The sequence below is a fragment of the Amblyomma americanum genome, chromosome 5 (genome assembly GCF_052857255.1).
Source record: "Amblyomma americanum isolate KBUSLIRL-KWMA chromosome 5, ASM5285725v1, whole genome shotgun sequence".
Lineage (NCBI taxonomy): Eukaryota > Metazoa > Arthropoda > Arachnida > Ixodida > Ixodidae > Amblyomma > Amblyomma americanum.
The window spans coordinates 117,052,071-117,340,428 of record NC_135501.1 but is presented as its reverse complement, the minus strand read 5'-3'; the positions used below and the strand labels follow the sequence as shown (position 1 = coordinate 117,340,428).

At 47.3% G+C, this 288,358-nt stretch overlaps 1 protein-coding gene and 2 long non-coding RNA genes across 3 annotated transcripts in view; all 3 read left to right on the top strand.

Moving 5' to 3' along the window:
* Window positions 1–131,682: 131,682 nt before the first annotated feature.
* Window positions 131,683–251,978, top strand: LOC144134953 (uncharacterized). The gene is made up of 19 exons (XM_077667740.1): window positions 131,683–131,708; window positions 136,244–136,264; window positions 142,859–142,974; window positions 145,576–145,650; window positions 148,548–148,574; window positions 150,800–150,928; window positions 156,262–156,334; window positions 158,821–158,850; window positions 173,437–173,539; window positions 179,698–179,863; window positions 189,221–189,278; window positions 191,491–191,732; window positions 212,329–212,554; window positions 217,294–217,447; window positions 218,768–218,889; window positions 227,262–227,391; window positions 229,144–229,314; window positions 241,541–241,654; window positions 251,729–251,978. Exons 3-19 carry the CDS (start codon window positions 142,887–142,889, stop codon window positions 251,867–251,869), a joined length of 2,049 nt encoding a protein of 682 aa, XP_077523866.1. The 5' UTR covers window positions 131,683–131,708; window positions 136,244–136,264; window positions 142,859–142,886; the 3' UTR covers window positions 251,870–251,978.
* Window positions 251,979–263,987: 12,009 nt separating this feature from the next.
* LOC144134952 (uncharacterized) lies at window positions 263,988–266,843 on the top strand. Its single transcript, XR_013315320.1, has 3 exons — window positions 263,988–264,131; window positions 264,232–264,333; window positions 266,787–266,843. It is a non-coding gene; the product is annotated as an uncharacterized LOC144134952 (long non-coding RNA).
* Window positions 266,844–276,159: 9,316 nt separating this feature from the next.
* LOC144134950 (uncharacterized) overlaps window positions 276,160–288,358 on the top strand; it is a 19,975-nt gene continuing 7,776 nt past the window's right edge. The window contains exons 1-2 of the long non-coding RNA XR_013315319.1: window positions 276,160–276,213; window positions 277,131–277,148. This is a non-coding gene — a long non-coding RNA (uncharacterized LOC144134950). The remainder of the gene's footprint in view (window positions 276,214–277,130; window positions 277,149–288,358) is intronic.

Genomic DNA, 288,358 nt, shown 5'->3' with positions numbered 1-288,358 from the left:
ATGCCTGAGGATGCGGAGCTCGTGTCATGGGGAAGAGTCGCATTTGCTGAAAATGATGTAACTGCAAGTGAGGCTTTGATAGGAAATGAGACGACCAGCAGGTTGAATACCACTGCTGCTGATGTTAGCAATAGAGCACTGAGCAGCTCTGCTGACCCTGGGCCAAGCAGCGTTTCCCCAGCCAGTGCCCGGCCCGCCATCACAGGTGCAGACAAGGCCAGAAAGAGACAATCGTCATCTGCAGTGCAGCAACTGCTACACTTTCATAGTGAAGAGTCAAAAAGATCTTTAAAGGCAGCCAAAAAAAATAGAAAACTGCAAAAGAAAGTAGTGGAGCTCTTGCAGGAGTCCAACAACATTCAGAACAAAATGGTTGACATGATGGGGGACTTCTTGGCTGAAAAAAAGAAATAAAAACAAATGTGCACATTATCATCATCTTGTGATGTTGTATCATGCTTGTTTTGTGCAACAGTGCACCACTGAGCGTACTGCACATTAATTTCATGCATAAAATCCAGTCTTCTATCGCAACACACAACACTGATAGCATATTTCAATTTGAAGCAGCAATGTGTTTTGCTAAGGCACCCCGAACTGCCACCCCTGGTGCATCACATCGGCTGCTGGTGCATACTGGCTGAGGGCGCCGCTGCTCTTCAGCCTGAGCTGCATCAAGCCAAGCCACATCACAGCGATCGGACATCTGCTCACATATATTGTGCAGTACGCAGGCAGTACGAATGGCAGTGGTCACGTTGTGTATGTCGCACTCTAGTCCCTTCAACAGCATGCGGAACCGGGCCTTCAATCTTCCGAACACATTTTCCACAACGCGCCTTGCAGATGAAAGGTGATAGTTAAATGACTGTGTCGGAGATCCTAGTGCACCCGGTTGCAAGTAAGGCTTCATCATGTGTGTCTGGAGAGGAAACGCTTGGTCGGCGAGCAGGACAGGCCCAACTGGCACGCCATCAAGAATTTTTACTTCTCTGCTGAACAGCTCGCTGCTCAACAGTTGCGGGAGCCTTGAGACTTGAAATACACCAGCGTCGTGATTCCTACCTGGCGCACCAGCATTGACGTACAGCAATCTGTACTTGTGATCGGCCACTGCCAAAAGAATGACACTATACCATCCTTTGTAGTTGAAGTAGTCGACTGCGTTTTTTTTAGGTGGGCACACCTCGATGTAACATCCATCTAGGGCGCCTACGCCTTGCGGAAATCCAGTCACTGCAGCAAACTGGCATATGTGCTCGGCCAACTCGTGAGCTCTCGGGAACATCACAAACTTCGGTTCCAATAGCAGCACAACAGCATGGCAGAATTCCCAGAAAATTTCGTTTACTGTGGACCTGCCCACACCGAAAGCGTTGCTGACGCTTCTGTCTTCGCCCGACGTGGCAAGACGGTAAAGGACGATTGCAACACGTTTGTGCAGCGGTACAGCCTTTCGCATGTTTGTGTCTTGTCTTCTCATGCTCCCGCATGCGGTCACAATGTACCTAAATGTACTGCGATTCACCCGGAAATGCGTCCTGAATTCGCTGTCTGGAAGGTGAGGCACCGTCGTCTCGTACCAAGAGTTCCCTCTCGGGTACGCCCACAACCTCCGCTCGCGTGGACATAATTGCACAATAGCAGCCTCGAGCTGGCGGCACCTCATCTCGGCACATCGTCGCTCCTCTTCCGTCCGCTCAATTTCGGCTAGGAGCGCTATAAGCTGAACACGCTGGCGCTGAAGGGCAGCCTGTTGCATCGTAAACATTAGCCAGAATTCATCTTCACGCTGTCGATTTTTGGAAGCCGGTTCGCTCGCAGCCATCGTAGGCGCTGCGATCCCGTTGCGTCTGGATAATAACGTCTGCTGCTCGAATCCTGTGGGCACAAGCAACGATGCACGCAAAAATGAACTCGTACAAACCACGCAGGTACTGCGAGGGTCGTGAGCGGAAACGCGGGAGAGCCGGCCGTAGTTGGCTACTATAATGTCTACAAAGCCGACTAGACCCAGTGTTAAAAGACTGCGCTTAGTAAACGGCGTCATTGATGTTCATGCGCACTGAAGTTACCTGCAGCTGCTACACACGCATAGTCAAGCAAATAAAAATGCCGCAAATTGCTATTAAGCAATTTTTCAGAAACAAATACTGCAAATGTTGTAATTTTAGTTATGTCGAAGTGGGAAACACGTGATCATGGTCAAGTCGTCGAGTGGTGGGACTAATTTCTGTATGGCAGGGGTGGTTTGACGGTTTTCTTTAACCGCGGTTAAGTCGTCTAACCGCAGTTAAGCGTAACCGCGGTTACAATGCCCGTGTGACAAGGGTATTATTCTCTTGCCGGAGGTTTGCACTGGAGAGGAGAGCACACATAGGAACTCCCATTACGAAGTTGGGTCTCACTTTGTCGGTTCCGCTCCTCCTCTCTTTCGGCGCGAGCCCCAGGGGTTTTGCATTGCATAAAGTTTGTGAATACCTCCACAATTATGTAACAGCTACCGGCAGATTCCATTACTAATTGTTTCCGAAATTTCCGCATTCAAAAGAGTGTTTGTGTATTTTGATACATATAAATATTTAATTTTCGGATATTCTGTCCCTATATTTTGTTTCTTTCTTTTACCCGAGGCACAATCATTAGCTTGACACCGGTTTACCCTATTCTATGGGGTCTCAACACAGAACCCTGGCCAATCCCTCGTTGTGGGTATGTGCCATGTGACCAAGGCAACAACAACAACAGCTTACACCGTAAATCTTTATCCGGTTCAAGCTTGCAGAAAATATCAGTGTCATGATGAGCCAACCAATAACTAACGGCGTCGAATTGTATTGATTCTTAGCCGGCTTGTCCAAGAACCGTTCTGACTGCATCTTCTTGGGCTTTATCTTTGGTGACAGTAGGTAAATGCATGCTGTGGCTTGTTGATGGAAGCTTCTTCTTAAATAAATAGGGCCTTAAAGTTAACTTTATAAACATATCAAAGTGAAGCACATTGCTTGAGTGATTTCACTAACGACACAATTGAATCATGCTAATAGAAGTTCTGTAGCATCGAAAACTATGGTTTATAAACTCATAATTGCGCACGTGATGAATCCTAACTTATAAAGAAATCAGATCTTTAACGGTAGGAAGGTGAGCATTCTCATTCAGCTCAGCTGGTGTGGAGATTTCAAAGTGTCGACTACTGCGAATCGAAATTCTTCAAACTGGTAAATCTGAGGCGAACAAAGACAATACATTAGGGCACCCAGCTACTGAGACGGAGTACCTGAGTTCGAACCCGACCGCGGTGGAGGCGTTTCAATGGAGGCGAAATGCAAAAAGGCGCCCGTGTGCTGTGCGATGTCAGTGCACGTTAAAGATCCCCAGGTGGTCGAAACTATTCCGGAGCCCTCCACTACACACGCGGAGGAGGTCGCGATAGCACTTGCCGCTGCAGAACCAGACTCCTGGATTATCATTGCCGACTCCCGGGAAGCCTGTCGAAATCTACATGGACGCATGTCTCAACGCGCCTCCAAAATACACTGTTAACAAAAAAACGCCCAAATGGGAGTAAATGGCTTGTCTTCCAGCGCACACCAACAGGAGGTTTTAGTTACTTGATATATATATATATATATATATATATATATATATATATATATATATATATATATATATATATATATATATATATATATATATATATAGACGCGTGCACTCGCGTGCCCCGACTCTTGGTCGGGGCACGCGAGTGCACGCGTCTTTAACTTTTGTGTGTAGGGCGATCCCGTCACCGTCTGCTCCTGCCCACCTTACACGCCGCCGCTCTGTTGCCTTGATGGGTAGCCATTATCCCCTCCCGCTCCGTGTTTTCTTTTTTTTGTTTCCCTCGTCCGGGGTCGGCTCCCCGCGACTTCGGGGTGGGCGGCGGGGGACAACACGTTTTTCTTTTTTATTTGTTCCCCCTTTTTTCCCTTTCTATCTGTATCTTTTCTAGTATTCTTTGCCTCCGTTTGTTTCTTTTGTTCATGTGTCGTACATGTGTGCCAGTGCCAACTCCTTAAGAAGAGGAAGAAGACCCCTGTAACCTCAGTCTTGAGAAAGGACAGGCTCTGTCCGAAACGTCAACTCAAAATAAATCTATGGCTAAATGAAGCGTTTTCAACTTTATATATATATATATATATGTATATATATATATATATATATATATATATATATATAGTATTTTATTTACTTCATTGCACAAGGGAGGTATTTAGGAGTACAAGGGAGCACATTTTTTACTACCTACAGAAATGGAGCCGAAAAATGGAGTCAGCTTTATTTATCCTCATTCAGGTTCATTCTTATAGCAGTGCAAGCGGCGGAAACGGACAGTAGCTGCGGGGGCAGCCGCAAATCGAACTTGTGAAACTGCGCTGCCCTAAGGTGACCCCGCGTCGCGCGTTCTTTTCACCGTCTGCAAGCCCAGCGGCGGCGTAGGCGGAGGTGGCAGGAGTCGTCTGCTTGTCGTCTGCTTTTCCTGTACGAGCTCGTTTGGTTGGCTATGTTCGTAGATAAAGGAATGTAACATCAGAATCAGTAGTTTAAACCTAAAAAGAGTCGCTGGGTAGTTTTCACTCTCTGCACCACGCTATATTTGAGTAAAAACCGGAGCAGAATAAGTTAAAAATGAAAACAGCGCGGAAGGTTGCTTGGTATGACTATGTTTGCTTTCATATTCACTTCTTTAGGGCTTGGCTTTTCAATATCACTGAGGAAAAATGTAGCTTCATCAGCACAATCAAGAGCTCAGCGTTGAAACTGTTCTATCACAGTTCCATGTTCATGCAACGCATTATAATCTGCTACAACACACCGCCAGAACCAGAACGATAAAACTTTTGAGAATTAGGACTAAGTGGAGGCTCTAACGGGATGACGACATTAAGAAGGTCAGGTATGGTTAGAGCACTGGAGGCTCCTCAAGAGGAGTTAATATGTAGCTAAATGTAGCGAAAAATACCGACAAGCATATTTTGTACCGCGGCAGGCGCCTCTGAGGGCGCAAAAGTGAGCGGAGATCCAGCGACGATGGTAACCAGGGGTCGTCACTCACCAACATTATCAGACGACTCACCAGAAGCAGACGAGATGCTAGGTGGCGGGGCGGATGGCGCAAAATGGTGTTTTTTACTCCATTTGAGACTTGGGGTGCATTGGGACTTTAAACCATTTAAAAATGAGAGTTATGCGGAGGAGAATCCTTCTTTAAATTCCAATATTTAGTGCCTGGAGTAAAATTGGTCATTTAGCACACTGTTACTCCATATTCATGGAGTAAATATTTCCGCATAAGGAGTATAAAGGGCGGCGCCAACTACTTAAACCGCTATTAGGGTGGATTCTTGTTTACACTGTAGATGCGAGTACCGGGATCGCCCGGACACACGTCTCGTCATCTGGACCCCAGTACATGCGAGATTAGAGGGCAACGAGGCTGCAGACGCCTCAGTCTGCGTGCTCAACCACTGGGCATCGCCTCGACGCTCGCCGCCTGAGGTACCAGAACCTAATCCGGCTATCACTTACAAAGAAATTATTCAGTTATATCAAACACAGCATAGCCGCTTTCATGCTCTCCTAGAAATTGTAAGGGGCGGGCCCTTAAGACCAGTCCCCACTCTCTGCTGTAAATAGCCTTCAATAAATGTTATCCACCACCACCTCCACTACGACGCCTCTTTCTTTTTTTCCTCTTTCACACCCTTCTTTATCCCTCCCTTACGGCCCGGTTCGGGTGTCCACCGAAATGTGAGACTGCGCCGTTTCCTTTCTTGAAATGAAAAAATTCAAATTTCCCAATGTTGTGATATCTTTTGACGACATGGCTGTCCCGAGGTTACATGTTCTGATAAAGGTCGCCAGTTTGTACCTCGGGAGTTTCTTCGCGTCTTAGTCGAGTGGGGAGCCAAGCTAGTGATGTCAAGCTCAGGTTACGCCGAAAGCAAAGGCGAGGTGGAGAGGGCAGTTCAGATAGCCAAGGCCCATGTAAATAAATCTGCCGACCCGGCAAAAGCATTGGTAGCTCATAGAAAAAAGCCATGGCTAGAAGGTCTCTCTCCTAATAGCTCCTGTGGGACGGAAGTGAGGTCCACGCTTCTTTTGCTCCAAAGACTCTAAGACCCCATTTTCACCACACTAAAACGCTTTGGCGGAAATACGAGAGGAGGAAGGAAAATCCGGCTCCAGAACACAAGCGGCGACACTGTACTGGGTAAAGTAAGGTGCTCCCAACAAGTCCAAAGGTTTGGATACATACAAATGAAGCCGTTGCCTGCGGCACAGCGCAAGGCCAGTCAGGCAAGCCACTCTCATACCTGCCTGAAACTTAGAGACGGTACGAAGTACGAGGCATTGCCTTCAGCCTGTGACAGCAAATTAACAGAGAAAACACGGGCTATGCGCACTGCCACAAATATACGCGCAAGTGAGTGGCCACACATTTCGTGAACATAATTTGACAACATAGGTGCCATTATGCTTATTGCGGAAGCTCAGAGGTAGCAGTATCGGCTGTCGCACGGGTCACGCGTCACAGTTTATTTAGAGCACAGAGCACTCTCACTCTGCAGGACGTACAGAGTGCCAGCTTCTGCCCACGTACGTGTTATCGGCTACGAGGAAAAGCAAAGAGCCATTGCACTCTTACAATAACCGCACTGCTCGACTGCACTAGGAAGGAATAGAGTAATGACGTGGGGAAGGGCGTATAGATATAAAAATGGAAGGTTTTCTGCAGTTGGCACTGATATTCACACTCGTTACCAGTTTTTTGTGCTTTATGGCTACAAATATTATTTATTCTAACGCTGCGTTTCGCATAAACCTTCGCAAAACTGGCGTATTGTCAGCAGGACTGCGTAGAGTTGATGTTGAAATGTTCAACTAGCTACCAATGAATGCATTACTCCATATTCGAGCCCACCTGCCACGCACGAGAAAAGAAGTGCAGCACGCGCTGCACGAGAACCAGACGAAAAGACGAAAAAGGTGTTTGATCGCGTCTAAAATTTATGTGCCATTGTGTGAGGTCAACAACAACAACAACAACAATTTGGTTTTGCTCTGCTGGGAACGATCGGCTAAGTTTCGGGTGGCTGGTTGTGGCCTTTTCACTCTGCGTCTATGCGCGGTAGGGCAGTAAGCCCGGGCTATGTCGACCCAGTCTCCCGGCCAGGGGAGCTTCCTCTGGTCGGCTTCTCTGTCCACTGATCTCCTGCCGTAGGAAGCTTTTTTGCGCAGTGGTGTCGGCAGTATTCCTGTCGCGCTGGTGGCTAAGGATGGTGGTGCAATCAAGATGAACAACCCTGGCGCAGTTCGGGCTGCTCTCCAGTCGGCGACTTCTCATTATGAGTCAATTTCAGAGGTACGCCAGTTTGGACGCGGCGGGATTCTGTGCAGATCGTCAGACCACGCCTGTGTAAGATATTTGCTAAACACCTCATCCTTTGCCTTCCATCGGATAAGTTCCTTCATCCCTTCACATCTGGCGTGCACGAAAGGTATTGTACGAGGCGTAGACTCTTCCGTGTCTCCGGCAGAGACTCTTGAGCTTCTGTCGGCAGCAGGTGTTGTTGCTGTGCACCGCTGTAGCCGGGATGTAAACAATTTGCGGATGCCCACTGAACCAGTGATTGCTACTTTTGCCGGCACTTCCTGCCCCTCTAAAATCAAGGCATGACCTCTAATTTTTCGGGTAGACCCGTTATCATCTTGGCCTCTGCAGTGTAACAACTGCTGGCGCTATGGACATACCACCGGCGGTTGCAAATCCAACTTGAGGTGATACCTCTTCATAGTGGTGCGCTAAATACCTTTTCTATATTTTTACTGAAAGTCTCAGGACAGGAGAAATTCCAAACGATTGGAAAACAGCAAAGGTGATACCCATTCACAAATCAGGAGACAAGCTTTGCGTGAACAATTACAGGCCAATTTCTTTGTTATGTACGTCCATAAGGTGTTAGAACATTTTATTTTCAAGCACATAAGTTCATTCCTAGAGGGAAGCGGTTTTTTTATTGAAAGCCAGCACGGGTTTCGGCAAGAATTGTCGACAGTGACGCAGCTCATTCATATCACAAATGAAATTATGATGTCACTAGACAATAATGGACAGGTAGATTTAATTTTCATTGACTTCGAAAAAGCGTTTGACCGGGTATCGCATGGCAATCTTTTGTTAAAAATAAGGTGGTGGTTAAATAATCGGCAAGTAGTACAATGGTTAGATTCCTACCTTACACAGCGGCATCAGTTTGTTCAGATATCTGAATCTCACTCCACAAAAGCGCCGGTACATTCAGGAGTTCCCCAGGGCTCAGTCCTTGGGCCGCTTCTCTTCCTTATTTATTTGAACGACCTGTCCTTCAACTCACACATACGCGGTCGGTTCTTAGCCGACGACTGTGTTATATACCATAGTATCACATCAGTCGAAGACCAGACACTCCTAGCCGAATACTTAACAGCAGTTTCCAGCTGGTGTTGTACTTGGCAAATGGGTATAAACAGTTCAAAATGCGGAAAAATGACAGTAACACGAAAGAAACAACCGCTCCAGTGCACATACAAAATCAATGGCCTTCCGATCAACTCAGTGACTCAGGTGAAATATCTTGGGGTAACCATGACATCCAACCTTAACTGGAGCGTACACATCCAGTCCATTGTCTCGGCAGCGTCCAAAAAACTTCGATTAATAAAGCACCGCCTAAAGCATTGCACGAGCAAAACTAAACTGACAGCATACACATCACTTCTGCGTCCAGTGCTCGAATACGCCGACCCTGTATGGGATCCGCACACTAAAACGGATATAAAAAATCTTGAAGGCGTCCAGAGGAAAGCACTCCGGTTTATTTACCACGCTTATGGTCGGCAGGTCTCGGTGTCTGATTTGCTCAACAGATCTGGGCTTCCCACTCTTGAATCCCGTCGCAAGCAGCACCGACTAAAAATGTTGTTCAATATCACACATAATAAAACAAAACTGAATTTTCAGAGTTACATGCAATACAACACAACACGCCCCACCCGTAACAAACACGAAAGGACTATCTTGATGCCTGATGCCGAACAAAAGCATATTCTTGTTCCTTCTTTCCACGCACCATTTCCGAATGGAACCGACTGCCAAGCGATATCACCAACCTGGTATCTTCAGAATCATTCTTGTCTGCTGTTTCGGCTCATGTATCGCAGTAGCGTGTCTAGAACACAGTGTATTTCGGTTTCCTTGTTTTTATTCTGTTCACTTAGTCTGTTTGACATCAGATGATTTGCCTGTACTTTTTTTTTGCTTCCCGTTGGTCTTATTGAATTTTGTCCTCGTACTGTAATCGCCCTTTTTCGCTGTTATTTTGTTGTTACCACTTTGTAATTTTTTTGCTTTGTGCCCTCCTGCCTTGACCGCCAAAGGGCAGTCGGCAGTATTTATGAAATAAATAAATAAATAAACGAGCACCTGCACTGAGAAGAATGAGAAGTGTTGCCTTTGCGGTGGTGCCCACTCTGAAAACTACTCAAATTGTCCCTCTCGAGCTCAGAAAATTCAAATTCTGGAGATAATTGACAGAAAACGCTGTTCGCGCCGTGACGCTATTTCAGAGGTCAAACAACGTGCCCACGGTTATGCCGGTGTGACCGCTCGGCAAGGTGTCATGTTAGACTCAACGCTGTCCCAGGCAGTTGCGGCTGCTGTGGAGGCTTCCATGTCTAAAATGGTAGAAAAGATTGTCGCAAGTGTGTCGGAGTGCCTTACAAACGTTCTAGCGACTCAGCTAACACATGCCGTACAGGCCGGTTTGGCACCTCTTTCGACAGCAATTGTCTCTCCTCTTATCCGGTCTACAATTCCAGTAGCATCACAGCCCCAGGAACAAACTTCTGCCCCTTCCGCTGTACCTACCTCGGCTACTTCGAGGGATGTTGGTATAATATATGATTCCGAGATGGTGGAGCCTGATGCGCGGCTTCTTAAGCGCAGCGGGTCCCCCATGTCTCATTCGTTGTCTTCTCTGGGCACCCAGCCCAAATCAAAGAAGCACAGCTTGGCACTAAACCCAAGGATACGATTTTGGAGCAGGCAGTTTCGGCTGCTAGGCTTTCGCAACCATAGCGTCGTTGCGAGTTCTGCAGTGGAACTGTCGCTCTATTTTTTCCGCTTCCACATATTTACACTGCATTTCTACCCAGCTTAATCCGGATGTCATAATTCTGCAAGAAACGTGGCTTTCAACCGACAAATATTTTCATATCAAAAATTACTGTTCATTTCGCCTAGACCGCCAGTCAAGAGGAGGGGGTTTACTAACTTTAGTCTCTTCAAAATTTTGCCACAGGGCTATGGTATCTTTTCAACAAATGTCTCCTGACTGTGAGATTTTGGCACTATACTTTGTACTACCTGGGTGCTCTCCATTTTCAATAGCAAATTGTTATTTCCCCAATGGAGTCCAGATTGTTAGACCTCTGGACTTGTTACTCGCTAACTGTAAAAACCCAGTTCTAGTGGCTGGGGACTTCAATTATCACCATGTGTCGTGGGGTTTTAGGACTAATAAATGCAGCAAGCGCCTTTGGGACTGGGTTTCTGTTCACAACCTGATGTGCTCAAATTTAGGATCGGCCACTTATCTTCGCTCACACACTCAATCTGTTTTAGATCTCACGTTCATTAGTCCTAGAATTGGCGTAACGAATTGGTCGACTGTTGATAGCGGCACCTCAAGTGACCATATACCTATTCATTTTGATAACATATGTCGTGTTACTCCGGCGTCTTCTCAGTTGCGGTCACATGTAAATTGACAGATTTCATACGGCGTTGCGCTCTGCCCTTGCTTCAGTGTCTAACATCGCCGAGGTCCACCAGTCAGCAAGCATATATCTGGTTATAGAGGAAAGCCGTAAAAAGTCGGATTTCCTGGTGAGGCCAACAAAAGGGAAATCTTCTAACTGGTAGAATGCGGACGGTACAAGAGATTACAGGCGGAGGAAGGCAGCATGAAAAAAGCTTCTTCATAACCAATGCCCGAATAACTGGAGTGATTATAAATTTATTTCAGCCACCTTTAAGCTCAGTGTTTCTCGCGCGAACGAAAAATATGACTCAGAACACTTCGATTATCTTTCAAAGGCGGGCAACCGACGTGCACTATTCGGTTTTCTATGGTATAGGAAACAGCTCATGTCTTCTCATAATTTTCAGTCATTAGTTATGTCACCTGAAGAAGCTATCCAGGCGGTTGAATTAATTGCCACAGGCCTGCAAAAGCGGTTCTCGTCTTTACTACCTTTTGCGCCCAATGTTGTTTGCACCAGTCGTACCAAATGATAATGCCTCACAAGTAAATCTTTCAGAGCTTTCACAAGTTGTCCAGAAATTGCCAGCTGCTGCTCCTGGTCCTGATGGTGTTACTACAAATATGCTCAAGATTCTCTTTGAAGAGTCTCCCAACTCCTTATTGCACCTCATAAACTACTCTCTCAAACACGCTTGGATGCCTTCCGAGTGGAAGCTGTCCAAGGTGATCCCTTTACTTAAAAATCAGGGTGGAGGCTATGAATTGGATAATATTAGGCCAATTTCTTTATCATCAAACGTGGTAAAGTTGATAGAAAGGGTGTTACTAATTCGGGTGTCAACCATTGTGAACCGGAAATCTATACTCAGCCCGTGCCAACGCGGCTTCCGGCCACGGTGTTCGATATGGAATGTGCATGCTGATCTTGAGAGCAGAATTCTCCTTGCTCGTCGTCAAGGTCTGGTCACGGCTTTGGTTACGTTATACGTCGCCAAAGCTTACGACAGTGTAGAACACTCCATCCTGATACATAGGCTACAGTCTCTTTCATTTCCAGATTATATAGTTGCATAGATATCTGCATTTCTTTATAACAGGGAATTTTTTAGCGTCCATAATGGTGCTCATTCAGAGAGGTACAGACAAACGCGAGGTGTACCGCAAGGAGCTGTTCTTTCTCCTGTGCTCTTTAATATTCTGTTGAGCTCAATTCCTCTCCACCGCCAGGTACGCACTTACGTCTATGTGGACGACATTGCGTTTTTTGCTGCTGCGCCCGATATCATCATCATCATCATAATCATCATCAGCCTTACTACACCCACTGCAGGGCAAATTCCTCTCACATGTCTCTCCAATTAACCCTATCCTTTGCCAGCTGCATCCACCATTTGCCTGCAAACTTCTTAATCTCATCCGCCCACGTAACCTTCTGCCGCCCCCTGCTCCGCTTACTTTCTTTTGGAATCCACTCCGTTACCCTTAAGGACCAGCGGTTATCTTGCCTTCGCATTACATGCCCTGCCCAAGCCCATTTCTTTCTCTTGATTTCTACTAGGATGTCATTAACCCGTGTTTGTTCCCTCACCCACTCTGCCCGCTTCCAATCTCTTAACGTTACACCTATCATTTTTCTTTCCATGGCTCGCTGCGTTGTCCTTAACTTAAGCTGAACTCTTTTCGTTAGCCTCCACGTTTCTGCCCCATAGGTGAGTACCGGTAAGATTATGCTGTTGTACACTTTTCTCTTGAGGGAAATTGGTAAACTGCCACTCATGATCTGCGAGAGTTTGCCGTATGCGCTCCACCCCATTCTTATCCTTCTAGTTATCTCCCTCTCATGATCCGGATCAGCTGTCACTACCTGCCCTAAGTAGATGTATTCCGTCACAATTTCTAGGCTCTCGCTGCCATTTGTGAACTGTTGTTCCCTTGCTAGGCTGTTGAACATTACCTTGGTTTTCTGCATGTTAATTTTTAGACCCATCGATCTGCTCTGCCTGTCTAACTCATTGATCATGATTTGCAGTTCACCTCTTGAGTGACTCAGCAAGGCAATGTCATCAGCAAATCGCAGATTATTAAGGTATTCTCCATTTATTCTTATTCCCAACTGTTCCCAATTCAGGCCTCGAAATACCTCCTGTAAACATGCGGTGAACAGCATTGGCGAGGTCGTGTCTCCTTGCCTGACGCCCTTCCTTATTGGAATTTTATTGCTGACTTTATGGAGGACTAAAGTAGCTGTGCAGTTGCTATATATATCTTCCAGTATTTTGACGTAAGGCTCTTCTACCCCCTGATTACACAATGCCTGTATGACTGCTGAGGTTTCCACTGACACCACAGCGATGGCGTAGAGGTAGAACATCCGCCTCGCGTGCAAGAGGACCGGGGTTCAAATCCTGGTGCCGCGCAATTCTCCACCGGGTTTAAAAAAAAACCCCGCGTGTCGATGGAATTGCATAACCAGGCCTGGAGTGCGGCCTGATCTCGGTGACCAAAACCGACAACGCACTCCCTCACCAGAGCAGGATTTGGCCACCCTGGTGTAGTACTTGGCCACAACCTTCATAGATCATGATCTATGATCAAACCAATTAACCCTCGGCCCTCAGTCCCCAGCGGCTGCAGAGAAACTGACCACGGCGGCGTCAGACCTGTGACGCAGCGGAGGGTGCTAAGATTCTCTGGCTCCGGACAGGCCGCCATTGGAATCTGAACCTGGCAACGTTTAACGCTAGAACTTTAGCTAGTGAGGCTAGCCTAGCAGTGCTGTTTGAGGAACTAGCGGGAATTAAATGGGATGTGATAGGACTTAGCGAAGTTAGGAGGACAGGTGAGGCGTATACAGTACTAAAGGACGGACACATACTGTGCTATAGACGAGAACTAGGTGTGGGATTCCTCATTAATAAGGATATAGCTGGCAACGTAGAGGAGTTGTACAGTATTAACGAGAGGGTAGCAGCTATAGTAATTAGGCTGAATAGGAGGTACAAGCTGAAAGTGGTGCAGGCCTACGCACCCACATCCAGCCATGATGACCAGACCGTTGAAAGTTTCTATGAGGACGCAGAATCGGCAATGAATAAAGTAAAATCGCAGTACACTGTACTGATGGGCGACTTCAATGCGAAGGTGGGCAAGAAGCAGGCTGCGACCACGCGGTAGGTGACTATGGGATAGGCTCTAGAAATAGCAGGAGAGAGTTATTAGTCGAATTCGCGAATAGAAATAATTTACGGATCATGAATACCTTCTTCCGCAAACGAGAAAACATGAAGTGGACCTGGAAGAGCCCCAATGGTGAGATTAAAAATGAAATCGACTTCATACTATGCGCTAAACCTGGCATCATTCAGGATTTGGCCGTCCTCGGAAAGGTGCGTTGTAGCGACCACAGAATGGTAAGGTCTAGAATTAGCTTAGACTTGAAGAGGGAACGGAAGAAGCTAGTGAAGAAGACCATTAACGAGTTAGCCGTAAGAGGGAAAGCACAGGAGTTAGGATAGCGCTGCAAAACAGATATTCGGCTTTAACTGAGGAAGATGATCTTGATGTTCATTCAATGCACGATAATCTGACATCAATAATTACGGAGTGCGCAGTAGAAGTAGGCGGTAGGACAGCTCGAAAGGATACCGGGAAGCTATCTCAGGTAACGAAAGATCTGATTAAGAAGCGCCAAAACATGAGGGCATCTAACCCTACCGATAGAATAGAACTAACGGAGCCATCAAAGTTAATAAATAAGCGCAAGGTAGCCTACATAAGGACGTTTAATATGGAGAGAATCAAGCATGCTATAAAGAATGGAGGTAGCGTAAAAACAGCGAAGAGGAAACTAGGCATAGGTAAAAACCAGATGTATGCATTAAGAGACAAGCAGGGCAATGTCATTAGCAATATGGATAAGATAGTTAACGTAGCCGAAGAGTTCTACACAGACCTGTACAGTAGCCAATGTAATCAGAGCGCTAATGAGAAAGACAGCAGTGCACAGCAATGCGTCATCCCGCCAGTAACGAAAGATGAAGTAAAGAAAGCCTTAGAAGCAATGAAAAGGGGAAAAACAGCTGGGGAGGATCAGGTAACAGCAGATCTGTTGAAGGATGGAGGGGACATCGTGCTAGAAAAACTAGCCACCCTGTATACGCAATGCCTTATGACCTCGACTGTACCAGAAGCTTGGAAGAATGCAAACATTATCTTAATTCATAAGAAGGGAGACGCCAAGGACTTGAAAAATTACAGGTCGATCAGCTTACTATCCGTTGGCTACAAAGTATTTACTAAGGTAATCGCTAATAGAGTCAGGGCAACGTTAGACTTTAATCAACCAAATGATCAGGCACGTTTTTGTAAAGGATATTCCACAATAGATCATATTCACACTATCAATCAGGTGATAGAGAAATGCGCAGAATATAACCAACCTCTGTATATAGCTTTCATTGATTACGAGAAAGCGCCCGATATACATTCCCTGTATGGTCTGTTGCAGTTATATCTGAATACACTTGTACACTGGTTGAGTGCAATACACCTGAAGTTAAATGTTGGAAAGTGCGCCAGCCCAGTTTTCCCTCTATACACTCCTGTATTGGTCTCTCTCACTTGCCAGTTAAAAATAATACAGCAGGTTCAATCCCTGAAATACCTGGGGGTCATTTATGACAACAAACTCACCTGGCGACCTCACATTGACCATTTCGCGGCGAAAGGGGCTCGTGCCGTGGGCATGTTACGGAGATTATTTAATCACCGGTACTGCATGCGCAGAGATGCTCTATTAATGATCTACACTGTGTATGTCAGGCCAATTTTATAATTTGGATCAGTGTTGTTTTCGGCTTGGCTACATATACTTCGTCCTCTCGTCCTTTTAGAGAGGGAACCACTTAGCATGTGCCTAGGCCTTCCAAAATCTGTGGCTCTCAATGTGCTGTACCTTGAAGCCCGCATTCCGCCTCTCTTATCACGACTTAAAATTTTAACCGTGCAAACTTACCTCAGGATCTATGATTCCCATTTCCACTGTTCCCAAAGCATTTTCTGTTATCAGCCGACCTCCTTTTTTGGTGTCCCCTGGTCTCGGTTCAATTCCCCTCAGGTAGTGTTTGTGCAAAGATTACTTCAGCCTTTAGATGTCAACATTTATGATATCCTTCCAGCACTTCGCAATGGGCCCGCTATCCACATTGTTTTCGACGACATATTCCCAAAAAATGCAAAACTTTTCGAACCGAGTATTCTAAACCGCCTTCTAGAAGATCATCTGAGGACCCTACCTACAGATATAGCAATAACCACTGACGCATCGCAATGCAATGAAAAAGCAGGTGTGGGAATATTTTGCTCGCATTTAGACTGGTACTTTTCACTGCGCCTTCCAGATTTCACCCCTATTTCTAAGCAGAGTTTCTAGCAGTTGTACTTGCTCTAGGGAAGCTAGAATTCTCTATTACTGCAGTTGCAGTAATTACTGATTATTTATCTTTGTGTTCGTCCCTCGCTGCACATGTTGACGGTCCCATTTTAACAACTTTCTTATCCCTACTCAAATCCGCATTTGAGCCTTGTTCATTTAGTATGGGTTCCCGGTCACAGCAGTGTGACAGTAAATGAGATTGCTGATAACCTCGTAAAGGCTTCCCTCAGCGGCCCCGTGTTGCCAATCGTCCCAGCTACAGCCTATTTTACAGCATCTAGATTTCGGCGACGTGCGTTTTTAAGCACGCAAGACACAACACTTTTAACATCGGCGGATTATGAGCACCTTAAATATTATTGGAACAGGAAAATTTGTTGCTCTCGGCAGCTTGAAGTATCACTGACGAGGCTGCGCTGCCGCATCCCACCTCTAAATTTCTATTTACACCAGTCGGGTTTGGCGCTCTCTTCCCTTTGTGCATTTTGCCGTGAGCTTGAATCTATAGAACATTTTTGGCTGCATTGTCGCCGACTCAACTCTCTGAGAAAAAGGTTGCTGGAGGAGCCCTTGCAGCATATTGGCCTTAGTTTGAGCAGCCTGCTCTTGCTATCATTTGGCGCCACCACATTTGGGTTCTGCCACAGATCTGCTTGTACCGCTGTTCTAAATTTCCCGATAGAATCTCACCGACTGCCTTGCTAAGTGTTCCAGACTTTTCTTTTCTATCAATTATTACATTTTGACTTAATCATTAATATTTAATGCCTCTCTTTATTATTATTCTTATAATTTTGAAATCAAAACTCTCATCCCTTTTCTGTTCATGAGGAAGAATTCACCGGTGTTGCGCTCCCACGTGCTTTTCCCTTTTATTAACTGCGTTCAGGTGAATAGCCACCTGATTCTTGGCCGATCCCCCAGTGTGGGTATGTGCCATCTCTTGATAGGCTAGCAACAACAACAACAAAATTTGGTGCTAAAATGCTGTCGTAATATCTTATGGAATTTTTTTTGTTCATGCCACTACACCTTGGTCAATCCCCCCGTGTGGGTATGTGCCACGTTTACTGAGGTAAAGAAGAAGATAGCGCCTAACCGGTGCCGCTTCGGAATTGGCAGCCCTGTAAAAAAGGCAGCGAAAATGACTCTACGGGAAGGCGGCCAAAAAATACCGGCGCGGCAAAGGCAGCCATAAAAGAGGTTTCTGGCAGTGAATATTCAACATCCACCGATTGCGAGAGCTAATTCTCCGGAGTTGAGGAGTCGCTGGCGACCTCTTCACGAAAGAGGTGTGTGTGAAGCGCTTCGCTTGACCTGCCCGTAGTTGATAACAGCCACGTTTATGATACTTCAGTGGCTGGCTCTCAATGATGCCCCAGTTTCAGTGTTCGTTTGAGCCCCGTACACCTCGTAGAGGATGTTCATGTAGCGTTACCAGCCTCGCTTAAATGCCATACTGGAGTCCTAATGGTAGGAAAGGTCGCCCAGTTCGGTGCGCGCCGGATGCCTAACACCGCTTCGGTGAAGAAGAACTGCGCATGGTTTGATATTGATGAGGAATTCCTATTACTCCCTAGATTCGTGACAAGTGTGTGCAGCAGGCGAAGTTCCATCATTGCGCCTTCTTGCAGCAGTCTGAGGAGACACAAGGGGAACGTGCCGGAGGGCCCTTCGATAGACACCAGCCAGATGGCGGTAGACCTGGCTCGCTGCCTGCTGCCGGGCACGCTGCCACAGGAGTACCTGGTCCTGCTCTAGCTGGTGAGCCACGTCCGCTTCCAGCTCGGTGTCTGGGCCCACCTGTTTCTCGCCACGGTGAGGACGTCGTCCGCGAACAGAATGTTTCTGGTTTATGGGGTTTTACGTCCCAAAGCGACTGAGGCTATGAGGGACGCCGTAGTGAAGGGCTCGGAAATTTCTACCACATGGGGTTCTTTAACGAGCACTGATATTGCATAGCACACGGGCCTCTAGAATTTCGTCTCCATTGAAATTTGATCGCCGTGGCCGGGATGGAACCCTCGTGTTTCGGGTCAGCAGCAGAGCGCCGTAATCATTGAGCCACCGCTGCGGCCCCGAACAGAAGGATATCTCATGTCGGTGGACGTCTTTCCTGTTTATGTGGTTATACGAGAACTCATCAACATAGCTCATGTGGAGAGCAGAGCAGACGGAGCGAATTTCATAATTACTTCAAATCATTCCGTCATCAAAGGAGAAAAATGTAGCATGCAAGAATTATGCTAAAACATGAAAAGCTCAATCTTCATCAATCTAATTACGTGCACTACAGCCCCGAAGCCCCTCTCACTGATCTCCAATTAAGCCGGTTCTCCGCTATCAGCGCCCAACCCACGCCAGCAAAGCTTCGGATCTCATCCGCCCAGTTGACTCATTGGCCGCCCTCTTACGGAGGGCGGACCTTATAGTCCCTTATATCCTGGAATTCAGGATATAAGTGACTAAATCATAATACCTGCCGTGTTATAATAAAACGAATGACTAGTACTCTTTATAGCTTTCGCTATGACCAATAACTATACAGGTCCACCGACAGTAGACTGAAGAATCTCCGACGACTTAATATCCTAATATGTTTTCATTGATGAAATTAACATTATAAGATGTTTTCATGTTTATAACGGTGCGCATCACAATTGAATGCATCAGCAGCATCAGGGCCGAAGGTTCACCGGTAGCTTAACTCATCTACGAAGGAAATCGTGCCGATGCGGCCGCGATTTCTACACTTGTTAGAATGTATCCAACTGGCAGAAAAATGCCGCAGGACTTCTCACGAAAAAGTAATGGGCTAGATTTGAGGGACCGCCATTGTGTAGTTGATGGCGTACTTTGGTGCCAATCGAAAGTCAGACCTCTCGAAACCTGTCGCTGATGAATGTCTTTAAGAGCATTAGCTCTTACTACTTACGTTTCCAAAGGATCGTCTGCCTGCAAAAGTCAAATTGGCCAAAGCAGTCACCGCGTTACCATACTGTATCTCATAGCAAAAGTGGACGTGTAGCACTCAACTGTTACTTATATTTTCTATCTGTTATATATGTGCCAGCATAGCGGCCATCGAAGTGAGACTCCCCGGGACCACCATATGCATAAAATTTAGGGACCGTCCGTTTTATGCAGAATGTTCAAAGTGGTGTCAAATGACTCGGCATGTTTCTGACAATAAAATTACTAGTGGAGGTGAAGCCAAAAAATATATGGGATCCACCACGGTGACCTTGCCGCCCCCTAAACCGTGCATTTCAGGACCTTCAGACGGCCATTACGGACGAACAGTTTGTCGCAGGAGTTTCCGGATGGTGTTAAACAATTCTTCGTACTGTGATGCGCGCGTTGAGAAAATATTTTAACTGATATAACAAGCAAATGTACCGGATATAGCGAAGGTGCCTGTAAACCGCAATAGCAGTGCAAAATCCATGAGGCAGACGGGATGTTTGGTTTTGGTCGTCTGCACGTTTGCTCAGCACACCGATGTAATCACTTGAAGTTACTTTAGCTAGCGCTCTAAAGTGGAGCATTGTTTTTTCTAGCTCTTTATTATACGGTAGCGAAGGATCCCCATGTCACCGCACCTACCGGCGGTGCCACACTTAGCCACCTGCAGAGGTGCTACGCGAGTTTACCACCTGCCACGGATGGTATGCGAAAAGGCCAGCTGGTACCTTGTATGGTTGACAAGTGTGAAAGTGGAGAGAGAAATCTGCCTCTCCTCTTCGGAGAAGACGGAGGGACAGGAACGTGGCTGCCACGTGAAGAATCCTGTCACGTGCCACGGTTACAGGTGGCAGAGTGGAGAGATAAGTTTCCCCTTCACTTATACTAGAGAAGACGGTGAGCCGCGCGGAATCCTGCAGGGGAGTGAGTGAGTGAAAAACTTTTATTGAACATTTGCGTAGTTCGGCGGCAGCAGGATCCGCGTCGTCTTCATATCAGGCGATCCCGGATCCCGTCTTCGCAAGGTCGGGTCCTCATTCCAGGGCTCCGCTGAGTCGCGCTGCCTCGTAATCGTGCTGCACCAGGGTCTTTGGACCGTGAGCTCGCTGCTGACGAGCCGGCTCTCCCATTGATCCGCACTTGTGTGTTTGTGTTGGTGGAAGTTTATGTTTCGCTCACACTCCCATGTGATGTGGTACAGCTTCGGTACCGCCCCGCACCACGGGCATGTGGCTCTGTATTGTGTCGGAAACATCTTGTTTAGTATGTGTAAATTTGGAAAAATACCCGTCTGCAGTCTGCGCCACCCGGTAGCCTCTTCCTTTGCTAGTGCCTTGTGTGGCGGAGGATATTTATACCTTAAGCCCCTGTATAGGGCCAGGTGCTCTGCATACTCCCCGTCGCAGGCTCGGGTGCAAAAGTCGTCTGGTAATCCCGCTCGGAAACTCATCGCTCGAGCATGGCCGTCTGCTCTTTCATTACCCTTACTACCTGCATGTCCAGGTATCCAAACCAGGCTGTGTATGTGTTTTGTGTCTGAGACACGCGCTTTTCTGAGTATGTTCATGGCTGCGGCACCTATCCTTCCCCTAGTGTAGTTCCTACATGCCTCTTTCGAGTCTGTAAGTATGTTTAGAGATTTGTTTCCCTGGGAGCCGCAAGCGACCGCTAGAGCTATGGCAACCTCCTCGGCTTCTGTTGCGTCCGCAGCCTCTGCCGCTGCACAGGTGATCAGTTCTCCCTGGTGGTCGACTACTACAGCCGCGGCCGTGCGCTTCCTATCCATCAGATACAGCGCCGCATCCGTGAAGACCGTGTTTTCCAGATTGGCTAAGCCTCGCTCGATATACTCGGCTCTTGCTTTCCGTCTTCCTTCGTGCAGGTTCGGATTCATGTTCCTGGGCAGGGGTGCGACCCGAATGGCTTTTCTAATTCCATCCGGGACGTCCCTGTACCTGTCAAGGCGCTCTTGTGTTTCCACCCCTATTCTTTTCAGCAGTGCCCGGCCTGTTGGCGTGCCTCGGAGTCTCGTATACTGTGCCCTGATTTGGGCCTCCCTCAGCTCTTGGAAGGTGTTACTAATCCCTAGCTGGAGTAGTTTCTCGTTCGGTGTTTCTAGGTAGATGCAGGGCGGTCTTATATGCCTTCCTTAATATTACATCTATCTGTTCCATGCAGGGGAAGAATCGAGACACTGGCTACCGTGGAAGGAGGCGGTTCTGACTCGGGCGGAGGATCGTGCTACCTTAGGGAGGCTGGCACACAGAATAAGATTCTTACGCTATCGAATTGTCACAGCTAATGCAAATTAGGCGGCCTCCAAGTTTTTACTCTTTAATATATTTTCGTAATCTATTTTATAGATGCGAATATTTTTTTATTCAAGCTCTACTTTTTCCTTCCGCCGATCAGGGCCGCCTAGTACTAAGTTTCCAGTATGAAACCTCCCACTATTCAACACACCACTGGGTTCGTTATAAAGTTCGGCTTTAGGACACCGGGTGCCAAGGGCAATGGGCTTTCGAAAATGGAGGCTCTAATTATATTGGACGCCCAACATTCTCCTCCGCAGTAAAATTAATCAAGAAGAAAATGCTGTTTTATTCGTTGATACCAATTTGTTGTGATTAGGTGTGCTCAATTTTTCTGGGCGCTGAAGTGTCCATCTTGCGGGGGAATGTTTTAAAGTTTCGGTATTTTCCTTTAAGTTTGCCGAACACTACTTTCCTTACATTCATTCTTTCATGAGCTTCTTTCTTCGACGTGCCACTTTGCAACACGAAAAAAATTTGTTTGCTTTACTGTGCGAGCAAACTAAAGGCGCGAATCACAGATTTCACCGATATTTTTCTCTCGATAGCCACTGTTCGTGACTTTGATGCTGCTCAGGGATAGCAACATGGGTCTGGAAAGCCCTACCTGTGCAACATCTGTCATCGTAGGGGAGCGGAACATCGCTTAACAGGGACACCAAGGGTATGGAGACTCCCAGTGATCTTTGAATGGGAAGTAGAGAACGATTAGCCCCGCACATATGGACGTAACGCATTTATTCTATCGTGTCATATCCTTAGGGCGGAGCTTAAGTACGATCTAACCGATCATTGACAGAAGCCTTCTTGACCTTAAACAGCGAACATAGGATGAAAACTGAAGTTAGAGTGCACCTAATTCGCCTTGGCCGAAACGCGCTAAATCGTGCGTCATTTTTAAGATCACCACGTATAAAAGAAAAGCTTCGTCTAGCAACATTTTGGCGGATTATCTCGGTGTATAACACGCGCAGTAGTAGAGTTGAAGCATTTTGTAAACACAAGATATATTTATTCTTGTCGGGAACAAAATTCCTTCCCGCTTAATCAGGGCTGGGTTCTCGCCTTCTTTAGCCCACCTGATGCAATTAAGCAGAAGAAAACAAAACGTCTGATTCTGTAATTACTGCATGACCCGAATGACTCACATGCTGTCTCGTATTATATGGGGGTTATATGAGGTTGGTTATACACTGCGAATTTCTCTATCCCCATATATGCAGGCTTACACAATAGCGTCCCTGGTTTATGTCTATGCTTAAGCCTTTTTACACTGTCGTGGCATTGATTATACTAGGACCGCCACACGAGGTGGTCGCGGTACTCACGGAGGATCCTTCCTTGCACCTTTTAGAAGTGAACACCGCATAACGAAGGGACATAGACAGGATACAAGCGCTGTCTTTCAACTATGTTTGTTCTTAAAATGACACACGCTTCCAGTAATATCTGCCCCAAGGCACAAAAAGCGTGTCACAGCCGCTTCACGCCGAACAAGTAAAGAGACTCAAGAAGCTCGGTACAGTAAGGAAAGTGAAACAAATTTTAACAGATCTCATTCTTTGTTAACAACACGGACGGTGTGCTGACATACTCATCACGCATTCTGGCTATCTAGGCCGTCTCGATGATCTCGCGGTCCAACTTTTCTCTGTGTTTACTCAGCACTCCGCATCGGGTAAATTCAGGCAGACCGGTCTTAGAGGGCAATGTCTGCAATATAATCAAAAATATCTTCCAGCTTGCGTAACGTTAGTTTTGTGTTTCGGCTATTTTTCATTAATGCATTTACCTTTTTTGAGCTACATATTCTATTACACTCGTAGTGGCACAGATATACCACGGTTTTCGCACATTCCACGGCGGAGATTCGGTGCTTTATTGTGCATTCCTGTCTTTATTGACGGGTCAATATTCACATCTTGGCAGACACTCTTCAGTTTGTCTAGGTCTGTAAGCACCACGTCCATGGTTGCTTTTCGACCTATCTTTCTTAGGCGATGTGAGACGTTATGCACATACGCTACTGCCACAACCGTTGTTCTTTACTTTTGCTTCACTTACAATATATTTTCCCTGCCTTTAGTCAGTTATTTGTACCTGGCTGTAAAAGAAAGGTGCGTTCACATCAGCTTCGCCAGTACAAAGGTGCAAATGGCGTTTAGGTATCTGGACGACAACCTTGCTATTTGCTGCGGCCAAAGTCCAAATTCACGAAGAGCGGTTGTGGAGGAGTGCTTCAGTAAGGCAGTGTGTTTCTGTTATTTTGGCATTAACTGTGCAAGAATTCTACTTACAATCCCTATTTACACAAACCGCAATCCCTGGGACCACAGTTCTTGTGCTTAACGAAGGGCTGCGCAACTTATGAACTTAAAAAAGAGCTACTAAAATAAACTAATGGGCACCTATGTAACTATTTTTGGCGGTTTCTTCCTGGTGAACAGCTCATTCTCGAAAAACAGCTGTCGGTGTCTTAATAGGAGAGGAATGGATGTTTAGAGCATTTGTTCCTCAAATCAAATGTAAAAAACAGTTAAAAACGCAAACGTTTATCAGCATACGCTCTTTGTCAGTCACGTTAGCATTGAAATACAGTCCCAACCTTTCCTTGACGGTGTTCTGTCCATCTCCGGGATACATATTCCAGGAACCATGGCACGCAAAGGAAAACATTGGAGACGACCACCAGGTGAAGAAACAAGTCTTGGATCCAAGGACGTCACGGCAGTAACCTGCGAAAAGAACGTATATGAACTAGTTAATAGCAGACTTCCGTAGACTTTAGTAACCACCTGGCGTGCTAAAATAATCAGGAGCCCTCAAAACGGAGCTTTTTGCGGCCAAGCAGTAGCGTTTTATACGATAGGTTTTTTGAAAATTATATTCTATCGTATTCACTTTCATAATCACTCTGCTTGTCTCTTCCCTTCCTGATCCTTCACCGTAGCGTGGAGTTGCAGGCGAGGGCCAAGTTTCCACTATATGTCCTCGCCACGTTTGCTGTCATTTAACTTTCTAGGAAGATTGCACCGATCCAATGAATCAGTATTTCAAAGAGAAGTTTCAATCATTTTCTTCCGTTCTTTTTGAATAAGCACGCGAACACTGGCAAGTTGTTCTGACACGAGCACATCCCGGTAATTCTAGGTATACTATGTACAAAAAGATTTTTACATATGCTATTTGTTTAGATTGAACTGGCATAAATAACTAATTCTTATATATGCAGAATACACTTTTAGTTCTTTTGCAACTAAACATTAACGCGCTGCCAGAAGGCAAGATGACTGGATTACAACATTAAAAAAGTGAATTCCGGATTTTTTATGCGTGGTAGAGTAATCTTCGTCCTAACATCTGCACTAGGAAACCCAAGCCTTCGTACCTAGTAAATATCTTCGTGACGGGGTAGCCATTAGCCCTTTTGACAGCATCAGCCTTTGATGTTCAGTTTGATGTTCCAGTGTCTAAGAAATCTGATAGGGCACGTCCATAATAAATTCCCAGTGAAAAATTCCGTCTTGTTTTCCCTCCCAATCGTCGACGACCCTTTCTTGTTTCACTAAGAAAAAACGGACAAGACGCTATATTCAAACGTAGTTTTCAAAGCTTCGTGTTCTTAATCCGGTTAACAGATCAGCGCATATTCGTCTTCCTCAATTCTGTGAACAATCCAAATAAAAGTTTAAAAGTCACGTTTTATCGTCCCGAACAATCTCCCGTATGATTAGATAAATAACATTCAAGCGCGTGAATTTAGGAATCCGTAAACTGGACTACTTTATTATATGGAGTGATTTACCTCTCAAGCTGAAAATAGGTTAATAAGTAATGTTTATTTCCAGCTAACTTGAACAAGACCATTTTCAACGATGAACACTGAGACTCCGGTCAAACAGAGACTTTGCCATTTCCTCGCTCACTGTCGTGACAAAAATGAGGGCTCGTCAGGGGTTCACAGCCTGTTATTTTGCTCGACCGACGACATTTTCTTCACAGAATGTAACGGAATTATCAATAAGCGGGGCGTCAAATATACTTGAAATACAAGCATAAACGGGAGGACGATTTCATTATGCGAGCGCCTTCCACTGAAAAAAAGATAGCGTTTCTTTATTAAACTGCTGTGTAATGAAAGAACGAGTTACAATAAAACCGTAGCGTGCATTCGCTTTTCTTAGAAAGGCGCACACTGAGCGCACGGAAGTGAATTGACCATGCACCGAGCTGCTCTTTATTTGGTTTTGTTTCACTAAGCATAGAATTTATAGGAGGTCTCGAGGAAAAGTTCCTCGCGGAAGCTTGACTGGCCTCAGAAGTACATCTAGGTGCCACGGCGGCAGGCACTCTCAATGAGAACCAAAAGCACGAGTCAAAGAATACAAAACCTGCTGTTGGCCTAAACGTAGACCTGCAAGCCGAAATGCAATGAAAGAAACATTATATTGCAGAAATGCTGGCATATTCTTTGGCGATGATAAAAAATACTGGCAATGATGAAACTCTATCTAACCGCGAAGAAAACATGAACTTTGAAAGGGCTCGGAAGAAAGCTAACGTGTCGTGTTGATTTCAGTCGCAGATGTAAGTTGCAGTGGGTGGAAAATCCTTCCAGCAGACAACTGCAAGGAAAACATTGATAATTGACATGTGAGTAGTTGTGAATAATTGATGCTCTTCAAAAATGTTGTACCGTTAGGGGTAATCAACTGACTTGTAGCTATATTCACTCCCGAACAACTCATGCCTCCATCATTTGGCACAACAAAGCAACCTTCAAAGCTTCGCTAAAACGCACGAATTGCAAATAAAATTGAACAAGATGCTTACCGACCAAGAGGGTCTTGTTAGGATCGCCAGGCCATTGTAGAATATAAGTCCACCCGAACAAGGGGTAGCGCGTCAATGCCACAGTCCTTGGCGAGTGCTGGAGCTTGGAGCGAAACCCTAAATCCGTTGCTTGTACCTATAAGCCCTGCACATGCTAGCTTGATCGGGGAAGTTGTTAACTACGCGAACAGCTCGAAGGTTACTGCTTGGAGGAAAAATTCGAGGGACATCATGGCTTCTAGGCTCAAGAAGCCAGCGTCGATCTTCAGTCCACTCAGCAGCCTAAGGATGACGACGCCAACTGCAAACGCAGTCGTGAGGAAGACAGCAAAAGAAGGCGGAACTCCTCGGTCGTTTGCAGTGTCCACCGAGAGGAACAGAAAGCCAGCCATTCCAAACATCAACACGACGAAAGTGAAGCTGTGCATTGCGAACGGTACGCTTAAAAAGATTTTCGCTATAGAGGCCGAGCGTCGTTGAGTGATCCATTCACGTTCTGCTAGCTTCGACCGCCGTGCGAACTGGATAATGGCATACTTTGGACCGCGGGAGGTTCGGCATTATATGATGACTCTGACTTTTGGCAAGCGGTTCCCGGTCTCTCGTGAGCGATTTTCACGATTGTACCATCTTCAGGCGGCTCATTATCGCTCTTCACAGATGCCGCTTCTTGAAAACTGCAAACCTCCTCATTGCCCTAAAACAATTTGCTCCTTTTCGTTCATTCCGGACTTCTGAGAAAGATGACTTCGGGACACGCGTTCAGCGACAGGCCACCCAAGAGGAGAAACGTTCCGCGGGTGCCGTACGTGGAGCGAAGCAGTTCCACCAGTGGCGGTTCTAGCAGCATGTTGAGTCCATAGAGGAAGTATAGTAGGCTGCTGGCTGTCGTGCGGTACCTTTGAAAGCGCTGCGACACAAGGACGTTGAAAGCGACGTATTGGTCTGACAGCGCCAACCCGAGGAGAAAATTGCAAATATTAATGAACAAAGGAAGAGAGACCAGCAAAAAATTTACAGGATACTTGTATGCAGGAAAGAATAACGAGGCCACTACAGGCCATGAGGAAGCACTACAATAGATCTGATTCTTAGCCGACGCAGGCCCTAAACCTTTACGGCCAAATGTTAGTGGTAGAGCGATGTTTAGCGCAGCTGCAGCGATAAGATTGCTATGCGGCCCGCACTAACAGAAAGGCCATTTTCAAGAGCCGCATTGTTTAGAACATGAGCGTGCCCTTATAATTTACAATACCACAGGCCAAAGTACTTCCCCTTGCCAGAATACCTGGCAGGTTTGAGGCGAGGTCAATAGTTATCAGTAAGACACTTGATTGTACTAATAAAAAATTATAAGTTCTCATTGACAGCCCGTCCGCTCTGAAAGCTATCGCGAACATTAATCATAGCACCATTATTGCACCAGAAAGAGCAGCAGCTATAAAAACTCTATGAATATAGCATCCACTTAACATAAGTAAAAAGCCATACATACTTGACAAATCAGCATTACATCATGAGGTGCACTTCATCCCCCTCTGACAAAACACTTATTAAAAAAAGTTAATGAAAGAATGCTTTACAAAACAGAGTATGGCAGCAGAAGAAAACTGACTTGCGTACTGAATTGTTGAGTAGAACACGACACAGCAGCGACTAAAAATTTATCGCCTAAAGTTTCTTTTTCCAGTAAAAAATTGAAAATTTGTGTTGAATCTTCGGCTACGAACGTATTAAATGGCGCAGGGAATAAGCTAGAGTCGGCTCACTGGTTCTTTAAGAGCTTTGAGCCGTGAAATATGTGGCAATTTTTTAAAAAAAAGTCCAAATTATCGAATGACACTTGTATCGGAAGAGCCATGAATTAATCCTATTCCGATAATGAAAGATGCTTTAGTCAGTGAACGTGCATTGGAAATATTTGGTCAAACGTGCAACATGGTATGCCATTTGCCTTTTGCCGTGCATTTCGGCTCAGAATCTCTCCGCTTTGTTTTACTACATCTGTTAAAAGAGCGCTGAGGAGAGCTCATTCCAATTTGCATTGAGAGTGAAAATCTTTCGTATGTCTCTTTTTCGGTATATTGATGTTTCACCGGCAGTAGAGGACGTAGTTCATTCCCGTGAAAATTACATTCAAATATTTTTCCGCCAGTTGGTTCAAACTCGTGACGCCTACACGCAAGAGGACTCCGTGATCGGCGATTAAAGTGAACGGCAGAGAAGGCTAGCCTCTGCGATCGGCGTCGTAATCACTTTTTGATTAGTTTTGTTTACTTCTCGAATCACCGGTGATTTCCACAGCGGGAATTTATTGTATTCAATTTTCTAGGTTATAAACGATTCGAATTCGGGGAAAACAGCGTCTGTCTCATTATAAAGCTCTCATCTGTAGATACAGGCCGACTGTGATCCATTTATTTTATTTCAAAATGCTGCAGAGCAGACATCTGTGTTCAGTGCTGGAGGGAGTTTAAAATAAGCTAACAAGAAAAAACAGCGCACAGAAAAAATCTATGTAGGTCGCAATTATTACGTCAAACGAACAACTGTGAGTCAAACAAACTCTCTTCGAGGGCATGAGCGAAACCAGTGCTTGTTGTTAGCTGGTGAGAGATCGTGGCTCTAACATTGTTACGAAGAATCAGACTACTCGTATCAGCGATTAATCTATTCTGCTCATCGTTAACAACATTTGAGTGGTATGTTCCGCTTGCAATTTGAAAAGCACTCCGATGGCAAACAATTTGCGTGCTCACTCATGAAAGCAATTTTCACTTTGTTCAAGTAGGCGTACGTTATGCTGCAAAATATATGCGGGCCGTAGAACCTTAAAAGATGAGACATGAATTGAGCTAGAGCTGCTTAAATGGAATACCGATGTGTTGTTACAAGCAAGTCGTTACCACTTCCTGTAGAGTAGCTTAGGCTGAAGCTTTAGCATCTTAAGCAGGGTCGCTCTGCTAAGTGAGAGGCAGCATCATCATCACCAACATCATCAGTCTGACTACGCCCACTGCAGAACCTCTCCCATGTCTCTCCAATTAACTCTGTCCTTTGCCAGCTGCGCCCACCCTGTGCCAGCAAACTTCTTAATCTCATCCGCCCACTTAAATTACTGCCACCCCTGCTACGCTTGCCTTCTCTTGGAATCCACTCCGTTACCCTTAAGGACCAGCGGTTATCTTGCCTTCGCATTACATGCCCTGCACAAGCCCATTTCTTTTTGATCTCCACTAGGATGTAATTAACCAGCGTTTGCTCCCTCACCAACTCTGCCCGCTTCCGGTCTTTTGCCGTTCGAAGATACATTGAGCAAACGCAGACAGGACGAACGAAGACAGAAAACAGACAAGGCGCTTAGTGAAACTGTAGTTTACTACACTAGCTTGCATTTTGTAGCAAGTAGCAGGAAAGAAATCAATCAAACAAAACATACGCATCACTTTGACGATAGATGTGTCGATATCAATTAACACAGTTAGTGCAATAAACTACAGTTGTGGGACCTGGTGCACACCGGCGCTGGGCTCAGTGTCCTGCGGCGCCGGTGTGCACCAAGTCCAGACGGCATCACCAGCCAAACGCTGCATTATCTGCCCCTGGAACCCAGGAAGGAGCTCCTAAACTTCATCAATCGAGTTTGGCAGACTGGCGATGTTCCTCCGTCATGGAAGGTGGCATATGTAGTTCCAGTACTGAAGCCTGGCAAAGACATGACGGACTTTGCCTGGTATCGCCCTTTGTCATTGACCTCCTGTGTAGCTAAGTTGATGTAGAAGCTGGTAAATGAACGCTTATCGTTGTGGCTTCAGGACAGCAGGGCACTTCCAACATGTATGACAGGACTCCGCCGAGGTCTTAGGGCCCAAGTTAGCGTCTTAGACTTGGTGAGTCACATTGAACACCAGAGAGCTTTCGGCCATTCCACCTTAGTCATTTTTCTTGACGTTGCGAAAGCTTACGACAACGTGCTTCAGAGCTCAATTTTAAACAGTTTGCAAGGCATGGGCATACAGGGCGACATGTTAAGACTCATTTAGAAGTTTATAAGTTGTCGCGTGGTGCGTGTACGGTTAGGGAGTACATTAAGCACCGAAAGGGTTCTATCATGAGGTGTGCCTCAAGGATGTGTTCTTTCCCACACACTCTTTAATGTCGTAATGGCTGGCCTTACCGATTCGTAGAAAACAAGTTTTAGGCAAGTGCGTATGTCAATATATGCTGACGACATCTACATTTGGCTTACTGGGTACCAACACAAGCGATTAGCCCTGATAGCTTGATAGGCTCTGCTTTCGGTACAAGCTTACTTTCAAGGTGTGGGATCGTCTCTATCAGTGGAACAATCTGGCTTTGTTTGTTTTCCAGGGGTAGGAAGACGTCAAGCGTGGTTGAAGATACACAATGGTCACTCTTATATCCGCCAATTCAATCACATGCGTTTCCTGGGCGTCAATATTGTCTCTCGTCTGCAGTGGCGAAAAGCTGTTGACGCGATTGTTTAATCTCTATATTAGTGTCTGAATGTGATCCGTAGAATTGCAAGTGAGCAATGTGGGAACCAGCCTTCTTCAATGGCCAAACTTCATTAAGCACTTGTGGTCAGTCGCATAATGCATCAATTACCTTTATTTTCCCCTTGGGCATCATAGCTTGAGCGTCTCGAAGTTGTCCACAGAAAGGGCCTAAGAAGAGGCATTTGAGTTCCTCAAGCGGCTGCGAACAAGGCAGTACTTCTGGAGCCTCTATCGAAACCTGTTTGCCTTGTCGCTTCTCGGAGATTACTAATGCATCTTTGCCGCCTAGGAGAGACGGTAGCTTGGCGATCCCTTCTCCAGAGGCTCTGCAAGAGATATGAGTCGAAGGCCTACTTGACACTTAATACTCTTAGCTCTTTAGACCTTAATGTCCGAAGGCAAAGGAAGCGGTCGAAATCCCCCGGTCTTTTCCGACCCTCGACTGTAAGGTCGCAATTCCCCACGTGAGCGCAAAGCGCTGCTCGCCTTTGGCAGCAATGCGTTCGCTCGTACTTGAACATATGGAAACAGCGTATGCCCGCCATCTTCAAATTTTCACAGATGGTTCTGTGGACAAGGTCAAACAAGCCAGCGCAGCGGCCTTTTACACTCCTTCTTTGGACTGTATGTGATATGTAAGCTTTACTGCTGTCGTATCCACCATAACGGCCAAAAGTTTTGCTATTGAGGCGGCTTTGCGGAAGTTAGTCTTGTCCGGCTCAACCTGTTGTCATCCTAACTGATTCAAAATCTGCCCTTGAGAGGTTAGAGCGCGGATCCTCTACTGATGCCTTGTCTATGAGCGCTCTGTGCTTGGTGCCGAATCTGCACAGCAGAGGCTTTACTCTATATGTACAACGGGTGCCCTCTCACAAAGGAGTCAGAAACAATTAGGTGGCAAGCAGTCTCCCCCACAAAGCTCTGTCAACGAATCCATTAAAAAAGCACCTCAAGATAGAAAAATCCTCTACAGAAAAACAGTGCTCGATCATTCATCAGATCATCGAGCTGCCGTTTCGAAATGCAACATCAGCTGTTGATTCTTCCACGCGTGCTAATGAGCATCATCGCAGTAGCGCGACTTGCGCAGCTGCTTAACTCACTGTCCGCCAGAGGCATATCTGCGCAGCCTCCTCAGCGCCGCCTGGGCGTCGTCACGCCTACCCTGCTCCATTAGACAGCGCGGAGACTCACCGGCGCGCACCAGCAGGACCGCCGTGAGGATGGACGGCACCGCGCAGCACAGGGCCAGCTGCGACCAGTCGATGAACTGGCCCAGAGCGTACGTGTACATTATGCCTGCCGCGATGCCCGTCTGGTTAGCGCCACACTGCGCCAAGGGTAAAGAGGTGAGCGCTTACGGCTTCATGCGCTAATAATGATAGACTCTGTCTTATCTCTGTTTAGGAGACACGTTTCTATAGAACAAGGACTCATAGCGGATGCTGTACAACAGTTGTGACAAAAAACTATCTCACAAAATGAAATAGCCAGTAAGCAGGCTAAAACCACTTCGGGCAGTGTATTTGTTCCCCATATCCTCCACACGCTGCGTATTGTTCCGCCTGTCTTTTTCTGGAACGATTTCTGGCTTCTTGCTTGAGCGGCCTCATAGCGAGGATTAGAGGGGGCTGGGGGTGCTGTTGGGACGCCAACATAGAATGGTTCGTAGAAGCTATCGCAGTATGTTATATTCGGTCCCAGAGATCTTCCTGTTCAATCGCAGCTACTCCTCCTCGCGCTATCACTCTCTCACGGTTTCATACGCCCTCCTCCTCCCGCTTCTAACTCAGTCTTACGTTTACAACGCCGTTGGCACCCGCCACTCCGACCACGAACGCGCCATTATCATCTGTACTCTAACATCTGTAGGCTTGAATTCCATCAGGGTTTGGTCAGTGACTCTTGCTCACATGGCTGATTATTTGCGACTTATCCACACTGCGGTCACACTATGGGTACCCACGTTTAACTGTTAATGCTTTTCACGAGAGATTTCATCACTTGTGTACTGCACCTATTAACCGCAATGCATGCAAAACACATTGAGATGGAGAGAGAGACGATCACCACAGCTCACCTGCTTGCCCCTGTCCTTGGCCATCGCGATTTCGCCGATGTATGCAGGAGCCGCCAGTGAAAAGACGCCTGTGCTGCAGCGTCCTAGTGCACCTCTTGCCGTGAGAAGGCACCAGGAATCGGCCGAGGCCCAGGAGATGGCTAGCCACGAAGCGAGCGAGCCCGCAGACCCCATAGCAAGCGTAAAACGGCGACCCAGTATGAACGCCACAAGGGAACTGCCGAGTGCCCCAATGAGAGCCCCGAATGGAAGCACGGAGTCGAACCTGCGGAAGCACCCCTTTGTTAGATTTCTCGGCGGAGTGTTTTGGGCATGACGTTTGGGGAAATAATGGCAGACGAACTCTGTTAGCCGGGGTGGATACCGGAACCACGCCGTGAGATCAATGAAGAATTCAACGGAGGAGTGGGAAAGGGGGAGGCTGTGGAGGGTGTGAGAGATTTTCTTCTTTTGCCGTTGTGTTCTTTAAAGTGTACGGACAGTGCACAACTGGTGGTTGTTACTACATTTCGCCTTCATTGAGGTGCGGCAGCCCCAGAGGCACCAAGTCCAGAGCAGCCTTTTTTAGTCCTACTGCAGTGACGCCTCCAGAAAAAAACGCAGCCTCTAAAACGTCCTATTCTCTTCCTGTTTGAGCCATAGTCCGCCGTGTTGGGCGTACATTTAAGTTGGAAAATAAGGTGCATATATGTTGTTCTCTCACCTAGGGCTATATGTCAGGTATCAGGGTAAACCCTAAAAACGTGCGGGCGCATTTTGTTGTTCCGTAAAATGGTGTTGCCCGTTCAAGCGGAGTCGCATGATTTTGAACATTGTAGAGTGCAGTTCAATGACGCTCTAATAAAAACGCTTTTTCACTTAATAGGAATAAAATTAGCACAGAATAATATCCACGTCGGAACCCTTAAAACCCTTAAAACAAAGTTACAGTGCGTCATTGCGATTCATGCGGGAGAGTATGCGTTAGCATTAGTGTTCCCGTTGTCGTCGGCGAGTAGAGTGATGCAGTTCGTCAGTAACCATGTGAAAGGCAGTGCACCCTCTCTACTGTACCAATCCAATACGGGATACACAGGCTCTCCTCGACTCTTATTGGCGACCGCTGCTACTATCTCGCCATTTGTCTCCTCCCACCGATTCGTGCCCTCTTTGCTTTCACTGTGCCCTCTCCCTCCCTCTACTTTGCCTCCTTCATGAGAGGCATTCCACTCAGCCAGCTTAGGGCACGTTTCGCGCTAATGTGGATTGTAATAGAAACTCTTATATAACTTACAACCACTGAGTAAAAACGTAGATTTAAAATAAATCTAGCTTTAATTTCCCGCTACTTGTAAAGAAAAATAGCCTCCTAATTTAGCATGCTGCGGATGTGCTTCCTCAATCTACAGACCTCAGCTGCCAACCAGCGGTTTTGTATGCATGAACGGTAATGTGATCGCAATAGGTGGATGCTGCCTGGTGTATTATTTTCTTAAACGTAGCTCAGAACTTCGGTATTGCCACTGAGTTACGAGTAAAGCGGATTACAATTTATTTAATTAAATGTTATCACTGAGAGTGTAAGCTTTCTTTCTCTTTTTTTTTGCTTCTGTGGTTCCAAGGTAGACAGGAAAGGTCGAGTCAGAAAGCTCTGCCTATTTATGGGACTGTTCACGGCGGCCGCAAAGATTAAATCTCTTAAAGAAAACCGGACGTCTTGAAGTTTCGTACCAAAAAACTGCCTGGCCACTGCCTCCTCCGTCGGAAGCGGTGCCTCTAGCTCGACCGAGGCTGTGACTAGCGGGCAGCGAGTAGCCGATGGCGACGCCCATGCTCAGCGATCCTGCCCACCCGGCTGCGATCGAGCTGAACAGCCTGCTTTTCTTCGCTACGTGAGAGCGCCGATCTGTGGACGGGATGTCGAAGTATCCAGCCGAAGGCGAAGCCGCGGACACTCTAGGTGAGGCCGGACTTGCGGGCGACGTGGGACGGCTTGTGCGGCGCCTGTCCGAGGGCGACTGGCCGGCGGAGTGCTTCGATGAGGGTGTCGCGATCTGAACCTTACGAAGAGAAGGCGACGCCATGGCTACCTATCTCACCTCTCTTCTTCTCTGTCTTCTTATTCGTCCTTCTCAGCTTTGTAACAGGAAATGGCACGTGAAATCGCATATGCTATCAAGAGAATAAGTGACACTGATAATTGGAATTACAACTTCATGAAAAATTTTAAATAAGGATCAGAAGGAAACATTTCTGCCCTTTATTGCAAGTGGAAATTCGGGATCAGAAAAATAACGCAGTTTGCTATTTATGGTGAAGAAAGAAGGGATAAGCAATGAATGGGTGGATGGAGAACCTCATTGTGCAGACAACTTTGGAACCCTCAATGGCTCAGGGCCACCAAACAGGCCTTTTACGCACATTTTTCCAGGCCACGTATGGCCATGGCAGTGGCACTCCGGTTCACGCAGCGATTGAAAAGGAGGGAGCGCTCAATGAACTTGACTGAACTGTTTTTAAAGTTTCTTCCAGAAGAAACACAGGGCACTGGACGAGCAAGCGGACGTATCAGTAGGAATACTTAGCTTGATTCCTTCAGGGCAACTCTAATATTGCCGCCTCATATTTTCTTATAAACGTATTGATCTGCATTGGAAATGACTTCAAATTAGTGAAGTCGGCACAATACAGCAGAAACAAAACCTCGCTTGGTTCGGCATATATATAACCGAAAGCTATGAGGAAGGTTTAAGTATTCACCTGTGTTTGCCTACATTTGGAGAGGGAACAGAAGAAACTAAGTGAAGAAGCGCATCAACGCGTGAGCTGCAAGATGGAAAGTAGAGAATTTCAGCACATCGCTGCAGACACTTCTGCTTTAACCGACCACTATGACCTTAAGGTTCATGCCATAAAGTATAATCTCACCACTATCATGACGGAGTGCACCCTAGAAGCAGGCAGTAGGATGGTTCGACAGGATACCGGCAAGCTCTTCCAGAATGCGAAACATCTGATTTAAAAACGCGGAAGCTTGAAATCCTCTAACCCCACATACAGAACACAACTGACTGCGCTTTCAAAGTTCCTCAATACAGCAAAGTAACCGACATTAAGAACTTTATTATGGAGAGAATCGAACATGCTCTATGGACTGGAGGTCGCTGACAGCGTTCGAGAGGAAACTAAGCTCAGGCAAAAATCATATATATGCGCTAAGATACAAGGAGGGTTATTTCCGTTGCAATAACTGCAACATAGTTCATGCAGCCCACGAGTTCGTTACAAATCTTTACAGTATCCAATGCAATCCTTGTTTTAATGAGAGTGGCAGTAGCGCACAACATTTCGGCATCCAGCCAGCAGCGAAAGAGGAAGTAAAGATAGCCTTAGGAGCCACCGAATGTGATAAATCAAATAATGCGGATCAGGTAATAGGAGATATGTGGAAGGTTGTGAAAGTATTGTGCTCGAAAAACTAGCTACCCTTAATACTCGATGTTTTATAACCTCGAGCATTCCTGATTATTGGAAGAACACTATCATCATCTTAATGCATAAGAAACGGGATGTCAAGGACTTGAAAATCACAGTCCGATCCGCTTACTGTTCAATAAAACTTGTTGCTGGGCTAGTTGGTGACACTTATTGTGGTAACACTCACTAGCCCAGCACTGTGCGTACTGTGGCACATTTTTGTTGCCTTCCTTCTGCAGTCGTCCTTCTTGCGCTACCTTTTTATCTGTTCGTTGCCCTCAACGAATTGACTAAACTAACCCCTAATAGAATCGGAACAACCTTGGAATTGAAGTTAACTAAATGAACAGGCTAGATTTCGTAAAGGCTACTCGACGATGGGCCATTTTCACACTATCAGTCAGGCGAGAGAAACATGCGCATTATATTGCCTGGAATCTTTGCAGTGTTTGTTGATTCTTCAAAGCTGCCGCCACGCCGCTTTATCGCTTTGTTTGGGATGCAAGACGCGAACAGATTTACCTCGATTGATTGCATCCACGGAGAGCTTATTCTACGTTGCTCCAGAATGTTCTAGTAACTTTGCACGCTTTATCTATAAAGTTCGCTATCAGCTTTAAATTGAGCACGGCCGACAGCGGCAGGCATTCTGTTCGACGACCGCCGAGCACGCTTGTTGCTGTGCCGCCGCAGAGTGATTCAGTCCATTGTGGGCGCAAGTCAGCTCAAATAAAGAGTTTTGTTTGACATCAGTCCTTTGTTGATTTCAGTCCTCTACGGACTGAAGACAACTTCGTGTCATGTAGTGGTTGTGCTGGGTGAAACGTGTCGCCGAAGCATTTCTCGGTAGCGGCATCGTTTTGAAGGCGGTTCGCGTCGTGATCGAGGTTTTCATTGTACGCAGCGTCGGCGTGTCGGCGGCGGCGTCTTCGTGCTGCATGAGAAGCTTTCGAATGTTCGTGGAGAGCGGACGTGCGTTCGATGGGCTCCGCCGACTTCGGCCGCTCGAGCACAAGTTGAATTCGACGGATCTTGAATTTTAGCTGAATCGACAGCACTCGACGCCTGGACACCACGGATACCGATTTTCCCAAGGTGAGCCCACGCTTTCCTCAATTTTTGCGATCTTGTGGTCTTCGACGAGCCACATGGTGAGCTAAGCCTAAGGCTAGACCTAGCGGCGAGACGCCAAAGGCGCCGGCTCCGCTTGAAGACTGTATCAGCCATGATGGAGACCGTAGATGGTGCGGACATAGATCCAGAAGAATTGAACGTGCCGGGACAATGGTACGTCAGTAAGAAGAGAGGTAAAGCGGCACCCCTGGTGAACAACGAGGGACGCCATGTGGAACGGCAGCTAGCCGCCGAGAAGCTCGCAGGGAGGAAGATGGCGGCACAGTCGGTTGAAAAGCAATTTGCCTGAATCCCGGACGGCGCCAATAAAATAGTCATGAGAGCGCATGGCGGTCTCGTACGTGTGATGAAATATGGAAGTGCGTACTTGGCTGACGCTATACTTCGGTCGGCTGGCGTCAGCACAGACGGGGCCGGACAGGATGTCATTTCGATGAATGTGAAGCAAAATTCTATTCTCGTCGCAACCGTAAGCGCGGAAAGGAAGAAAAAATACGCCGACTTGAAGCTCCTCGAGTTCGAAGGGGAAAAGATCGAAATGACTACGTACGTAGCTATGCCGCAGGACTGCGGGAAAGGCGTCGTGCACGAAGTCCCCTTGTCCTTCTCGGACGAAGCTATTTTGAAAATACTGTAAATCTACGGAAATCCTCCGGTTCTGGGAGTGCGAAGCTCGGAAGAGAAATGAGGACAGTTTTGATACTGTTCGAATACAAAGAGGTGCCGCGGTGGGTGAGACTCACGGCCGTGGCGCAACGCTGCGCACTCTACCGCAAAAAATACAAAGTTTTCAACGCCTGCGGCTGGCTCTGACACCGCGAAGACATCTTCCCGGACCCCGAGAATGGGAAATTCTGTGGATGTGGCATAGAATAACCGCCACAAGACCATTTTTGTGAGCCCAAGTGCCAACTGTGCGGGAAAGGACACCCGCTCGGTGACAGAAAATGTAGAGACCTCTACCGCGTTCCTTACGAGGTGAAGAAGAGACTATGGGAACGCAAGATTGCCATGCAAGAGCAGCAGGAAATTCAGGAGCAGCGAGCCGGAGCGACCGCCGAGGGGTATCCCCGGAGCCGTTCCAAGGTCAGGCGCGGAAACGAGGACTTTCGCGCCAGAAACGACTCCTTCGCGAGGCTGGAGGAGCCCACCGGAGGGCAGCAGCAGCGTGGCCGCTCGAGCTCCCGCACCAAGGGGCGCCCCGGACCACACCCAGGCGGAGATCGAGTACCAGGGACCCGGCGAACCCGTGGACTCACAAGCGGAATCCGAGCGGGGATCGAAAAAGTGTAAGCTTTGGCAGTGGCGTTACCCAGGCAAAAGATAAGAAAGACGAGGAGATCGATAAATTAAGGAAAGAGGTTAGGGAGCCTAAAGAGATAATTAATAAGCTCACTCAAGAGCTACGTACACCAAAAGTGCAGGCGCGTACGGGGGCGTATGGAAGACCTTGCTAACCAGCCCCGCCGTGGAAGACCAGCTCGTCCTGATCTCCACGGCCAGGCGGCTAGGGAAGCATACGGGTCCCGTGAAGAGGGAACCACTCCCATCGACGGCGTCTAAGCAGACGTCGAGCTCTAATCAATAAAGTTGTTTCTCTCTCTCTCCCCACAGTGCGCAACCAAACTTGGTATCGAAACCAACCCCCCCCCCCCCCCCCCGGCCCCTAGGGCTGCGACTCCCACGCAGCCTGCAGCACCGGAGGAGGAAAAGGTTATTGTAGAATTGGCTAGACCGCCCCCAATGAAACGCAAAGGAGAAGACGCTGATCCGTTGGTGGCACTAGAGAAAAGATAAGAAGCCAAAATCGAAGCTAAATTCGATTCTTTCATGGCCCAAATTATGGGCGCAATAAATCAGACTCAGAGCCAGATCCAAGCCCTTACGGGCGAAGTACAAAGACAAAGGGCAGAATTAGTTGCCATGGGATAATGGCAACAAAAAGCTGAGGAAAATATCAACCAGCTCCAAAATGGCCAGAGGCGCACCAAGTGAGTCTATAATCTGGCATTGGAACTGTCGCGGCTTCCAGCGCAAGCGGGCGTTAGTGCAACAATACTTGACGCTATTAGATGAGAAACCGTTAGCTATAGCCTTGCAGGAGACGGGCAAAGCAGCAAAACTATCGGGGTACCAAGCTTTTCCAAGTGACAGAGGTGAGAAATCTCGCGTCACATTGTTGATTAAGAGGAACATTGCGGCAATCGAGCACGAAATCAACTCGAAAGAAATTTAGGCAGTGCTATTAGGAATTCTTACGGGGCGAAAAGAGGAACCGAGCGTGTTCGTGTTAAATTTGTACAGTACCCCGAAGCAGAGATAGGAGATGTTCAGGGCCCTCTTTCGCAAAGCGATTAAGGCAGCCGGAACTAACCCGCTGCTAATAGTCGGTTACTTTAATGCAGCGCACCAAGAATGGGGTTACGCTAAACTAGACCCTAAAGGCAGGCAGCTATGGGAGGACGCGCACGAGCTGGGACTCACCCTACACACGGACCCTAGTAGTCCATCCAGGGTGGGTAACAGCGTCGGCACAGACACCTCTCCTGACCTCACCTTCTCCAAAAATGTGAGAGATCTGGACTGGCAAAATTCGGAACAAAATTTGGGCAGCGATCATTTCATTCTGGCCTCGATCCTTAACAAAGGGTTGAAGACGCGTCGTGCGCGTCAACCGAGGGTTACGGAATGGGAATTATTTAGGGAGAAGCGAGAGAAAGCTGTCACAGGGAGGATCACAAACGTAGAGAAATGGACGGAGGCCCTCAAGCGTCACGTTGGAGAGGCAACAAAGACGCTTGAAGTGGACGACGCCCCGGAGATAGTCGATAGCAGACTGCTTCACATGTGGGAGGCAAAACATGGTAGGGAGCGCAGACTGAAGAAGAAAAATGGAACCGAAATCTTAGACGGAGGATCGCTAGACCCAACAAAGAAATTGAAAATTATGCGATCAAATTATGCGAACAGAATTCGTGCAGCAGATGCGACGAGATAGAGGGGGGCATGAGCCTTTCCAAAACGTGTGGTCTGCTTAGACACCTATTAGACCCGACCAACTCGAAAACCCAATATGGAATTAGATTATCAAAATCTAGGCACGCGTTTGATGGTACAGATGCGGAATTTATGGACAAACTCATCAACATGTACATTGGCGATACCCATAGTACCCCCCTCCCAGCATACGACGGAACTCCCAACGAGGAGCTCGACGCACCCATCACGGAGGCGGAGGTCAGGGCTGAAATATTGGGACTAAAAACGAAATCGGCCCCAGGCCCAGACGGGATAACTAACAGAATTTTAAGAAACCTGGACGATGAATTTATCAGTGCTCTGACGCAGTATATGCAAGACATTTGGGCCAAAGGCCACCTGCCTACGCAGTTGAAGGCGCCAAACGTAATTCTTATCCCAAAGCCTGGCAAACCCCCTAAACTAGAAAATCTAAGACCAATTTCCCTAACCTCATGCATGGGGAACTTGTTGGAGCGCGTAGTCCAGACAAGACTGACGCGCTTTATGGAGCAAAACGGCCTGTGGCCGCACGAGATGGTCGGCTTCCGACCGGGCTTGTGCGCGCAGGACGTGATGCTCCGACTCTACATGACATAATCGACTCGCGTTCTAGAGACGCCAAAGTAATTCTCGGCTTGGACTTGACAAAGGCTTTTGACAATGTTACACACGAAGCGATCCTCCGCGGTCTCCAGGATATCGGAGTAGGCGCGCGAACATACGACTACATCAATGACTTTCTGTCAGACAGAACTGCCTTCGTGAGGTTCCAAGACATTGAGTCTCCCACACTGAACTTAGGGAGCAGGGGCACGCCGCAGGGCTCGGTTCTCTCCCTGTTCCTCTTCAACGTGGCGATGCGGAACCTCCCCGAAGCCCTGAGGAGCATAGAGGGGCTAAATTTCAGTATGTATGCGGATGACATCAACCTCTGGATTAACCAGGGGAGCGATGCGAGCACCAAGGAACGCCTGCAGGCGGCGGCGGACACTGTCGAGGACTCTGCTGCCAATAGGGGTCTCTCATGCTCTCCGCAAAAATCGGAATTACTCGTCTATAACCCAACATCGCTCCGATGCAAGCGCAGCTGGGAATTTAACAGTAAAGTAGAGGGTAAACCAGTTCCTGAGGTAGATAAAATCAGAATCTTAGGACTATTCATTCAGAAGAATGGCTATAATGATGGGGCAGTCAAAAAGCTAGAGGGATTTCCCACCCAAGCCCTTGGCATTTTTAGAAGGGTCGCGCTGAAAGGACGAGGTCTAAAGGAAAGAAGGTTGCTTAAACTAATCCAAGCATACGTAATAAGCCGCGTGAGCTATGCCACGCCTTACTTAGCATCAGGTCGGAGGAGAGGAGGAAATTAGACTCACTCATTCGGCGGTGCATAAAGAGGGCCCTGGGCTTACCAAATAGCACCCCAACAGAGAACCTCCTCTCTATGGGAGTGCACAATACCTTGGACGAAATAGCGGAGGCTGTCAGAATTTCGCAGCTCGAAAGATTAAGCCGAACGACCATGGGCAGAGCTATCCTCGAAATGGTCGGCCTGCAAGCAGATGGGGGACTACGAGGCAAATCGAGCATCCCGCAGGACTGCCGAGCAAATCTAATCATTTCGCCCTCCCTCGTAACATGCATCCCATATTCAACACGAAGAGGAGGGAGAAGAGAGCAGAAGCACTAATCAGACGCTTCGATTCGATGGACAGCAAGTCGGTTGCGTACGTGGACGCGGCAAGTGGAAAGTCGGGTGCGGCGGTCGCCTCGGTGGTCGACGGCCGAGGTGCCCTCGTATCGGCTACCACCATTAGAAGCCGAAACACGGAAACGGCGGAAGAAGTTGCGATAGCGCTCGCTTGCGTTGGAAAGGAAGCCAATTTCATAATCAGCGATAGCAAAACAGCCATCTGGAATTTTGGAAAGGGTAGGATCACGCCGGAAGCGGCGAGGATTCTGGACGGTAGACGCCTCAATAGAAAACTCAGTCTAATTTGGACCCCCGCACATGTCTCCGTTTTTGGCAACGAGGCGGCCCAAGAATTAGCCCGAGCTCTCTACTTCCGGGTGGCTGTGGAGCCGCCCGACTGCCGGAATATGAATGAGCGTCTACAAAATTACACGGAGATTGTTGAAAATTATAGGTTATGCAGGAGACTGGTGCCACCACCGGCCAAAAATCTAAACAATAGGGAAGCTGTCGCATGGCGGCCCCTTCAAGCTGGGAACTTCGTAAACCCGGTCTGGGCTTATCATATTCAGACTGGAGATAGAAAAAACGACAAGTACAAGCACTGTGGTGAGAGAGGGACCCTCGACCACATAATCTGGGAATGCGGTAGCTCCCCAAGGGCAAAAGCAAACATAAATTGTAGAGAAGCCAGGGAAGGCCGGCTGCGGAGCGAGGTCTCTGCTCAACAGCAACAAGCCATCCGCCTGGCGGCAGAAGCCGCGAAGAGTCAAGACCTCTTTGCCTGCTTGTGATCGCGGAGGTCCCCGCCCCTGTCCTCTAGGCCTGCGTGCCGGGGTCGGGGAGTAGGGGGCCTCCTTATCTGGTGGAATTTTAAAGTTGTTATCATCATCATCATTCATGCTGCATGGCCGTTGGAGGACCTTCTGTGTTTCGCTCGGGAGCAACCTCACCTCCAGAGGCTGTTGTCTTTAGTCTCCCTTACGGGGGCTGGGAGACCTTCCTCGTACCGCTGCTACGTAGCTGCGGCGTGGCGACGCAAAACACGAAGCTGACGGCGATTGTGAGCGCGAAAGGCGGTTCGGCAAGTATTCCTCTCGACGCAGGTACTCGTCGATTTCCTGCGGAAGCTGGCCGAAGCGTGGTCATGGGGCATTAAAGACAAATCCCTGAAGACCAATACGTCGGTACGGGCAGTGACGAAAAATATGGCCGGCCTCAACGCAATGGAAGCCTACCGGCCGGTTCTCAGAAGTCCTCCAGGAATCGCATATCATGGGGCTTGAGCGTCGCTCATAGGCTGGGCGGGCGGGGGTGGGGAGGCGGCGTTCGGGAACAAGTTGTTCATGCCAGAAAGGACGTATGGGTTGTCGTTGGTGCTGAGGAGTGCGTACTGCAGCGGCGTACGTCAAGGCCTGGTGTCCTGTGGCCGTCGAGGTGCGAAGTGCCTGTTGCATTTCTTCCCGTACCACATCCATGAGGGTCCTTGCTTGCGGCTATGGGGAGGATGACTGTAATCGGCGTAGATCCTCGCGAACGATTTCGCAGATGACTTCCCGCAAGTTGTCGCTGGTGGTGGTCGTCGTGTGTGGACAATGTTTGACCAACTTACGCCATTAACTTATGGACAGCACACAAAAAGTTTCGTTTTTTTGTTTTAGCACGCAATTTGTCCAGTCTCGCTTTCACAGGATTTCTTCTCCGGCTGTGCTGGTCTTTTATTCTTGCAATTTTGGTGCATGTTCCTGCGTCGTTGGTGCAGTGCCTGCCCTGCCAACTTGGCGCTTAGTTTGAAAAGTGTGCAGTTATCCAAAAAATAAAATAAGACTGTCTTTTCTTTATTTAGCTATTCGTGGTGCCTTACCTTGTTGGTCTTGGCTCGAGAACGCATTGAGCTGATGGTGGACGCCTAGAAACTTTAATTGTCTTGTTCTGTTATGACAGTGGCATGCTTAATCAGGCTCTGCAGCTTTTCTTAGTACCGCACCAAATAAATGCCACCAAGAAATTTTATATATCTAAGATATTTTAAGTCATGTTTTGTTTTCAGATTGTTAGCCATTTATTTCCCTGAACGCGTCTGGTAAACAAAGGGTCGAAAGTTGTCTGATATCTTTTCTCATTCCCGATGTTTCATGATTCGGAATAAAATTAAAAACTTTCCTTGTCAAGGGCTTTAGAGCAATACCGCACTTGTGGGTATTTGCCCCGTCGTTGTTTCTTTTATCGGGCCCCCGAAAAGCGAAAAGTGTGTTTAAGGCTGTTTATAATACGCTTGCATTATGTAGTGTATAGGCCACCGTGCGTTCATGCCGCCTACAAGACATAAGAAACGAGACGACTATTTACAATATATTCTTTAAAATTCGCACTTCTATGGCTCGGGCGACCAGCATTGATTGGAATTCCCCCGAAGCCCCCCCCCCCCCCCCACCTCCGGAAACTCCCACGCGCGTCGGCAGCCGGTGGAGCTGCCGAGTGGCTAGAGCTGGCGGGTGAGCGCCGACATTCCAAGGAAAGGGACCGCGCGAAAACGTAGAAAATCAAATTTTGTTTATGTATAACTGAGCTTTCACAAAAGACACTAAAAAAGTTCTGGATGGGTGATACTTGTGTTGCATCATCCTTTAACGTCCTACACGTACCGAAACATAATTAAGAGTCCCTTTGAAAGCCGCTTTAGTGGTTGATCTCTCCCGTCCGCGCTTTCTTTTGTGCCGATGGCGCATGACCTTATGGCATTGTTTACTAGGCTTTGTTTACTGTGTCTCGAGCAGTCATAATCACGCGTTGTTTCCCAGTTGTACGAGGTCACTGTTGTGCTTGCATGAACCTTATCTCGAATGTTCGATGCTGCCCTTGAACTGAGCACAGGCGAAAGCGGCGCTGATTTGAATATTTGACAATGGCCGAGTACGCCTCGCGTAATCGCCGGCGACGAGTTTTTGGATCCTTCTTGAGTGCTGGGTCACCATTACTGCTCCGCAGACACCTTACAAGCCGCACCGCCACCTCTTCGTTTTTTCCCCTGAGAGCCTTTCACCAGCGCACTGAGCCAGCCGCCGACTTCAATGGCTGCAACAGGTACAGGAACCACTCGCTGACCGCACCCGACTACTGATGTATGCTTCAACTTCAACGTCTGCGGCACCGTCATCGGTCATGTCTCACAAGCGCCGTGAGCCCCAACTTTCACGACATTCAGGACGAAAATTCTCAAGGACGGATTGAGCAGCATGGTTTTGTTGCCACTTTCCTCCACTTTTCAGTTTTTTTTTTCTGTTTCACGACATTATACTGAAACCACTGTTTCTCTTTTGGTGACGGTGATGGAAGTGAACGCTGTTGAACTTTAGTCCGGTCGGTCAGTCGCTGCCGCCCAGAGGAAACGTCTTGGCCTCCCGAATGACGCAAGCAGCCAGGCCACAGTGGTGTACTCAGCCACCAGTGATGACTCTTCGGCTGACGACGGCTTCATCAGAGTCCTAAGCAAGAAGGCCGAACGGACACTGCGCAAAGGAGGGGACTCGTCGTCGTCGAGTACATCCCTGACTACTACGGAGCGAGGATCACCAGCACATACTGTCCTATTTGGGCCAGATACTCCCACCGACAATCTAAATCACATCAATAGGCAAGCCACGTCTGCGTTCCTGGAGGCCCGTGTCCCGGGAGAAATTAAAGATGTGAGGGGTGAATCGTTCTAGGAATGTCGTCGCCATTGATGTCATGGACCGGAACGTGCTTAAAAGTTTGAGTAACATCAGAACGCTCGGCGGCATCAGCGTTCGTTCCCATGTCCTTCAAGGTAGTGGCACTACGGCAGGTGTCATTAACTACGTCGACGTAGTCATCTGCGACACTGATCTCACCATTTTGATTCAACCAGTTACCGACGGTGTAGCCATACTGCAAGCTCAGCGCCTTGGGAGGACAAAGTGCATCAAGTTGACCTTCCAAGGGGACTGCATTCCAACGTCCGTGAAGGTTGGGCACTTTCGGCATGCAGTTAGGCTTTTCGTCCTGAAGCCTCTCCAGTGCCGGAAATGCATGAAGATAGGACACGTGAGTAGTGTGTGCGATTTCCCCATTGTGTGCCAACGGTGTACTCTGCCACAGAGCGGCGATTCTTGCCGGTCAACAGTCCTTACGCATGCCAATTGCCGCGGCAGTCATGACGCTGCCTCAAAAGATTGTCCTCGCCTGTAAAGAGAAAGGGTGATACTCGAACAAATGATAAGAAACAATTCCACACACAGAGAAGCTTCCGCTAAGGTGAGAAGACGTCGTCGCCCTCGTCACACACCTTCTAAATGTGTAGCGAACATTGCAAAAGATCGTCCAAGAATTTCCGCAACTTGTCCTCCCCCTTCGCATACTACTTTAAGGATTGGGAGCAATATGACTGGCGAGGCACAGGCAGTTGTCGCAGACGGGCCTTGGCCATCTCTTCCTGAGCTACACACACCCGCAGTGACCAAGAATGTACTGCGTACTCAGAATCCCGAGCCCATTGCTAATCAAGCACAAGTCACAACTCCGGTCCAAGATCGGGACCACCAAGTGACTTGGCCATCGCTCCCGAAGCACCCAGCACCCACCCCAGCACCGCGCAACCAGTGTGTTGAGCTTAGTGCTGGTCGGGTAGTAGCTCAGAAACTGTTCCAGCTCGCAGACGAGCAAGTGATCGCAATGCCAAAGCCAATCGTGAATGCGACGCGTGCGCTACTTTTCAGCATGCACATACCAGCTGCACGGAATGCACTGCAGATGCTGGATTTGTTGAATCGAGTGCTTGCAGCTGTCTAATAGCTGGAACAATGCATCCTCTAGCCTCATCCTTCCGAGAGGAAGTCCGATGCTTATGTTGTCATAAACATCATCAGCCTCGATGGCAAGCAGCCTTTCTTGACACTGAAACGTCTGCGCTGCCTTGTGATGGAGGGCCTTCGATCTGTTCCACTCAGTTCGCAGCATTCGGCAGACCTCAAGATGTGCGGGCTACAGCTGCCGCGGCCTGTGACTTACAGTGCTTATGTCATTGCCTGTCGTGTTTACTACGGACTGCATTTTTCTACTTCTTATTTTTTACGCCCCTTCATCCCTCTCCCCCAGTGTAGGGTAGCCAACAGGAAAATTTTACTGGTTAACCTCTCTGCCTTCCCCCTACCACATCGCTCTCTCTCTTCCTCCCCTCTGCATTGCTCTGGGAAACTGCGACATTTGTTTTGTACATTGAACCTATTTGGCAGGGCCGCTTGTGAAAACCACAACCCTGGTTACCAATCTGGGATACAAATAATAGGGAGGTTTTGAGAAGTTTAGAACCTCCGACCGTGACGAAGAAGGTGCCCAATGTGTGAACCCTGATGTGAAAGAAGACGAGAGAGATGCCTTCTTGATGCGAGGCGTAAAAAGCAGCTTTTCAGAGGCCTCGTACGAAACCCACAAAAACTTAATTCACAAGGGTAGAAACTTGGGCGAGTCGGTAACGGTGATCCATGGAAAGTGTCCCGTTTTGCGCTACTCTCACTTTCCACAAAAACTGTTGCCGTATGAGCCACGGAGTTGACCTCCCAGAGGGAACCCTACATGCCAAAGGTCGACAAACCGGTAGCTGCACTTTCTTCTGAGCGACGCTGATTCCTTCTCAAAGATTAATGCAAATATTTGAGAGTCATACATGAGATTGCCTGAGAGACTCTTCGCCGATTTATACTTTCAACCCCTGACGTCAGATATCTGGTATCTCGTTACTTACGACGTTGTAGACTTCGCGACGAGGTTCGATAAAGATCCGAGCAGGATGAGGCTATACTAATCGCGTTAAAGTCTTCCAGACATGTCCTGTACGCTGATAAGTACTGCTTCGCCTGTCAGAATCTTACGTTTCTCGTCTACGTCTTCAGCAAGCACGGCGTACACCCCAACCCACGGAAAACAACTTTTGCCCAGTTGCAGCAGCCTGACGACAAGAAGGGCGCCCGCAAATTTCTTGGAGTCTGCGCATTGCAGACAGTTTATGCCTTTTCACTTAACGTTGAAATCCAAACCGAAATAAAAGAGACAGACGCCCTGCCGAAATGGCCTGGACGAGTGTTTCGGCACCTCAACCTGAAGCTCCCGCGGAACCTCCACATTTCGAGCACGAGGAGCTCTTTCAGCTTGTCAACCGGCGCGGTAGAGCCGGCTCCAACACGGCGGCTGCCACATCGGCGGCGTCCCAAGCCAAGCAGCAAGCCCTCACGCACGGGCCTGCCTCATCGCGTACAAAACAAGCCCAGACTCGTCAGTGGAAACCCCGCCCAATGCCACAGATGCACCCTGAAGACTACGTGGTCATAATCAAGCCCAGGGTCACCGCCGACCTACGGAATACGTTCCGACGTGGTGAGTTGGGCAAAGCCCTGAACTCGCACCTCGGTATTTCTACTGCCGAGCACGTTCTAAATATCGTCCCCGCCTGGGAGCAGAATCTGCTCGTCGTGGGCGCACGGAATCCACACCTTGCCGATCGCCTGCTCGGCGAATTCAAGTTGTCGACAACCAAAGGCACCCTGCCTGTACACGGGCATTTCAAAACAAACCGGGGACGTGTGCCGCGGCGTCATCGGAGGCATCGCCGACGAAGAAACCAGCGCAACGCTCACCGCCCAAATTGCCTGGCGAGGCGGCCAGATTGCCAACATTCGCCGCCTCGGAAAATCATCCATCGCAGTGATCACCTTCGTTGGAAAGGTGGTCCCGCGGTACGTCCACTACAACGGGGAACTCACCCCCGTCCGAGAATACAAGCGCACTGTGCCGGCTTGTGTGAAGTGCGGTACAGTGGGACACCGCGCGGACATTTGCCCCACGCCTAACTCGCCCAAGTGCGGCCTTTGCGGCCAAACTGTGACTGTGACGCAGGACGGCCGTGCGCCACACGAGTGCAACCCGTCCTGTGCAATCTGTGGACTAGCCCACCCCACGGGCTCGAAAGATTGTAAGGCAAAATTCCGCAGACTTCATCTTGCCGGAGCCAAGCCCTCCCAACATGGGGTAACCGAGAAGCCAGCGCCTGGAAACAGGCAAGGTGCTCCCGTCGACGAAGCCAATGGCGGCGCGGTACACGGCAATCACGCCACCGGCTCGCGCGAGGGAGACATCAACGCGGCCTCCTCCTTTCCCGGAGTGAAGTCAACGGGAGAGAAGAAGCGAAAGAAGAAAATGAAGAAGAATAAGCAGGCGCCACCACCGCCCCCTAGCGGATACGACGCCAAGCACTTCCCCGCCCTCAAACCAGGTAGCGCTGCCGGAGCCCGCGCCCCGGCGCAGCAGCAACACACTCAGGTGAGCGGCTGGGCAGAGGTCGCCTCCTCCCCTCCCTCCTCCTCAACCTCTTCCCCCTCCTCGGCTTACGGCATTGATGTCGAAAGCCGCAGACAAAATGAGCAGCTAAGAGCACAGATCGGGCACTTGCTCACCAAAATTCAAAATTTAGAAGAAAAGCTGGCTGCTGCGACGGGTATCCCGAGTTCCGACGCCATGGAGAGTGAGCCCGAACTGCCGCCCGCGTTCGAGTCGGCAATGGCCGCAATGGAGGCGCGTCTCACCTCCCATTTCCAGAAAATGCTAGAAACAGCGATGAGCTGCATGGAGACCAAATGCTCGGCATCGGTCCCTGCAGCTATCAGCCGGTGCATGAAATCCAACACCACCCGAACGAGCCGGCGGTTCGAGGGGATCCGAGCCTTCAACAGGCACAAGAAAATTATCGGCACTTCCAGAGACGCGGATTCGGTGAACTCCAACCCCGCACCCCAACCCGGTGCTGGCTCTGGGTCGGAGTCCCATCAGCCCCCATCTGACACCTCCATTGCTAATGATGGCAGGACGACCTAACAAGCGTTCCCCTCCTCCGAAAACACACAAATTGGTAACCGTAACGCAATGGAATTGTAGAGGCTTCAAGGCCCGGCAGAAACGCGCGAACCTGCGTCTCTACCTAGAAACTTTCGAGGCTTTGCCCGCCGTGGTCGCCCTCCAGGAGCCAGGAACGGCGGCCAAGTTGACTAATTACGCGACGTTCCAGCGAGACCCCTCGTCGTGTCTCCTCGTACACAAGTCGTACACCGCCTCCGAAATTGACCTCGATCTCAATATACCGTACTCATACGCCATGGTAAGGATCCTTCCCCTTCGACGGTCGGATCCTCCCTTACACATATTTAATGTTTACTGCTCCCCGAAACTGAAGCGAGTGACCTTCGCGGGCCTCTTTAGCCGTGCACTTAAAGAGGCGAGTCGTGATCCCCTGCTGATTGTGGGCGACTTCATCGCCCCTAGCCAGCTATGGGGCTATCGTAAGGAGGAATTGCGCGGACGCATGCTGGCGGAGTTGGCGTCCACACTGGGGCTCACCCTCCACACTGACCCGGCATTTCCTACGCGCGCAGGCAACTCGGTGACCCGACACACATGCCCGGACCTCACCTTCACTCGCAACATAAGACACGCTGACTGGATCAACACTGAGGAAACCCTCGGCAGCGACCACTGCATCCTCAACACCACTGTTTATACACGCCCCCTCAAGCGCCCCACCACACCAGCACACATCCCAAATTGGACCACCTTTCGCCAAAATTTCCCATCCGACGCCAACACGAACATCACAAAGCAAGGCTACACGAATTGGTCAGTCATATCGCACCTTGCATATCGCTCAGTTAGTCATATCGCACCTTCGCTCCCACGAGAAGCAGATACAGCTCACAGAGGCAGTTACGGACGTTGACAACCACCTCCTCCACCTCTGGCAAGCGCGCCGCGGCCTTACGCGCCGCTGGAAGCGCCAGAAACACAACAAGAAGCTCAAAGAGCGCATTGCGGGCCTCACCCGGCAGGCAGCAGAGTACGCGGCCCAACTCGCTGACTCCAACTGGGTGGAACGCTGCAACACGGCGGCTAGGCAAATGTCGAGCCGCAACACATGGCGGCTCTTCCGAGCCCTCATCAACCCAACGCAGACCCGCACAGAAACGCACAAGCAACTACACTAAGCCATGCACTCATTCCAAGGAAATACAACGCAGTTGGCACAGGCACTCCGGGATCGCTACCTGTGCACAACTCAGGACGGCCGCACATCGGCCTTTTCCTACGCAGGCAGGGAAAACTCGGAGTTGGACAAGCCTTTCCAGCTTCACGATCTGCGGGCCAGTCTGGCCATAATGAAGAGGGGCACCGCACCGGGCCGGGACAAGGTTACCGTCAAACGTTTGGCGAACCTTCCTGATTCAGCGTACCAGTGCCATCTAGAATACATCAATGCGATCTGGACGGGGGAAACCCCCTCCCCATTGACTGGAAGACGGCCCTTGTCACCTTCATCCTGAAGGCCGGGAAACCAATCGACACGGACAACCTTCGCCCCATCTCTCTCACCTCGTGTGTGGGCAAATTGATGGAGACGATGGTACGGGATCGGCTGTCCGAATACCTCGAACAACACAACACCTTCGCGGACACCATGTTTGGATTTCGCCCACAGAGATCCGCACAGGATGTCCTGCTCCAACTCGACCGCGAAATCTTGAACCCCATCACATACCCCCAAAACGACAAAATTGTCCTCGCGCTCGACTTGAAAGGAGCGTTCGACAATGTAACTCACGAGGTCATACTCACACACTTGAGTCAAACTCACTGCGGCATCAATACCTTCAATTACGTGAAGCACTTTCTCACGGACAGACTATCAGATCAAAATACAGGACCAAGAGCATGGACCTTTCCTGCTCGGCACGAGGGGGACTCCACAAGGCGCGGTGCTGTCCCCTCTGCTATTCAACATAGCCATGATGCGCCTACCTGCCCTGCTGGGTGCCGTCTAAGGGGTCCAGCACGCGCTGTACGCCGACGACATCACCCTCTGGGCTACGCAAGGATGCCTAGGGGACATGGAGACCAGCCTGCAAACGGCCGCCAGCATAGTGGACCGCTATGTCCGGGACTGTGGTCTGCAATGCTCCCCGCAGAAATCGGAATTCGTGCATCTGCGCCCCTCGCGCACATGCTCGACACAAATCAGTCTCTCCCTGCAAAGCGGCCCCATTAACGAATACAAGGACATCACAGTCCTCGGACTCTTCATACACAAACAGCGACGTTGCGACACAACACTCGCCAAGCTCCGGCAGGTGGGGGACCAGGTGGGCCGCATGGTCCGCCGGGTTTCCAACAAGCGCGGTGGGTTACGATGCAAAGACGCCTTACGGCTGGCGAACGCATTCGTGACCAGTCGAATCTTGTATTCGACTCCCTACCTTTACCTGCGGAAACAGGAAGAGGATGCCCTCGAGGTCATCCTCCGCAAAATCATGAAACGCGCGCTGGACCTCCCGGTCTCTACCTCTACCAGCCACCTCATGGGACTGGGGATGGTGAACACTTTCAGGGAGCTTCGGGAGGCCCAGCTCACCAACCAATACACTCGTCTCACAAAGACAGGGTCGGGTCGCCGCCTTCTAGCCCGACTTCACATCCAGCACACCCAATTCACAGAGGAGAGATGCCGCCTTCCCGTACACTGGAGACGCGCCCTCCACGTGCGGCCTCTCCCCACCAACATGTCCAAGGAGGACCATAATGGCAGGCGCCAGGCGCGGGCGGAAGCCTTGGACCGCCATTTTGGGAATAAACCAGGAGTCTTCTACGTGGACGCCTCCAGCCCGGACCCCAAGGGATGGTACACGGCCGCGGTCGTCCACGAGGGCAAACCAGTAGACGCCCTTACTTTCAAGGCCCAGTCAGCAATTCACGCAGAAGAGGTCGCCATCGCCCGGGCAGCCTCCGACTCCTCCTCCAAATACATAATCACCGACTCGCGAGGGGCTTGTCGAAACGTCGAGCAAGGGTGGGCTACTCCCCTGGCTTATCGCATCTATCAAAATTGTAGCCGAGACTCCGATCCTGCGCACCGATCTATTATTTGGGCTCCAGGTCACCAAGGCCTCCACGGAAACGAAGCAGCCGACGCCGCCGCCCGCGCGCTCTCCGGGCGTTTCCCTCGGGACCCGACGATGACCAGGACTCCGATTTCAATCCGGTTTACACTTTTAAGGAAATATGCGATTACTACAAATCCACCCACCAAACTCTTCCCACTCCTTGCAAAGGGCTGGGGAAGGCCAACGAGCGGGTACTCCTGCACCTGCTCACTAACACGATGCTGTGCCCGGCAACTCTAAAGCATTTCAATCCTCAATTCGACGGGCGGTGCTCACACTGTGGGGAGGTGTCGGACACCTACCTCATGGTGTGGGCCTGCCAGCAGAACCTATCCCTACCCCCTATCCCAAACCCCAACCGAGAGGACTGGGAGGCGACCCTGTCCGGCTGCTGCACCCTCCAGGCCCAAAGGGCCTTAACACAGCGTGCCCGGGCTGCGGCAACCGCCAATGGGGTGCCTGACTAGGCATCCCCACCTAGTGGTTGTAAGGGCGTGACCCTTCAGGTCACGGACCCCAACACCTCTCTCTATAATTAATAAATGTTTTTACCACCACCACCACCCACTGCCCTCATGTTCAGCGTCCTTTATAGTCCCCTGCGGTAATTTGAAATTTTGGCTATAAGGCGAAAATTTCAAATTCCCACAGGGGACTATAAAGGACGCTGAACCTGAACACAGTGCTTCGCTTGAGGCACTTCGCTTTTTAATAGCGTGTCTGCCTCTATTATTTCGGTTTCGAGTTCGACGTTAAGTGAAAAGGCATAAACAAACTTTCTGCAATACGCGCACACTTATAGTCCTCTGCGGTAATTTGAAATTTGGCTATTAGGCGATCCGCCGCGGCGGCTCAGAGGTTAGAGCTCTCGGCTACTCATCCAGAGATCCCGGGTTCGAACTCGAACGCGGCTGCTGCGTTTTTATGGAGGCAAAACGCTAAGGCGCCCGTGTGCTGTGCGATTTCAGTGCACGGTAAATATCCTTAGGTGGTCGAAATTATTCCGGAGCCCTTCATTACGACACCTCTTTCTTCCTTTCTTCTTTCAATCCCTCCTTTATCTCTTCCCTTACGGCGCGGTTCAGGTGTCCAACGACATATGAGACAGATATTGCGCCATTTTTTCTAAAAACCAATTATCATTATTAATATAATTATTATTAGGCGAAGGCCGAGATTTACTGTGATGCAAGGTGGGCTTGAGCGCCGTCCTTGTGCAGAAGAACGGTGGGCTAGGGACAAGCAATTTCGTATGCATGCTCTCCGCTCTCAAATAACGAGGCGAACTATTCGATGACCGAAGAAAGCTTAGCCATCTTATGGACAACTTCGATATTGCGCCCGCAAAGATTGGGCGACCTTTGATGGTTCGCTGTGAACACCACACTCTGTGCTGGCTGGCGAATCGGAGAAGACCTCCGGGCGTCTCGTTCGATGGCGACTTCAGCCCTAATTGTTACATACCGTTGTGTGTAATTCTGGAAAAAGCACTTTGATGAAGGGTGCTTGAAACATGCACTCGACGACGAGCTACCGAGAAACTGCCATGATTAAGCCTTCCTGGATATTTTAAGCGCCAGAGCTTTAGATCAGAGCAGCGCACGCAACATAATGTAAATCCCGATTACGCGAAGAGTAAGATCACCTCAGAGTAGGGATTGTTGAAGTGCATAATATAGTCTTTATTTCTTGAGACCGATGTCCTCCTGAACTTCGGTTTTGCACGCCCCAAGACCCGAACTCTGATTGTTGCGCCGAAAAACCTTCGAGAAAAATCTGGCGGGTCCTTATGGCAAGCGGAGAGCTGGACACAGGTTTAACACGCACGCTCCACCGAGTTCAAGAGATTCATTATTGGCCGTGGTTTTCTCTCGATGTCGCACTTGTCATGATTGTCATCAGTACTACTGACGAATGGTGCAACCGACCAGGCAATGTGGACTTTTAAACACCATAAAACCACCGACAAAGTCCTGCAACCAGATTGTAATGGATCTGCTCGGCCTTTCCCAGCGGTAACATGGGTCAACGAGTGAATAATCGAGTGCGTCCGAGTAGTTGATCTGGCATGCCGAAGCTGACGCCGTGCCGATTAGCACTGCATCGTAAGTCATAAACTGCTTCGACGAGCAAACACTTTCACGTAAAGTCGCCTTGAATTCTCCCATCGCAGGGAGGGGAACAGTATTGACTACCGCGCTTACCCAAGCCATTCTGAACTCCAGCCACACAAGCCACCGACGTAAGGCTGCTACAACCCGTATAGAAATGGCCTTACGGAACGCCTTAGCAAGGCCACTGCAGACAGCGAAAGACTTAAGACGTCATTGTGTCCTGATTGGTGGTCGCATTCAATACCGCGGCTCTGGAACAAACACAGCTGACACGCTCAAGCTTGTGTACGAAACAGATGTCTCTACCACGGTAAACGCACCTACGCCCGACGATAGAATCAGCGACGACGGGAAAGTGAAAACCGCCCAAATGACCACTCATGGCTATGGAGGAATTTCGAACAATGGACCTATCAGAAAAACGGTGCGCCAATATTTCGAAGCATGAAAGAACTACTTGGCTTCATTTATGAGCTTGTTTTCTACGTTGCGATGACCCACACTCGATGTCATGCGAGCCTTGATGTTATTGCATCTAAATCGCTAAAAATCATACCACTTGTGCTAAGGATGCTCTTCTTTTGGCCGATTATTTTACACTTTTAGTTTTGTTTTAATCATGGGGAATTGGTTGGGATATTGCTTCAAACAATACCTTCCAGTTTAACAGGAATGTGTTGTCGCAATGCTTCTTTTAATATCTGCTCTTAAGTTTGGATCTTTATTGCCGACGGTGCATACGCTTAATACTTTGTTTCCGAGCCAAACGTGTACCATAGCGCATTCGAGCAGTAAGAATCATATGGTTATGTTTCCACGTTATTAAGCCGCAAGCATTCCGTGGGTCATTACGCGAAAATCAGTGTGCGCGTGTGTGTGTGTTTTGATGGTACTTCTAAAAGATGGCATCCACATGCAACCCCGCAGGTGGTGGTTAATTTACGGTTTGGACGCGAGAGTTAGCTCTGGAATTGCAGCCTGGATCGCCTAAATTCCACTAATGGCAGCAGCTGCTATCGCAGGGCCGTGACGCAACGCTCAACCACTGCACCACTGCGCCAGGAGCGGTATGGCGACTACCGGGGATCTATGAATCCTAAGTAGAGAAAAGCCATTGCTTCATATATGCGCATTAACTTATCAGACATCGCGTCATACCTTTAAGGCGGACAGCTGGTCGCTGCAGGGCGCCGACTGCGTTCACAAAGTGAGAGGCGGGCTTGCGCCCCTTCCCACACGTATGCAGTCTGAAGTTCGAAAGCACGAACTGCTCTGCGAGTTGGTTTTGCTTGACGGACTTGAAACAGTTGAAAGGCACATGGCCTAAGAAGAAGACAGAAGGAAGAGTAGAAACGGACACAAGACTGCGCAGAACTGAAAACTGGCATTTATTAGGTGCGCTGCGCATATTAATACACGTAAGACAATTAAAACAAACGAATTAAAAACACCGCAACCAGCACACTAATGCACCAAGAACCCTGCAAGACGACAGCGGATAAGTCACACAGTTCAGGAAAAGGAACACTTTCCAAAATAATGATATCGACGAAGCTGTTACACAGCTATCACCCGGTTTCTTGATCTCTGTGGCCTCAAAAACTTCTCGAGACCTGATATATGTTTCTTGCAACAAAATTCAAACATGCAAAAGCTGTCAACATTGGTGAAGAATTCGAGTGGCAGACATTTCGTACATTCATAAATGTCACATATTTTGAGAAATGTTTAGCAAAACATTGCGAGTGAACGTTGCTTTTTTTTTGCTCTGGAGAACCTGAAGAAAAGATTCACAGCGAAAAACAAAATTATGTTCAAGCATTTTGACAGCACTCGCACAAGCGTAAGCCAGATTTGTACAAAAACATATGCAAAGATTACTTGTAACGATGAGAACAGTCTAAGCAATTCTTTTTATACACTTAGAACCACGAGCAGAGAAAGTGGCTGTAATAGAGGTCCAAAGTGAAGAATAAGTTTGACGAGAACACAGGATATTGAGATCTTCATCAAGTTTTGCGTAAATGTATGTTTGGTGTAACATAGGTGTTGGTAGATGAGCTTCAAAAGCTTTAAGGGAGCAGTAAACAGATCATTAAACTGTAGAGTATAATTTCACACTCGAATCACTCGAAAATCACATTCGAATCGATATTCGTAAAATCTCTGTGTGAATTAGTAACGTTTTGCTACATGGTAAGCAGCTTAGTTGCCACTTAAAGCTTGAGTTGACTGCTTATAACAAGCTAAATTAAAGCCAAACGGCGCAAATGACCGGCAGTTAATAAATCCCAAATAAGACGAGCAACTTCCAGCAAGTATACATGAATTAATGGCCCCTTTAACGTGTGTCCTTTCAAAAGGCTAGCAATTTTCCACAAAAGTTACTTCAATATTCACAGTAAAGCTCAGCTTTCTCGAGGAAATTTTTGAAAATTGGAAAATTGTAACATATTGCTATGGAAATATTGAATGTAATGGCTTGGTTTGGTTTATTCGTGTTTAACGTCGCGACGCGTCTCAGACTATGAGGGACGCCGTAATGGAGGGCTCACGAAATTTGGACCACCAGGGGTTCTTTACCGTGCGCTGATATCGGACATGCCCCGGGCTTCTAGAAATTTCCATTCTGCTGATATGTAGAAAATTCATTCTTTTAGTGTGTTTCCCGCGAGAGCATCGGAGAGTTAGAACTGCCATATAAAACGAATGGGGAACGTTTTATACGATAGCAAAAAACGTGAATAGAGAAATACAAAACTGGCATCGGGTGAGCTGCAGATATATTGATTGTTATATTGAAATCTGACCTTATAAAAAATATTCCGTTCAAAAGCGGTGTCTCGCACAAAAATGTTTTTGTCCAGAATTACTGCGTATGAGGCGATTGATGCGGGCCAAGTGTCAAAAAAGCGTTATCTTATACCGGTCTCTTCAAGCACTTATCTCCAAATTAACGTTTCTAGTCCGTATCTTGGAGTGACTAACGAGTAGAGCCTACAAATCAAGAAAAAAATGAATTTGTGCATCATGGTTGTACAAGCACTAGAAAAGGTATATGCAACATCAACACGAGTGCCCACGTTGCACAGTACACCACTAAATAGCGAGCCAAAGACCGGCACTTGAATTTTGGGGAAAGTGAGGATTTTGTGCAGAATCTGCATCTGTAATTTTGAGGGCAGTTTTTTCTCTGGTTGTGTTCGGAGCTAAAGATGAGTACAAACGCATCTGATGACGGCAAGAGATTTAAGCTATTTCTATAAGCGATTTTGGATAGGATTGCCTAATGATTACCTTCGCATCACCGAACGGAATATGTGCACATATTTTTAGCAGGCAGTGCGTAATTGTTGACAGTAATGAAATGTTCAGATTTATTTCGTTTCACGCAAAGGTCCTTATTTATAATGTATCAACGGTACGGCATTTCGACATTGGGTTTCGCCTCCTAGGTTGTGCGAGAAACTTGAATGGAATATTTTCTCTCAATTTTTTCGCGAAGGGCACCCTAAATAGATACAACGTCAAGAAAGGTGGTAATTTGATTAATTGTCAATAATTCGGCGTAAATCCGTAAATAATGCACAGTACCATAACTTCCTGTGTCGCCTCTTGACTCGTCTAAAAGCTTGCAAGAGGAGTTTGGACATCAGAAAAATATATGAGCAAAGCGGGCTAAAACTACTGCACACAATAAGGCAATTTGGTGAATTATCTGCCTGCTGTGGTTGTTACTGAAAGGCCGAGAACAAATTAATATTTACAACAAGATGTGGTCTGATGTATTTCGCATTCAAATACACCATGCTCTTCTGATACGCGAGGGAACATTTTAGTCGTTTAACCACAAAATTTACTGCAATGCATTGGTCAAATATGTACATCAACTATTTAGAAAGTTTATAAAAAGCCGCAAGTGAGAACCCATTGAAATCGTCAAAGCGACAGAACACAACAATTGGCGCAAGGCTGAATATGCCAACAAGCAGGAGTGCCACTCCTTTTTCAAGTCAGTTCTATGACCCAATTTCATGAGATGAACAACATTAAAAAATGAGGCTTTGTTGATACAAAAGAGACTTGCAGGGCCGGTCATTCATTTGAGAGTTCCATCAGCTCCGCAGCCAGATCCTAAATAAATACTATGAAGGAGTTCATCGGCATATTGCAAAGCACTGAGATGTAGTGCATGAGAATCAAAATTAATTGGTACTGTAAGGCCCGCAGAAAGATATCAAAAGAGTGACATTTAGTCTATATAATTCACAAAGGTAGGCTCAGCAGTTTCTAGAACGTCACAGAGGCGGCAGTTCTTTGAGGCCAGAAGTATGTTATTTTGTAAAGCCATTACTTCGCACCCAATATCTGAAAACGTACGTTTTGGAACAAAGTGGGTACTTGGTGAAACTGGAATTTCTGAAACCTGTGCAAGCGTATCATAACCCAATAATCTTTAGTGCATTGAGGCATAAATTGTGAATGGAAAAAGATTGAAATGAGATATTTATACAAATGTTTTTGCGACATTGATTAAAGAAAGCTTGTTGAAAATCGGGCCCAAGAAAACTTACTGCAAAATACAGCTATGCATTGGCCCCACTAAGAAGGACTTGTCACGAAAGCTAGAGGACGCACTGAGTGTGGACAAATCATTGAAATATATTTCGGCAAGAACGCATTAAGTACAGTGTTGAAAGAGTCTAGGAAAAACCACATAGATGCAAGCAATGTGCCGCACGTAAACATGGAATGGATCATTGCCACCAGCACTCACAGATCGGAAAAGAAAATCATGTTTTACAGGCTCAAAAAAAGAACTCTACAAAAAAGTCGCAACTTCTCGGTGAAAAATGTGAATATGGAGCCTATAGCGTAGAGAACAATCGACAAAAAATAAAATGTTTATTCTGAGAAACATGTTCAGGTGGCAGCTTTGCGAAGATATTGGCAGATAATATAAGGCAGAAATTCGAGCATAGCGCTGTGCAGTAGATATGCGACCTTCCAACCGTTGTTACAGCACTAGCACGGGTTGACGGGACGTGAAGGTACCTGGGATGCATACACTTTCCTGCATACTGCCAACTTACCACCTGAAGCTACTCAGTCGATGGGGCAATTTCAGCCAAGGTAGGCTTTCTGCACCAAAAAGCGGTGAACGATCTGCAGAGGCCAGTGCATTGCGTTCAAAATACACGACACGGACACTAAAATTGACGGTACTCTGCAGAAGGCTCATACATAGGGCCCTAAACTAAGTGGAAACAAAAGTAGCCATAACAGATGCCATTGTTTTAACTGAAAGATGGACATGTTAACTAAGAATCAAGCGAGGCAGAGCGGTTACTGCAGAAGTTATAGGAGGATATTGTGAGCAACACAATCACCTTTTCAAGGTCAATTTCAAGCATTCTGATTTGTTCCCAAGAGTAACTGCAGTAACTGCAAGCCATTTCGGGCTACTATGCAGGTCAATCTGGACTGAAGCTGCCCCCAAGGCTTATGTCTGAAGATTTTCACTCGTAGTGAACATTGCAAACAGTGAGTATTAGGTTTATAGTCGGCGTGATAGAAATTTTCGCGGCAGCCACTGCATTATGCAATGATGGGGTCTTATCGGGCACTGGTAGGCATATTCATTACAGTGTGTGGCTCAGGTTTAGTAACTGCTAAGGGGGAACAGCAATTATAATTCAATCGGTACATAAACACCGCGAAACCACGAGTACTGCCGTTCAAATCCTTCAATTTCGGAGCCATCCACGGCGTTGTAAGCTCTCCGAGTCAATTTCTGTCATGCTGCTGTATGACAAGCCTCCTCAAGAGAAAATTCATTCTCATCCGCTTTTAAGCATAGGCGGGACGGTCGAATGATGCCTAGTGCATTACACCACCTGCCATGTATTTTTTTACTATTTACGTTGTTTACGAGTGCTTTTCGACGTGCATATATGCGCTTGCGAAGGAAATAAAGTAAAAATTAATTGGCGGGATTCACAGTTAACAAACAGAAGAGTATACACCCGTCGCAAAGGAATCAATGAAACAGGTCTATAAACAAAAATGCAAGTTTGTTTCGTGGGCGCAAACAAGCAGCACAACTATGAGTAATGAGAGCAACGAGGAGATAGGAATGCGCCATGTAATTCACAAGATGGTTAGAAAGCTAGCGCGAAGAAATTTCTAGTGGCTGTGCCATGCGTGCCACGGCTTGAATCCGAGCGGTATGCTCTAGGAGACTGGCATGTATTAAAATACTTCAAATTGTTAAAATATTGCGTCAACTCCGCCAATCACCTTGACACAGTACCTAAAGCTAGTTTGGGCAGTTCTTATCTTACTCAGATTGTTAACTGTTTTGCTATCCTGAGCTGCATTGATCTTTTTTGCTTCTCGCTAGTTCATTGTCAGTTCTCACCAAGTTTTTGCAAGCTGCGGCACCGCTTTGTTTATTCCTGATATCAAGAACCTTGCTTCGATCCCTGAATTGCGCAAACTTGTTTTTGGCTGATCGTGCATTTTCTTGTTTCTTTTTTGTTCTGCATTCTAAGGCAAATTGCGTGCACGTTGGATGCAGGCAATTTGAAAAGCAAAGGTGTTATTTTTAATACAACTTTTTCCCGTAATGTTTCGAAACTGAGTCCATGAAAAAAATTCATTTAACATTGAAATCATTTGAGCAGCGCCCCTTCGAAATAGTCTGCCTTGCAGTCTATACACAGCTTCCAACGCTTCTTGAGGTCTTAGAAACAGTTGGAAAATGCTTCTCTTGGCAGGGCTGTCAGATCCTTTGCCGTGGCGTCCTGGACGGCCTCGCGCTCCCCGTCCAGCGACCTTTTAGGGCTCTCTTCACATTAGGAAACAGAACAAAATCGCATAAAGAGAGGTCAGGCGAGTTTGGCGGATGCGAAAGTACAATACTGCTGTGCTTAGCGAAAAATACTGCCATGGTGAAAGCAGCGTGCGGCCTTGCGTTAACGTGGAGAAGGCTCCATTGTCCAGATGCCCATAAGTGAGGGTGACGGCGTCGCAGTGCGTCATGCATGTGTTGGAGCGCGCGGATATAAAACTCCTGAGTCATCTTCAGGCCTTGCGGGATGAACTCGTGATGTATGACACCTCTGGCATCGAAGAAACTATTAGCTTCGTCGTTGTTTTGCTCTTCTGTCGCCGCTGTTCTCTCGGTACCGGAGAGCTTGTGGACCGCCGTTCGGCGCTCTGCCTCTTTGCTTGAGGATCGTATTGAAAACAGCATGTTTCCTCTTCAGAATTTATGCTGGCGACAAATGCAGCACCCTTCTTGGCCTCGGAGAGCAAATCAGCGCTCACTGATGCCCGCGCGTCCTTCTGGTCCTGTGTGAGGAAGTGTGACACAGGTCTGGTATTCATCTTTCGTTTCCCTAAGTTCTCGCGCAAAATTTGGTGGCATGCTGTCTTACTAATGTCGAGCGCACCTGATAGCATGCGGACTGCAATTGTGTGGTCCAGTTATAAGATTTCTTTGGTCTGAGCCTCAATGTTTCCATTCCGCGAGATTGAAGGGTGCGCCTGCTTTGTGTCGTCTTCCACCGACGTTCTCCACAAAACGAAGCTCTTGTGCCACTCGAAAGCTCGCGCCCGCGATAATGTCTCGTTGCCATAAGCATCAGGAAGGAGCTGATATGTCTGTGTGGCTGTCTTGCCAAGCTTCCGAGAGAATTTTATATTTACACGCTATTCGAGGTGGACGGCCATCTCTCCACATTCACTCACTGTAGAATGTGCAGACGACTATTGACAAAGTGTTTTTTACATGTAGTGCCTTTTAATGGTTGGCACAGCAATTAACATAAATAGCTCAGGTTAGCCCGAAAAGATGGCCTTACACATACGCACCAACATTTTGTTTTGGGGAGTCATTTCTTGAGAAGATAAAAAATGGAGACTTGAAACTTTGCGGCCAAAGTTTGTATTATTGTGCCATGATTTGAAGTTTCTGATTATTTAATTCTACGCTACAGGTTTTACAATTCGTTGCAGAACTACTTGCTGTTAATCTAGTTGGTTCATCATAACGTTGAATGGCACAAGAATACATATATTTTCTTGATAGCTTGTCCTGGCTATGATAGCGCACTGATGGTGATAATGTGCTGGCGTATAAAGATGGTGTTTTCTGCAATAAACTCAGTTGGTAGTAGGCACTCTTTTTGTCTCTGTGTCTTGTTGCATTCGTTCGCTTGCGCCATTCAGCTGTACAATTCGTGAGCGCAATTGTGTGCAGAAATGTAGCAGAAAAGCAGCAAAGCTTCGAGATTCACTTGAAAATGCACGGGGCGTATTTCAAACCTAAATATAAAGAAATAGGGAAGCTACTAGCCTTTCCTGGGAACATTAACCTTGAGAGCTACGCTTAAAGACATGGTTATCGCTGGTGTCCGAAAATGAATGCGCATCGCAGGGAAACCATTTCGAGAGATCATCATCATAATCATCGTCATCATCGTTAGCCTGCCTACACACACTGCAGGGCGAAGTCCTCTCCAATGTCTCTTTAATTAACCTATCAAAATTTTGATGTGGGCTTGTCTGCAGCTATCTTGAGTAAGGGTATTGTAGTGCAAAAAAACCGGGAAAGCAGGAGAATACACAAACAACAGGAATGGCGCTGGTCCTTTACAAGCTGCGTCAACAAGTACCTCAATTACGAGTATAAATATAGAGAAAGACATGAAAGCTGCAAAATAAAACAAAAAGTTCTGATTTTCGGAGAACTGCCCAGGATTTTCGTTGTCATTCCAAGAGCTCGGTTTTAGAAAAGGACAAATGTCATCCTAAATGTCTGGTGTAACTAAGGAAGCCTCAAATATTTTACGTAGGAAGTCACTGTAAGGCCTTGCGAAAGGGTAGCTCTTGCGTACTGGTGTCACCGGCATGATTATCTTTATTCGTTCCTTAGATTCCAACAGTCCAGGTGCGACAGAGGTGACGAAACAGTTAGGGAGCCGGTTTATCAAACAGCTCCGTCCTTTCCTCTGTGCGCACTGCAAGCATTTGCTAGCACTCGTTGCGGCGAGAGATGCTTCCTTGCGTCGTTTCAGGAACTGTCTCCAGAATTTTGAATACAGTGGCGTTGTGGAGACTTTGCTAACCAAATCATAGTGCATGGCGGATCCATGACCAACGCATGAAGACATGTGTCCGTGGTGGAGATCATCTTCCAATTTCAGCAAGCGTGTCAATGCTGTTCGGAGGCGAGAGCAAACTAAGCCTTGACGTCAGCTCACTTCGAAAGTAGTTTGAGAGTGGAAGCATGCCTAGAATCCAGCAACAATAAACGATTGTGCGGCTCGGACTGCAGCGTTTGATGACAGCAAGTGGATACGACGTCGAGTAAAATATCGCCACAAAAAACATTAAGTACTCGAGGAAGGATCTGAGATTCGCGGATCCATGTTGTTGGAGATCAGCGCGAGTAACCGCGAAAAGACAGGCTCCAAGGCTGGCGGCTGTTAGTGAAAATCCCACCACACTATTAATTAAAATGCTGAACATCGATACGAAGTGAGGGATCTCGTGTACTGCGTAGAGAGTTTCGTAAGTGTAGGTCAACGCCGGAGGAACGGATGTGTACGAAATGCTGTATTCCGTGGCCACGCACAACTCCATTACGACATCAATTCTTCCTCCAAATATGTCTTCATATAAGTGGGATAAAATGTTGTAGGTTCGCGATACGATTAGGGTGATAAGTGCACGTTTAATCACGTCCACTTCACTTCCAGAACAAGGACTTGGATTCGATCCGAACTTTTTGCCGTAGCAGGCTATTCGCATAAAGTGACCCTTTAATGACGGCTTGCTTGCTCTCTGTGAGTTAATGGGCCCAGTAATCAGTAGATGCTCATAAAAGTCAATTGCTGTAGCTGTCCTTTCTGTCAAATTTACCGTTTCCTTTCCGTTTCCAGCTAAACATGCATGCTTTTGTGAAGCACGAATTGAGATTTTTCCCCGGGGCAACGGTAAGGGGCCTTTTATTCTTCTGGCTTTTTTTGAGCTGCGGGTCAAAAATCTCCACTCAGCGAGATAAAGGACGCGTGGATCTTTTAAAGTAGCCTGAAGGGAAGGGAAAGCGTGTCGGCTAATTTTTGACATAGAAATTTTCGTCTTGATGCTGCAGTATGTGTTCCTTGCGATCATGCGCTGGAACCCCTGGTTTGGCAGTGTCTACCGACTAGATGGACATCCGATCCGCGGCACCCAGTTATTGATGTAGAGATCCCAACTCCCTTCGCATGTCACCACGGCCACGTGCTCGTGTCTTTCCATATATGTACAGAGCGAATTGCGCATAATTTAGCTGTTAGTGTTGGGCATGAAAATTAGCTGTGTAGTGAAAAACGTGAACATCAATATTGCCATTCCAGCCATTGTAAATGCCGAATAAGCCAGGTAAAATCTTGTCTTGCCGTTAACGCTGCCCTGTGGAAAAATAATTTAGAAATGTCACGTGAAAATCATAAACTGAAGGGGAGTTTGGAGAAGATGAATGTGCTTACCTTGTCAGTTTCAGTAATGAAGCGGATGTATCGTTTTCTTTTCTTGCAAGAAAATTGAGGCCAATAGTCCCAGTAAAATTCCAAGGCTGATATCAGCTTTTAAAGCAGAATGCTCCTCACCAGGTTTACCATTGTTCTAGGTTCTACTTAGCGAGTGGAACACATTCGCAATTTCATGGTTTAGGTAAAGGGTTCAGGAAGTTCAGGTCTTCAGTTTGTTTCAGCAATAAAATTACCATTATAGACCGAGATGAACTCGATGAATCCTTCTACCTTCGGTCGGTACTGATGTCTGCTCCACAGCTATGATTCGAGTACAACACATTGGCACAGCACCAGATATGCGGGGGTTCTGCTGAAGAGGCATAAGGAAGGCATATTTTGAAGCTGCGAACAAGCGGCGTCTCTTCAATCAATATAGAATCCATGCTAGCTCTCACATATATTTTCTAAGTTGAAAATTAGGCGCGACGAGCCTTGTCTCTATTGAAATGACTTTTACACATGCCTCATTCGAATCGACCTACTTTGGTGGCTGAATCAATTATGCCTAGTTCATGTGGTCGGGACAGCCAAACACTTTGGGTGCTAAGCAGATAGAGTGGCGACGGGAAATACCCATGTCGATGTTTCCATGAGAACGACTGAGAACATTTTGTGCAAGGTACCGACATGTTTCCAAGATTTTTTTCAGCTCACCTCACGAAGCGGAATCAGCCACAAGACTTGACAATTCGCATGGTGAAGCCTTGCTGATTCATACCCAGCAATTCAGGGCAAACGTTTTTTTCAACGGGAGAAAGGAAATGAACGTAATTTTTCGATGTATTGGAAGACTTCATTACAACAATAATATATCCGCACGTCTCCCCTCGGAAGGCGTGAATTTAGTTTTTGCTATAAATTTTTTTTTCTGTAGTTAAAAGCATTGCCCACTGGTGTTCTATGACAGTCTTAAGTACTGGGTAGAAGCGATGAAAAATTCTAGAAGTTTTCTGTGCATCACAATAAGAGACCCCTACCTTCTATTCTTCCATGGCAGTATCTTACAATATATAAATATTGAACATTTTTGTCCAAGGTTGTTTGACATGGGCTTACTTAACAAATTCAGACTTAGGCCGCGTATGTTTTTTAATGCTATCTATAATATTGTTGCGTTGTGTTGGGTTTAATGGCACATAAGCAGCTAAGGCTTTCATGCGCCAAGCTCAAGGGAAAGGAAAATTGTTTTCTGTAGATGGGAGGAAACACGGCAGTGTAGAGGAGTTAAAAAGTTAATTCGTTCTAGCAGTAATAAGAGACGAAAGAAATCTTATAAATGGCGTATAATAAAAGCTGTAAAGAAGGCCACGTAACCTCAGCCGCCATCCTTGGCTGGGCAAGGATCCTGAGGCTCCGAACCATTCAAATAAATACCTCAAGGCCGCCGCGGTGGCTGAGTGGTTATGGCGCTCGGCTGCTGGCCCGAAAGACGCGGGTTCAATCCCGGCCGCGGCGGTCGAATTTCGATGGAGGAGAAATTCTAGAGGCCTGTGTGCTGTGCGATATCAGTGCACGTTACAGAACCCCAGGTGGTCGAAATTTCCGGAGCCCTTCACTACGGCGTCTCCCATAGCCTGAGTCGCTTTGGGACGTAAAACCCCATAAACCATAAATAAATACCTCAGCCTTCTTGTCAGGAAAGAGAAAGTGGCAAAGTGTATCATAAAGGAAAGCAAAGCGTGGATCAAAATTTACAGTTTCTCAAGAACTGCTTCTTTTAAAAAGCTATATCACAAGACTTGCTAACAATGGCATTTTCACCTAACAGCAGTATTGGTTGTAACAGAATGTATTCATTATTAAACTTTGTAAAGTGCTTCTTTCTTAGTTTTCCTAGTTCTGCACGAGAAAATAAAATACGCTTTATATTCAGTGCGTCTCCACATCTTTCAAAAAGATGATTGTCTCGTTTCGTTAGTATGAAATTGTGTGCAATGTGTGTATGTCCATTGCGGAGACGACATAAAATCACTTCAATAAATCGTTCTTGGTGCCTACAGGTCTTCCAATCACCCAGGACGGGATTTACAAAGTGCAGCTGATTGTTAACCTCGTTATCCCGTGAAGCGTGCCATTTTTCTCTCAGTTTATTTTGGACTAACTTGATGCAGGCTAAATGATTTACGTTTACTGGTTTTAGTTTAGCATTTCGGGGAAGTGCGGCGCTTGCATCAGCGCTCCCGTTCTCGCTGATGCCCACGTAACTAGGAACCCATGGCAGAACTTTATTTTATGTACTTGTGCATCAGCTCGTATTACATTGTGTCATGTTTTCTATTAAGGGTTCGACTGCATTTCATTCGTTCATTGCTGCAATTGCACTGAGAAGGCCAGTGTAGATAACAGTGTTGTCTATGTTTTTCTTCATTATTTGTTCTACAGCTACAGCAATGGCCTAACATTCTGCTGTAAAAATTGAAGCGCACTGAAGTAGCCTGACTACTTTCTCCCATTTTCCTTGTACTAACGCGCTCCCCACATAGAGTGCTGTTTTAGAACCGTCTGTATAGAAATCGATGTAATTCTTGTATTTTTCACTTACTCCATGAAATTCATGCTGTTTATATTCTTGTGGCGTATGCCGTTCATGAAAATGTGTCAGCGCGAAATCGCATATAGCAGGAAATATGTTAAGGTGGCAACTGATCGGGTCTCCGGGCAACAACGGGAAGTCCATCTAGTATGTTTATTTCTTAACGTTTTTCTTCGAAGCCGAGGAGTAGTGGTTTTGCAGCAGAGGCTTATTGGTGACGAGTGTTCTGGATGGGCGTTTGGTTATTATAGGGCAACAGAAATATTTTGGTAGCGACCTTATTTTCACAACGTATGCACAGGTAAGCATTGTTCTCCTGTCGGTGAGAGTCGGTTCATTTGCTTCGACGTGAAGACTATTTACGGGTGTGTTCTGTAAGCAAGAGTTGAAAGGAGCAAAGCGAGGTTTTGTACTGGATCCAGCCTTTTAAGGTATGATGGCCTCGCAGACCCGTGCACTATGCTTCCATAGTATAAGGAAGAGCGTATTAGCGATAGATGTGCGATAGGCACATCCTATCCGACCTTCAGAGCTTACGTGACAGTACTTTCAGTATATTCAGGGATTGGGTTGCTTTCTTTTTAGGGTGGTTATGTGCGGCAGGAACGCGAGCTTATTGTCAAAAGTTAGGCCTAAAATTTGTGTTCTTTTTTACAGGATGTACGTGGTCATTAAACTGGAGGGTGGGATCAATCTGCAGTCCTCTCTGCAGCGAGAAAAGAACCGCAACAGTTTGTTGTGGAGGAAACCTAAATTCATTTATGTCTGCCCTAAGTGCTAATTTGTTTATATTGAGTTGTATTTGTCTATCACAAGTTCGCAAGCTAGATGATGTGCATGCAATTTGAAGCTCATGGACGTAGACCGAGTACATAATGGACTGCGGAATTATACTGACTAAAGAATTCATTTCAACTTTGAACAATGTAGTACTTAAACTGCATCCCTGAGGAACACCATTTTCCAAGTAAAATTATTCATGAGGGTAGAACCATGACAAACTTGGACAAAAAGTCGCTCAAATATTTCAGCATCCTCCCGCGGATGCCATTCTCTGCCAGGTCACGAAGAATCCCAAACCTCCTGGTTGTGTCATATGCCTTCTTCATATTGAAGACTGTGGGGTAGTGCTGTCTGTGTATGAAGGCGTCTCGGACTGTGCTTTCCAGGCGGATTAAACGGTCAACTTGGGAACATGTCTTTCTAAAACTACTTTGGTGGACATAAAGAAGCTCACGGGATTGTAGAATAAACATTAACCTAATATTTATAACACTTTCAAAGGATTTAGTAAGACAAATTGTAAGGATTATAGGCATGTAATTACTAGGTGAGGTTGGTGACTTTCCTGGTTTTAGAAATGGGACAATAATTGCTTTTTTCCAAGCCGCTGGTATTTTTCATAGTGCTTATATTTTGTTAAAAAATTTCAACCGAACTTCTACAGAGTGTTCAGATAGATGGGACACCATTTCATTATGAATTTCATCGGGGCCGGGTGCAGTTTGTTCATAGACAGTACGATGGATTTCTTGAAGTGTAATCAAATGATTGATAGGCTCATTTGTGCTGCCTGCCGTAGGGAGCCTTTGTTTTTCGGCTGTGTTTTTGTATTATAAGAATGACTGTCTATAGTGTCAGCAACGCGAAACTGTAAAAAAATTTTGACCCAAAATGTCTGCTCGTTCTTCAGTATTTGTCCTTATACCAGGGTCGGTCAGCAGAGGAAGGGTAAATGGGGAGTATCTGCAATTTATTTTTCTTACCTGCTGCCACATTTTTTTGATGTCACTGTGTTGTTTATAAAAGACACATAATTTTGTCAAGGCATTTTTTGTTAAGACATAATTCAATTTTGTCAAGACATTTTTTGTCAAGACATAAGCCAATTTTATCAAGGCATAATTTCGTCAAGACAGTGAGATGTGCCCATCGATACTCGGTGCCGGAAACTCCAGTGGTACCAGCAGAGAGGCGGACGGCTGGGGCTCCTTTCTTGACGTGCGCGCGAAGGGGAGCGACGGCTGAGGCGAGGCGAACGGTTCTCCTGCGGAGGGCGCCCGACTGCGGAGACAGATGCTTTGAGCTCATCGATGCGGGCCTCAAGGCGCGAAATCGCTGGGTCTGCTGGCAACAAGACAGCAGGGATGGACGGGGAACCTACCCCTTGAACCTTAACGACCAGCTTCGCCAGGCGGTCGAGGGTGATGTAGCCGGCCGAAGCGAGGACAATGTGAAAGAGTTCTCGAAGCAACGCGGAGTGGTCACTCACCCCGCGAAGCTGCCGCATCTGGCGCTGCATTTTGGAGGGGCGCCGGTTGTCAAGGTCGTCCTGGGTATGGAGCTATTGAAGGCGGACAGGGTGTGAGTATTTTAGCGTACAGCGTACGAGCACTGCTCTTCCTACATAAATAAAAAAGTAGGACAAATATGCCCATACTGAAACACGCCGCTGCTCTGTTTTCTCCTAGTGTAGCATAGAGTATCGCTTGTTTTTTTTTGAGCTAGCGGAACACATAAATGAATGTCGGAACTGATTCATGTTCCTCAGCTTGCCACAGTTTTGCCAGTTTCCTCTCTCTTAAGTTGTATTTGCCCTGTCGTCCTGTTTGGTATGTGTCTGTATATTAGTGTTTTCATATCTGCTTCCCATCTGCTATGGGCTTGTACACAAGGTTGCAGTGTCCATAAACAAGTTATTAAAATGTGTTCTCGGGTACTGCTCAAATGAGCCTTCTCAGCGTGTCGTTCATGGCACCTTATAGGCGCTCTGATATCAAGCTACCGCCGACCTTCTTGAGGAAAGTGGGAAGAACCGTTAGACAACAAGCTTCCCTATGCGGGCATACCTGAGGGTAAAGCGGGCCACACGGCGCACGAAGTGCTCCTCTGCAGCAGGCAAGAAATCGCTTGTGCTAAGCTTTTGGTACAGTTCTGTTATCGCTTTTTTATTGAACTTTTCCTACAGCCACATGAAATCTTCCAAAATACTTCTATCGCAAAATGCGTATAAATCGGCAGCACAACTTTGCTTCTTTCTATAGGCTCGTACTTGGTTGGTGGGCAAAAAATCACAGCAAAATGGAAACTTACCCTCGAGATTGGTGACTTTTACTATTTCTATTGCTTTCAGCGTGTATGCATGCGTATTAAATCTGCGTATTCATTTTGTAGGATTTCGCTTGCATAATAGTTCTTTTCGGCTTCTCCGAACTTAGACTCTTCTCTTTAATCAAGCTGAGCGGCGTAATATTAGTCTGCTTTCAAAGGCATTTATTTTTTTCTGTGTTACGACATCCAGTGTGCTTGTGCCATCAAGGATAACACTCATTGTCGAGAAAACCTTTTGCTGTCCATTAACCCGCAGACTTTATTTACTCGAATAGAAGAAAGAGTGGAAATAAAACCGGCAACCATGTGATGCATGCAATGACGTGGTAAAGGAATTCCTGAAGCTCTGGGGCCTGATCTTCAAGTTGCTTGTTTGCTGACAAACTGAGTAGAATTAAATTAAAATGAAATTTTTAGCGCCTGTTTCTCCTAGAGATTCACTTTCTTGTATGATCCCCAGTACTGGCGATGTGTAGCTGCCACCAGAACACTAGAATCGGTATGCTTATAAGAGTGAGCGAGCCGGTTAACAACAAAAAGTACTGCATAGGGGCCGGTTGATTAGGCCCCAAAGCTTTTTGTTTCTAACCCAAAAATAACATTTGCAGCTGTGCACAGCAAGGAAGGAGAGGTTGCGACGCATTCATCCCCAGGATTCTGGCCCATGCACCTTGAAAAACCGGTTGTGCCTTCTCGCGACAGCCGGCGGCGCGATGGCACGTAACTCAATGGCGACGGAAAATAAAAATTAATACCTAGTCGCGCATAATAGTTAGAGATTAGCTCTCTCGCGTATATGTTCAATGCTTCTTAAAGTTTCTTTTAATTGAGTTTCATCAATGTAGCTTACATATTGCGCTTACCATGCGCAATGAGCTACGATAGCATGGAGCCTATGGCGAGGTCCCGAAATATACCCCACTTGACTTCACTTGATCGCTCCCCAAAGCCCTAATTTAAAATACATCGACAAGCTCTCGGAGCTTAAGGTAGCGTAATTTCCTACATTTAAAGAAATAAAAAGTATTATACATTTAAGTGGAGCAAAGGATTTCCTGCGCTGTTTTTCTATTGATTACGAATCCCCCTCACCAGCAAGAAACGCGTGGCTCCCTCTCTCGGTGTGTTGGCAAGGCGCACGCCCGTACTACAGTGTCCCTGCTACAGTGTCCCTGCTATAGTGTCCATGCTACAGTGTCCCTGCTAGAGTGTCCCTGTTTTGGTAGGTTCCTCTGGGAGGTTGAGCCATGCCGTACGAATGCGTACTTTTATCAAAAGTTCTCCCATCGGAGTGAGGCTACGACCATGAGCTGCTACATAAAGTCCTACAAGAAAGTGCGTGCCTACTATCAGGTATATATAGGAAATTATAAGGAGACTTTTGCTTGACAGGTACATTTATTTAAGCGCATACAGTTACCCCACGACACGGGCATAGGTGATAGTGGAATTGCGTGCGCATTAACATTGCAAAGCAATGAAGCTTCCAGGTACTTTCGTTCAAACAGTGAAATACGTAATTCCCAGACGCTCATACATAGAGCTAACTCACCGATACTTGTATATGGTTCTTGCACTGTGCACTGAAAATTTTAAAATCCTGTATTAATAACTACATTTTAATACTCCAGTTATTAGGCTCAATAGCAGACAGCTCTTCGAAAGTTTTGTCGATGTGGTGAAAGTGCAGCACGGACGCGTTTAAGTGACTGAGTGCTGCACTATAAGAGGCAGCAAACCTGATGCTGCGTTATATGGCAGTAGGTGATTTGTCCAATGTAAAAATGAGTGTGTGGTAGTTCACAACATTTTTTTCTAGGTTGGTACAGTGACTCTCATGATTCGATCGTTCGCCGTCGATATGGGCTTTACCATTGCTGTAATCCATGCTAGTTTCGGCAATTATGTCAACGGTGTACGTAAACTATGAACCGCTAACGAAGACTTCACAGAATGGCATGCTGGGAACTATTCAGAAGAATGGGCCATCAGTACGGCAAGCTAGTAACTACGCCGTTACACAGAGCAGCAATCAAGAATCAATCCCCCGTTAAACATTATGATTTAAATTTGCTGAGAAATGAACAGAAGTTATTGTCCGATAACACGACGTTTCAAAGCTTAGTGGTTATCTCCAGCGCGGCGGCTGGGCGCTCCATCCAGCCCGCGTTTGCAATCTGCCGCTCGCACGAGCGATTAGCGACAGGACGCTACGTGCGCGTGGCCCTGAATATGCAGTGAATTTACCGTGTTGCGAATATGTGCAACAGTACTTATAAGCACTGTCGTAAGAGTGGCGCGAACATATTAGTTGTTTTTTTTTCATATGGCGTGCGAACCAACCCCCGTTTTTGATTTTTTTTCTCACTCTTCTATGTACTTCTCGCTAACCTCTCTATTTGCCTTTATTTCCACCGGTTGCAGTTCAAGTGCTTGAGAGATTAGATAGCAGTCGCCGGGCCAGCAACATTTTTAGTTTCCTTTTTGTATTTTCGTCAGTTGTTGCCTCTGAAGCGAATAATAAACTACTACTTCTTCAAGGTGTGGATCCGGGGAGTTGCAGGGGCGTTATAAGCACACAAACCGCGAGAGTAAGAAGAGGGAGCCGTTTCCAGGGAACGATTAACACTATCCGGTGACTTTTAAATGTGCCATAACTTGTTTCCACGGCCTACGACACCAAGCACTCGAAGAAAGGTATATATTGCATCATGACCACGCCTTAGGCATTATCTATAGGATGACTATCTTTGAAGGGGCAGAGGAGGCGTCCGATAATGGTGAATGGTGGCCGGCTTGTGTGCAGTTTGAATCCCTTCCTTTCAGAGAATACTGGCCAAGGTTTCGCTGACACCTTCTACGTACGAGCTGCATACGCGATTTTGCCACCGGCGTATCCTTAGCATATAAACATATACAGTTGTTTTCGTTGCATCCTTCTCGGTTTTGGATGATACATCGAGTGAAGAATCTTGGGTATCCATTTCTTAGAAATGTTTTCTTTTGCTGATGATGAGTTTTAATAGTGCAATGGCAACCTCGCACCAAGCGCAATGGGATGAAGTGTTTTCTTCAACACAAGGTTAGGTGAAAGAACATTTTCCGAGCGCTTCAGCTCAAAGAAACCAAGCGCCAAGCTTCGAGAGAACTTGTGCCCATTGGAAACCAGTGGGTAAACGGCGGCACTGGGGAACGAATCACACACCGTCCTCCAGCCGCATGCTTAAAGCGATATGCAATTGCTGTTATCGCCTGTTTTTAAAATAATTGAGCAATAATTGGGAGTCGTCTTAAACAAAACTTCCTTCAATTTCCTTCTACCATTCGGGCAAAATTTTTGGCAGTTTTCTTCCCACAAAGGCTAAGAGAACAGGAAGCACGGCTCGCAGCATCAAACGGTGAAGAAGTGGGAGAGGCGCTATCTCGAACGGTCAAGGATGTGAGCAGGTGCTTAGGTAGGGCGAAATTCTTTTACAAGAGGTACACGGGCACCCGGTTGCAGATGGTAAGGGGGAGGAAGAAAACGACAATGGGGAGGGGTCTCCTGCTGTGCCTTTGCCTGCCTTTCTTTTTTCGTCCTTTTATTTTTCCTCGAATTGTGCAGCGCAGTCCGTGGTTGCTTATTGAATGCGCTGTGTTTCTGCCCCCTACAGTGTGAAGCATGACGTAGTCGGCGTCTCTGTGAAAACGGCCCGCAACGGTCATGGATGCACTTTTGTCTCCAGGCTGTCATAAAAAAAACACAACCGCTAATGTGCCAGTCCTGGCAAAGGATCTCTCCAGACGCTGGCAAAAATCTGCCAGAAAGGACATCAGAGTTTTGCTGAAGATCAGTTACATTCTTTAATGCCTTCCACCAGCATTGTTAAAAGCACAGCGCATGGCACAGGTAAAGATTGGCACAAAAACAAATGTCGGATGATTAGCGTGGCTTCGCCAAATGCAATTAGGAGTGCACTTCGGTTTTCAGTGCTGTTTCGGTGTTCGGTTCCGTTGCGCATGGATGCAGTTGATGAAGACGATGATATCCAAAACACAGCGCAAGAGACTGGTATTTTAGGACGCAGAATTTTCGGCTGCGGCGATGTTGCAGTTGTATAATGCAGTAACCAGCAAAACTGACGTGTTCTCGCCGCCCCGGGTTCGAAACTCACTCGCGGCCGTAAAACATTTCCGATTATTTTATTGCAGGTCAAGTAAATTTCAGACATACAAACAGACCACTTCGAAATCCAAAATTGAAACCTCGGTGCCACAATAAAAATGCGACACCGTTAGCCCGCTGTTGTTCTACTAGCGCGTGGAGGCAGCGGTTGGTATCAATGCGGCCGCTCGGTGGAACCGCATCATCGAGTGGCCGTGGTTCTCATCTGCTCACTGAAAAAGACGGCACGCTGAAAGGCTTTTCCTTAGAGCCTTTACTTCGTTCCTTAACATGCAACGTGAGTGCACTGTGTTGTTATGTCCTGTGTACAGTACAAAACAAAGCCGACCATTGTGAATGGGCGATACCCTTCTGCGCGCCAGGTAATTGGTGACAGCTTCAAAGAGCACGTGTTTTCGCTTTGTGTGGCAAGAAATGAGTTTAATGGAGCAAACTGTCCATTTCACCAGAGTTCACTTGGCGACGAAAGGGGTCGAGCACGGTGCATCGAGTCTCCAACGCCACTATATCAAAGACAAAAAAACACCGCAAAGGAGAACACAAAAATCAGGAGACTCGGTTAAAAGAACTAAACATTTTGACAGATCTGCCTGTCTGGTTGGGTTTCAAGACTTATAATAAACTGCACATCTCAGTCTTATCTGCACAACGAGCACAGAACTTGACATAAAAAAAGAACAACGCACGATATTCAAAGAGCTCATCATGAAAGGCTGCCCAAAAAATTTTATTCAAAAAACCATTCGACGTCAAGAACACGACAACATGCGCCAAGAAATCAACGCACAAAGACCAACGCCACCACCAAAATACGTCGCCCAACCTTATGTCGGAGATGTCAGTGAAACTATCGCCCGATTCCCGAAAAAAGTGGGTCTCCAGGTTTCTCACAAGCCCACAAACACTGTTGCGCTTTGCCTACCTGTTCGTAAAGACTGGCCGCGGGGAGAAGGAGCCCAAGGCATTGTGTACAAAATTCCTTGGACCGACTGCGACGCAAGCTGCATCGGGGAAACCAAAAACCTCAAAGAAAGAATTCGGCAACATAAAAACAACGTCCTCAACTTCGCAAGAGGTTGCAATCCTGTAGCCGAACATTCCAAGAACTGTGACCACAGAATCAAGTTCGAAGGAACCAGTATCCTAGTACCCAAAACAAATTACCACAAAAGGCTCCTTCTGGAATCCTGGCATATCCAAACCACCCCGAACAACATCAACGGCACAAAGGAAAACCTGCTCCCAGTGTATGCCCAACGAAAAAAATTGGTCATTGACAGCCTCCCCACAGTGCGACAGCGTTACTCACAACCTTACCCCCCCCCCTCCCCCACGCCTTTCGCATTGCAGCTTTGTTCCTTTGACCCCTTTCTCCCCTCTATACTTAGAGGCGCTAGCTACTGCCCTCAGTCACCCCTGATGAAGGAGCCGCGTCGGCTTTGCAACGTTCGGTTAAAACTAAAGATTTTTGGTTGGAGATGTGCAGTTTATTATGAGACTCGCTTAACAGTGCAGAGCTGCAGATATTTTATTCTTTATTGTCCTTTATTTTCTTATTGTTTTAAGTACGCATGACGTCACTATTCTTTTAGTCGTGATGTGACTGTGCTCGTATACCCCTCAGGTGGGAAACGTGAGCGCGTGCACTGAGAATGGGGACAACGCTTTTTCAAAGACGCATGATCTCATCTGCCTCCCGTCACTGCACCATAAGGCAACCAAACACAAAGATCTATCGACAGGACACTCCCGACGTGCAGCATTCATTTTCTCAGAAGTGAATGGACAACTTGTAGAAATGCCGACTTACAGAAAGGTTGCTTCCGACCAGCAACCCACGTTTGCAAACCGCGTTTTCGCTTCCTGCTGTGCTGACTGAAGGGTTAGCATGTGGAGAGATGGTTTTCGGTTGGCAAACTGTAGAGGACGCTCGATATTCTGCAAGTGTGCTCCAAGGGCCGTTTTTTTTTTGTGCACGCGCCCAAAGTCGGCGCTCTTAACATACGACAGAAACGGTCTACGCATGCCCACTGCAGGAGACGCCGTCGAACCTCGGCGAGGCGCCGATATCTGTCCGTGCTACACATCGGCGCCAGCTAACGGGTGCTCGCGCACGTGTTGGTAGCGGGGTCCGGTTTACAACAATAGGAGCCCAGTGGCGCTCTCAGTGGCTTTTCTTCATGGCTTGAAGCTCTTCCAGGTTCCCAGAACTTTTCTTCGCGGTTTAAGTTGTCCTTTCAGCGCCTTCCAACCTATTCTATTCACGGCTCGAAATTCTTTCTGTCCGCAGAAAGAAGCACCAGAGTACAATGAAGTTTTTTCCTCCTCCTCCATCTGCTCGAGAGGGGAGCCAGCCAGCACCATGAACATGGACTGCCAAGCATTCCTCTGACGCCGTTCTGGTCTGCTCGGTACTCAATCCACGTGGTCTCGGCCGGCCTTCACAGGGTGTATTCGGTCATTTCAGCTCCTATAGGTGGCGCTGTGGCAGTGCGACATGGCGGACAAGGCGGTGATGGCGCCGATGCCATAGCGTGCGTCTCTATAAAATCAAAGCGCCTTCTTGACGTTGTGGCACCTTTGGCTGGATTTTTAGAGTATGGATAAGCAGCAGTAAATGATTCATGGTCAATAATATTATCCTATGCTTGAGTTTGGCTGCATTACAGGCTCCAAATAAATTTTTATCGATATGAACATGGAATCAATAGTTCGCAAGTACTGCGCGCGCAAAAACCCCGTTGGCGTTTGAACTTGAGAACTCAGCATGGCGAAGTGCGATGAACAACTCTAATGACCCAGAAAGTCTGACGCTATATTTCGCGCCTACACGAGTGCGGCCCTTACCCGCGTAAACACGGTATGTGTACTTATTGCGTGCTGATCTTATAAGGACACAACTGAAAAAGAAATCACCAGTTGGTAACACTGGTCATGGTTCGAAGCGTAATATTACAACGCTCACCAATTACAACAGTGATCAAAATCACTTTCTTAATGTTGGACTGCATCAAACAAGCCAGCAACGTCGAAATCCTTGAGCCTACAGTTTCGACGCGTGATTGACTGCTTGTTTAGGTAAACAGAAAAGTTTACCAGTGGTCCACATTTTCTCATGGAGGACTTTTGTTCGGTGGTCCTGAATGTGGGCGGAGCTTTGCAGCAGATTTAATTGTACCCGATTGTAGTCTGTCTGCAGCGTACATTTCAGGGGGTCAGGGGGTCATTAAAGCTTTATAATACAGTCTAAATTAGAGATCAAAATGTGTTTTTGACTTGCAGAGGAAAACGCTGTGATCGAGTGAGCAGACAACCGTTGCTAAGAAGCGTTTGCAATTATTCATCAATTTACTTATTATATCCGAGGAATGAAGGTACAGTTGTGAAGTTCTTGACATTCATATCGCTCATTTCCAATGGCGTCGTGGCCAGAGAGCCGTGTTTAATCTAGACCAGAATGAACTGCAGCGTGACGAAAAATCTGTTTTCTGGAAACGTCCGCCTGAAAATATGACCAATATACTCCATATCAGCTCAGTGCTTAAGCACTGCACTGCTTTCATGCAGCTGTAATAGGCCTGTAACGTGCAGGCTGTAACGTGCAGAATCAACTTAATCACTGCTTTTTGAACTCTTTACGTATTGGCAGAAACAACATGTTTGCTATTTCGAATGTTCGTAGGTTGTAGAAAAACAGAATATGCTCATTTTTGACGCGTATCTGAGGCACCAAACCACTGCGATTGCACACGCCGCGCAGAGCGATCACCGGCTCCCCGCTTCCGAGGAGGCCGCGTGGCGCCGCCACCGTCGCTGGAACGATCGAATTGGCGCCTGAGAGGCTAGGCAAGGACTGAATTCGCTTTAATAAAAATGGCTGTTGGGCAAACTGATGGTGACTTGCAATCGCAGAGTTGAAGCACTTCTGGAGCAACGTTTCCTGCTCTTTTCGGAGCAACTGTATTCCAAACGCAGATCTGAGGCACGGATCGAGTCTTCCAATCGTAGACAGGGAGCGGTTGCCGAGCCAAGATTGTTCCGTGGAGCAGTCGGGACTGCTCCGCCGAAATCGGCGGATCCGACAGGAAGTTTGCGTGACGTTCTTATTCAGCGGCGATAGCGGCGCCCTACATGCTCTGGCCTGCATGCCCTGGCCAGAGCAAGTGTACTCCAATCGCAATTTCAGGTCGCGCGCTCTGCGCCGGATTCAGGCGCTCTGTCACGGAGCGTGCAGACCGCTCCGGGCCTGCGATTGGAATTCACCATAAGAGAGGAAGCTTACAAAAAAAGCGAGAGACTTTTGTTCTTCTTGAGTAAGAACCTTTGGATGCGCGAGTATCAAATTTTTGCTTGCGAACTGAATATTTTCGAACCATTTTGAATATAGGAAAACAAAAATACATGTTGCTGGTAACGGCTGAAATGCGCTAACAGATGGGACAGAAAAGAACACATACACATGCGCTGGTGTCTGTGTTCTCTTCCGTACCGTTGGCGCTGTCCAGTCGTTTGCATCAACATCCACCAGCCAGTCCGACTTAGCCCACTTCATTGAACAAAATATCGACAGTCTTAAAAGAGTTTTCCCACAACAGAACCACGAATGAAAATATGTATCAGACCATAACTTTACTTCACTCGTTATTGTGGTGGGGGGATACACTCGGCTGGTTTTATGGGGTTTAACGTCCCAAAGCGACTCAGGCTATGAGGGACGTCGTAGGGGAGAGCTCCGAATATTTAGGAGTATCTGGGATTCTTTCACGTGCACTGACATTGCACAGTACACATGCCTCTAGAATTTCGTGTCTATCGAAATGAGACCAACGCATCCGGGATCGAAGCCTCGTTTTTCGGGCCAGCTGCTGAGCACCACAACTACTCAGCTACTGCGGCTGCTCCGGGATGGTTTGAGTAATGGCAGCAATAAACTTTAATTTGTATGGCAGTGCTATGAAAACAACTGGTGGGATAAAATTACTCGGTTAAGTTTAAAATTTAGACCGCCCCGTTCAAATCATGCCTACATCACAAAGCTCACGGAATGCTGAGCTACTATTATGGACTGAGTGTTGAGAAAGCATTGTGTAAGGTGCTGAAATAATTTCTTGCTGGCGGAGGAATGTGAAATGGTGCTACCTGACAGCACGGCAAAACGCAAAAACATCCCTCCGAAAACAAAGAGAACAAAATTGCGGTTGCAACGCGGACAGAAACACTCCCTCGACGCTCCCCCAAGACCCTATCTATAATCGACCACCCCCGCACATGCGACAAAAGTTAGAAAGCAAACCGCCCAACTACTATGCCATATTTCTTTCTGGCTCACCTCCCAACTCCAATATCTATCACTTCCGGCATTCACTTTCTCTGGCCTGTTATCAATCCACGGACAGCGGCTCAATGTGCGGTCAGTTGTCATAGCCTTAGAAGGACGAAACTACATGTTTCCAAAACATCAGATTTAAAGAGAAAATTTATTTGAAAGGGTACTTGTTGCATAGCCAGAGCTATTTCTGGGAATCCTAACAATGGATGAGTGTCGACAAATTCAGTCAGGCGTGACTGCGCGCAGGCATGACACATACCCGTGTAGCGGCACGTCGCATGCGACCTTACACATCGGGTGACCGGTGAGGTCCACCGAGACAACACATTTTGTACAGCGTCAAGTCTAAGTGGGATTTTCAAGACACACCGCATTAACGTTTTTGTGCATATCGCGAGCGCAGATTCTTTTAAAGAAATGAAAGCAAACTCCATTTGTACAGGTTAAGTAACAAGCGGTCACGCATGCCTTGCAATCACGAAGTGCTATGTATAAGCCATGGTTTAGGTAAAATTAAACTGCTCTTTCTGTCTGAGGCAGGTGTGAATTCTAGTCGCTGGTTAGCTGCGCGAATGTGAATGTGGAACTCAGGCATCGAAGCTTTCGTGCTCGATAAAGAAAAGGATCAAATAAAGCTGGATCAGCATTGCAGATAAGTTCGGATTAACGAAATTCATCGAACAAATGCACAATAGATGAAGAAAGCCGCCAAACAATTTCATTAGTATTGACATGAAGATCCTTTCAAATGTCACCAAAACATAGCAAAAGGTTGGAAACTATTTTATGCTAAGCAATAATTCGAAACGCCTGGTGATGTCCAGGCTACAGCTGACAAGAAAAATCTGCAGAGATTTTTTACATCCCCATAATTGCGAAAGCAACGATTTGTGCTTCGCGGAAGATGACACTGAGCGTGCATTGCCGCGGGACGGATCGGATAGAAGTTGGCGAAGACGACGGTCTGCAATCTACAGAGCAAGAGTGCGGTGGAGTTTAATACAAGGCGTGTTCGGCTGTGGCGATAGCCTCAGTTGTAGCATCACAGGCTACAACGTCGGACGTTTATGACAGAACAGACTCTCTGCCGGACTGGTTTCAGCTCTTGAGGCCCTGTCTATCTTTGCCGCCCTTTTAGTTGTGTTGCCTTTTATCAAATTAGTGCTGTGCAGCCACTAGCTGAGCGCTTAGTAAATAATGTCTGTATAGCCCTTGCTATACGCGCACAACCTGATGCAGTAAGTGTCAGGATGAAAAAAAAAAGCGGTGATCGATATCCCCGCAGTCATGTACAGCGGCCTTTGTTCGCGTCTCCGCGGGCTCTACTCCCATTATTGGATATTTTTTATTTCCTTTTCTTCCCATTTTTTCTATGCTTGGGACACAGTGGACAAATATCGGCAAGAGACGGTCTTTGTAGGTTCTGAACCTCCAGATTAGTGCTTTTGCACTTATACATGCCGACGGAATAATTTTAGGCAGCCCAAAGGACAGCTCAAACTAAGCGTGCATTTGTAACAAGTACCTCAATTCCCTGCTCCTTATGGGCGATAGAGTTATATATGCTGCATTCTTTGTTAATAAATTCTAGTTGTAACGAGGCACCTGTGGTTGACTGCAAGCGAAGTTCACTAAACAAGTTTCTTTTCGAGTTGATCGATTCAAGAATAACTTGTCGCCACGTATGATGTAATAGAAACAAACTGCTAATGCAGCCATAACATTTCTTTTTATTTTAAAGTTCTACAATTTAGCTACTAATGAGCGTTGTTCATTACGCCGCGGTTGCGTCTGTGCCCTGCCAACCTGAATGTGTTCGGCGGAAAAAGGGAAGAGAAATTACACGTTTCACTATATTTCAGTTTCTTGCAGGATTGCTGTGTCTCGGAGAGTCAAAGAAAACTGTTACCAAGATGTGACATCCATTTTATCAATAGCCGACCAAAATTGATTGTTGCAGATGAAATGATTTCATCTGTTAGAGTGAAGACACGGAGCGGGTGGTAGGCCCTCGTTGAAGATCTACATCTTCAGTTTGCAGCAGCAAGAAAACCATTCAAAAATATCGAAAAAATTCATGCCAACCGTTTTGATGGCTGGTGGGTACTGGAAAGGAAACCAGTAAGGAGAAACCGGTTTTCGCTTTTAAGATCTAGTAGGAATCTAAGCGCATATTAAACCGTAAGCACTGGCCTGAAAGACATGTAAACAAAAACGTTTTAATCTTCTCAGGTTCTTCGCTTCGGTTCTATTCTATAGATATTTATGGGCGTGGTATTTGTTTTCTCTTTTGTCAGTGTTACTGCCCGTTTCTCCTAGTTTTCTGGAACGGCTCTGCCTTGAGGCTCCAACTTTATCACCACCCTTTTCCTTTCTTGACGTGTCGGGCATTCTCCCGGGTGTTTGCATGGAGCATGCCTCGGTTGCGTCGTTTATCATTTGTAGCAATTTATTTTTGTCTTCCTAACGGTGTATTTTCACCTCTTAAGTGCACTTGGCTGTGACGGTTAGGGGCCTTCTCATCTATGCATAATTTTGACCGAGAGCGTGTGCTCATGTTTATTCGTATCTGCTGAGGTGCTGTTTTTTGTTAATCGTCCCTGACTCCTACGTGTTTTATGGAAAAGCTTGTGGTCTATGCGGCAGTCTTGCAATAAAGGAAGTTGGCGCTGCTTGTGTGTTGTCTATAGTCTTCACTGAAGCATGTCTCTCTACGGTGACGAGCTATAGCGCGAAGATAAAAAACTGGCATGTGTCCTAGAACTCTTCGAGGAGAAGTAATTCAGGAAAAGTTCTGTTGGGGTTCAAGCCACAGATTTAAAACTTAGACCTAAATATTACTTGGTTGTCGGGGCTAGTTAAGTGAACTAACAAAAAAATTGTTCGGTGATCCTAAACATCTTCCTGGAAATCAGCGTCGAAGGCGCAGCTAGGGTGTCTGCATCTGTAGAAGGGAGGCAATTTTCTAATCTTTTTCCCATTCTAAGAAAATAAGAATGGTTGGCTGGGGCGCACGAACATGTGCATGAAACTATACTGAGAGAAGTGTTAAAATCTTATAAAACCACGCTAACATGGCCGAGAGGTGAGACCACATCGCTTTGTTTCAATGCGCTGACTGCGTCCCCGACCTGACTTCTCGTGGAGGCAGGGAGCGTTGGTGACGTCTGAACAACGTACCCTCGAGAATGCTGGACTTCTTGCTCTGTTAATTTCGCATAGCAAAAGAAGAACGGCTGCAATGCATAACGAGGTACCTTTAAAGGGGAGAACAGAGGGGGTGGAGGAGTGTTTCCCAACCGGCTCCGTGGAGAAAGCAATTTTGCACATTCAGTTGCAATCCCTTGACGCCGCATTGTTTGGACCGATGGAAGGTCTTCCTGAAAGCACATGTGCACTCATCACCGTGGTGAGCAATGCTCGAACAAGGATACAGATTTGTTATCTTGTTAGGGTAGGATATATGCAAGAAAATGCGGCGTTTAAAAAAAATTAAAGGAAAGGATTGGACACGTAACGTGTGTGTACACAGATTGACTCATTCTCACGTACAGGTGTGTAACAGAGAGCCTTCCTGCCTAACAAAACTCGGAAGTGTGTCGACGTGCAAGCAAGCGTGACTTTCTTGAAGATAAGCGATTCATCAAGCATAAAATATCTTTTTTTATGAGAACATGACCTAATGTCGGATCGAAATGGTCGTGTTTCCTCGAGGGGTCGGCGTCGGACGAAAACCGCGTCCCTGGTGGTGTTTGCGGCTGGGCGAGCAACACAATTTAGGCCGGCTTCGGTCAATCAAACACGCTAATTCTTTTAGATCACTATGCCCACATCTATACAGTTAGTGCAGCGGCGCCGAAATCAACTTTTGTCACTTTAACAGAAGGGTCAGCGTCGCTGCTTTGGCAGGCCTTCTCTCTTAGCAGTGGGTACACCAAAACCGGTCTGCGCATGCGAACTGCAGAAGACGCCAGCGAGCCTCGGCGAGGCGCCGATATCTGTCCGTGCTGGATATTGGCGTCAGCGCACGGGCGCTCGCGTACGCGTGAGAAGAGGGGTTGGGTTTATAACAATGGGAGGATCCTGTAGATCTCGGTGACTTTTCTTCATGGCTTGAAGCTCTTCCAGGTTCCCCGAAGTTTTCTTCGCGGTTTAAGTTGTCCTTTGATGGCCCCTCAACCCCTTCTCTTCACGGCTTGAAATTCTCTCCCTCGGCTCGAAAGGGGAAGCGAGCCAGCGCCGAGAACATGGAGATGCATGCCCAATTTCGACGCCCGTTCCCGCGTACACCAGGAGCGCCGACGCTGGACGCATACGCCCAAGAAGGGCCCTTACCGCCGTATTCCAGAATGAAACTTAAGGTGTGACTTAAGTTCGTGACTTAAGTTCTGAGTAAAGTATCCGCCGTATTCAAGAATGAAACTTAAGGTGTGACTTAAGTTCGTGACTTAAGTTGTGAGTAAAGTATGAGTGGCGAAGGAAGTTTCAAAAACGGCACTTAAGCAGCACTTATGAAAGTAGCGCTTTTAGATGTAAGTAGGCACCATGGGAACGAGGCTAAGCAAACATTTCTGTATATCTAATAAATTCATGAACAAATAAAGAACAGAAGCGCCAAAACAGCGCTGCTAATACATAGTACAAGTCTCAACTAACGTTTTAACAACAACAAAAAGTTTTTTTCGGCTAGCTTTGGAGAACTAATATTACTTGTCTGGCCACAAACAAAGACGTCACTATAGTAGCGCGCGTAGTACCACTCCTGTCGACGTCGTAGTCTTTCCGCTCGCGCGCGTCCATCGGTTGCATCATCGCCAGCATCGCCAGCTCTTTTTCTCTGCTTTATATTGTTATCGCGCATTTTAAATGTAAATTCACTGCTTGTATCGTATATATTTTTGGTATTATATTTATTGATAGTGTGTAGTCATTTGTAGTGTGTTTTGTTTTTTGTACTGCGTTATTCTTTGGTGCTTTGTTGCGACGCGCGCGTGATGGAGAAAACGGAGAAGGGCAAAATTAACTTCTCCAGAGTAGAGCGGGCTCTTCTCCTCGACCTCGTCGACAAGCACAAGGCCGTACTAGAAAACAAGAGAACTGATGCAGTGTCAGTTGCACGGAAAAGGAAAGAGTGGGAGCTTATAGAAACTCAGTTCAACTCCAGTCACAACGTGAGCCCACGGACATGGCTCCAGCTGAAGAAATGCTGGGAGAACTGGAAAAATAAGTGGCGAAATGCGGAAGCGGGTGACAACCGGGAGATATTTAAGACCGGTAAGTCCTGTTTTCTTTCATCTTTGATTCTTTTTTGCTGAAGAATTCAGAGGTTCTCTCCCAGATTACAGAATTGTTCCGATTGCTTGCGGCCTGCATTTTATGACTAGATTCCCCCTCGGCCCCTCAAAAAAAATACAGAGAATGTTTACGACATTCGAATCTGAGCGAAAGCATGAATTTGTGCTACGTAAAAGACGACGGTGAGCAGGCAGTGCCGCGGGACGGAGCAAATAAAAGTCGAAGACGACGCTAATTCACGGCGCGAGAATGTGGAGCAGTTTAACAAGAGGTGTGTTCGCTCCGACGGTAGCGTAGTGGTCTCGCCCAACAGCCGTTAAAGATCTGTTCGCGCAGCCGCGGGTTCGATTCCCGTTCGTTGGTATTGATCGAATTTCCTTTTTCATAATTTGACCTCAGCTATATATATACCTCAGCACATGAGGAGTTATCGACTGCATTAAAAAAAAGTTTATCCACACTATTTCAATGCTAGTAATCATGGTCATGAACAAAGCTCAGTTAACAGTTTCTGTTGGGACATGATGGATTTTGGTTACTTAAATTAAGCATTTTAAAGACTATCTATGAAGCCAGTGAGCCGAGCTCCACTGTGCTCTACATTAATAACGCCCTAAAATTGAAAAGAAGTTGCCCACTCTGCCTGCTTCTGGTCTTTTGACGTTACACGTACCATTTTGCTTTCCGTCGCTCGCTGTGTTGTCCTTAACTTAAGCTGAACCCTTTTCGTTAGCCTTCACTTTTCTCTTGAGGAACCGTGGTACACTGACATTCATGATGTGAGAAAACCTGCCATATGCACTCCATTCCATTCTTATCCTTCTATTATTTCCGTTGATGATTCGGATCAGCTGTCACTAGTTGCCCTAAGTGACCTGTTCATCTGCCACTTCCAGCACCTCACTACCAATTGTGAACTGCGAGGTGCTGGAACTTGTGCTGCCAATTTCCTTGCTGTGCGTTTTCACCGCCACAGTTAGTATCTAGCTTTCACGCACCCGCAGTTTGGAGTCAGCATATTTAAGGTAGTTTCACCCGGAGAGTATTACTAAATAAATGCAAACATCGTGCTTCTGTCAGAGAAAAAGGCTCCTGCTTGCGCGAATAAACATGCATGTTTTCCTTGCTTCGTAGCGCCTAAATTCTGAAAGATACTTTGGCGTTCATGTCGAATGTGCTTAGTGTTTGTGAATATTCATCGAGGGATTTTTCCAGTGGTTGTAACAGCGCTTTCTGTGAATACCTAGGCGGCGGCTCAGCGGCCCCCAGCCAGCTCACTGAAGACCTGCAAAGAGTTGGCAGTGTCGCATCCCACATGGGGGTTCGCTTGGCGAACCCCTTCGACAGTGATCGCCACCAAGCAGACCCAGGCGGCGAGTCCCAACCCACACCATCGGTGGCCGCCCTGCTTTCGCGCACTCAAGTTGGTTCTATTCCAGGAGCCAATGGTATGACTTATTTTATATGTGTATATATATATATATATATATATATATATATATATATATATATATATATATATATTGTACTGCAAGCTCCAAAAAATGTATATGAAATTATGTTTCTTGGAATACATATTCTGTGTATGTACTGCTTTTCTGTTTTTATGCCTAGAGGATTAGATGAAACACTCCAGCAAAATGAATTGCAGCATCCCTGCCTGGCGCTTGTGTCTGACCATTTTTGCTGTTGTAGGCTGCTTCTGTGCTTATTATTTTGTTTTTTTTTTCTGAGCATATGAGCTCTTCTGTCATTAAAAGTGTGCATAACAGCTGTAGCCATGTCCAATTTTCTGTGGCATCTGTGTTGTCTTGACCTGTCATAAAAGTATTGGCCTGTGTGACCAGTGTTATCAAAGCTACAGCTAAGAGGTGCGAATGCACTGGCCGAACATATTGTCCAAGGTGGTCATCCAAGGAGCATGATTGGCATTGTATTTGACGAATGTATTCCGGAAATGTTTCCCTTCGAAGCAGGCTAAGTGCATGTTTTATGCCTCCTGTTTTGTTACATAAATGAACTCTAACGGAAGCATTGATTGAGTTCCTGCACGACCAAAAATGGTAAAATGTCACCTGAAGGACATTGAAAGCAACGAAAACAAGCGTACAAAATAGCGCAGAATGCGTTTAAAGTACCCACTTCATTGTAAACCATTCAAAGGCTAAGGTAGCCTACAGTACTAGCAAAGATTGAAGTGTTTCTTGATCTAAAGCGATATTGCATTGGATTTGCCCTCATTTCAAGGTCTAATAGCAAGCACTTCCTCCGCCTTAGGTGATGCAGAGGACCCGCTGTGGTCCTGGCACTATGAAGAGGGTAGCCCGCAGCAAGATGAGCAAATGGAAGAGGAGCCAGTGGCCATGGCAGCCTCCTTAACATCAGCCACAACGGCAACCGCAGCACCCTCGGTGCTTCCTGCTGCCTCTACAGCAAGGGCAGCAGGTACCAGCCCCATGAGCTCACAGAGGCAGTCGCCTGCTGTGCCACCTGCGCCAAGCCGCAGCACCCTCACCCTCAGTGCTTCCTGCTGCCTCTGCAGAAAGCGCAGCAGGTACCAGCCGCACTGCGGGCACGCATAGGCAGTCGCTGGTCGAGCAAGAGCTAGCAGCTCGCCTTAACGATATTTTTACTGAATGGGCACAAAAGTGTAAAGAGCACCGGCTGCGGATGCGACTCTTACGAGCAGACCACCGCGACAAGCTCGCAAAGCGAGCGGCAGTCCATCAGCTCGAGATGGAAAATCTTAAGCTTAAGAATGACTGGAAACGGTCGAAAAAGATCCTTTTGGAGCTTCAAATAAAAACAGTAAAGGGGGAACTTTGAGGAGGGTGATGTTGGAGGTGGGGCAGGGGGACATAATCTGAAAAATGAAAGCACTGCAACTATGGCCAAGTCGCCTGAGAGAAGGGATGAAGTGGGGGGGTATACAAATAAGGAGCCAGATGAAGTCGATATAATGCCAGACTCTGCGGTGTTCTTTAATGTGCACTGACATCGCATAGAACACAGGAGTCTGCAATTTGCCCCCTAACGAATGCAGCTGCCACAGCCAAGAGGCTAGTACCACAGCCCCTGAGCCATCGCAGCAGGTGAAAAATTTGTAACCTCTTATAGGAGCTCTGAAAGGGGCTCTAGTAAAGTTACAATATGATTGGGACGTTAAAGCACGCCAGTTCACGACTATTGTGTAGCAAGAATTTTTTTAATTCGCTTTGTAGCGGCTGAGCTCTCTGCAGTCCAAATTCGAATTCTCTCCTCTCATCACACTTTGCACGCTGGAAGGTGGGCGCTCCTCTGCCGGCCCCACCTCCGGGGTGCGAAGCTTCCTGACCCACCAGAGCTACGCGGATTACTGGCCGTGGCCATAGTAGCTGCCCGACGTCTGAAAGAATGCAACCAGTAGCCATCTCTCAACTTATATACGCATTTGTGAGCGATGGAGAAGGGCGCGAGCATGTAAAAGTCTCCGGGAAGTGCTGGCCAACTTTGGCGCGTGAATGTGGGTTCTCTGCAGGTGTAGAGGTGTATTATTTGGCTCGGATGTTCATGACAAGCAAATGCAGTGATTGAGAGAGTTGATGTGCTCTCCTCGAAAGATGTTTCACAGCGCCTTTAAGTCTTGCTTGAATTTCAACCTCATCCAGCTTCTCTTAGTTGCTTTTTACTACAGAATGTCTGTGGTGTTTAGGATAGTCAAGCTGCCGCATTGCCTCAGTGGTTATGGCGCTCGGCTGCTGACGCAAAAGCCGTAGGTTCGATCCCAGCTGCTGCGGTTGAATTTTGGTGGAGGCGAAATTCTAGAGGTTTGTGTACCGTGTGATGTCACTGCACGTTAACGAACCCCAAGGAGTTTATATTTACGGAGCCATTCACTACTGCGTTCCTCGTAACCCGACTCAGTTTGGGACATTAAACCTCTTTAAAGATAGCCAGTTGCTATATCCAGTTTGTAGTATGGTTTTATGCAGGGTAAAAGCATGCAGATTCTGTTTTTAGCTGCCACATGGTTGTGCAGTATGGTTTTAGTAATGTGTTCTGTTTGAACCAAATGTTTTGTCGTTCTTATTAATCAGTAGAGGAAAAGAGCGCGGACCTCCTGCCGTCAGTTATTTCATGAGGACGTAACTGCCACTTTGAGGCCGACTTGGCACTTTCTACGGGGTTGGTTGACTGCACTTTTTAGACATTCTTGTGCTCCAGCCACTTCTTTCCCGGAACCACGGCAGTAGACTAAAAGCTGGTTTAAAAAGCGCCTCTGCTACATTTCCTGTTTGATGTCTTGAAGTGTACGTAGTGCTATTTTTTGCTAATTCCCCAGGTTTCCTGCATATGTAAGTGAATGCTGTTTTGAAATCTACTTTTCTTCCTTAGTTTGGTACAGTCGTTTTCCAGCAATGTTTTTTTCTCATTATTTCTTTTGCATAGCGCATAGGTTTCTTTACAGCTTTGTACCATGTATGATCATCTGCTGAATCTAATGTACAGTCATGCCATGTTAATTTTACCCCTATTGAAAGGGGCAGTTTTTCTGGGACCAACCTTTCGGATTGTATTTATGCCGCATTCAAATGCAATGTCTATGTCGAGACAATGGGCAGGGTGAAAATGCATATAGCCTATTGGGACATATGTATTTTTGTCTTGTTATTATGGACAGCGATGACAACCAAATCCCAAGTGCCTTTACCAGATGTTGTACCCCTTGTATACTGATATTGATGGTTTTAAAGCTCCTCGCGATTGCACTAACGCTCCCGTGTTTCCCAGTTTCCATGTGCCACTATAGCAGGCTGCAGCCATAAAGCTTTTTTTAAAGAATATTTGCTTCTTTTTCTTCACAATTCATTATTACGACCAACTCACTCCGAAACTTTTACCCACTTTCCGAAACATTTACCCACTTTCCGAAACTTTTACCCACTTTCCGGCTGTCCTGGTCCGAAACTATTTTGCCAGTTTGTGGCGCCGCGAAGAAAAACACAAACTGTGGAAGAAAAACTCAAAGGATATTTATTTTTTCTATTGCATTTTGCTGGCAACTTCTCTACCGATATTTCGGAAGCGTGTGATAGCGCTCGAAACATTCTCCTGGGAGCAGGCCAGGGTTGTTACTGCAGGTTTTACAGAAAAACACAGTTTCCCTCCGGCATCCGCTTGTTTTTCTATCGCTACAAACTGCACAGTCCTTGCTGCTTCGGCCTGGCAGCTTGTATATGAAATGGCTCTTCCCATCTAGCCTTTCCTCGCACTCCTTCCGCGCAGACGGGCCGCGCTTTTTGGCTCTAGCCCTCACGTCACCCACCAGCTGTTGGATGAGGTTGCGGCGGTACTGCAGGTGTCGCTGTTCTTTCTCACCACGATTCTGCAGCTGTGTGCGCCTCAAAATAAAGCTATTTACGGTGAAAACTTCCAAAAGCCAAAAAAAAGCTTTCGCCACCATTTCATTGTCTTTCGACAAAATGCATAGCTGGCGCAGTAATGGTCCGCACGGTCAACTGCACCCATGTGTTCTGTGTAGCCACATATGACCACTGGTTTCTTCAACGTCACTTTCTTTCCACCTGCTTGTGTCCTTGTCATTTCTTTGAGAGATACATTGTGGGCAGAACTGAGAATCGTCACTTGACGCTTGTCTCGCCACAAAAGCACCATGTAGGAGCGTCCTTTTCTGAAATCGGCCACTTCGCCCTTTTTCAGTTTTTTCTTGACCTGCTGTGGCATTTGCTTGCAATTTGGCATCACGGTACCAGTCAATTGTACTCTCTGTAGAAGTAACTCCTCGGCAAGCATTGGAGAAGTGTAAAATCTGTCTGTGTAGAGGTGGTAGCCACTCCCCGGCGTAGCTTGCTGCACTTTCTGGAGCAAGTGAAGAACAATCCTGCAGGTTAAGGGCAGCTCGGGACGGCCGAGACTGTCAGTTGTTGTGCTGCCGTAGCAGGGCTCGATTGCCGAAATGTACCCCGTTTGGCAGTCGGCAAGTGCGTAAACACGCATGCCCCATTTGGTTGGCTTCTGTGGATTGTAGCATTTGAACGAGACACAGCCCTTGAAGCCAACAGTGCTCTCATCGATGCAAATTTTGGGGCCGGCTCTGAAATGCTCTCTGCATTTCGCGTCGATGTAATGCACGACGTCCCTGATTTTGCTTCCACGTGTTGCCGGCCGACCTGAAGAGGCATCATGGCACGGGGCAACGTGCAACATCCAAAACATTTGCAGAAATCTTTTCCGGCAGAAAACGTGCTGGAAGAAAGGCATCTTGTTGACAATATCTTGGCTAAAATACTCCTTCAGTTCTGGTTTTGGATTCAAGGACATGTCTATGATTACACCAAGAAAAGCCTTGAATTCTGTCAAGGTCGCGTCTTCCCAGTCCTTCCAAATTGAGTCCTTTGGAAGCTCACCGGAACTCGAAATCTTTTCACGCGCATAGCGGTTTGTTTCGCGCACAAAATTGTCCATCAGCTCGTCTGTAAAAAACAGCTGAAAATATTCCAGCTCAGAGTTGAGATTACAAGTGCTTACTTGTGATCCTGGGTTCGTGACAGTGAAGGGAAATTGTGTGAAATCGGGCATATTATCCGCGTACACCTTCCAGTCCGCAGCACGTGGTCGCGCACTGTTCCCTTGTGTGTCAACACAGGTGCTGTCTCCACCGCCGCCGTCGTCAGCGTCACTCGCTTCAGTGGAAGAACTGTCATCACTGACCGATGGAGGCACGTACTTCTCTTCCTCACTGAAGTCGTCTTCGCTTTCGCTAAATGCACCACCGAAAAACGCACGCGGTGAAAACGTTGCCATGCTTGTCAACGAACCGCGCCAACGTGTGTTCCGTGCTCAAGTGAGAACGCTCTGGCGGTTCTAGTATCGAGAACATTGTGCTGTGCCCTAGTGCAAAAAAAAGTAAACTTCAAGAAACAAAGCTTACTTCACCCTCAAGAGATGGTGCATTATGTACACAAAAATGCGCACGATTCGTGGTGAGAAAAACCGCGAAATTTAACCAGCGAACACCCTTGTCGGGCGTTGCCCGACAGCGGACCGCTACGGCCGTGTAGCGTTGTCGGGCCCTGCCTGACAACGGACCGCAAAGGGTTAAAGATAGCCAGTTGCTATATCCAGTTTGTAGTATGCTTTGATGCAGGATAAAAGCATGCAGATTCTGTTTTCAGCTGCCACATGGTTGTGCAGTATGGTTTTAGTAATGTGTTCTGTTTGAACCAAATGTTTTGCCGTTCTTATTAATCAGTAGAGGAAAAGAGCGCGGCACTCCTGCCGTGAGTTATTTCATGAGGACGTAACTGCCACTTTGAGGCCGACTTGGCACTTTCTACGGGGTTGGTTGACTGCACTTTTTAGACATTCTTGTGGTCCAGCCACTTATTTCCCGGAACCACGGCAGTAGACTAAAAGCTGGTTTAAAAAGCGCCTCTGCTACATTTCCTGTTTGATGTTTTGAAGTGTACGTAGTGCTATTTTTTGCTAATTCCCAGGTTTCCTGCACATGTAAGTGAATGCTGTTTTGAAATCTACTTTTCTTCCTTTGTTTGGTAGAGTCGTTTTCCAGCAATGTTTTTTTTCTCATTATTTCTTTTGCATAGCGCATAAGTTTCTTTACAGTTTTGTACAATGCGTGATCATCTGCTGAATCTAATGTACAGTCATGCCATGTTAATTTTACCCCTATTGAAAGGGGCAGGTTTTCTGGGACCAAACTTTCGGATTGTATTTATGCCTCATTCAAATGCAATGTCTATGTCGAGACAATGGACAGGGTGAAAATGCATATAGCCTATTGGGACATATGTATTTTTGTCTTGTTATTATGGACTGCGATGACAACCAAATCCCAAGTGCCTCTACCAGATGTTGTGCCCCTTGTTTATTGATATTGATTGTTTTAAAGCTCCTCGCGATTACAATAACGCTCCCGGGTTTCCCAATTTCCATGTGCCACTCTAGCATGCTGCAGCCATAAAGCTTTATTTAAAGAATATTTGCTTCTTTTTCTTCACAATTCATTATTAAGGCCAACTCACTTTATGGGCACTTTTGCTGGGGAACACTGCAAGTTTTTTGCTTGTGGGTGATGTTCCTGCCCTAGTGTTGGCCACTGTGGGTATTGCATTCATAAGCAAATAAAATGCAGCACCAAGTGCACTCAGGGTTTTTTCTTCATTTTGTAACAGTGCAATTTACAAAACTTCCTTGAGTTGTGGAAAACACTGTTCACCAAACCATGGCATATGCTGAACAAATTTTAAGAGAACCTATAAACTCTCAAACTACACATGAGAGAAATGGGTGGGATGGTTTTCTCAGGAGGAGGAGGAGGAAAGGCAGGGAGGTTAACCAGTGAATAATCGGTTTGCTACCCTGCGCGGGGGGAAAGTAGGGAGGAGAGAAAAAGATGAAGGAGAAAAGACAGTTGCAGGAAATTCAAGTCACTATGTAAAGTCATAGCATTCAGCAAAATCAGCCTATCGTGCAGGCCAGAAGTCTTCAAAAAGCGGAGCAGTGCCTTGCAGGCCTTCACCGCCGTGGCCAGTGACCGAGAATCTTCGTTTCCGTCAGTGGGTGCAGGTCTAGATTCTCCAGTGCACGGCAGCGAGACTGTCTTTCGGCGCTGTAGGCAGGGCATTCACAAAGAATGTGGGCTATAGTCTCGTCACACCCGCAGATGGCACAGAAGGGCTGTCACACATACCTATTAAGAAGGAGTAGTGCTTGGTGAAAGCTACACCAAGCCACAGGCGACGCAACAAAGTTGCTTCACATCGTGGTAGGCCAGATGGAAGCCAAAGCTTTAGATTTGGGTCTAAGGTTTTTAATGGCAAATGCGAGAATTGGCCTGAATTCCACGCGGCAAGCGTGATGTCCCGCAACTGTGCTGCGTCGGGTCTCGTGATGGGGATGGACACACAATCACCCTCGTGGTGAGCAGTTCGCGCGGTCTCGTCCGCATGGTGGTTGCCTGTGATGCCGCTGTGTCCTTGCAGCCAATGGTAAACAATATCGTGCCCTTTGTTGGTGGCTGTGTGGTGGAGCTCTCGGATTTCGGCAACAAGTTGTTCATGGAACCCACGACGAGCAGATTGTAGCGCTTGGAGGGCTGCTTTTGAATCAGTGAAAACAGACCATTGCTGGGCTGTTTCTTCACTGATATGCCACTTGAGAGGTTCATTGATTACCATTGCCAACATTACTGGACCCATATTGCCAGCCTTCGCCGAGGACAACCGCGTCATTTCCCCATTCTTATTTCCAAGTTGACCAGTTCAGTCTTGCACTGGCATCTGCTAGCCATCCTGATTAGCTTGGTTTCTAGAGCAACTGCCCCAACGGGCAGCAGTCATAGGCTTGGTCCTTGTACCGGGATGAATTCATGTTTCAGTTGGCCGTTAGAAAGATAGAACAATGTCCTTTTCACACTTTGGTACCTTTGGCCGCAACGAATGCAATTTTGTGTGACACAAAGCTTTGCACTGGCATTTTCTCATATCCATAACATAGAAGCTGTATGTCCGGGAGGTCACTTGAAATTAGGGGCTTGAGCTTGTGGCTTGCAAAAACCGCTTCTGCCTAACCTCCTAATTTTCCGGCACCACTCATGGATGTGCACAGTGAGTAGGTTTTTCTAAGTGCTGCAACAAGTGTTTTTAAACATCAAAATCTAGGCTCCAACTGCCCGTTCTTCCAAGTGACATTGAAATTTGAAGGTTTCTTGGAGGCAGCTGTGTGCACAGTGAGTTGCATGATTCGCCATTTCTTCATCATAACTTATCCGTGCTTTTTTCAACAATTTACATACTCAAGAGTTCAACAAAGCTTTCTGTGGTCAGGTATTGCAATCGAAGTGAAGGAATGTAGTCACTGACAATAATTTTTTGTAGCTGTGTGGCAGGGTGTAGGTGCATGCTAATCAGCGGTTCCTGCCTTGCTTGAAATCTATATGTCCTTAGAGGTTTTCGCTAAGCAATTTGGATGAAATTAGCATTTATTAGAAGCAGGAAGAATTATGGTGCATACGTAATCATATGCCGCCGAGGCTGTAAAAGTCTGAAGGCTTGAACCGGACGCTCGGTGGATCATTTACAAATATACAACAAGCAAGTAATTAAGCGGTTTATTAAAACAATAATAATAAAAAAAAGAAAGGAAAATATTTTTGCTAGCCTACCATCGATACTGAAGCACCTGAGTTGGGCCAGCAGAAATTAACGATAGCAGGCAGAATGGAGAAATGAAATGAAAGAGGTGAGGGGACAGGAAGAGAGGATAGGGGGGAGAGGTAATGTACACAAAAACTATTTACACAATAATAAATATGTACAGGTTGCGCACGTGATTAGTTCATGGTGAAGCAATAAAAACGCGCACAGCACAATGTTCACTACAGCTGCAGGGGGCGCCCAGCTGTTAGTCGGCCAAGGTAGCACTCGCTGAGCATTCGGTCACTGCGCGTAACTACCTGGCGGACACAACAACAAATAAGGAAATAAAAACTGGTGTAGTGCAACAGTGCATGAAAAAAATCAGTGAAATATGATACAGTACAATATGATACATTATGATACAGAAAATGATACAATACAGTCTCAGTAAAGCACTACTAATATTGTGAAAGTAGAAATACACAGGTGCAAGAGAAACAGTTTTTTCGCAGGTAATAAGGGCGAAAATGCAAGAACCAGAGAAGTGCACAATGCGTATGTCGTGCTATTCCATGTCGGCGCATGTTACACGACTCCAGTTGTTCAAAATTATTCCCAAGCCTTCCATTAGAGCCTCTTTTATAACTCATGTCATATCAGGGCATTAAACACCACAATTTAAAATTTTTATACCAATTTTAAGAAATATTTGAAACATGTGCAATGCAACAAGAAACAATATTTCATGGGTAATAGTGAACTCTTGAAGGGAAGGCTAGGATGTAGATTTTTATGTAGAAACAAGGCAAGGAAAAAGATAGTTGTCCTTCACACATTACTTCTGCAAGTTGTATGTCCAGCATGATGATGCCCCTCAGTGAAAGTACTGGGCAATGATCCTGTCTCTAGTTCTAAAACCACTTGCCGAATCCACTAGTGGCACTGTGGCTGGCGGCTGGGCTGCTCTAGAGACAGGAACAGGCGCAGTACAATCACGAGTGGCATCGTACAGTAGAGCGGGTGGGACGGGGTCCTTGAGCAGCCGGCCCAAGTTGTGCAGCGCCGCACATGCTGTAATCACGATAGGCACCGTGGCCGTCTTGATTTGTAGTGTCATGTCGAGGCATGGAAACCGTCTCTTCCACACCCCGAAGGTTCGCTCGATGCTGCATCGCGTTCTTATTTGTGACTTGTTATACCTGTAGAAAATAAACGTTTTCTTTATTGAGAGCTGCCTTTACCTTTGTTAAAACTACAGCTTGAACTTACTTGTACTGTGGACTTCCTGGTAGAACATCATCTCTCAAAGGAGTCATCAGGTATGGCCTGCATGCATAGCCCATGTCACCAAGGAGGATGCCGGGAATGTCCCCCTGTTCGTACTGCACCCTGGCCCGACTGTTATCAAAGGTGCGGCTGTCATGAGCCCAACCGGGCCAGCTGGAAACGAGGCCCAGAAACTGAAGTTTGGGACCTGTGATTGCCTGCAAAATAAATAAATTAGCACGAGTAAGATCGACTTGACCTGCACTGCGGCGAGAATGTTATTCTGGAATATGGAAGGAAATAGTGTAGGGCAGCTGAATAAAAATGTGTGCTTGTGTAAACCACTTGCATATAACATCAACACTGCTTGTTTTGAGCAATTTATATTCGTGGACACTGCATAAAAAAGTTGCAGCAACAATGCACTCTTGTCTCGTACTGTTATGTTATTTTCATGCCTGTCATTACTGAAGGCATGTGCTACATATGCAAAACAACTCACTACTGTAATAGGTTACCTCTGCATTGAAAACAGTTAAAACGAAGGCTTATTTCTGATGAAATAGGACCAGATAATTATTGTCAAAGCTTACTCTACTCAAAAATAAGAATTAAGTTTGCATACAACACAATATTCCTACGGCCTGTACTAAGCTGCAAATCCAGGAAAAATCGCCGATTTAAACATTCTTCACAGAACTGTTTGTTAGTAGCAACATATTCTTTTGTTATGCTGTTTTTGTTGTGATTATCAGCAGCAACAACGTAACGATGGTGAAATTACGAATTTATGTTATCAATACTAATATAACGCGAGGAGAAGAGAAAATTAAAAATACAATTACGGTAGTAAGGCAGCCTCGACCACTGTTTGCGCCAGGGCAACTGAAATGCTGGCTTCTCCAAGTATGGTATCGAAGGGTGGCTGACATGCAGTCATTAGCTCTATACTTCAATACCTTGGAACCGATTATAGTGCGAAGGGCATTCCGAAGCATTTCATGGTGCCTCCCGCCGAATACTGAACATTATTTTTTCTCAGTTCGCCGAACATAATTTTTTTTTGTCGCAGAACTTACCTGAACATTGATGGAGAAGTATCCTTTCCTGTTGCGGAAGACTTCTGCATCATTTCCTCCCGGACTCTTTATCGGGATGTGCGTGCAGTCGATGCAGCCGGTCACGCCAGGGAACTTCGTCACTGCGTAAAATTCCTCCATAACTCCCGGGGCTTCGGCGGCGCTCGGGAACTTCACGAGCTCCGCGAACAATGTCTCGGCTATCATGTGCGATATGCGCGCGATGATCCGCGACACTGTCGGTTGAGACACGTTCACAAGATCACTGGTGACGATCTGGAAGGTCCACGCGCCGTAGAACCGCAAGGCCACGAGCAGCTGAAGCAGCGGCGGCACCGGGAGACCGCGTTCGTCGGTGTTGGCGCGCAACGGAAGCCTCCCAAGCAGCTCCAGCACCGCTTGCTTCGAGAAGCGGTACCTGCTCAAGAATTCGGCATCGTTGTATATGTCCATGGGATTTTGCCGATCCCTGAGCACTGGCCGCGGAGCGCGCGCGTACCTGTACGCTCTGTCCTCGGCGATTTCGGCGGCGCGAGCACAGAAGTTGACGAAGTCCGAAAAACTGCGGTAGGACTCGGCCATGTCGAAATGCGGAAAGTGTCACTTAAGCTAGCAGAGAGCCTAGCTTAAGTTGTCGGGTCGATAAGTGCGCCTTTGATCGTGACTTAAGTGAAAGTGCTGTTTATGAAATGCTTTAAGCACCGGAGAGTCACTTAAGTCGTACTTACAGCTTAAGTGTCGTTCTTGAATACGGCGGTTAGAGTTGGCACTTAACGCTGCTTACTTCAACGTCTTCCAGACACTGACGGGCCGGCATCTTTTTTGACAGATGACCGCTCAACGTCCGACAAAGACGGCGCGGGTACGCCGCGTTAGCCGCGATCCGACTTCTTTCTTTTCTTGCAACCCAGCCAAAGAAATGAGTAGGGGAGCCACACAGTCTGTCTCCCTTGAACGCGCTGGCTGAGAAAAGAAAAAAAGAAACAGAAATGCAAAGCCACCCCCCACCCTCCCCGAGAAGCTGGGCTTGAGGGGAGGACACACGAAGTGGACAGTGCGCGAAGCCTATCCGCGTCTCTCTTCCAAACCAGGGAGGGAGAATGTAAGAGATGGAGGAGGCGCTCAACTTCATGCGGCGCGTGGTGGCGGCTTTGTGAACTACCGGAGCATGAACCAAAATCCTGGCCATGAAGGCCTTTGCTAGGTTGTGCCCGAGGATCATTCTGGTGTCCTTAGTTAGGCTTCAACAACCACTTTGTTGAAGTATGATGTCCAGGGTTGACAGCTTAGGCCTGAATCCAATCATGAAGCGGGTGTAAAGGTCATTGTCCTCCACATAGTTATTGAGCCGCTTTTGAATAACTTGGTCCATTAGTTTCCTGGCGCATGACATTAGGTGGGCCTTAGGTTTTCTATTTTGAGCGCCTTGCCTGGCTTAGGAATTAGCATAACCTGGGCGGCCTTCCACCATTGTGGGAGTTTTACCTCTATTCAACATTTCTCTATGAAGTCGATGAGGACAGTAATCGATTTGTTATCCAGGTTTGGGAGCACTTTGTTGCTTACTGCGTCTCGACCCGGGGCTGATTTGGTCTTAAGTTTGGCTATTTATGCCCTGGCTTGCGATTCGCCTATGGGCTCGTTCAGCTTTGGGTTGCCTGCCCATGGACTCGTTGCATCGCTGCAAGCAGCCTGTCCCGAAGGTGCCTGTCAAGCGCGTTTTGTCCCTTTTGAAAGAACGCGCCCTTTGTGTTCTACCCACTGATAGGGAGGGGGCCTTGCTGTGCTGTCTCACGGGTTGTTTTAAGGTCAAAGCCTTAGAAGCAGTTTCGAATGCCTTTAATCCATGCAAGAACTTATCTACGTCAAAGGCGAAAACTAAAGCAAAACAGCTCTGTACTAAGCTGAAGTTAGAAAAAGTTGGTAAGGGTATAGAAGAAAGTCGCCGTGATTTTCTTGACGTCTTTTTAGCGTCAAAATACACAACTTTAACACCCCCTTCAGGGCAATTGTCTCGGGGAATGACACTTGGAAAAACTTCATTGCCATGTTTCTTCAGAAAAAGCTCGACCTGTTACGCATTGAAAACCCTTTCCAAGTCAAGAGCTCTGATGCTCTCCTAAATTTCCTCGAGTGTTCACCTTATAGGAACCTCAGGGCGTCCTCTGTAGACATTAAGGATCTTTTCTATTCGTTGCTACAGTCAGATTTGTTCTTTTGTGTCCAGGACTTTATTGATATATTCGCAAACGTAGCTTTTATGAATGAAACTGGATAGTGAAGGAGTGGCTTCTTAGATAACTTCTTAGGTGTTGTCTTCGGTCAGGTTTTACCCAATGGGAAGGCCAGCCATATCGGCAGAAGGAGGGAATTTGTATTGGCTCCTGTATTGCCCCGGTTCTTAGTGATTTATTTTTAGCTCATCTTGACAGAGCCCTTTGTAGCTGCCTACCAAATTTTAAAGTAACTAGGATTTTTAGTTATGTTGATGATGTTCTAGTATTCATTTACTGCAGTTTGAACTCTTTTGAAGTACTGGCTACTAACACACTGACCTTGTTACGGGCAGGCTTGTCGCCTCTAAAATTAGCACATGAGATGCCTTGTGACAACAGTATTCGATTTCTGGATATCAGGCTTTTATTTCGTAACGCACAGATCTACTGGAAGTACGAGTCACGCGCTAACAAGCCGCTGCTTCAATTCGGTTCCGCGCATTGTAAACTGGTGAAGAGCGGCTTTGTAGGGTTATGCTTGAAAAATGACCTTCGTAAATCTAGCCCTGAGCTAATGGCTGCTAGCTTTAGTTAAGATATTCTTTGTCTCAGAGCTGCAGGATATCCTACTCATGTTTTGATCGGTGTCGCGGAAGCCTTTCTTAAGCGCCTGTGCTCAAAAGAGACTCGTACGTCACTACCGCCTACAACAAAATGGATTGCTGTAATTCCGTACATTCATGGCCTGTCTCATCGCCCAAAAAAGGTCAGCAAACGGTTAAACGTTAAAGTTGTTTTCTCAGCCCCCAATAAGCTCAAAAAATTGTCCACACCGTTCAGGCCCCGTGATTCGAAGAATACGAACTGCAAGAAGAAGCACCGAACAAAGTTCGTAGAATGTACGCATTCCAATATCTACAACATCCCTTTGAAATGTGGAAAGAGCTATACAGGACAAAGCGGTAGGTGTTCGAACGACCGCGTCCGAGAACATTGCAATAATGCGTCGGAACAGCGAGGTGGGTTTCTGGACGCACACTGCAGGAAATGTAAGAAAAATTTGCCGGTGGTTTAGTTCTGGTTAAACCTGGAGGGACGCGATAGCTACAGCTGGCTGAGTGGAACTTGGTCACGCGACCAACCAAGTGACGAACCACATGATCAGCCACGGCGCCGCGCCGCCGGAAGCTACTCCGCACAACGTGAGAGCGGGGCGGCGCCGCCACGCTGAAGGCTCGAAATGCTACCGTAATGTAGCTATCGTTGCAAAACTGTGGAGACGAAAACGATAGCGACTCACATGAAGAGTTCGTGTGCCGGCCCGCTTACCAAGATTGCTCTGTTACCGCCAAAAACCGTTGCTAACTGACAGAGAGATCATAGAGGCTGAAATGATAGACCGGTAGTGTGGGCCCTGCGTGGCCAAGTCATCTATTGCTCTTACTGGTAAGGAGCTGTTATACTTGCGTCAACATATGAATGTGTCACCTACTGCGCATGAGTTATAATTGCTCTGTTTTTTTCAGCTATAATACTAGTCCGAGGTTCGAAATAAACTGTTGCAAGTCAGCGCACGTGTGTTTCTTGTGCCTTCCTTGCTTCCTTGTCTTTATTTGCGCTTTGTATTTCCATTATCGGTTGCTCTGCGACTGCGATTACGTGCCGGAGTGATAACAGGCCTTCCGGTGTGTATCATTGGTGTTTATCACACCGGTGTGTATCTATAGGTATAGATGTGATACAGGGCATCAAGTTTGAATCGCAGGATCTACATTAGCCATAATCCTCATAATCACAACCAGCGGAATGAAATCCAGAATTTATGTTAGCCGCTGAGAAAACTCTGTTGCCCACACTGTGATGGAAGCCAGATGACTCCTTGACAGCACTTCCCGAAGTAGGAATGCTGTTCGTCACTCTTCCTGATGTGTATCTGTAATTTATGGTTTTTCGAGTCACATGAATATACTGAGACTGCTTTCTGGCACCACCATTCGCTGAAAAAAATTGTCAGGTCACCTTGCACTTCTCTGTTGCAAAGAAGTTGTAGTGATAGTGGTATCACCATTGGAAGGTACATGCGCCATATGGATCCTAAGATTACGGTTGGCGAATTCTCGAAGGTACCCCCCAATTCCGAAGAGAGATGCGCGTTGAAATGCGCACACTCAAGGACAGTGTAAAGTTTTGCTCGGACACTTGTGATAATGTGATAGAAATTCAGAAAGGCATAAAGAACTGAAGGACGACATGAAACAACTCATTCGAAAAAACATAGAACTTGAAGAGAAAAATCTGGCCTTGCAGGCTCGAGTTGACGAACTAGAACAGTACCAGAGGTCGAACAATCTATAAATCAAAGGACTACCTGAAAGCTGTAATGAAGTGGCTGCAGTTAAAACCATAGCTGAGACACTGGTTGAGGAACTTACAGATGCCGATGTTGACATATGCCACAAAGTTGGAAGTGCGAATTCCAGTGATAAAAACGTAATCATCCGCTTCACTCGCCGGTCAAAGCGAAATAGCATCTTGGCAAACGCACGGAAGACACGCCTAACAACTGAGTCCCTTGGATTTGATGGCCCAAGTAAGTAAGATTTTGTTAATGAATATCTCACTCGAATAAATAAGGTGCTGCTTGGTGCTGCTATTTCTCGTAAGAAGGCAGCCGGCTGGAAGTTTGTTTGGACGAGCAATGGCAAAGTTCTTGCAAGGCAAAGCGAAACGTCAGCGGTTCTACGCATAACGTCAATGCGTGATTTGTATCTCATAACGTCTGCAACCGTGGACTCCTCCGCAACTGTAAACTCCTCATCAGGTAATATGGGTGGAAACTGTAGAAAACATCGACGAACACCAAAATGCCTGTCCTAGTCCTTCCCACAGATTTAAAAACCCACCTTGGAAATGACTATCTTTTCGATGCTCCACTGAAATGCTTTTATATTAATGCCCGGTCTCTTTGCAACAAATTTGATGACTTTTCCATGCTACTGGAAAGTTTTGGTTTCGATTTTAATGTACTCATGATATCTGAGACGTGGTAAGTAAATGATTATGTGTTCACGCTTCCCTCATACGAAACTTTTTTCCTAAATCGCCAAAATGGACAGAAAGGCGGTGGTGTGTCCCTGCTGGTCAATCAATCCATGAAATGTGAACTGCTCCCACGGCTAAGCTGCTTAACTGAGTGTTGCGAAGTTCTCACAGTTCTCTGCAACTGTACTGTTTTCTCAGTTTTTTACCGCCCTCCCAGTGGTGATGAGAATGCTTTCCTGGAACGTCTGGACTCCTTCTTTCATCTCATTGATGATAAGAAGTGTAACATTGTATGGGGCGGTGAATTTAACATTGATATGTTGTGTAATAATACTATTCAGAACAATTTTGAAATTCTTCTTTCTTCAAATGGCTGCTCAGACATAATAAGAGAACCCACTCGCATTACTTCCAACACGGGAACGTTGCTTGATCTTTTTATTACTAATTTTGATATATCCCTTATTAAGAGTGGTGTAATCTGCTGCGACTTTAGTGACCACATGGAAATTTATATGTGTAAAGAAAAATATCGTACAAAGAGGCTGTCTGATCAGCCTTATTACCACCAAATAATCTCTGAGCACAGACTCAACACCTTCCGCAGAGAAGTAGAAAATGAGACATGGCATGACATTTGTTCCCGCCGCGGTGCTCAGTGGTTAGGGCGCTCGACTACTGATCCGGAGCTCCCGGGTTCGAACCCGACCGCAGCGCCTGCGTTTTTATGGAGGAAAAACGATAAGGCGCCCGTGATCTGTGCGATGTCAGTGCACGTTAAACATCCCCAGGTGGTCGAAATTATTCCGGAGCCCTCCACTACGGCACCTCTTTCTTCCTTTCTTCTTTCACTCCTTCCTTTACCCTTCCCCTACGGCGCGGTTCAGATTTCCAACGATATATGAGACAGATACTGCGCCATTTCCTTTCCCCATAAACCAATTATTATTTATTATGACATTTGTTAAATAATGTGTCCTAATAACGCACACCACACTATTTTAGGCAAGTTTATCGCTCTGTATCAAAATAATTTCCTCCTTACGAAGGTAACAAAACGAAGAAGAATTAGGAAGTCATGGATTTCACCGTCTTTGTTGCATCGCATGGAGGTAAAAAACAAACTTTACTGGAAATTTATCAAAACGAGAGAGCCTGATGACTGAACACAGTACAAAGCTTATCGCAACCAATTAAACCGTGATATTAGAACTGCTAAGGACTGTTGCTACAGTGACATCTTTGAGAGTAGTGGTGGTTGTAGGATATATTGTGTAAACAGCTTTCCAACAACATTAACCCTTCAAGTATTATCAAAGCTCCTGATATTTTAACAGTTAATGGTGTTGCTATGAGTAGGTTCGACTTGGCTTATGCGTTTAATGATTCCTTCCTTGATAACTCGCGGTCCCAACATAACCCAGAAGCGATCGAATTTCTAGACTAACAACTCGCAGAGTGCTTTTATTACTGCAGTTGACAACAAAGAAGTTCAGTCAATCTTCAGGGAACTACACAATAGTCCATCGCGTGATGCGGACGGACTTCAAATTTCTCCTGTTAAGTATGTTATAGACATTATTTCACCCTCACTGACTCATATATTTAATCTGTGTCTTAGCACTGGCACGTTTCCCAAGGAGATGCAAGTTGCTAGAATACTGCCGGCATTTATAAAAAATGATCGCAATGATATCGCCAACAATAGACCAAAATCCCTTCTTCCAGTGTTTTCGAAAGGTCTTGAAGAAGTTGTCGCTAAGCGCCTGCTGCACCAATTTTTGGATCGCCACACTATTATTACCCGATCTCAACACGGTTTTCAGAAAGGATTTTCTACTGAAACTGCATTGGTGGCCCAAAAAGAATTTATCTTAGAAAACTTTGAAGAAAAAAAGATTACACTTGGGGTTTTCATAGACTTTAAAAAAGCCTTCGACAGCATTAGTCATGACACTCTTCTTGCGAAAATTCAGAGATATGGTATCAGGGGCCATATGCTAGAGCTAATTAGTTCTTATCTTTCGCACAGATATCAATATGTCGACATCAATAGATGCTCCTCGCGCATGACTCAAATCAAAACTGGCGTCCCGCAAGGGAGTATCTCTTGTCCAATTCTGTTTAATTTATACAGCAATGATATTACTACTATTAATACGAGTGCACACTTTATAATATACGCGGACGACACAACATATTCTTCAGTGGTTACAACCCCGATGATCTCATTATAGTTGCAAATAAGACGCTTTCAGCTCTTGTGCACTGTGTAAACTGTAATGCTCTACAGATAAATGTTTCGAAAACGAAAGCAATGTTCTTTCGTCCGAAAGGAAAAATATTAAGTTTCTCCAGACAACTCTGCTGTGCCTCGAGTAGTATAGAAATTGTTAACACCTTTTAAACATTAGGAATCTGGTTTACGGAAAAACTGCTCTGGGATACACATATTGATCATATATGCCTTAAGGTTGCTCGTGGAGTTGGCGTAGTATCACGTTATCGCCATTTCTTCTCTACCTCAATTAAACTGCTTCTGTTTAAAACCCTCTTCATGTCACATTGCAATACTGCAACCTAGTTTGGGGAGCTGCCACAAAGACCACTCTTCAAAATATTTACCTCCTTCAAAAGAAGGCCTTAAGAATTATTTTTAACCAACCTTACGATTATCCTTCCACAGCCCTTTTTCATAATAGTAACGTGCCGAGAATATTTAGTCTCTATGATATACGTCTGTCCTTGCGCTACAAACAGGAAACACGGAACAAAATTTCAACAATATCTCAAATTGTTAACCTTGAGCTCCTTGTGCCTACATACCCTCTACACCGTCTGTGGCACTACACCCTTAACACGCCATGAACTAACTACGGGATACAGATGCTTAGATATTATCTTCCCGCATTACTCAATCGTCTCTTTGATGCAGGCATTGACATTAGTAAATGCAGCAATGCTGACCTCCAGGCGTTCTTTCACTAAACAATTCTCTTTTTTTACGGTTTGTGGTTCTTACGTATACGGTAGAAATATGCAGGCTCGTTGAATGCTTATTGCAACCCGTCAGCACGTCAATATCATGCTGTCTTCATTCATGTATGTTGAAAATTGTTCTTTTATGCGTTGTCAATGTGTTCACTGCTGTGAAATTAAGTGCTATAATCTCTGCGCATATAGAATGTTTAAATAATGCTCGTTGAATGCTTATGGCAACCCGTCAGCACGTCAATATCATGCTGTCTTCATTCATGTATGTTGAAAATTGTTCTTTTATGCGTTGCCAATGTGTTCACTGCTGTGAAATTAAGTGCTATAATCTCTGCGCATATAGAATGTTTAAATAATGCTTTCAGTGCATGCTTTGAATTTTATATATTACTTGTTCTTTATGTTATATTGCGCGCTTACATTGTGTTTCCGCTGCTCATTCACAGATTGTTAATCATGTTTTAGGTTGATGTATGCCTTTCTTGTTTGCACGTGACCAATGACACCACTGTTGTTGGATGTTGTGGGCCTGGGGAGCTTTTCAAGCTACGGCTTTTTTTCCCGGGGCCCACTGCTCTCTGTAGCAAGAAATAAATAAACTGACCTGACCTGACAGTACAATTAAACGATACTTGACAGAATAGGTCCCCAGGTCTCATTGCGCGCAGGTGACATTCTAACGTTCTCAAGCGTCAGCTGCGAAGGGCTTGTTTCTAGATCTTTTCTAGTCACGTGACCATCAGTGACTTCGTCAAGGTCCAAGTGACCCTCTTGCCAATGACCAATGGGTCACCCATGCATCAAGTGACGTATACTGTCATCATTAATGACTAATAATATTTATTGTCGTGTAATTTGTTATTTGCAATCTACATGCTACCTATTAAACTCCACAAGCCTGATCATGATCCCTTTACAGTAAAAGATCGCCCGAAATCCTGACGCTAAAAACGTTCACATTAAATATCCCCCATTCGGCATTTTTAAACGAGAAAAGTAGGAATTTTTCAATAAATGAAAATAATTTAAGTGCACTCACAAAGACGAATGGTTTGCGACTTATAGCTTATGCTAACTGGTGGAAACTCTCATGGACCAGGCAGGAGGCAGCCATTTGGTTCACTTGATTGATTCAACTAGGCGCAGAAGACAGTAAAGGAACCTGGGAAAAAAGAAACAAGGAGGTAACTTCCAGACCTCGCACATGGAGAACAGCGCGAAGTACGAAGAAACTAGAGCAATAGCAGTGCACTGCGTCTTTTGTTGAAGCACAGACTTCACTGTCCACCCAAATTACATCAACACAAGTCGAGCATTCTTGAGTGCGCCCTCCCACCGTTCATAGTGGCCCTCACATCCCGGCTCACCGCGATCGGTAAGTTCATTCCATTTTGTGTGCATCTCATTTTTTTTATTTTTTTGTTCGCTAGGACTCTCTGAACCTGAAGAGTAGACGTGGGCAAGTAGCGTATTTAGATCTTAGTAGGCAGAAATTGTTAGTGGATGCAACCATTGAATGGAAGGAGGGGAGGGTACTGATAAGGAACAATGGCTCCACATAGGTGGGTGGGACAAGCTGCATGCAGAAGATTTTCATTGGCTGAAGCGATGCTACGCGCCCATCATCATTCAGCTTCAGCCATTGGAATGGAATGAACTCGAGCATGGCATCTCTTTAGCCAGTTGGGGAAGCAGGAAAGAAAAATGGATTACAGTTTAGTTGCAATCGATATATTTCTTAGCATACCGGGCGTGGGTAACATTCTCAGAGAGCACAATGTAAACGTGGGTTCTAAGTCACAACGTTGTACAATAAACCAACTTTAATCCGGATTTCACCGAACAAGAAAATATCACCGGGAGCATTACAAGGAGTTACAACAAAGTGTCCTACACCAAAGTAACTTTAGTTTTGAAAAAAAAAGTGATCATTGATAGCCTAGTGCAAAGAATTTGAGGAGCAATAACTGTTCTTCCCAGTCCCACCAAATGGTTCAGTGTGCACGTGCTGTCGGAAGAACCCAGACTTTGTCATCAGGGATACACACAGCATTAAGGATACACCGCCACATCAACAGCATCATCATCAGCCTGACTACGCCCACTGCTGGACAAAGGCTTCTCCCATATCTTTCCAATTAAGCCTGTCCTGTACCACCTGGGACCACCGTATCCGCGAAAGCTTCTTAGTCTCATCCGCCCATCTAACTCTCTTCCATCCCCTGCGGAGACTCCTTTCGCTTGGAATTCAGTCTTTTACCATAAGGGACTATCGGATATCTTGCCTTTACATTACCTTTTCACGTTTTTCCTTTGTAATGAGGTGTCTTTTTTAATTCTTCTCATTGTTAAGTAAACAAGGTTATCACACGATGAAATTATAAGCCCATTATTGTGATCCGTTCAGAGTACCGTGACAAACAGGAAAGATAATTTCGTAGGTTCGTCTGACCAGTTCGCAGAGTAATAGAGCGAGGAATATAGGCTGATGCTGCCAACCGCTGATTAGAACGCCCTTCGGTTTGATTTATATTGGTAATATGTCCCAAGGTGACTGAGGATATGAGGGGCGCCGTAGTGAAGGGCCTCAGAAATTTTGACCACGTGAGGTTCTTTAACTTGCACTGACATCGCACAGCACACGGGACTCTAGAATTTCGCCGCCATCGAAACTCGACCGCCGCGGTCGGGATCGAGCCCGCGTCTTTCGGGTCAGCAGCCGAGCGCCGAGCCACCGCGGCGCCCAACTCTCCGGACATGCACACACACCGCAAAGAGAAAAGAAAAGCAGCATATTCCGCATCCATGCACATGACGCAGTGCAAAGCTGTTGCATGCAGGCTCTGCGATAACGCGAAGAATGCCGCGCGCACGCAAGGAAACCAAAGATGAAATTGGTGGAGTTCTCACCAGAGTTATAATACATCATGGGGTGCCTTTTCTACTGATGATCAAAGCGATGATTACGGCGCCTTCACATTTCGGTCGGACACAAATGCCACTCAGGCTTTAGTGACCAGACTTTCCAGTCTCTGGTCTCGTCTACATCACCAACCTGTCTCCGGCAGCCTGCGCACGTGAGACCCCCCCCCCGTGTCCGATTCAACCAAAGCGCGGCCAAATTCCTCTGAGCAGCGGTGGCTCAGTGGCTAGGGCGCTCGACTACTGATCCGGAGTTCCCGGGTTCGAAACCGACTGCGGCGGCTGCGTTTCTATGGAGGAGAAACGCTAAAGCCCCAACTCGATGCACACATCCTAGGCGTACGGCGGAGCGCCTACGCGCCCAGCGCCGCGCCGTGCCAAGCGTCGAAAAAAGTCATACACCTCCATGCTCCCTGTGCTGGGGCGTTCTCCCTCTCGAGCCGACCGAAGGAATTTCAAGCGTGAAGTAAGGGGATTTGGGGGGCGCTGAAAGGACAACTTAAACCGCGAAGAAACGTTCCAGGAACCTGGGATAGGTTCAAGCCATAAAGAAAAGAGTCCCCGAGAGCCCCCGCCGTCCTCCTATTGTTGTAAACCGGACCGACGCGCGCGCAAGCGCGCGCGCTCAGACGCGGATATCTAACATGGACAGATATCTGCCCCTGCTCGCGCCTGCGCGCGCGTCGCGCTTTGCGCATGCGCAGACAGGATCCAGCGTACGCCCGTGCGCGTAGGCGCTCCGCCGGTACGCGTAGGATGTGTCCATCGAGTTCGGGCTTTAGGCGCCCGTTGGCAGTGCGATGTCAGGGCACGTTAAAGATTCCCAGGTGGTCGAAATTATTCCGGAGCCCTCCACTACGGCACCCATTTCTTCTTTCACTCCCTCCTTTATTCCTGCCCTTACGGCGCGGTTCAGGCGCCCAACGATATACGAGACAGGTACTGCGCCATTTCCTTTCTCCAAAAACCAAATATTATTATTATCATGAACTATAGAATACTACATAGTTTTGACAGGACCGAATGGGCTGCCCGAATTGACCAGTTTTTCGAATCAACGGAGCTGGGATTACTGACTTTTTTTCTTTACGACCGTGATGTCGATACCGTTTAATGCCACAGTAAGGTTTCATATACAGTAAAATAGAAGTAGACACGGAAAAACAATTAGCGGCCGGCAGCATCAGACTATGGTCCTCAGGCTATTAGTCAGCTAAGCGATCAGAGGAGTATACTAAATTATGGCTCGAGTGTTCCAATCTTTCCTAGCAAGTTAAGGGATCACAATTCTGCGCTTATAATTTCATCATATAATCAACGCCTTGTTTACATAAAAATGAGAAGAAGTAAAGGAGGACAGTTTGCGCATCACAAATGAATAATAGTGACAATAGTAGATCTAGGTGGAGCTAAATACTGCTAATACCGCTGCACGAATAAACAGGTGAATAACATTTATGGTGCAGCCTGCGTTGCATGCAAGGTACTTGCCCGTTTCTCACTCCGACGTGAGCCACTTGGCGTAGATGGAGGAGCTCAGACTTGTCTAATCTTTCGATGCTCCTGGGGCTTCGGCGTTATTTTCGAGGCGTCGCTGTGCTTAAACTTGCCCCAATTAACGGTTGCTGAGCGACCAGTAATCACTAAGCTGCGTCAAGTAGTCCAGGCACCGAGCTTCAAGCAGAGTTCTTCTTCATTGTCTTCTTCATCGTTCCAGCAATCTACACCTGGACCTGGATTAACCTGCGTAAACCTGGGTGAATTTTCTCCTGTTCGGATGTGTGCCAAACCCTGGCAAATCCCCCGCCGTGGGTACCTGCCATCGGTTTAGACGCATCCACAACAACAACAACAACAACAACACAACATAGAGGAGATGCAACAACGCAGTGCAAACAGGGCTAAACCTAATCTGCCCAGGTAGATTTGCAGCGAAAGTAAAGAGCCGCGCGGCCTTGCAAGTGCAAATCCATCCATCAAATGGTTGTGCCACATGCGTTTATATATAGGAAAAAATTATTACTTCTCTTTGCATATAGAGTTGCTGTGGGATTTAGAGAGCAGATGGAGCAAATTCGCTTCATTATAAACTTCAGTGCTTTTTTTTCCGCTTTAGTTATATTCCTCAGGAATGCGATATAACTCTTAAGACAAATTTATTTGCGTCGCAATGTAAGAGAAGGCAAGCGTAGCAGTGGGCGGCAGAATTTTAGGTGGCCGGATGAGATTAGGAAGTGTTCGGGGATAAGGTGGCCCGTTGCGGCCACCTTATCCCGTAAATTGGACAGGGACATGGAGACACATGGGACATGGAGATACATTAATTGGAGAGACATGGGAGAGGGCTTTGCCCTGCAGTGATGATGCTAACTGATGCCCTCAGGCTTAACGGCACATTAAGATAATTCACGATTCACCAGTGTCACAGCATTAAAACAACATGCCGAGTTGGAACCCCATTTCACTCACCTAACCTTACTTCACAAATTGTAACATCATCTCACACGCCACGATGGCTGCTTTTTGCAACCACATGCAGTGTTTCCTCGCCGTGACCATAATAACAAAATAAAAGGCATAACGTGCCGTTTATCGCTTTACGCGAAATCATTCATTCCTTGTACCATAATAGATTGGAACAACCTGCCATCCCACAAAGCTAATGAGGGTAGCTTACAATCCTTTCAGCATTTGATAAAGCAAACCATGTACTAATATATTTTGTATTTTGTTTTATTATGTGCATTATAATACCACCGTGTATTTTATTTTGTGTTCTTTGTTGTTTTATTTGTGTACAATACTAGTTGTTTCACACTTTGTTATTACATGCATTACTTGTTTCAAGTGCCTGCGCCATATTTTTATTTATATGCTTGTATCCCCCCACCCGCCACTATGTAAAACCTTCGCAAAGCAAAGAAGACGCTTAGAGGTATTGTAAATAAATAAAAAATTCCCAGGTCGGGGATTGGCCAGGATGCATAGCTGATACAAACGCACTCAAGGGCAAGGAATGGAGTGATTGGATAGTTTTGTGACCTAGACGGGAATTCGGATCAAAAATGGAGTACAAAAACGTAAATGAAACCGCAGTGAATACTTTTTCTAGCAGAGGGATCTACCTGATGCAATTATATATTCGTGAATAAAATCGCACACTGGTTCGAGCTTGCGACGAAGCAGAAGATAATCGGAATAGATAGAGGAAGCCCCAGGCAAGCGAGGGGGATCTTCAACTAAGTTCTACAGAGAGAAAAGAACCTCCCGCAAAAGAGAAAAAAAAAGTGATGTATGGACTCAATTTTGCCACAAGAGATAACAGTTTATCATTGATCTTTTTGGCGAATACAATCTGTGGTATGCTTGGGGCAGTTTTTCGAAAAATAAATGGCATTTCGCGATGAAAATGTCAGCGCTAACGAGGCGAAGATTCGTAAGTCAGTCCAGCACCAGCTGCAAATCTCCATGGACTGTTGTTCACTAAAACCACAGTCGAAAGTGCCTTTATGAAACAGATATAATTTGCATTAGAAGACCTTGTACGTACCACTGGTAATTCAGCATGTAAAGAGTGCAAAATAGGAAAAATGTTGTTCAGCCCTGAGCAAATGACTTGCTACTCGAGCACAATAGAGATGTTAAGGCGAGCCGCGACTATACTTCGTTTAACTGTCGCCGCGCTATGCAGACATGAACAGCTGAACTATCCGGTTTCTCGGCAGATTATTCTCGCACACGACATCAAATTGGAATTGCTACTCTGAATAGCCACTTCGTCCGTAAGAAGTTCAAACGGTCTATTTGCTGCGATTGGTGTTTGCCACAGCTTAGGAGCCATATAAAACATCCATATAAACCATAAAAAACTTATAAACCATATAAACCATATAAAACATATACACATATAAACCATATAAAACATCACAGTCATATATTGCCAAGAAAAGTGCACACGGCATGTAGGGGATGAACAAAAGAATTCAGAGGCCCGATGTTAGACGCTGTAATGCTATACCTCACACAACTTGAGAGACGCAATAGAGAGGTTTGTTGTCCAGCTGCGGCGTTTATTTTAACCGTATGTTCGCAGTGGCGCTCCACGACTGGCTCAGCATCTTGAACGAGGGCAGAGGAAGGCACATTCTTGACCTTTGGTAATGGGGTGACTCTTTGTCCAAAATCACTTACGAAGGCCCTGCCGTCTACGTCAGCTAATACTCACGTTATCGGCCGGGTTGTCAGATGTCGCTAAGAGCACACAGCTGGGCTAGTTGGCGGCTGTGAACACAGATAGACATGAAGACATGTGACACAGATACAAGCGCGAATAAATGAGCACGAAGAAACAGCAACCATTACCAGCGCTTGCATTCAATATCCAAGTCCACCCGCCGCGGTGGCTCGGTGGTTAGAGCGCTCGGCTACTTACCCGGAGTATTCGGGTTCGAACCCGACCGCGGCGGCCGCGTTTCGATGGAGGCGAAACACGAAAAGGCGCCCGTGAGCTGTGCGATGTCAGGGCACGTTAAAGATCTCCAGGTGGTCGAAATTGCTACGGCGACCTCCGCTACGGCACCTCTTTCTACCTTTCTACCTTCACTCCCTCCTTTATCCCTTCCCTTACGGCATGGTTCGGGTGTCCACTGAGATATGTGAGACCGTTACTGCGCCATTTCTTTTCCTCAAAAACCAAATTCTAATTTTCATTTACAGCCAAGTCCAGCGTTCATCGCATCTGCTCGTCCTTCGTCGCAGTTTATGCTCGCTGGCAACTTGCCTCAGTGCGTCAGGCACGCTTAAATCTGACTGTTGGAGAATTATAGTTTTCGCGTCTTCTGCGGCCTGTTTTTCGGAGGTTATCAGTCGAAGGTGTCGCCTCTGACACCCAGACGTCGCAGACACGGTTACTTGCTGACATTCTTGAGCAGTTTGTATTGCTTGATTCATTTAACAACTTTTAGTTCCATCAGAAAAGACCTTCCTTCCCACCTCCGGCACGCAGGCCTGGGAGACGGGGAGTGGAGCGTCCGCGGTTAAGCCCGATTAAGGCCCGTTTCACATTCATGCGATTTTCGGCTGCGACACTGCGAATTCTGTCGGTCTGCGACTGCGGAGGGCCGTCGGTCTAGTCGCAGACGGCTTGCGATCGAGTTCCGTCCGGTTGATATTCAGTCATAGCGTCGTGTGTTCGCACTGGGACTGACCAATGGGGAGCGCCGAGACCGCGTGGGACGTGCGTTCACGTGGGAGCTGTTATCGCGGTGGAAGCAAAACTGTTTACTCTAATGAAAACATACGGAATAATGCCTTGCATATAAAAATATGCTGGTCATAAAATCATCAACACATTCTGCGTGATGCTTCTGTCGGGTTTAATAATGGGTTGCCTATGCAAATATCAAGCAACCTTGCCTGTTCCTCCGACCGAATTCGTTGTGTCGTTGACGCATGTGAAAGCAGTGACTGAAAATCGCACAGCGGCTACACCGACTACAACGGATATTTTCGGTCCAGTCGCAGCATGTGAAACGGGCCTCACACGACGGTCCGTTCGCCCACCGTCCGCGCATCTCGTGTTCGTGCGCCACTAAAAACTCGCCTTCGGTCCGATGACGTCAAGCGGATGTGACGAACCAAAAGAGCAGACGACGCGCTGGGTGTACCACTGTTGCCAGATTATTTTAAAGTGTTTGGAAACGCTGGTTAAACTGGTTTTTCCTCCCGAGCTATGACTGCGATTGAATGGTGCAGGTGCGGCCCTTTGTCCGATTCCTCAATGGCCTGGGCCGTCTTACTAGCCGAGTCGATAGCTTTGTCGCAGTGCAGCTTGTCAAAACACGCGCCAGCTCAACGCCACTCAGCGAAATGCGGCAGCCGAAATAATGACAAGAGCGGTGGTTGCCAGAGATAGCGCGCGCATCTTCGCGGGCCGCCGCTAATTCCCGCGAGGGGACAGGCACTTGAACTTCCTTCGTAGTCCAGTCCGCGGGCTGACAGCACGCCTCTCAATTTGGTGATGCACGAATACGTGATGCGCGGGCCGCGGGCGAACGGTCCATCGTATGAATCTGCCATAGCGGCTGGCTGTCCTTTCTTGGTTGGTAGCGGCCACTTCCGCCAGATGGATGGCGGTGCGCTCGAGCTCAGGGTGCGGGCTTCTTAGCAGTCTCTCCCAGGCTTCTTTACTATCAATATTTTGCCCGCTCCGGGAGAATTTAGGCACTCCCAATTTATGTGGTCCTATTGTTATGACGAGTCATTCCTTTATCAGAACGCGTTAGGAGACAGCACTTCAGCGAAGTGAGTGTCGGCCGTGTGAGGATCACAACCGGAAGAACTATCAATTGGGACCTGCTCTAGAAACTATTAAATGATGGGCGTTCTCCACTTCCTTCGATGCATGCTGCAGACTGGCAATGGACGCGTCTGGAGAACCCGGCAAGGCATCCTTCGATCTGGACGCGGTCGACGGAAGCAGCGATTCCATCTCATACGACTCGATCGCGAAGCTTAATGTCACTCGCTGCGACGATCGCAGAGACAAACGCGGCGGCGACGCCCCTGACATCGGCAGCAGGCCTCGCTTCACTCCGTGGTCCCGGGTTCACCAGCGCATGCTGGCCGCGGTCTTCCTTGTCGGCCTCCTCTTCGCCGTTGCCGTGGGAGCCGCTTAACTTTTGAACGCCGACCACTCCGACGGACCCCGGCTCCGCGGCCCCCTCGAGACGGCTGCGCCCGCCACGAACGGGACTGCGAACGCTACTGTATCGAGACTAGAGTGCCTGTTGCGCCCTAAACTTCTCTCAGCTTGTACATGGCACTTCAATGTTTGCAGTCGACGATTATTAGGCTTGAGTATGGTGTGCTGGTTCCTGAGTATACGTGTTCGCATGGACAGGCATCAATCTGCCTTTACATTTTCTTAAATACAATTTGGCGTTCAAGCACCAAAACAAAAGAATCCTCAGTGGCTTTAACTCTATTACGTGGATACTGGCTAGACATTGATTTATTTTACAGAAACTTGCAGGTCTTGCTTAGATCATTGTTGGAAAATCTTTTATTGCTTGCGTGTAAAAAAAAAATCGAATTCAACATCGTTGTAGCGAAGGAAGCCAAGTAGTAATTGGTTTTTAAAAAATAATAATAAAAAGGAAGGAAAAGATTTTTGATAGCCCCGGCATCTGCCATCGATACTGTAGAACCTGAGCTGGGGCAGCGGATAGCAGGCAGAATGGAGAAATGAAATGAAACAGGTGAGGGGACCGAGTGACGGTCGCTTGAGCGACTGAAATGTGTCGCCGGTCGCCGTTACGAACTACGCTCGTTCAGCGTACACCGATTTCTTCTCATTTTTCGTTTTGGCGTCTTCTTTCTCGTCATCTTCTTTTGACGCTACGACATCGGTCATTCTATGCTTTACATAGATCCTTGGTAGACCTCATACCACTCCTGGCGTAGTGGTGCAGCAGTTAAGCGATTAGCCACTGCCATGAGATGGTAGGTGCTGCCATTGGTGGGGCTTGTGTGACCCGGGTTGATCTTACGGAGCGGCCAATAATTAATTTAACTGCCACCTGTCAGAGTAGGCAGTTTGCTCGCAATCCGGTGAGCAGGGCTTCACCTAGGGCTTCACTGTCACCGATACATGTCCTCTCTTATGCTACACATTATTAAAGTCGCGTCGAAATCGTGCTTTTGTAGAATTAGCAAAAGTTGGCCAAGTATGGTAAAGCATGTGTGACATAGGTGTACATAGACCCAATATGTATGGACCCTTCAAATTGGTTACTTATGGCGGTTTTACGGACCATGTAACCGGCGGTTGGGACGACACGGTTCCTGCCTTTCCACATTCGGTGCAGCTGCCGCGAAGGCGGTTTTCTTCCTTTCCACTAGGCTGCAGCAGGCGCGCTACCCTCCGGCCCCTCTTGGCTTCGCGCTGGCGTCCACGGGTTTCGTCCCTTCCAAGCAGCTGCGGCTGCCGCAAGACTTTTTAAATCTTCACCAGGACACAACAGTCTTTTCGCTAGTGCCAACTTAGCGCTGGTGCACACTGTGCCACGCGCAACCCGTCGCCTGCAATCCTGTCTTCGTCTTCCATCTCCCATTTATATTTACCTCTCCTATAAAAGTCAACAGGGGTTTCCACTTTGCCAGCTGCAAGCCGTGGCAGGTGGAGATTTCACCAGGACACACAACGGTACCTGCCAACCGTAGCAGACAGCAGGTGGCAGGCGGAGGATTGACCCACATACAGGCCTTTTTCACTAGCGAGGCATCTAGTGCCAGCGCACTGAAAAATGTGGTCTTCAATTCAATTTCGAAGCTATTTTCTAGCGGCCGTGTTTCTGCTTTTTAATACTGAGCTAAAAATGGCTGGTGGTTTAGCATTGTTAAGCAAGCACTATTGGCCGAAAAAACAGTTTTTGCAGGTATACACCATCGCCATGTACATGAAAGCGTGATTGAGGTGTCCACTCAACCAGGGAGCCACTTATGGGCTTTTTCTTTTTTCAGAATCAACGAAGCCGATTAACTGGATTGTAAAACTTCTATATCCAACAGTTTGAGGGGCTTTGGGCCCCTCGCCTAAAGGACGGAGAGAAGGTCTTCGCTCCCGGCGGCATCTTCGGCCAGTTGGACGACCTTTGTTTGAATTTGCGGATCGGAGCTGAGTATGAGAGCCTCCTTTTGATCCAACGACTTTATTTTTTTCCTTCATGGGGATAAGAGGGCATTTCCATAGAATGCGGTTAAGGTCCACTTTGTCGTTGCATAGCTTAATAGACTGTCCATCTCCAATCAAAAATTTTTATTTTAACCCAACCTTACGAAGCCGACTCGGCTCCTTCCTCAGGGTGACTGAGGGCAGTAGCTTGCGTCTTTTAAGTATGGAGGGGGGGGGGGGGGGTCAAAGGAACGACAGCTGTGATGCGAAAGGCGTGGGGGAGGGGGAGCGGGGGAGCGGGGTTTAGGCTGTTAGTAACGCTGGCGCACTGCAGGGAAGTGGTGAATGGTGACTTTTTTTCGTTGAGTGGAAGAACGAAGTCCCTGGGCATATACTGGGGGCAGGTTTCCTTTTGTGCGGTTGATGTTGTTCGGGGTGGTTTGGATGTGCCAGGATTCCAGAAGGAGCCTTTTGTGGTCATTTGTTTCGGTTCCGAGGATGCGGGTTTCTTCGAAGTTGATTCTATGGTCGGAGTCCTCGGAATGTTCGGCTACAGGATTGCGCTCTCTTGAGAATTTGCGGCCGTCGTTTTTATGTTGCCGAACTCTTTCTTTAAAATTTTTGGTTTCGCCGATGTAACTTGCATGGCAGTCGGCGCATGGAATTTTGTAGACACTGCCTTGGGCTCTTTCTCTCTGCGGCCGGTCCTTGAGAACAGGTAGGCATAGCGCAACAGTGTTTGTGGGCTGGAGACCCTATTTTTTCAGGATGCGGGCGATGGTTTCGCTCACGCCTCCGACATAAGGTAAAGTAACGTATTTTGATGGTGGCGTTGGTCTTTGTGCGTTAATTTCTTGGCGAATGTTGTGTTTTTGACATCGAATGGTTTTTTGAATAAAGTCTTTTGGGTAGCCGTTCATGATGAATTCTTTGAATATCGTGCGTTGTTTTTTTCGGTAAGTTATGTGCTGCAGTGTGTCTCAACTCTTCGGAACAGCGCCTTCACCACTGATACTTTATGGACTGACGGGTGGTAGAAGAGAAGTGGAGATGCCGGTCTGAGTGAGTTGGTTAGCGGTATACGGAGAATTGAAGGTTACTGTGGTCTTGTGACAAGAGAACGTCCAAAAACGGCAGGGAGTTTTCTTGTTCTACCTCTAGCATGAAATGAATGTCAGGTTCTACGGAGTTTAAATGAGAAAGGAAATTTTGAATCTGAGATCTTTTGATGACGGCGAAGCAGTCGTCGGCATACCTGAGGAAAATCTTTGGTTTCGTGTGGAATTAGTTGAGGGCTCGTTGTTCGATGTGTTTCATGATTAAATTGGCCATGACGACAGATGGATGTTCCTATTGGTGTTCCTTTCACTGGTCGGTAAAATTCCCCCAAGTCCACCCCACGAGGATCGGAGAGCTTACCCCCTACTGCTACGCGCATGGTGCGCCCGCTCAGGAAGCTGTGAACGTATCGCAAAAGGTGCCCGCTCACACAGGCCCCCTCAAGCACCGCGAGAATTGGTGCGGGGTGAACGTTTCACCACGCACCAATTGGGGTCAAAGAGTGTTCCAGCGTCGGTCTGGTCCTCCTCGTACAATGCGTTTGGACGCATGTAGGCAACTTCATTTTTATTTTTCCTTGTAGGCATTGACTAAGCAAGGTGAGACGAGTAAACTTCCTTCGGGATTTTAAGGTGTGCATTTTGTGTTCCTCCACTAGAATAGATGGCGAATCATGCCTTCTATATTTGCGAAAAATAAATCACACAGCTTTTCTTGGCACATTCTCAAGTTGCACAATATCTTTTTTCTTATTTTGGCTCCATCGAACCGCCGCATACTCTGTTTAGCCCTTACCAAGCTGTTACATGCAAGATGTATAGTACTGGCAGGAGTAGCACTAAGCTTTCACTAAAGAAACCACTGTTGGCGAAGCCGAGCAGCAGAAATTTTTGATATGTGTTTCGACCAGTTTAATTTATTTGCGAGCGTAATCTCTCAACATTTATATGACTCAACCTCTAAAAAATTGTTGTTATGAAGCTTTTATGTAGAGGCAAACCTGTGTATATTCCTTTTCATTCTTAAATGTACCATTTTATCAATGTTTTGTTGCATACTCCACTTGCGAGGTACTCCGCTTGCGAGGTACAGCCTACGTGTACTCTGTTTAGTTGCATCGACCGTCGTAGCTGAAACACCGTGGTCTTCACGTAAGAAGCCTGCGGTGAATGACTTGAGCTGCATTTGAAGAGGTGGGGATTGAAAGTATCTCATAGTGTGCAAATAGTTAGTGGTTACGTATTTTAACGCTGGGTTAAGCAATGGGTTTAAAGGTTGCAGTGCTTTGTAACTGGAAATTCGAGAATGTCGGGGGAGGGGCAACAAAAATGATTTATTTATTTATTTATTTATTTATTTATTTATTTATTTATTTATTTATTTATTTATTTATTTATTTATTTATTTATTTATTTCGAATACTTTCCAGGCCCGAAGGAATTACAGAATGGAGTGGAAGGTAACATAAACAGTGCATTTTATACAATAATATTTTACAAAGCGGCAAAAAATACAGTGGTCTTGAAGTTGTTAATGTCAGAAATGGCAGCAAAGGAGGAAGGAAAGTCGTTCCAGTTTGCGCTGGTTTTGGGAATATATGAATTATGACACGCTTTTGTTCTGAAAAATGAGACAGAAAGTTTAAACATGTGGTCAGAACGGCAGGATATGTATGATGGGCGAGCAAACAGATGATCCTTTAACACAGGGTTATGATGATACATTCTATGAAAAAGACAAAGTCGAAAGCTTTACGGCGCGAAGAAAGGTCCGGCAGGGCAAGGGTGCTTTTGATGGAAGTAATGCTGGCGTGACGGGAATAGTTAGATAAGATAAAACGTGCTGCGCGATTTTGAATGGATTCAAGTGTGTCTATTAGTGTGATTTGAATGGGATCCCATACTGCGCATACATATGCTAGTTTTGGCCGCACTAATGTTTTGTACAATGTTAGTTTTATCGGCAGAGGCGCAGCAATGAAATTTCGACGTAGGTACTCAAGAACCCGGTTAGTGTTATTAGTGACGTGTTCGACGTGCATATGCCATGATAGGTTACGTGAACTATGAACACCTAGGTATCTGTATGAGTTGACGGATTTAAGGGAAGTGTCGCGAAGAAAGTAAGTGCGCGTGTTGTCAGGGATGTTTGTGCGACACGATACATGCATTGTTTTACATTTGTTATCATTTAATCCCATGAACCATTTATCGCACCCGTTAGATATGCTGTTAAGATCTTCTTGAAGCTTAATAGAATCAGTGTGATCAGTTATTTTTCTATAAACGACGCAGTCATCGGCGAAAAGCCTGATAGATGAAGGGGAAATGCATTTAGGAAGGTCGTTAATGTAGATAAGGAAGAGAAGAGGTCCCAGTACCGGTCCCTGGGGTACGCCCGATGTTACGGAAATGTGAGAAGATGAACAGTCGTTAGCAGAAACGTACTGAGTTCGATTTTACAGAAATCTTTTAATCCAGCTTAGAACATTTGGATCAATGTTAAGCATGCTAAGTTTAAGAATAAGGAGATCATGTGAAACAGTATCGAAAGCTTTCGCAAAGTCCAAAAGCACGCAATCTACATCGAAGCTCATGTCAGCATAGGTAAACAGGTCATTAGTAAAACATATAAGTTGTGTTTCGCATGAGAACGTATTTCTAAAACCGTGTTGTTCAGCCGCAAAGAAGGAATTAGACTCAAGGAAACTGACGAGATGAGAATATATAACATACTCCAAAAGTTTACATGAAATACTTGTGAGTGATATAGGGCGATAGTTTTCGGGGGAAAGAGTGTTACCTGATTTAGGGACCGGAACAACCTTGCCAACCCTCCAATCGCTTGGGAGTAATGAGGAACCTAGGGACTGTGAAGAAATCATCGAAAGCATAATTGCAGAATACGGTTGAGTAATTTTGAGCATTTTAGAATTGATTGAACCTTCACCCGATGATGAAGATATTTTCATGCTTTCAATCAACTTTGAAATGCCGGCAAAATCTATAGAAATAGAATTCATTGGCAAGTAAGAGTAATTAGGTACAGAGGGAAGAGCAGTGGGAGCACTTTTGAGGAAAACAGAACAAAATACATCATTTAAAGCGGAGCAGCACTGGTTCGTAGGAATGGGGACATTGTCAGAGCGGGCTAGTTTGATTACGTTGCTTTCTTTGCCACCAACAATATTCCAAAATTTGCGCGGATTAGATTGTAGAAGTGATGGAAGGGTGTTGTCGAATTTTTTTTGCATTTTTGACTGCGATATCGTATTCCGCGTGAATGTGATGATATGCAGCCCAGCGTTCAGGAAGGTTAGTTGCTTTGGCACGACGAAAAATACGTTTCTTTTTGTTGCGTAGGCGGCGCAGGGTTCCAGTAAACCACGGTGAAGCAGAATTAGAAACTATCTTTCTTTTAGGCACATGGTGATCTATTAGTGTAAGCAGTTTGTGCTTGTACAATAACCAGTTCTCTTCAACGGTACGTTTGGAAAAGTTTAGTGTGTACTCAGTAAGGAATGATTCTAGTTCAGCTGTGATGGATGTGGTAACGGCGGCATTGTAGTCACATATTGTTTGAACGACTTTCGTAGAACGAACTTTCTTCTTAATTGTCAAGTGGAGAAGAGAGTGGTCACTGATTCCTTTCATGTACGTCGGAGTAGAGACGAAATCAGGGGCTGTGGTAAAAAAAAGTCTAAAGTACTTGAGGAGCTACTGGCAGTGCGTGTAGGTTCATGAATCAGCTGTGTTATATTGAAGTCGGCGCAGATGTCTAAAAAATGGATGCATTCGGAAGATGGCTGCTTAAGAGAGGGAACCCCGGATTTCCACACTATATTTGGAAAATTGAAATCACCTAGCAAGAATAAATGTGATTTTGGGTATCGAACAATTAATTTGTTAAGAACATCATAAATATCAATGCTGAAAGTAGCTGGTGAGGATGGGGACCTATAACAAGCACAAAAGATAAGGTCGCCTGTTGGAAAAGCTACATGAGTGCAAACTATTTCTAGCGGTGAATCAATGGGGATTGCGAAGGAATCGATAAGAGAGTTCACGGCAATGAGTACACCTCCGCCAGCACGGAGATCGCAATCGAATCTGTAAAAGTTATAAGTTGTTTCACAGTCTAATATTTCACTATTTTTTATTTTTGCTGAGAGCCACGTTTCAGTAAGGACAACTATATCAGCTGAGCATGCGTCGATATGGGATGGCAGTGATGTGCGTTTGTTGGCGATACTTCGAACATTCGTGAAAAGAAGCGATATGCAGTTTGCATGTCTTCGAGCATGAGATAGTTATGCTGAACCTGAATGTGGAGAGGGTGAATCCGGTGATGCGTTGACTGTTTTGGGTTCAATAGAGCTCCTAGCTGGTCCGATCTCGCATACTTCGTCTGTGGTTGCGCTATACACGTAGCATTTATTACCTATGATTAATTTATTATGTCGCAAAGAATAGGACTGACCGCTAGCATTTCCAATGTCATTCAGTGCTTTCCTCGATCGACGGGTAGCTTAGCAAAAATCTTCGCCGATTGAAACACCCTCCTCTTTAAACTTTGCTTTTTGGAAAAGTATGTAAACTCTCATTTTAGAAGAGGCAAACTTGGCAATAACAGGCCGTGACTTGCCGGCATTAAATGTTCCTAATCTATGAGCTCTATGAATTGAAACTTCCGAGGAATTCATGTTGAGACACTTGTAGAGAAAATGATGTATCTGGGCTTCTGATTGTACCCACGTCTCTGATAAGTTGTCTTAGATTCCGTAGAAAATTAAGTTATCGCGTCTTGATTGGTCTTCCAGAACGTCTAGCCTTGACGCGAGCACAGCGCTTTCATTTGAAATTGCTTCTTGGACTGCGCTAGTAATATCTGTTCCTGAAGGCGTATTTTCAAGGGACTCGACCGCGGCCTCCACGGCAACCACTCTATTGGATAGGACGGAAACAGTTTCAGTAAGGGTTTCATGGTTGACCTTAAGTTCCGCTATGACATTCATCATTTCATTATGACGCGCGTCAAACTTGGACGACAAAGCAGCTATAGCGGCCATAACTTCACTGTGCCGATAATCAGCGTTTCCAGGACCTGGATTTAACTCCACGTCCCCGGAAAGTAATAGCAACATAGCAACAGATACACAATCGTTCAGAGTGCCAACCAGCACTTGTGGGCAAGGGAAGAGCAGCATACAGGCATTGTTTGTAAGTTTGCAAAGTAGCGATTCAGATTGACTAACCTGCACAAGAAAGCAGAAAGGAGTTCTTAGCAGCAACCGCATGGTAGCTGCTCTCCCGTGCCCACTCTGATGATGCGATGTCGGTTTGCTCTACAAACAACGAAACCATTCCCATATCTGGGGGCCCCCACAGCTCGACACAATGAAGTGGCATCCGCATGTCCGCGATGTCGAGATCAAGCTTCTGGGCAGGACTCATTTGCACTGATCTGTTGGATTGTTGGTATTCCTAAACCATTTTGGTCACAATAGCTTTCCGTGTGTTACATGACATAAAATGCAGTTGGGGAAAAATGGCAGTCCCGCATTTTCAAACCATGACAAGGTAAATTGCAATATTCACTTCATTTTCAGGTGTCCACCCATATAATCCCAAAGAATCCGGACATTTACAACAAGTTGATTGTGGCCATCAGAAGGAATGAAGGATGACTTTTTAATGCGTTAAAACCGACCAGAAGGTGCTCGCTCCTCTTGGTCGAGTGCGACTTCGTCGCTAATGTTGAAAACGGTTACAGGCATTAGCACCAAGGTGCGATGCCTTCAGCGCTTGCATTTAAACAAGCTAAGGCTGCAAGCAAACTATCAGCTAAAAGGACACCACTGGAGCAGTCGGGCGATAAGAGGCAAACTTTCCGGCTGGGCAGTCGGACGTCTCGTCGGGAAGACGAGTGCACCGTTGTAATCGAAGATTACCTATTTATGGATGCTTTCAATGAGTTGTCGATCAGTTTTCTTTACACGCTTTGGATTTTGAACATCTTTAGTTGCCGCAAATACAGTTTCAGCATTTTGCTGGTGGGCGTTCCTTAAGAAAATAACACATGCTAATTACAGTTAACCAGAAATTTGGACAAGCTTCTGCATTTTTAAGAACAGGAAACGGCGTAAAAACAAGGAACTTAAAAGCTGACGACGCAACGCGCCAGCTTCTGCGCTGTATTTTAGCATGCGCGATATTAGCACGACAAATTACGTGCTCTTACTGGCTGCTTTAACGATACACAGGTATTTACCCATTGAGCTGTAATCAATCAGCATGACATTTACAGAGGCGCCGACTTGTTAGCGGCACGCAGTAATTGCCTATTAAAGTATACAGCGTAAACCACGGCAGCCTGACCTGCTCTGGCAGATGTTTGTGTTCAGAGCAGCCACACTGGCGTATTGTTCTACGTGGAAGCTGTAGTTACGATCGTAAGATACGCTCGGTGCACGACTTGCTCTCGCCAAACTACTTTGCCATCCCGTAATGGGAGAAATGACCCACTGTGACATCGCTGCAAGCGCTACGTTGAAGAGTATAGTCTTTCCCTGCTAGACTGTAACGAAGTATAAGCGACACAGCAGCTGCTGTTTGCAAGGAAGGAGACTACCTGATGCGGGCTATGTACACTCTGGCAAGACACGCTTGTGCTCGCTTGTCTCGCTGTCCTGTACAATGGCCGCGCTGTGCAGTGTTGCCAGAACTCGCTGAGGCTTTTTACAGCGCTGCTGGAATTTATGCAACTCGTCTATAACATGTTCCAGAAGCAGTCGGAGTCGTCCGCGCCTCCTCTTCCTTTCTATTTCTCGCGCAAAAAACTGGAGGCTGCTGATTGCCCATGAGTTGGATTTTAACCGTAGCGACAGGGAAAATAACCCAGTAACAGTACCTTGTGAGGAAGCTGCTGAGTAACCTGACTATGAATTGCAAACCAAGTTTTGTAAACCTATCCCTGCTTTACAGTTTCGGTTTTGCTTACCTTCTAGCGGCAGCAATCCCAAACTGTCGTTCTTGTTGGCCAGGGTGTCTTGCATATTCAAAGAATAGTGACACTGACGCAATTATGGTTGACGTGAGCGAAATATGGTGTGGAGGGATAAAATTTTCAAAATTATAACTAACAAAGCCGTCTTCGTGAAGCAATGATAAAATTATAAAGATAATCGCAGACTGGTGTTAGGACATATCTCCTGGCGTTTGCCCCAAAGGAGAGAAGAACCTAAATCGAAAGACGAAGCGTTAATCCAGCGAGGGCAATTTCCAGATAAGCTCTCCGCAGGTAAACAAATCGCTTACAGGAGGAGGCAGTGGCCGTTGTTGTCCTCAAGAGGATAATGGCTCTTACCCTCTGCGGGTGATTGGCCAAGACACAGGCGGCGACTGAGAGGTGCTCAAAACGTTAAAAATAATATTAAAAAAATAACAATGCAGATTTGATGGCTGGTTTGTTTTATGGAGGTTTAACGTCCCATAGCGACTCAGACTATGCATGCCGCCATACTGATGGGCTCCTGAAATCTGGACTTTCTGGGGATGTTAAGCGTGCACTGACATCGCAAAGTACACGGGCCTCTAGAAGTTCGCCTCCATCGAAGCTGGACCACCGCGGCCGGATTTGCTGATTGAAACTGAAGAGTCAAGCACTGTGAGATTAGTCACGGAAAATGACAAGGCTAACTGTGCCGTGTTTAGGAAGCTTTGATGACTTTTGAGAGGAATTTTGAACACGAGCAGCAAGAAGATAAAATTATGAAATATTTTAGCATGTCAGCCGTTTAATATATAAAAGGAAGCCTTGTATGGCGGAGAGCACATTCCTGTTGCTGTGCCCAAGGGTGGAAACACCAAGAGACAGAACAACCCAGCAGACAGATGTAGACGTAGCTGTCGTAACGGGTACTCTTGGACGCACCTCCGTAAGGAGGAGAAACGGCGGTAGGTCCACAATAAATGATCTATCGTCTCGGGTTCTGCGGGTACAGTGGAGAGACCGCCAGACCAGACCTATTTTGGTAGAAGTTTAAATGAGGCACGCGACAAGATCGCTAGACATCGCAGCTTAACGCTTCCCCCACTTAGAACTAGCTCATTCTAAGGCTTACGCGTCCGCCCCTGAAAACTCCAGTTCATTCTGAACGCTTATATGCAAAGGTGGGTTCTTAGACTTTGCGCTTCCCGAAAATCATCTTCGATGGCAAGAGATATTCATAAAGATGAAGAAGAACCAGGTACTGAAAAGCTAGAACTTGGAGGAAAAAGAAACAATTGAATAACTTCATCACTTTCAATGAGAAAGTGATCAAATGATTCATTCCTAAATTTTGTGACGGGCAGGACTACAAAATTCTTCTGTTTACATGAATGGCATCTGAGCGGCTAGCCGTGATGCTGCCACATTTGGTACATGGGATATAGAGAGAAAAGGTTAATTCATTTATTGTTCGGGTGGGCCCTCATTCCAGGGGCCCATTGGCTGTAGCCGCAGCTCTTGCCCAGTTAACCGAAGAACGTAGGTCTTCCGAATGAGCTGGGCAGCGCCGCCTCCAAGTCCTCAGTTGTTTGGTTGTTTATACTTTGTCTAGGTGCACTTTCTTAGCACGCCCATACGATATGGTATACGCCAGCCACTTCACCGCAGACAGCGCAATGCGGGCCGTAAGAATTTGGAAACATATAGCTGAATTGGACGGGACTTACGTAAGTATTTATATAAGTATTCCTTCTTGCTCCCTGTCTGCACGATGACGAAGAAGAGGGGTAGCAGCGCCTCGAGCTTTTCTCGCTCCTCGTGACGCTCGTGCCCACGCTAGTCCCCGGCCTCGCCAGGAGCGTCCCGCCCGCCACCGACCGCTGCCGCCACAGCCGCCGCCTCTGCAGCCGCCTCCGCCGCCATGGGTGAGCAATTTACAGCGAGAAGCTGTTCAGCTTATGCTTAGCGACTCTCAGCCGAGAGATTGAGGGGTCGTCGACGCTCTAGGCTGCCGCTGACGCCGGCGGCGCCGGTGGACCGAACAGCCAGCGCTGGCGGCCGGGCCGTGCTGTTGGTCGGGCCTAGCCAAGCGCCGCGGCGTAGCTGGCCGATAAGTGCGCCTTGCGGTCGTCCGCGTCCTTTGGTCTTCTCCCTCTGTTGGCGTAGCTCGAATTTCGACGTTGAGTCGCGGTCACGCTGACGTGTCGCGGAGCTCACGCGACTTGTTCTGATCATCTCGCGACGGGCGCCGAGAGACTTGAAGTGTTCAATGGCGGGTGAAAATTGCGACTCGCTCCCCGGGCTTTCTCTAAAGAACTCCACGAATTGGCTGAGGAGTTCTGCGACAGGATGTCGTGTCTCAAGAAATTGGTCAGCGATCGACTGCTCCAGACAGGTCGTTGGCGACTTGTTCGGTGGCCCCCGCCGCTACGAATCGGCTTAATTATGTGGCACGAATCGCGTGCAATCCGCGACTCACTGGTGCAAATGCGCCTTTAGCAGCGTGTCGATCGGAGGCTCCTGCTCACATGGTTTATTCCTCTGTTCGGCGGCGTGATGCTCGGTAAAGAGTGCAAGGTGTACGAAGCGAGGGGGGGGGGGGGGGGCATGCAGATGTTGTTGCGCCTGGTTAGGTACCTCGGGTTGCTGTGTGTCCGCGTGATGCTCTCGACGCCGAATTCAGTTATCCCCGCAGCAGCCTAGCGTTCCCTCCAGAAAACAATCTGACTATACCACCGGAAAACAACCTAGTTGGAGGCCAGTTACACTACCGGTGAATGCTCTCACTGTCAGTTTTGCGCCACCGCAACGTCCTTCCTTTGGTTTGGCACATAGGTGTGCCTGAGCACCGCAGCGTAAAAATGACGTCAAACATAGCAGGAGGCATCCCAGCTGAAGCAAACACGCCGTAGTAAGGAATATGATGCGCACGGACGTCTCGCTTCTGTGAAATCCTCTTGTCAGTGACTAGTTCTGTAGTTGAGGCTTTACATTCCCTCTCCTTTTTTTAGAGCGAAAGCTCAACACTTCCCGTGCAAAGCTGAAGGTAACGTGGCTATGAAATTTGACCTTCAAAACCAGCAGGAGCGGAGGATGGCCTCTGATGTCATGCCACGTGACTATCCAGAGCTGCGCGCGTTGATCCGACGGCGCTCGATCAAGATGCAACTATCGAATCACGTGACTCGCTGCTCCTCGTCACAGCTCCGTATGCGGAGCCGACGGTACTTTAGCAACTGCCACGTGACACTCTGTTCGCTACATAATATCTTGTGGCATGTGCTTACCTTTCTGTGCTCTTCTTTAACAGAGTAGTCGCTCTTCTTACTGGGTTCAGCCTAGTTGAGCCACCGCTGATTTTTTTTAAAGAGCAGATCCAAGAAGTACTAATCCGAACGAAACGACAACACTTTTGACGTTGCCGTAGTATTCCGAAAGGACTGTAAAGTTTATTGTCTCCTGGGCTAGCACACTTACGGTAGAATCCGTCAGGCCTCTCCGATATAAAATGCTAAACCTGAAATCTAATCTGGTCAAATTGCAACCGGAAAGGCTGTTTTTCTGCTGTCCAGAAAAATCTTGGCCGCGTGGCCACAGGAATTAGGCCCATGTCTGGTGATGAGGGTGTGCTTTCGATAATGTAGAATTAAACTTGCGTGCTGGCTCACGGGCGCGAGAAAAAAAGTCTCTTCTCTTTACCCGCATTAAAGAAATGATAGCGAAAACTATGCCTTACTTTTTCCTGGCCTTGTGAAAAATTGTTACTAATATGTAAGCACTACTTCGTTATGTACAGAAAGTGTCCACAGAATATGTAGACACTTACCCGAGGTTAGTCGCCGCGGTGGCTCAGTGGTTATGGCGCTCAGCTGCTGACCCGAAAGACGTGGGTTCGATCTCGGCCGCATCGGTCGAATTTCGATGGGAGCGAAATTCTAGAGGTCCGTGTAATGTACGACGTCAGTGCACGTTAAAAAACCCCAGGTGGTCGAAATTTCCGGAGCCATTAACTACGGCGTCCCTCAGAGCCTCAGTTGCTTTGGGACACTGAAGTCCCGTAATCTTATCCCCGCTTACCCTAGTTACTCGGTATTAACTACAGTAAGCCCGGGTAAGTAACCACACTTTTTGTTTACGCTTTCTTTATACAACTGAGTAGTGCTTACGTATTGGTCATTTTTTCGCTAGGATTGCTTAGCTAATGAACATTGAGGAATATAATAAGCATGCAAGACAGCAACCCACTAGTTCGTGCACGTTGGAAGGAAGTGCGGAACAATAGGAACAGCGTCACAGAAGGAACCGTGTTGTCTGTGCTTGTTTTAAGGAAATTCACCCTCATATAGCCGGCACATCTTAAACACCTGTGTTGGCAATTAACACTGCTCTTGGAGCTCGCTGGTCGGTGCAGTGCTTGCGGAAAAGAAATTCACCGCAATGATTGCCATCCTGTGGCTTATAAGCTTACTTGGTAGCGTACCCTGTAGCGGCGTACGCCTTTTTACAGCTGATCCTAAAACTTTGCCCTGCTGATGACGTAACGCCGATCGAGCCGTCTTTCAAAAAAAAATCTAATACGTCGCCCACTTCATGACAGCCCGACAGACAAAATGTTATAAGGCTAGCCTACTCGGTGGATACGAAGCAGGCAGAGGAGTTAGTAGGTAGATGAGAACGTACTTGCATGCGAGGAGTTTAATGGACACCCGCCTTTAATTGTTATTTTTAACTCAAATTTTCTCCCCTAATATCTTAGTGTAGATAGTGCGTCTTGCTCAATGTTATCCACACTACCACAGGCGGCGAAGGACCAAATGGTATCGTTTCCCTTATCCTTTCTTTTCTCTTCCAGCTGACGCATCTCAAGCGCCGGAAGGAACAGCGGAACGTGAGTGCTCGCCCAGCAATAGCTTAACCAGGGACCTGTTAACTAGTACCTGGTTACAGAAAGTTCAGTGATGTCATAGTTACATGTGACATGTCAGCATGCCGCCAATAGAATCTACCCTGAAGACAGAAAAACAGGCGCCGTCTGTCCTAAGACGACGCCACAGTGTTAGAAGAACTTGTTTAATAGTTGTAGTAGCACTACCAGCACCTCTAGTAGTAGCTGCTCTCGGTAGCAATAGAAATAGCGGCAGTATCAGCAGCATCAGTGGTCGTGATACCAGGAATTGGGGCCGTGCTCTAGTCGGCTTGTTCAGCCCTCATTTGCCGCATGAAAAACTAAGCGCTGTATTTCTGTCTGAAAAAAAAACCTCGGTAGCGTAGGTGGGGTCGGGGGAACCTCGTTCTCTACTGTGTATGCGTTGCAGCGTCAGGCCCCTCAGTTACGGCGCGACATAAACAAGCGTATGGATGCATAGGCTTGGAGCCCTGGCGCGAGAGATGCGATAACTGTGTTGAGGGAATGTGAGTTCTGAAATTTTTCCTACTTGTTTCCACAAACATGGGATTAAATAATGGAGAGCCCAATCCGTGTTCTGTTTGCAGCCACTGTCAAAAAGTTGTTGAAGTCGTACATTCTTGAGAAATCGCGCTTTTGTCATACAAAAGGTCACTTATTTTTTGTCCTTTCACATAGATCCATCATTCAAACATTGCTTGCTTATGAAGTAAACGTTAGCCGAGGCGATAAGACGCTTGTACCTTTAAGGGTGCGATGGGAGGCGACCCGAATCCTATGGCAAAACCCAGTTCGCCATGTGCACAATTAGTTATAAAAAAAAATGAACGTCCATTCCCCAATGAAGCCACGTATCCCGCAAGGCCTAAGGGCTCTAACTAGCAGCTAACTAGCAATTTATAGCTGTTTGCTGGTAGTAGAAGTGCCCCCAAAGCGATGGGCGTCCGGCCAATGCCAGGACAGAGTGTGCTAAGAGGGTAGCATGCAAATTGTTATGTAAGGGATGCCAGTGTAAATAATCAATGAAAACATAATGAGCAGGAACGTAGTGTTATCATGATGGAAAGGCAGCCCTTACCGACATGTGAAAGGTGACCTTTCGCCTCGCGGCTGGTGGAGGAGTGTCATCCCACGTATCCACGCAGGCGGCGGCAGTGAGCACATCCCCTCCTTTCATACGGCCACGTCGGAGCGGTCACCGCTTAGCTGCTATGCCCGGAGCTCACTTCAACTGGGCTGCTAGTCTGGCGTACTGCTTACAGCGCGACGAGCTATGGTGGTGGCTTGGGAGGATTCTGCTTGAGTCTAGGGCCCGCTCGCACATAACGCTGCCTGTGTGGAAAGCAAAGGCACAATAACCGACTCTTGCTCGATGGGCACCTAAACCGCGCAGTGATGAAAAGGATAAAAAAGGAAGCGCAAACAAAGAGAAAAAACGGTCAAGTTACCTTGTCTGCTGGCAGCAGATCGCCCTCGAGAAGCTGCAGCGTTAGCCTCAGCTCTCCGACACCTTCGTCTCGCTGGTCGCCTCCCAGAACATCTGGAAGGGTCTAAACGGGAGGTCCCGCTGCTTGGAAGACAGATGGTTTACGGCAATGTCAAAGTAGATCCGTTGTTCTGCTCGCAGTCTCTCGTAGATCAACTGGATTGCTGCCACCTTTGCGACGTTGGATCTGCAATTTGCTCGCAGAGTGCGGCGGGCTTCGTCACGAACAGAGTATCGAGCTGATTGGCTCGGGCACTGCAGGATACGGCTTGTTTGCCCTGGCGTCCCCTCGCTGGGGCGCGCAGTGACCCGCGGGTTTCGATGTGAGGGTAGATCTAAATTAGCATATTCGATGAGGCGTTCACTCTGTCAAGCCCATGACACGACCTAAGGTCTCCAGCAGTTGATGCGGCTAGGATTTGTGTCGGGCACTGTGGCGGCTAACTCTGTGTGGCCCTGCAAATTGTCGAGGCGGCTGCAGTAATGAAAACTGCAGGCCTGTTCGGACAGGCAGACGCACAGCGAGGCGCATTTAGAATCTCGCTACCGCTCTTGGAATACTGCTAGCTGCGACCTTTAGGACCATACGCAGAAACTCTGGACAAAAGGAACTGCAAACCATTCAGGAACGCAATTTTTTCATATAATGGAAGATTTCACTATTATCAATCAACATATTTGCAGATCATCTGACGGCAGTCTAATTTTTCTTACTATTAACGCCCTTGCTTTCATCCTAAGCATTCCGCATTGGTTTCCTGTGGCAGTCTTAACTGTTCGATGCGACCGATTGGAACGCTTTAAAAGAAAGATTTCGCTACATATCAGAAGAATGGGTCATTGCCTTCAACGTTACCGTAACACTTTGCTTAAAAACCTAACCTTAACATTTTTCCAATTATTAAAATTTTGTTCCGAAATTGCTGGACATGAATGACAACGCCATCGCGGTGGAAAAGGCACATAAATACAGTATTTCACCTCAAATGTTCTGCAATTTATAAAAATAGGCTTTTTCAGCTAGAAAAGCAATTTTAGCCGTGGCATTGTGGCATTAACCCGCACAGAAATCGGCCAACATCTTCTACGGCATCTTCACCTGGCCCCCTATCATCTTCTCATCTGCCCTCAACTATCAAATCATCCCTAATGACATCCAGGGCCAATTGCACATCAAACCTCAACCCAAAAATATAAATATGAACCCCAAGCTACACAGGGAGATTCCAGGCCCGAGCTGAATATTACAACAAACACTACAGATGAAGACCCGACATCCTCTACGGGGACGCGGCTTAAAGCAACCTAGCAGGCTGTCATACCGAAGACGCCGCCTTGGACGATGGCACCATCGGGGCCGCAGCCACCCTCCACGCCAATAACCTTTCGGAGGCTGAGGGCGCGGCCGTCGCCTTGGCGCTCATACACACTACACAAGAGCCCAACGTCGCTGAAATCTACACAGACTCCGAACCTGCGTACCATCACTATCAGCAAAGCATTATCACGGCAGCCGCCCGAAGCATTCTCGCGTCAGGATGCACGCTTACCCCAGTGGTAGCCCCTGCGTGTTTTCCTGGGCATGCCTCGATCCTTGGTAATCAACGTGTTCATATGCAATTGCTCAAGAAATATCCCTCCGGGCCCTGGAAGATCGGGCACCCAAACCCACGCAGGTAACCTCGCGGGTTACTCACATACCACCAAATGATCACTCAATACAGAAGCAATACTTCATCCTCCCACCTTCTCACCATAGACCAGATTCGAAATACAGTGTGGTCTGGCGGCAACTGCAGAGAAACTGCTACTTCTCACTTACCTCCTTCATCGCTACCACCCTGCCTTGGTACTCGCACTCTGCTGAGCACGTGGGGCGGCTAAGGTCACACTCGTGCACTACATGCGGGAGCGCCCCCAACCCATGCCAGTGGCCCCATACCCAGCCCAAGCCATCCCCCTCCTCATGGTAGACCACTCTGCGAACTGCTCAACCAGCTGTCCAAACATGGCTAGTGGACAGAGCTCTCTGTGAAGCCCAGGCGCTTGCACTCTTTTACAGCTTGAAGCCCACCGCTGATGTGATTTTGTTCCTAACTGAAATAGCTAACAGAAATAGGTAGAAAGTTGGCTATTCATAATTAGTTAACTATCTTAGTAGACAGCATGTTTAAGCTGGTTTCTGATGCGCTGTACCGCTGTTTTTAAAATTACAGGTTATCTTGGGTAAGACACTTGGTAAATGTGTAGTTGACCAACCGAATACTGGACCAGCTCAGCTTCATAAGCATTATAGAAAACAGGCTAAGATGGATTGCTCTTCGTTGTCTTCGTTGCCAGTGCAAAGCCTTTCCGAGACTCATCGCCTCCAATCACGTGCAGCACTTTGGCTTCTAAGCCGTATAGCGGGACACATGAAGCATCTGTGACGGCTTAACTTTAGTATAGATGAGGGCTAGAGCTATTCTTACTTCCAAAACATGCATATTTAAATTTGAATCCTGGCGCAGTGAAATGACCCCGAACAACATCAACCGCACAAAGGGAAACCGCCTACCTGCATACGCGTAGGAACTTTGCTCTGCACCCCAGAAGTCGCTATTGACCGTCATCGCACAGCTCGGCAACGTAACTCGCAGCCTAAGCCCCTTCATCCCCCTCTCCCCGCACCTTTCGCATCACCTCTTTTCTTCTTTGGGCCTCCTGGTGCCTGCCATGATTACCTAAACACGCTAGCTACCATCCTCAGTCACCTCTAACGAAAATAGCCGAGCCGGCCTCGAAACGTTTGGTTTTAAGTTTAAAATGTTTGTGGTTGGATCCAGGTCGGAGTTATAAGTTATCAAACGCAACCAGACAGGAATTTTTGTCAACATTTTCAGTTTTAAATATATTTGAAACGCCGATGACGCATAACGAGCCACACAGCATGGCTGAGCAGCAGTATTCTTGGTCTCTGTGCTTTCTGCAAAGAATGTACCAGAACAGTCCTGCAGCGAAACTGGAGTAATTTTGTTCATTTCTCTTTCAGAGCCGTCAGCGGCACCAAGCAGTAAGTCCACGTTTTCTCATTGCCAGGTTTACATTCGTCGTACCAATGTCAATAGTTTTGGAGCCAATAATTCTCACGCACCGATGAAGAACCGATACATTTAAGCGTTTCTGCTTAACTGCAGCTCCGACTACTGTACAAGCTCGAGAACAGCGGCCTCATGAAGGCAGGCTTTAGGCAAAGATGCACTCTCAACATACGCTGAAGACGCATGTTCATTCCTTAAGCTGCAATATGCACACTTACGGACAGGGCTGTAGCAACACATAGGAATACTGCTTGAGCGAATATAAATCAGAATATCAATAGTCATTCGTATGCTCACTCGAACGAATATCAATTGTCATTTTTCGTGCGCGCCGCTCACGACTGAATTAATGGCCTTCTTAACCGTCTGGCGCTTATCGGTGATCCTGCAAGCTTCGAGACTGCCATCGAAGACGCTGTCTCATCATAACCATGTATATCGCAGGTCTGTTTCAATTTATCGCCGTAGGGCCACCCACCCTTCATGTAAAGTCTCACGTCTGAACCTTTCAGGTATTATTAAATTAGATTAAATTAAACCAAATTTTCAGGTAATAAACTTTGCAAGATGTAATGCCGAAACACCATAATAACCTGTGCAAAGGAGTTCAGCTGATTAAATTAAATGCATGGCAATTTGAAATTGATAACGGGAAGCATCTTGGAACCTACTAAAGTACTCCTTCCTGTTAGAGAATTATTTTGACTGAGGAGGGGCATTTTCGTTCGTGAAACAGCAGACCCTGCAATACCGAAAGTGGGTGTCGGATGCCAAACATCGCAGTGACATGCTTTTGCTTTAAACACTGCGGGCCGGCATCTCACATTTAGGCTAGTGTGGATACTCGGCTGCCTTATAGCCTGAATGCTATTAATTAAAAAGAAGACAATAAAACTAGAGCAAGAAATGTGCGGCGTCTCGGAAGTCGAAAGGATTTGCCGCTTTGTAGACATCTGTGCTAGAAAATTTGCATAAAAGCGCATACGTACTCTGTCCACGACGGTGTCATGTTGAGTGCCAAAGTTTATTGCGCATGAGAGTACTGCATTTCATGAAAGCGCTATGCGCTCAGTGGACGCGTGGAGTTTTTCAGCATCCATTTAAATACTTCATGTCCCCTTGTGTCCAGTATAAAACTCTCCATGCTCATTTCTTCTTAGCGAACTTTCATTTAAGCGCACGTTCTGATGTGGTCCGCGGATATTCGTTCAAATGGCATTTTTTGTACAGGCTTTCCCTGGATGCAGGTAAAGAGAGATCGAAAAGAAGAAACAATAAGAACAGCCATATAATTGTGTGGTGGAAGGATGAGAGAAAGCGTGAGGATTAAATATGGTTGTTCAAGTACCCTTCTACTCTCACACTCGCTATGCTCTCGATTCTTTTTGTTCCACTCTGCTCTATACCCTTCGTCGCCTGTTTCGCTGCTCGCAATTAAATTTCAAGCTGATGCGTTAGCTCCACATGCAAGTGCTGTTAAGATGCAAGTATTCATAACCAGCAATCCTGTACAGCAGCATCTTTCGATGCGAAAGGGTTCAAGCACGCAATTTCTTTCGTATATTGTTATATTTCACTATAACAATCAGTATATCAGGAGATGTACCATGGGCAGCCTTAAACTTTTTTCTGCTAAGGTTTTTGCTATCATAAGAACCCTCCCCGATTGGTTTTTTAACAAACTGAACTGCTGGATGTGAGCGTTGGAAAGAAAAAGATTTTGAGAGGATCTAAAGGATGGACAATTTCGTATAATGTTTACTTTACAGTACATCACATGTGTTCCGATATTAAAAACTGTTTCCCAGTAACGCTGCACATGTGTACTTTTTTTGTCAGGGATGTCGGCATGATGCCGTTCACAATCTTAGTGGGCCAGCCATAGTAATTACTACGCGTTTATAACGCAAGCTCCATGCTTCGTGGTACGGACTTGCAACCACTGCTTGCTGTCTGTGCACCCGGCTTCACAAGTTTTCAGGGCGATGCGGATAGAGGTTACTTACGTGCAGCCTGGACGTTTAGCCTGAAAATAAGAGGGGCGCTGCAGAGTTTCAGCCGTAAAGAAGCGGGCTACGGGGTATCATTTGATGGTAGGCGCAGCGGCTTCCAAAATATTCACGATTTCGCAATTCACGTGCCCCGCAAACCTTTGACGACGGCTGTACACGCGCCCTCTGTCAACTTTCAATAGTTAACTATCATCGTGTGCTGTTACTGTTACACTCCTCGATAGCTTAATATTACTGTAATGTTATTTACAACAAGGATTAGACCTTAATCATTCGCCACTATTCGTCCTTTGAGTTTCTTTGCAGATCAGTTATATCACCAAGTCGTACGCTTCTAAGGCGTTCTCTAGGAAGCCTTATACCTCTCTTTTCTCAGAGAAATCCACTGATTACCTCTTTTAACGGAACCCATTGAATACCTCTTTTAAACACGACAGGAAGGCTGATTTAATCCTTCGGGCTGAGAGTATTGTAGTGGAAGTTAAGGCTTACAATAATAGGTAAAGTTATGGGTTCCCTCGTATACGCTGGCTCCCTCGTATGGGTTCCTCATATGGGTTATGGGTTCCCTCGTAAAACAGGCTGAAAGAAATCGTAATGTTTAACGGGGGACCCTGCTCTTTAAAAAAGGTATTAGTAAAGTCAGTCATGCAATTTGCAGAGAACATATGTTTTTGTGTGCTGATTCTAAACATGTCCTTTAATTTTAATTTTATGTAAGACAACTACGTAAGCACTTGTGCAATATATTATACAATGTTTTGGAGAAACATTTTGCTCCAGGGAAATTGCTGAAGTGCATGCAATTGATTTGTCTTGATATCAAAAAGTGCAATAAGGCACAATTATCATCCAGCCTTTCATACAACTTGAGTTACAGGGTTTTCAAGTCGCCATTCTAAAAACAAGACAACATCTTTTTTGGCCATTTCAAACCCCATAACTCAACTATGATCGGCAGGATGACAATTTTACAGTTATTGCGTTCCTTGATGTCAAGACAAACCTGTGACTTGCATTTCAGGAAATTCCCTGCAGCGAAATTTCTTGAAAGCCCTCTCCAAAAAATTGCTCTGGCTTAGCTGTGGTTAAGCCTGGATACACAAGCGAAAGCTTCGCTCGCTTCGAAAGCTGGATCCTCTAGTGAAGCAGCTCGCCGGTCAAATGGAGGTCAAACTGCAGTGAAATAGGCGCTACTATGCCAGTGAAGCTTTCGCATCAAAAATTTAATGACTCATTGCACAAGTGCCAAGCTGTTGTTTTACATAAAACTAAATGACATATTTAGAATGAGCACACAAAAGTACTTGTTGCCCGCAAATTACACGAATGTGATTTCAGTAATAAATTTTTAAAGACCAGGGTTCCCCTTAACCAAAGTGCCACAAAGGAGAAGTTGTTATTCACGCCGGTGAAAGCAAATTCACTCGACTCTCAATTACAGCATGTGCTGACACATAAGTGGTAGTGAGGTCACTTCCCTTCAGCTAGTGGGCGAACTTTATTACCGGCCACGCATTTTTCGGGAGAGGCTTCTAATGCAGTCGCTTTAATAATAGATGAAAATGCCAGGCGCATTTAATGGCTGGTCTTCTGTCGTTCTTTCGTTCCCTGTGGCCGCTTTGTAGTTACTGTGGACATCGTAAAACCCAGCAGCTGGTTCGAAATTCCGCCTTCTTAGATGCGTGGACCGTTCTCGATGGTTAACGGTAGTTTGCTCACACGCACACAAGCCAGAAGCAGCGGAAAGGAATGAACTTCCCTAAATGTCTAATTCCTGGCCTGTTGTTACGCGTCACATTACTGCCATACCACTTCACTATTCCGAGCACATCTCTACAAGCAGGCGGGCGAGTTCACTGGCAGAGGGAATCTTTAAAGCATATCATTTCGAGGCATTCGAGACAATGTGATCGCCAAGTTACCGCGGTTCGATCACAACTCTAGTTTGTTTACTTGGCGCCGTTTGTTTGTTTTTATCATTTTGTATATTTGACCACATTTGTTTCATGGCCGCTGTTTTGTATCACTGCACTTAACCGCAAATAGCAGTGGAGTTATCGGAGCGAGTTATCCAAGAATCACATCTTGCTTTCGTTTTCAGCTGGGGCTGAGTAAGTACATTTCCTGAGCAAAGTTTTCGTCTTGAATAATCGATTCCTTCTGGCAATACCTTGGAAGTGCAGAAATACACGAGGAGAGGACACATTTGAGACACTAAAGTTTTTGGGAAAGCATACCAATAAAAGATAAGTAATAACCGCGGCAGAATATTGGGTAGAGAATAAAAGGGAATCAAGGTGTTTCATTAAATGTTCGGCGTAACCAAGACAACACTAATACTATTTTCTCCTCAGTACACCAGTCATGTGCAGCTACGAACAATCAATATAAACTGAAACGAGCCGGCATTGAACGTATCATTTGTCTTGAAGGAAAGTGCTCAGAAATAACTGAGCTTTATATTTAGTCACTTCAGCGGCATCCCCTTTGACTGCATCTTAATAAAGCACTTCCTTCGATTCGCGGCGGTACTTTCTTGCACATAATAAAAACCGTTATGGAATAAAATTTCATAAGCAATTACCTCTAAAAAACTTCAACATCTTGAGGATATATGGTTTTCAGTTGTTTTTAGGTCAGCATTAGGCGCAACCTGTTTTTAACGTCATCACGAGAATAACCTTGGACTACGCATAACCAAACCTCAAGAGTACAACGTGTTAGCATTAGAGATTCCTCCCGCTCAAGTACTCCTTGTATTTCAAAGATTCATGGATCACCGGGTGTCCTCACGCTATGGCGCGGTGGTGCAGCGGTTAAGAGATGCGCCACTGCCCAGTGCCTCCTAGACAGAAAATACCTCTAATCTCCTCCTGTGACGCCGTGCACCTTGACGCAGATGACCACACCGCGACATGAACTTGGAACACAAAGCTGAATAAGCGGCAGCCGCCGCCATCAAGGCGGCCATCCCTTCTTATCCCGGATACTGTCCCCTCTGGGGCCTTGTGCTCTGATTTCGTGTCATTGTATGTTCAACCGGGCAAGATATGCAACGTCACAGTAGTAGCTCAGGGGTTTTTTGTCTAAAAGGCACAGCAGCGCACCGGCAATGAACTGTATCATACACGTCCTCTTGTGAGAGGCTTGTGAGAGCCAGGTCTCTCTTCCCGAGTTGCCCTAAGGCTCATGTTTGCGCAAAAACTTGTTCGGGAAACTATCCCACGGCCAACGAGCTGATGTGCGGTTGCCCTCTATAGGCAGATAGCCAATTGCATCGAATTTATTTGCGTTAATTTCATTGTCACCTGATTTATCGTGGCACGGACCATTTATCTCTGCCGGACAGCGCAGGGAGTTATGTGAAGAAAAACGATAGGCGTAACGTTAAGGGACCAGAAGGCGGGCAGAGTGCGTGAGGGAACAAACGCGTGTTAACGACATCCTAGTTGCCGGACAATACCATGTGGGGCGTTATTGCTTTGCGCATGTGCATCGGCAACTAGATATTCCCGTAATCGGCAGGGCCCCCTATCCTAAAACTTATTAATAATATCTTTTAGGCACTAGAAGTCAAGGGTTATCGGCTTGCTCAGCTAAACTACAAGTTGTAAACTGACCGATAAAAAAGAAGCACTTCTATCTATGAGGGATATGATGGTAGACTTACCAACGTAACCACTCTAGAATAAGCATAACCTGCCCGAATAAAACAATGTCTCCATATTTCGCTTGTTGCAATACATCCATTGTAATCGTTTGTATCTCCCCGGTCCTAATCGCCGTCCTCCTAAATACCCCCACTGGCAGCAAAGAAACTTAGTCCACAAAGCAAGGACTAATTACGGAAGACTAAGTTAAGATTCCAATTGTTCCCAAAACCCATGTCGTGTTTGATCTCTGTAAGAACATATAAAAAAACATCAATGGTGACATAAAATACATTTCTTTTTGCAGCGAAGTATCTTTTGTTTTCGTGTCATGTTGATTGTGCGAGTTTTTGCTTGAGTGATTTAGCGCCATGCTTATAAATTTTATAGATTGCTTGGACTTTATAGTGCAATCTTTGTCTATAATGTAACATTTGTGCTGTACTACTGGCGTTTGGTGCAACTAATGTTTGCTAATATTTGAATATTTATAATTTCTGTGCTGCGCCCTGATGTGCACATTTTTATTTTTGGATACTGTGGCGTCGTTAGGCTAAATTTATTCCCTTTTGACACAGTTCGCTCTTTCATCTCTGAAAGAAATAAACCGCAACCTCCAACCGAGTGGAATAAATAAGAACATATTCAAGAAGGCCGTAGAATCTACCATAAAACGATGAAATGAGAACAAGTATGTACTAATAATTCTTACCCTTTAAAGTGTCACGAAATGTCTCAAAAACGCACATGGTGCGACCCTCTCAGCAACAGAGAAAACGGCTCTTTGCAACTGAGTTATTTCATCTTTGACCTACACTTAAATCTAGCCACCTTTTACCTAGCCACCGTACTCAAAGTGACTGGACTAAAATGCGGCGTGTCAACACTTCTGCGCTCTCAGGGCAGCAGGGGGTGAGGGTGGAGGCAACATGCCACTTATCATCATTGGCGTCGTGGTGTTGGTGGTTGTGGCCGGCGTCGGTGTCTTTCTGGCAACGTCAGGACCAAGCGACGAGGGTGAGTCCTATCCGCCTCACCAGGCAAAGCGAGCAAGCAAGCTTTGAAGTTATTTTAACAGAGCTATCGGAAGAAATTGAATATTTATGTCAGACAGCGTGATGTTCTGCCATTTGCTACTTTTAGGTGTGCTCTTCCTTTTTATCTACGCTCATGATGTATATAACTAAAGAACGGGCAATAAAATGGGGTTGTTAGTCAGCGTCGTGTCGCCACTCTCCTCTGTCTAGTGCAAGAGCTTTTTTTTCGCCTCAAGCGCAAGTGTTGCTTCCGAGTAGCCAGAAAGTAATCCCTGCTAAGCAGCTTTACAGCTCGGCCCGGCTGCATACGAGCGGCTGTGCCGGAGGGAATGAAGCTTCGAAAGACATTCGGCCAGGGATTGAAACGGCTCGCATGAGAGGGCACACGATGGCCTCCCTCAGTTAATCCCTGCCTAGGGCAGGGAGTAGGCAATAAATGAAAGCGGAAGGGAGGGTTACGTGCACTTAATGTGAAACCATTCGCGCTGTGCTCATATTCAGTACACCGTGAAGGATGGCGTTATTGCGCGAGAAAGACGCTTGATAGGGATAACACGAACCGTTGACAAGTCGCATGAAAATAAGTCCCGGGACCCGTTAATGCGGCTGCGACCAACCTCTTCGCCTGTGGGACTAGTATGTTAGCCTTATTATAAACTGCACATATCCAAGCAAAATTTTATCATTAGCCCAACGTTTGGAAGCCGATTCGGCTCCATCAGGGGGGACTGAGGGCAGTAGCTAGCGTCTTTTAAGTATGGAGGGGAGGGAGGGGTGGAAGCCTACAAGGTGGCGCCACTTGTGCACTTATGCGCAACTGGGTAGGGGCGCTAAACCTTTATCAAATCACATACAAAGCTTGGAGGCTGCTACAGACGAACACATACTCACATCCTCAACTTCTTGCACCACATACAACCCACATTATACCCCCAAAAATGCCGGCTACGCGGGAGCACCCAAATCTGTATAACATTACATGGATAAGTGTAGTGAATTGGTCCTGTTGGTCAACGATCATAGTTAAAAACAGCGCTAGTCGTGTCTCCCATCCTTCGCACTCTTCGAAGTATTAATGCTACATGGGCTTAAGAAAGCATGCAGGCTTCTTCGAAACCCTCAACCTGAGCAGGCCGTGCCGTACAGCTCGAGCCTAGAGGACCGAAGGCAGCTGGTTTACCGAACGCATCAAGCAGTTAAGGCCGTGCACTAAGAGTCACGCCAGTTAGGGAGAAGCGGAGTTCTTAATGGAGAAACATGTTCTTCGCCACGAGCACTATACCCACCTGTAGTGTGCAAAATCTGTGTAGCTTTTTACTAACGCTGTCTTTATTATCTGCCCTGAAGCCTTGATCTCTTACCTCTAGGGTACGGCCCAGTACAATCCGTACTCAGACGTCCCATAGTAATCGCTTTTAACGAAATTTTAAGATTGCGGATTCCAAACTGGAATTGTTCCGACACCCTTTGCGCATAGTTTCCGCATGCCTTTTATATGATGTGCATGACTTTGTGAGCAGTCCGCACGAAGTTCGTCTTCTCTGCATGTGTTTCCGTACAGTGCATACAGACTTGAGGTGTTGCATATGTTTTCCGTGTGAGTCATATGGGAAGATTTTAGAATTATCAATTTATAAATGGAACGTTCCAATTGAGAAATGTGAATAGGATTTTGAAGTTTCGACCACGTTTAATTTTTTCAGGGGTGAATTATTTCGGCGGAATCTTCTTATAGTCAGATTTTTCCGCAACATGCTTTATTTTCACAGAACAAAATTCCACCGTCCTGGCTGATCGGTTGTGTAATTTCCATCGCGCCGTGTTATGTATCGTGAACGCGGACTGCTGTTTGTGTTTGGCTTTCTTTGTGTCAATTTGTTCACAAGAAGCCTCCATGTAAATAGACAAGCAGATTTTAAATTTTTTTTTGAAAGCGATCATGTTTGCCGGACAAGCGAACGAAACCGCTCACCGGAGCTCCTTGAAAAAGCTAAAGCCGGGGACAAAAAAAAAAATTGCGGTGGTTTAGCTCTGGTTAATCCTGGAGGAATGCGATAGCTACAGCTGGCCGAGTGGAACTCGGTCACTTGACCAACCACGTGATCAGCAGCGGCACCGCGCCGGCAGCAGTTGCTCCGCACCACGTGACGAACCAAGTGACAGCGTGGCGGCGACACCACCACGCTGAAGGCTGGAAATACTACCGCAATGTAGCTATCGCTAAAAAACTCTTGTCTCCAGATGACGCGATATCGTTGCTGGTTAAAAATTCTGAATAGAAGCATTAGCCATACGTGACGCATTATATCCCAGCAGCAACGTACCAGACAAGTTGTGCGCACCTGTTGGTACGCTGGGACTGAAAGGGTAAATTAACGTACCGCATCTTACTGGACGGGCGCAAACGACCGTTTTTATTATTAGTGCTTTAGCACTGAGCTGCTTTGTGGTTCTCATGGCCAGAAGTGTCGAAAGCATGCCCTAATTTGAGCTTCGCTTCTCAAATTTCGTAGTGCCCCGTCTCACAGTGTGGGAGCCGTAATGTTCACGTGACATTGCATGCATGCTTTTCTTATTTCAGGTTCAGGATCCACTACTGCGGGAAGTGGCGGCCCAGGTGGCCCAGGAGGGCCCGATGGCCCCCCAGGAACAGGAGGTACAAACTGAGCTGCCGCTATTTTGAGTCTCTTCGATGAATTCTAAACACACGGACATGCGTTGAGGCCGAACGAAAGCAGAGTACTTTGAAGTGGGCAGGTGTTGCCCGTTCGTTTCCTTTCTGCCGTGAAAAATAGGTTCGAGGAAAAACGAAACGCTGCTTGGGGGATAGTCAGTCTTGCCATGGGAAAATAATCATGCTCTCTTTGATATCGACCACTCCCGAGCTGACCGGGCTGGAAACGTATAATGCAACTTGGAACAACTCTGCATCATTTGCGTAAGCGTTTGCAGTTCTGATATCTCATATCTAAGAATTCCAAATGTGCAGCGTAGCATGAAGGCAGCTGTATATACTAATCCCTAAATGTACAGAATGTAAGCGGCCAAGGAAAGTGCGTAAGAAAAAAGAGCAATTCATACATGAAGACCAAAGAAAAAAGAAGCAATGGTGCATTGTACTTCCTAAAATATCTTGTAAATAAAGAACAGAAAAAAAGCATTCATTGAAAGCAAACAATGCATAACATTGTAACTCTTTTGAACAAAAGATTTTCCAGTCGCTGGGGCTAAGTGCAAGGAAAGGACGGCGGTATGTGGTGTTGCTAGGCATAGTTGCACGTGGTTGTAGGCGCTATTACTCGGAGCACAGAGAAACAGTACTAAAGAAAAAGCACAGGGAATAAAAAGAACCACGTAATGGAAAACGCCGATAACCTCGCACAGGCAAAAAAAAAGCGCTCCACGACCAAACACTACGGTGACAGGTGATTAAATAGCAAGGCACTGCTTAAAAAAAAAAAGAAATCTAGGGGTTGACTTAAATGTGCTTAGGAGCAGTAATGCAAAACAATTGATGTTACTGCTGCCGATTATGTTGCTTATAGCTGCTGATTGTTACGCACGCGCTAATTGGTCCCGACGTGGTAAGCGGTCGCGTTGTGGACGGAAACGTTGCGCCATCTGGCTCCCTCAGGACAAAGAGTGCATGCACAGTCGTGGCCTCTGCGACCGGCTCCGGCCGCGCCGCTCTCTATCGCAGAGGCCATGGCGCAGTGGCGGGGCGCGGTACACGCTATGCTAAACGTAATTTTACCTTTTCTCTGCACCAGCTTACTACAGGCTTGGCAGTTCTCCCTGACACTATGCTGTATGCTCGGAGCGCCGTGTTGTCGTTGCGTTGTGGTTTCAGGGTGCTACTGTTTCACCGTGCAGTGATTTAGATGCGCCCTTTCTTGGTGCTGTGTTTTTTTGTCGCCCGGGAATTTTCGGTTTGGCGTTTTAACGGGTGCTGTTATTCTCGTGCCATTACATACCAGTGCAAAGTCCTGCGTTGCACGGCCTCGCGGGCATGCACATTTTGCTGTGGTACATCGCATACGGAACGCTCACGTCAATGCGGCGACAATAATCGAGGGTCAACAACGAAAATAGTTAACCTTCAGCATTCACTTGAGAATAGCATGGCAGCTTGAACGAAACTTATGCACCTTTCCTCAGACAAGGATGCTTGAATTACTTTTTTTGGCGCTGCATGGATGCGCCCAGGTGGAAACTCCGCTGATTGGAACCTGCTGCTCTTTAGGGAATTAGCCTAAACACATTGCACTAATGGTGATAGTCGGCGCTGTGGCGAGGACTGGCTTGCGCGGCTCGGGTGCGCTGTAAGGGTCGATAAAACCCAAGTTGAGAAGAAAGCACGGGATAGCGTCCGAGTTTTACAGTTAGCTTAATGGTTTCGTGGCACTCTCGCACTTCGTCCGCCTCGGCAGGATTGATGCGGTAACAATGCATGTTACACCACTTCAACGTGATCACCAGTAGCGATTTTTTGTCAGTGGCATGTTTTAATGTAATAAGGGACGTTTAACTGCCCATCTACCTCTGAGAAAAACCGCTGGTGACTCCGTCTGCAAGAACTGGCATAATCAAATGAGAGGAATCAAAGCCTCAAGTTAGCGTTCATGACATTTCTGAAGAGATATTATAGAGAAAATTCAGAGACACGTGATCCGATTATAATGAGATATGTAGTCATGTATTACTTGTCACTGCGACCGCATTAGAAGCTGTTATGCCTTTACTGGACGGGACGTCAGTTCAGCGCTAGGGAGGTCACTTACAGTGGCAATGCTGTTCTACGTCACGCCCCTCCAGTTTATTGTAATGCTCCGATCTAGTGATGTCATTTTCGGTGGGAATGCTCCGATCTGGTGATTTCAATTTCTTTTTTTTTTTTCAGCGAATGGGAATGTTCCGATCTCGTGATGTCATTTTTCTCCAGCCAACAGGAATGACCCGGTCTGACGACTTCAGTTACCTGCAGCCAATCATAATATTTTACCACTGACGACGCTTTTTGACCCCATGGGGCTTGTAATGCGCCAAAAAAATGACTCGTGCAAGAGCGTTGCGCCATGTGATCAGCCTTAATTAACAGGCGAAGCTTTCTTGAAGCCGTCCCCTTTTTTTTATCTACCCTGGGCTGCAAAATGCTTGCCCCTCACTAAGTGAACGCCTCACGAGTCGTCGCATCGGCCTACTTTCAACCAGCTAATTTTCATGACTGGTGTTCTAAGCGGTCGCGTGATGCTTTCTTTTAATATAGATAACATTTTTTTCCTCAGTGCCTGCAGTTCATTCACCCTTGAATATCAGCAGGCCACAGATCGGCGGATCTATAAGACCGCATAGTGGCCCGCTCTGGGCACCGGTCACCTGGTCTACAAGTTTGCGCTTCAGGTCACATATCTGGGCACAAGCTTCATGCTGGACTGCTCACTTGACATATATATCGCCTTGTAGCTCGCTATCATTATTATCGGGCTCTTGAGTATGTCTATGAAAGTTTTTTGTGCCTGTTGATGAGCAATATTGAAACTTTTTTCCGCACAGGAGGTGATAGCGCCATAGACCCGTCAAGTAAGTTCTCCATTGCTCTTACGAAGTCAAAAAGGGCTTAAAAAGGGGCTGGTGGAAGGTGTCAGTGCACATTGTATTTTTGCTCCCTGAGGCGCTGAAATTCAGCCAGCATGATATTAAGGCGAAAGCCTTTAATGGTTCATACTGTCGTCCGTCCGTTAAAAGAGGGTGTCACACGTGCTAACTCAGGAACTAAAAAAAGATAGGAGAAAATGGTTGCTTTCAGATAGAGAAGGAAAAAATGAACCTTGAAGCCAAGCTTGATGACTGCAGAGTAATTATAGTCAAAATATCAAAACTGCGACGAAATAGCGTGGACGTCAATATAGCTGCGGAAACGACGTGACGCCACATCCACCGGAAGTCGTCACAACACAGTAAATTTCCACAAAATGGTCAGAAAAACGTCGGATTTTTGTCAAATTAGATGGGAAAATGTGGAATTAAGCGAAAATAATACTTAAGATCTCCAAAAGATGTATCATTTGGGTATCGATATAGCCTCGGGAAGGGTGTGACGTCACATCCAACGGAATTAAGTCGTCACGGCATAGTGAATATTGTCACAGAATGGCCGGCTTTCACCTGTCAACAGTTTAGTTGCCAAAGTGTCTCGTTTTTTTTTTATTTCCGGAGATACATTAATATTAGGCAGCTATTATGTCAAGAGTAATGATAGATGCAGAAGTAAGGTTTCAGTAAAAATTAACGCAGCTTCAGTGCCAAGATTGAAGAGCAGTTTCTTGCCCTTTTTTCAGAACGAACGAATTTTGTGTAGCATTGCGGAGTCGCCCTTCATGGTGACAACATGGCTCTCATGCAATTGCTCCGAATTTCGGGTAAAAGAAGTTTTGTCACGACGAAAGCAGATTCCAGAATGCTACGATGATATATGCTGTGCTCAAATAAGCATAGGTATTTTACATGTTCTAAGCATTTGAGTATTGTCGGCGCCGCTGTGGTACTGGCAGCACGAAAAGAGGTTTTGTTTAATGCGAGAATATGGAGCGCTGAACAAACTGTGGTGGAGCAACAAGCTATTGCAAAAGCGACGGCCTCCAGCTTCCAGCTGGGAGCACGTTTAGCCCGACTGAATCCATGGCACACAGTGGGCTCTGATGCTATTCGAGCTTGAATGTTTGCCCAATCCTTCTATATTCTGAAATCTGGAGAGGCGCGTTTTTTTCTACTGGAAGTGTATTGTTTCCAGAAAAGTAGTTTACCGCTACTTACCAAGACGAGCACACAGAAAGGCATGACAGGAAGGGCGCTCACTGGATTGAAGACTCTTTACATTGATTTAGAAAGAATGCAGTCGGCACATGCGCATTTATGGCCGTGGAATTCTACATAAATTTAATGAGCGTGCGTTTCAGTAAACTTAGTTTGAATTAGCGCCCGTCCTGTTAAGTCTGTGTGCTCATCTTAAATATGTATAGCTGAATTGCTTTTCTAGATCCCAACAATGTGTGCTAGTAAAAATAATTTGTTCAGAATTGCTGGGTAGCGTCGGACAGCCCCATCAGCACCGTCCATATATGAAAATCGGAGGAATCCCTTAATTTGGAAGACCGGCCACCGTAAAAAAATTCGAAAGGACACTCAAAATATTGGAAGCAGGCTTACCCTGAAAATGAATTAAGATGAGTGAGTGGGTAGGTTGAGGTGGATTAGTTGGTGGGATTAGTATAATAATGTATGATGATCCCATGAAAGGTACTCGAACATTCCGAAGGCGCTGACTTATTCATGCCATATAAGGGCATTGGAACCGGTTCTAAGCCGAGTTTTGGCAAGAACAACCTTAGACTAAAATTTGGTTAAGATGAACTCAAGCTTTTTGTTGTGTATTTCTGAGGTTTGACTGCACCGCGATCCACTGTTCGTCCAGTGATCGCAAAGTACATATTAGCCGCAGCGTCACGAGTTTGAGTCGAGTGGCGGCGAAGAAATACTCATTTCGAACTTAAAAGTTCGCAGCAATTGACATGTCTTTCGCCGCTGAGATACAGCCAACAGAGCCTTCCAAAGAGCCAAACAATCCAGTTTCGCTGTGAACGAAAGTCGGCTGGGATTGTTCTCAGTGCGTGACATGTAAAATAGCGCATCAGCACACAAGAACAAGCAAGAACATGCGCGAGTGCTCGTGCGTATTCTTTAGGCTGTCTTGTTAAGTCTTGAGGCCTCCAGGCCATCTTGTTAATTCGCACGTTGCACGCCTGCAGAATGGACCTACTTCGGAGCAGAACTAGGGCCGCTAAACAGCAATGAACACGGCGTAAGCGGAAAAGTGTATGCTGCAACGGACTCCCTGATCTGCATCACCGATTTCAATTACGACGGCACAGGACCCGGTAGGTATTAATTAGCCAGCAACTGATTTGACAGGAAATGTCAACCACGGTTGCTCAAAACTCCCCAGGCCACAGGGTGTGTTTGTGAGCACATTGGTGAGGCTGTCAGCGACAAGCCCCGAAACTTTATATCCAGAGGCCGGGAAGGGCACTCAATTTCACCTATAAGAGAAAATGGCCGACTGTACCGTCAAAAGATTTTTTTAGCCGTGTACTGCGCATTGTGAGTTCACGTTAAAGAACTACACGTTGAAATTTCCGGAGCCCTTCACTATGGCGTCCTCCTTAACGTAAGTCGCTTTTAGAGGTTAAACCCCATAAACCTTTGGCCTGGGAACCGTGCCTGCATGAGCATGTGGTGATCTGCGTGCCTTACTTTCATGCTCAGTGGCAATCACTGGTTGGCTGCCTCTTCCTCTGCGTGATGAAAGTGTTTTCACGAATGTACAGGCTCTGCCAAACGTAGCCAGGCGCATGGCTTGCTTGTAAGCCGCATAGGGAAGTAAATATATGCGAACCCTTGTCTTCACCTTCCGAGACCTTTCTCCTCTTCGGGGAAGCCGTAAGGGCTTTGAGGAACAAACCATGCATCCTGGTGACGCTTATTGTTGCCTAGTGGTTTGAGCATCGGCTGCGCATACGGGAGGTGAGGTTTCGACCCTCTCGGGTGCCCATAGGTAAGACAACGGGCACACGCTTCCCCCTGGCCTCGTGCTCCGTATATCTGGGGGGAAATGTTTGGAAAAGGGGCTTCATCTTTTGTGGTCCCAAATAGTTTGTGACATGAATCTCTCTGGTCAAAGCTGCCATTGCGGCACAAGAATTCAGCCCCGCCATCAAGTGGAGACAAGGTTGTGCTAAACCACCCGTGACGATAGCATGATACTGCCAGGAAAGAACGAAATGAAATTCAGTGCTTCAAAAGCAATGAAATCTCTTTACAAAATAATTTCGCCTATTTGCGTGTCATGAGCGTTACAAACGTTAAAGAAATGGGGATTGCAGCAGCCATCATCGCACCGGGTTTCAGCGACATCATCTGAAAATCATTGTGTTAATACGCGATGCATTTGTCGTCAAACGGCTGCTTATGAAGAGGCGTTCCCATAATCAATTTTCACCACGGCGAGCAAACTTGTGAAGATTGCTTGGATGCATATGCGGCCATCGTTTCGTTCTTACCTTATTAGCTCATGGTATGGGTAAGGGGGCTTTGGACCAATGTTTTACACGAGCCATTGATAAGACCAATGACAGTCGGTCGCGTGACCTGGAAATCTGATGGCGCCATTTCGTGCGGGTGACAACCACGAAGTTTCTGAAGGAGGAGGGACTTCTGGCTGTAACAGGGGCTGACGCTGTCTTGGCACTGGTCAGTTATGTGGTGAGCTCTACAGCACCGCGACCGGTGTGGGCTTGGCCATTTTACTGGTTCTTCGGGACCACTGTTGGGGAGTGTAACTGGCCTTTGTGGAAAATGCGTGCTTCGCCGTGGAAAGCGATGACAGCAACCTCGGGATATTGTCGCCAACCCTAACAAAGAATGTCTGGATGAAAAGGCGGCTTGCTAAGAGAGTTTTGCATTACGAGAAACAGCGTTGGATGAAACGGGCGAAAAGACGTGCACGCGGAACTGAGCAGACAACTCAACTGCTTTGGAGAAACGCTCCGGACTGTGTAATAAAAATCACAATAAGAAATTGTTTCAGTTACAACGAATCTCACATATTCGTGTTATTTTCGCCTGGCTATGTTTTGTGCCTAGAAAGCCATCATCTTCATCATCGACGTCAGCCTACCTACGTCCACAGCAGATGAAAGGCCTCTCCCATATCTCTGCAGTAAAACCAGTCTAGTGCCAGCTGCAGCCAGCTGATAATTCCTGCAAACTTCCTATGGTAGGATACAATTGAAAAATGCATCCGTGAGGAAAGGCCGCCCAGCCAGTGGAACCGATCGTTTGTGATGCGTCGCGGTTATTCCTCTGGCGTTCAGTCGCCGGTAGTTGCCAGGTACCTGCATGAAATGGGATTAACTGCGATATTATAAAGACCGGTCGACGTCGTTTGTGGAGCGCATTCTTTAAGTCTGCCGCTAAATATTTGAGTTGGCCGAGTATAATCTCATCCGCCCACGTAATATTCTGCCCCCCCCCCCCCCCACCGCTACTACGCCTGTCTTCATTTGGATTCGACTCAATTACGCTTAACCAAGATAACCACTGATTATCTTGCCCTGCAATTATGCCCAGCCGAAACCCATTTACTATTGTTGATTTCTAGTAGGATGCCATTAACACGTTTTGTTCCCTTAACCCACTGTACTCTCTTTCTGTCTCTTCCATTGCTCGCTCCGTTGTACTTGAGTTGAACCCTTTTCATTAGCTTCCATGTTTCTGCCCCATAGGTGAGTACCAGTAAGATAGAGCAGTCTTTCACTTTCTTCGTGAAGAATACATGTAAACTTATATGCATCACCTGAGGGTGCCTGTCGAATGCAGTCCACCCTATAGCAGATTTACTTTCTTACTACTTGCAACGCTTCGATAATAAACTGCGGCTCCACTCCAAGACTTGAAGATCACTTGTTTTTTTGCATATCCATAGGCCCGCCGTCAGGTCCTCGGTCGGGCTTGGCAGTTCATTCTCTGAGGTACTTAAGAAGACGGTGTCATCAGCGCACAGTAGATTAAGGTATTCTCCCTCACCACCCAAGTATTCCCCATCAGAATCTCTGATTACCTCCGGGAGACAAACGATTAATATAACCAGAGAGGTAGTGTCACCTTGCACGGCACCCTTCCCGATCGGTATTTTCTCACTTCTCCTGTGAAGAAACTCTTTGGTCGCTGTGCAACATTTATGGGTATTTTCCAGAACCCCAAGCAGCACAGGTAATCGGCTTTATATTGGAAATGAATGGTTTCACTCTGGATCTATGTATGACCGGCCTTTGCGAATATATTACAAATATTTTGCCAATAAATTGTGCTGCTTGGCACCCCTGCATGTGCCTCGTCTGCGCCTTAGTTACGCAATTCCTGCGTACTGCTGTGATTTCGAGTGCATCAAATGGTTTCTCGCAGTGACCTGATTCATACTCTGAATAATGTATTTTGCCTCACCATTTATGAAAGCCTGCTTGGCCCTTTGGTTTGTTGCAAAATCCCTTTGATCTAATTCGATTAGTGGCTACCTTAGTAAATCCTTGAAAAAAATTGAGAGTAAGCTGATCGCTCTGCATCTTTTGTGTCCTTGACATCACCTTTTTTATCGATTAGGATAACGTTAGCGTTCTTTCAAGATTCCTATACACTTGCGGTCACGAGGAACTGCGTATAGAGGGCATCCCTTTTCCTAGCATAAGTGTCTCTACCATGTTTATAAACTCTGCGGTCACATGGTCCTTACCAGTTACTATTTGCATTCCATGTAATGCTCTCCGTACTTCCTGTCATTTCAAGAATTTCTAGAGGTCAGTGTAGTGCGCGATGTCAGTGCACGTTAAAGAACTCCAGGTGGTCGAAATCTCCGGAGCCCTTCTCTACGGCAGCTCTCATAATCTGATTCGCTTTGGGAGGGTAAACCCTCATAAACCATAAACCATTTCAAGAAAGTAGGTCGTGTGAGTGCAATGACTGTTGGCCTTTCATCTTTTCCGGAGCGGTTCTGGAATGAAGTTTTGTTTGCTGGTCAGTACTGCGTGTTTGCCATCCTTCTTTCCATTGTTTTATCTAGATCTGCGCTCAGTGACATTTAGGAGGTGATGAAAAAACTAAGACCAAATTGCTATTTAAATCGACAAGTTCTGGATTTTTTGAAAAAAAAATTATTCTAACCTTAAAAAGTCACTAGTTTTTTAGCGTATTCGAGGTCATATCGTGTTTTTACGTGGGCCTTTTGCTGCATTATGTGCCTCTCCAAGTGCTTTTCAGTTGCGCTCCGTGGTCTTTGTAGTACTGTGCATTTTTATGTGGTGAAGTTTCAAAATCCTATGTGTTTACAAAAAGGAATAGTTAATTACAAGCTGCTAGTAGTAAGTAAAAGAACCCGATAGATGTAAGGATGCAGATCCTTAACGCCTCCCGTGAAACCGTACCGAGATCTGACGTTTAATTCCCACGCTCGTCGACAAAAAGCTTAAGTGGCAAACTAACCGGAGCCAATGACATCAGGGATGGCTAAAAAGATTACTTGCCTAAGTAACATAACTCAGCCAAGCAAGTCGCCATGCCTCTGCCTGTCATTTTCTAATACTTAAGATCTATAGTAAAGTCTCACAGAGACGAACTGTTTTGCAACGTGGTACCATAACGATCTCAAGACCATCACTGGCCACCTGGTCACACGTCATCACCATGTGACCGGATGGTGACGGCCTAGGGCCTTACGAGCCAGGCCTAAAAATGATGTGAGAGCCTGGCCACCAAGATGAGAGCAAAATATGCGCAGAAGATTTAGTCTCCGAGGAAACGTTAACAAGAAAAAAAAGCTGGGATTAAACAGTTATCAGTCCAAGGAATGACGCAACGCAAGTGTAGGTCGACCGAAAAATTGCATCGTCCAGACGAGTAGCACACAAGTGTCTGCACAGAGGTCACATTTACCTGAAAACCTAATCTCACAGCTAAAAATTGCGCCAATTACAGCTAAGCGAAAGAAGAGCAGATCTGAAGTGCGGCTAATTCCAAAAACACCGGTGTTTTTCGCTGAGCAATGCCAACACGGTGTTTACGCTCAGGATTCGGGCTTACGATCGAATGGCTGAATAATTTCCAGTACATTTTCTGAACGCCCGCGAGCCGTATTTTACGTTTTGTCGAACCTGGACTCACACTTGAACCACCACCCGCCCTAAGCGGTGTGAGTGACTCAGTAGTTTAGCCAACGTTTAAACAAGGTCTTGCCGACCTTGACGAGACGAAGTTCTCTGTTCGAAACATTGATGAGCGGGCAGAGGCTGCCCTCCTCACACTCGCCCATTTTGGTCACATGTCACTTAAACGTACTTAAGGAAGGGGCCTTGTCGAAAAATACGACAGAGCCGGTCCGAAAATACAACGAAAATTTTGTCCTGTCGTTACGACAGAATTTTTGTTTTACTGCGAAACTGTGTTGCGTTGACAGAACGGGATCCATCGTTACGACAGGGGACTGCTCAATACTGCAGAAAATTATGTTGTTACTACAAGAATTTGTTGTGAGTTCCCAAAAGACTACAGGAAAGCCTGTTGTTGAAACAGAAAATTTTCTGTTTTTCGTTATGGAATAGTAGAAAGCTGCGTCACATCTTACAAATCGCTGACACGGTCGCTCCCTCTCTTCTCTCCGCAGACGCTGAAGTCATGGCTGGAGCGACGGACACACCCGACCAAAGTGGCGATGTGCTGATGGACGTAACAAAAAAGTGAGCCGCATGGCAGACGAGGAACGGTTTTGAAATACTAGCTCAATGTCAGCACGAGCCGAATGAGTGGTCCTGGAAGGAGAAGCGTGCAGCGCAAATTACAATAGAATGTGAAGGACGCTTAATGAAAGTTCATAAAAGGGATGCCTACGTTCTTTCCGTATAACAAAAAAGTAACATGACGCCTTGTCGTAGGAATGTACAAACTGAAATCCCAGCCCAGACGAGACAAAACTTGTGAAGAGAAGCAGGTGTGCTGTACAGTTTGATAGAAGAACTCCTTGGAAATTGAGTTTCCGTTCCATAATTTATTTGTAGAGAAAGCTGTGTTAACAGACAAAGCGTAAAGACAGGACGCACAGCGCAGTGCCATGGTGGCAATCTAATCTACGATTGCAACTCGCATGGCCAGAGAGGCCGATTCTATGAACACACGTCGCACGACACAGGGGCGAAATCGGCAAGTGTGGGTCTGACTCCTAGCGCACTACACTCGGATAGAACTCTAGAACGGAGTAGCCCCGTCACTAGACCTCCTTCCAGCCAATGGCGTCGGCCGGTCCTCATGAGCCTGCTAGTGTGACAATTGAGGGTGTGGCGCCAGAATGCAGAGTTATCCCCGAACATAGAGAGAATAGATTATCCCCTTTCTGTCACTCCCTGCTTTGTCGCACTGAAATGGTCATGAGAATCGGCCGACGCCATTTGCCGGAAGGGGGTGGCTTTGACAGGGAAAAGATTCTGCGATCTTAAGTTGTATTCGGCAATAAAAGGCGTCTGCTGAGTTAGTAATGGGCATATTGCCATGTTCTTTCACTTTAACAAAAAAATAACATGACGCCTTGTCGTAGGAATGGAAAAACTGAAACCCCAGCCCAGACGAGACAAAAATTGTGAAGAGAAGCGGGTGTTCTCTAAAACTTGACACAAGGACTCCTCGGTTGCTGTGCCTGTTAAAATGGTGCCTCTGCCTTGGCAATCGTGTTGGGTCCTTGTAGCACATACGTTACCCTTAAATTACGGACTTTCTGGTTATCCGCCACATCTTAGTCGTTGCAATTTTTTAGACTCTGAAAAAGGAAACGATGCACCTTGAGCGCCTTTCGGGCACAGAATGGTCACGCTGCAAATCTATAAGCGGGCCGTGAGGGAGACTCGTCTGCGTGTAGGTATAGTTTAATCTAGATGTAAACCTAATGCACACAGAGACACAACGTTGCTATTTTGGCTAGTGAGAAAATTTAGTCTATCACGATAGTCGGTAATGCGAAATTCGAGCTCAGCTCTTCACTGCTGGCACGTGGCAAGTTACGCTAATAGCCACCCGCCAGGATTATCCCCTGGCAGCCACCTCCTACTCCGTTCCATACATAGCAGACAACGCTGTCAAAGCTAGCGTGCCTGTTCGCGCAGTCAATACTCGTGCCAGACTAGTCAGCACGGGCCTGGTGAGTGGTCCTGGCAGGAGTGGCGTTGCCTGCAATGTCCGCGCCCCAAAAATACTTCTCCCTAAAACCGAAGTTGGTAAGGGATCATTACTCATTGGCACCCACCCAAGCGCAGCCATACGGCTACAAACCTTTTGACCAGTCCTGTTTCCACTTCGAGGTATTGATCAATTCGCTTTCGCCCTACCCTAAGATTTTCCGTCCTGGTTAGCACAGTTGGTAGAGCGACTGCTCCGGTGGAGCGGTGGTCCCGGGTTTGAACCCCGGACCAGGAAGAATTTTTCTTCTACTATGAAGTTTCTGAGAAAGCTGTTGGATGCCAATCAGTAATTACCGTCCTATTACAAATCTACTTCATCAAAACATTTTACCTAAAACCAAAGTGAACACAAGCCTATTTCGTTGCGACAGATCTTAAGTTCCGTGCATAGCCATCTTCTGTGGTTCGTTTTACTTGCCACATTTTCGTCTCCCAACTTATCGTTAATTCCAGAAATAATAATTAATTTGACGGTCCGATACGCGGCTGAAAGGGCGAATCGCCCTTACTCCATCCGCGCTTAAAAAGTAGTTCACAATCACCGCCAGAGGCTGCGAGCACTGAACGCCTCACAGCTTCCATCGTAGTTTTCAGTGCTACCTCTTCGCTTTACACCGCTCATGGTTTTAGTCCTAACACTCACCGAAGCCTCGAGATGGACGAATTATATGTGACGGAGTAATACTGTTCTGCGGACGCACTACTTCCGCAGCCTTGGCAACGCTGTTCTACTAACGCCGACAACGCGGAACGCAGGAACTGGCGCTTAACAGCTGCCTGCACTCTAAAAAATTTCTAAGCGTGAACAATAAAAGTGACCGCTACCGATCAAAAATTTTGCTTTGTGCAAGTGCAGGAAAGTCTTCAACACGTGTATTAGTAAAACAAGCTTTTCTTGTGCGTTTAAGTGAAGCTTACAGACAATTTAAAAGTTGTAAAAGCGATTGCTACTCACTCAAATATCCTTAAAGGCTCAGTATTTATCTTTTTCCTTCCAGAGCAAGCCGCAGGAGTTCGGGAGTGATAAAGTAAGCATTTATTTTATGAGATTTATTGCCTCCGAGATAGTACGAAGTAATAAGACCTGGGTCTAATATGTGAAAACTGAAGGAGACATGCCCGCAACACGTTGGCGACGCTTAACTTATCAGTTTGCGTGGTATTCCGCGTATGCATTCAGCTGCCCGTCAAGCTTGACGATGTGAAGCTCTGCGCGAGGGCGAAGAATCAAGAAAGACTTCTTATTAAAAATAGAAACACATTAATGACACTTAGGCGCGGGAGTGCACACACACACACCAAACACCACACAAAGCATGCGCGGAAGACTTCGCACAACGCAGTGTCAGGCTGGATGGATGGAAGGTTGGGTGTGGGTTTAGGGGGGCTTAACGCCTCAAAGCGACGAAGGCTATGAGAGACGCCGTAGTGAAGGGCCCCGGGAATTTCGACCACCTATGGTTATTTCACGTGCACTGGCATCGCACAGTAGACGGGCCTCTAGAATTTCGCCTCCGTCGAAATTCGACCGCCGCGGCAGGGAACGAACCCTTGTCTTTCGGGCCAGCAGCCGAGCGCCATAACCACTGAGCCACCGCGGCGGCTGGATGGAAGGTAGGAGCGAGCCATTTGAAACGGGGTGATGGGGGGTGGCAGAGGCTGACACCTGTCTTGCATCAAGCAAAGCACGAAGACGCGAGCCAAGCATGGGCTGCTGTTGGGAGTTGTCACAGGTGCTCGTATTTCACAACAGCAGCAGAAAGATTCCAACTTGCGTTAAACAGGGTAGAAGTGGGCTGTTAACTTCATTTTGAATAGCGCCTTTTCATTGCCTCAACAATACGCTTCAAGTCTTTCGAGTCTAAATAGTTTATACTCCGTCTCGCATGATGCTTGCAGCCATGGATGAGTGAAAACTCAGGAGAGGCCCTCGCTTTCCGCGCTGCACGCCAAAAAGTGTGCTGGATGTGACGCCCTTTCTGAAGGACTACTGGGGGTCTTTGGCCGACGCCGCCGCCAATAGTAACGCTAGGCGCAGCGGCGTCGCCTGCTGCAATGCCTGCTGCGCATGCGCAAGCGCCCTGCGACGGCGGCCAAGTAGGGAGGCCGTAGGGGGAAGCCGGCGTCAAACACTGTGGCGTAGCCGCCTCTCATGAGTGCTTGCCTTCCTCCATGTTTGCAGCACCACGGAAGGCAGAGCTCTGTCGTCCTATCAGGGCTAGTCCCCAAAATATTTCAGCAGTGTAGGACTATTAATAAAACTATAATCACAGAAATTCAAAACGTACTAGTAGGTGTGCATGGTAGAGTGTTTAATCACTGGCGAAATTAACGCAGCCCGTACGGACACAGCTCTGAGGAGGCCAGCTGCAAGGAGTAATGCGCCGCATCTTTTTCCAACATCGCGTCAACCGAGTCGGTTCTGTCGCCTGTGTGCCCTACACCGAGAGTGCGCTGTTTTCCCATACAGGCGAAGCTGTTGGATTTCATAGTTCCTGAAGCGCTTCGCGTCGGATGCGGTGGCAGTTTAATCACGAATTCTCTCATCAAGAGACGGAAAAACTCGCCCAGGTGATAGAGCGAACGCTTCACCAGTGGTCAGCGCAGACGTTGAAGGCGGGCCGAGTGCACTAAAGAAACGTACTGACGGAAGAGGCCGCGAGCGGACGACGAAGCTGGACGATTTTGACCTGAGCATGTTGCGAAGGGTGGTAGACCGCTTTTTTTCAGAGAGGGGACATTCCTGCCATTGTCAAGGTGGTGGCGCATTTCGACAATGACAGGCTACCGACCGTGTCGACAGCGACAATGCAGAGGAGGCTGAAGAAACTTGGCTTCCGGTACGAGAAGCGCTCTTGGAATACAATGCTAACCAAGCGACGCATAGTGTGCAGTGTCGCCGCCGGTACCTGCGCCAGACAGGAGAGACGTCAGGATAGACGTATATTTTTCACCGACGCAACGTGGGACAGCGCCGGCCACACGCAAATTCGAGTGTGGGCTGACTGCACTACTAAGCACGAAGCACATCGATCCGGACTGTCGACTGGTGTACGAAACCTCAGTGGCAAAGGTGGCAGGCTTATTTTGACGCATTGTGGCAGTGAACGAGGTTTTGCCGAAGGCGCTGCGGAAGTTTTCCGAACTAAAAAAAGAAAAAAAACTGAGCGAGGAACACTACGAAAAGTGGTTCTCCCGGAAACCTCTCCGTCTATTACCACCAGGCCGCGTTATAGTGATGGATAACGCGCTATATCATTCTGTGAAGCAGGATAAAGTGCCGCCGATGAGTAGCCTCAAAAAGGACATAGAGGCTTGGCTGTCCGAAAAAGGTGTCGCGTGGAGCAGCGACAAGATGAACGCCGAGCCCAAGAAGTCTATCAACAACGTGCACACAGGTGGGGACCCATCCATGTAGTCTTCACCGCTGCTGGCCATATCGTTGTGCGCCTGCCACCCCACCACTGCCAACTGAACCTGGCAGAGGTTTTCGAGCGACGTGATGAGTTTCGTGGCCAGTTAAATCAGAAGGTTGAAGCTCCGAGACGTGAACCCTCAGGTTTGACAAGGCATCATGCAAGTGACTACAGAGAAATGGAAGAATTATGTGCAGCATGTTAGTGAGGAAGATGTAATGAGAAAACTGGACCACATCATCGACGATGTTGTTGACCAAGGAACAGCGATTGTTGTCAACCTGGAGGACGAGATAACCAGCAATGCAGAATCTAGTTGCGGTGAATACGATGAGATGAGCCCCTTTAATGTGCTAGCATACCTTAAATGTGTGCGCACAAGTCGGGACCATTCAGTACTGTCGTAGTGAGAGTAACAAAAATGAGAATATCATCGTCTCTGATAAGATATGGCAGACGCCGTAATGGAGGACTCCAGATTAATTCGACTGCTTGTGCGTTGTCTTTCGTAGAGCACATGAACTTGTGCTTTTCACCACTATTGAATTCTGCTGCCCCGGCCTCCATTAGACTCAGCTTTCTAGTGCAGTGACCACGCTGGAGCAAAAAAAAAGCACATGACAGCAGCATTTAAAATATGTCATGTGAGAACAGAGAAACTGATACGTACAGTTGGTGACAAAAAGAAGTAGGGCCAGTCCCTTTGGAACGGTCGTCCGCCTGTACAAAAACAAGCGAACAAAAGAATAAAAAGACATTTAGCGGCGCCTCCTAGTATGCTACTAGCACGCCTTCTTTCACATTGGTGGAGCCAACTATCTGGTGGGGCTAAAGTCCCTCAATGAAGCAGAAGCAACGAAAAGCTTTGATCTTTCCGGCTGCTCTTCTCTCCCAGCGTGGCTTTGTGAGCGGACATATCTGAAAGTTTCCCAATTCATGTGCTTCACTTCCCGGCGACGCATTCTCCAATGCGAGGATCGGAAATGGTACACAGCACACAGTGATCGCTTCCTATGTTAATGTTGAGATTGTCCCATCTCACACCGGGGATATTTCTTGCAAAGGTAAGGTGGGGGCGCGTATCCCTAGGTACACTGTTACCAATGCGCGTAGGTTTGTCAGGGTCGATGAGTGAGGTGTGCCTTAGCGCCTGAGCCAGAGTTTATTTTCCGTTCTACTTTCAATTGAGTAGCCCCCTTCTGCATGGGGCGCGTTAAAATCTCCGCGGCTGCATGCGCCTTGCGGATGAGGGTAGCCATTTTCGTGCTGTTGTCTACAGATGGACTGTATATGTTGATAATCTAGAGGGGAGGGCACGTGTTCGGTAAGATTTGTATGAAGGTATGAGAGACCTCGACATTTACAGATTTAGTTGATTTGCTGTGAGATTGCGGAGTACAAGTGCAGCTGTAATTGGACGGGGCTCAGCCATCACTTTCTCGTTGTGCGCTATGTATCCAGTGAGCTTTACTTAATCGTCCATCTCTTGAAGGGCTATGATTGCCGGTCTATTTGTTTGGGCCAAAACTGTATATTCCATAGCCTTACGCTGGGCTCTAAATCCCTGTAGTTCCACTGCCATACTATAGGAGAAGCGTGGGTGGCAGTACGTTAGGTTTGAGAATACCGCTGGCGGACGCACGCGCCGACGCGTCATCGGGTGGGCGGAAGAGCCCAGTGTCGGTGCGAGGAAAAGTTCCTACACTTAGCATTGCCGATGTCATGGTCGGGTTTCTAGGGGCCGCTAGAGCGTCGACGCTACTTGATAGAGTGCATAATTTAGATAAAACCATTTGTAAAGTGCTAGCAACGCTGGCCACCGCCTCGGTTACTTTTTTAAGCAGTGATACCAGTTTATGGGTAATATCGTCCACCTTGGCGAGTCGTTCGTCAATTTTTGCAAGCCTCTGTTTGTAATTATTGTCTAGCTTATCTGAATCTGGCCGAGGTACAAGCGACGCTTTTCGTTTGTTACGGCGGGTGCGATCCACTTCCATGTATTCCTTGCGGGTGACCTCGACGCGAGTGCAAGTCTCACTCGACGTGTTATTATTTTTGGATTATGCATTCACAGTTTCTTGCCGCTTGGTTTTAGCGTCAGACTGCGCTGACTGTTGTTGTAGTTGTTGGACTAACTCTGCCAGCTCCCTTACCTGTGAGCCGGGTGCTTCTTGGCGTTGCTTGTCGTCGATAAGTGGCGTTTTTCTATGCCAAATGTTTGGAAGGTTTGTCTTCTGTTCCAGAATTGGAGTTGGTCCGAGAGCTACTTTTTGAGATGACGATGTGCTCCTACCGGTCCTCCCACTGCGCCCACTTACAGGCGTAAGAGTCCTCCCTTGGTTGCCGATTCGTCTGACCTCTGACCCATCATCGAGATGGACGTTGGATTGCTGAGGGTCCTAGCTCTGTGTCACCTGTGTCCGGGCTTGAGCTGGAGCTTGAGCTCGAATGATAGGACGAGATGCCACGGCGATTTTGTACGAAGCGGTGCTTCCAGCTCCTGCTGTTTGTCGGATGTGGGCCTCGCACACGATGCATACCACTTGGCACGTGGGTTCCTGTCCTTCTTGTGGCGGCGCATGTTTGATGGTGGCAGGTTGGGTGCCTTGGCTGCGAGCAGACGTCCGGTCGATGGCCCTTTTAGCGGCAATTAAAACACGCCCCCAGTCTGCTTCTAAATGGGAAGACCTCGAATGTGAAGCTCGGATATCGGACGTACCGGGGAAGTGTGGTGTTGGCAGAGGTAATCTGAAGTGGCGAGTCTGGCCCAAACGTCGCGCCGCCGCGATAGGAAGGTCAGGGTGACGAGTTTTAAGCTCGTTAAAGATGTACAAGTCCGTCTAGTAGCTGTATCCTCTGTAGATCACGCCTGTGATGGTCAGGGGTAGAAATCTCGCCTCGTTCTCTTTTTGTGCGACAGATTCGGCAGGAAGCGTATCTCACCTTTGACGGCGTCTACGCGCTGCGGTAATGCAAAGCTTCCGTTGCGCTTACGGGTGCGACAACCGAGAAGGAACAAATTATTGTGGGACGATAAAAAAAAGAAAAAGGAAATGTCCCTGCCCGTGCCACATTAGGAAAAAGTTTTGTAGCGATAGCTACATTGCGGTAGCATTTCGAGCCTTCAGCATGCCGGCCCGGTGGCGGCGACGCCACCCTGTGGCTGCGCCGCCATGCTGTCACGTGGTGCTGATCAGCTGCCGGCGCCGTGGCTGATCACGTGGTTAGTCACGTGGTTAGTCTGGTGACCAATTTCCTCTCGGCCAGCTCTACCTATCGCGTCACTCCAGATTTAACCAGAGCTAAACCACCGCCAATTTTTCGTCATTCCGTCCGGAAAAAGCAACGCGGCTCTCCGAAATGTTTGGCCGCATAGGATAGGCCGGAAAACTTTGATAATGTGCTGGATCCGCGCCTTTGCGATGTTAGTGGCCGTACTTGTCATGTCAGTCGTGTTTTTTGGAGGATTCGGTGTGAAGCACGAGCGACTGCAGCCTTCGCAGTAAATGCTGTTTAGAATGGTTGTAGATGGATTCATTCCCTCGCGGGCTACAAAAGCCGTGCTTCTCGTTCTATTAGCCCCGCCGCACTGCTAGGTTCTGCAGGTGTAGCTTTGATGTCGCGTGCATTACATGGCGTGTTGGTTTGGCTGTAGTCGGACTCGTTCGCAGGCTCGACTCGAAAGTTGCGCTTTGTTTTTTGAGTCCCGCTGTGTACGCTGCTCGCGTTGCAAGTATAGCTTTGATGCTGCGTGCACTGCTGACCGTGTTTGTTCTGCAAGGGTTCAGGGTTGATACCATGCCGTTGCTGTGCGTAGGCAAAGTAACGACATCTATGGATTGGATGCTTCATATCTGCGTGTATAATACTTGAAAATGCATGCGTGGGCCTTCTTTAACATAGTTACAGATATTTCCTTCTTGAGTTTTCAATTTTCGCTTCAAGCAACTTCATAAACAAACGTGTTTCTTCAAGCTGGACTGAGTAACTTCGAGTTTTGATTTTTCAGCGCTTGATTGTTTTTGCACGCGGTTTCGATTGAAAGCGAAAAATTAACTGCGGCAGTCCAGCCAGCTCCGATGTATGCCTGGCGATTACACGAGGGAACTTAAATATGCCATTATTGCATATGCTGACCGATGATGACAATCACTGAAACAAACAACACGCTAGTGAATCATGCAGCGCTTAAAAACCTTCTTTGATTACGGTTAATCAACCCAAGAAATTAACCCCACAACAAGTTTTTTCTGGTCAGAACCGTATTAGTGCGCAGCTTGCTTTTGCTACATGTCAGAGTTTTTATGCCATCATGGTCCATTATGAGCCATTGGCCACCTGTGCCGCACTCAAGCATGATTTGCATAATCGGCACAGTATTCTACCTTTTACACGAAGGTGAAAGTTAAGTGATTTAATGTTATTATTACTATCAGTTTTACTAAAAAGGGCAGTGTATTCACCTATTTGCAGATAAATATCAAGGGACTGCCGTCAGTCGGATCGTTTGAACGAGAGCCTGCAAATTGTTATAGTAACTCCGAAATATTCGCTAAGCTTTTCTGCACTAAAAAAATCGAGATGAGTAGGCACCTGCACACTGAATAGCGAAATCAGCTGCGCTATTCAGTGCGCAGCATTACACCGTCATCCTTTCATATAAGCACACAGGCCGCACGTCTAGTCGTATGCCGTTTCACTTCCTCTTGCGGAGTTAAATTAAGAATAAGAATGCGCAAAACACGCCGGTCGAAAAACAACACTGCGGCGGTGGTGGTGGTAAAAACTATTGATGTCTGAGGTGTTTGGGGCACACAGGCCCCTGGGCATCCGCACGATCCTACTGCGCTCTTACGTTCACGTTCCTACTGTTTATGACGTTCGCAGCCCGGTCCGTGGCCTTCTGCCGGACTGGGTCCTCAGAGCGTAGCAGGGTCTCCCATCCTCTCAGCTGGTGAGGCGCTCCAGGCCCTGTGGGAGAGAATCCTCCGGGCATTGGAATAGAATGTGGGCGAGGGTGGCGAAGGGGTGGTTGCAAAGGGTGCAAGAGTGGTTGATGAGCGTTTGGTGGTAGCGGAACTTAGTATAAGAGAATGGGAGGGTCCTTGCGGTGGAGGCGGCGCCATAGGGTTTGGTGGCAATTATCAAGTGAGTGGTGCGGTGGCGGGTAGAGCTGCCTCTCGGCTCGGCGAGCCTGTGTCAGCTCACCCAATGTGTGCATGAGCTTTCGGGAGAACTCCGACGCGGGGCTGCCTGTGCCCGGAATATAAGTGGGCTATCGCTGAGCTAAGCTATCGGCTGCCTATTTACCGGGGTCCCCCGAGTGCGCAGGCACCTAGAGCAGCTCCACGTGGCGGCGCGTGTTGGCACCGGGCGAGGTCAGTATGGAAATCGCAGGGACATGAACTCACCCACGCACGAAATTTAGTAGTGCAGTTTTTGACTCTGAGAATATAACAGGCTTCCGTGTGGGCAATCGCAAGGGCAATGGCTGCCTCCTGAATCACTTATGAAGAGGAAACCGGGAAAGAGGGAGAGTAGCAAGAGATTGAAGAGTGTTGCCTACCACGGCTGCCGCCGCTTCCTCGCCCAAGCATGCGGCGTCCACCTTCACGGCATACTCCACAGAGCCGCAATATTTGTGGAGAGCCTTTCAGCGGCGTGGCCCGTAGTGTTGCGGATGAGTGTTTTTGAGAAGGGGTTTGACGAGGAGGTTAGAGTGGATAGGGCGTGGGATGGAGAGAAGTGTGGCGTCTTTAGCCGGAATGTCAGTGCCGAGAGTGTTGGGGATGTGGCGTCCATGTTAATCGGATATACAGGGTCTGTGTATGGACCTCCGCAAGCTCCCAATAGTATTGTGAAGACTCAGTTGGAGCAGTTTTTCTGTTGAAATGTTCAGGGGTAGGTGGAGGGCCTTCTTGAACACGGTGCGAAGCATAGCGTTCAAGGTGGAGACTTCCGCACTCCTATATCTGAGGTATGGGAGCGTATATGGGAATCGGCTGAGGGTAAAGGCGTGAATGAGACGCATAGGTTGTGCTCTTTCATGCCCTTATGGTGGACCAAAATTCGGGGGATGAGGTGCGAGATCGCATCGTTCACCTGCTGAGGTTCCTTCATAGTAAGGCTGTTCCTACCATTTTTTTAATATGAAGGCATAGGACCGGGACAGTGTCGACCTCCATGATGGGGCGATCGTCCAGAGCAACGGTTATTGGTGGGACGGAGGGTGAGCTCGGACGTGTCTGGAGAGCACAAGGTCTTATGATTGAGGCGTGTTCTAGTGGGAATATGCGATGGTTTGTAGTGTGTTGTCTTTGCATTATCTCTGCTGTGGGTGGTTCACAGCGTGATGTCATCGGCATAAAGAGTGTGCCGGATGTGTGGCATTGTAGTGAGTTTATGAGCGAGGGAGAGTCATAGCCGCGTTGAAAAGGAAAGGGGAGAGGACGGACCCCTGAGGGGTTCCGACTCCTCTACGGGAGCAAGAAGGTGATTTATGTGGGCCAAAGTGGAACTTAGCCCTGCGGTTCTTAAGAAAAGCTCTTGCAGAGGGTGCAAGAGGGGTTGGTGAGCGTCATGGTTGCCTGATGGTCAACGCGATGAAAGGCTTCAGATAAGTCAAAAGCCAGGACGCCCTTTGTGTGGCCTGGAATGGCGGGGTCAAGAATGTCGGTTGTGAGCTGCAGCATAGTATCCTGCGCCCATAAATAGGGATGGAAGCCTACCATCCCAAGGGGGGGATAGAGGTCGTTGTTCTTCATGTGTTGAGTGAGTTCGCCAGCAGGACGTGTTCTAAACGTTTCCCGAGACACGACGTGAGAGCGATTGGGTGGATGTTGGCTAGTGGGAGTGGTTTGTTCGGTTTGGGGATAAATATAATCTTGGCGTGACGCCAAGACTGGGCAAGGATGACTTTGAGGCAGCATTAGTTGAAGTAGTCCGTAATCTGGTTGACCCATTGATCATCCAGGTTGCGAAGAAAAGAGTTTGAGAGTTTGTCAACACCGGGAGCGGAGGAGGTGTGGAGAGTCGGGAGGGCCGCTGACTCGAGGGTTGGGTTGGGTTGGGTATGTAGAGAGGAACGGGGTCGAATATGCCAGGCGATGTATGAGTTGGCTTGAGATTGCCGAGGAGGGGGTCAGAGGATAAGTGAGTATTGCGCATGAGCCGTATCGCACGATAGAGTGTAGCTGTTTTTGACTGCGTGGGGTCGATGAGATGGCGGAGCAGTTGCGAGGCTCACATGGTAGACAGGCTACCGGCCATGCGGTTATAGATTTGTGCCTACTTGGAGCGGCATAGCTCCTCTGCATGTTGGTTGATCTGTCTGCAGCGCAAGCAGCCGCTTTTCCATACTGCGGTTGAGTTTGATTGTTTTCCGGCGCTCTTGGAGGCTGTGGTAAGCCTCCTAGAGGTGGGCGAGTCCAGAGTATAATGTGGGCTCATCCTGTATAGTTTCAATGTGTTAGGTGTGCGGCAACATCGGTCGTAAGCCAACTGACCCATTGGTCGATGTCTGTGATGGCGGCAGCTGGGGTGTCCATTCGCAGTTTGCAGATGACTTCGCAGTATGTTAGCTTGTGTGAAAGGTATTTCTTGCGTTGTTGTATAAACGGGACAGCGATAAAGTATAATATGCCTAGTGTATGGTTTGTCCGGTTCTCGGTGATGCCCACGAGAGGACGGCTTAGCTTCTGGTCTGGACTGGTGTCCATAGAGATGCTATACCGATTCTCATGGGAGCGTGGAAGTTATTGTGCACAGTGAGCGGGTGGCCTCGTGCCAAGGACAAAATGCGTTGCCCTCTGCCCGGTGGGGCTTGGTAGCCGCAAACAGTGTGTGCACAATTGAACTCCCGCCCAATGATGAGAGGATGCTGCCCTGTAGTGTAGTGTCGGTGAGGACCGAGACACGACTGGGGAGTGTGGCGGATGTGTTGGGGTCCTGCAGTCCGAGAGGATTTGTGGCTTGGGGGTGAGGCTGAGGAGAAGTTGAAGGCGTGCGCGCTTGCCACGGAAGCCGCGACAGCCCCAATGGAGGAGAGGTAATTGGCCATAATGAAGCGACTGCCCCGCCATACTAACGTGTTGGGGGTTGGACGATTGAGGGATGTGAGGCTCTTAAGCGCATTTCCTGCGTCTGCATCATTCTGATGAACAGTTGTTGCATCTGGTGTAAAAATCTGTGAGTGATTTGCTCTATGGTGTTGGTAAATTTTGCCACATGGCGCGCCTCCATTTCTTGTAATATTGTGTTGTTTTTCTTCCAGTTTCCTGTGACCGCCCTGGGTGATTTGGAGGGATTCCAGTGTGCATTTGTTTTTGGCGGGCGGGGTATCAGTTGGCTACGGAGGAGTGGTTGTGATGTGTGATGACTGGCTTTGTGATGGGATTGAGGCAGTTTGTGTGGGATGGAGAGGGGGATGAGTGGTATGAGAGAGGAGAAAATAGAGATCTTTGTGTGGGGTGGATTGAGGGAGAAGAGTTAGGAGAGCAGTTGATCATTAACGAGGAAAGGCGGCTTACCTACACCCTTAAGGCCTTTAGATCCGTGTCCCTGGGATCCGCACGAGGTGGGGAGGTCTTTTCCGCCAACTCTGTCGGCCCATGAGGGGTTGTGCGGTGTGGTGGTTGACTTTGAGGAGTGGACATTTCGGGTGCGTGATACTGACTTGGAGGCACTGGAGCGGTTTTTGATGCTGGAGTTCTCGCGATTTGTTGTAGCGTCCTTGCGGCATGTGTGAGTACAGTGGCCAGACATGAGGGCTCGGTGACCACGGGCAATGCACCCGGCTGTTTCCGTCATGTGCCACCCACCACACAGGATGCATTTTGGTGTGCATGTAGGTATTTCTTCTAGAGGGTGTGGGGAAGCGCTTCAGGGGCAGTTGTATCTGCTGGGTAATAATGCGCACACCAGCTCAATGTCCTGGCTTCCTACTGTTAATGCACCCGTCCATATAGCCTCGGTACAGGGTGTAGAAGTGCAGACCTCCTCCATAGAGATTTTTCTCGGGGATGGACCTTCCCGGAAGGTGATGAGAATGCATAAGATATTGCCCATCCTTCTGGCAGCCAGTACAGGGGCATGCGAGTTTCCTTTGATTAAGTGATCCAGGAGTTCTGCTGGGATCTCGTTCCAGTACGCATTAGTTATTCCCACGTACTGACCCGGTAGGGGCAGCTATGTATGCTGTCAGGGCGTAGGTGCTGTCTTGAAAATTGAGTTTTGTAACACGCATCATACTGATGGCGTCTTATTTGTTGGGTGTGCTTGCAGTGCACGTGTTGTTAGCTGGATGGATGCGCAGTTGTAATTTCTCTAGTTCTCGGAGCTCTTGGGCTGCTAGGAGAAGGGAGGACCGTAGTTGGCGGGAGGCAGAGTGGTGAGCTGTAGGCCTCCTCTTGAGCGGATAACTACCGTGAAGTATGCAGGCGATTAGGCGTGCAGCGCGCAGCGCTTACGTCATTGGAGACAGGTACACAGGGTCAGCGGGTTGCAAGCCGGATGTTGCACTGGCGTTAATGGCGTTCTGCGGCATCGTTGTCAGGCTATCGGCCGAATTCTAGCTGGCTCCAGGCGTTGGGCTGGAACACTCAAAATAAATGTCCTGTCACGGAGGTCGTAATCCCGTGGATGGATGGTCTCTCTGGGTACATGCACCGCTATAGTGGCGCTTCTATGGGAGGCTTCTATGGGGAGCCCGAAAAAGGACTGGCTTGTGCAAAAATGTTTCTCCCAGTGGTGCTCACCTTCACGAGGCTCTGGGCGAAGGTATCAATGCTGGTAGTGCAGTCGATTTGCTGAAAATGCCGTCTTTGGACGGAGCCAACGTGAAGCACGTCCACACTCCACGATCCTTTCCTCCTAGGATTTTCACTGCTGTGACGCGAGCTCTCTCGGCTGGCCTCAGCGAAAAGCCCGTTTCCAAGAGCAACAGCAGAGGGCAGAAGTAGAGAGAAAATGAGGAAAAAGGCAGCTCCATGGCTAGCCTCGTCAGAGTCCATTTCATAAAGCAATAAAAGAGTGCAGAACAAGACAGGGGACATGAGGTAAAAGGCAGCTGCACGGCTGGCGTCTGCAAAAAGTCCGTTTCCTGGGGCAACAGCAAAGGGCGGAACTATGAAGGAAACATATGGGAATAGACAGCTCCACAGCTCGTCTTTGCGAAAACTTCGTTTCGTTTAGCAACAGCAGAGGGCAGAACTCTAGAGGGAACATGAAGAAAAATCAGCTCCACGGCTGGCCTCGGCAAAAATCGGTATCCTAGAGCAACATGAGATGGCAGAACTAGGTAGGAAACATGTTGCAAGAGCTAGATACACGGTGGCGTCGGTGAAAAGTCCATTTCCTGGAGAAAGAGCAGAGGGCACAACTAGAGGGGGAACACGAGGGAAGAGGCAGATCTACGGCTGGCTTCGGCGAAAAGTTCATTTCCTGGAGCAACAGCAGAGCGAAGAGCCAGAGAGGGAACATGTGGGAAGAGGTAGGTCAACGGCTTGCTTTGGGGAAAAGTCAGTTTCCTGGAGCCTCACCAGAGGGCAGAACTAGAAAGGGAACATGTGAGAAGAGGCAGCAACATGGCTGGCCTCTGCGAAAAGTTCGTTTGTCGGAGGAAGACGAGAGGACAGAACTCGAGAGAGGACATATAGAAAGAGGTAGCTCACGGCAGGTCTTTGAGCCTCCCCCACTCTCCCCACGCTTCGCGTAGCGGCGTTGAGGGAGCCATGGCGAAGCTCGATCGTGACGGCTGCTTCCTCAATCGCGCTATCAGCTATCAGCGTGCGGGGAGTGAGGACATAGGTTCAAGTTCCGTGCGTTGACTGAAGAGCTGTGCAAGTCCTCCACCACTAACCCGTCAAAGGTTAGCGGTTCACTTAGCCTCGTGTTTTTAACGCCATAGCGTTAAGTTCCCGTTGTGCAGAAAATACGGCACCGTCGTGGTCGGCGTTGTGCGAGAAACAGGGGGGCATAGGTTGGCTCAGGCGGTCACTCCCGAAGAAACTACCTAGGAGGGCTACCTAGGTCACTTGACTTTGTGGGGATCACGACAACATGCCTACCGTGTTGCGAGGAAACCAACCACCACGCCAAGGTGCAGTTAAATAATTACAGATAGCGTGAGCTTGTTTGAAAAGAGCAACTTAGGTCTTCGGAAAATTTTTGACCACCTGGGGATCATTAACGTGCATTGCCATCTCGCAGCACACGGACACCTTTTGCGTTTCGCCTCCATCGAAACTCGCCCGCCGCGGTTGGGCTAGAACCCGCGTACTCTGGATCAGTAGACGAACGCCTTAACCACTTAGCCACCGGGGCGGGTAATTTAAAGGTGAAATGATCAGTTCCGCATAACCTATCGCGTCATATCCTCAAGACGGAGCTTAAATGTCACCTTCAATTTTTCTGCCTTGGTATAGTCGGATACAATTTTAGAACGCTGCCGCGATGGCTGATTGGTTATGCCGCTCGGCTGCTGGCCTCAAAGACGCGGGTTCGATCCCGGCCGTGGTGGTGGAATTTCGATGGAGGCGAAATTCTAGAGGCCCTTGTGCTGTGCGATGTCAATGCACGTTAAAGAACCCCAGGTGGTCGAAATTTCCGGAGCCCTTCACTGCGGCGTCTCTCATAGCCTGAGTCGCTTTGGGACGTTAAACCTCATAACCAAACCAAAACAATTTAAGACCGCAGCGGGCATTTCCCTGCCAAATGACTCCCTTCAGGCAGTGGCGTCGGCCGATTCTCTTGAGCTTGTCAGTATGACAAAGCAGTGAATGGTAGGTGAAAAGGATAATCTCAACACTCTATGTTCGGTGATAAACTGCTGTCCTCATTGTTGCGCTACTTCTTGCATTGTTACGCTGCCAGGGTCTTGAGAATCGGCCCATGCCATTGGTTAGAAAGTGGGTCCTTTGACTGGGAAACGCTGCTGTATTCTTGAGTTGTATCCGACTAGAGTGAAGCAGCGCTTTTGCGCTAAAACAAACAGGCAGCGTTCCGCAGCAATGACATACCGAAATGAAGTTTCTATCCGCAACTTTCGAGCAGGTGTGCACTTCCGGTTTTCATATCAGATTGAGGTCCATAACTTTTATCCTCATTCTTATCACGGTCTGCTACAGCAGTCATCACATCATCGCCATACGTGGCGACTCGGAGGTCCTCAGTGTCTCACCATAAGCTGTCAACTTTCAGAATGTCAAAGCTCGAGAAGCTCAGTGGCGCCAGACTGGTTTTCAAACTCTCCAAAAAGATCAACGAGTACAAATACATCAGCATTTTCTCCAAAAGTGAGCAGGTAAGCACGCGGTTTGTGCACGGCTTCTTTTGTGCGCTTCGAGTAAGCGTCACACTACCGCTCTCGACCAGAAGCATCGCGGCTCTTATCGCCGTATCTGGAGCACCGAGAAACGCTCTTTCCCGCGTGCGACGAAATGCCTTTAGCATAGCGCGTTCCGCTACCTATTAAACGCCTACCGCGCTGCAGTCTCGACGTGGCAGACTAGCGGGCTGCGGACGGGAACGTGGCGCCACCTAATGCCTTCCGGGCGATGTGCGCATGCGCAGTTGCGCGGCGCGGTAAGCGGTGGCGGTACGTGCTATGCTTTCTAACGTCACATGGTTGCAAAGTTTGGACGGTTGGGCGTACCGCGAAGTGCTAAGAGCACTTTGAGCACAGCACACCAGTTAGTGTTTGGAGCCCTTGTCTCGAGAATCCTATGGTCTGAGTCGGCCGCAACTTAGAGGTTAGCTTAATGTCGTGACACCCGTGCGCGATAAATGAACTGTGTATGCTTGATGACTTATGCGCAATGGAGCGTAACGTGGGAGACTCGGAGATACCAGTATTGCTCGCCATCTCATGTAACAGTTTGCTCGCCAAAAGTGCGACAATAACATAGTTGCTAAAAACTATCGCTACTTCCATAGCCGTGAAGCGCAAGCAGGAGAGATTTAAAGGCACCGAACGCGAGAGCAAATTTCTCTTAACAGTGCAAAATATCATTACGAGACGTCCAAAGAGACTTCTTGAAAACGTTGCAGCTTTACCCTTATTGGAACACGCATGGTGTCTTTGTGATACGATGTTGAGTGCGAGCATGCGTACGTAGCCTCCCTTGTACATTTTCTTTTCCGCGCTTACACGTTATTGTAGCGTCGGTGTTCGTTCTCTTAGCGTGTGAACATTTTTAACGCAATAGCATGTAGGTTGTAGTCTTAAAGAACTACCGAGTTTCGCGTAACGAAATGTCATGATTTTTTCGAGAGGGCCTTGTGACGTCATCAGAACTACCTAATTTGACAATCTTAAGCTTAGAAAAGATAAATTGTCTTCCATCAGATCACCATATGTGATTACAATGGTGTAAATCACAGGGAGGGACAGGGGAGTCTTCACTTCGCTTATGACGGCGTGACACCCCCTCTCAGGCAGTGCATAATTCAGCTACATTTAATGTTATAATGCAGTTGATGGTGGTAACTCTTGTCACTGTGGCATGTTCGATCATCTGCTTAAGGGGGGAGAGTACCTCATGAGCTGCCGGTATGAAATTTTCAATATATCTGAGCGTCTATTCTATTGCCTCAAGTTCTGAAAACTTGCGTGAAACGCTCCAAGTTATACTTAAAAGTATGCTGCCCATCTGAAGTTAAAGGACAAACAATTTTCGTGCTGTGGCGCTTTGGGAAAGGTGCACTTACAAAAAGCCTGTTGCCTCCGGAGCCACGGAAATTCACATCAATGGTCTTTATTATGTACACTGTTGACTGACGTACCAAGCGATACTGGACAAAATAATTTTTTAAGAGGAAAGAGTTTTCGAACGCAATTTTTTCAGACATCGTAAGATTTTACTACAACAATCAGTATATCCCCCACTCTGCTGTCGGCAAGCTTGCATTTTTTTGCTTTAATGTTTTTTCTATCTTCAAATAAATTCCCCATTCGTTTTCTCTGGCAGTCCTAACGGCTCGATGCGAGCGATGGAAAAACGCAAATTGAAAAAAATCGACCATTACCTTCAACATTTCCATAACAGGGCATTAACATTAATCCGATATTCAAAATTTTCGTCCAAAGAAAGGTGTAGAAGCCTCCAAAAAAAGGAATTTGACATTTTGTTTATGGGACTTGCTTCAGGGATTTCTCTAAATAAAACTTTTATTCCTATCCGGATTTTTCTAGCTCAGTAGACGCAATAGGAATACATTTAAAAGTCCTTAGATTTTAATCTGATTTTTTTCAGAGTTGGCTAAAAATGTTCCCGAAATTCACGAAAACTGCGTGTCTAGAAATCGTTGTTTAAACTGTGGCAGCGCAATCACAATGCTAAAATGTCACTGTAGTGGTGGCGTACATGTTTGTTTTTGAGTGGTTCAATCCCCAGCGCCACCCGGTATCCACCGGTGATAATATAGGCACAGACTTTGCCCTTGTTTGGTGCTCGGTTTCTTTAGGGAGAATTGCTTGGGAAAGGGGTCTCTGGCTAAACCTTGAGTAGACGAAGAAACCCTTTGGCAACAGATCCCTCAGCGCTAAAAAAAATTCATCGCGGCCGACATTCATAAAATGTACCTGGTGGCTAATGTTCAGCATCGTTTACTTGATTGGTTTATAAAACCTTTCCTTGCACATTCTTTCATCTTCTAGCTCTCGCATTTTGCGATGCTACGAAATACACTCTTGATGTCAAGTTGTTGCCCATGCGGCCGAGCACCACACTGCAAAATATATCTGGGGTAGCGTGCAGGCTGGCTCAAAACACGCGCTTCTTTGGCGGATTGGAAGAAAAGCAAGGCACTGTTGTCTTCAGGAATATTCGGAATATAGCAAACAACCGCATTGGTTAGGAAACTGCAAAAACTACCATACACGACTATGATATGCTTAAGGGTGGATAGTACTTCGTGAGCAGGCGGCAAGAAATTTTCAATATATCTCAACGTCTATTCTATTGACCATTCTTTCGAGTGTTTCCATGGCTCGAATCGAGCAGTTAAGACTAAATAAATCCAATTGGTAATGCCCTGGACGATAGTAAAAATGATAATAGAAAAAAAAAACGATCCTGCCGACGGGAGATGAGCCTATATATTGATTCTTATAGCGAAGTCTACGATATGTGAAAAACTGACTCATAAATCTAAGTTAACGTTAATAAATCTTTCCCCTTCAAAAATTCTTTTCTCCAGAATTGTTGAGTATTACACACTAATCTACTTTATTACATTTTCTGGCATGGACCAACCTCCAAGGTTTCCTTTAGAATATTTGCGGAGTGGCCAACTTCCGAATGCTACCGAATTTTCTTCTTTAAAAATGTGGTTCAGAAGGTGGAACGTTTTTATCAGATACTCTAACCCTAGGCCACGCAGGCACGCGTTACGGCTTTGTTAAAGCGAGGCTTTATATGTATGCTGTGTGGTCGAGCAGGCCGCTGTTTCTAACACAGCCACTGGCGGAGCTTGCGAAACCCATGTTGGTCTTCCCTAGCTTCCGTAAGGCTGATGAGCGTCATCATGGTGGGCAGGTCGCAAGTGCATCATATCTAGCAACAGGGGACAGTATGTCCACAACCTGGTTGGCACGTTTTAATGACGTCACCTGACCTCTATCGTCCAATCGGAGATTTTGGTGACAGAGAAGCATGAAATTTTCTTGAAGGCAACCTATATGCTATCGCATTAAAAAATACTTTGAAATTGCCCCATTCCTTGTGCTGCGGTGCATTCTCCCCATCTTCGTTTATCGCTATTTTCATGGGGTAACAGAAAACCTTCGCCAGATAAGAAAAAATTACGGAACATCAATTGGGCGGAAGCGGATGAATGCGATCGCATTCTTTCAGTCGCCAATCTGCTCCAGCATTGATTATATTGGAATTTTGATTCTGCCACAGTTATGAGTTCCACTTGCCTGTTCCACTTACGACTGTGGAACCAGGCGAAAGGTGTCACTTGATAGACCTTGGCGAGCCCTCATACCACTACCGGCGCAGTGGCGCAGCATTTAAGCTATGCGCGAGAGAACTGGCTGGGGGCTGTTGTAAAAGCAGCCACCGGTGTGGTTTGTGAGACCCAGGTTGCTCTTCCCGAGCAATGCGAGAAGGAAAAGCTGCCGCGAGCCTCAATTTTGCACAAACAGTTCGTCGGAAGGGGGGCTACAGTATATGCTGCATGTTGGCCTGCGGTTGTTTCAGTCAGTCATTTTCGAAGCCATTTTCATTTTTGCGGAGCCAGTTACCGTCCGGTGTCTCCCTCGTCTCTCCTACAAGTGGAGAGGCATGGCAGAGGGTAATCGTTAACAAATGGCAAATCCCCTCAAGGCCGCCTTACAGGTGAAGGATTCACACGGACGCCACCGATGCTGCTAGACACTTCATGGCGTTCCTAATGCATCCGCGCCGAAACCCAGTGCCGTCCGCGGTTGTGCAGAAAAATCCTCACTGGCTGCTGGGCAGTGGCGTCATCTCTGACATTACCAGAGCTGAGAAACAAACTTCGTTTGAGGGCCGTTACGTCACTAGTCCGGAGAATGTTCACTTTTTGAAGGGAACTGATGTTATCAAACCGGCTTTGTCATCATCAGGTCAAGTTCTTAGGGCCGTAGCCTCTGCCTGCTAGCCGTGGCAGGTGTTTTACGAGAAGAACAATCTGGGTCTCAGAAGCGCCACTTCCGGTGTAGGCACCAACATCTCTGAATGCTATCGCATTTCAAACGCATAATAAAGTTTTGAACAGATGTTTCAATGCAATGCAGTTTCCGGTGTCTACGTAAGAAAATTTTCTGCTTAATCAATGGGTAACGTGGTCTTGTGACGCCTACACAACCCTCCCACTATCGCTACTGAAAGTTTCCATATGGTGTGTTCCATAACTCCGTAAGTTTCCGTAAAATATGTAGGAGTCAATATTGTGCATATGGAGTCGGTGTGGACTATATGGAAGCACATATGAAAATTGGCGCACTCTATAAGACGTCATGTTAAATGTATGAAAACCGCATGGAGATTATGTAGAATTCTTGTAAATTCCTTACAGAGGGGGTATGGATTTCCATATATTGTGCCATATCTTATGCACTCCTTATTGCCATAATTCCATTCGGGCGGCTAATATAAAACGTTTCACTAGGAGTGGAAGATGGAAACCTGGCCACCGGATTGTGTGCAATTTCCCTACCGTGCCAGAAGGCAGGTGGTCTCCCACCCAAAATTTCCATTTTGTCCAATCCCCAATATTTGCAAACTAGCTCTGAAATGTGAGAAGTAGAAAAACCTACAAAACGAATTATGGTGGATTAGTGAGCGGGTAAAGGTGGTTTAGTTGGTCGCATTACCATAATCACGTATGTAAGCCTAATGGAAGATACTAGAAGATTCTAGGTGGTGATTCATGTCGCATAAGGGCAAATAATTTTCACGATAAAACCGCAGGAACACTGTAAACTCACTACATTGCAGGCATCCTAATGTTATCATAGTTTGTTCTTATAAAATGTAGTTAAAAAGACATGCTTTTTTCCTCTCGTATATGCGGGCCATTCAAAAGAACGATAGGAGTTCTGGAGCAAGCAATACACTTATTATTGCTAGTGTACAGATCCTGGAGGGCACTATGATGTCGCGTTTTGTTCGGGATGCGGCCTCTTGCTAAAAGAATTTTCTGTACGAACATGACGAGGAAACTCCTTTAAACTTTTCTTAATGAGGATGAGTAGCTAATATATGGGCGCTTCGAATGTTTTGCTATACAGCAGGGAGAGTTTCTGTCTGCTCTTTTCAGATGCTTCCAGGTGCATCAAGGCTATTTTTGCTATCTTTGTTAAGGCAGTCTCTTTGGAAAGGGCTGATGTTTAGTGCCCATGTTCCGATTCATTTCGGCTAGATACCTGATACTGGATATTATTACTTAGGGTGGGCTACACGCGTCTCAATAATTAAGGAGCGTAACGATAATAGTTATAAAGTAAAGTATTGAATACCAGTTAACAGGCGTGGTAGTTAGAATTTCTTAGCTGTATTCTGATATATTACACTACTAACAATGATGTGCCGAAAAAAGCGCTCTTCTGACTGAAAAAGCCTAGTTATAAAAATAGAGTAAATACTTTTGTGAAACACCCTCTATACGTTCGATATCTTTGATCCCTATTTCGATTTAGAGATTTTGAAAATTTCGCCGCCTCCGAGCTTTACCGCTTCCATTTACGTAATATAATAAAAAAGGTAATTAATAATGTCAGTTATATGGCCCCGTTGAACTGTACTTGAATTGCGGATTTATTGTTCAGCTTGCTATACGATCTGCCTGCTTAGAATGGTACTACGTGTTTGTCATGAATTTCAAAAGAAAACTCAGTACAGAAGAAAAAAAAAACGGGAAGATAGTGACATGCGAGTAACAAAAGTCATAGACACTACGTGACGAACGAACCGTGTTGACTAATTGCAGAAAAGCTACGGAGAGATCAAGGCCAGTCCTGTCTTCGAAGCGCCGAGTCCACAAGGCTGTGGTCCATTTCAGAACCCAGAGAAAAAGGTGGCCTCAACTGCGAACACAATTCTTGACTCGAAACGGATGAAACTTGAGGGCTTCCATCTCGACGGCAACGTACCAAGTGAGGCTTCAGCAAACTTTTTCAAAGCGACGGAACACCCCAATATGGTCATTTCCAGTAGGTTCCTCCCTCTTTGCAGGGAAGGATACGGCGGTATTAGGACACTTGAATGTGCGTGCTTATTTGTTTTTTTCCTAGTGCACGCTTCTTGTATTCTCTGTTTACTTGTAAAGGCCACTGCATTTCAAACGGAAGTCGTCCGTTCGATCATCGAAACGAATTTCGCTTCTGTTGCTGTGCTAAAGTGCCGCATACCGTGCGGGAATTTTTAGCCCGTAAGAAAACTGCGAGGACAGAAGGAGAATGTGTGGTTTCCAATCGCAGTCATGTAGGTAATCCTCGGATACACTCTCGTGTGTAATCTTTCGAACTGCTCCTACCGTCACATCGTATGCATAATGTAGAGGGGTGATTACGCGGGGCGAAAACTGGAGAGCACTGCAGTCTGCTGCATCGGAGAAATGCGTCGGCTTTTGCATTTGAACGTCAGGAAGATTTTTGCAAGTCATTCTTCTCCAACATGAGTACACATCCCCAACACACTTTACCGTTGTACACACCACAACGCGTTCACTACGTCCCCCTCTAACACGCTTGTACCGACATTTCGTGGCATATGCGTTGCCATCCCGCGTGGCACACATAGGTCCTGTGTTCGAACCGCGCTGCCGGCTAATTCCTTTTTTCGAATGGTCATTTTCGTGCGGAAACGCTTTGCCGAAACACTCTGCTGAAACTGCTGACAAGCTCTACTGACAGGTCGTGTACACGCCACTCATGAGACAATAAATGCTTTCGCATTAATAAAGTCAAATCTTATCGCAGGGGCTTGGTTAGGAGCCAGGCGCTTGAGCCTGTGCGGTTCGCTGGTGTATTCGGCTTCGTTCGAGCGCAACTATATTTAGTGAAAATCGGCACCTGCTTTAAAAATCTGATTTATTTCCTCCGATCAGAGCTGCTCCCGCTCTCTAGACAAGTCTGGTCACCTCATAGCTCTCGCTTCTACGCGCATTGAGCCCAGCGCCGGCAGCACCTCCTGTCGTCGCTTTTGCGAAGCAGCGACGGGGCTGCTCCCGCTGGCTTGTTGCCGCTGTCCCCTGGCATTTTGCTAACGCGTGTCCCGCTGAAACTTTATATAATCGGAAAAGCAATAAATGAATCTCACTGGTGGGTTTAGCCTTCCTGTGTGAAAAAAGGGGCTATTCTGAGGATTTATACAGTGTGCTTTCTACTGTCTGCGGTCACACTTGACGGGACAGCGAATCACAGCACCTAAAGTTAATTCGTAATGCACCCGTAATGAAAAGAAGGCTATGTTTGCAGAACACTTTGAATTTGAGCAAGAATGCGCCAAACCTTGGGGCAACTACCACCGGCACCCACAGGCCATTGCTGCTGAACCACTTTTGTCGCAGTTCTGCGAGGCTATTATTTTCCTCTATTAGCTTAAGTGGTCACTTAGTTCGTAATACACACGATGTCATCGTCTAGTCGAAAGTTTTCATCAGCACGGCAGAAATTATCTGAACTATAACACGAAATTTGTCTGTAGGGTATTGTAGCCAATGTAACCAGAACCTTAGAGAGTTGAGCACAGCTATGTAGATATCCTGCCAGCAACGAAAGAGAAGTAAAGGCTCAGGAGCAATGCAAAAGGGGTAATCGGGTGTTAAGGATCAGGTTATAGCAGATCTGCTAAAAGACTGAGGGGAGATTGTTCTAGAGAAACTATCCACCCTGTGTACGCAATGCGTTATTATCCCGAGCGTGCTTGAAGCTTGGAAGATTGCTAATATTATTTGTATAAAAAAACTCGACGTCAAGGGCTTGAAAAATTACAAACAGATCAGCATAATTGCCCTTGCCTACAACGTATTTACTAAGGTAATAACAGATTATTATCCCGAGCGTGCTTGAAGCTTGGAAGATTGCTAATATTGTCTCTATAAAATAATTCGATGTCAAGGGCTTGAAAAATTACAAACAGATCAGTATAATTGCCCTTGCCTACAACGTATTTACTAAGGTAATCACAGATAGTCAATACTTAGAAAGCATTTGACTCAGTGGAAACATAAGAACTCATTCATTCATTGCGGAGGCAACGTTTAAAAGGGCATGTGAAAATTATGGAAGATATCTATAACGAATGCACAGATACCGTAATCTTCCATAAAGTCCACTATAAAATTCTAAAAAGGAAGGGCGTCAGGTAGGGAGACACACTCTGGCCACTGCTGCTAACCACCGGTTTACAGGAGTTTTTCCGAGCCCTTAATTGGGAACAGTTGGGGAAAATGCCTAAGTAATCTGCGACTCGCTGATGACATTGCCTTACTAGGTCACTCAGAAGATGAGATGAAAAGCATAAACAATGAGCTAGACAGGTGGAGAAGGACGGTGGATCAAAAAATTAACAAGCAGAAAACCAGTCTAGCAAGGAAACAGCAGTTCACAATGGGTATCGAGGTTCTGGAAGTGGTAAAGGAATAAGCCTCTTTAGGACAGGTAGTTACCACTGATCCGGATCATGACACGGGAATAACTAGAACAAGAATGGGATCGAGCGCATATGATCATAAATGGCATGCAATGGATCTCAGATCATGAATGGCAGTTAACCAATATCCCTCAAATGAAAAGTATTCAACAGCTGCATTTTACCAGTACTTACCTACGGGGCAGAAACATGGAGGCGGACGAAAAATGTTCAGCCTAAGTTAAGGACAACGCAGCGCAATATGGAAAGAAAAATCACAGATGCAACGTTAAGAGACCGCAAGTGGGGGGAGTGGGTGAGGAAACAAACGTGGATTAATGACATCGAAGTCGAAATCAGGAGGAAGAAACGGCCTTGGCAAGGTCATGTAATGCGAAGGCAAGATAATCGCTGGTCCTTACGGGTAACGGGGTAGAATCAAGAGGAGGCAAGCGCAGCAGTGGGCGGCAGAAAGTCAATTGTGTGGGTGAGATCTCCGAAAAATGACAGGGTTAATTGAAGTGACATGGGAGAGGTGTTTGCCCTGTGGTGGGCGTCGCCAGGCTGCTACAAATGACTAATGTGTTCAGCTGGCAATGAATGCCAAAAAGTCGCGATTATTATAGCGAAATCATTATATGCCTCATGTGACAGAAAACCTGTCAGCGGAAGTTGTTTTCAAAATATGTCCGTAGGAAGTGGCACGTCTCACCTGTTCAAAAAAGAAATTAGACTGCATTGAGTTTCGAACCCAGGCTCTCTACGTACCTGGTGGGCACGCAACGCAAATGCCGCAAAGGTCTTCTTTTTCTTGGTTGCATGGCAATCAAATCCGCTAAGCTAACAAATGCTTTACGAACGCGCATACTATAACGCGATGCAGACAAACATTCTCATGTCATCGTACCATGAACTCCACCGGCACATAAAAATTGCGGGAGATGTACACATGCGTCAAGAATCGGCAATCATTCAGGCGGGCAGTCCTGCGCTGCATAGCCCCCCGCACCCCCGCACCAAGGCGCACTGTTCGCTGAGCAGGGACTTAGATGAACAAGGTGGCTCTTCGTGTTGATCTATCATGCGGCTCTTCCATGGGATAAAAAGTCCAATAAGCGTTAACCTATCGCACAGAATACAGGAGTATTTCAGGACAGGAGAGAACCTTATACTGTAGGGTGAGATCTGAATGTCCTTTTTGATTGTTCAGTGTAGCATGTCCCAGAAAAACGCTGCATCACGGCACCACACAAAGCAATGGTAGATCGTCTCTGGTTGTTCGCATAGGCAAGAGTTCAGGGATCATGGCACAATAGTCCCCTATTGTCCTCGAACATAGCACAATAGTCCCCGACCATGGCACAACAGTCCCATGGCACCGTAGTCCCAGACCTTGACGGTTAGAGTAGAAGTTTGCCACGAAGGGTCATTGGTTCAAGCGTGCTAGAGGGACACGAAGTGAACATGTGTTGCTGTGTATGTAATGTGTGTTGGGGATTTACGGATCCTGAACAATGACTTGCAAAAAGTTGCTGACGCCATCCAACGGTCACCTGATGAGTGTCACGTGACAACGATGAGTTGCAAGAAAAAAATTGATGACGTTCAAGCGCAAACCTCTTTCGCCCTGTAAAGTTAGGAAATAAAGTTACTCTGATTTGATTGACTGAATGCTTTTGCATTTCTCCGATGCAGCAGACTGCAGTTCTAAGTTATTCGATGAAACCCAGTGTTACGAATTCAAATACGAAATCAACGCCGCGTACTCGTTTGCACATCATTATCAGGAATTCGGGGCAAGTACTTCTAGTCCGTGTGGCTGCCACCATGCAGCGTATGTCTTTGAACATAGAAAAATGGCACGTCGACACCATTTGTGGCATTAAAAATTGACAAGTACAGACGTAGTGCGCGCTAGTGAAGCGCTATAGGCCGCTAGGCTTAGGGGCACTGGCTAGGCGCTGTTAAGAATTTCCGGTAATGGAAACCTAAGTGCAAATTCTAAAGTTTGCAGGAGCCAGCACTACTCGAAAATTCGTGGCGCCACTGTGAAAAACTAGATGAAGGTGAAGTAGGTGCTAATGTAAAGTCGTGTAAAAAGATCAGCACAAGTGATCCATTATTGGTACAAACTAATCTCCTCTGGCCGTTCTGCGGTTCACGAAAACTCCAGTAACAAGCATTGCTGCCATTACTCAATCTTCAGTCTTCCGGCACGTCTAGCAGAAAGTCGCAAAGAATTCTTAAGGCTGGCTCACGTGCAAACAACTCAGCGAATTGATCAATTGAGTGGCGCGCCACTGCGAAAAAATTTCAATCTTCTTGGAGTCTGTTCGCTGGAGCCGCTTGAGCCACCGCCCCGACTCTAAACAGGTTTTCGCTTCGCGGCGGCAGGATACGCTAGCGTTTTCGCTTGCATGCGAAACAGGCGTCCGCTCCTGCGTTGAGCGTCGCCGTTGGCCTCGGCGTAACGGAGCAAAAGAGAACATCGGAGGATAAGAGAGAGAACGCAGAGTGCAGCAGAGGCGGGAGGACGGCTGTTGCAGAGTGAGCAAAAGGCGGAAAACGGAGGAGGGAAGTGCGACAGCTCCACTATGATGCGGTTGGCAAACGCGAATATTGGGAAATTGCCCCGAGTGCCATGGATCTCTACGACTACGCGAGGAGGAAAGTGAAGGAGTAGTAGGTAATGGTGGCAGAGGAGAGAGCAGAGTAGCGCTATGGTCGTTGGCCAGAGGCGTGGCTCATGGGCAGTGGAACACTGTCACGCTGCCCAATTCGAAACCCAGAGCAGCCTCCGTTCTGCACTGCGTGTTCCATATGTGGTCTCCTACGGTCTCAGTGCCGCAGTAGCGGCGCTCAAAAATCGCGTTAGCGAGAGGCGGGTTTGCGCTAACGTTGCGCTAGCGTTTAGTGCCTTCAGCGTGGTGCGGAGCAGCTGCTGCTGCCGGCGACGCATCGCGCCGGCGAAACCAAGGGGGGAGGGGGAGAGTAAATCCACGTCCAGGGATGAAGCGGAAGAAGGAACGCCCAGCGAAACGCAGCGGCGAAAAGCTGACTGCAGCTCGACAGGGCGAATGAATTCCACGCGGCTAGCGGTAGCTATCGCGTCACTCCAGGTTTAACCAGACCTAAACCACAGCCTTTTTTTTTTCCGCCCCGCCATTGGTCGGTCACTTCTGCGTTTTATCTTTTTACTCGCGACTTCTAAAATACAACATTCCATGACTCGTCGCACCCTATTTTGTCATAACTGTTGCCAGAGGAAGAAAAAAAAAACTTGTTGCTTTAAGACTAAAATTTACATTAGGTATATATATATATATATATATATATATATATATATATATATATATATATATATATATATATATATATATATATATATATATATATATATATATATATATATATGGATGGATAGAAAGATAGGAAGATAGAAAGATGGATGGACAGATGGATGGATAGAGAGATAGAGAGATAGACGGCACGTTTATTTGTGTCAATTGGCATAAAAAAAGAATCAGGCCTACATAAGCCTCGGGCGGCTTATTTAGGCCTGGCAGACAACGAACAATATAACAAGATTATATCAAAAGGGACAAAGTTCACAGTTTGCACCGTAATGCGATAAACTCTTTGTGCAGCGTAATGCGATAGACTCGGCGATAGCACTTAGTCACGCGCGGCGCATGTGCACTAGGAACCGCACATGATGCTACATTCTTAGTCTGGATCCACCTAAGGATGCACTTAGTACGCAACTCTTAAGCGCCTGTTCGTTGGCTGAGCCGCGTTGCCGCCGTCGGTGTAACCGAGCGAAAGAGGGTACCGCCGCTTGCTCATAGATGGCGCTAGAGTGGTGCGCGCCGTCACGATATATTTCTGCAGGCATTATATAAGGAAAATAAATTTGAAATAACGCGGCAGGGGATTACAAGTACGACAACTGGTCGAGGTACACGAAGGATTAAGGCAAGCTTCTCCTCTATCACTGCTGCTGTTCGTTATTTATATGATAAATATGGAAAGAAGGCTACAAGGAAGCATACTAGGTTACAATCTGTCGTATAGATTAGGCGGAAAGGTTTTCGAGCAGCGACTGCAGGACTTAATGTGCGCGGACGATATTGTACTGTCACCAGATAGCCAGAAAGATTTCCCGACTCTGGTTAATTACTGTGGATACGAAGGAGGCACTCTAGGTTTCAGTTTTAGAGCAGCTAAGTCGGGTGTGATGATTTTGAATGATAAAACTGATAGCTGCTTGCAATACAAGACCAGGAAAGACCACGAGTGGCCTAATACAAATACCACGGGGTATTAGTAAACAAAGGGCATATGTACACTGAGAATCACGAACAGTCACTTATAGCAAAACTGTGAAGATATGCCGGGATAATGACACATAGGGCATTGTGAGGGTACAACAAATATGAAGTACTGAGTTATTTCGAAACGAATAATGATGCCGGAGCTTGCTTTCGGGAATGCGGTTCTTTGTTTAAATGCAGGAGTTCAGTCGAGGTTAGAAGTAAATCAGAGGGCTGTTCGAAGATTAACACTACGTGCCTACGGGAAAATCAGAAACGTGGCAGTACAGGGGAATATGGGCTGGGCATCGTTCGAAGCCCGGCGAGTACAGAGTAAAATTCTATGCAAAGAACCCATGAGGAAATTGGACGATAAAAGGTGGGCAGCTTGGGTATGTAACTAACTATACTGGAAGAGCATTGACTCACATTGGCGGAAAATTACTAGGGAGCCAACCAGTAAGTATGCAAGACACGAGGACGGAGAAAGAGCATTAAACGACAGGATAAAACGCGGAAGATAAAAATTGGATAAATTCAATGGAAAAGACGCATAGTGTAGAACAATAGCGATACTCGAAAAGGCAGATCAGAAAGGAAGCGTTTTTTATAGCTCAAGAGGCTTTTCCCTGCTCTTTGAAGGTAGATTAGGATATCTTCCCGACGCTCTAGGGTTTAGAGATAAGAATAGTCATGTAAATAAATGTGCGGTGGTGATGAGCAAAAAGCCTTTGGAAGATTGTTGACTCAAAAGTAGAGAGGTGACAGAACGTTACAAGCGCAGGAAGACATATTTAAGGAAAATAACGAGTCCTAATAACAACATATAACACAAAGTTAAATAAAAAATGAAGGAAAAAATTCAGCATGGTGGCAAGTGCCATCACCCCGTTTCAAAGGGGACGCTCCTGCTTTCCATCCATCAGGCGCGCCGCACACGCCATCACCACTGCAAGAGCGGAGGTACGGAGGTTAGGGGAGGAGGGGTTTGCATGCGGAGGTCTCCTCTCAGTCGCGCCACACTCCGCTCCGTGGCGCGCGCTGCTTTGAAAAGGGCTGCATGCGACAAATTGTGCACGTCGGTCGCGCCATTCACGGCATTGCCTGCTAGTATGAACCGTCTGCTTAAATGCGCGAGAATGTCCCGTTCCTCGCCGCTACTCTGACGACCTCGCGAAACACTTGTGTCGACCTCGTTACCGGGTGCACAGGCGGAACGTATCTCCATCCATTTCTCCGGCCACAAGGCCACCTTCATGACAATCAGACTGGTAAAGGAGTGTTACCTAAAAAGGGTACATACATGCGCGTAACTCTCAGTTCTTTGCCTCAATATATGGCAAAATAAAACACCTACAGAGCTGCGCTCAAATTTCGCATTAGTGAGCGCCGTAAGCATCCGTAGAATTATTTTAGCAAAATGTTCGGGTAAGTGCAACGGTGATTCACGTGTTCCTAAAAGATGAACAGTATTTTCGAAATTTTAGCTGGAACTGTGCCTCGCATATTTTTACTGACGCAGCGCTTCTCATATCCTTAAATGAAGTGGTACTCCAGCCATTTTGGGTTTAACGCTTTTTCTTTCTGTCAACGTTGTCGCAGTTGCTGTCGCAGTCCCTGATAGCCTTTTCCAGGTGCCTTGTAAACATTAGCTGGAGTTGATAACTCATTAATGGAATTGAGCTATCAACTGAGCATGCGAAAAGTGGTATAGAGCAGGAACATTTCTATAATAAAACTAAAGAGCTGAGGTTCTGTGAAATCCAGACTTTTTCACACCTTGTGGGCTCTTGGCACTAAGTCGAGTCATGAATGCTGTTCAGGATAAACTAGTTATGGATAAAATATATACCTTTAGTCAGGTGGAATGAATTATTCTCAACTGGATTCATGTTTCGTTTTAGTGCCAAAAGCCTACAATATGTGAAATACAGTACATCTTAAGGCCGCAGCATTGGCCTAGTCATTTAAACATCCGCCTCGCATGCGGGAGGTGCGGTGTTCGATTCCCAGTGCCGCCGGGCACCCGCCGCTGATGTAATTGGTACATGCTTTCCCCTGCCGGGTCCTCGGCTTCTTTAGGGTGCAATGCTTGGGGAATGGGTCGTTGACCTAACCTTGAGTAGAAGGAAAAAACTTTCTGACATGGCGCTGCTTGGCCACAGACGCCGTTGCGCCATAAAAAAAATTCAGCATCAAGATATACACCTTCTAATATGTATGTAATATTCTGGCGACAAACTTTTTAAATTAAATTTCTCCGAAATTGCTGTTATGCTGCCAAATAACAATAACGTAAGCTTAATCATATCTATACTTAAGTCATGGTGCTGCAGATTGCTTTGTTACAGAGCTTGAGTATCCAAAGTATGTTTCATACCAGACTCACAGTTAACATGCTACTTCTCGCTTGAGTGCGGTGTGTGGTCCTCCACCTCCGACGACGAGCGTTTTAATTGAAAGCACAACCTAATATGTGGTGCCTGCATACATCTCGTTTTCGTTTTCTTATTAATTCCTCAACTGACAGTATGCAACTTTAACTTTGTCTCTTGCATGTGACAGACACTGTAATCTTAGTCGGAAGAGGAGAGATAAAGAGTCCAAATGGCAAACCGCTCACGTAAGTATAGAACAAAACCATCTTTGAAAAAATAGGAGTCGTCTGCGCTCTCTGGGTATATTAGTGCTGGAGTCACTTGCTCTAATTCAGTGCTGCCGTGTATAGATTTAAGTGCTTGGCACTGCTGCTCACGCTTCTTATGTACTCCAGGAAAGTAGCCTAATTCGGTTTTACAAATCTGCATCATTCCAACTTCCCTGGAACCATACTCTTAATGCAGTTCAAGACAATGCGAAAGAGGCAGCTATGCGGTCGCAGCCGCAATAGACAGATAAGCACCAGTGTTGTAAGCGTTAAAAAAAGTAACTAAATACGCTACTCGTTACGCTAAGAAAAAAGGAACGCGTTACCGTCCTAAGTTAGCCACAAAAAAAGGTAACGCGTTACCGTCACCGAAAAGAAGGAACCGCACGTTCCTCTGCCGTTACTTCATGGCCATCAATTTTAATCAGTGCGTCTTCGTTTCAAGAACGCATAACAATTTTATAAATCTCATATTTTACATAAAACATATAGCCCAAACAATGCTTTCTCCCGAAAACATGATTTAACGATAATATTTTGCACAAATGTGCAGGTGATTAGCAATTTTATAGTGGCCTAAAGTTGCCTATTGAGCTACATGTGATGGCTTCTAACACTGACACATCGTGAAGATGTTTTATGTCACATTAAACTCATAATAACACTTCATCCTCAATTCTAACTTTACAAAGGAATCATAGCTGGACTCTTGACAAATTTACAGTAATTCTGAAAATTGTGATGTCTCAAAATGCTTGGCATGCTTCCACTGTTTAGAGAGTTGTGCGAGTGAGTAGTTTGGGAAAGAGAGCTAGAGGAAGGGAAGTGCATGAATGCGTGTTCGTACACCTCTTCCGTGCTTTATGGGTCTTCTGTCCAATTCTTTTAGCTTGGTGCGTCATCGAGGGCAGGTGTTTTCTTGCATGCATGCGAGCCGCAACAAGAGCCCTCGAGAGCACCGGCACATTTTGTTTGCATGCAACGTCACTTAGTGATCTGCGCTTTTTTAAAGCAGGCCATTGGGGGGGGGGGGGGGCAGTTGGAATAAAAAGTATCTAGTAACGTGACATCTCACGTTACCGAAAAATGTTAACGCAAGTACGTTGCCCGTTAAAGTTCCAAAATGGTAACGAGTGCTTTGCTAAGTCGCTGAAAAAAAGTAACGCGTTACCAATAACGCCGTTGCTTGTAACGCGTTACCGCCAATGCTGCCTCCATGTTAGTTCGAATAAGCTATAGGCCTCTCGCGGGCTGGCGGCGCTGGCGGAGCAACACGAAGCGTTTCGTGAACTCGCTGGCTTCTTCATGGTCTGCGCTGCACATTGGTGTGCAAGGCGGCGATTTTCCGGTGTCTTGTATCATGACAAACTTGCATGAAGCAGCAAGGACAGAGACGACAAACGAGTCAGCAGCGACAAGGAAGCCAGCGTAGTTATCTTTTAGCTCGGCGGGCACACGCTTACAAAGTAATTTGAATCCTAGAGGTGCGAAGAGGTATTCATGCCGACCGTTCGGAAAATTAGTATATCACGTGATTGCTATATTTTACTGATTTTTTTGTGTGTGCGTGTGAGGGGGGGAGGGTCAACTTGTTGTGATAAAGAGTGTAAAAGGGAACGTCAGTCATTTACAGTCCTTTTTGGGCTATCTTATCTATATAGTGTAAGATGTCCTAGAATACGGGACTCGATATTAACGGTCGCTAAACGTCTATTAACATGGGCCGGGCGAAAAGGCTGAGTGGGTACATTGCTGGTATCGACAGTATGTGATGTGTCAGCATGAGGATGCGTAACTGTGCTGTCCCTTCTGACAGCATTCTCTCAAGCTAGCTGGTGCACAGTTTGCCGAACTGTTAGCGCTATAGACACGGACAACAGACAAGGAGATGACGCACATCGCTACTAACACCTCGAGTTAGCCGCATTGTGTATGTTCATTTTATGCAGTCCGCCTTTCTGTGCTAACGGTCCCGTGCATTCTGGATTTGTACTGTTACGGTGCTTCGGGGACGAGGGCGGTGTAGCCACCACCTCACGGCTCTGGAGCAGAGAGCGGAAACAGGCGCGGCTGGAAAGCTGTTATATTTGCTTTCTTTTGAGCTGCCTTATCTCCTTCTGCTTGTTCTCCGCCTTGGAATTTCGTGCTTGAAATTCGCCTTACAGTGGCTGGCGCATTGTTTCTGCAGCGAAGCTCTTGAAGAATATACCGGCAAGGACCTCGAAGTAGCCCTGAGCGACGGCACCACCTGGGACCAGTACGAGTGGATTTCAGTGTACTGCCTTAATGTCGACGTGAGCTTTGGACACTTCAATATCCCGTCCCCACTGAAGGTGCCGGTGAACGTGGGCGGCAGTGGTAGCAGTCGGCCTCAACGGGCGGTGCAGCGACGCGTTCGTTTGGGAAACCAGAACCTCAAGCCTGGATCTGGTACGAAAACAACCGAGCTTGTGCTGTGCGCCCTCTCCGAAAGGCTCATTCTCTTTCTGAACACATGATCGAAAATACCAATGAAAAAACAAACAAAATATGGAACCGTATCAGGTTCGCGAGCGGATTTACTCAATTTTGGCTACATGCGCAACGCTACAGTATTTTTGTTTCATGTCAACATTTTGACAGAACTGTCCTGTTGGGAGGCGGCCTGGGCAGAGAAAGCCTGAACACTCGGACTAAAAGCAAGTCTGTTGAGGTGCAGTAATGCGAAAGGATTTCTTTGAACTGCGTGTCCTTCCTCCTCATGCGTGTCCGCCATCTGCCAGATAAGCGCGGTAGATTGCGAGGGTGGTTTTTAGTGAGTGCCCCATCAAAGCGCTACGACTGCGCTTCAAGCACGGAGGAAATTTGCAGGTAACGTACATCTGTAATTTAGATGTACACCAGGTATGGGTTTGTATGAAAGCTGAACCCAAAGGAAATAAGCTATGGGAAACAATACAGAATTTATGGCTATTCATTCTGCAATTACCCCCCAGAATGCACACGCATAGGCAATAGTGTCAGCGTGGATACCTCCCCTGATCTGACGTTAACCAAAAACATTAAAGTGGTCTAACACAGGCCACGACATAGGTGGTGATGACTACATAATATCTACATCATTTCACACCACGCCCAACTCACCTCAGCCTGCAGAAGCGGTGGAATGGGTCGGTTCCTTCAATAAAGACACAAAACCTGCCACCGTCGAGCAACCGGTTGAGGAACAGAGTCAGATTTCTGACTCTAGACTACTGCGGATGTGAGAGGCCCAGAGCAAGAGCGAAAGATAGAAGAGTACACATTAGAACTACAAGACAAGCAGTGGGGCCACATTTTAATAAAATGAACGGGAAGATGGCCCGTAAATAGACATGGCTGCTACTACGCCACCTATAAGACCCCACCCAGTTCTAGTCTGCGCAAAGTAGTCAGCTGACAAGTGGTACACCCAAATACTACCACCCAAATGTCCAAATACCCAAATACTACCACGGGTAACCCACTGCCGGATTACCAGGGGATCCCCAACGATGCCTTAGACTCGGACATCGTGAATGCCTAGGTGTGATAAGCCCTCAGTCAACTCCGCAGCCCCTCCGCGGCCGGTCTGGACGGAGTTACAAACAAAATGCTTAGGAACCTCAACCCCGGCTCGGTCGAGGCTCTCACGGACCTCATGAACACCTAGTGAAGCGAAGAAAAAATCCCAGAGTATTGAAGGCATGCTATAGTCATCTTCATTCCCAAAACGGCAAGAAACTTTCTATGGATAATATGAGATCCATATCACTCTCTTCCTGCTTAGGCAAATTGATGGAACACGTGATCCTTAACCATCTACAAGGGTTTGGGGAAGACAGCGACCTAATTCCTCCTAGCATGATTGGCTTCAGAGCGCATCTATATACACAAGATGTCATGCTTCAATTGAAGTCCGACATCATTGACCATGTGCAAGGGACGGGCACGAAGGCAGTTGCTCGGCCTAGACATGAAAAAGGCATTCGACAACGTCTCGCACGAGGCTATCCTCACGAACCTATCTAACATTAATCCCAGGTTGCGGATATTCACATACATCCGCTCCTTCCTCTCAGGGGACCGCGGAGCTCGCAGTGGGTGCGATCGAGTCCGACCCCATCCTCCTAGGGGGCAGAGGAACATCTCAAGGTTCAGTCCTCTCACCTTTTCTGTTCAATCTGTCCCTCATCAAACTTCCCTCCAACCTCGCCGCCATACCCGGGTTGCATCATATGTTCAACGCGGACGACATAACTATGTGGCTAAATACAGGGAGTGACGGCCAAGTGGAGAGTACACTGCAGCAAGCGGTAGACATAGTCGAAACAAACATATGCCCTAGCGGCGGGCCTCTCGCGCTCGCAACAAAAATCTGAACTCTTTGTACTCAGAAACAAGCCCAGAGGCGTACACCTAAAAAACTACGTTCCCCCGCTTCCCTTAAATGTATGCGTAGGAGGTTTTCCCCTGAATGGGGAACACCTCCTACTCGTCGGCGACGCTGGCGAGATAGAGAAAGAATTTAATTGCCACAGACTCAGCAGACGAATATCCAACCGCAACAGGGCGTCAAGGAAAAGAATAGTTGTCGTCTGGTTCAGGCCTTCGTTCTAAACAGTCGTATACTCGGTCCCCTACCTCCGCCTCATCAGACGAGACTCATCAGACGAATATCCAACCGAAGACAGGGCGTCAAGGAAAACAAAATTTTGTCGTCTGTTTTAGGCCTTCGTTCTAAACAGTCGTATACTCGGTCCCCTACCTCCGCCTATAAGCAGCGGAGAATAAAATCGAAAGTGTCATCATACAGGCGCACAAGACCGCTCTCGTTCTACCGCGTCACACGTCAATAGAGGGGCTCTTAGGGCTGGGCATGCACAATACGCTAGATGAACTCTGCGAAGCATACCTCACGACACAAGCGGAAAGAATCACTCGTGCCAATGCGGTCAAAGCCATTCTCTCCCGTCTTGGACTGGGCAACGCACCTCCGTGAGAAGCGAAAACTCGGCTACCGAAACATACTCGGAAGAACCTACTCATAAAACCACACCCCGAGAACATGCATCCCGTGCACCACGAGGGCTCTCGTCGAGCCAGAGCACGCGATCTGCACGAAAAGTACAGGCAGCACTCGGCAGTGCATGTGGATGCAGCGGAGTACTCACACAACAAAGCCTACGCATTGGTGGCGGTAGATGGACCCGACGGACTGCTCGCAGCCGCGACTATCAATCTCCTCCGAGTTTGCATAGGAGGCGGCAATAGATTTCGCTATAGCTAATACCACCGCTGATAATATTTTCACCGACTGAAAATTCGCCGTTCTCAATTTTGCGGTGGGGCCGAATAGCACCCATCACCCTTAGCATTCTTAAAAAACAGCCCTACCTTCCAGGGAGATCGAACTGATTTGAGTGCCGTCCCGCTCACACAGTCCGGGGAACGAGGCAGCTCACAATAAAACACGAGGTTTCGTCACCTGGGCAAGGAGCTGACCTATTCGTCCGGAGTTTACGAGGGACGGCATGGCATCTTTTAGTGACATTAGCCACCGTCACACCTTGGGGCACGCGAGATTATCCCCCGCCGGCTAAAACGTTGTCAAAAGCACAAGAAACCACGTGGAGACTGCTTCAAACGCGCTACCTCACGAACCCCGCGCAACTGTCACTCATGTATTACTCGCATTACGAACCCCATTTTTTTTCCGCAGCGGCGAACGTGCAAATTACGACCACATCTTATGAGAGTGTAAAGAACCGCCTCCGGCGGAGCAAGTACAAATCCCTTCTCTCGAGTGGTGGGAGGTTGTGCTGGTGAGCTGAGACCCGAATACGCAAGTACGGGCCGTCGAGTGGGCCGACCAGGTCGCCAACGGCCATGGACTAACGGCCACCTAACACAGTCCTCCGATCACCGAGCTCTTGACGAAATACAATTTTTTTTCTAATCCAATCCAGTGACTCAGTGCGCAGTACGTCCGACTCGCCGTATGTTGTGTATTCTCGAAGGTGCGATATCTGAGGAAAGCGCTGCATTTCGCGATCGGCGAAAAATAAAAAAAATAGCTAAAAACTCGTCGGCGACACTGGCGAGAGAGAGAAAAAACTTAATTGCCACAGAATGTCGGGATTTAGGGCAGGCGGGCTTGGTGTGGCGCCCTGGTGGTGGCGAGCTCCTGAGCCCACGAAGTGAGTGCCATGAACCTTGTCTTGTCATCACTACGTTCAGTTCTCATCAGTCAAGTCCTACCAGCCAAGCTCCCAAGACGCCCGCCTGGTGTGCGCCGTGCTGCCATTCTCCGACCGCCCCCCCCCCTTCCACCCCCACCCCCTACCCCTGCTCTGAACAATGATCCCCGCAGAGGGAAGCATAAAATAGAGCCACTCCCCACCTACATTGAAGCGACCGTAGATGGTCTTGTCTGGCCTTCTGAGGAGTTGGTTCCATCTTTCCTCCGACAGGGCTGGCAGTAAGTTTCGTCGGGGTGGGTGTCCCGCGCAACCCCAGACGATATGCGCCTGGATGGCGATTTGTTGTGGTTGTCAGTGGCTATTTAATAATAAAATAAGAATGGGAGGAAAAGATGTTGCAAGCCGTGGCATCAGCCACCGAAACCTGAAGCACCTGAGCAGCGGCTAGCACGAATAATAAAATAACATGGAGAGGGAAAGAAAGAGGGGAGGGGCGATATTTATCTGGTTACTTTTTTGGCATGCGCGGTCGTATTCCCCGTCTGTAATGAGTGATAGTCTAGAATGGGGAAGGATCGAGTGTCTGCAACCTGCGTAGCATGGTGGCTTGCGCTCGATTAAAGCCGTGGTGGGGAGGCGGGGAGTGGTCTCTCATTTCTGTTTGGAGGTTGGCCATTTCGGCAAAGGTCAGGGGAGCCTAGGCAAGAGCGTCTGGGCCGGTCGCAAGTTGGTTAGGCCTCGGGTTAGTCGGCCGACCCGTTTGCTTCCAGTTTCCCGCGTGGGCGGGTACCCAGAGTGGATTGATCTTTTGGTCGGGAGTGCAGCCACGAAGGATGCGTTCAGCGGGGTGGCAGATAAAACCTGCCAAGTAATTTTGTGTCACTCCTTTGGAGTCTCTTAGGGCTGCGTTTACATGAGTCGATGATGGCGGATTCTTCCGCTGTGGTGGGAGAGTGGACTCTTACTGTTGCGGTGGGGACGAGAGTGGATTGTGGCATGGTTGCACAAGCCACGTATGTGGTTGCACTTTGTTGTGCAGCGTCAACGTGTATTTCGTGCTCGTCATCAATGTATGTGGCATCCAGTTCTCTGGCTTTGAACTGGCGCCGCGTATCATGGCGGCCAGGTAGCATGTTTTTAGGTGTTGGTTTGATGGCGGCTATGGACTATCGCAATGGGGCCGTGGTGTGAACGTCGCCTATGGGGTTGATGTTGGGACGGTCAAGTGTGAGCCGGGCGTGTTTGGTGCGGGATATGTGGTGGATTTGGGCGGTATTGTTTTCCGTTGAGTCCTACGAGCGTGCTGTAGATGCGGAGTCGGAGGGGATGCTGTGTGCTGCCGTACTGGGGCAGCCTTACTGCCGCTTTTCATGCTGAACATATAGTGCTGTTCACAGCTTCCTCTTTCCTCCGGCGGAAATTATAGGAGGGGTAGGAGTAGGTTATCCTGCTAATGAGGAATGCTTTACGCTGCCGAGTGCCGGATCACGATGGTCCGGCTGGTCACGTGCGGGTCTGTCGTTCGCCCGACTCGCAGGCGCGTGCATTACGTGCGATTTCATCCTATACTTAACCATGCTCTTCACCACGCGGCTTCGCGTCCTCTCCACGCTTTTGCGTTCTGATCCTCCTCTCTTTCATACCTATTTAAGTGCGTTGTCGCTGGCACGGCAAGAACGCGACTAGGTTGACAGCTAGCGTGGCAAAAAAAAAAAAAGAAACCACTTTATATCGGTGCTACAAAAGGCACGCGTAAGCTTCTGTTGTGGGCGGGAAGTTTTTATAATGCAGTTCTATACACTTAAAAAACAGAAGTTGCTGCGTACATCAAGCAGTTTGCTGCCGCAGAGTTTAAACATTGTGGGTACATTAAAGCAGTAGGAAGTTCACAAAGTCCTTGTATTTTTTTTCAAATGCATGGCGATCCAGAATGCTATGTGCTGCATTCGTTTACAGCGATACAGAAACACTTAGCTTATTTCCTTTACATTATATTTACAATAGTTCTTACAATTATAAAGGAGTTAAAGCAGATTAATAAATTATGAAGTGTACTTAAGTCTCCTTACGTGCGGAAATGCGAAAGCTGTTACGCCACCTGCATCATCTGCTCGGCCATCCCCGTACATTACGAGTGGGGTGTTTCATTGGGGGCCGCCTGATGTGGCTACGGCTGCACGCCAAGCACGGAGGAAATTTACCGGAAACGGAGGGAATTTGGTGCTCGCTCGTTTACAGCATAAGTAATTAACATGCTACAATTAATGTAGGCCTCACTACATATTTTGAAGATACGTTTTTAAGAACTTCACATTTAGCAGACGCGCCTTTATTGAGCGTTAGAGGGCGAAGTGACGCGGCCGAGTGGGCCAATCGGCGGCCCGGATTCGGTTGGCACCTAGACACTAATTTTATTTTCTTATTTTTATGCTATAACCCGAACCATCTGCGCTGTATATATATTGCGGACAACTTTTGCGGACAGATAACCTACAACTGAGCCATCTAATGCTTTCGCATTGATAATAGTGTTTAAAGTAACTCCTCGGATGAACGTCCCGAAGTGAGATGGACGATGAAGGATGCTGTAGCGGAGTGATGAGGATTTAGACCACATTGTGTTCTTTAGCATTGGGAAACATCATGCAGCACCCGCAATTTTTTATATTTCGCTTCCATTGCCACACAACCGCAGCGGCCATGATTAATCCCGCGGCCTTAGAGTAGTAGCTGAACGCCAAAGCTACTAAGACACCGCTGCGGGCACAAATACGGTTGCGATTGTTACTTTACAAGAACGGCAAAGATATGAAGTAAAAGTAAAAACAAATATGCCCCTAAAGGTTGTTGGGTTAGTTGTAAAAAGTTTTGTATATTAATTTCCAGGTACCATGCATTGGTATAAATCATTTATTTCATGCTTGCAATATTAAATAAAAATACAGGTGCATTGTTACTAAAATAATACCAGCAATGAGAAAGTGAGTCTATAGAAATGAGCTTCTAGAGATAGACTTGCATTTATGCTTTAAAATATGAAATCTAACTTTCAATGACACTTTTTGCGCAGATTTCGCCCAGCCAGCCTTCCTGGCTAGCAGTGAGACGAATGACCTGCTGTAGCATATAAAGATTGAGCCGAACGCTTTGTTTACACATTCAAGCATGGGCAAAGTAGAAAATCCCAAAGGCTAAATGTTGATATTTGTTTGATGTGGTGTGGTGGGTGCTTCTAAAAAATAAAGAAGCCATGTAAAGTTTTGTTTTACACTTATCTGATATCCGTATGCGTATGCTGCTATTCAACGTAATAGTGAAGTGCTGAAGTAATACTGAAGTACGTTCTCTATCTTTTACTACGACTTTTATTTTCTGGCTTGTCGTTTATGAATCTTCTATGGAAACTGCGTCTCGTGCAAAGATCGAGTCATTTTTTTTGTGTTGGACGAAAGCAATTGTTCGTTACCTAGTGTGGGATTGTCTAACAATGTGAACAAGGAGTGTAGTAGGTAGGACATTAAAGCACAATATGCTGTGTTCTGAAATACATTGTTTTAATGCGTTGTAGCAAATCGATCCCTGATAAACTGAAGGTCCTCCCTGAAAGTACATGCCTTGCAAAGCATTCAAACATAAAAAAGCCGTAATTTCATATTCTATGAAAGCTCTGTATTGACTGGGATACCTATATCGTGCAAGGACCTGTTTATAAATAGTGAGTTTTCAAAACTGAATCAGATATGAATTGTGTAGCTCCTTCACGCAGTCAACACGAAGTATTGCTAAAACCGAATCGAGTACGAATGCAATAGTTATAGAAGGAAGAAACTACAGGAAGACAATATTTACTAATATTAGCTTCTTCCGCGAATACTCCCTGAGAAACTAATAATTGTGCGGTACACGGATGTCTGAACAACTGCACATTAGTACGGTGCTCTAACCTCTGTTCGAAGGCGTAACAAATCTCCTCACAATGAGGGGCGTAACACCTGGTTGGCAGAATAGTAGACACATTTAGTATTGCCGCCAGGTGTCCCCGGGCGGCGCCTTGAGGACAAAGAAGTTAGTCGCACGTGCTCTTTGCAGCTGAAACTGCTTGATTCCTTGCGGCCTGTGCATAGCCTCTTGATTCTGCAACCCATTTGTAACATTTTGTGGTGGAGTGCGCTGGGTAAATCGCTCTGGAGTACGTCGCACACCCCTCCGAACACCGAGGACCCCAGACCTCTCCATGTCGACACGCCAGTGCACCGGGTCAGCAGCCGAAATCTTGGACTGCCCCCGAGCATGGACTTTTGGAGACAACCTCGCCGTTTGGCCGACTGCCTCCTGAGCTCAGGCCATTCGACTCTCCCTCGGCGCATATTCCTCAATCGGTCATACAACGCGCCGCGTACAACACCCTCCAGAACCCACGGCTACCAAAGCCCTTTCACGGGACTCAACTGGAGGACGTGGAAGATTGGCTCCTCCGGTTTGAACGTGTCGCCGCATTTAACCAATGGGATGACGCCGCCAAGCTGGGGAACGTTTTCTTCAGCTTGGAGGGCGGTGCTCGAATGTGGTACGAAAACCGTGAGGACACTCTTCTATAATGGCCTGAGCTCCGACGTCAACTGCTCGCCGCGTATGTCGGCGCTAATCGTCGGGAGCGAGCTGAACCAGCCTTGCAGTCCCGCATGCAAATTCCCAACGAAACTGTTACCATGTACGTCCAAGACATGACGCGGCTCTTCCGACGGGCTGACCCAGCCATGACGGAACCCAAAAAGCTGCGCAACCTAATGCGTGATTTGAAAGAACAGCTTTTCGCCGGCCTCGTGCATAGCCCCACCTCCCCCCCCCCCCCCCCCCAGCACTGTTACCGAGTTTCTAGCGGAGGCAGTCACGATGGAGCAGGTCCTCCGGCAGCGTTCCACCGCGTACGACCGGCCAGTCCTTGCTGCTTCTGTTACGGAGTCCCTCCCGGTTTTCAACAGCAATACCGACTTTCTCCGGTACATGATCCGCGCTGTGGTCCGTGAGGAGCTAGAGAAGATGTGTGGTACGTCGCAGCCAGCGGCCAGCTCCCTTATGAACGTTATCCGCGAAGAGGTGCTGCAAGCTATCAGGCCTCCGTTACTACACGTCGAGTCACAGCCTCCCAGACAGCCTACTGCCGCCTGACATACGCTGAACCTCTGCGACGCCCCGCCCAAAACCACCATCATTTCCACCGCCCGACCTACACTGACGCGCTGCGACGCCGTGCACCGAATCCAGCGGCAGTTTTTACCAACCATCACGACGTGCTGCTACCCTCCGTGCAGCCAGGGCAGCACCGCATCCCGTGTAATCGAGACTCCCTGCACAGAGCTGACGTCTGGCGTGGCCCTGACCGCCGGCGTTTGTGCTTCCACTGTGCGGAGCCCGGTCACCTGTTCCGCCGGTGCCCATATCGAGAGCTTCGACTGTAGGGTTTCCCTCTGATGCGTCAAGGCCCCGGTTTTTTGGCCATGAGATTGAAGAGTACATGATCCAGCAACCTCAGCGGCCCATGGCGCGCAGTCATACCAGATCACCGTCACCTTGCTGTCCGTCGTTTTCTCCGAATGTGCAGAACTCCTCGCAAGCGACGGCGGACCGCTCGCCCAGCCATCGCTGGGAAAACTGAAGGCAGCGACCTCCGGGGGCGTGGTCGCTAGATATTGACGCTGTAGAGACCCCCTGACGATGCAGACAGCCGATGATAGAGATTTGGCGACGTTGACGACAGAAGCTGAACTGAAGGACCGCTTTTTCCTCGACATACCGGTGTTTCTGCATGGTCACAGCATTAGCGTGTTGATGGGCACAGGAGCGGAGTTTTCAATTATCGAGTGCAAATTGGCAGCGCTTCTCAACAAAGTTACACCTTGCTCTGGCGTGCAGGCCCGGACGGCGGGGGGCCATATCATTACTCCGCTTGGACAGTGCAGGGCTATGGTCCAGATCAGCTACTCGACGTTCGTAGTTAGCTTTCTGGTGCTCCGCGCCTGTTCTCGTGACCTGATTTTGGGCGTAGATTTTCTCCGTGAGAATGGTGCTGTTAGTGAGCTGGGGCGCAGAATCGTTACGTTTTCGACAGCGGAAGCCGACACCTCCGGCGTTCGGCAACGCAGCTCCTCCCTTCGTATTTACACTGAAAATGTCTTGATCCCGCCGCGCTCCAGCGTTTTTGAAAGCGTCGAATGCGATGATGCGCTACGTGATGGACCTGCAGTCGCCGAGGGCAACCTTTCCTTGCTGCTTACATGTGGCATTTGCGCGCCCCGAAGTGTCATCCACCTCCGTGACGATCGGTCGGAACTCCTGATTATTAAACAATTTTACGAGCGAGCCTCGTCACCTTTTCCGAGCTACTGCCGTCGCGTGGGCCCACCAATTGGCCGATGTTACTGAGTGCTTTGCGTCCGAGGTCATGGACCGTCCGGACACGTCCCTGGATCGCATCGATATTAGCTCTGGGATCTCAGCGACTCAACAGCGCGACCTCCGCGCGCTACTGCTCCGGTACAAAACCTGCTTCGCATCCTCCTCGCACGTGCCGCAAACGACGGTCACGGAGCATCGGATCATCACTTCCGATGACGCTCGCCCCATACGACAGCAGCCGTAGCGCATTTCCCCAAAGGAACGCGACGGAATACAAACGCAGGTGAAGGAGATGCTTCCAGACGGCATTACTAGGCCCTCTAAGAGCCCGTGGTCGTCGCCCGACGTGCTTGTTAAGAAGGATGGGACACTGCGCTTTTGCGTGGATTACCGTAAGCTGAAGGCCATAAAGAAAAAGGACCTCTACCCGCTGCCTCGCATCAACGACTCGCTCGACAGATTTCGCCACGCCAAGTATTTTTCGTCGGTCGACCTAAAGACCGGATATTGGCAGATTGAGGTTGATGAATGTGACTTAGAAAAAACGGCCTTTATAACACCCGACGGCCTACATGAATTTAAGGTATTGCCCTTCGGCCTTTAGTCTGCGCCAGCGACGTTTCAGCGCATCATGGATACTGTTCTGGCTGGCCTCAAATGGTAAACCTCTTTAGTTTAGCTAGATGACCTGGTGGTGTCCTCAGAAACCTTCGACCAACACCTGGAACTCCTGCAGACCGTATTGGACGCCCTGCGGTTGTCCGACTTGCCGCTTAAACCCGAGAAATGCCAGTTTGGCTACAAAGAGCTGAAGTATCTCCGAAATGTTGTGAGCGCCGATGGCATACGAACCGATCCCGAGAACACTACCGCCGTAGCCATGTTTCCCTGTCCTACTACAAAAAAAAACGCTCAAGTGCTTCTTGGGTTTGAGCGCCTACTACCGTCGTTTTATCGGTGACTTCTCCAAGATCGCTGAATCTCTCACCCGCTTAACACGTGACGATACACCGTTCGTCTGGACTGCCGAACAACAGGATGTTTTCACAGAGCTGCGCCAACGGCTGCACACTACCCCTGTGCTGGCTCACTTCGATGAGGAGGCTGCTACCGGGATTCACACCGATGCTAGACACATCGGGCGTAGTGCCGTTCTCGTTCAACATCAAGAAGGCGTGGAACGTGTGATCGTGTATGCGAGTCGCAGGCTATCGCACACTGAAATCAACTACTCCACCTCGTAAAAGGAGTGCCTCGCTTTCGTCTAGGCCACGATGATATTTCGGCCTTATACCTATGGCCATCATTTTAAAGTGATCACCGACCACGATACTTTGCGCTGGTTTACCAATCTCCGGCACCCATCAGGCCGCCTAGCACGCTGGAGCCTTCGCCTTCAAGAATTGGATTACCCAATTCCCTATAAGTCCTGACGTAAACACGAAGACGCTGACGCTCTCACGCGCACCTGTCGAGAAAGCGGATGACCGCGCAGAGGATGACAATGGTTTCACTAGGTGTGATCAGCAGTTCGGACTTAGTGGCAAAGCAGCGTGCTGACGCTGACCTGCGGTCTATCATGGATCACCTGGAGGGCCATGCTTCCAACGTACCCCGGCACTTTTCCCGCCACTCGTCCTCTTTTTGCATTCGCAATGGTGTACTGTTCAAGAAAAACTCCAGCAACGGTGACCGGCCCTGCCTTCTAGTCGTGCTTAGACCTCCGCGACGACATCCTTCCGGCATGTCATGATGTGCCCACCTCTGGCCATTTGGGATTTGCACGCACGCTCGCTCGAGTGTGTCAGGGCTATTTATTATTGGCCTGAACTTGCAAAGACCAACCACTGCTACGTCAGAGGTTGCCGTGAGTGCCAGCGTCGTAAGTCACCACCGCTAAAGCCCGAATGTTTGCTCCAACCAATTGCGCCACCGTGCGCACCTTTTGACCAAGTCGATCGGCATTGATCTTCTGGGCCCATTCCCTGTGTCGTCTTCTGGCAATAAGTGGACTATAGTTGCGACTGATTATTTGACGCGCTATGCGGAAACCCAGGCGGTGCCGCGCAGTACACCCTCTGAAATCGCACGCTTCTTCATACACCACATTGTTTTATGACATGGCGCCCCGTCCTCCGTCATCACCGATAGGGACACCGCGTTTACAGCGCAGCTCATGCGCGAGGTGTTTCAGCTGTGTCACACGAACCACCACAAGACTACTGCATACCACCCGCAGCCAAACGGGCTCACGGAGCGCCTCATCAAAACCTTAGCAGACATGCTCGCAATGTACGTCGACGTACAGCACTAGACTTGGGACGACATCCTCCCATATGTGACGTTTGCCTACAACACGGCGATTCAGGAAACGTCTCGATTAACGCCGTTTCGCCTCGTCTATGGTCGTGATGTCCAAACAATGCTCGACGCCAAGCTTCCGTGCCCCCTTGACGACCAGGCGCTGACGCCAGACGCGGAGGTATTTACCGGGAACGCAGAGGAAGCCCGCCAACTGGCCCGTATGCACATCCGCCGGCAGCAGGCAACGGATGCAGAACGCTGCAACTAACGACATCGCCACGTCGGGTACCACCCCGACGACAAAGTGTGGGTATGGACCCAGGTTCGTCGCCCCGGCCTGTTGGAGAAGCTCCTGAGCCGCTACTTTGGCCCCTACACGGTGCTGCGCCGCATCACGCATGTGACTTATGAAGTCCTCCACGATGGCACTCTCCCAGTTCGCGCTGTCGACCGCAGCCTGACGTCGTGCACATACTACGTATGAAGGCGTACTTTACGCAGTAACGGGCACCTCGTTCGCTCCAAGTGCGCCCACGTATTTGCTTCCTTTTTTGGATGGGGACGGGGAATAATGCCGCCAGGTGTCCACGGGCGGCACCTTGAGGACAAAGAAGTGAGTCGTGCGTGCTCTTTGCAGCTGGACACTGCTTGATTCCTTGCGGCCTGTGCCTAGCCTCTTTATTCTGCAATCCATTTGTGACAGTATACAATGTAGTTTTACCGTTACCAGAGCACCGGGAGCCGGAGACCCGTCAGTGCGCATGCGCACGCCTTGAAGGCGCTAGATGGTGCCAGGCCCCCGGCAGACTGCCGCATAAAGACCAATCAGCGTGTGCTCAGTGGCGGTGGAGAAGCTCCCTGGGAAGCGAGCGCACGTCAGCGAATCACGCCGACGATTACACCTCACCAGCTGAGCCAAAACGGCGGGCCAAGTGAAGTGAAATTTGTATACTGAGCCAAATATCAACGCATAAAAAATTAAGCGAAATAATTGGCGCCATTTCCAGGCAGTGGATACGGTAAAAGGGAAAAGCATCAAATGGAAGACCATCATCCTCAAAAATATTTGATTACGCACTTCACTGCATCTGAGCGTCTGTCAGTTATTTTTTACCCTCGTCTTTTCTTTACTGATATCCCACCAGCTGTGTGCTCTACAAATCACAAAGTATTGTTAAGGGTGTGCCTTCTTTTCCTTGATTACACATTTATACAAAATGTGATTCTCGCGAATGAATACAAAAAACACTACACCAAGCATGCGGAGACAAGGGCACAGTGAACGACGTTTTATGTACAATCGGGGGTAAAAGTAACAGACCCATCCTTTCAAGTTCCGGTCCGTGCCGCTTCGTGTGGGTGTGTGCCACCTGCAAAATCACTTCTGGTGTCTAAACTAGCTCACTGCACCGGACTATACTCCAGAAGTGTTTTGCCAGGTGGCGCCCTCACACAGAGTGGCACGGACCGGAACTTCAAAGGAGGGGCCTGCTACATTTGCCCCAAATAACACATATTTTAAAAAGCCTGAAAGACTGAAAAAAAGCACTTTATTCTTCTGGAAACACATCATTCCCTTAAACTTTGGGTTGCTCTTGGGGGAAGGCATAATTTGTTTTTTGCCACCTGTTTTGTCTGTAAACAACAAAATATTTACAAGTTTCTCTGTTTTTTTAACCAACGTATTGCCGCCAATCTTCGTACTGTTTATCGCTTTGTTTATCGCTTTATCGTTTTGCTTATCGCTGTTTATAGTGTTCATCGCTTTTTCGCTTTGTTTTCGATGCAAGACGAGACCAGATATATCTCGATTGTTCGCACCCAGGCGGAGCCGAATCTAGGTTGTTCCAGAATGTTGTAGTAGCTTTGCACGCCGTATCTAGAAAGTTCACTATCAACTTTAAATTGAGCACGGCCGACAGCGGCGGGCGTTCTGTTCGACGACCGCCGAGCTCGCTTGTTGCTACGCCACCGCCAAGTGATTCAGTCCATTTTGGGCGCAAGTCAGCCCAAATAAAGAGTTTTGCTTAGACGTCATTTTCGCTGCTTTCTGCTCCCCGGATTGCAGTCACCACATCATGGAATCTCGATGAGGTGCGGGGTTGCCTTCCACGTTCCGGACGCCTCCTTGAGGCTGTGACGCCAGCCCTCTGCGCTTCGCACCGAGGATGATCCCCTAGTTACCGAGCCAGCCGACGTCTGCAGGGAGAGCAGCCTGAGTTCGAGACCCGGCCGGACCACGCGCGACAAAGAAAGACGCTGATACGAGCACCACAACCTCGCCAAAGATGTCGACATCAATCATACTGCAACAGCCGCGGGTGGCTCCTACCTTCAATGGATCCCAAGGCGCAGACCCCGAAGAATGGTTGGGTCAAATTGAGCGCGTGGCATCATTCAAAAAGTGGAATGATGAGGCAAAAATGAGACAGGCATTCTTCTCACTGGCGGGCTCAGCACGTACGTGGTACGAAAATCACGAGACGTCGGAAGCTATTCAAGAAGGAACTTTTGAAGGTATTCACCAGTGCCATGAAGAAAGAGCCAAACGACTCCACGAGTCCAGGATCCAGCTACCGAATAAGCCCGTCCGCATTAAGTCGAAGAGATGGAGCGCCTCTTTCGCTGCGCTGACCCTAAATGGCCGAGGAAAAGAAAGTTGTTTTTAATGCGCGGCGTAAAAGAACAACTCTTTGCCAGACTAGTCCGTCCTGGCTCTGCAGTACAACCGCTCTTCTTATGCCTGTGCAATTCGTCCGGAGACGACGACTACCACCTGGGACAAGTTGCGCTAAGTTATCCGCGAAATCATCCGCGAGGAGCTTCGCCTATTGCTGCAATCCTCCCCACAGCGGCAAGCAGGGATTCTCTTGAATGTGTTACGAGAAGTAGTGCAACAGGCACTTGGAACCCCGACGACCACAGAACCCCAGACCATGACTTACGCCGCTGCATTACGCGGTTCTCAGCCCCAACGACACCCCCTACGTCCTCTCCGACACGAACAACTTGTTCCCTAACGGCGCCTTCCAGCCTCCACCCGCCCAGCCTATGAGTGACGCTCAATTAAGCCCCAGGTAATGCTACGCGTGGAGGACTTCCGAGAACCGGCAGTTGTGCTTCCAATGCGTTGAGGCCGGCCATATTCTTCGTCACTAGCCGTACCGACGTGTAGGTCTTCGAGGATTTGCCGTTAACGCCCCACGACCACGCTTCGGACAACGTCCGCAGGAAATCGGACGAGTACCTGCGTCGAGAGGAGTACACGCCGAACCGCTTTCCGCGCCCACCATCGCCGTCAACCTCGCACATTGCGTCGCCACGTCGCAGCTACGCAACAGCGGTACGAGGAAGCTCTCCCAGCCCCAGTAGGGCAAACTAACGACAGCAACCTCTAGAGGTGAGGTTGCTTATGATCGAAACGCCTGAGATCCTCCACCGACCACGCCCCATGAAGACGCTGCACCCACTACGCCGCACTCGCTGCACCGACTGACAAATCCGACCACGACGCGAACTGCCTTCAAAACGACGCTGACACTCGGAGCAGCTACGACGGCACGCCCCCCCCCCCCCCCTGTCATCCCCCTCCCCCGCGATTCCCATAGGCGAGGAAGCCGTGACCCGACGCCGAGGCCGAGGTGCAATGCAAGAGCCAAGACATCCGACTTAGAAGGGACTATCAACGGCCGGAAAGTTACGGCACTAGCCAACACGGGCGCCGATTATTCGGTGATGAATGGAACTTTTGCCGTGCAATCGAGGAAAGCTACGACCGCCTGGACGCCCCTCAAATTCGCACCGGCGGAGGCCACCTCATTACACCGTCGTGGCGATGCACAGCCCGAGTTACAGTCAAGGGACACACCTATCCTGCAAACTTCGTAGTACTACAGCAGTGTTCCTGCGACGTGATACTCTCCATCGATTTCTTTAATGAGCATCAGGCGATCATGGACCTGCGTTCCAAGCTCATCACGGTTTCGACGGACGAAGCCATCCCTTCAATGACCACCATGGAGCAGCATGTTGCTCTAAGTGTCCTAGATGAGCAAGTGGGCTTCCCACTTCGATCAATCGTCATGGTCACCGTAGGTGCCACGCATGCCGAGAACATAGAAGCTCTCATTGAGAGGTTCACGGCGTTGCTTCTAGAGCGAGGAATCGGCATCGCAGATTTCCGCAATAGTCAAGCCGAAGTACTGCTGACTAACTTCAGTGGAGAATACCGGCACATTAACAGAGGAACGACGATGGCTATCTGCGGCGAAACATCCGACGTACGAGAATCCTTCGCCTCTCCGATCCATCGGCAGATGATTCGCCTGAACAAGACAACTCGCCGCTTTCGGCATCAACCAAGCCCTATCCCGGAACAGACAAGATCAGATCTGCAATCTGCTTCGAAGCTACAGCGAGTGTTTTTTGTCATCGCCGAAGGTCCGACAACCCCCTATTGCCGAGCATGGCATTTTAACCGACCAGCACGACCGACCTCCCAGCCACAACCCCTACTGTGTGCCGCCGCTAGAACAAGGCATGCGGGACCAAGTGGAAGAAATGCTTCGCAACGACGTCATCCAGCCTTCAAAGAGCCCCTGGGCGGCACCGGTCGTCCTATAGTGAGGAAGAAAGACGGCGAGCACCGATTCTGCGTTGACTATCGCCGCTTGAACATAAAAGAGGACGTGTATCCCCTCCCCCGCAGCAACGACACACTTCAACGGCTCTTCAACGCCAAGTATTTCTCATGGATGGATTTCAAGAGCTGCTACTGGCAAATTGAGGTCGATGACAGAGATCGCTAGAAGACTGCATTCCTTACTCCGAATGGGTGAAATCCCGGTAACGCCGCAGATAGCTATTGTCGTTCCTCTGTTAATGTGCCGGTATTCCTCGCTGAAGTGAGTCAGAAGTACTTCGGCCTGACCATTGTGGAAATGTGCGATGACTCTTCTGATGCCGATTCCTCGCTCTAGAAGCAACGCCGTGTTCCCTTAAATGAGCGCTTCCATGTTCTTGGCATCCGTAGCACCTACGGTGACCATGAGTTCATGATGCCATTTAGTCTCTGTTCCGCACCAGCGACATTTCAGCGAGTAATGGATACAGTACTGGCAGGCCTGAATTGGCAGATTTGTCTGGTATATTTAGATGGCGTCGTTGTTTTCGCCTTGAACTTTGAAGAAAACCTGGAAACGCTTCGAACAGTACAAGACGCAATCAAGTCGTCCGGCCTAACCTTGAAAGCAGAAAAGTGCCAATTTGCCTCTGAAGAGCTCTTTTTCTTGGCCACATCCTGAGCAAGGAAGGAGCACGCCCAGACCCGCAGAACACAGCTACTATCGCACTGTTTCCAACGCCGGCCGATAAGAAAGCGGTTTGCAGACTCCTCAAACTGTGAGCGCATTACCGACGATTTGTCAAAAATATTCGCACATCGCGGAGCCTCTGACCGAACTCACAAAGCCAGACTTGCCATTTTAGTTTCGTTTATGTGGGTTTAACGTCCCAAAGCGACAGATGCCATGAGGGAGGCCGTAGTGAAGGGCTGCGGAAATTTCAACCACTTGGGGTTCTTTACCGTGCACTGACATCGCATGGCACCCGAGCCTCTAGAAGTTCGACCGCCGCGGCCGGGATCGAACCCGAGTCTTTTGGGTCAGCAGCCGAGCACCATAACTACTGAGCCACCGCAGCGGCTTTGGCTTGCCATTTAAATGGGAAGCGGCGCAAGCAGAAGCCTTCAAGGAATTCTGTGTCGTTTACAGTCCCCGCCGATCACCGCACATTTTGATGAAAACGCCGAGACTGAAATGCGTACCGGCGCAAGCAGCGTGGGTCTAGGCGCCATCCTCGTTCAGAAAACTGACGTGCTAGAGAAAGTAATCGCATACGCTAGCTGTTCCCTGTCGAAGGCCGAGGCTAACTATTCGACAACTGAGAAGGAGTGCCTTGCTACCATCTGCGCTACGTCGGAATTCCGCCCCTACCTGTACGGATGACCGTACAAGGTGGTAAGCGATCACCGCGTGCTTTGCTGGCTTGCCAATTTGAAGGCCCCTCTGGCCGCCTCGCTCGATGGAGTCTGCGCCTCCAGGAGTATGACGTCACCGTCGTTTACAAGTACGGATGTAAGCCCTCCGATGCCGGCTACCTGTGTCAAGCCCCAGTAGCTCCAGCACCGCCGGACGACGATGAGGGCGCCTTCCTGGGAGCTATCAGCTCCAGCTCTTTTGCACAGTATAAATGCTCGGACCGTGACCTCAAACGCCTCATTGAGTACTTAGAAGGCAAGGTTTCTTCACCCCCTGCCTCGTTCAAGCGATTGTCTCCGTTCTGTGTACAGAATGATGTCCTCGTGAAGAACAACTTCCCAGCAAACAAAACAGCCTACTTTCTTGTACCTGTGAGTCTGCGCGAAGGTCTTCAGGCTTCACACGACGGGCCCACAGCGCGCTACTTCGGATTTTCTCGTGCGATCCCCCCATTCAAGGCAAGTATTACTGGCCCCGACTCTGCCGGTGTCGCTCGATATGTGAAAACCTGCCGAGATTGTCAGCGACGAAACGCCCTTTCCAGCCGACCAGCAGGATTTCTGAACCCCAATGAACCCCCCTTAGGGACCTTTCAGCAGATCGGCATGAGCTTGCTTGGCCCTTTCCCAAAGTCAACGGCTGGAAATAAATGGGTCATCATAGCGACCAACTACCTGACCCGCTACGCCGAGGCAAAAGCCCTACCGAACGAAGCAGCAGCAGAAGTCGCCAGATTTTTCGCGGTATGCATTCTGCGACACGGCGCTCCCGATGTGGTCATTGCGGAGAGAGGAACAGCATTCACGGCGGAACTGATACAAGCCATCCTGCTTCACAGGCAAACGAGCCACCGGATGCCAACTGCACCATCCGCAGACCAACGGACTTAGCGAGCGCCTGAACAAAACTATCGCCGATATGCTCGCCATGTATGTCGATACCGAGCAGCAGGCCTGGGACGTCATCCTGCCTTTCATAGTCTTCGCTTAGAACTCCGCATTGCAGGAGACCACCCAGATGATGCCTTTCAGGCTCGTTCATGGCAGGGAGGCCACCAACACGATAGACGCCATGCGCCCCATGTTATCGAAGAAGATAACGCCTACGTCGCCGCCTACCTTCAACGATGAATTGCAAAAAAACGTTGCTCACGCTCAAACGCAAATGCTTTGGGATTTCTGCACTGCAGCAGACTGCAGTGCCGTCCAAGTTTACCCAACCTTAGACTCCTCGCCACGCTGCCGCATTTGCAGGCACACGCGAGCTCAAAGTGCTCGTGTTCACTTTCGGTGAGTTCGGCGTTCCATTGAGTACGGCCGAAAGCGGCGAGCATTTTGTTGGACGACCGCCGAGCACGCTTGCTGCTACGCCGCCGCAGAGTGATTCAGTCCAATGTGGGCGCGAGTTTTGTTTAGACGCCATTTTCGCTGTCGTTCTGCTCCGCGGATTGCAGTCACCACTTGGTGACAATATACACATTGTAGCCGAGTGCGTGGCGCATGGCAGCTTCAGGCGCTAATGCGCCGTAAAACACAACACCAAAGAATTGCGGTTAAGTTTCCTTCCTAACGAGAACGAGCTTTATTGTCATTCACATGTTGCTTCACTACGTTTTTATGCGAACGCATTTTATGACTCATGCGAAAGAAAATCCGACACTAGAGGCATTTCGCAGAATTTGTCCACAGTAATTGGAGCCTCTCACGTGACCTCATTCAAAAAACAAATCAGCCGTAAAAGGGTTTTCAACCCACACCCTCTGCGTACCAGGCGGGACCAGGCGGGCTCATACACCACAAAGGGTCTGTTTTTCTTTATTGCCTGTTTCGTTGGTTCAAATGTGTTAGAGAGGCACGAAGTGAAGATGGTGTGGTGTGCACGACGCTAAAGTGTACTGGGGATGTATACTGATGTTAGAAAACGATGACTTGCAAAAAAAGTTGCTTACATCGTCTAAGGGCCACGTTATAAGTGTCGCGTGACAACGATGATTTGCAGGAAAAAGTTGCTGACGTCAATTCGCAAATGCTTTCGCATTTCTCCAATGCAGCAGACTGCAGTGCTCTCGCTACGCTGCCGCCTTTGCAGGAACAGGCAAGCCCAAGGTTCTCCTCTGCACTTTCGGTGAGTTCGGCGTTAGGAGCTCCATGGTGCCTCCCGATGGGATGTGCGATATCGTCTTCTTCACGGACGTCGAATACGACAACGACAAAGGCGCCATCGTTCCGACGAATGAAGGCCCAGCTTTCGGAGTGCTCCAGTCTGCCGCGAAGAAGTACACTAAGACCACCTTCGGGACCTCAATGTCGACAGGGTGAGCATCGCCTAACGCAGAGTAGGAGTGAGCCTGAACGGTTGGTCCACTGAAATATGAAGAGCGCTGCAAGAGAATCAGGATAGGTGAAGCGCGAGTGCCTTGCGGGTTGCGTTTTGTTAAATGGAAGGTGAAACGGGTTTTTGAGCATTAGACGTTATTCAGGAGTTCGAAACTATGAGGCGTCTAAGTAAAGCCTGCGATCTAGTTTTCCGCTAGCATTTAAAACAGTGCAGTAATCGCTGAGTAAATCCGCGACGATGTCCAGACTTCTCCTCACTCTGTAAGAGGAGTGCGGGGAAACCCGTGGCGACGTCATTGCTGCCGAAATTTAAGATATCCACTGCCTTTGTCTACATGACGCTGTGCGTGCGACGGCATTCGTTTTCTTCCTTGAAACGGCCGCTTCATCGCTAGAAATTGAGCGCCGCCGTACGTGACGTCGTCATTCTTGCCTCTGCTTGTCCATGTGCACCGCAGAGAAGCCTGAACGCCGAAGCTGGTTTAGTCAGAGATTACGTCGCCATTTCAAATGCTAGCGCAAAAAAGATTTCGCATGCTTTACGTGCCTGTTTCGCACATTCGGCCAAATATTAAGCTATTGCGCGCGACTGCTGCCTTCGTTTCGAGGCTCATGCACTCGACAAGGAAGCAGACTTGCGGAGAGCTCGGTATTAGGCATGGGCTTGGTGAGCTCGAGCTCACATATGATGTTATCGCAAGCCTGCTCTGCCATAAGGCGCAGCAGCAACGAAAAGGCAGCCTGCGAGCATGATACCTTAAGGCTGGGCCGGTTGTATACATCTTCAGCCCAAAGTTTCGTGCGGCTCTAAAGCAGGATCCCGAGGACATCTTGTGGCCAGCGAAGGCATCGTATCGTGTCCTAGACCTCCTACTAGAAAGTCGCAGTATTTTTCGTTTATGCTATCATAAAATGAGATTTCTTTCCTCCCATCGCTGGAATGCACCTTGTTTCGGAGCTTAGCGCTCATGGGGGCTTGTTAGGAAAGCAATTCTTCCTGACAGAACAGGAAATTACGAAGTCAAACTTTGCATGCAATAGCAAGCTCAACCTGCATGGCGTGCTATGGAAGCAAATCGCGCGATGAAAACATAACGTTTTAGCGTAGCTAAACCGAGTAGATGTTCGCTAGCATAAGTTTATCCTGGTTGGCGCATGGCCTTGCCTTGCTGGGTCTTCGCTGCGCCTGGCGACGATATTAGACTGAGGGTAAGCTGTGATGGAGGATAGCCGATCTGACCTGGTCGCGCCGCCAATGAAAGTAGATGAAGCCGACGACGTGCAATGCACTGCGCGAGAGTCTGCTGCATCTTAACATGAGGCGTGACCGGAAACCCAGTTGCGGCAATACTTCATTCCGGCGCGGGCTATTGCTATCCTAGGTTTCGCCAAGGTCGCCCTCAAAGTCAAACTTCACACAAACATTGTTAGTCATCGTGAAGAAGTGCTTTCGCACTGAAATATGGACAAGGAAGCACGGCAGCGAAGCAGCAAGAAAGGAAAAAGAACGAAAGGCAAAGGGAAAGAAAGGAAGAAACCACAAAAAGAAAAAGAACGAATAAAAAGAAAAAAATAAGCGGCGGTTTAACTAGTACTGGACCTGGTTAAAGAGCAAAAGCTTTGGTGTATCGGTGAAGTAGACGCGGCTTGGCGTCTGTAACGTTGAGTGCTTTCCGCACGTTGGATGGGCAGCGCGGCCGCGCTGCCACCCTGGCAGGTGACAGTTAAATTAATTCTTGATCGCGAGAGGTTGGTCAGCCAATGAACGCTGCGGCCTATTGCCGCAGTGCCGCTTGTCGGTCACAACGTGGTCAGCGCTAACGCACGCAGCCCAGATCTCATCACTAAACGCCACCACGTGCCTGGAAGCGCGATTGAGGCATCCACTGACCCGGGGAGCCAGTTATGCGCCCTTCCTTTCCTCAAAATCATCGGGGCGGCGGCTGAGTGAGGTGATAGCTGTCACGGGGTTGCTCCTCGGTTCAAGGTCAAACTCGCACACAGGGCCAAGAAGCTACGGATACGAGTAGTGAACGATTTGGTTTAAAGTGAAAGACAGAAAGAAAGGAATAAGGGAAGTGACAGCGCGGCTCCGTCAGCTTCGGGGGCGCGAAGGGCAGTGTCCTCTCGGCGGCGGCGCTTAGCTGCTGCTTGGGCGGTGTGCACCTCTGCGTTCCGGTGCAGGCGGCGCCGAGCCTCTCTGCCGGGGCAGCTCGCTTAGCAACAGTGGCAGGCAAAGGATTTCCACCGAGTGCGGCGCCCATTCTTAAACGAAACGGTGAGTGGCGCGACTGCGAAGAGGCAGCGTGTGGGTGCACGTGGGCGTGTACGGTCGCAGGCCTCCCGTCCCCTAGCCACCCTGCCTCCGCAACGAGGGCGCGGTTACACCGGATACAGTAGCGGCGACGGAACGGACGCGCTCTAAAATGGAAGGAAGAGAGATACGTAGAAAGAAGGGCACAAAAAGGAAAAAAAGGGAAGAAAGAAGCAAAGGAAGAAACTCGGAAACAAAGAAAAAGTAAGGAAGACTGCGAGAAAAAGGAATTCCGAAATGGCGCAAGAAAGGATAGAAGAAAGGAGTGTGGAAAGGAAGCAAGAACGAAAGCAACAAACAAATGAAGAAAGGGGGAAAATGAGGGGGCTTGGAAGAAACAAGGCAAGAAAGGTAGAAAATGAAAATGAAGAAATAAAGGAACAAAAAAATGAGTCAGGTGGCCTTTGCAATACCTAGCATAGCAACCACCCGTGCGTAAATAAAAGTACTGCCACGACTGAGTTTCGAACCTGCGGCGGCGCGAGCAGATCAGCTTGAATTGCCACTGCACGAGAGCATGGACAGCGCAGCAGCCGATCACGTCTCGCGTTAAACTGCTGCCAACACTCGCACTAGGCATTGCGCAGCGACCAGATAAGATTAACCCCGATCGGAGCCTAACCTAAGTCTAATATCGTCTCCTGGCGTGCGACAACAAAGAAAAGTAAAACTATAAGCCAATAAGGCTTAACACATGCTTTCGCACGTCTGAATTTTTTGTACCTACAAGCAGACGGCATTTTTTTTGTTATGAAAGCCTGCGTTAATTTGGAACGCTTGAGCGTGTTTCTTTTATCGGCAATATTGAAATAACAGGAGTCCGAGTGCAAACCAAGAAAGTAGAGGAGGAGAGGTAGTAACAAGGGGGTTTCAGTGAGCGTTGACTACTATGTGAAATTTACAAGAAACGAGCAAATAATTTGTGCGTAAATTTTTCTCGCTATTCGCTTGTTTCTAGAGCTGAACAGTGGCTATGATGTTAGCCGAGAGATTAGGTAAGCCGGATGTAGCGTGAGAGGTGCAAGGATTGCGATGTTTTAGCGGCTTGTGCGCTTTTCGTCCTGCCGGCATTTGTGTATTGCTGGCGTTAGTTGCAGTGAATTCAAATAGCGAAGCAGAGATGATATAGCAGTTTTTGTACGAATGACTTCAACTTGGTTCCACTTGACGATCTGAATTGCAAACAAAACTCTCAACCAAAATTGCATGTTCTAGCTCTTATTTAAAGGCTTTGAAAAGCCTGCAAATGGCCGGGTTCTGCAGGTGGATGGATGAATTGGAGGTGGGAACAAAGAGGGGGCGAAATGACATCGCTTGGCGAAGAGGTCTCCTGTAATTTCAGCTCTATTATTGCCCACTCATATCTAGCGGTACAAATCTGAGGCACTTTTCAGAAGCCGGATGCACTGGACACTCGACAGATCGGTACAGATTTTCGTTACTGGCTTTGGTTTAATGTAGCTCTAACGGAAGCCTTAGCCAAGGCACCGAAGTTCCAGCCGCGGCGGCAGTATTTCGGTAGAGGATAAATGCAAACTGGTCGCCCTTCTGCTCAGGGCATTGCTAGTTAACGAACCCCAGATGGTCGAAGTAATCAGGAAACCTTCAAAACGGCGTGTCGTAAAGAGCATGAGCTGCTTTGGGACGACTCCATACAACTGAAAGGATGCAATGATAATCAGAAGCATTGGCGGAAAATATGGCCTGAACTCAATATATTAGTCGTACCACCGTGCGCGCCTAAAGCCGGCCTGTCGATCCATTGTCCTTGTAATGGTTATGATTTAGGTCATTTCCGAGATGGACAAGAAGGCTTCAGAGAACCACTGCATTGTTGTAGCGATAGCTACATTACGAGAGCATTTCGGGCCTTCAGCGTGGAGGCGCCGTGGCGGTGGCGGCACAGCCACCCTGCGGCTGCGCCACCTCGCTGTCACGTGGTTGGTCACGTGGTGCGGAGCAGCTGCCGGCGGAGCGGCGAGCCGGCAAAACCGAGCTGCCACAGCTGTGCGCATGCGCCGTGTCAAGAGGGACGAAGATGAAGGAACGCCCCGAGAAGCGGAGCGGTTAAAGACTGACTTTGCAATTCAACTGAGCAAGTTCCACGGGGCCAGCTGTAGTTATCATGTCACTCCAAGTTTAACCAGAGCTAAACCACCGCCGCATTTTTCATGTACGGTTCAGGACAGCCGCGTTTATTTATGCTCCCTCGTTACTACTTCCTTCTGCTTCTGCATGCACGTGCCATCATTGCCAAAAGTAACCCAACAGCCATGCCGGAGGCCGATGCGGGCTTGCAGTCGAGCTGACAGCGCTGCTATATTAGGTGCTGGCCGCTGCTCCCCGGCGCTGCGAGTGTAAGGCGGGTGACGGCCCGCACCTAATGCGCACACGTTTTCTCAGAGCCATCGCCGACGCCGTCAACGACAAGATGCACGCGCTGAAGGCGTCCATGGATGAAATCTTCAAAGCCCGACTGTTGCACTTTGGAATGCTCAACGTCGAAAACATCGAGAACTATGACACTTTGAAGGGCACAGACCTGAAGTATCTGAAGGTGAGCTGACAACTCTCGTCACCTGAGTTGGTATGTGAAAAGTGCGGTGAAATTGTGGGTAGTGTTGGTTAAGGCTACGACTTTGCTTTTAAAAAAAAAGATGTGGCTTAAGCTGTACTCCCAAGGTTGTCTCATGCCACAGTGTCAGCGTGTCTCGGATTTTCGCGCAAGCAACTGATTTCGGACGAAATGGAAGAGAAAGTAAACTGTCCTGTTTCCTTTTCATTTGGCGCGAAAGTGTTAAGGCTCCCTTTGCGCGGGAAATCAGGCGTCGTCGGTGTCGTCGTGGCTGGCGTGTTGAGAAAAATCGCGTGTGTGCTGCCAGCTGCCACCGTGGCAGGTAGAACTAAAGAAATGATGTTTGGTCGCGATGTTACAAAGGAAGATCAAGCTGGGCCGACAACCCCTACCGGAGGCTGGGTTTGAAGTAGCCACCTCACTGGTGCGCGTGCGGCATCGCTTTACCACTGCTCCATTACGCCAAAAGTGGTATGAAGATTTCCCGCGATCTATGATTTTAAAACAGAGAATGACCTACTTAGCATATAGAAGCAACAGATAAGCAGCTGATGATTTTGGGGAGCAAAGCGTCGTGAGATGAGATGCCGATCGTTTTGTGAGTATGCGCTAAGGATCCAAGGCTGATGAGAAACGCATCGATTCTATTGTGTCCCACTCTGAAAGGCGAAGCTTAGGTTTCCCTTAAATTATTTGCTAGTGCAAATTAGTCCGATGCCTCTGCGTGAAAAAAAAAAGTTAGAGATGGCTTGGGCTGATGCTTCGTGTACGAACTATTGTCTCGTGCGGGTGGCAATCCCGAAGAAAGTAGGGCGACTTGCTCCAAATCCGGAAACACCTTTTTAGCCGATGTGGTACCCGCATGGAACCTCAAGTTCAGCGCCGGTGATAGGTGTGCGCAAGGTAGTCGACGATGAACAGCCGGAAAACAAGACTGCGCTGGGTTCAAATGTGAGGATAAACCTTCTAGATTAGGCGGCTATACAACCTTAAAATGGGAGTTTAAAATTTCAATACCAGGTGGCTATTACACCTACAGTTCAAATGGGATCATAAAGTTTATATATTAGGTGACTGTAACACCTACGTTTCAAAACAGGGGATAAACTTTTCAGACTAGGCGGCTAAAGCCCCTACAGTTAAAAAAGGAGGAATGGGAACAGATTGTCAAGATTCGGCGGCTATAAAACCTTTTTCTTTAAATCGGGGGATAAAGTTTTAATACTAGGTGGCTATAACACCTACAGTTGAAATGGGAGGCTAAACGTTTTCCTAATGTTCTCATTCACGTCCGCCATCTAGATTGTTGCTGATTTTTTGAAGACAAAGGTGCCGCACCGGCGCTACCACAACGCTTTGGGTATATCGCTCCGGGACGCTTCAAAGGGAGACAAGATTCTTGAAGTGGCCAACCTAGCCCCTCGGTAAGCGAATACTCTCCCAAAAGAAAGTCTCAAAAGGAGGCAGCCTGGCCAAATCAATTTGCATACGCCACACTAGTTAGCAGTAGTTTTATAAATCGTTAAGCCTATTCAAAAGTCACCAGAGAATTTTTTCTACATATCGTGAACCCGCGTTAAGGAGGATGGGATGGCTTTTGATGAATCAAATGTCTAAACAGTGAAAAGAGTTCGGGCGTGATGCGTTTATAGAGCCGTGCTTAGACGCTTTTTAAATGCTTGATGTACTTACTTTGCTGTTAGAGCGACCGAACAATGCATGCACTTGCCATGTAGAATAGCGTATATTCTTCCACTATTTGGTTTTCATCGTAGCCAACGAGTCAATGTTTATGGCATGCTCGACTTTTTTCAAAAAGTTATATTTATGAATGGTGCCTGACGTGCTATCTACGCAAAGTTGTTACTAATTCAAGAGATCCCAGTACAGTCCGAGGACTAGATTACAATGTGGCCGTATTGTCACAGTGACAATTTGGCAGTAATTCTGATTTGCCTGCATTTATGTTGCTTGCTCATGGGCGGCTTGACAGCCTTGTCGCTGTGGCTCTCTGCAAACATGCGTCTTCGATAGGCAGCGCTAATTCTCTAACCCGCCTTTTGCTTACGGCCACTTTAGGCTACGTCTGTGCAGCAGTGCAGTGTGACACGTCTCAGATCAACACTGGTTGCGATAGGTTTTGGAATTAAGTTTTAGTCGTGTACGATCCACGTTCACAAGAAATTGATTAATCTGCCCTCCACTCGGTTGCGCGGTAGCTTTAGGCATGTTGCAGATCGTCAGTTCAGAATCACAACAAAGGGCGCATTAAGAACCTTTTATATTTAGAGCCTGCCGCCATCCATGCCGGAAACAATCACGAACATACCTGTTAAGAGGTATGGGCGACACTCAGGCATGAGTTAGCCAAGAAAAAGTTTCATTATTGCAAGGCGCACCGCAGGCTCCCAGGAGTTGACGAACCTTTCTTCAGCGAAACCGCGAGTTAGCACAATGTACGACGTACCCAAGAGATTTGGGGAAGAATACGTAAATATTCTCGATAATCTTAAGAGACACCCATTGGTTACACATAAACAAAAATAGACACGAAATGGCAGTCAAAGGCAAAATCTAGAGAGAGGCACAATTCGACTCATGCCTGCAGAAAGTACGCAGAGCCCTCCTGAGCATGGGCTAATGGAGACAACCTCGCCGCATAGCCGACTGCCTCCTGTGCTCAGGCCATTCGACCCTCCCTCGGCGCCTACTCCTCAACCAGTCATACAAGGCGCCGCGTACTACACCCTCCAGAACCCACGGCTACCAAAGCCCTTTCACGGGACTCAACTGGAGGACGTTGAAGATTGGCTCCTCCAGTTTGAACGTGTCGCCGCATTTATTCAATGGGATGACGCCGCCAAGCTGAGGAACGTTTTGTTCAGCTTGGAGGGCGGTGCTCGTACGTGGTACGAAAACTGTGAGGACACTCGTTCATCGTGGCCTGAGTTCCGACGTCAACTGCTCGCCGCGTATGTCAGTGCTGATCGTCGGGAGCGAGCTGAACGAGCCTTGCAGTCCCGCATGCAAATGCGCTACGAAACTGTTACCATGTACCCAGCCATGTCGGAAGCCAGAAAGCTGCGCCTCCTAATGCGCGGTGTTAAAGAACAGCTTTTCGCCGGCCTCATGCAAAGCCCCCCTCCCTCCCTCTCCCCCAGCACTGTTACCGAGTTTCTAGCGGAGGCAGTCAGGAAGGAGCAGGTCCTCCGGCAGCGTTCCACCGCGTACGACCGGCCAGTCCTTGCTGCTTGAGTCCCTCCCGGTTTTCAACAGCAATACCGACGTTCTCCGCGACATGATCCGCGCAGTTGTCCGTGAGGAGCTAGAGAAGATTTGTGGTACGTTCCAGCCAGCAGCCAGCTCTCTTATGAGCGTTAACCGCGAAGAGGTGTAGCAAGCTATCAGGCCTTCGTTACTACACGCCGAACCATAGCCTACCCAGACAGACTACTGCTGCCGACCTACGCTGACGCGCTGCGACGCCTTGCCCCGAATCCAGCGTCAGTTTTTCCCAACCACCACGACGTCCTGCTCCCCTCCGTGCAGCCAGGGCAGCACCGCATCCCGAGTGATCGAGAATCCCTGCGCAGAGCGGATTTCTGGCGTGGCCCTGACCGCCGACGTTTGTGCTTGAACTGTGGGGAGCCCGGTCCCCTGTTCCGCCGGTGCACATATCGAGAGCTTCGCCTGCAGGGTTTCTCTCCGATGCGCCAAAGCCCCGGTTTAGCCAACGGCCCCGTGAGATTGAAGAGTACCTGACCCAGCAACCTCAGAGGTCCATGGCGCGCCGTCATACCAGATCACCGTCACCTCGCCGTCCATCGTTTTCACTCAATGTGCAGAACTCCTCGCGAGTGACCGCGGACCGCTCGCCCAGCCCTCACCGGGAAAACTGAGGACAGCGACGTCCGGGGGCGTGGTCACGGGATATCGACACTGTAACGAGCCCCTGACGACGCAGACGACGCAGACATCCGATGATAGAGCTTTGACGACGTCGACGACAGCAGTTGAACTAAAGGACCGCTTCTCCCTTGACATCCCGTGCTTCTCGATGGTCACAGCATTAGCGCGTTGGTGGACACAGGAGCGGAGTTTTCAATTATCAGTGGCAAATTGGCAGCGCTTCTAAAGAAAGTTACAACCCCTTGCACTGGTGTGCAGACACGGACGGCGGGGGGACATATCATTACTCCGCATGGACAGTGCACGGCTAGGGTTCAGATCAGCGACTCGCCGTTCATAGTTAGCTGCCTGGTGCTCCGCGACTGTTGTCGTGACCTGACTTTGGGCGTAAATTTTCTCCGTGAGAATGGTGCTGTTCTTAACCTGCGGCACATAACCGTTACGTTTTCGACAGCGGAAGCCGACGACACTTCCGACGTTCGGCAACACAGCTCCTCCCTTCGTATTTCCACTGTAAGTGTCTTGATCCCGCCGCGCTCCAGCGCTTTTGCAAGCGTCGATTGCGATGATGGGATACGTGATGGACCTGCAGTTGCCGAGGGCAACCTTTTCTTGCTACTTACACGTGGCATTTGCGCGGCCCGAAGTGTCGTCCACCTCCGTGACGGTCGGTCGGAACTCCTGATTAGTAATTTTAGGAGCGAGCCTCGTCACCTTTTCCGAGCTACTGCCGTCGTGTGGATCGACCAATTGGCCGAGGTTACTGAGTGCTTTGCGTCCGAGGTCATAGACCGTCCGGACACGTCCCTGGATCGCATCGATATTAGCTCCGGGCTCTCAGCGACTCATCAGCGCGACCTCCGCACCCTATTGCTCCAGTACAAAACCTGATTCGCATCCTCCTAGAAAGTGCGGCAAACGAGGATAACGAAGCATCGTATCATCACTTCCGATGACGCTCGCCCCAAACGACAGCAGCCGTAGCGCATTTCCCCGAATTAACGCGACGCAATCCAAACGCAGGTGAAGGAGATGCTTACCGACGGCATTATTCAGCCCTCTAAGTGCCCGTGGTTATCGCCCGTCGTGCTTGTTAAGAAGGATGGGACACTGCGCTTTTGCGTGGATTACCGGAAGCTGAGCGCCATAACGAAAAATGACGTCTACCTGCTCCCTCGCATAGGCGACTCACTCGTCAGACTTGGCCGCGCCAAGTATTTTTCGTCGATCGACCTAAAGACCGGATATTGTCAGATTGGGGTTGATGAACGTGACCGCGAAAAAACAGCCTTCATCACACCCGACGGCCTATATGAATTCAAGGTGTTGCCCTTCGGCCTTTTCTCTGCGCCAAGGACGGTTAAGCACATGATGGATACGATCCTGGCTGGTCTCAAATGGCAAGCTGTTTAGTTCACCTAGATGAACACCTGCGAGCCGTGTTGAATGCCCTGCGGTTGGCCAACTTGACACTTAAGCCCGAGAAATTCCACATTGGCAACAAAGAGCTCAAGTATCTCGGCCATGTTGTGAGTGCCGATGGCATACGACCCGATCCCGAGAAAACTGCCGCCGTAGCCAAGTTTCCCCGTCCTACTACAAAGAAATCTCTCAAGCGCTTCTTGGGTTTGTGCACCAACAACCTTCGTTTTATCGCCGACTTCTCCAAGATAACTGAACCCCTCACTGGTTTAACAGCTGACGATACAGCGTTCGTCTGTTCTGCCGAGCAACAGGCTGCATTCACAGAGCTGCGCCAACGGCTGCACACAACCCCTGTGCTGGTCACTTCAATGAGAAGGCTGCTACCGGGATTCACACCGATGCTAGCAACATCGGGCTTAGTGCCGTCCTCGTTAAACATAAAGAAGGCGTGCAACGTATGATCGCGTATGCGAGTCGCACGCTCTCGCGCACCGAAATCAACTACTCCACCTCGGAAAAGGAGTGCCTCGCTGTCGTCTGGGCCACGATGAAATTTCGGCCTTATATCTATGGCCGTCATTTTAAATTGGTCGCCGACCACCGTTGCTTGTGCGGGCTTACCATTTTCCGGAACCCATCAGGCCGCCTAGCACGCGGGAGCCTTCGCCTTCAAGAATTGGATTACACAATTGCCTATAATTCCGACTTAAACACGAAGACGCTGACACGCTCTCACGCGCACCTGTCGAGCAAGCGGATGACCGCGCAGAGGATGACAATCGTTTCACTAGGTGTGATCAGCAGTTGGGACTTAGTGGCAAAGCAGCGTGCTGACGCTGACCTGGGGTCTGTCATGGATCACCTGGAGGGCCATGCTTCCAACATACCTCGACACTTTTCCCGCCACTTTTCCTCTTTTTGCATTCGCAATGGCGTACAGTGCAAGAAAAACTCCAGCAGCGGTGACCGGCCTTACCTCCTAGTCGTGCCATCGACCTCCGCGACGACATCCTTCCGGCGTGTCATGATGAGCCCAACGCTGTTCATTTGGGATTTGCACGCACGCTCGCTCGAGTGAGTCAGGGCTATTATTGGCCTAAACTTGAAAAGACTATTCACCGCCAAGTCAGAGGTTTCCGTGAGTGCCAGCGTCGTAAGTCACCACCGCCCAAGCCCGCAGGTTTGCTCCAACTAATTGCGCCACCTCGCACACATTTTCACCCAGTCGGCATTGATCTTCTGGGCCCATTCCCTGTGTCGTCTTCTGGCAATAAGTTGACTATAGTTGCGACTGATTATTTGACGCGCTATGCGGAAACCCAGTCGGTGCCGCGCAGTACATCCTCTGATCTCGCGCGCTTCTTCATACACCGTATTGTTTTACGACATGGCGGCCCGTCCTCCGTCATCACCGATAGGGGCGCCGCGTTTACAGCGCAGCTCATGCACGAGGTGTTCCGGCTGAGTCACACGAACCACCGCAAGACTACTGCATACCACCCGAAGTCAAACGGGCTCACGGAGCGCCACAAACAAAACCTTACCAGACATGCTCGCAATATACTTCGACGTACAGCAGAAGACTTGGGACGAGATCCTCCCATATTAAGGCGTTTGCCTACAACACGGCGATTCAGGAAACGACTTGATTTACGCAAATAATGCTCGACGCCATGCTTCCGTGCCCCCCTGACGATCAGGCGCTCACGCCAGACGCCGAGTAATTTACCCGGCACGCAGAGGAAGCCCGCCAACTGGCCCGTATGCACATCAGCCGGCAGCAGGCAACGGATGCAGAACGCTACAACCAACGACATCGCCACGTCGAGTACCACCCCGACGACAAAGGGGGGGTATGGACCCCGGCACGTCTCCCCGGCCCCTCGGAGAAGCTCCTGAGCCGCTACTTTGGACCCTACACAGTGCTGCGCCGCATCATGGATGTGACGTATGAAGTCCTCCCCGAAGGCACTCTGCCCAGTTCGCGCCGTCGACCGCAGCCTGAGGTCGTGCACGTACTGCGTATGAAACTGTACTTTACGCAGTAACGGGCACCTCGTTCGCTCCAAGTGCGCCCACGTATTTGCTTCCTTTCTTTAGATAGGGAGGGGGAATAATGCCGCCAGGTGTCCACGGGCGGCGCCTTGAGGATAAAGAAGTGGTCTTTGCATCTTGGACACTGCTTTATTCCTTGCGGCCTTTGCCTTGCCTTTTGATTCTGCAACTCATTTCTGACAGTAAGCAGAGCCCTAAATGGGCTGCATGGGTGCAGGAAAAAATGTCTCTGGAAGATACATCTCCGGAGAAAATCCCTCAGAAAGCGAAAAGTAGGAGGGAGGGTACAAAATACGAAATTACCTCAAGATCATATTCTTCGGGTACCCACTTGAATAAAATTGCTTTTTTTATTGGACTCTTCTTTAACTTTTGAGAAGGAATGTAAGCATGGTGTATTTTGAATGCCTGTATGCCGGCATTTTATTCGTTGGTCAGTCAATTCCATGCCGATAGCTGAATTCGCTGCAGGTACAATGTTGCATCGTTTGTCCAGTCTCCTCCATTAAGAGTGGCCTAGTAGATGCTTCACATCGCTAAGGGATTAGTGGCAGGCTTTCGACGCAAAGTTTGCACGTTCTCGGTGTGTTAACCCGCGTTTACGTACCGGAAATATACTATGTATCAAAACATTCTAGTATTTATTGGGAAGCTTCTGGCAGTAGTTTCCTCGGGAACGGTCGAAAATTAAAACACCTCAGCAGCCATAACGTTTATTACATGACCAGCGGGAACATTTTGTCCAGTTGCATCAGGCAGGGGGAAGGTTATACCCTTTAGGAAACCGGCGGACACCCGGCTACGCTAGGGATAAAACCTGCCCTCTTGAAAGCGATGCGGATGCTCAAAAAACAAGCTGTTAAGGGAAATTTAATGGCACCAGTTAGGTACCATCGTTTCCTAATTCTAAAAAGAGGACGTTATTTCTGGGGACGTTTTTTCCGGAACCCGGGGCACATATGGGTTCGAGCATAAGCGGGAAAGACGCCCAAGGCTTAGTTTCCCCCATTAGGTCTTTGTCTTAGCTCATGAGATAGATGGCTGCGGATGATTCCATAGCCAAACAAGGAAAGCAGGGCAGTCACCCTAGGCATGGATGTTAGAATGTAATTTTACGGTGTCCGACGAATTACAAACAATTTATGATAGGTGGGGAGGCTGTGTTTTCCCCTGGAATCCTGATGAAACTGCCACAGCTCAGTCAATTATAAAAGATTACTGGAAGCAGGGATGGCGCACTTTGATTCAGACCGAAGCGCCTCGGGAGACCATGATCACGAAAAATATTTGAATGGAATAAGAATCGAGTTCGTTGCTTCTTGCAGCTACTGGGAATGTAATAACGCGAAATTTGTCGTTATACTTTAAAGATGACGCATATACAACGGGTGCATTCTAGCTATTCACAATCTTATCAACAGAGACTCTCTGGCTAACAGAGTTGCTGGAAATAAAGCTATGAAGAGAGCCTCCACATATTGCAAAGAAACTGTCAAGTAAAGCGTCGTGATACTGAGCAAGATGATTTCGAATGCACGAGAAACTGACATGAAGAAAAGTATTTCTGCGCGTAACTAGAGTGCATTAAAGCAGGAGGGTGCACACCCAAGGAACGAATGACTGACACCAAACCACGGCCGAAATGAAATGTCAAAGCAGTGAAATGTTCATTAGCGAACTTATTTGCCCAGCAACATTTTGACCACTTCGTAAATGACGCCGGCGTTTGCGTTAAACCGAGATCTCTTGGCGTGGAGTCAGGAGTGAAGCTGTGCGGGGTGACGGTATGCGGAAAATGCTTTTCGGCTTAGGCAGGAATAATTAACTGAACGGCGGTTGAAGCATAAGAGGACAAGTGTGCTTCATCCATTGGAATGAGTGTCAGTTTATTAGCTAGGGAAGTAACGGTACACAAAAGGCGCCCGTGTATTGTGCGACGTCAGTGCAAGCTAAAAATCCCAATGTGGTCGAAATTATTCCGGAGCCCTTCACTACGGCACCTCTTTATTTATTTCTTCTCTCACTCCCTCCTTTATCACTTCCATTACGGAGTGATTCGGGTGGCCACAGAGATCCCAGACAGTTCCTAACATGACCCATATCATGATCACTTCATGATATTGAACACTGCACATTCCATTCCACTGCGCCGTTTTCGTCCTTGAAAAACTATTTTCAACCAATGTTCAATTTTCGAACAACAAGGAGATATTGTCTTTTACCCAAATTGCATCCCGTATACTTTTGGTGCTTATTTCTTCCTTGAGTGAAGCTGGAAAGTCACTGTGGCCGCCTGAGGTGCAATGCAGTATTCTGTTCGCCATGCAGATATGCATAATTTAAATATAGCCACGCATCAGGTGGCTTTCTTCGTTGAGGAGCGTCACTGTCTTCCTTTTACTACCAGCGACTTCCCGGGCCTCACGATGATCGTCGTCAAACTGCATACCGAGAACGTCGACAACGGCGGAGACCACTGGCCCTTGGCGCCCAATCCGGACGGCGTGGACCTGACGGACCACAACGCGCTCTCCCTGGTGAGTGATAACGCTTGCGCGGGCACGTTTTCACATAGCAGTGTTCGCCGCCAACACGTGCGCCCGTCTAGTGTCACGGTGTTTCGCAGTTATCGGCATCTCCCGCTTACAACAGGATGCTGATCACTTCACCGACCATTGTAATACTTCGCTTCTCTAAAGCGTAGCCGCTGACCAGAACCCGCTGTCATGCGCCAGCGGGTCTGCGCACCGTTTATCACCTTCCTGTCACGTGACTTTGTGACTTGATCGCTACCTTTCTGATGTACCAGGTGTTTCAGATAAACTGATCGGGGGTTTTCGAGGGAACGTCTTAAGTGCTTAGTGCATGTAAACGGCTTAATTGCTTAATTAAATTCTAAATGTTACCTTCTAACTTTTAGCGAGAGGCACCTGATTGCAAATAGGGGTATGCAGCGGACCGTTAGGAATAGCCATATCAGTTTTTAGAATTTCGAAAACGAGAATATCCTCGCCGCTGTGGCTCAAGCAAATTTGGATATATCGTGCCAAAATGTGCTCTCGGAAAGCATGCGGGCAACGCAGCTCCTCCAGTGCATGTAACTAGACGAAACAGAGAAATTTATTCGCAAGATAGAGTCGACAGTAATGGCGTTTTCGAAACGCAAAAACTGATATCGCTAGTACTAACGGTGGGCTCCAAGTTCCTACTTGCAATCAGGTGCCTCTCGGTAGGAGTGAAAAAGTTAAAAAGTCTATTATCCAGCGACGGGTGCGTTTTGGCGTCCCAGTGATCTCCCCCGTCCTTTCCTGTTTCTCTCCTTTTCTATTTTGCTTTGCGTCTTTCTCTTCTCCCTTATTTATTTTATTACTACCGACCACAGGTTAGGTGCTTATATGGTTAGGCAAGACTTCATGGCCGGTGCCAACCTTTTCCTCCCGTCTCTATTTTTGAAGAGTAATATCACGTTGCTTCTTTTAAGCCAGGATGCACTGATAGACAATATACTGCTACAATACAAACCTCGCTAGTGGCGCACACACGCGCCCTAACTATATTACCCAGCACCTGGCAAGCCTCGGGCATGCGAGTAGCTAGTAGGGTCTTCTCTCGAACTCCTTCCTGCCTGGAACGACTTGTCGGTGACAATTTTTATGATAGACTTCTGACAGCTGAACTAGGTGTTATGCGCAGCACTTATTCTGAAATAATTTTTGAGCAACGAATTCGTTTACTGAAATTGACAATGTACTGTGAGCATCAGACGGCTTTCTTAATGTTTCCGCTACCAAGGCGAAAATTACATCAATGCCTGGGTGAAAGACGTAGGCCATCGCGGCAGGCAGTAAGGTAATGAACTCATTGAGCGTGGAAGCTGTAATGCCAAATAAATGTCATTGCCGCACTTGACGCCTGTGGGGTGTTGCTAGTCCATACCCAACAATCGTGGACAAAGACATGCTTAAGCAAGAAACCGCAGATGAACGCATTTTTTCAGTATAATGTAAGATGTCACTATAACAATTAATATATCTGCAGATCAACCGACGGCAGTGCTGGATTTTTTCTAATAACGTTTTTGCTGTGGTCAAAAGCGTTCCCCATTGGATTTTATGGTGGACTTAATCCCTGCCTTAATATGTGCCAGACAGTTTCTTACAATATTCCAATTTTCAAAATTTTTGTCCGACAACGTTGGTCATGCTGATAACTTAGTCTTACAATAAATGTCGTCAGCTTCACTTAGCTCTGCACGTCCCGATTTTCTCGCCGAAATTCTCACTCTCCAGGCCAGTATCAAGGACGAGGTGAAGAAACAGCTCCTGGACGTTGCGAGACACGGACGATACGCGATGCTGTCTTTCGCCATGTACGCAAGGACATACCGCATGAAGGCGTCATGGAGCAAAGTGTCGGTCCGCGAGACTTCCGAGACCAGCCTTAACATGGACTACGCGGCGGTGAGTCAGCCTTTGTTGTATATTGAGTTCGTTGTTATCATCATCATCCTTATTAGGCCCACTGCAGGGCAAAGGCCTCTCCCATGTCTCTCCAATTAACCCTGTCCTTTTCCAGCTGCATCCACCTTTTGCCTGCTACACTTACTTTCTCTTGGAATCAGTGTGCTCCCCTTAAGGACCAGCGGTTATCTTGCCTTCGCATTACATGCCTTTTCCAAGCCCATTTATTCTTCTTGATTTCGACTAGGATGTCAGTAAGCCTAGTTTGTTGCCTAACCCACTCTGCCCGCTTCCGGTCTCTTAACGTTACACCTATCATTTTTCTTTCCATGGCTCGCTGCGTTGTCCTTAACTTAAGCTGAACTCTTTTCGTTAGCCTCCACGTTTCTGCCCTGTAGGTGAGTACCTGTAAGATACAGCTGTTGTGCACTTTTCTCTTGAGGGAAATTGGTAAACTGCCATTATTGATCTCAGAAAACCTGCCGTATGCTCTCCACCCCATTCTTACCCTTCTAGTTATTTCCCTCTGATGATCCGGATCAGCGGTCACTACCTGCCTTAAGTAGACATATTCTTTTACCACTTCCAGGCCCTGGCTGCCAATTGTGAACTGCTTTTCTCTTGTTAGACTGTTGAACATTACCTTGGTTTTTTGCATGTTAATTTTTAGATCCACGGTTCTGCTCTGCCTGTCTAACTCATTGATCGTGATTGCAGTTCACCTCTTGAGTGACCAAGGAAGGCAATGTCATAAGCGAATCGCAGATTATTTAGGTATTCTCCATTTACTCTTATTCCCAACTGGTCCCAATTTAGGCCTCAGAATACCACCTGTAAACAGGCGGTGAATAGTATTGGCGAGATTGTGTCTCCTTGCCTCACGCCCTTCCTTATTGCTGACTTTATGGACGACAATAGCAGCGGTGCAGTTGCTATATATATCTTCCACTAATTTGACATTAGGCTCTTCTACACTCTGACTACGCAATGCCTGTATGACTGCTGAGGTTTTGACTTAGTCGGATGCTTTCTCGTAATCTGTGAACGCTATAAATAGACGTTGGTTATATTCTGCGCATTTCTTTATCACCTGATTGATAGTGTGAACATGATCTATTGTGGAATATCCTTTACGAAAGCCAGCCTGATTATTTGGTTAATTAAAGGCTAAGATGGCCCTGACTCAATTAGCGATTACCTTGTTAAATACCTTGTAGGGAAGAAAAGTAAGCTGATCCGTCTGTAAATTGTCAAGTCTTAGGCGTGTCTATTCTTATGAATTAAGATAATGTTTGCATTCTTCCAAGCTTCTGGCAAAGACGAAGTCATTAGGCATTGCGTAAACAGTTATTTTTTCTAGCACAATCTGCTTCTCACCCTTCAACAGATCTGCTGTTACCTTACCCTCCCCAGCTGCTTTTCCCCTTTCCATTGCTCCTAAGGCTGTCTTTACTTCATCTTTTGTTACTGGCGGGATGACGCATTACTGCGCGCTACTGTCTCTCTCATTAACGCTCTGATTACATTGGCTACTTTGGTCACTGTAGAGATTTGTGTAGAACTCTTCGGCTGCGTTAACTATAGTATCGATATTGCTAATGACATTGTCCTCCTTGTCTCTTAACGCATACATCTGGTGTTTACCTATGCCTAATATTCTCTTCAGCGCTTTTAGGCTACCTCAGTTCTTTAGAGCATGCTCGATTCTCTTCATATTGTCGCAAATGGATTGCAGAATCAAGAGCTTAGGCCAGGCCGCAAGGAATCAAGCAGTGTCGCAGCTGCAAAAGAGCACGCGCGGCTCACTTCTTTGTCCTCCCGGCCGGGGACACCTGGAGGCATTATTCCCTCTCCCCATACAAAAAAAAGGAAGCAAAAACGTTGGTACACATGGAGTGAACAAGGTGCCCGTTACTGCGTTACGTACGGCTTCATACGCAGTACGTGCACGGCCTCAGGCTGCGGCCGACGGTGCGAATTGAGCAGAGTGCCATCGGGGAGGACTTCATACGTCACATCCGTGATGCGGCGCAGCACTGTGTAGGGTCCAAAGTAGCGACTCAGGAGCTTCTGCGACAGGCCGGGGCGACGTACCGGGGTCCATACCCACACTTTGTCGTCGGGGTGGTACTCGACGTGGCGATGTCGTTGCTTGTAGCGTTCTGCATCCGTTGCCTGCTGCCGGCGGATGTGCATACGGGCCAGTTGGCGGGCTTCCTCTGCGTGCCGGGTAAATTCCTCGGCGTCTGGCGTGAGCGCCTGGTCGTCAGGGGGGCACGGAAGCAAGGCGTCAAGCATCATTTGGACATCACGACCGTAGACGAGGCGAAACGGCGTAAATCAAGTCGTTTCCTGAATCGCCGTGCTGTAGGCAAACGTCTTAATATTGGAAGATCTCGTCCCAAGTCTTCTGCTGTACGTCGAAGCATATTGCGAGCATGTCTGGTAAGGTTTTTTTTGTGGCGCTCCGTGAGCCCGTTTGACTTCGGGTGGTATGCAGTAGTCTTGCGGTGGTTCGTGTGACTCAGCTGGAACACCTCGTGCATGAGCTGCGCTGTAAACGCGGTGCCCTATCGGTGATGACGGAGGATGGGGCGCCATGTCGTAAAACAATGTGGTGTATGTTGATTGTATGAACATCAAGATCATCTTCCTCAGTTAAAGCTCAATATCTGTTTTGCAGCGATATCTTGTATCCTCTACTTTGCCTCTTACCGCTAATTCGTTAATGGATTTGCTCTTTAATAGCTTTTTCCGTTCCCTCTTCAAGTCTATGCTAATCCGAAACTTCCCATTCTGTGGTCGCTACAGCGCATCTTTCAGAGTACGGCCACATCCTGAACGATGCCTGGTTGAGCGCACAGTATGAAGTCGATTTTTGGGGCTTTTGTAGGTCCGCTTCCTGTTCTCTCGTTTCCTGGAGAAGGTATTCATGATCCGTAAATAATTTCTACTTGCGGATTCGACTAATAACTCTCCCTTGTTATTTCTAGAACCTATTACATAGTCGCCTACCACGTGGTCATCAGCCTGCTTCTTGACCACCTTTGCATTGAAGTCGGCAATCAGTACAGCGTACTGTGATTTTACTGTATTCATTGCCGATTCCACGCCTTCATAGAAACTTTCAACGGTCTGGACATCATGGCTGGATGTGGGCGCGTAGGCCTGCACCACTTTCAGCCTGTACCTTCTATTCAGCTTAAATACAATAGCTGCTAACCCCTCGCTAATACTATAGAACTCCTATACGTTGCCAGCTATATCCTTTTTAATGATGAATCCGACACCTAGTTCTCCTCTTTCCGCTAATCCGCGATAGCACAATATGCGTCCGTCCTTTAGTACTGTATGCGCCTCACCTATCCTCCTCACTTCACTAAGCCCTTTGATATCCTATTTAATTCCCGCTAGATCATTGAACAGCACTGCCAGGTTCAGATTTCAATGGCGGCCTGTCCGGAGCCAGAAATTCTTAGAACCCTCTGCTGCGTCACAGGTCTGAGCGCCACCGTGGTCAGTTGGTCCGCAGCCGCTTGGGACTGAGGGCGGGGGGTTAATTGATTTGTTCATTGAAGGTTTTGGCCAAGTACTACCACAGGGTGACCAAATCCTGTTCTGGTGAGGGAGTGCGTTGTCGGGTGTGGCCACCGAGATCAGGCCGCCCCCAGGCCTGGTTGTGCAATTCCATCGACACGTGGATTTTTTTTCAAACATGGTGGAGAATTGCGCGGCACCAGGATTTGAGCCCCGGTCCTCTTGCACGCCAGGCGGACGCTCAAGCTCTAGGCCATTGCTGCGCCATCTTATAATATATTGCCCATATTTCTCTCTCTCTCTCTCTCTCTCTCTCTCTCTATACATATATATATATATATATATATATATATATATATATAATATATACAGTTTTGCCGCGGTACGGCGCCACTAGAAAAGTTAGTAGTGTGGCAATATATATATATATATATATATATATATATATATATATATATATATATATATATATATATATATATATTGCCACACTACTAACTCCTCTAGTGGCGCCGTACCGCGGCTAAACTGTATTTCCTGGCAGTTGGCAAGCCTTCAGCCATCTCGGGGCTGGATGCTTTGTCGTCTTCATCTCTCGTGCTGCCTGCTGCCTTGCGCGTCTCAACAACGTCTTGCGCGTATAAGTAGCGCAAGAAAACCGGCTGTTGCGTACGTCAACCGTTTGTCGGTGACATATTTGGTGGAGCAGCTGGGTAACGCCAATGTACGCTGACTAAGACGACACCCTTGACGTCAGTTCTCAACGTGTGGCCACAACACCAGTCCACAAGGCGAGCCGCACCCTGCGAGGCCTACAACCGGAGTTCGGCCAACTCACAACATTTGCAAGGGCCATGACGTCCACATCAGCTAGCCAGACAAGTCAACATTCCGGGAACGCCAAAATGTGGTATGAGAACCATGAAGCTTCCTTCACTAACTGAGAGGTTTTTCGCCGAGGGCTCTTAGCCACGTTCAACACAAGCGAAAGAAAGGAGAAGGCTGCAATCGCCATGCAATCAAGGTCGCAGCAGCTTAACGAGAGCGTCGCCATGTTCATTGAGGAGGTCATGACGGGTCTTTTCAATCGCGCCGACCCTGGTATGCCCGAGGCCAAGAAGGTACGCCACTTAATGCACGGCGTAAAAGAGCAGTTGTTTGCCGCACTGGTATGTGACCCGCCAAGAACAGTGGCCGACTTTGCTGAGGAGGCAACAAGCATAGAGCGTTCTCTGCAGGAACGTGGCGCGCACTACGGTCGTCATGCTAGTGTAGCATCCGCTCACTACTGTACGCCTACGTCGCTACCCACTGAGGAGCTTCGAGGGCTTTTGAGGACCCTGGTACGCGAAAAACTCGAGAACCTTCTCTTCAAAGCTCCACAAGCCAGCGTCGAAGCCTTACCGGACGTGGTCCGAGATGAAGTACGGCGAGTGGTTCAGAGGCCACCAGCTCCGCAGCCGGCGCCCTACGTGAAGAGATACAGTGAAGCACTACAAAGCCGTCCTGGGCCAGTGATGAAAGCTTCTTCCCCAGTCACTCCTGTGACTTCACAGCGGTATCCACTTGCAGCTATACCCGCCGAACCGCAGGAGTACCGGTCTACCATGAGAAAAGCGCACGTTTGGCGTACTCCAAACAATAGGCCACTCTGCTACCACTGCGGGTCGCCCGGCCACATCCTCCGTCACGGCCCCTACAGCAGAATGGACTTGCAGGAGTTTTCCCCTGACGCACCTCGACCGCGCTACGCAGAACGGCCGCGGGATATCGAGCGATATCTGTCCGATAACGTGCAGCCATCGACCTCGCAGCGACGCCAGTCCCTGTCGTCATCTCCAAGGCGGTTATCTTCACCAAGCCGCCCGTCATCTTCTGGCCAGTTCAGAGGCACGTTCCCACATCGGGAAAACTGAAGACGGCGTCCTCCCGGGGTAGGGTCGCCGCTATTGGACCAAGTCAGGAGCCTCTGTCTGACGTTCCGCGGCTACGATCCGACCGACCACAACGACAACGACGTGCTGTGACCGACTGGTGTCTGCCGAAATCCCAGTGACCCCTTGATCTGGACCGCAGATCCGCATCGCCGGCGGCCATGTGAGTACGCAGATTGGCGTCTGCATGTCACGAATACAGATCTGCGGTGCTACTTTCCCTGGTTGCTTTGCTGTGCTGCCCGAGTGCTGCAAAGACCTGATACTCGGTATGAATTTCCTTCGGGAGTACGGTGCCGTCATCAACCTTGAGGAGCTGGTCGTGGCATTTTCCACTCAATCTCTTGTTGACGGCGATACCGAACCACGCGGGGCTAAGTTACGCGTCTTTGACGACCACGTATTAATCCAGTCAACAGTTAGCATGTTTGTTACCGTAGATTGCGACAACATCACTGGAACTCGTTGCATTGCTGAAACCAACATGTCGCTGTTCCTTGGTCGGCAACTTTGTGTTTCTCTAGGAATTTTTGAACTCAATAATGGGCGAACTCAACTCTTGGTGACCAATTTTGGCTGTGAACCTCATTGCATTTTTCGAAAAACTCAGCGAATTCGCGGGACAGCACGCTTTGTCCGGAGCCCCGGCATCAGTGGAGGAACAGACCACTCCCATAAAAACTGACGTGAACCCGAGCCTCCCATCTAAGCAGAAACACTGCCTGGAAAGCGTTATCCAGCATTTCTGCCACTGCTTTGCCTCGACCTCCAAGGTCAGGCAGACGCCGCTCACAAAGCACCGAATTATAGTTGACGCCAACCAGCGGCCGTTATGTCAGCTCCAGGACGACGTGATACAGCCGTCGAGGAGCCCGTGGGCGTCTCCTGTTGTTCTAGTAGCAAATACAGATGGAACCCTACGGTTCTGTGTTGATTACAGAGGTTTAAGCAAAGTCACGAAAAGATGTTTCTCCCCTGCCGCGTACTGATGACTCCCAGGACCGGCTGCGCCGCGCCAAGTACTTCTTATCCCTAGATTTACGAAGCGGCTATAGGCGAATCAAGGTGGATAAACGCGACCGGGAAACCACCGCCTTTATTACACCGGACGGTCTGTACGAATTCCGGTTGCTCCCTTTCGGCCTGTGATCGGCTCCTGCTGCATTCCAAATGATGTTCCACGTCACACTCGTGGTATTACAGGACGTGCTACGTCCGCCGCTATGAACGAGGGTGGCGCTGGTGAACACACTCTAGGTTTGCGTACACCCAATGAAACATAAATACCCACGATAGCAGCAGATTGGACAAGCGTCGCCGTAGCTCAGCTGGTAAGAGCACCGGACGCGATATTCGGAGCTCGTGGGTTTGGTTCCCACCGGCGGCATGGTTGTTTTTTCTGCTGCTTTATTAGTAATTTTCTTTAAGCAATAGATTATTTATTTATTTAAAGTACACCCTGGAGCGCCGAAGCATTTTAGCAGGGGAGTGGGTGCAGCATAAAGTGACGAGTACGTGAATATATTAACCCCAAAACGGAGGGATGACAAAGGAGCAATGCATCAAGATCAGTAGAACAAAAAAAAAGACAAACAAGCAAGAAACAAAACATGCATGCATGCTCTTTAGGAGAAAGCGTACAGTCAATGGGGCTTAAAAGAACAGTGAAATTACAAATCACTGATTAGACTTAAAAATACATCTCGGGGAGCACCTACGACGTCAACCGGGAACTTATTCCATTCAGAAATACTACGGGGCAAAAATGAATACTTCATGTAGTTTGTTTTGCAGGTAATTTCACGTATTTTGAAACTGTGGTCTCTTCTATTTGAAACATAATGGGGTGGTATGAGGTATGTAAGCTTGTCAATGCCTGTCGAGTCGGTGTATATTGCATGTAGTAGTTTCAGGCGGTGCTTTTGGCGTCTTGTGTGTAGCGGGTCTAGTCCGACTTGCTTTATTTCTGTAACGCTTAAGTGTGCGGAGTACTGCCTTGATATGAATCTAGCAGCGCGGTCTTGTATGGCTTCTATTTTATCAATCAGGTACCGCTGTGGGGATCCCATAATGCGGATGCATATTGTAATTGCGGCATTACCAGCGACTTATATGCTGTAATTTTTAGAATCTGAGGGGCAGTCCTAAGGGTTAGTGTAAGTAGGCTAAGCATTTTCCCGGCCCTTTGGACAGTCGAGGTAATAAGGCTAGAAAAGGACAGATCTGCCATCAAAAGAACACCTAAATATTTAACCTCATTCACCTTTCTTAGCATCGAATCACCCAGTTCGTTGGTGGGATTACAAGTGAGTTTAGATTTAGTAAATGTTACCTGGTAACATTGGTCTGTATTCAGGCTAAGCTCCCAGTTTTGGCACCAGGACGCTATACTGTTTAGGTCATGCTGGAGTGCATCTATATCAGGTTGATTGGAAATGGCTCTGTACACAACGCAGTCGTCTGCAAATAGTCTCATTTGTGAGGAAATGTTTGAAGCGATATAATTGATGTAAATTAAAGAGAGTAGCGGTCCTAGCACAGAGACCTGCGGCACTCCCGAGGTGATTTGAGCAAAACTAGAATTCTTGCCACCAATAACTACGCTTTGCGTTCTGTCGTTCAGGTAGTCTCCAATAACCTTGATGGCTTTTGTATCTAAGTTAAGAGTTCTCATTTTGTGTATAAACAGATCATGTGATACGGAATCAAATGCTTTGCGATGATCAAGAAAGACTGCATCAGTACACATTCTTTTTGCGGAAGTATCTCCAAGCTCTTGAAATAGTTCAATTAACTGAGTGGTGCAGCTCACTCCTTTGCAGAAACCATGCTGATTTGAAAAGAAAAAATGGCTTCCTTCTAAGTGCCTAATTATATTGCTATAAAGAATGCGCTCAAAAACTTTACAACATATGAAACAAAGTGAAATTATCCTATAGTTAGTTACGGAGGATTTAGAACCGCTTTTAAACACTGATACTACATAGGCTTTTTTCCAATCTTTAGGGAGTATGCCACTTTCGAGGGTTTTGCAGAATATGATTTATAAGTATTGACATATAATGAAAGAACAGGTTCTGATTATCTTCGGAGAGATTCCAACTGGACCAATGGCTTTGGCTTCGTTCATAGAATTGAGACACTTCCTTATACCTTCCAGTGTAATCGTAATTGGAGACATTATGTTTGGCATACTGGAAGTAGTACTACGAAAAGTATTCCTTTTTTTCTTTTTTAGAAATACTGATTGGAAGTAATTGTTAAAACAGTTTGCTTTGGCGCTGCTTTCGGATATGTGGATTCCATTGTGAAGAATACTCAGAATACCCGTCCTTTAGTACGCTCTAACCAGCGTCAAGTTCAACACTATGGTCCTTCGTCAGAAGCGATTCAGCAGAGATAGCTCCAAAAAGCTTTTGTGTTTGTCTTAATAGATTCAGCTAGTCAGGAAAAGTACATATCTTTTGCTGTACTGATAGCTTCGATATATTCTGTATCTAGCTCTTGAAGAGTATTATTAGAGAGTAATCTAAGTATTATTGTCCCACTGATTAGCACTACACATTAAAAAAAATTAAACATTCCCCTATTCACCTTGGTTTCGGTGACTGTTGGCTCCCTTCATAAGTTCGTCAAAACGAATCCCACATTTCCTTAACCTTGTCTGCTAATTGCTTAACAAGGGTCCCGGTTCTGGCAGTCTTGATGCCATAGGTAACACAGGGGGGCTCTCGCACAGTTTCCGCCCTCGGCGTTAGATGACGTTCCACGTCACACTCGTGGTATTACAGGACGTGCTACCTCCGCCGCTATGGACGAGGGTGGCGCTGTTGAACACTCTCAAGGTTCGCGTACACCTAATAAAACATAAATGCCCGCGATAGCAGCAGATTGGACAGCCTTCGCCGTAGCTCAGTTCGTAAGAGCACCGGACGCGATATTCGGAGGTCGTGGGTTCAGATCCCACCGGCGGCATGGTTGTTTTTCTGCTGCTTTATTAGTAATTTTTTTAAGCGATAGATTAATATAAGTATTATTGTCCCACTGATTAGCACTACAAATTGTAAAAAATATTGAACATTCGCCAATGCATATATATATATATATATATATATATATATATATATATATATATATATATATATATATATATATATATATATATATATATATATATATATATATATATATATATATATATATATATATATATATATATATATATATGTAATACATAAGCAGACAAGGTAAAGGAAATGAGGGGCTCGTTTTGACATACCTCTGAAGGGAGCGAACAGTTCCGGAACCAAGGTGCTTAGGGGAGCGTGTAATTTTTTTTAATGTGTAGTGCTTATCAATGGGATAATACTTCGATTAGTCCATCGCTTAAAGAAAATGACATATAAAGCAGCGGAAAAAACAAGCATGCCGTCGATGGGATTCCAATCCACGACCTCCGAATATCGCGTCCGGTGCTCTACCAACTGAGCTACGGCGACGGCTGTCCATTCTGCTGCTTTCGTGTGTATTTATGTTTTGCGTGTAAGCGAACCATGAGAGTGTTCACCAGCGCCACCCGCGTCCATAGGTGCGAACGTAGCACGTCCTATAATACCGCGAGTGTTACGTGGAACGTCACCCAACGGCGAGGCGAAAACAGTGAGAGAGCCCTCCTATGCCAACAGTAACCGCAACCAAGGTGCACAGAGGAATGCTTCTATTTTTTATTTAGTTTCTAGTGCTGATCAATTGGAGAATAATAGTGCGATTAATCTGTCGCTTAAACCAGTGCGTATAAAGCAGCAAAAAAACAACCATGCCGCTGGTGGGATCCGAACCCACGATCTCCAAATATCGCGTCCACTTCCCTGCTGACGACGCTGGGAATCGTTACCGCGCCGACAATTTTACTTGGCTCATCGTCAGCACACGGGAGAGTACGCATGCTAATCGACTTAGGCGGAAGGTCGGTGCGCGATCATATTAGCTCGATCGTACCTCTAGGCGTGCAGCATGCGGCTAACCTCCGATAAATGCCAGGTGTTTGCATATAGAGGTATGGATATAGCATACTTTTGACACCTTTGCACAACATTTCAAAACTTGGCAGGTATCGTAGCCAAATTTGCATTAGTTTTTACTCACCACACATCTTGTAAACGCATTTGTGGATATCTGTGTTGCCGGGGCTAGCTGAGCGACTGTTTCATTTTCTTCATTGTTTTTTTTTGGGGGGGGGGGGGCGGAGGACGGAAGCCACGTCGTTCCTAATATTGACGAAAGAAAAGCACTCAAACTTGATGATAAAAAGAACAAAATGTTCAGGATAAAGAAGGCGTAGAGTAAAGACAGCAGTTCTAAGTTGTCTTTGCAGGGACATTAAGAGCGTCTTACATGACAGCATAGCGCTGACACTTTTGCACAACATTGCAAAACTTGGCACACATCGTAGCCAAAGTCGCATTAGTTTTTAACTCACTTATGCACTTATGCTTAAAAGAAAACTATGCGAGGCGCTCACTCCAGCGACATTAGCCACAATGGCCTATGCTAGTCTTCCGTGTGTCAGCGGACCCTGATATCTGATAATACGCTTCTGAACAAGCGCACCGCAAGCGCAGCAAAACAATTTACATCAAAGGAAACAGCTACAAGGGTTACATCATTCGTTGTAGTAGAAAATGCGAATGAAAAAAAAACTGTATTCAGGCATGACGGCTAAAAGAAATGAAAATATAAAAAATGCACGCAGCAATCCCAGGGGATGTCTACTCTCGGAATCTGCTAATCATCTGCGTTGCGACTCGAAAGGGGGTGCCTTTTCTGCAGCCGCGCCCTGCACCCAGTCATTCATCCAGTGTGGCATAATGAACGCTATGGAAAGGAAAATGTACCTTTAGTTTACGGTCAAAGTGTTATCTATGTGGATAAGAAAAACGTTATTCGTTCTTGTATGGACCTCAGGGCTCGCCTAAAGTAGGAAGGACTAAGATCGATTGGCAGGGCTTTGACGCCACAATGGACGTAACGTTGCTGAATCATGGCTGTTGCCAAAGGTGTGTTTGAGAAGGAGGTGAATGAAGATTCCAGTCAGCGGCCATCCACAGATGGATTGATTAGTGGTGGCCATTACTGTGTAAGCAGTACTAACATTACAATGCGAAAATGGAGTTTGTCTAACTTCGGAGAATGAAGTCTCCACCCTCCATAAACGTCATCCACCACCAAGTCCTCACCCGTTCACCATTCACATGACCTCCACCCACTAAAGGCCACGCAGCTGCGAAAGAAAAATCAACTGCGAAACCGAATTCAAGGACGCACTGAGAAAGCCACCTGCTGGCCTGAAGCCATTAATACCCACCTTTAACTTTTTTTCCCACGTTCTTAGCGAGGGGGCTGCCGCCCAGCTCTCTCCTCCACACTCGAATATCTCTACCCTTCGTAAACACCACCCACCCACTTGACCATATTCGTCCACTTTAAATTTCCATAAAAATTCTCCCCAAGCATAATTGGTAATCGGCCCTGTATTACAAATGGTTGTTTCCCTCTATTAATTTGTAGTACCAGCCTTTGCCAGTACATTTCCAATATTGGGCCAGTTACCTGTGCTGCTTGGGAGGTCACGTGTGTGAAACCCTGACTCAGAGTAAAGGTAAAAAGCATCAAAGTCAATATTGAAGAAAAGTCTAATTACTTTCATAGAATTCTCGCCCGAGATGTCTGTATTGTTCTTGTTACTTCATTTTAAGGTATGCAAGATGAAGGCAGAAAAGGACAGCTCTGACCACGGGACAATGTACGTCGCCGATCAGCAGAAGAAGTTCCTCGCCCTTTTTGACTCGCCCAGCACGTTTAAAGCCAAGGTATGCCGCATGTGGCCTGTTTCGGGATTTCAGAAGAGCCGCGAACATCTCGGTTTAATCATATGGAGCACACGGTAGCTAGCTTTGATAGATGAGCTTCACAAGCCCTGTGCACGTGAGCACGGTTTATGTGGCGGTAATGTACCGCGGTTCTCACTGGGTCCCCGCGCATTTTTAGGATTGAGGCAACGTTAAGACGTGACACTAATGACCGGGTCAGACAAATCCACAGATTATAGGCCATCGCAGAGTCAAGGACAAAATTCGCTAGGACACATGATCCTCGAACGAAGTCGATAGCTCTATCCTTAGCCGCAATATTGAGAGTGGTACACCCTTGTGTTGCAGCGTAATGCTCAAATCGCTGACAGACATGGCGCCTATGTGCATAAATGATTTTATAACGTCCTAGAGACTGCTTCTTCTGATAGCACGCTGCCTCAATTTCTTCTGTGCACAAGCCATCAGACGAGGCATCCTTAAGCTCTCAAGCAAATAATATAAGGCGTCAGCCACCGTGGTGGCTCAGTGGTTGTGGCGCTCGAAAGACGTGGGTTCGATCCCGGCCGTGGCGGTCAAATTATGAATGTCAGCGCAGAACCTCAGATGGCCGTAATTTCCGGAGCCCTTCATTACGGCGTCCCGCATAGCCGGAGTCGCTTTGAGGACCTTAAGCCCCTATAAACCTGAAGCATACAAGGCGTCGTCTTGAACATTATAAGCTGGGAAGAGAGCTGGCCTCTAGATTTGCAAGACGCATTCAGTATTATCCAGATGATTCTGGTCAAAACCTGCAGAGTCGGAATCTGAGGCTCTTAAGGGCTACCATATATCTATGTCAGTAATAATCGTTCTCATTCCCATCAGTCCGGCTGAACGTGGACGTCTTTTATCGGCCCTTAGAAGGACGATTTTCAATCTATACACAATGGAGTGCACCATCCTGAGACGGGGCAGCGAAATATTTGCACGATGTATTTAATAGCACAGCTGGAGGAGTGAGAGCTAGGGAATGAGCTTTAGGTTCGTAGAAGGCTCTTTCTTCCTTACCTATAGACCCATTGCTCTTATTAAGTCAGTATGGTCGAAGTCGCACCACTCCGCTACTCCAGGCGAGCTTTCAGAAAGGCATGAATGAACACAAATTTTAGACCTGCAGCGGGAAGACTTAAAGAGAATCTCCTACTTTCAACTCCCGCTAAAACACTTTTAAGCACATCATAGGACTCGTAGCACTGCAACTAACACACTGCCCAAAACAGAGCCAAAGGGGCGACAGGACGAAAAAAAAATTCAATCATGCTTCTCGACTCGAATTACATGAAGCTAAGAGGTCTTCTAGGAAACAGCAGATATTTTCGTCTGTCGGTGTTCTATTGGCGCGCTTTGTTTTTGAGAAGTTTGCTTCGTAGGAAATAAACGAAGTAAATTCATATAATTTGCCGCAGTGAAATGGTTAAGGCGCCGTTAACCACGGTTTCGTGAGTTTGAATTGGAAGATTTAGCAAGAAAGGTTCCTGCGAATAGAAATGTGCTTTCCTTGGTCATAGAACTGATTGTCGCCCTGAGGCCTGCTCTACGGCCATCTTTATTTTATTCATTTATTTTGGACATACTGCCAACCCCAGAGGATTTTTTACAGGAGTGCGTGAATTAGCACTGAAATACATTTAGAATTCTATTCCAGGCTGCTGTTTAGAGCCAGAACAGAGTAGCTTAACATATGAATACGCAAACGTGGAAAATAGAATCGAAAGGTGACATCGATTTGGGAGAATTTTAAGTTATTTGTGTGCATCTGCAGTGTCTGGCGAGTGCATTTAGGGTGCATTTTATTTGTATTTACGGAGTTCGAAAACTACAACCGGCATTAGTAAGGAGGCGGTAGCGCTGTGAGATTAGATGTCGAGTGCATTGTGTAACGGCGCAAGAAAACGACACACACGAGAAGAAACAGACAGGACAACGTTCGGCTTCTTCTCGCCAGAGTCTTCGTTTTTAGAGAGAGAGCGCCACTTCACTAGCAAAGCACGAGGTATGTGTGAAGCCTTAACCTTTGACCTTTGACGCGGAATTTGCGCAGCTGCTCCGTCAACGCATGGAATCGGCACCCCCCATCTCCTCACCGCTATAGATAGCGATATCGGCTGATTCTAAAATCTTGCATGCGGTTGCCTCAAGTGCTTTGTCCTACCAAGATTAACTACATTAAACCCAACAATTTCTGTTTTGTATTGCGCTTGCACACTGCATTCTAAAGCGAGTCGTCAGCTTATCGGCTCCCTGTGGGGAGAAATGGGGGGCGATATCGGCCTATCAGAACAATAAAGAAAGATGGCCGGGTGCTACGTGCTGTCTAAACTGTCAACGTACTGCAATAACCCGTAGTGAAATATGAAAACCACCAATTCGATCCGATGCGTGTCCAACAGGTTAGCATGCGAGATTTTAGTTAGGAGTAAAGTATACGGGAAAACAATGAGTGTTATCAGTGCCTATCTGACGCAGTGCGAAAAGTGCAAAGTGTGCCGCTTCGCTGTACAATTCCCGGCAAATGCACCTCCGTACTTCGCATTTGAGTCTTGTAACTGCTTACTAGTTCCATAATTTTCTCCGCATTGCAGACTAAACACATACTTGTACACACATACTGAGTACATACTGACCATACTCGGCACATACTTGAACAACCAAATGGTATTGTCTCGTAGTGATGACGGCAGTCGAAGCAGCGATGAAGGCGGACAAAAGGTCTTCTAAAAAGAAAACTGTTTATTGCGCTGACTTGCACCCAAAATGGACTGAATCACTCAACGGCGGCGGAGAGACAAGCGTGCTCGGCGGTCGTCGAATAGAATGCCCGCCGCTGTCGGCCGTGCTCAATTTAAAGCTGATAGCGAACTTTCGAGATAAAGCGTGCAAAGTGACTAGAACATTCCGGAACAACGTAGAATCAGTTCCGCCTGGCTGCGATCAATCGGGATAAATATAGTCGCGCCTTGCGTCGCAAAGAAAGCGAAAAGGTGGTGTGGCGCCAGATTTGAAAAACGAAAAAACACTGCAAATATTCGCGGCATTACTCCCCTATCAAAGAAGAATCTACCCGATGCATTAAAACAAATAATACGACTAGTGAGAGAAAAAAAAACGGATCTTGCGAAAATAGAGCATGGAAATGCAGCGGCCTTTAGCGCGCATAATACGGCTTCAGACGGACTACATGGCCAACTTCTGATCCTACGCCGCGTCGCTGGGATGCAGTAATTGTGTCAGGGATGACTTCATGATCCAGTTCACCTAGACGACGAAGAACTTTGTACATGCCGAAATAGCGGCGCAAAAGCTTTTCACTCAATCCACGGCGGCGAATGGGCATCCACACCCAGACTTTGTCTCCTGGCTTGTATTCCGCGTTGCGTCTTCGTAGGTTGTAGCGTCTATCGTCGGACCGCTGCTGATCTTTGATCCGTAATCGGGCAAGCCTTCGAGCTTCTTCTGCACGTTGCAGTTAGGCGGCAACGTCGACGTTCCCTTCTCTAACGTCGGGCAGCACGGCGTCTAGCGTGGTCGTGGCCTTCCCGCCATGGACGAGTCTAAAAGGCGTCATCTGGGTGCTCTCCTGTACTGCGGTGCTGTAGGCGAACACGACGTAAGGCAGGATGACATCCCAGGTTTTGTGTTCGGCATCGACATACATGGCGAGCATATCGGCGATGGTTTTGTTCAGGCGCTCGGTCAGTCCGTTTGTCTGCGGATGGTATGCAGTTGACCTCCGGTGGCTGGTTTGGCTGGAGCGTAGGATGGCTTGCGTTAGTTCCGCCGTGAATGCTGTTCCTCTGTCCGTGATGAGCACATCGGGGGCGCCGTGTCGAAGAAGAATGCACTACACGAAAAATTTGGCGAGTTCTGCTGCTGTTTCGTTCGGTAGGGCTTTCGCTTCGGCGTAGCGGGTCAGGTAGTCGGTCGCTATTATGATCCACCTATTTCCAAATGTTGACGTTGGAAAAGGGCCAAGCAAGTCCCTGCCGATCTGCTGAAAGGGCCTTGAGGGAGGTTCAATGGGGTACAGAAATCCTGCTGATCGTGTGGGAGGAGTCTTTCGTCGCTGACAATCTCGGCAGGTTTTCACATAGTGTGCGACATCAGCAGACAGTCGGGGCCAGTAATAATTGTCTTGAATGCGGCGGAGGGTGCGAGTAAACCCGACATGTCCAGCTGTCGGCTCGTCGTGTGAAGTCTGTAGAACTTCTTCGCGGAGACAAGTAGGTACAACAAGGAGGTAGGCTGTTTTGCTCGCTGTAAAGTTCTTCTTCACAAGGACCTTATTCTGCAAACAGAAGGAAGACAGTCCTCGCTTGAATGAAGCGGGGGGTGAAGAAACCTTGCCTTCCAGGTACTCGATGACGCCTTTTAGGTCGGGGTCCGAGCATTGCTGTTGAGCAAGAGAGCTGGGGCTGATGGGTTCCAAGAAGGCGTCCTTATCGTCGTCCGGTGGCGGTGCATCTACAGGGACTCGTGAGAGGCAATCTGTGTCAGAGTGCTTGCGTCCGGACTTGTAAACGACGGTGACGTCAAACTCCTGGAGACGCTGACTCCATCGAGCAAGTCGGCCAGAGGGGTCCTTCAAATTGGCAAGCCAGCAGAGCGCGTGGTGGTCGCTGACCACCTTGAACGGTCGTCCGTAAAGGTAGGGGCGGAATTTCGACGTAGCCCAGATGATGGCAAGGCACTCCTTCTCAGTTGTCGAATAGTTAGCCTCGGCCTTGGAAAGGGAACGGCTAGCGTATGCGATGACTTTCTCCAGCCTGTCACTTCTTTGAACCAGGACGGCGTTTTCGTCGAAATGCGCAAGGATCGGTGGAGACTCTAAACGACGCTGAAGTTCCTTGAGGGCTTCTGCTTGCGGCGCTTCCCATTTAAACGGCACGTCTGCATTCGTCAGTTGGGTCAGGGGCTCGGCGATGCGCGAAAAGTTTTTCACAAATCGTCGGTAAAATGCGCACAGTCCGATAAATCTGCGCACTGCTTTCTTCTCGGTCGGCGGTGGAAACTGTTCAATAGCAGCTGTTTTCTGCGGGTCTGGTCGTACTCCTTCCTTGCTAACCATGTGGCCTAGAAACAGCAGGTCTTCGTAGGCAAAGTGGCATTTCTATGCTCTCAAGGTTAGGCCAGAGGACTTGATTGCGTCTAGTACTGTTCGAAGTCTTTTGACGTGCTCTTCAAAGTTCGAGGCGAAGACAATGACGTCATCTAAATATACCAGACAAATTTGCCACTTCAGGCCTGCCAGCACTCTATCCATTACTCGCTGAAACGTCGCTGGTGCGGAACAGAGACCAAATGGCATCACCAAGCCCATCCGGAGTGATGAATGCTTTCTTCTCGCGATCTCTTTCATCGACCTCAATTTGCCAGTAGCCGCTCTTGAGATCCATCGATGAGAAATATTTGACCTTGCAGAGGCGGTCCAGTGTGTCGTCGATGCGAGGGAGGGGGTAGACGTCCTTTTTTGTTATGTTGTTCAAGCGGCGGTAATCCACGCAGAATCGAAGTGCGCCGTCTTTTTTCCTCACTAGAACAACCGGTGCCACCAATGGGCTGTTTGAAGGCTAGATGACGTCGTCGCGAAGCATTTCTTCGACTTGGTCCCGGATGGCTTGTCGTTATCGCGGTGACACACGGTGGGGGCTTTGACGGAGAGGTCGGACGTGTTGGTCCGTTATAATGATAGTGGAGTAATGGCAGTAATTGGCGTAGCTCCTCTCGGACAATTTCGTGGATAACTTCCCGCAAGCTGTCGCTGGTGGTGGCCATCGTGTCCGAACGGATTGCATAGGCAGACGAAGGGCGATTTTACTGCCGAGCTCGGACGTCGATGGTCTTCTCAATCGTGCAGGCTTCTTGCATTACTTCCTAGACTGTTTTTGGCGGATTGGCGGACGAGGCTGCCAAGGAGTTGTTCTTTTAGGACGCGCAATGAAAACTGAGCTTCCTTCTGCTCGGTCATCTCGGGGTCGGCGCGGGGAAATAGGCGCTTCATCTCCTCGACGTAACCGCGGACTGGCTCCTTCGGAAACTGGATCCTGGAATCGAGGAGTCGTTCGGCTCTTTCTTTCCTCACGACACTGGTGAATACCTTCAATAGTTCTCTCTTGAATAGCTCCCATGTCGTAAGGGACGACTCGTAGTATGATCGGTGTCGACATCTTCGGCGAGATTGCGGTGCTCGTAGCAGCGTCTTTTCGCTCTCTGGTGCGGTCCGGCACTTTCCCGAACTCAGGCGCTTCTCCCTGGAGACGTCGGCTGGCTCGTTGAGCTGCTGGCTCGTCTTCGGGTGCGAAGCGCTGAGGGCTGGCTTCACGGCTTGAAGGGGGCGTCCGGACCATGCAAGGCTACCCAGCACCTTCACCAGATGTCACGTAGTGATGACGGCAGTCGAAGGAGCGATGAAGACGGACAAAAGGTCTTCTGAAAATAAAACTGTTTATTGGGCTGACTTGCACCCAAAATAGACTAAATCACTCTGCGGCGACGAAGCGATAAGCGTGCCCGGCGGTCGTCGAATAGAATGCCCGTCGGTGTCGGCCGTGCTCAATTTAAAGCTGATAGCGAACTTTCGAGATAAAGCTTGCAAAGTTACTAGAACATTTCGGAACAACGTACAATCAGTTCCGCCTGGCTGCGATCAATCGGGATATAGTCGCGCCTTGCGTCGCAAAGAAAGCGGAAAGGTGGTGTGGTGCCAGATTTGAAAAACGAACACTGCAAATATTCGCGGCAATTACCCGTAGTGAAAAATTAAAACCACCAATTTGATCCTGATGCGTGTCCAACAGGTTAGCATGCGAGATTTTCGTTAGGAGTAAAGTATACGGGAAAACAATGAGTGTTATCAGTGCCTATCTGACGCAGTGCGAAAAGTGCAAAGTGTGCCGCATGGCTGTAAAATGCCTGGCAAATGCACCTCCGTACTTCGCATTTGAGTCTTGTAACTGCTTACTAGTTCCATAATTTTCTTCGCATTGCAGACTAAACACATACTTGTACACACATACTAAATACATACTGAACATACTGGGCACATACTTGAACAACCAAATGATATTGTAGAATCATGAAATTGGAAATTGTTTTTTTTTGGGGGGGGGGGGGAGGGGAACGAAATGGCGCAGTATCTGTCTCGTATGTCGGCGGACACCTGAACCGAGCCGTAAAGGAAGGAATAAAAGAGGGAATGAAAGAAGAAAGGAAGAAAGAGGGGCCGTAGTGGAGGGCTCTGGAATAATTTCGACCAGCTGGGGATATTTGACATGCACTGACATCGCACAGCACACGGACGCCTTAGCGTTTTGGCTGCATAAAAACGCAGCCACCGCGGTCGGGTTCGAACCCGGGTACTCCGGATCACTGGTGAATACCTTCAATAGTTCTCTCTTGAATAGCTCCCATGTCGTAAGGGACGACTCGTAGTATGATCGGTGTCGACATCTTCGGCGAGATTGCGGTGCTCGTAGCAGCGTCTTTTCGCTCTCTGGTGCGGTCCGGCACTTTCCCGAACTCAGGCGCTTCTCCCTGGAGACGTCGGCTGGCTCGTTGAGCTGCTGGCTCGTCTTCGGGTGCGAAGCGCTGAGGGCTGGCTTCACGGCTTGAAGGGGGCGTCCGGACCATGCAAGGCTACCCAGCACCTTCACCAGATGTCACGTAGTGATGACGGCAGTCGAAGGAGCGATGAAGACGGACAAAAGGTCTTCTGAAAATAAAACTGTTTATTGGGCTGACTTGCACCCAAAATAGACTAAATCACTCTGCGGCGACGAAGCGATAAGCGTGCCCGGCGGTCGTCGAATAGAATGCCCGTCGGTGTCGGCCGTGCTCAATTTAAAGCTGATAGCGAACTTTCGAGATAAAGCTTGCAAAGTTACTAGAACATTTCGGAACAACGTACAATCAGTTCCGCCTGGCTGCGATCAATCGGGATATAGTCGCGCCTTGCGTCGCAAAGAAAGCGGAAAGGTGGTGTGGTGCCAGATTTGAAAAACGAACACTGCAAATATTCGCGGCAATTACCCGTAGTGAAAAATTAAAACCACCAATTTGATCCTGATGCGTGTCCAACAGGTTAGCATGCGAGATTTTCGTTAGGAGTAAAGTATACGGGAAAACAATGAGTGTTATCAGTGCCTATCTGACGCAGTGCGAAAAGTGCAAAGTGTGCCGCATGGCTGTAAAATGCCTGGCAAATGCACCTCCGTACTTCGCATTTGAGTCTTGTAACTGCTTACTAGTTCCATAATTTTCTTCGCATTGCAGACTAAACACATACTTGTACACACATACTAAATACATACTGAACATACTGGGCACATACTTGAACAACCAAATGATATTGTAGAATCATGAAATTGGAAATTGTTTTTTTTTGGGGGGGGGGGGGGAGGGGAACGAAATGGCGCAGTATCTGTCTCGTATGTCGGCGGACACCTGAACCGAGCCGTAAAGGAAGGAATAAAAGAGGGAATGAAAGAAGAAAGGAAGAAAGAGGGGCCGTAGTGGAGGGCTCTGGAATAATTTCGACCAGCTGGGGATATTTGACATGCACTGACATCGCACAGCACACGGACGCCTTAGCGTTTTGGCTGCATAAAAACGCAGCCACCGCGGTCGGGTTCGAACCCGGGTACTCCGGATCAGTAGCCGAGCGTCCTAACCACTGAGCCACCGCGGCGCGTAGTGAGAGTGAACACCGAACAGAAAAGCAGAAACGAAGGCAACAAATGATACCCTTTGGTTTGAGTGCGCAGCAGAAGCGTGAAGACCGAACAGCAAAAGCTACAGATTTAAAAGTTTAACACGGCGGTGGAAACGAAAGGCGACCATTTGTAGTCTTCTTTTCTGCTGTCGCGTTTAAATTTTGTTTTTGTGCATTGCGGTTCATTGTGTTTCTTTATATTTCACATTAACCTTTGTACTACGCCCTGTTCCTGTCAAAAACTAATAATTATATAAACGTTTAAAGTTAACTGTTAACAATGCGTAGAACATATAACAGGAGTCTCTTCCAAGTGACACGCAGAATACCAAGAGAAGGCCACCGTAGTCGACAGCAGTGGTCTTAGTTTGTATGGAAAGGGCTCAAAATTTTTTGAATAAGGCGGCCGTTCTTACTCTGTGAGGGTCAAATACACCAACTGTGACTCTCTGTGGCCAAGCCATTTTTCTGCCATCAAAAATCTAATTATTCAATCTAATCATTCATTCAAAGGGACCACTTTATCATTCATTATGTCAAAGTCATCTCTGTTCTTGCAACGGATCACGGGGTATCATATACAAAACGCATCTATCACCATTGCTGGCACTACAAAAACGTGCCTTAACAACCATAGGATTACCTACTTCTTAAAGTTCTAACATTTTTTACGCAATGCAAATTATGTCGTTCTCTACTATACGCGACTGCAAAATAGCTTTTATGGTTTATAATATTATCAATACCAAATAGCCCTTAGTAGATTCAGTATTCCCGTCGAAAACACTAGACAAGCCAGTAATGGCAATTTTAATCCTCCTATCTGTTATAATGTAATTGGAGAAAGATGAATAAAATTTACAGGAGCTAACATTTGACACTCGTTGCCAATTGGAATAAAGCAAGCTAGGAATTTTTAAACTGATATGCAAGAGACATTTTCTGGGTATCGAAGCAAGGCTACAAAATCAGTTTTTCTTCAATGTGTTTGTGACTGCTAACCTACATATTATTTTGTATTGGACCACTGATTAGCCTCATTGGCTATCAGTCCAAATATCTGTGTATAAATTTAGTTCGTGTAATGCAATGAAACGAAACTTCTTGATTGATTGATTGATTGATTGATTGATTAGTTAACATTGTTTGCCTGTTTCGAGGTCCGGCAACAATATAATTAATATGCTGCAAAAAGCTTCCCTTTAGATCAAAAACCCTATATGAAAAATAGTCACCTTTACAGAAGCACCTCATATTTCAAAGAAATGACGCTGCCGTAGCTGTATTGGCTTTTAATCTGGTCCTCTGTCGGCACCTGTCCGCAGACTAAGGCCAGGCTCAACGTTATGCCGAAGAACTTCACCGGACTAGCTGTGTATAACGTGGAGATGGACGACTCCGAGGACGCCTGCGGAAAAGGAAGATTCCCTCGGCTTCGAGCCATCAAGGCGGCGCTCGCGGCTTGACCGCAGCTAAAGGAGGACGTGCAAAAGGAGTCCTGGAAAAGAAGTCCTGGAAAAGGCTGAATAAAGTTCAGAGCTCCACCAGCAAGAGAGAGCCTAGTTTTTATGACAATTTCCATGTGTCAGTTTTGCCTGTATTTCTTCTCGACATTACAAGAAAAATACGTATTATAAATGGCGGATGCCAGTTAAGTTTCACGAGCTTGAGCAGAGCATTACTAGCCAGGAGATTGAAATGAAGCATCTGCAATGCGTGGCGACTAATTTATAGAATGGGGATAATGTGAATGACTCGACTAGCTGACCTCCAAAAAATAAACGCTTAGTGATCGTCTAGGAATACAAGGAAGACTTGTGGGGATAGAGAAGGATCTCCTGTTCACTAAACCCGGTTGCTGACTTGATCTGCGACCTTTGTCTATTGCAGCTGCTCTTGCGCTAGCTTACCGGCTGCCTGCGAAACAGAAGCAATCTTGAATTAACATGTTACAAAGAAACCGAAAAGGACCGATTGAATTAAGGCGGAAAGAATTCATTCACAAAAATTTATCCACTGGAGAAATCTCGGGCAACGAACAATATGATAAAAAGACAAGGGGAGAGGCGTAATATTTCTCTTGGTAAGGCAACGATAAATCTAATACCTTTCATGCTAAGGGAAAACATCTGGGCAGTGTGCAGGCGACGTTTAATTTGTTCTTGTGTGCTTGAGAAAGAGTGAAGAGCAAATAGCGTTCTCTTCATCATCAAAATTTCAATGGACAGCAATCTCTTTATAGCCCTTGTGTTCAAAGAAATAGGTTGGTTGGTTTATGGGGGTTTAACGTCCCAAAGCGACTCAGGCTATGAGAGACTCCGTAGTGAAGGGCTCCGGAAATTTCGACCACCTGGGGTTCTTAAACGTGCGCTGACATCGCACAGTACACGGGCCTCTGGAATTTCGCCTCCATTGAAATTCGACCGCCGCGGCCGGCATCGAACCCGCGTCTTTCGGGCCGGCAGCCGAGCGCGGTAACCACTCAGCCACCGCGGCGGCTCAGTTTAAAGAAATACCGTCACGCAGTAGTGGCGGCAATCCGGCGTGTAGGAAGGGAGCGAAGAGGCCAGGCTCAACGTTATGCCAAAGAACTCCCACGGACTGGCTCTGTACAATGTGGAGATGGATGACTACAAGGACACCTGCGGATAAGAACGATTCCCTCGCCTTCGAGCCATCAAGGCGGCGCTATAGGAGGACATTTCAAGCCCTGTAAAGGCCGCTCTCAGCCGTGGTCAATTTAAAGGGGGCAGGCAACTTTCGAGATACAGCGTGCTAAGATGCTAGAACATTTTGGAATAACGTAGAATCTGCTCCGCATGAAAGCTATGAGTCAAGATAAATCTGGTCATGTATTGCTTCACAAAGCGAAAAGCGGTGTGCCGGCAGCTTTGAAGAATGAAAAAGCACTACAAAGACTGGCGACATTTATCCCCCCCTCAAGTAAGCATCGATCCGATGCTTTAAAACAAGCAGGGCGGCTAGACACAGGTAAGCCGGATTGTGCAAAATAGAGTGTGGGAACACTGCGTCCTTTAGCGCGCATAATATGGCTTTAGACGGACGACATGTACAACTTTAGGTCGCACGCGGCGTCGCTTGGATGCAGTCATTTCGTCAGGAACGACTTAATAGACGAGTTCACTTAGCGGAAGAAACATGTGTGGGCCGAAATAGAGACGCAATAGCTTTTCACCGAATCCACGGCGGCGAATGGGCGTCCAAACTTAGACTCTCTTTCCTGGCTTGTATTTTGCGTTGCGTCTTCTTACGTTGTAGCGTGTGGCGTCGGTGCGCTGCTGGTCCTTGATCCGTAGTCGGGCACGTCTTCGGGCTGCTACTGCGGGGTGAAGGTAGGAGCGGCAACATCGACGTTGTCTTGTTCGGTAACGATGGGCAGCATGGCGTATAGCCTAGTCGTAACCTCCCTGCCTAAAATGCGTCATCTGGGTGGCCTTCTGTGCTGCGGCGTGGTAGGGGAAGACGTCCTAATGCAGGATGACGTCCCAGGTCTTGTGTTTGGCATCGACGTACATGGCGAGCATATCGGCGATGGTTCTGTTCACGCATTTCGTCTGTCAGATGATATGCAGTTGTCGACTGGTGACTTGCTTTTCTGTAACGCAGGACGTGTTGCGTGAGTTATGCCGTGAATACTGTTCTTCTGTCCGTGATGAACACATCCGGTGCGCCGGGTCGCAGCAGAATGCACTGAACGAAAACTTGGCGACATCATACGCTGTTTCTTTGGGTAGGGTTTTTGCCTCGGCGTAGCGGGTCAGGTAGTTGGTCGCTATGGCGGTCCACTTATTTCCAGATGTTAACTTTGGGAAAGGGCCAAGCAAGTCCATGCCGATCTGCTGAAAGGGCCTTGAGAGAGGTTAAATGGGGTACAGAAATACTGCTGGTGTTTCGTCACTGTAAATCTCGGCAGGTTTTCAGATAAGGGGTGACATTGGCAGAGAGTCCGGGCCAGTAATACTTGTCTTGAATGCGGCGCAGCGTGCGAGAAAACCTGAGATGTCTAGCTGCCGGCACATCATGTGAAGCATGTAAAACTTCTTCGCGGAGATTTGAAGGTACAAAACGGATGTAGGCTGTTTGGATGGCTGCGACGTTCTTCACGAGGAGATACTTCTGTACACAGAACGAAGACAGTCCTCGATTGAACGAGGCAGGGGAAGAAGGAAACTTGCCTTCGAAGTATGTTGCGCCAGCTCACCGGCCGGCTGCGAAATAGGAGCGATCTGGAATTAATATGTTGCAAAGCAACCGAAAACGAACGGGTGAGTTGAGGCGGGGCTTTGCGTTGGGGTCTGAGCGTTGCTGCGCTCCCAGGAAGGCAACCTCATTGTCGTCCGGTGGCGGTGCGTCTAGAGGGGCTCGTGACAGGCAGTCGTCGTCAGAGTTCTTGCGTCTGGAAGCGACAGTGACGCCAAACTCCTGGAGGTGTATGCTCCATCCAGCGAGGCGGCCGCAGGGGTCCTTCGAATTGGCAAGCCAGCACAGTGCGTGGGGACCCCTGACCACCTTAAACGGTCGTCCGTAGAGGTAGGGGCGGACATTAGACGCAGCCCAGATGGTGGCAAGGCACTCATACTCGGTTGACAAATAGTTAGCCCCAGGCATTCTACTGGGAACGGCTAGCGTATGCGATTACTTTCTCCACTCTGTCAGTTTTCTGAACGAGGACGGCGCCTAGGACAACGCAGCCTGCGTCGGTATGAATTTCAGTCTCGACGTTTACATCAAAGCGCAGAATGATTGGTGGAGACTGTAAACTACCTTGAGGGCTTCTGCTAGCGGCGCTTCTCATTTAAGTGACATGCCTGCCTTGGTTAGTTGAGCCAGAGGCTCGATGATGCGCATAAAGATCTTGACAAACCGTCAGTATTAAACGCACAGTCCGCGGAATCAGCGCGCAGCTTTCTTATCAGCCAGCGTTGGATACAGAACAATAGCAGCTGTTTTCTGTGGTTCGGGGCATACTCCCTATTTGCTAATGCTGTGGCCTAGAAATAGCAGCTCTTTATAGGCAAATTGGCAGTCCTCTGCTTTCATTCCAAGTTTATGCCGGACGATCTGACTGTAAATAGTACTGTTCTAAACCTTTTTAAATGGTCTTCAAGGTGCTGGTTCTAGGCGAATACAAAGATGTCATCTAAGCATACTAGGCAAATTTGCCACTTGCGGCCTGCAAGCACCGTATCGATTACTCGCTGATACGTCACTGGTGCGGAACGAAGACCAAATGGCATCACCTTAACTCGAAGAGGCCATCCTGAGTGAGGAATGTAGACTTCTCGCGATCTCCTTTATTTGCCTCAAATTGCCAGCACCTGCTCTTGAGGACTTTCGATGAGAAATGGTTGGCGTAAAAGAGCCGGCTAATTGTGTCTTCGGTGCGGGGTAGGGGGTAGACGTCCTTCTTCATGTTGTTTAAGCGAAGGTAATGGATTCATAATCGAAGGGCATCGCCTTCACTAGAAATACCAATGTCGCCCAGTGACTCTTCGATGGCTGAATGACGTCATCGCAACACATTTCGTCCACTTGGTTCCAGATGGCTTGTTTTTCGGGCGTCGAAGCAGGGTATGGTCTCTCGTGGAGAGTTCACTCGAGGTGGTAAGTTACAATCCGATGCTTTGAAATCAGTGGTTGTCGGGCGTTCGGCGATGGCTAAAAGCACTCGCTGTATCTTCGAAGCAGATTGCAGGTCTGGTCTTGTTTTTTCAAGAGCATGGCTGTGTATATGTCAAAAACGTGCTTGTGATCTTCCTTAAGTGTATCTTCTGGATCTCCATCCAACAGGGCAAAGACGTCGCGAACTCCGGATATTTCGTTGAGGTAACCAATCGTCTTTCTTTTGTTAACGTGCCGGTATTCTTCACTGAAGTTCTTATGCAGCACTTGAGCTTGACCATTGCGGAAAGGTGCAATGCCCCGTGCGATGTCGATTCCTCGGTCTAGAAGCAACTCCGTGTTCACTTCGATGAGAGCCTGCGTGTTCTTGGCATCCGTGGCACTTACGATGACCATGACGCTTGATCGGGGCGGGACGCTCACATGCTCATCGACAACTCTTGGGGTAAGATGCTGCTTCATGGTTGTCATCGAATGGATGGCTTCGTCCCTCGAAAGTGATGAGCTTAAATCCTGATGCTTATTTAGAAAATTTATGCCAATATTACGCCAAGGGAACAGGGCTGTAAAACTATGAAGATCGAAAGACAGGTATGTCCCGTGGCAGTCATTCGCGCTGTGCATATTGCTGACTACTTATTGAAGGGTCTTCCTGCGGTGTGAATTTGTGGGTTGTCCCAAATGGTACTTTCCTCAACTGCGCAACGAATATTCCATTCATCACTGATCAATCGGCCCCTGTGTCGAATACAGCGGTAACTTTCAGGTCGTCAATAGCCGCCTTTAAGTCATATGTCCTGACATTTGCGCTGCAGGCCGTCCACAGCGTCCGGTCATGTTTTCGGCGGGTATGTGAATTTTGGGTAGGACATGTCGTCGGGGCTTTTCTGGGTGGCGGTGTCCTTTTAAAGTTCTGTCGCCTCATGGTCGAGCTCGTGTTTGTGTGCGGCGTCGGCGTAGCAGATGCGCTGTCTTGATGCGTGCTGGTCGGTGTAGGATCTTCGTCGTTTTGCTGGTGAGCAAGTTTGTCTGCAAAGGTCACTTTCTTTTATTTCTTCTGCGGTGGCTGAGGGGATCTCCCGCGCATAGCCGCTGCATAGCTGCGGCCCGGCGACGCAAAACGTGGGGCGGAAGGTGATGGTGAGCGGGACAGACGACTAGATGACACGTACTCCTCTTGACGCAGGTACTTGTCGATATCCCACGATCTTTGGCCAGGACGGGGTCATGGAGCATTTACAGGGATACCACGCAAAGCCATTTTTTGTGCCGGAGCATTGCGGAAGAACGATGCCGTTTTCGCCACAATAGAGGCAGAGTGCGCGGCGCTGGTGGGGGTCCTCCTGAGGTCGGCTTTTGTTTTGTGATCTTGCAACTTTATTTATTTATTTGTCTATTTTATTTGTTTATTTATTTATTTATTTCAATATACTGCAGGCAGCAGTGCTTCCCAGGCAGGAGAGGGTTACAAAAGGTAAGCTTGCAAAGAACGCTCAAAGGTATTAATGTTAGTACATTCAACAACCGAAGCAGGCAGGCGGTTCTATTGTTCGATTGTGCATAGGAAAAAAGATTTTTGGAACTTCTTAGTCCTGGCATTGTATGGCCTTATCACTTTTGTGTGGTTCAGCCTTGATCATCTTTGCGGTGCACAAACTAAATTCGAATCACGTGGCAATCCTGTTTTGTTATGATATAATAAATGCAAAAATTTTAACCTGGCAATCTGTCTGCGCATCTGGAGCAGCTCCAACTTATGCGGCCTCAACATATTAGTAACGGAAGAACGTTTCCGGTAATCGGATGAAAAGAATCTGGCTGCATGACGTTGGATGCGCTCCACCTGCTCGATGTTTTTTAAATGATACCGGTCCCACACTATAGAGGCGTACTCTAGGACTGGTCGAATCATAGTGCGATTTGCTACAAGTTTTACGCTCGATGGGGATCCTTTTAATTTCTTGCGTAGGTAGCATAATTTTCTGAATGATTTCGAGCATATATCATTGAGATGCATATAGCATTTAAGATTGGTAGTAATTGTTACGCCTAGATATTTAATGGATGTGACTGCATTTATGCATTGATCTTCAATTTTGTAAGCGTATTGTAGGGGATGTTTCTTAGTTGTAATTGTCATTTACGCAGTTTTTAGAAAAATTGATTTTCATCGCTCTTTGTTCGCACCTGTCCGCGGATTTACAATAATTGGTATTTAGTAGTTGCTGAGAGGAAGAATTCTTGATGACAGAACAAATGACCCAATCATCGGCAAAAATTTTACAGTGACACCTTCATCAACATTTTGAGCAATATCATTAATATATATGAGGAACAAAAGCGGTCCCAGCACAGATCCCTGCGGTACAACGGACAGAACATGCAGACACTCAGACTTCACTCCACCACATTCAACAAACTGTCCGCTTTTCTGTAGGTGCGCTTGCAACCATCTGATAAAAATGTCTGGCATCCCGATTTCTTTTAGCCTCTCAATAAGCAAGTTCTGCGGCACACAATCAAATGCCTTAGATAAATCCAGGAAAATTGCATCTATTTGTATACGATTATCAATGACCAGAGAAAAGTGATGAATTACGGATAATAGCTGCGTAGAAGTGGACACGTTTTTACGGAACCCATGCTAAAATTCGGCAAAGAAGTTGACCGATTCAAGATAGTTGGATATATGATGAGCTATTATGTGCTCAAGCAATTTGCAACACGTACATATAAGTGGAATAGGCCGGTAGTTTCCATCATTTATCTTTTCACCGGACTTAAAGACTGGCACTACTATTGCGACTAACCAGTCACTAGGCAGGCAACTTTAATCAAGTGAGGCATTAAAAATCACGTAAAGGTAGTAGAAAATGATCTCAGAGTACCGATGGAGAAAAGCATTACGAATGCCATCGGCGCCATTTGACATTTTTGTTTTTATATTTAATAAACGTGCATGTATGCCCTCGCGGCTTAGAACTAATTTCGGCATCTTAAGACAGGGAGGAAAGGCATTAACATTGGGGCGATATATGATGAGGTAGAAATCTGAGTGGATGCTCTTTGAAACGTAATATTGAATTCATGAGCAATGTCTTTAAAATCTGAATTAACATTACCAATAATACGTAGCTGATCGACACTCTGCTTACTACAGGAAAGAAAGCAACAAAATTTTCCAGGAGAATATTTCATAATACAAGCAAGGGTATTCTCATAGAAGTTTTTGCGTGCATTTCGCAGTTTGGAAACCAGATCTGCTTTGAGAGCATGCAGGTTAGCCTCACAACTCTTTGATTTCCGTTTCCGTGCTAAGCGCCGTTTCAGGTCGATGATATCACGGCTGATCCAAGGGTTGTGATGCCTCGTTTTCTTACGCCGGAAAGGAATATATCTGTTTATGAATTCTATGACCACAGTCTTGAACCTGTTCCAAAGGAGCGAGACGTCACCTCCGTGTTCGAACTTGGGAAATTTAAAGTGCAAGGTATAAAGAACCGATTCGTCATCTCCAGCTGAAAAATCACGAAACGTTTTCAGAGAAGGCAGTACTTTGCTCCCATATGCGTTTAAATTTATATGGACTGACTTATGATCAGCGATGCCTTCCGTGATGGACACATTACAATCTTCTGCAAAATTTTTAAGAAATATGAGATCAAGGGTCGTTGCAGTTGTTTTTGGCACACGTGAGGGAGCAGTAACCAGCTGTGTTAGGTCATGAGAAAAAACTGCATCAAGGAAAAGACGCGAGCTCTCGGCATCATGCGCTTATGTTATTTTTAAAGAGTTCCAGTTTATACCGGGCAAGTTTAAATCACCGGCTAGCATAAATTTTTGATTAGGTCTCATTAAGCCTTCGAGATGATCAGTCAGTTTTGCGATGAAGGATACTGGCCTTTGGGGGGATCTATAAACGACGCCGAGTAGAGTGAAAAAGTCGCGATAGCTGATTTTACATCATATGCTTTCGTGATCTGTAATCTGATCGACTAAGACGCATTCAATTTCTTTTTTCACTATCAAAGCCACTCCACCCCCTCGCCCATCACGATCTCGCCTCACTATCTTATGGGAAGGCGGCACAATTTCAAAGTCAGTGATTTGGGATGACAGCCATGTTACAGTAACTCGCAGTATATGGGGATCATGAAGAAAAATAGTCTTCAAGTTGACTTGCTTTGTTAGCAAGACTTCTTGCATTTGATAAAGAAAAGCGGAGTGATTTGGGGGAGCATGTGATTGAGATTTTTGGGGCAGTGCATACTGCTCATGGCGCTGAGTGGGAGGACGCCTTTGGCTGCGAACCGCGGCAGCGTAAGTCAGGGCCTGGGGCTGTGTATCCTTCGAAGTGCCAGTGTCGAAGTGCAAAGTGTCGAAGTGCCAAAGTGCCGAAGTGTCGAAGTGCAAAGTGCCAGTTGCACTTCTCGCATCATATTCATGAGGCTCGCTGCTTGAGCATGCGGGGATGTTGGCAGCAGTCGTCGTAGCACTTCGCGGGTGATTTCGCGGGTAACTCCTCGCAAGTTGTGACTAGGTGGGGGTCGTCGTGTCTGGACCAATTGAAGAGGCATAAGCTGGGCGGTTGTACTGCCGAATCCGGACGTCGAGGGTCTTCTCGATCGTGCAGGCTCCTTGCATGAATTCCTCGAAGGTTTTTGGCGGCTGGCAGGCGAGGCTGGAAAAGTGTTGTTCTTTTACGCCGTGCGTAAATAATTGAACTCTCTTATCTGTGATCTCGTGGTCGACGCGTCGAAAAACGCGCTTCATCTCTTCGACGTATCCGCGGACGGGTTCGTTCGGAAGCTGCATCCCGGAATCGAGTTGTTTGGTTCTTTCTTTCCTCACGATACTGGTGAATACATTCAAAATTGCTTCTTGAATAACTCTCATGTCGCTAGGAACGACTCGTGGTTTTCAAACCATGTACGTGCTGAGCCTCTAGGAAGAAAAAATATGCCTCCAATTTTCGCTGCATCATCCCAATTGTTGAATGATGTCATGTGCTCATATTGGTCCAGTTATTCTTTCGGGTCTTCGCCTAGGGATGTATTGAAAGTTGGCGGCCCCGCGGCTGCTGCAGTATGATTGGGGCCGGCATCTTAGGCGAAATTGTGATGCTCGTAGCATTGTCTTCGTTTGTCGGGTGCGGTCCGGCAGGGTCTCGAACTCAGGCTGCTTTCCCTGGAGACGTCGGCTGGCTCGGTCAACTGGCGGCTCGTGCTCCGGTGCGAAGAGCAGAGGGCTGGCGTCACGACTTGCAGGGGGTGTCCGATACATTGGCGGCAACCCTGTACCTCCACTAGATGTGCATAATGGTGACGGCAGTCCGGCATGTAGGAAGATATCGAAGATGGTTTACGAACGAAATTCTTTATTAGGCTGACTTGCGCCTAAATGAGTTGGCGGTGACGTAGCAACAAGCCTGCTTGGCGGTCGTCGAACGGTATTCCCGCCGCTCTCGGCCTTGGTGTGTTCAAAGCTGTTAGCGAACTTTCGAGATGCGGCGTGCAAAGTTAACACAACACTTTGGAACAACGTAGAATCAGCTCCGCCTGTAAGAGATCAGTGTAGATAAATCTTGTCGCGTCTTGCAAGCAAAGCGATAAAGCAGCGTGCGGCAGCATTGAAGAATGAAGAAGCAGTACACAGACTGGCGGCAATATTCTGTGCATTACCTGCACTTCCTCGTACAGTGGAGAACGTGCGGCGCATAATCAAGTTTTGCCAAAAAAAATGTTTCACGGTACACTGCATGCCAGCATGCCAGCATATACCCTGCATGCCAGCACTGCCATGACGGGACACATGACACCGAAGACGATATATTATGGGAATTCACTAGCAAACCCCCTCCGACTACACACTTGCCGCTCCTTCGGCGGAGGAATGGGCGAAGCTGTTAGCCAGTTCTAGAAAAAACAACGCAGCTGGCCCTCATCAGGCGAGCTCAATAGGTCGCCCTCGACTGAAGGCCATCCTGCACTCTCCCCGGCCCCATCTTTACATTCCATTGTGTGGCAATAAAGTTGCAACAACCACCACCACCCCTAATTTAGCGAGAGGAATTTGGAGTTTTTGTTGCCTCAGTATCGATGGCACATACCCACGTTGGTGGATAGGCCAGGGTTTGGCGCGGATCCGGACAAGAGAAAACTCATCCACTTTTGGATTAAGCGGCTCAAGAACTGAGATAGAGGAGTATGTGAGAAAAATTAATCATAAATTTTGAGAGATCTTCAGGAATTTGCTTAAACTGCAAGGGACTATCGTGCTGTACATTGCACGTCGTCATCTTCATCAACTTCCACTGAGCCACGCATGAGCCTATCAGAATAATCACATGATTTCGCACGTCTACTCGGATTACCCACGTTAAAACCGTACCATTTATTATGTAAAAAATTGTTCTTGAGGATAGCAGATGGCGCAGTAACTTCCTCAAATCTCGGTGGGCATCTGAACACCAATTTAAGGGAAGGGGTAAAAAGTATGGAAAGGCATACTAGTGAGGGTGTTCAACGTAATGTGTCTGGAAGGGCGTCATAAAATCTATCACCGTTTCTAGACAGTACTCTAATACAATCCCCTCAAGATATTCTCAACGTCCACACATATAATCCGCTCGGTAGTTGGTGCAAACGAAAGAGGCTAACTGAACGCCTTGATTCAACCAATGTCTGATTGAAATGCTAAAGTAGAGCTCGAAAAGACGGGACAAAACGCAACTGCAGTGTTAGCACCTTCTTTCAAACATAAACATTAACTGGCCAAAGAGAAAGGAATTACGAGACGGCTACTCTTATATCTAAGTAACCTGCAATTCGCTGATGAGATTGCCTTGCTGAGTCACTCAGGAAATGGACTGCAAAGCATGATCAATGAGTTCGATAGGCAGAGCAGCGCGGTGAAGCTAAAAACGAACACACGGAAAATAAATTTAATGTTCAACAGTCTCTTAAGGGAACAGCAGTTCACAATTGTAAGTGAGGTGCTGGAAGTGGCAGGAGAAAACGTCTGTTTAGGCAGGTAGAGACCACTGATCAGGATCAGGGAAGTGAAATAATTAGAAGAATAACAAGAGGATGAAACATATGGCAGGTTTTCTCCGATTATGAATGGAAGTTTACCAGTATCCTTCAAGAAAGTGGTCTGCAATAGCTGTATCTTACCTGTGTTGAGCAATGTGGCAGGAACGTGTAGGCTAAGGAAAGGATTCAGCAGAGGTTGAAGACAATGCAAAGATCTATTTAAAGAAAAATGGTAAGTGTAATTTTAAAAGACCGGAAGTGATCAGAGTGGGTGAGGAAACATCGTAACGACATCCTAGTGGGAATCAAGAGGAATACATGGGCTTGAGGAGGGCATGTTACGCGAAGGCAAGATAACCGCTCGTCCTTAAGGAGTGAATTCCAAGAGAATTCAACCGTAGCAGGGGGCGGCAGAAGGTTAGGTGGGCGAAAGTATTAAGAAATTTGCGGGGATAAGCTGGCCGCAGCTGGCAGAAGACAGGGATAATAGGAGAGACGTGGGAGATGCTTTTGTCCTGCAGTGGGTGTAGTCAGGCTGATGATGATGATGATGACTCTTATCGTGTTCGCGTTCTGTTCTTGGCAGCGCGCTTCAAGCAAGGAGAACTCGAACAAATCTAAGAGAAAGTCCTGCGAAGCGCCAAACTGGCGTTGCACCAAATATGAGAATCTGGAGGAAGAAAATTTTCAGGATCCCACCAATGGATAACAGCTCTGCCGAAAGGCTTCATCGTCATTATCAACATCGCGGCATTATAGAAATCAATCAAAACGACCCTTTAGTTTTATTCGGAGTGTCAAGACTGACATGACTGAAGATCTGTGTGCAGGTGGCGCTGAAGCAATGTGCTCAGCCTGTAACGATTTGTAAATGAGATGCAGGTTATGACAAAGAAGAAGGGTGACACCGCACCCTTTTGCCACTACACCTCGGCCAATTCGCCCATGTGCGTATGCGCAATGTTTTTAGAGGAAGAAGAAGTTTTATTCCGCCACAAAACAACCGCCACCACCTTCCGGGGCTCGCGGCTGCACAAACAACTTACATAAGGTAATTACGAATGTAAGAAGACGCCATCAGGCGGTATGACAATAACCCACCGTCTGTGTGATAGATTGATCGATTGTTCGACTGGAACCTGTCTTTACAGTGGGCACGCGCAACTTCTGCATTTAAGGACAACATATCTGCCACGCTCTTTCTCGGTCTGGCAAGGGGCACCAAGCCCAGTTCCTCAGACTGCAGCCCATGGGTAAGCCTGGTTATATTTTATCTCGCTGCCCCCTCCCCTCCCTCCTCATAAACAAGTATACACGTGAGGATCGAGGAGGACACGTTCTGAAGCTGGTAAACTTTATATCTACAAATAAATCCTCCTCTTCTCTCTATTCTTACGTAGCTCAGCTTTTGTGTGTATGCAGAGGACGACCGTTCTCTGGGCGTCCTGGCACATAACCGCAAACAAACGTGATATACTTGTCAAGCTGAGGAGTGTAATTGTATACGAAAGCGGGACGAATTAATAGAACGCGGTGAGTGGTCAGAACATGTTTAGGCTCGTCGGCAGCCGCCAGTGAGTAAATTGCCTGGTCGCTTCCCACGGACGCTTGAAACAAGCAGCTATGTGAGCAAACAAGAGCTACCAGTTCCAGCAAACCAAATGGGTACGAAATGGAAAGTGGAGAATTGGAGCTTCTGGAGGAACTCCTTACACAGCTATGACAATAATGAGACATGGTTTGCAACGGGGTCATGATATTATACAAGAGCTTAAATTTAGTGAGCGATCAAACAATAAATGGGTCACGTCCATTATTGGTCACATGGACTATCTATGTTTCATGAGTCCTTGATGTCGATTACTAGCATTATCTCTTATATGAAGCAAGAACTAGGTGTTTTGATGCGTGCGCGCTGAGATCTACAGGCTCCCTTACCACCGCCATAGAGCAACTGTTTCGTGATTATCATGTCATTTCTGGCCAATGACGCGATCTTCACAAAATAAGCCCTTCCTTGCTGACGCTGCCGATATACCTTGTGACAGCGCACTCTATATGCCAGACCTTACTAAGAGTGCATAGATACTTACTTACGTGTATCCATAGTTTGGCGGCTGTCTATAGACAAGAGTCTACTAACATTGTACGGCCATAAACTTACAGATTGTCTATCGACTGTCTATAGGATTTGTGCTGTCTATAGACTGGTCTAGAGGATTTGTCTATGGAAAGCGTATAGCTTTCACTGAAAACGGTACATGAACAGTGCAGAGACTCTTAACAAAATTTTTGTAAGAGCGGTGTCTCTTGCAGGGCTGACATGAGGCTATAATGTGCTTAATAGAAAAACTGCTATTCCAAAATAGAGATACATACAGGAGCGAAGTTACGTTTCCGCCCGCACCGAAAACCCACTAAAATTGTTCGAGTACAATTCCCGAATTAACACATTCAAATATAGTTTTTTTCCCGCGAACAATACATGATTGGAACAGTCTGACCGCACAAATTGCTGCTTCCCCTGCCACATCTTTTTACAACGCGTTGCAAAATCACCTGTCAATATCATTGTATTCAATTAACATGACTGTTAGGGTCACTCTTAATATCAGTGCAGCAATATTTCTTATCCTAGTGTGTTGTGTTCTAGTTTTGCCTTTCCTCCTATAGTTCATAGGTTTTCTCGGTATATTGGAACATTTGCCTCAATTACTGTAGTTCTTCTTTTGTGTTTATGATGTTTCCTCATTACAAGAATGCTCTAATGGGAGCGCGATATGTATTTTGTATAAATAAAAACTACAGTGCGCTTAAGGCGCACATCATGCCGTGATATGTGGTTGGGCGTGGTTCATTAATATCATCTTGTTTATGAGAACAGGGATAAAGGTATTACTGGCAGCAAAAAAACTACATAGAATGTTTGCGAAACCCCTGATTTGTGCTACGTAAAAGCGACGATGAGCGCGCATTGTCGGGGGCCCGAGCGCTCGCGTTAGGCCAACTGCGGACGCGCAAGAGACGATTTAGCTGGCTGCAGAACCATCGGATAAGTTCCACGTAGAAGACGACGAAGAGAGGGCAGTGCTGCGGAAAGGAGCGTTCGCGATAGGCGCAGGGAGAACGCGACAATGGACTATTTCGCTCGGGGTTGATACTCATAAGATTAGTGCTTACTCTTTAAAAAAAATTCTTGTGGGCCATTGTCTCGTGAAAAACGCACGTTCTGTTATTCCTTTATTACTCTAGATCTATCACAGAATGCGACTTTGGTTCCGGATACTATTTCGTACTTGAAAATAGTACAGAGCAACTGAGGGATTGGAACAAAGGTGGTAGAGTAGGCACAGGACCTCTCCTTGTATTGCCTACTATATGACTGTGTCTTGTGCCTTCGTACGGACTGACCGTACGGCCCTGTCCCGTGCACAACATTGGATAGCTGTGGACACATTTCCAAAAGACTCGAAAGCAAAGCGCGCCTAGACGACAGAGTTTTCGCGGTAAATGACGAAGAAGATAAGGAACGCCAATTACGGAGCGTGCTAAGGTGGAATGTTGCGGACCTCGGATATCAATTTCTGGACATAATTTCTCCTCCCTGATATTTTGGCGACATCTGCGATTTCTTCCTTACTGTACAGTTATAACATGGAGAAGAATAGCTATATATTTTTGCATTATTTTTTCTTCCCTCTTGCAGGTGACCAGTAAGTCGTGTTAAAACCGGAGCCGGCGCCGGCGCCGGCGCCGACAGGGGAGCGTGAGTCGTATCATAGTGACAGCTTGATTGTAGAAATGTGAATATAATTGAAGCAACCATAACGCCATACCTGCTTGTCGCCATGATGTCATCAATAGAAAAAACCTGCTGTGGTGTGCAATAGGCCTCAACCTATACATGATTCGATTCAACATTAGTTGCAGCAACGGTAGTGGTACTGGTAGTGGGAGTAGTAGTGACAGTAGTGGTCGTGGTGGCGGTGGTGGTGGTGGTAGTAGTAGTAGTAGTAGTAGTAGTAGTAGCGGTAGTGGTAGTATTAGGAGTACCAGCTGTAGTAGCAGTAGCAGTAACAGCAGCAGCAGCAGTAGTAGTAGTAGTAGTAGTAATAGTAGTAGCAGTAATATCAGTAGTATTAGAGTAGTAGTATTTATTTATAAAATGTTGGAGCCCGAGCGCCAAGCAGAGTGGGCAATATTACAAAACAGCCGAAGAGATAACAATTGCCAGCGCATAACGCTCTCCACAAACAATCTGACATGCGGATGAAGAACATAGAAGCAACAAGGGAAAAACTGCATTGCCATAGCATAAAAGCAGAGAAAAGTAAGAAATAAACACAGCAGGGCGCAGACAGCCAAGTAGTAAGAAAAAATTTTCTTGGAACAGCCGAGTTTGTGAACAGCGGGGACATGAAAATGGATAATCAGGTAATAAAGTTACATGCCAGGGAAAAAATTGCCATTTACTACCTCTGCTTTGCATTGTCGTTGTCTTTTTGTTGTTGAATTGTAGCGGGACTTTCCTTTTCTTTGTCGTATTTATTTTTTCTCCACATATGTAAAAGCCCTTCTTGGGCTGACAGTATCAATAAACAAACAACAAACGAACACTAACTCAGATGAGAGAAAGCATGTGCTCTTCAAAATCGACAAAATCACGCGCGGCAAAACACTGCTGGCGGTTTGGCATAGCTAAGCACGGAATATTGCGTGAAAACAGGATTTTTCAGGTAGTGGCGTTGGATGCGGAAAATATTTATGGGCAGATACACTTGCAGGAGGTTATGCGCAAGCTGACGTAGAGGGGGCCAGCCCCTACAATTAATATGAACACCAAAGCCATGGAGAAGAAAACGAGATTGAGGTGTCCATTCACCCAGGGAGCAAGTTGTGCGCCTTTCTTCGTCAATATCAACAGACTTTACAACGTTGTCCACCCTAAAGCCAATGAACACGCCAGTGGCGCACTTGTTTTCTTTGTTTGGTTTTTGAGGAAAGGAAGTGACGAAGTAACTGTCTTACATATCTCGGTGGACAACCAAATCATGCCGTAAGAGAAGAAATAGAGGAGAAAGTGTAAGTGGAAAGGAAGAAAGAGGAAATTGAAAATTGGTTAATAAGGAAAGTAAACGGCGCATTAAAGGTCTCACATAACGGTGGACACCGGCTTGCTTGCTTGCTGTTGTCAGAAAGATTGAAAAGGAAAGTGCACGGGCCTGCCCACTGGCTCAAGCTGAGCCACAATCGCTGCCGCGTGGTGAAAGCAGGATAGGAGAGAAAAGATTGAAAGAAAAGACGCGCGCTATTATGTGGACAAGGGAACTGTGCTTTAAGGGAGGTATTAGAGGAGAGAATGAGAGAAGATATATCAGCTGGCTGCTACACCGCCACCGCTGCTTCGCTTTAAGGTCTAATTGCGGCGCCGATGAACTTGGCTTGACTAGGCCTGTAAAGCTTTCAATTTAATACGTGAGCTAGCAAGCCATTACGCTGAGCGATACTACGGGCAAAGGGAGAGTATTTAAAGAGTTTCGTGCAGGTGACGTGTGGCGAGAGGCTGTGGTCATGAATGCAGCTAGTACGTTGGGTTAAACGTGGGCGCAGGTAGTCGCCGCAGCTGAAATGAAACTGTTTATAATAAAGTGAGAAAATAAATTTTAGCCTGCCGAGTGAGCCTGCTTTTTTTCAAGGGTGGAATATTATTTGCGGCCATGAGATCGGATGGTGAAGTATGCCTCAAACTGTTGAAAATGAAGCGCACTGCTTGTCTTTGTACCATCTCCAGGTAATATTCATCTTTTTTTTTATATAGGGATCCATCATACATTAGCATGTTCAAGTTTCGGTCTTATATGTGTGTTATAAGCTGATAGCTATATGGGTTGTGGGGCAGACTTTAAATTGCGGCGAAAGCCAAGCATTTTTCGGAAGCCGCATCGCAAATTGTTTCGGTGTGGCTGGCCCAGCGTAGATGCCTATTTAAGGTTACGCCTAGGTACTTGTAATTATCGACGTGCAATCAATTCTCGCGGTTGAATGTGTAATTAACCCGTAATAGTTTTTTTCCTACTCGTGACCTGTATCGATTTGCATTCCTCATTGCAAAGGACCAATCTGAAACTGCATTAAGGCTTCTTTGCACTCATTCTTTATCCTGGTGACTATATATATATTAGGTTGAAAAGAACACAGTAAACTTCAATTAACCTATTATTTATAGCAGTGGCGTCAATGGCCGTGACGATGTCATTGATGTAGTTTGAGCAGTAGTGATAGAAGTACGAAGGCAGAAGTTGTCTGCAAAAGAGAAATGAGGGTGGAGGGGGACGCCGCATGCATTGAAGCCGCCTTCCTGAGCAGTGCGAACCTCAGATCAAGACGGACGAGGAGTAAGGAAGAATAATGCGCCAGACTCTCGGAATCATAGATTATGAACACGTACAGTACAACGTGATTAAAAGAGTAGCGCTTTCAATTCGGCCCAGTAGGGCAAACTATTTTTCCTTTTCTTATGTTCATTTACCCTCAAGAATAATAAAGCTGCCGATATGATGAGCCAATAGGGTAGCTAAGCTGAGGTATTTCCTTCGGCCTTCTTGGAATAATAGACTGCGCTAGAACATCTTAGTTTTAATTGGTTCAGGATAACTTCAAATTGCGTTAAACTGTACAAGTGCAATATAAGGTAGGAGCAAAATGAAATGGAATACAGGAAGAAACTCGAAATTGGCGAAAGTCTTTATTAAAAGTGGGGTTATAGAGCCGAGGGACAGGATTGCGTCCAGGCCAAACGCCTTAGGCCGCTTGGCCTCTGCTAAATTTGCTGCGTTATCAATGGATAAAATTTCCAACACTGATCGGACCTCAAGTTGCATGCCATTTCAGAATCGAAGCGATGCCGCGTCACTTTAATCGTTCTCTTGCTTTTCAGAGCCGTCAGCAGCGCTACCAGGCGGTGAGTCAGCACTTTAGAGATGAGCTAAAAAATCGTTATCATCGCATCCTTCTTCACGATCATCATCAGCAGCAGCAGCCTAGGTTATCGCCACTGCAAGAAAAAGAGTTCTCCCGACGGCCTCGAATCTAATCAGCCCTCTTCCAGCAAATCAGCTTAATCCCAAGCGCCCAACTATCTGGCGACCCTGACCCCTGACTCCCCCTCTTTCTAGGATCACCTATTTATTAGTGAGATAGCATTAAAATTGCCGTCTTGCAAAAAGCATCCGGTTTCTTCGTAACGAAATTCCCTCATTGGATGAGAGGGCCGTGACGTCATGTTTACAGCGAAATTTTAAAGTGTGAGGAGTAGAATGTTCAATTACCTTCCATTAGAATATTATATGGGGTTATGCTATAACCTGACCTCATATTCCAGCTTTGTCCACCTACTTATACCAACAAATCCGCACAGTTCAGTAACTAACACTTACTAATCCTCACTGAATAACCTTATTTCACATTGTGGAGCAAGCTGCTTCCAAACTTTGAGGTCATTGGACTATTCAGGAGTGTGGGCAACTTTTAAATACTGTCACATTTTCTTCTTTAAGGATATTATACTTAAGTACCTAAGTCTTGGCAGTATACAATCTGCGGTCTCGAGTAACTAATAGGAATGCAAGGCTTCTTAGGCTGTGAAGAAAGCGAGAAGGGAAGGCTGATAAAAAGTGAGCATATAAGCCTAAATAGTGCAGCCCAGCGTGCGAGAATCAGCTGCAGCCAGTTAAATCTGTATGCCCCGTTAATTTCAGCAACATTTATTTCTTTCGACTTCGTTCTGTATCGTAATTTGATTAACTTAGCCCCTACCTGCCACTATTCGCGGCGCCCCAGCGCGGTTCTCAATTGAATGTCAAGCTCTGTCATGTCAAGATGGGCCGCACAGCGAGCTCAGCAGCGATGCAAGCATTATGTACTTTTTTCGGTTGTATCTGGGTGAGGTACACTTCATAACCTGAGTGTGCCCTCCAATTACCCAAGAAGCATAAGTGATCGCCTTCGTGGGACCGGCCTTTGTCAATATATGCCCAATATTGGGCCAATTACCTGTGCTGCTTGGGTAGCTACTCCTGCGCAGTTGCATTCTTACTGCCATTCCTTTTCCATGACCTTTATCATTGGTCACTGACGTGGCACTTTGCGCGTTTGCGTCCTCAAACAAATCCCTCAACCACTCCCCCGAGTTACTGCACAACTATTTTACCATGATGTTAAGTTTATTAACACTTATGCCAATCTTTTTCTAATCATACGAGATGAATATTTCCCGGAAACACGAGGTGGAAAATAGCGGATGGATTATGCCACGCCACCTGATATCTGCGTACGGTAGAGGAATGGCGTGTGTGGGGGTGGGGGGGGGGGGGGAATTGGAACACATAGAAAAAACACTCACCCTAGCCTACACTACTGACGTATAAGAGGCTTAATAAATCAATTACAATGAAAAATAGGATAGTCAAAACATGAAAAGAGGAATATTGTACAACCTTAAGTAACTATAAAGGAGCAAAGAGTGAAGTGGACAGAGATCTTTGATCATCTCATTAATTTCGTAGAGGGCTGAGGTAGCTGCGCAATGCGATAGCATTAGAATCTACTGATGCCTTTCTGGAGGTGATTACGCTTCCGGTCTGGTGACATTTCCTCCAGCCAATAGGCGAATTTAATGTGCAACGGCATAGATTTTTTTCGCGATTTTTTCTGGCGTCTAAATAAGGAGGTGTGAAAATCAGCCGTGGAAGCTTGCATATTGCCCTACTGCGCGCCGATGCCGCAATGCGGCACTGATTTCCTTGGCATGGCTGCAATGAGCGCACTGCTGCAGCCAAAATTCTCCTCCTGAGAGTAAAATGGTCAGTTTCACGTTTCGCAGCACTCTTCTTTGGCATACCCTCACAAAAACTTCTTCAGACAGTCTATACACTGCCCATAGACTTCTGTGTATAAAGTTTATTGACTCTCTATAGACGAACCCTAGAGAACAGTCCTTAAGTGCTATAAATCCTATAGATAGTGTATAGACAATCTATAGATATATGGCCACACACTTTTAGTAGACTTTTGCCTATAGACAGTCTATAGACTATGAGTAGACAAAAATATCTATAGGAAGGCAATATAGTCTATACGAAGGCCGTAGACTGTAAACGATCATTTACCCTTGTCAATAAATGTCCTGTTCAGGGGCCCCAATCCTTAGCGCATATTCGACGAGTTTCGGGCACTTGTACACATCCATTGATTAGAAGGATCTTGAAGGTAATTTTTCCTGCGTATTGAACAGGCTCGAATCATGTGTGCTGCAGCGCCTGTAAACTTCACCGTTATATAACCTAAAGGAGGGTTGATGTACTTCGTAGGAGAATTTGTGGTGCTTGGGTGTGCGTAAAAAATAAAATAGAAATAATCGAGGCAGTCACGAAAAAGAATCACCTGCAATGTCTGAAGGTCGACGGGACATCAAACTCCATCCGGTGGGGACAATACCCAGCCGCTTGGTCACGAGGCGGCGCTGCAATTTATATTTTTCTGACAACGCATCCGCAGACAGTATATAATTAGCATATTTGGCAAGTGCGGGCATATTTGTAGCATGCATTTGACGCTTCTGTAAGCAATGCACCCAAAACAACAATGAAGGTAAACATCTCGTCAGTAAATATTGAGAGTAAATAAAGAGATGGTATGTCGGGAACTCTTCAAACACAAATTAAAATATGATAGGCGCGTGTTCCGATCATTGCACCAGCGCCAACGTTGGAATGTTGGTACAGAGGTATAACGTATTACTACCACAATACTCAATGGGGTTCGTAAAAATTTATAATTTATAATGTATAATTTTATAATCTAGGTTTTCACAGTCACGGTCATATTGCATGTAAGATGTAAAACACAGTTCCAAGTTGTCAGCCAGTGGTCGAGCAGCACATGACTTTGTCTTCTTATTCTTCGCAGCATGTATCAGACATGCAGTAATGATGTAAAATCTCTGTAGTGATTCATAATATTAACCAAGCGTCGACACGCGTGGGGCACACGTCCAACTTATTGGAAGCGGTCGAGGGAAAGTAGCATAACAAAATGCTTGAATCAGTTTTGCTTCGTTCCTTACCAGTGCATCTGGTAAATAATCAAAAATTAGGGTCATTAACCAGTTTAATCAAAGCTACAGCGCTTCAGTAACGTGAATTAGTGGTCGGTTCTACCTTTGGTTTCGGCGTCCATGTTAAGGTTGTAGCGTTATAGTTGGAGACAACAAAGAGCAGTTAACACCGGGCCTCGCAGGGCAGAGTATTTTATTACTACGCTAGCCAATCACAACAGTAAACGAAATCAGCTGTTTAATGTTTGAGTTTATTAAACGAGTCATTTATCCAAATTTTAGACATTATAATTTTGTCTTGTGATTGGCTTCTTGTTTAGGTGACAAGAAAAGTCCTAACTACGGACAACTATTTCTCACAAAGGAATTCTGTGCGAAGGCCCTAAATGCGGGCTGAGCTTCACTGCAGGCTTAAGTTATATCCGAGTGTGAGTATGTTGCTCGATATCCCTTCCTATATTGATGTTGTGCGAGCGCGGTCGTTACATTGAGGTATCACAACAGTATAAGAAAAAAAGGCTATGGAAGTGTTTAGTACACTGCCTGATAACCTCTTTCATAACTGGAGACTGGAGGGGCGAACTGACTCATTTGGAGTAGGTAGTTTCTCTTGTTATTTGCCTGCATCATTAGTAATGTCCCACTTATATGCATTGTTGTGAGCTGTTGCAAATTTCTGCACGGCATAGGACGGTGAATAGGAGAAAACCAGTTCATTGTTACATAGATATGTGGCTCTATATCTAGAATTTTTTTCCGGATTTTCTTTTCTATACTTTTACCCCTATTTACTGCTACCTCTGACGTCAGTGCTGCCTTCACTGCGCACGGTAGTTAAAAAGGCAGAGTCAAAAGAAAAAAGTTAAAATGTAGATCTTCAAAACAGATCATCATAGAGGCGGACCCCATTTCTCTTAAACGAAATGAAGTAGTGTGAACGGAAAAAAATTCCAATTCTTCAACGTGACAGATTGGTCGCAAATTTTTCGGGGTCCCTCCACGGCCTTGGCATTGATTACGTGCAGGTGAAGTTACTTCACGATAGTTACTTCAGTTATTTGACATGGAACTAGTGTTTTGTCCACCTGTGTGTCTTTCTGCACTTCTCTGTATGGTGCGGTTACTAGTGGCCCTTATGAGCGGATCCTACCATGCTTCCGTTTTCAGGAAACGCGGCGTAAGTACAACTTTCCTATGGGAAACATTTTATTTGGCATATTTGCTTCATTTACACGAAAATATCGGAAAACAATAATAGGCAGAGAAAGACGACCTAACACAGGCACACAATGTCGTTCCGGTGTTAGTCCCGCATCCGGAACAAACAAACAAGCAAATGCAGGAAAGCACACCCCCAAAAAAAATAATGACAACAGGACCTTGACTTTCACACAGAATCGTACGATGATGATTCTACATTTCTAGACCTAACTCAAAAAATAGTGGCTAGTATTCCTTTGGGGTGAAGTACTTTAATGTCTCCATGCATGCATCCAACAACAATAAAGGCACCGCTGAGTGCGCTGTCAAGCCTCAAACATAATCATTGCTGCGTCGAACTTGGAAACACAGTGATGGTCCCCGTACTTGCACCTTAATGATGCATAATCATCATAGTCTCATGTGCAGGTGCAGGCATGGGTAATCGGAGCACGCTATTTCGTTCTAAGTGTAATCACGCCTTCGCTTTCAGAAATTATTAAAATTTGTTTCTCCTTTAGAATGCGCACAAGGATCCACTTCCAACCTGCACTTAAAATAACTGACAATTTCTACTAGTGATTGCATGAAATATGATAAAAGGCAATGACGCGCTCCGTTTACTTTTGTCCGCACCTTTACTACATCGCTGACAATGATATGCCAAAAAAAGCGCTCTTGCAACCCAAGAAGCCTATGTTTAAAACTTGCGGAAAATCTTGGGCGAAATGCCCTGTATATTGCCATTGCACCAAACAAATTCTGCTATATCATTAACTGTTTGGAAATCGATTGCACTAGAACCTTATCATCCATTCGTGCCGACTCGTCGTGTACGCTCGCAGAGGAGGAGAAGGTGAGGGCGGGCTCGACGTGCCAGCGCTCGTGCGGCGGCGTCTGCCTGGGGTTTCTGCTGCTGTGCGGCATAATTTTCTTGGTCGTTTTCAACAGATCCTGGGAAGATCGTGAGTGTCTCTTTCGCTGCATGATCGGAATAAGCAGCGAGCAAGTGTTATTTGCCGATCACACGGGACCAGTTCGCTGTTGGTGCGAAGCAACTGGGCCCGTGTTGTCCTTTCAAAGCCTGAGCAGCTGAACGACGGGAATGAACGGACTTTATCAATAGTATCGCTACTGAAACGCTCGATAGGAGTCGCTCGTATGGAATGATGGGAATATGGAGTCCACATGATATAGAAAAATATATAAAAATTCCTGCGCCCCTGTACGGAGTCTATAAACTTTCTATAAGACTTCCATAAAACACTCATAAAATGTGGATGACGTCATATGGAGTCAGTAAGTTTTTATACGCGCATTCCAAAAAAGTATTCACTGACTCCACAAACTGCATACTGCGGGAATATAATGCTTTTGGAAACATGTGAGATTATCGGACTCGCCTTATGGAAACTTTCAGTAAAGATACTGTTGGTTTTGTTCGAACAACAAAAATAAAAACGGAGATGACACAACAGGTACCTGCAAGGGCAATTGCTATATGATCGAAAATGGAATCAAGGTTCGCCATGGCGGTTAGTTAACTGCTACATGAAGTTGAAAGGCAGCTCACGCAATGTGACACCAGTGGCGGTGTCAACTGGAATGGGCGGCATTTTGCGTAATGGCACTATGCTCACGCGTAAAGAGGTTTAGTGAATCACACGACCCAGTGACAGTCACATCGCGAGCTGGTACCATTGTGACGTGACTGATGGCAATGCGTAGTATGACTTTCTATACTTTGCTTCTTTTTTATATTCAGAGGGAGATAAGCGCCGTACTAATAGAACTTACCCCATCATCCCGGAACCATCAGGTAAGAGGAAAATTTCTTTATTCTGTTTTAAATCGACGCTTTCAAAAATCATAATATTCAGTGGGACTAAACCAAAGAAGAGGATAGTTGTATGAAGACTGTTTTTTATTTTTGTCGCAGAAAACGTGTAAATGAGAGCGAGAAAGAGTACATGTGCTACTAGGGAGAAGGTTCTCTGAGGAATGTTTAGAGCCAGATATACTTAGGCACAGCAAATGTGCGCCGCTTTGTCTTGCTTTCATACCTTAGTTCTCACTCGACACGCCTGTAGCGGACATGAATTAAGGTCAAATTAAGGGTTGCTAATGGCTTCCAATTGCCCTATTGTTGTGCGTTCGCAGTGCTCTAAATAAGCAAGAGCCCTCCCTGTGATGGGCCCCAATATGCTTTATTTCTTATCCTTTTATAACCTGAATGCCTGCACCCCGGCAGCGCAGCTAATCACTCCAACGTTCGAAATGCATTGGAAAGGCCGGGTCTACGAAGTACCAGAGTGGAACCATTCATTTACAATACTGGGCCGATTATCTGTGCTGCTTGGACAGCGACTACGCATCTGAAATCGATGCCTAGCGAGCAGCACCACTGCGATTCGCCGCCGGTGACGGATTCGCTTAGTTTTTTGCGGGTGAAACCTTTTTCACTGTACGAAGCTGCGCACAAAGTCACAACTCCTAACTTTCTCCAGAGTTCAAAACCGAAACTGAACAGCTAATATTGCTCTCTAATGGTTTTTATTTTTTTTTGGAATGGCGCTGATGTTTCTGCGCCCACGGTGCACCCTAAGTGCGAACGCGTCGATTAATCTGAATGCCGGATTAAGAACTGTGTGTTGCAGCTCAACTTCATGGTTGCCAGGATTGCGTTGATACTGGAGACGACGAACGTTTGCATATAGTTTTTTCTTTTTCCAACAGGAGGCCGAGACCTGTCAAGTAAGCTTAACTATGCCGCTCATGGCATCGACTTTAGAACAGCGCTTACAAAAACGAACAACCGTTAGGTTTATATTCTGCTTTGGAAATGGGTGGAAGGAAGAGAGGGGGGGGGGGGGCGAGGCATTATTTGATTTTCAAAAATGGTTCCTGGTGGTGCTTGCTAGGTTCACTATAGTGCACTCTATGCATTAAAGCAGCTTTCCACAAACCACCACTTTTTGTTTGAAATGGAGACCTACCCCACTATCATTCTGCATCGCATCATGCAAAATACCGGCCTGTTTTCGGCGCCATTAGCATTTGGCATGCTGTAAAAAATTTTATGGAGACTACCAATAGACTTTGAAAAAACAATTAGCACCAAAATGAAAATGTGCACTAGTGAACTGTGTGTGAATAGTCACACACCACATTTAGGAAAGAAGAGCCCTAAGACGATATCGGTTTGTCGTTGTAACCTATCTGCTTTTTGTTGCAAATAAAGGATTAATAATACTTGAGAACGGTGGTAAGCGCAGATGAAGTCTCGAATTATTTCAGGCTCATATTTGATGGTGACAGCAGCACATAGCGAGGGCGAGTTTTCAAAAGGATGTTTGGTTGAGGAAGCGTTGTCTGGTACAAGTAGGTAGAGCGTTACAGTTATGGCCCAAATGTCGCTGATCACTCTGTGGTTGCGAACGTATCGCTCTGCTGTCTTTAGCATGAAAACTTCTACATACTGTATGGCAGAAGCCATGACAAACCGCGGGCACTGATAGTAATTTGGCCTGGAAGGTTACATTGGACACCTTATCATTCAAAGTGCACAAGTTGGTTGTGGCAAGGCTTGCTATTGTAACTGATAAACGGTCGAAGCATTCAAACCAGGTTTAATTAAACGTCTTGAGCGTGCAAGGCAGCGAGGAGCTCGAGCGAGGAAGAAGATAAAAACCTCTAACCCCTAGATTGCGCAAGGCACGGCAAGTCCTATCTAAAACAGTTCGGCCGCAGTATGGCGCCACTGGATTCATTGGTACTGTGGCATTACTCCCCCTCTCTGAAGGGCAACATCTCGGTGCCGCAACAATGAGAAGCAGGAAGGCAAGGGACGGCGAATGTTCCGGCGGCTGGTGTAGACACGCCTGAAGAGCTAGCGGGCGTGGTACGGCTTCATCCGTGCTACATGGACGACTTCGGGGGTCGGCCGTCTAGAGGAGCGAACTGTTCCCCGGGGGAGAACTTCATAGTTCACCTCACTGACTTGGCGGAGTACCTCGTAGGGGCCAAAATATTGCCGTATACGCTTTTCGGAGCGCCCACGCATACGGATTGGGCTCCACGCCCAAACTTGTTCGCCGGGCTGGTAAAGCACATTTCGGTGGCGGAGGTTATAGCGCCGAGCGTCGAGAACTTTCTGTTGCCGGATGCGCTCTCTAGCTAGTTGGCGGGCGGCCTCAACGTAACGAACAAATTGGGCAGCACCCATATCAGAGCAGGTAGTGCTAGCTGGAAACAGCACTGCATCCAGCATGGTTTTGGCTTCGCGACCATGTACTAAACGAAAATGAGTGAAGCGTCTCGTTTCCTGTACTGCAGTATTATAGGCAAATGTGACGTAAGGGAGTATGGCGTCCCAGTTCCGGTGGTCCGCATTGACATACATGGAAATCAGGTCGGCGATCGTCTTGTTGAGCCATTCGGTGAGGCCGTTGGTTTGATGGGGATAGGCGGTTGTCTTCCGGTGACAGCTGCCGCTCAGGCGCATAACCTCCTGCGTGAGGACCGAGGTGAACGCTGTTTCCCTGTCGGTTAAAACGATGGTGGGTGCACCGTGACGAAGCAGAATGTTTTGGATACAAAAGTTCGCAATTTCGTCAGCGGTAACACGGGGAAGAGGTTTAGTTTCACAGTATCGGCTGAGGTAGTCGGTGGCGACCACAATGTAACGGTTACCCAGTGAGGACACCGGAAATTTGCCGAGTAAGCCCATGCCGACTTGATGGAAGGGGACCTGAGGCGGATCAATAGGCTGCAGTAGGCCGGCTGGCTTAGTCGGCGGCGTCTTGCGACGCTGGCACTCGCGGCAAGTTCTTACGTAATGCTTCACAACTGCAGCAACCCTGGGCCAGTAGTACTTTTGCCGTATTCGTGCCAAAGTAAGACAAAAACAAAGGTGACCAGAATGCCTCATCATGGCACGCCTGCAGGACTTCGTCGCGAAGAGCCGTAGGCACGACGAGCAGATACACATCTTCTGTCGGGCTGTTTGTTTTGTTATGCAGGATGCCGTCGCGTAAACAGAACGTCGACAGTCCGCGTGAGAAGATTCGTGGGGGAGACTGAGCGCTTCCTTCAAGATACTCAACGAGGGGCCGTAGCTCACTGTCGTCTCTTTGGTGTTGAATCAGAACGGACGTGGAGATGGCGCAAAGAAAAACTGAATTGTCGTCGGGGTCAGCTCGGGGGTCCTCGATAGGAGCGCGAGACAAACAGTCGGCATCACTGTGCTTCCTTCGAGACTTATAGACAATGGTGACATCGAATTCCTGAAGTCGAAGGCTCCAGCGTGCAAGCCGTCCCGAGGGATCTTTGAGGTTCGGCAGCCAGCAGAGCGAGTGGTGGTCGCTGACGACCGTGAAAGGGCGGCCATATAAGTATGGGCGGAATTTGGTCACTGCACACACAACGGCCAGGCATTTTTTTTTTGGTGGAGGAATAGTTTGCCTCAGATCGGGACAAGGTGCGGCTCGCGTATGCGATTACGCGTTCGAGACCATCCTGCCACTGCACAAGGACGGCACCGAGGCCGATGTTGCTGACGTCTGTGTGCAGTTCAGTGGCGGCCGACTCGTAGAAGTGTTCACTTAAAAGGATAGATTGCAGCTGATCGAGGCGTTGACAGGTCGCGATGATATCATCGACGGTAGTAGGGTTTTGGACGGCAAGGGCATTCAACGCCAGAGAGCCGATACCCTTCAGGACGTGGTGAACACGGTCAGCCTCGGTCATGGTGTCATTGACACGGCGGCAGAGCGCAAGTACATCCTCAACATAGAAAGTGCACGACTCGGCAGGGCGCTGGATGCGGTCAGCAAGCTTCTTCTTAGCGACTTCAGATCGAACAGCCGGAGAGCCAAAAATCTGTCGCAACTGCTGCTTGAAACTTGTCCAGTCGGGAATATCCGTCTCATGCTTTAAGAACCATGTCCGTGCAACGTGAGTTAAATAAAATGACACATTCAGGAGTTTAAGGGAATCGTCCCAGCGGTTGAACGAACTCACGCGGTCGCAGTGGTCAAGCCAGTCATCCACGTCGTCGCCGCGGAGGCCGGCAAACATCTGGGGGTCGCGTTGACGGCTGCTCACGGTCCAAGTTGCGGGAGCAGCAGAGGGCGAGCGGGAGGAACCCGGGCCTTCGGCGTTCTCCTCTTGAGGCATGACGGCGAGAGTACACAAGCGACGACCGGAACGCAGCTCCAGCGAGAAGTGGGGAAAGAGGATACGGGGGATCCAAGGAGCACCTCCACCACATGTAAGGGAAGACTTCAAGGGAGACGTTTATTCCAGCCCGCTGGCAAAGACGTGCTCCCAGCGAACAGCACCAAGACTCTACGCAGCAGCGCATTCAGCCGTGCGACCTTCCAGAGACCACCCAGCCTCTATCACGTAGCCACCAGCGTGCTTTGGACAACGGGCCTTAAAGTGCTCAAACATCCTCCGGTATATCAGCGTGGTCCCCCTGTATGCTGGCGAACCATGCTTTTCTGTGAGAAGGGAAGGGCAACTTTAATCAAGTACCGTGCGTCTGCGACAGATCTTCAATTGCGCGATCACTTGAAACTTGTACAAAGGGACTTCGGCGACGTCGACAACGCTTTGGTCCTATTTTTTCAAGAAGACACAGTGAACATACCAGCAGCCGAAGCAATCTGGACAGCATTTGTTGGCGCAGCGTGCGTTCTGGGGATGGCAGTGGATTCCTTAGCTTTGGACATAAATCTTGTGCCATTAACTTAGAACCTGGCGAAGAAAACGTGTGTACACATTTTCTTGAGAAACCTGTTGTCGTCGCATTCTATGGTGCCAACTAAACCTGTTCCCACTGATCCAGTGAACAGGAGGCCAAAATTTTATGCTTATATGGTGCAGCTGCGCTTGAAATTTTGGCGGGGGCTCGGCGATCTGTCTGAGCATGAGAAGTGCTTAAGAACTCCGTCTACATTATTGTGCTCAAGGTGTGGTTCCCGCGGAGCAAGTCTCTCCATACTACGCCTTGCCGGCGACGAGCCGCTCGCGGAGTCGTTGAGACCGGCCCAATTAAGGTACAATTCCTGCGAAGTGGCCTCGGGCGCTTGTGCTCACCATAGCCAGAGGCTTAATCTCGCGCGAGCGTCAGGTCAGTGCTTTCTTCAGATGTTTTTTTCTGTTTGCGCGCAGCTATTGAATAAATGCTGGGCATTTTTTCCAGTAGAATAACCAACGTATTGATTACAACAATGGCATTCGAATGAAGACAGCAAAACATATGTTTTTCCTGCACAAGCGCACACTCTCAAAAAGGTGTATAATTAATTAAGAAGAAAAAATTGACACTTCTTTTCGTTGTGTCAGTAATAACTGAAGCTTTGCTTACGCTTGTCCTCGCATTCTTTCATTCATGGAGTTAAGTTTGCTGTCTCGAACTCATTTATTAATTCGAAAAAATTGGCCTAATGAACTTGCTCTTGTGGGTCGTCAATACCAAGTGGAATGGCAATATTCCTGTTGACTCCAACTGCACGTCACTTACACAAAATTCATATTTAGTTTCGCTGAAAACTATTAATTGAGAGCAGACTATAAGCTGCGAAAAATTTATGAGGATTGTTTTAATGCAGGCATAGTTGAATGGCTACCTTTACACCTCTGCTTTTCCGTAGAATGTCGGCTTTCCGTGCGTAGACAAAATTATAAACAGACGCCTTTGAATTCGCAGTCAGCGCCTCTGGCAACTCGGCTGCCTCCAAAATGTCTTTTTAAAGTTTCTGCACTCTAAGCAGGAATTATCAAACATGGAGTTAGTTCTGCTCTAGCGCACTAGAAAGGTCTAGAGCACTAGTGCGCCAGACTCTCTTTTTAATTCCATATAGGCGTGATAGTGTTTTTAGAGAAGGGTTAGTATTTCTGCTTACCTTATCCTTGTTCGATTTAGCGGCCACTGTAAGTTTCTTTTAGGACCGTCTCTAGTATTTTACAAGTTCAGCCTTCATAAACAAATGTTTTGAAGATTGAAATACTGTAAGGTGCGGTTGTGGAAATATTGAATCTAATCATTCATTCTTCAAACCCGTAGCAAAATCTTTCTTTTAAGGCTTTTCCATGGCTTTTATCTAATAGTGAAGACACTCTTAGAAAACCAATAGGAACGATTTGACAGTAGCAAAATAAATAGCAGTAATAGTAAAAAATGCGAGCCCGTTGAGGAGACATGTACAGATATATTAATGGGTATAGTTTAAATTTTGATATATGAAAAAAATCGAGCTCATAAGCTATTTCCTGTTGAAAAATTAGTTGTCCCGAATTGTTGGGTATGATCACTGTTTACTCGACCCAAAGGCACAGCTCTGTGCAAAGAAACAAAAGCCCTTACCATTGCCAAGTTGACTTAATTCTGTTGCGTAATTGCAGTTGGACGGTACCACACTGCTCCGCTTTTGTCGCTTCAACAGTGTTGACCGATTACCACTATAGGAGGCTGTTCAGGAGTATTTCTAAATTTCTTTGAATTCCGTGCTCCATATTCCACTATTGATTACGTGCTCTTGAATCCGTCTCTGCAGGCAAAGAAAGAAGCCTTGAGACCGGTGAATTGAAATAATTTTCGCATTTTTGCTTAAAGGCCACTGCAGTAAATGTCCCAAAAAGCAAAAATACTAACGCGAAAGAGAACTAACAGAAAAAGAGACTAACGAACGAAGTGTTTTTTTAAGCGTTTGTTCTTTTTCTGCGTTCATGCATTGTTTTACTTGCACAATGAAACAAGCCATGCTCTGAAGAGAAACGTAAGAACATCATCTCGGCTGCGATGGCCGTATTTCCGCTCAAGGAAAGCGCAAAAACTGGTGCCGGCTGTGCCATCATGCGCTAGCTAAAGAATCAGACATTGTTCGCATTAATCACTAGCCCTCAACTACGCAGCCGCCCATAGCGCATTTGAAACCTCAGGACGTGAAAAGCCAAGCTTTTACAATTTCCAAGCACGCAGAAGCACGTAGAATAGAGAGAAAATTGTACGGATATCTCGGCTGGCAATAAACCTGCCGATATCACTGCCTCGTTCAGATACAATGAAGTCAAAGTCGCGCGTCGCGAAGAAGCGGCGAAGAGGGCTGAGTCGTAGAGAAACGCGGTGAATGCCTGTCGAAAGTATGAGGGTTGCTTTCAGGATGAGGTCAAGGGTTGAATTCTCAGTGTATACATGAACACCTTCATTACAGGAAAAGCGTCTTTCATAAATGAGTAACGCAGACAAGGCATACACGTGATGAACCGAACTCAGGGCACCTTTACAAGCAGCAGCCGAGAAAGAGCGAACGAGGAAAATGTTCGGCATGAAGTATTGACCTTTTCAACGTTAACACCTCGATTGAGCGCGCGTGCGCGTTAGACTTTGCTGGTCATGCGCCGTAGAGGCCTGTATGAAATCAGACATTCAGAACGCTGCTGGCACAGCCTCAGTGTATATATGGCTGCTCCGAAAAAGAGAGATGTGAAAAGGTCTATGCACACAGACCTTATAGGCACCACTGGACACTCGGTGGCGGAGGAAGCTTAACGGTGCGCGGGGTTGTGTTGAAGTTGACGTTGACCACATGGCCATTGTCATGAGCGATGGCAGGAATGATGAGCGCAACGAAACATCTGATAAACGGTTGCTGGCAACGCTCGGTGTCTACGCATGCCAAGAAAACACGGCTTAGCACGCACGAATTCGTGCAGCGGGTTAGACATGGTGCAGTACACAGTAGGCCACAAGCTGCTTTTGATAGAACTAGTCTTAAATGAAGCACGCTTTTGTTACCCCGTTCACATTCACTGTGATATCAATTGTTGTTCCGTAACAACTCTATCTCTCCTCAACTTTACCTGGATACGCGTGAAGAGTCATGACCTTTAATGCCTGGCCTCGGGTTTAACGCTGTAGCAAACAAACAGTTAAAAAGATTGTTTTTGGGAAGGCTATAAATAAACGATCTACGCTGGCTTCAACATTTATCTGCCTTAACCTTACTCCGGCGGACAGTCTGGATGCTGCGGCGCCCAATGATTATTTCTCTGCGGAATTCTGTGATTGCATCAAATTCATGGAACACGTCACAGAAGGGCTGGCGGAAGTAGCTTTTCCATTCCTCATCATTATCAGTCCATTTTCATCTACTGCAGCGCAAAGTGTTTTCTTTATTCGTCCATCAGCCTGCTAGCAGCGGCCACCTTGGCAGTGGAAGCACCAAAAAACACAAAGCTGCTTCAGATGAGTGAGCGACAAGAATGTTGTAGGCAAGCGATTATGCTCGTTATACAGATCATACACTGAGAACAGTTGCGGTGTACATGCAGCTGTTGTGTGTCCAGTGAATTAGACGATGACTGCACCTTTTAGAATCAAGACTTCTCCATCAGCGTTCATGGAAAAGTTTTGCCCCCTAAAGCAGAGATGAAATAATTTCCTCTGCGGTCTGTCAGAAAGTTGAATGTCGATGTGCAACCATGAACGTACGAGTGGCCCGAATTCAATCCCAATCTTTTCTATTGGTAGCTGTTCTCAGAGATTTTATACAACTATAACGATACCACCGATTTCGTAGCAGGTAATCAGCCACTTGTAGTCTGGACTGACTGAACAGTAATCTGCGGATGCGGTTAGGCACACACAAAGAAAGGAATAAGCTTGTCGGGCACAACGAATTTTCCTTTCTGACAAGCTTGAAAACTTGATTGCTGTAAATTTTCGATGAAATGCGTTATGGCAATTTTTATCAGGAAGTGTCAGGAAGATTTTTAATTAGACTCAATTAGATGCTGAGCATTACGTACTTGTTCCTTCCACGGTTCGCTCCTTAGTTTTCAAAAAGCAAACAAACTCGAAACCATTTTCAAGCGTTTGAATTTGAACTTTTAATCAGTAGATACCACAACGAAAAAGTTGGCTCGTAATGATGGTATCTATTTTTAGTGCTGTAATTTTTCTATATATTGCCTCGTTTCCTGGCGCGGAATTTTTTGTTTTCTCGTTTATATGCTGTGCAAGCCACCAGGTTCAGCTTGCCAAGGAAAACACATATGATTGTGTAACTATCACAAAAGAAACCGCAATAAAAGATGCTAAGTGTCCCGTGGGCAGTTTATCAATAGCAAACAGCGTGACGGCTATCGAGTAGGCCGTTGCGATTTTAACTGTGAAGATGATAGGAAGAACTAAGGGCAGCCCAGATAAAAACAAAGAAGTAATGTAAATTGCCCTTCGAAATTTATAGAGCCAGGTAAGCCTCTTTCTCACCGTACATGGGAAGAAACGTGCTGTAATTTATGACATTGCTCGCACCCAGTAGTCAGTATATAATGCAAGATTATGTCAGTCGATCTACTGGCACATTTTCAGAATAGTGGGTTATATTTTGTGCAATAGGAAACAATTAGTCACAACATAGGAAGACCATACTCTGATGCGCAGCATGCAGCAGCCATAATTTCATGAGCTGTTCTTTCGAGCACACTGTCAAAGAGGAAAGGCACAGCAAACTAACACTGGTGTGTTACCTCAGAAGTCAGAAGAGGTTTATGCAATCGCATTTTTATTCCGGAAGTAAAGGTTCAGAAATAAATTTTTTTGGGGCATATAGCAAGTTAAAAAAAACGACAATGCGAACCACCTAAATATGCTGCCCGGAAGCAGTGTCTTTTGTTCGTTTCACATCGGCAAAAAGCAAACCCCGAAGGACGATAATTGTAAAAATGAGTGCTTAAAATCACTAGGAATAAAAATTGCTGCTGATGTTTTTTTTTTCTCTCGTGCGAGGAAACATTATTATTAACATTGTGTTACCAATTTTGATGCATCTGTTCGGTTGTTGGTCCAGCGTGCAGGAAAAGTAAACGAAGGCAAGCTTCCGTGATATCACTGATGACGCAACTGTAAATTTTTCCGGGGCAGCTTTCTTGTGGAACCAGAAGAAAGTAACCGTGTCCAGCCACGGAATACCATTGCTCGCTGCGGTATAATTTCTTAGTGGTTAGACGCGCCAAGAGCCGGACGAAGACCAGACTAAGGGCACCGGGAAACTGTTACGGAGGGCAGTGCACCGGACATGGAAAGACCTGGCAAAGGATTGCCGGGCCCAGCAACGCTATACGCCTTCATTTCCGCCCCGACACTTGCCAGTGAATTCATCGTCCTGACCTCATCCCTGGCGGATTCGCTTCCAAGGACGAATGCGGAGCAGTGTGATGGTACTGTAGCCCCGTGCTTGTAAACAACAGATAGTTTGGACGTACAAGGTGGCCTGCTGGTAGAACAGTAGTATCTTTTTACTTATCATAGACCAAAGATCTTCAGGCGGGCGCTGTAGGGGATTTAAATACAAGATCCAGGCCTTTGGTCAATAGACGCCCGCTGCTGCAGCAGCTCAGACAAGTGAATTTCAAGTCTTCATTTAGGATTTGCTTCGGAATAAGCAGCACGTCTAGAGGCGTCGTCTATGTCGCAACCGTGTGTCCTGAGGCTAAGGCGGGCATATCCAATGGTAAGAATTGCCAATGGCGGGATATGGAGATTTTAGGCCTAGCACATAATCTGCTAATGTCAATAAGGGTTGCTGTTTTCTTCCTTCTTTTTATTTCGGCACAATATTTTGCTCGACAGTTGCAGTTCATGTTGCTCCCGTTCAGAATGCCGGACACAAATCGCCTAAATTCAATGAAGCTGAAAGGTTAACTAATTTTTTGGGGCATCTTATGTTTCCAGCACAGCGCACTTGGATCTTCTACTTTCTGGATATTGCGATTAAAGCGTCTGCCTCATCCTTGGATTTCAGCAGTGATGTCTGTGATTCATTTAGAACGAGAGGTTGACCGAAGGGTGACTAACAGCGATGTTTTTTTTTTTGGTGTACGTAAAGTGTAGTTCGTTGCATGTTTTTGCACAGATTGGCGAGAGTGCTCTGAGGTTGTTGTCATGTGAAAGGAGTATATGTTGAAAATTGCAACTCGAAAATCAATCTAAGCAGCACTTTTCTGTGAACCCCTTCAGTGCAGACGAGCCTTTAAGCACGCAACGATCGCCGTCCTTCTCGTTGAATGGTAGAACCTGAAAAAGGAAGTGTACACATGCGCGTAGCGTTCGGTGATAATGCATTAAATTTAAGGTGCCGAAAACAAGGAGCTGTCGCTGGAACCTTCACGCGAAGGCAAAGCCGGCGCGAATGTAACTCCCGCCATGAACTGCGCCACCTGCTTATCTAGAAATTTGTATTAAACATGCTTGGAGCACCAATGGGACATTGCAATGATATTCGTAAACTGGCATGATTTCTGTAAGAACCATATTGATAATAATTTGAGATGGAAGATAATATTCCGGAATTGAGTGGAACAAGACCACATCGCGCCTCTCAGATCCGGTTGCATAGTGTTTTAATTTCAGCACCTAAAATAAATCACATAAAGCTGTGACGAACCACACTATCCTTTCACCAGCATTTTATCTAAACTAATAATGAATTGTTCTCATTTTTGTAAAAATACAAGCAACTACGAAAGAGAAGCCAGAAGACCAAGTAGCGTATAACGTGCAGACGACGACCAGCTTCCAGGGCTCGAGGTGGGTTTTCGTTTTGAGAAACTCACAGGAAACAAACGCGGTGACCAAGTTGGCGTCTTGCTGTGATATACAATGTACATTAGCTGTGCAACATTTAAACTATAACGAAATGCGGTTCCAGGTGGTTAGTCAAACATTGGATGCTAAGTATTTCCGCCTTTTTTTCGCTCTTGGAGTTTTATGAATTTATTAGAAGGCCAAAACCATCGCCAGTGTTAGCAATAGATCTTATTCATGAAGATCAGGCGTCAAGATCTGCCATTTATTTGCTGTGCCTCCATCACACTATCAGTGCTTATCGTTAATTTCGTCTCAAGTTGCGGGTCTCTTTCGGCTGTACTCTTACACCTCCTAAAATAGAGAAACT

Coding starts and splice junctions, on each gene's coding strand:
- LOC144134953 (XM_077667740.1), top strand. CDS start 142,887: ATGCCACTTATCATCATTGGCGTCGTGGTGTTGGTGGTTGTGGCCGGC. Junction 158,851..173,436: donor AGGAGTTCGGGAGTGATAAA/GTAAGCATTTAT, acceptor GTCAACTTTCAG/AATGTCAAAGCTCGAGAAGC. Junction 227,392..229,143: donor ACCACAACGCGCTCTCCCTG/GTGAGTGATAAC, acceptor CTCACTCTCCAG/GCCAGTATCAAGGACGAGGT.